Source organism: Dendropsophus ebraccatus, chromosome 12 (assembly GCF_027789765.1).
Source record: "Dendropsophus ebraccatus isolate aDenEbr1 chromosome 12, aDenEbr1.pat, whole genome shotgun sequence".
In the NCBI taxonomy this organism is placed as follows: domain Eukaryota; kingdom Metazoa; phylum Chordata; class Amphibia; order Anura; family Hylidae; genus Dendropsophus; species Dendropsophus ebraccatus.
The window spans coordinates 18,586,994-18,875,351 of NC_091465.1; the positions used below are offsets into that span (position 1 = coordinate 18,586,994).

Sequence of the window (288,358 nt, forward strand, 5' to 3'; positions counted from 1 at the left end):
GAATTTGATAAGTTTTGCACAAAAATGTGCAACTTTTCCTTTTTTGTACATTGTCCTTGCCATTTTTTTTTACTATAATTTTGTGGGAGAGGATGAGGCCTTCATCTGTGGGGAGGGTTTACTATAATTTATGCTGGAAATTGACATAAATTATTCCAGATTAGGGAGAAGCGAACCTGGAGCATGCTCGAGTCGATCCGAACCCGAACGTTCGGCATTTGATTAGCGGTGGCTGCTGAACTTGGATAAAGCCCTAAGGCTATGTGGAAAACATGGATATAGTCATTGGCTGTATCCATGTTTTCCAGACAACCTTAGAGCTTTATTCAACTTCAGCCCCAGCTAATCAAATACCGAACGTTCGGGTTCGGATCGACTCGAGCCCGAACCCGGTTCGCTCATCTCTATTCCAGATACTTCAGAGAGTGAAAGAGGTTATTAAGAGGCGTGCTTTGGTGCACTTACCCTTTAGACTGGTATATGAAGTGCTGGTCAAGGTTTATTTCCCCCATAGTTCTTGCATAGTGGAGAAATCTTGCTATACTAGTTAAATTGGGCGGTTCTCTTAGCTCCTGGACTGGAGCTGATCCTACTGACATGTTAGTTCAGATAAAGGTTGTTTATGCATTTAAGTTGGCCATCCCTATTCCACCAACAGATCTGACGACAGATCATCTGCCAAAGATTTGAAGCCAAACCCAGGAGTGGATTTGAAAAGAGGAGAAATCCAGTCTTTCCTTTATGACCTGTTCTCTGATAATAGTCTGTTCCTGGGTTTGGCTTCAAATCTTTGGCAGATAATCTGTCGTCAGATCTGTTGGTGGAATAGGGCCTCTAAGGCAGCTATTCCTTCTCACCAGTGGTGAATTTGCTCACTCAGCTCAGGGCCGTCTTAACAGCATTATGGGCCCCTGGGCAGAGGTGCGAATTGGGCCCCACCCCCCCCGGCGGCCACCATCAAAACACCCCCATCTTTGCAACCCCGCCCCTAGCCAGTACAATTACGTACAATAAAAAATACAAATTATCGTTAACATAAACTTTAATTTCACAACACAGTCTCTCAGCAGCGCAAAAACAAAAAATAACCGTGCGTGCGTGCCGCACCAAACCAGACCAGGTTGGCTTCAAAGTATCCAAAAAACGCAATGGAGACAGCACTTCCAACAGCAATCTGCAGGGTTTATTGTCACACCAGTGCAACATGTCTCATATATACAGAGGGGCAACAACATGACTATTATACAGTATATGAGAACCATGTTGTCTCCCTGTATGTATACTGTATAATACAATATACAGGGAAACAACATGGCATATATATAGAGAAGGGCAACACAACATGTCTCATATATACAGAGGGGCAACAACATGACTATTATATATGAGAACCATGTTGTCTCCCTGTATGTATACTGTATAATACAATATACAGGGAAACAACATGACTTATATATAGAGAAGGGCAAAACAACATGTCTCATATATATAGAGGGGCAACAACATGACTATTATATTATATATGAACCATGTTGTTTCCCTGTATACAGAATACAGGGAAACAACATGGTTTGCCAAGGGCCCCCGGGCAGCCGCCTACCATGCCCAATGGGTAAGACGGCCCTGACTCAGCTGAGTGTGCCTCCAGACTCCTCTGTCCCATCAAGACACCTCAGTTTTTCTTCCAGACTGTGACCATCTCTTGTTACAGCAAATGACATCATGTCCAGGCGGTATATTACCATCACCTTCCAGGGTGTTTGTTATTCTGATTGTTGCATTTTGTCTTCTTGTGTCCAGGTGAAGACTTTAATCTTGAGAATATCCAGAAGGTGAATGGGGTCCTGGACCGTTCTGTTGAGCTGAAGTGTGAAGACATTGATGCCTCCTATAATTTTCTCTGGAATTTTATTATTATCGGCACGAATCGTCTCATTCCCATAGCCTTCAATAATAATGTCTTCCCGGAAGCTTCAGCTTTGGGAATCGTGACACAGAATGGCAGCTCTCTGGCCATAGACAAGCTACAGCTAAGGGCGGAGGGACGGTATGCATGTACTGTGTTCATACCAAACAACAACACCGCACTGACTGTCTACATCGACCTAACGGTACTAGGTAAGAAATTCTTCAACTTCCTCAAATCAGAGTCTCATACGGCTGCATTTTGTTACAGTGTATTACCACAGGTGGAAACTATAACTTGGAGTCTAGGATGGAAGAGAAGTTTGTTCTGCACCCTTTATTAATTCATTGACAGAGTGTAACAAACCATTAGCTGTAAAACTATGAATGCCTCCATTCATTTACAGAAAGCAGAGATATTGATGAGGGATTGAAGCAAAAGTACAGTTGCTGGAAATAGTAAGTGAACCCTTTAGAATTCTGGATGTCTGTGTTGATGACTAATAACTTGGACTGATTGTTCTCTACGTTACATATATAGACAATCACATGAGGCTAAACTAATAATGCACAAACACTTATACTGTTCAAGTCTTCTATTAAGCACACTGAGTAAATATCTACAGCTTTGGAATTACCTGGATTTCTGTATTGCATACTAATAAAATGTGATCTGATTCTTACGATCATAGACACAATCACAATGATAGACAATCAGAACCGTGCATGGAGGAGGTTTACATTATATGCTGAATAAAAGACATGAATAGTTTAGTTACATTTTGTTAAACGCAGACTACTTTACAGCAGCCTCCTTTTATCACCACAGACACTACAGAAAGTCTAAGCTTAGTTTTAGCCCCAGTGGTGAGAATGAAGACTGCAAGATCTCAGGATTATTTTATAATAGTTATTTTCTGACACCTTCGCTTTAAACACCAAAGATAATTTTTCGATCATGTGATTGGGGGACACAGGTGACTGTGTGAGATGCGTCCTCCAATCAGGGCCGCTTTACCCAGAGGGCAAATGGTGCATCTGCACCGGGTCCCCTGGTTGAAGGGGCCCCCAAGTAGGACCGGCCTTTTCCATGTGCGACCAGTGCGGTCAAACAGGGCTCCAGCCGACAGCCTGTCAGGGGGAACGCTATCGGGATGGGTAAGTAATTAACCTACTTACCCATCCATGGCACCCCCTGCAGGGCCCCCCCGCCTGCTGCTGCGCCCTGCAACGAGCGCTCATAGTTACCTGCAGCAGCGCGGACAGGGCGGGAGCCATTAGCTCCCTCCCTGTCAATCACTCTTGTGGCCGCAGCGGTCAGAAGAGGCCGCACTCTCCTTGTGGTGTCGGCGCTCGAAAGACGTCACTGGAGTGCCGGGGCCAGGATTACAAGGGGAGAGCGGCCTCTAGTGACTGCTGCAGTGCGGCCACAAGACTGAAAAGAAGAGGAGACACGTGGACCCAGGTGAGTATAAGTGTTTTTTTTAATGTGTGTATATATATATAGCTGCGAGAGCACATAGGGAGGCTATATATAACTGGGGGGAGCACACAGGGGGGCTTATGTAACTGGAGGCAGCACATGGGGGGTCTATATACTACTGGGGGCAGCACACAGGGGGTCTATATACTTCTGTGCGCAGCACAATGGGGTCCATATACTACTGAGGGCAGCACACAGGGGTCTATACTACTGGGGGCAGCACAATGGGGTCTATATACTAATGGTGACAGCACAATGGGGTCCATATACTACTAAGGGCAGCACACAGGGGTCTATACTACTGGGGGCAGCACAATGGGGTCTATATACTAATGGGGGTAGCACTATGGGGTCTTAATACTACTGAGGGCAGCACACATGGGGTATTTATTACTGGGGGCAGCGCAAAAGGGGAATATACTACTGAGGGCAGACCATAGTGGTCTAAACTACTGGGGGCAGGACACAGGGGTCTGTACTACATTGGGTCTGCACACAGGAGCCTGATACTATGTGGGGACTGCACAAAGGGTTAGGGACTATATATTATATAGGGACCTTACTACTATACTGGGGAACAGAGCATACCTTATTAATAAGTGAGAGCACAGGGACACCTTAAAACTATGGGGGCACAAAGGGGTGTAACTACTATATAGGGGTACAGGGGACCTAACTACTGTATGTGTTGTAGCCTAAAATGTTTCTCTGGCAGATTCTGGAGAGAGGATTCACAGCCGGGGGAAGACTTCAGGGTGGTCCACGCTGGATGGAGAGAAAAAGAAAAGGTGAAAGACCCTGATCAGAGAAGACGCCCCCTGTGAGTAACTGGATGTAACTGCACTCTGTTATAGGGCTGTAGTGATAGTGGTCATGGTGTGGCGGTATTATGTAATGGTATCATTGGTGATATCTTCCTGTCTTGTTCAGAGCAGTTTTGAGGCAACATGTAATCACTGTATTGTGGTAGGAGTGGTATAAGACAGCTACCATATGTATTGGGGCTCTTAATACAGTGTGGGGGCTCTTTCAGGGCAATATACTGTGTGTGGCGCACCGATTCTGATAATGCTGGGGGGAGGGGGGGAAGTCTTGAGAGCTTTGCACCAGGCCCCCCCCCCCCCCAGTGTATTAAAACGGTCTCCAATGAATGTCAAAGAGAAAAGTATTTTACGGTAAGTACTGACAAAGTACTATTCTCACCCATAGCCATAGAATTGGGTTACCAGTAACAAATAAAAAGCTGCTTCAGCTCCTCTTTGGTATGTAAGACCGGACAGTCAATTTACATGACAATGACTTTATTTTCTCCTTCTCGGTTTGGTTTCAGTGCCGGTTCTACAGCCAAGTCTGCAGATTGATGAACAAACACCGGTAGAAGGATCACGGGTCAATATGACATGCACAGTGAAGGTTGGGACCGGACCTATAAGCTTTATCTGGCAGAGACATACTATACTGGATGGGACATTTACTCTTCGTGATGGCAACAATAGCGTCCTCCTCCTAAACCCCGTCACACGCTTTCACACCGGCTGGTACACCTGCACAGTGAGGAATATGGTCAATGAGGAGACTAGCGGGAAGCTGTACCTGGATGTTATCTGTGAGTCCTCAGTGGCTTAAGTCAAATACAAATACAGGTGCAGCAGAGCTGACCATGTGAATAAGAGACATTGAGCTACTGTGGGGATAAGTATGTATATGACATATGAGTGCAGCTCTGCAGTATAAGGCTATGTTCACACTACGTAAAAGTACGACCGTTGTTGCCATCGGCACGTTATGGAACAATACCTATTGTTCTATGGGATCCCAACCAGAGCGTATACACTCCTGCCGGGATCCCGTGCGGCGCTGCAAAGAACTTCAGTGAATTGCGGCTGTAGGAAACCCTGTCAGCTTACACAATGAAGCGAACGGCTGCGCCCGCATCAGAACACTACGGCCATAAAGATCATCCAGCCGGTACTGCAGTATCGGCCGGGATGATCTTTGCAGAGACCGGCCGTTCTGTGACCCGGGAACGGCCGGTCTCTTACATAGTGTGAACATAGCCTAATACAGGATGTAACTCAGGATCAGTACAGGATCAGTAATGTAATATATGTACACAGTGACCCCACCAGCAGAATAGTGAGTGCAGCTCTAGAGTATAATACAGGATGTAACTCAGGATCAGTACAGGACCAGTAATGTAATGTATGTACTTACACAGTGACCCCACCAGCAGAATAGTGATTGCAGCTCTGGAGTATAATACAGTATGTAACTCAGGATCAGTACAGGATAAGTAATGTAATGTATGTACACAGTGACCCCACCAGCAGAATAGGGAGTGCAGCTATGAAGTATAACACAGGATCAGTACAGGATTTATGTACAAAGTGATTCCATGGTATATGTAGATTAATTCCATATGTAACCTGTCAAATTCCATGAGCACCCTACCTATTAAAAATAAATCTTGCACCTGATTGATAGCATGTCCACTGTTTCTTATAGACGGTCCAGATGACCCAGAGATCAGCATCAAGCCATATGCCATTAGTGAGAATGGTTATGCTGCCAATGAGCTGGAAGAGGTCACTCTGAACTGCTCAGCTTCCTCCAACCCGCCAAGCCATTATACCTGGCTTTATAACAACTCTAAGACGTACACCGGTCAGATATTCGTCATTCCTAAGATCTCCCGGAGCCAAACAGGGATGTACACCTGCTGGGCAGAGAACTCCCACCTCAAGACGGCTACACAAAACACCATCATCCTCACCGTCTACTGTAAGTGCCCTATCCTGGACCTGTGCAGTACTCAAGGGGGCTGATGTCTGATAACTGCCAGTGAGCAGGGGCTGCAAACCTGTACAGACCTAATACTTGTCACTGCAGAGGGTTTGCTGCATTTGTATCCAGATATGCAAAGTGCAGTTAAAATATTACTGTCACTTAAGAAAAATGCCGTTGGATCATTTCGTCATTGATGTTACAAGGCCTGTATCTGGGATTGGTGCATCCATGGCCTATATTTGGCATAATGGACTTTATCTTTGGTGCTGTTGGGCCTTCTTGCTGTAAGTGATGTCATACAGACACGCCAAAAGTTTTTATTGGTTGGAGTCTCATTGCTAAGACGTGCTGATCGCTAGATATAGCTAGAAGCGTGTGACTGTGTGCTTCACTCTCCACTCACCATTTGATCTGACATGCAGCATGAGGTGGGCTCCATTGTAAGTCTATGGAGCTTTTCTATTGCAATGATGAAGTGGCAGGCCAGGGAGTGAAGTGCACAACCACATGCTTCTCCCAGATGTATCTGGTGATCAGGAGGGTTCTCTGCACCGAGACACTGGCCAGTCAAAACTTTTTACAAATTTGTCAAAAGTTTTTCTTAAGTGACAGTGACACTTTAAAGTTACAGAAGTAGCTGACTTGTCCTGACTTTTGGTTTGTTCTGTATATTAGAATAAGATCATGTCATCTGGTGTAGGGGCTGGCTGCTCGGATTGCTTGCTCTACATCTTTCCTTGTCCTTGTCCTAACTTGTAAGGATCATCAATTCATCTTCTCCTGTACGCTGGATTCCTACTGCATTATGTATAACCAGGTGCACAGTACCACTTCCACAGTTCTGTATGCTGGAGGCAATCTTTTGTCATCTATACTATTTTGGGTTAATGGGTAAAGGGGGTGAGTGTGAATGAACCATGGGGAGATGGAGTGTATTTACACTGTAAGAGAATTCCCCCCTGATACTATGATGGGGATATCTATCTGTTCTTTTCTATAGAGCCTGCTTCTTCTGTGGCAAAGGATAAAGGTGAACCTGATCATAAGTCAGTGATTGTGTATATATATATACTGTATGTATAGAGATTATATGTCTCACTGATGATGGATGGAGACATTATATGTATCACTGATGACGTGTAGTGACATTATATACGTTATATGTATCATATCATATCATGATATGTGAGAACATTATATGTATCACTGAGGACGTGTGATGAGATCATATGTATCACTGGTGACATGTAGTGACATTATATGTATCACTGATGACGTGTGGTGACATCATAGGTATTATTGGTCACATGTGGTGACATCATATGTATCACTGGTGATATGTGGTGACATCATATGTATCACTCATGACATGTAGTGACATCATAGGTATCACTGGTCACATGTGATGACATCATATGTAGCACTGATGACGTGTGATGACATCATAGCTATCACTGGTGACGTCTGGTGACATCATAGCTATCACTGGTGACGTGGTGAGATATGTATCACTGATGACGTGTGGGGGCATTATATGTATCACTGATGACGTGTGATGACATAGCTATCACTGGTCACATGCAGGGCCGTATTTACCATTAGGCACCCGTGGAAAAAAAAATCAAATTTTTTAGTTTTTATTTTTTTAGTTTCCCTCCTCCCGTTCAGAATTGCCAGTAAATCTGGTGTCTTTTCCAGGGGGGTGGGGGGTATGGTGGTATTGGTCAGGTCTGGTATCGCCAATAGGTGCGTGAAGATGGGGCGTCTCCAGGTTTTGTGCCTAGGGCAGCAGCAGCTGTTAATACAGCCCTGGTCACATGTGGAGACATCATATGTAGCACTGATGACATCATAGCTATCACTGGTGACATGTGGGCACATTATATGTATCACTGATGACGTGTGGGGACATTATATTTATTGCTAGTGACATGGGAACATTATATGTGCAATATTCAAGTGATTCTCTGCCTAAAAAACCCTGTTTTGTTTTTAACCATAATAATTTTGGTAAGTGAGACTGTGCCCCCCCCCCTTAATGAGGTATAATGAAGAGTGCCCCCCCCTTAACGTGGTATAATGCACTGTGCTCCTCCCTTAATGAGGTATAATGCACTGTTCTCCTCCCTTAATGAGGTGTAACGCACTGTGCTCCTCCCTTAATGAGGTATAATGCACTGTGCTCCTCCCTTAATGAGGTATAATGCACTGTTCTCCTCCCTTAATGAGGTGTAACGCACTGTGCTTCTCCCGTAATGAGATGTAACGCACTGTGCTCCTCCCTTAATGAGGTGTAATGCACTGTGCTTCTCCCGTAATGAGATGTAACGCACTGTGCTCCTCCCTTAATGAGGTGTAATGCACTGTGCTCCTCCCTTAATGAGGTGTAATGCACTGTGCTCCTCCCTTAATGAGGTGTAATGCACTGTGCTCCTCCCTTAATGAGGTGTAATGCACTGTGCTCCTCCCTTAATGAGGTGTAATGCACTGCGATCTTCCCTTAATGAGGTGTAACGCACTGCGCTCCTCCCTTACTATGAGCAGATGATGGGAGTAGTAGTTCAGTGTATTTAGTCAAGTGCGGGGGGGGGGGGGGGCGGCGGAGGTTCGGCGGGCTTACTGTGATGGATATCCAAATGTACTGATTGAATACATATATGGAATACTTTGGGGAGCAAGGACACTTGTTCCCCATAGTATTCCATAGATGTATTTATTCAATAAAGCACACTGTACATTACATTACATTAGTTTACATAGACATCCATAGAAACAATAAAGTCCCATAGACTTCTACATATAGAGCGCCCCCTGCTGGAAACTCCATAGGAATAACACTCTTCGTCGTGACATCACTGTTTCTGAGAGAATTCTAGCACTCAAAACACAACAATCACTGAACTCTAATGGAGTACTCATTTACGAGTCTCCATTGATTGTCCCATACAAAATTTGAATATGCAAAAAAGGGGTCTGTGGAGCCTCAAAACGAGTCTCAAAACACGGGAATAGCCTGATATCCCTCTCTCCAGAGAAGGAAGCACAGGGGCCACCCTGGTGTTTCCCTATTTAGGTCCCAAAGCTCGCAACAGAGTGAGGACCTGAGGGACTACGTATCAGGGTGGTTTGGTGCTCTCCCCACTAAGAGGCACCCCTTGGCAATGGGCTTCCTTCTCTGGAGAGAGGGATATCTGGCTATTCCCGTGTTTTGAGACTCGTAACTGAGGCTCCACGGACCCCTTTTTTGCATATTCAGAATTCTAACACTCCATGATCTACTAAATTAAGGGAAATAGCTCTATATGTGCATTTCCGATAATTAATGTACATTAGAAATTTGTCTAACTTTCCATAAGTAACAACATATCAAAAAATAATTTTGGCCGTACTTCTCCTTTAACCTCTTAAGGACGCATGACGTACCTGTACATCATGCGCCCGTAAGAGGTGTTCAGAGCGGTGCCGCGCGGCGACCCCGCTCTGAACCACCGCGGTCCCAGGTGCCGCTTGTAGTCCGGGACCGCGGGTATTAGCGGGCACGGTCCGATCGCCGTGCCCGCTAATACAGTAATCAGATGCAGCTGTCAAAGATGATGCAGCCATCCCTGGTGTCTAGTGGGGTGGATCACTCCTCCTGGACGTTGTCCCGGAGGAACGATCCACACATCCTCGCCCGGCCGGGGTCTCCGCCAAAATGGCGCTGATCCCGGCTCGGCACTAGGATGCTTTCGGCTGCAGCAGCCGAAAGCATCCGAGTGCCGATCTCATTGATCTTTGCTGTATAAGTATACAGCAAAGATCTCAATGAGAGATCAAAGTGTATATACTAGAAGTCCCCCAGGGGGAATAACCCTAACCCCAGGGTGAATAACCCTAACCCCCAGGGGGGAATAACCCTAACCCCAGGGGGGCTTCTAGTATAAGTGTAAAAAAAAAAAAAAAAAAAGTATTGTTATTACTAAACAGCCCCCTCCCCTAATAAAAGTCTGAATCACCCCCCTTTTCCCAGGTTTTAAATAAAAGTAAATAAATAAATAAACATGTTTGCTATCGCCGTGTGCGTAATCGCCCGAACTATTAATTAATCACATTCCTGATCTCGCACGGTAAACGGCGTAAGCGCAAAAAAGTGCAAAATTGCGCATTTTTTGTTGCATCAAATCCAGAAAAAATGTAATAAAAAGCGATCAAAAAGTCTTATATGCGCAATCAAGGTAACGATAGAAAGAACACATCATGGCGCAAAAAATTACACCTGACACAGCCCCATAGACCAAAGGATAAAAGCGCTATAAGCCTGGGAATAGAGCGATTTTAAAGGGGTGCTCCGGCGGGGGGGGGGGCACTTTTTGGGGGGGACCGGGGAGGAGGTGGCTGAAATAAAAGACGTTCACTTACCTCCCCGGTTCCAGCGGCGGGTCCCGCATCACGGCGCTTCGATCCCCGGTTCCCGGCCGCTTCCGGGTGTCTGACGCCGCCCGAGACGCTACGTCTCAGGGCCGCTCAGCTACTCAGTGAAGGAGGCGGGATCCGAGCGGACTTCACACCTCCCGCCTCCTTCACTGAGTGGCTGAGCGGCCCTGAGACATCACGTCTCGGGCCCGCGTCAGACACCCGGAAGTGGCCGGGGACCGGAGCGCCGTGATGCGGGACCCGCCGCTGGAACCGGGGAGGTAAGTGAACGTCTTTTATTTCAGCCACCTCCTCCCCGGTCCCCCCAAAAAAGTGCCCCCCCCCCCCGCCGGAGCACCCCTTTAAGGAACATATATTTGTTAACAATGGTTTGAATTTTTTACAGGCCATCAGATACAATAAAAGTTATACATGTTATATATTGTTGTAATCGTAACGACTTGAGGAACATACACTCACCGGCCACTTTATTAGGTACACCTGTCCAACAGCACGTTACCACTTAATTTCTAATCAGCCAATCACATGGCGTCAAGACAATCTCCTGCAGTTCAAACCGAGCATCAGTATGGGGAAGAAAGGTGATTTGAGTGCCTTTGAATGTGACTGGGTTGTTGGTGCCAGAAGGGCTGGTCTGAGTATTTCAGAAACTGCTGATCTACTGAGATTTTCACGCACAACCATCTCTAGGGTTTACAGAGAATGGTCCGAAAAAGAAAAAACATCCAGTGAGCGGCAGTTCTGTGGGCGGAAATGCCCTGTTGATGCCAGAGGTCAGAGGAGAATGGGCAGACTGGTTCGAGCTGATAGAAAGGCAACAGTGACTCAAATAGCCAACCGTTACAACCAAGGTAGGCAGAAGAGCATCTCTGAACGCACAGTACGTCCAACTTTGAGGCAGATGGGCTACAGCAGCAGAAGACCACACCGGGTGCCGCTCCTTTCAGCTAAGAACAGGAAACTGAGGCTACAATTTGCACAAGCTCATCGAAATTGGACAGTAGAAGATTGGAAAAAACGTTGCCTGGTCTGATGAGTCTCGATTTCTGCTGCGACATTCGGATGGTAGGGTCAGAATTTGGCGTCAACAACATGAAAGCATGGATCCATCCTGCCTTGTATCAACGGTTCAGGCTGGTGGTGGTGGTGTCATGGTGTGGGGAATATTTTCTTGGCACTCTTTGGGCCCCTTGGTACCAATTGAGCATCGTTGCAACGCCACAGCCTACCTGAGTATTGTTGCTGACCATGTCCATCCCTTTATGACCACAATGTACCCAACATCTGATGGCTACTTTCAGCAGGATAATGCGCCATGTCATAAAGCTAGAATCATCTCAGACTGGTTTCTTGAACATGACAATGAGTTCACTGTACTCCAATGGCCTCCACAGTCACCAGATCTCAATCCAATAGAGCATCTTTGGGATGTGGTGGAACGGGAGATTCACATCATGGATGTGCAGCCGACAAATCTGCGGCAACTGTGTGATGCCATCATGTCAATATGGACCAAAATCTCTGAGGAAGCTTCCAGCACCTTGTTGTATCTATGCCACGAAGAATTGAGGCAGTTCTGAAGGCAAAAGGGGGTCCAAGCCGTTACTAGCATGGTGTACCTAATAAAGTGGCCGGTGAGTGTATATAGCAAGTCAGTTTTACCCCAGGGCGAATGGCGTAAAAACAAAAACCCCTAAATAAAACAAATGCATTTTTTTGTTCAATTTTACCACACATTGAATTTTTTTCTGGTTTCGCAGTGTACTTTATGCAAAAATTCAGCCTGTCATTGCAAAGTACAATTAGTAACGCAAAAAATAAGGGCTCATGTGGGTCTCTAGGTGGAAAAATGCAAGTGCTATGGCCTTTTAAACACAAGGAGAAAAAAACTAAAATGCAAAAACGAAAATTGTCTCCGTCCTTAAGAGGTTAATGAGGTGTAATGCACTGCGCTCCTCCCTTAATGAGGTGTAATGCACTGCGCTCCTCCCTTAATGAGGTGTAATGCACTGTGCTCCTCCCTTACTGAGATGTAATGCACGGTGCAAGGAGCAAGGACACTTGTTCCCCATAGTATTCCATAGATGTATTTATTCAATAAAGCACACTGTACATAACATTACATTAGTTTACATAGACATCCATAGAAACAATAAAGTCCCATAGACTTCTACATATAGAGCGCCCCCTGCTGGACACTCCATAGGAATTACACCCTTTGTGGTGACATCACTGTTTCTGAGAGAATTCCACGACCTACTAAATTAAGGGAAATAGCTCTATATGTGCATTTCCCATAATTAATGTACATTATGTACACGCATAATGTACACGCACTGTGCTCCTCCCTTAATGAGGTGTAATGCACTGTGCTTCTCACTTAATGAGGTGTTATGGTTTGAGGCCTTGAAGTGACAACTCAGGACATGAGTATGCAAAAGAAGCCCGTGGAGCCTCAACAAAGAGTCTCGAAACACAGAACTAGCCAGCTATCCCTCTGGGAAGGACCCAGCCAAGGGGTGGCTCCTGTAGGGAAACCAAAACCACCATATTAAGTGGCCCTATAAGTCAATGTAATGACAAGAGAAAAACCAAGGCCAGGTAACCATCCACATACAGCTGTTTCGGGGTGTTGCCCCTTATCAGTGTGGAGCAGGACGCTGGCTAGGTGGGAGCAATGCCTAGTAGAGCCATAAGAGAAACAGATCGCTGATCTCAGGGAGACCAGCCAAACGATAACACTGCCGGCTGCTAGTGAAAGCTCTCAATGCAGTGAAGTCCTTGGTGCGTTGCCCCCTGGGAAACATGAATATGCAAAAGAAGAGCCTGTGGTTCCTCATCAAAGAGTCAGGTTTAAGGCCCTTTGGATTGGTTTGGTTAATCCTTGGTTTTACTTGTATTCACTTGGAATATAATCCCTTCTGCATCTCTCTACATGATACCACCTCACTTTCCATCGACTTGCTCTACACCTCTCCTCTCTAGGCCGGACATCTTCCTCTTACCTCCATTTTAGAACCTTCTTAAACATATATGAATGTACTGTATAAACCTATATAACCTGTTATTTTCTCTTCCATTATACAATATGACCACTAGATGTCACTAAAGTACTTTGAATGCAATATACATTACACATTACACATTACATTTGGATGCAATATACATTACAATTAAAGTGGGATAATGCATTTGTATCACTGGTGACGTCAAGGCACATTTTATGTATCACTGGTGACATGTGGGGACATTGTATGTATCACTGGTGACATGTGGGGACATTATATGTTTTACTGGTGACATGTGGGGACATTATATGTATCACTGGTGACATGTGGGGACATTGTATGTATCACTGGTGACATGTGGGGACATTATATGTATCACTGGTGACATGTGGGGACATTATATGTATCACTGGTGACTAGTGGGGACATTATATGTATCACTGGCGACTAGTGGGGACATTATATGTATCACTGGTGACTAGTGGGGACATTATATGTATCACTGGTGACATGTGGGGACATTATATGTATCACTGGTGACGTGTGGTTACATGATTGGTATCACCAGTGACATGTGCTGACGTGATATGCTGGCACAGTATATGTATCACATGATCTCCCTATGACATGGCAGGTATGATCCCCCTGGATGTGTTGTTGGTGCATTCTCACTATTTCTTGTGCAGATTCCCCAGAGGCTTCTCCCACGTGCACAGCACGACCTCATAATAACTACAAGGATGTGGCCCTCTGGTGCTCCTGGCCCGGGGGGTACCCGCTGGCAAAGCTTCATTGGCTGCAACCCAATCAAGATGGCAAAGTCATTGTGTCAAACTCAAATGCAACCATAATAAGAAATGGCTCCCACCTGCAAAATGGCAGCACCTTCACCTGCAGCATCTCCCACCCGACCCTCAAGAGAAACATTAGCTGCAGCACCACTGTGGGTAAGTAACCAACCCCTCACCCCACCACTGTGATATCACATGTCACCTTAAATACTGTCTGCTGTTGACTTGGAAAACATATGAGAAATCTGTAAAAGATTAACGCAGAAATGTGCGCAGTGGGTGGAGCCTGACACCAACATTCTCTCCTATCATTGTCATCCTATATATCCCCTTGTTCTGCACTTGGCAAGTTTACCAGTATTACTGTAATGCTAGCAGATATGATATATATTCATTATACTGTATTTGTGATAGATTCATTCACTGCACTTTGCTTTCCCGCTTCAGTGATGCCTCCAGGTGGCCCCAATTGCTCCGCAGTAGCCACAAAGATGAATGAATTTATCATGTTGACATGTGAGTGGATGGGCGGGCTGCCCCGCATCACCCTCCAATGGAATAACAGTCAGATTGGCGACGTAAAGGAATCCTCTAACATCTATGTCTTCAAACCAGACCGGACGTACAACGGCAGATTATTCACCTGCAACGCACTCCACCCCATGACAGAGCCTACTGAGTGCTCCATCAGGCTCGGTAAGGTGTCTGATGGAGAATAATGGGCAAAACAAAGCAACAACAGTAATCCCTGAGCCATCATGGCCCCAGACTAGTGGTGGGTGAATCTCGAGCATGGACAAACCTTAGCCTGCAGCATTTGTATACCGGTGGCTGAAGAAGTTGGATGCAGCCCTTGGGAATCTGGGAAAACATGGATACAGCCATAGGTCATAGTCTGTATCCATGTTTTCCAGACAGCCTTAGTGCTGCATCCAACTTCTTCAGCCACCGGTAATGAACTTGGGTTTGTTCGTGCTCGAGGTTCACTCATCTCTACTCCAGACCCTGTGTTAAAGGGGTTATCCAGCGCTACAAAGACATGGCCACTTTTCCCCCTACTGTTGTCTCCAGTTCAGGTGCGGTTTGCAATTAAGCTCCATTTACTTCAATGGAACTAAGTTTCAAAACCCCACCCAATTTGGAGACAACAGTAGGGGGAAAGTGGCCATGTTTTTGTAGCGCTGGATAACCCCTTTAAATGTCATTGAATGTATTTTTGTAACTTGATAGTATGTAAATCTGCAGAACCCTGACTTTGCTGATTTTCCCGATCCCCTTTGCCACAGTGGCTCCAGTATTGGATTCCCCAACTCTTCAAACCTCCATACTAGAAGGAAAAAGCGCTCAGCTGACCTGTAACCTGAAGCTGGCCAACCCCAGCTCTGAGATCACCTGGTATGACAACTCCAACAAGGAAATAATCACTGATTCCCAGAAGTATGGCATATTCAAGGAGGACGGGATGTCCGTCCTGACAGTGCGGGAGACGGAATGGGACACGGATAGTGGACTGTATCGCTGCATGGCCTCTAATGCTGTGGGAAACACCTCTCTGTTACTAAGGCTCAATGTCAGCAGTAAGTGTCCACCTTCCCTGGTTACTGTGTAAAGTGGGCATACATTTTAGACAGCTGTGTGCCATCTCTTCCTATCTCCACATACACACGCTCAAGTCGGTGTTTACATGCATTTATAGCACGGTTTTGTAGCAGCACAAATACATGGTAACACTGACCGATGTATCACTCGCTGCAGCCTGTGAGCAGGACTAAGGCCTCATTTACACGTCCGTAGTTCTGTGGAGAGCCCTACGGACCCATTTGTTTTACAGGTCATGGTACGGACTCGCAATTGCAGCACAGATCACTATTCTCTAATGAAAGTCAATGGATTGTGGACAGCACTACGAATGTGTGACTGAAGCCTAAGGCTAAGTTCATAGCTGTGTTATAGAATCTGTACACAGGCCGATTGTCTGACCAGTCAGGAAGATATCACCCTGTATAATAGAGCCAGCGAGCAGCCAAACATACAATAGATGATGTATTTATTATCATGCCTTTCATCGACAGAATATCCTACACCTCCCAATGTGACAATCAGTAAACTTCTCTACAGCCGGCAGAGGACGGAGGTGGATGTGGAGTGGATGACGCAAGGAGCCGGGGACTTAACTGGCTTCATGGTACAGAGGCAAGCCAGTGTCCGATCAGCCCCCATCCCTAAGAGATCTGTCCAAGCCACTTCCTGGGACACAGTGGCCAATGACATTGAACCTGAAATCCGGGGGCACAAACTTGGAGGATTGGACCCTTCCATTGTATACGCTTTTAGGATACTGGCTGTCAACCATAAGACAACAGGATTTCCCTCTGAGGTGAAGACACCAGGTACGGTAACTGGCCGGATGTTCTGATGTCCATTGGTGCTGCTGCCACATGTATTGGTACCAAAAATACCGACAACAGGGTAGGATGAAAATGTTCTTTTACCAAAGCAAAGATGACTGTACTCCCTTCTCCTTATGATTGTAGTCTCCAGCATACAGGACATGAGAAGTGGTACTGTGCAGTTATTGGTATCGCACTATATTCCTATATAGATGCATGTTTTTAAAGTGTACTGTTCTTGTGGTTAATCTTGAGTATTTTTTAGGAGTCTAGTAGGTAAAGACACTGCCATAAAGATGGTGCACTGCAGTATAATATGGTGTGCTTAGTATCCACCTCCATAGCAGCACCTCTCCTCCCACAGTGATTGGACCATATACCTGTATAGTCAGGTTTACTCAATTTGGCTGGTGGCTTGAACGGCTAGTTTTCTTGACTCCCATTTAAGCATCCAGAATGAAAATAGCAGCAGTCAAGGAAGGAGAGAGAAAAATGAGTCTCTCCATTGAAGTCTACGCACATTGGCCCATTCTCTTCTCCTCCCTTTCTTGACCATTGGCTGCCCATTGTTATGTACATTGTCTGACTATAACTTGATGCCAGTGTACGCTGACAAATAGCTGTTGTTAGGGACTCACTGCCTGACAATCTCACTGTAAAGATGGTGGTTGTTATGCAGTGCATTCCTAGCAACTTCACTACCTAAACTTCTAAAGTTCTTCAGCTTAGTGCCAAATCGGCACCATTTTGCTTACAAAGAACGGACATGCTACTTGGCTACAGTCCAGCCATGTCCTGGCCATTCTGAGGCTGCCTTAATAATCAGATTTTTCCATAAGAAATATGTATTAAACATTAGTATAATTTGTTTTCTTCCAGCTGATCCTCCAAATAACGTCTACCCTGCCGCTATTGGGGCCGGCTTTGCTGGTATGTTAGTGGCAAGTGTAGCCTGCCTCCTGGTATTTCAATACATTGTCCGGAACCGCGCAAACAACCCACGTGAGTTTACAACAAGCTTTGCTTAATAATCTTACACAAGCACTAGCCCGCCGTTAGTGTAGTCCTATCACTGGCGCTCAGCCGGTAGGACACATGACTAACTGGCTGACATGTAAAAAGTCAAAGTAGAGTTACACATAAAGGTGAATTCCGCTCTGATAACAGTATATACATCAGCTAAGGGGAAATCACAGATGTTTACAGGATGTATTTTACTTCTCTTCTTGGAACGTACCCTTAGTGCAGTGTGTTATATTTGGGCACAGTACCATTTGATTGTGTGTAGGTGCATAGCCATAGTGATAAGTAGTAATACACAAGGGAAAGCGTGCCAGCTTAGGCCTTACTTCCTTTTTTTGGTGAGGGGGGCTTTGTAAACCTTTCCTAAAGTTGGCAAACTCTTAGTGGGAAGTGGTTGGCACACCTGGTATCAACTGTTAGGCCTTCTCCTGCCCAAATTAGGTTGGTTTTAATGGCAAAAATATCACAAGGTTTGTGTATATGGAGGGGGGGGGGTCCTGCCTTTGTCCATACACAGATTTCTGTAGTGTATTTTGAGGCAATAATTAAAACAGAAGGGATGCGGCCTAGATAGTGCAGAGAATGGAACAGGAACTGGGGTGGGGCTTAGATTGTATTGTGAAGGGGAAAGAGCTTGGATATTGTGCATGCATCCATAGTCTGTCCTCCAGAGAGCCCCCAGTGTGCCTAAAGGTAAATCACTTTCTGCTCTTATCATAGACCACCCATAACGTTTGGGACAGCTGTTCCTGATATAAATACTTGTGTTTTTACTATGTACACAGTGCTGCCTCCTGAATGTAATTGCCTCTCCCTTTAGCTTTGTCAGCAGCAGTTCACTGCTTAGACCAGGGCTGCTTATATCATGTAACCCTTGCCTTGCCTTGAAGTCATGGTCATATCAGCAGGTCATTGCTTTTGCCAACATCCTGTTACTCATATAGCAACTTGAGAAACCAGTGCATCAGTAAGCTCCTCCTCCACCCACATGTCATCTATAGTATAGTGAATGTGGATAGGCTTTACATTTTATCATTTTAACACCACTTCTCTCTCTTATATCTCCAGGCTTGCACGACTTGTTCTTCCGACCGTAAGTACAACATGTTTTTATAGAATAGGAATAGGTGAAGGGATTATCTGAGAACTTTAGAAAAATGGGTTAATGCTGGGGCTATGACAAAAACATTTACTCACCAGTAAATCCCTCCATGCCATACCTGCAGCAGTGACATTATGTATATGGCTGCTTATGGCACATACTGCTGAGGCCAGTGATTGGCTGCAGTATCATATGAACAATGGTGAACATGGTGTTATTGCCGCAGGCCTGCTGGGGAACGCTGGAGCCGCAAGGGATTAACACGTTGTTTTTTTCCTATTTTATCCCTGTTGACACTTTATCACCAAGTTTTTTTGCTTCAGTCTATATTATATAATTAATAAAGTAACTTTGTAAATAGTCTGCATTAAAAAAAAAACTTCTTTGGTTTTGTATATACAGCTCCTATGCAGATTTGTGTGTCTCCTTGATGTGCTCTCTGCAGGGTCACTCTTTCCCTTACTGACCCACCATATGTACATAGGCCAGTCGTTCTATTTGTGCCTTTGTAAAGCAACAAGTCTCCTCTTCTGTCCCGTAGATCCTCGGCTGAGTCTCGAGAGAACATCCGCAACCCAGAAGATGCAGAAACGGCAGCAGATGGTGAGGAGGGACCCGCCGTGTCTGGGGAACCAGGTCCAGTGGCAGAAGCTCCTGCTCAGGGTATGACCCTTTTAATGATCCCAATAGTGCATAGAGGTCATCCGGTTTTATGTAATTGAAGTTTGGAGGGATTATTACAAGATTTAGGATGCCCATACATTTTCAGTAACTTCAGCTGAGCGATTATTTAGCCAACACCTATGTTTCCCATCCTTACCATACACATGAACATTTAGAGCAGCTGACTATTCACATGTTTTCTATGGGGAGAGGTAAACCACAGCCAGACTGCTATCACCGGCTTATCACTCCCAGAACAGAAGAGTCGACTGGTAAAAATCTATCACTCCTGACCCTTCTTTTTAGGTACAGTATATCAGCTGTCGAGAGTCTCCATTGGCTGACTTAAGACCTTCATCTATGTACAGAATACATTTCTGATTCTTGGTTTGAGGGTGTCTTGTTAATGGGCGGCAGTGTGTGTGCTCAGCTGTTGCTCCACTGACTCGGGTGCGAGGGTCCATCATTTTCATTATCATGGGGGTTCCAGGGGTATACTTCAATCTTGGGATGACCCTTTTAATCACTATATCAAAAATAGTTCTGATAAATTTCAAGATCTCCTTTGTATGTAGTGTACTTACGGTAGAAGCATTAACACAATTTTTATCCCCCCCCTAGAATCGGCTGCAGAGGCCCCTCCAAGCAGTACGGAGGTGCCCTTGTCCGAGATGTCTCCTTCTCCAGAAGATGCCCCAGTGAATGTTACCATCACAGTGACTGCATCGCCTTAGTACTCATCATAAGGGAGCAGGGTAGTAACCTCAGAGATGGATCGGTAACCTTACAGTCCATAGTAACCCTACATGTGCTTCATATGCGGATAAGAGTATGGCGCTGGACTTCCATTAGATACCATCCAAAAATCCTGGTTTTGGCAGATGTTTCTGGTATGTTTTATGGGCAGAAAATCAGTGGTGGTTATAGGTTATTAGCTTCTATAATTAAAATTTGTTTTAAAAAAAATCTGATTAAGAAGGCAGTGGGCCTACAGTGTGGTTGGAGTCGTAAGGTTAGGCACAACTTTATCGCTCCTCCTCCTCCAGGTCCCAGACATTTTTATTTTCCCTTTTATTTGTAAGACACAGACTAATTTCCTTTAAAGTTACAGATCTGATGGGGGGATTACTTGTACCCAGGTGTGTTTGGGAGTTTTTTTGTACAGAGTTTGCAATAAAACTTGGTGTTACAAAACCATAGAGGTTGATGGAGATGTGTTTTTTGATGTTTATGGGAGTTTCCAGTTTTATGTACATAGAGATCATACAATGCTTTAATAGACTTCGTTCTTCAACAAGAAGTGAATAGGACAATCATTGTTTACATCCAGGTGAGGAAAAGCCGTCCTGACCAAGTCCTGCTCTGATTTGTGCTGCTGTCCTGTTTAGATCATGGACAGTAGTAAGAAAGCGCTAGAAGCAATAAATATCAATATATCATGGACGCCAGTCTTTTTGTATCTTCTATTCATTGGCACATACAGTAGAGCGGCATAAATAAACATGCCAGGAGCCCAGGTCGTATATTAGGCATCTGTCTTTTTTAATAACATTATATTACAATATAACCAAATGGATAAAACCCTGACAAACAACAAAATACTACAACAGTAACGATTCTGTACAAATGAAAAAAAGAATATTACAGCTTTTGTTTTTTCTTTCGTAGGAAAATAAAGTCATCTTTCTATGATAAGAAATAACACTTTATACTTTGCAGAAAAAAAAAAAAATAAGAACAAGGCAGCAAGTTCTGAGCGGAGGTCCTGACGCCTGAATGGTCTCCACAGATAGCGTCGTAGATCACATGGGAATCAGAGTATATACAAGATAGGCGGAGGAAAGTGACATAAATAAACCTGTACAATCCTGAAAAGTGCTGTACTATGGGCACATGGAGGATTCTGGGGGAATGGGGTGCAGCTCTGGTAGCTGTGGAACTACAGGTCCCAGACAACCGATTAGGTATGTGCTAAGAGGTATAACATAATGGAAGGATAAACAAACAATATTAAAGGGATATTCTGGTTTTAGTAGGTTATTCTTTGTATAATTAAACATCTTTCTGTATCGTTTCCGCCAAGACCGGTGCTTGCTGTCAGTGAATACGATCTTAATGCACATGTTACAGGCAGGTTTTGCTGTGATAGCTGCACCATAAATCCACTATATCTGGATTTATAAACATCTGCAGGATGTGCATCACAGTCATATATTGCAGCTAATGAAAGGGAAAATTGTCGCTAGAGATGTAAACTTAGGTCTGAGTTTGTGAAACCCTGAAGCTTGGCCTTTGACTCCACGTGGCTGGGAGTCAAATGCCGAGTATTCAGATTCACAAGAACTCCAACTTACTGTAATGGTTGCCCTGCGGCATACAAATCATTGCAATTATAAATGCATAATATACAAAGAATTACAATTTTTTTTGCAGAATTAGGAATATTCCTTTAATATAACTTCATAAATGGACATAGACGACCAGGGACACCTCTACAAGGCTGGATTTCAATGGCTGCCACGTTAGGGCTTATTCACACTATGAAGGCAAATCACATTTTCTGCATTTTTTTTGCTAAATAACTGCATAAAACGCAGCTAAACCACACAGCATCAAGGAGCCCTATTGCAGCAGACATCACGGGCGATTCTAGATCAACCTGAGTTACCCACAGTCGGAAAATGTCCTTTGTGGTATCACCACCACAGGAGTCCTGCTATATAATACCTCTGCCAGCTGCACCAGGTTGTTATTACTAAGCCTCCATGATACCTGAACATAAAGTGATAATATATCCTAGAGCGATCTAGTCTCCTCACCTCCAATATGTCAATTTTTATTGTTAGTCCATTGACTACGGCCTACGTCTCCAGCTGCCCACCTCCTATTAATATATAATTACCATTAGCAAGCCTGCCGGGCTAATAGAAACTCCTGTCATAAATAATAGTACAATAACAAGGGACACTTAGAACAGCGCCATTATAATAAATTACAGATCAGCAGCCGGACAGAAGCTGCACAAAGAGAACGTCTGGAGGCTGAGCGGTCGGTTATTTATTAAAACACTGATATACGGGAAGAGGGTGGTCTTGTTCTTCATGGGTTAATAGGATTTTCTGTGGAGAACACTATACAGTCTATATTGAAATGCACTAGTGAGAAAACGTGCAAAAATAAAAGCTATATACATGAAGCACATGTCATAAACGCAGCCACTTCCATTACTAACATGGAGACAGGGTGTAGATGGGAAACGCAGCTGGCTTCTGTGTATCTAATGGACTGAGAGCCAAGTACCGCAGACAGTGTATGAAACAGTGGTCTCCAACCACAACTCCCAGCATGCCCTGATGGCCAAACCATCTTAACGTACACTGACCATAATACATATCAGACCCTCATATATTAATCAGGCCTTCATTTTAGCCCTATAGACACAGCCCACCATCATTGCACCACATCGTGGGTTAAAATTATACTTTCCCCGTCATGTGAAAATACAGAAATAATTAAAAGGAAAAAAAAAAAAAAAACAAACACAAATGTAAAAGACGAGTCTTCGGCACCTATATACTCCCGGCTGTATACACGTCTGTACAGGACTAGGTGGTTACAGATTATTAGAACAGTCAATTAGTGCATAAGTAATATTAAATAGATATCTTTATATAATTTATTCATATAGAACACAGACAGAGTAAGGACTAAAGTGCTTCTCTCTGCCATCCACGCCTACCCCCCTCCTGTCACGCCTGTCCACCACCTTTGTATGCTGTATTAACACACTGAGAATCAATTGTATTGATAACTTGTTACCAAGTCATCATCTAGCGCACAACCTTTCCACCTATCACATCAGGACTATCGGGGGGACATTATTAAAATCTGTCATGATTGGTTGCACCAAAAGTCATGGGACAGATTATAATTAATCATAAAAAAGGTTAGCTTAAGTAGGCTCTGTTTGTAGATTGGGTGTATTCCCCATCCTCCTCCTCTGATAAAAAGCTGCAGTTGTATAGGTGTATACCATTTTCTTTCTGTATAGGAAAGTGCAGCAGCCTACACTTTCTTAGACTAGGTACAGAAGTCTGATGATCCAGAGAACACAGATCCTGCTTGGATAGGCTGAAATGGGGCAAAGCATCAAACCCGTGGGCCATCCAGCATGGCTGCAGCAGATCAAAAACCATTGCATGCAGCATTTATCTATCCAGTGCAACCACAATGGAGGACAACTGTGCCTGATCACAAAACACATGTGAATATACCCTTCAACTTTGGGGGGGGGGGGGGGGGGAAACAAATACCAACACAGTGTTGACCAAAAGGACACCTTAGCATGGGGCCCTATGGACGAGATGTGTAGATATTCTGGTATTTAGTCGCAACACAGAACTAGAAACTTCATGGAAGGTCAAAGAGCAATTCCAGTCAACTATGGATTCAGTTCCATATTTTTGTTGTTGGGGGGCAGAGAAGTTTTATTCTGGTTGATAGGGGGCGGTATAATGGCATCCGGTGCCATTGTATAACAGATGTTCATGTGTGAGTGGCCAATATTTCTGACCCCCCAAAAAAGCAAAGTGCTCAGTAGGGGGCGACAGTGAGTGCAGAGAAGGCTCCCAACAAAGGGAACATAAAATCTGGTCACCATCCAGTATATAACATATTAGACCATGGGAATGATTGCAGCATCTTGAAGGTTATAATGAATGTGACTGGAATTGCCCTTTCAGACATCTGTGCTGCAGTGAGCGGATCAGCCTGGCACTGGGCACAGTATGGCGGCCTGCACCAAATGGAGATGGTAGATCTCTTTTTACCCTGTAACTGACATTGAGCAGGTAGTATTACGTCAGCACAAGTGATGTGTTCATCCTCATTGACTCCAGGCACAACTTAGTCACGTCGCAATAGGTGAACTTGGCATCTTGTCCACAGGCATGTAATGCTGGTCTTTATAGGAGAAAAAGTAAAGTCCTTTAAGTTTTCATTCACGCTTCTGGTACTGCCTGGGGAAGATCACTGTCTAACGTCCGAGTTTTGTTCTCTTCACAGTTATTTAGGACAGGGGAGAGGACAATAGGAGTTGGTGATGTGGTGGTGCAGCCATCTTCCTTTGTACTTGTACAATCATCACCTGAAAAACAACAATGATGTAGTCACTCCCTGTATTCATCAATAACTTTCCCTATCTTCTCATTCACACCTCCCCTCCAGGGCCTTAAAGAGTTGCCTGTCAGGAATGCACCACAATTACATGTATTGTTAAAGGAAGGGGTTCAGGACTGCCAGACCTCCATTGTCCTTTCCCTATTGAAGAGTATTTAACCTAATCTCCTAAAACATAATGAAAGTTTTCTGCTTGAAAATTCCCACCTATTCAGATCTAGCAGAATAGGAGCAGAATTCGAGCCCTATTGACTTCTATAGGATTCTTCTAGCAGAATCCGCCCCAAGAACCGACATCAATTCTTTGGCCCCGTTCACACTGAGCAAGAATGTCAGAATTCCGCCGCGGAATCCCGCCGTGCTCCAAGTGCTGCTTTGAGCGAATAAGCGCGTCTGCTTATTCGCTTCTCCGCTCAAAGAAATGACATCTCACTTCTTTGAGCGGAGAGCGGCAGCAGCGGAGGAGCACGCGCCCGCTCATTTACTCAAAGCAGCGCTGAGCACAGCGGGATTCCGTTCTAGCTCAGTGTGAGCGCGGCCTTAAGGTGAAAAGCTTGAAAATTCTCTCTGTTCATATTTTACCGGAGGAATTTCAAGTGGAAATTAACAGCGGATTCCGCTTCAAATTTCTCAGTGTGCACATACCCTTGGGGCCCTTGCACACCAAGTAAAAGAGGCTGAATTTGCGAGTGGAGTCCGCCTGTAATTCTGCCTGTCGTATTTCTCTTGCGTCTCTCCTCTGAAAGAATGAACATGGTAATTCTATGAGTGGGGCGGAGAGGCACCAGAGAAATTCCATTGAAGAAATACGACAGGCAGAATTACGGGCAGACTCCACTCTTTTTTTTCTCAGTCTTTTACCAAACCACAACTGTCCTCTGTTCAACCATGAGAGCGTTCTTTTACCAAACCACAAGACCACTGTGCTCTTACTCAAAGTTGTCTCTCTATGTTCTCTCTGCAGTTGTGCTATTCCGATCACCATATAAATTACTGACCCTCTTAGCATCGCCAGCAGTCGCACAACAGACAGTGGCCCATTAAGGCAGGTACCTTCATGTGAGCCCGCTTCTAGGTCCTGCATCCCGTCATGGTGTGAGGAATGTGGTAGTGTCTGTACACCTTGTTCTTTAAGTTGCACCTCTGATTCTGGTGCACACTCAGGTTCTCCAGACGTCACATTGCTGGGCACAGACTCCGGAGAGGGTGGTTTGTTTTCTTGGGTCTCCTCTTGGTACGGAGTCCTGGCTGTACCATTGCTGCTGTAAGAGTCATTGATTTTGTTAAAACACCTGAGAGAAAAGAAGAAACAATATATTGTAATATTCTTCTAGTCAGCTGGCTGCTATAGTGAGGAGTATACAATCAGAAAGCCTACAAAGAAGGTCACAATTTAGAGGTCATCTTAACCAAATGTGTCTTGTCTGTCAAAGGCAATGAGATGACTAATGGCAACATGGTCGTCAAGATTAAAGGGGTACTCGGGGCTACTCAAACATTTTTTTTTTGCTTGTACATTTATACAGATGATCCGATTCCCCTGTGTGCTGTATATACTTATAAACTCTATACAGTACCCAGGAAAAGCTGTCTGTCTCTATACAGTCACAGTGTGACAGCCTCTGCATGGCAATCACCGCTCACTGGGCAGAGGCAGCCGCACACATTGATCATGTCGGGCAGCTCCCCTGGGTACTGTATATAAGACTATACAGTACATGGGGGGACCCTATAGCACCGTACTGCAGCACTTGATCATAGCAGGGGATCCGGAACTGCAGGGCTTAGACAGCCCGCCACATACGTTGGTGGCAGCAGAGAGGGGCCTGTGTCACCCTTATATAAAATTACTATACATATTTTCACAAAGGGATATAACTTTATAAGCAATGTATTAGTAAAAAAGATACATAATTTTGTTTTGAGTTCCTTTAAACATAAACAGAACATAACCCTTACATCAACACTAATCTTAACCTTGGTCCTGACCTAGGAACAAACCCAAACTCCACTCCTGGCTCTAAGTCCCAAGCAAAGTGCCAGGCCTCAACCAATGTCGTGGTTAATGTCCCAGTAACCAACAAACTTCCAGTTCCATTACTTGTTCCTAGGCCCAACCATAAGCTTACCACCAGTCTGAACAACATCAATAGATCGAATCCGAATCGTAAACCAGTTTGTGGCTCCAGCATCATTAAAAGGGAATCTGGTTTATGCTGCCTTCAATGAGGGCAAATGCATTGAACAAAACAATGTATTACTTACATCATTCTGTTCAGCCATGTTCCTATTATGCAGGAGAATGAGCTGCATGGCCCTCCCCCCAGCTGCTAACCGACAGCTGTCTGCCTATATAGAGTATAGATAGACAACTGCCAATCAGCAGCAGGTGGGCAGAGGGAGCTGCTGCTCATGAATATCCAGGACTACTGAGCACACGCACATAATTAAGAGGATTAGTTTGCAGTCCTCATTCAGGAGGATATACATAAGTGATACATCATTCTGTTCAGCTTATCTGTCACTAGTTTATGTTACCCTTAGATCAGACAGTATAAGCCTTTTATATAAATACAGGATTCATTGATATTACAGATCCGTCCTTATCAAGATTTAAGATGTTGACCATAATTATCCAAATAAATCACTGAAACAAGTACTCGAGTGTCACCTCTGTGCCATATACAACATGGCTTGGTTAGGAATCGGCTTGTAAGCAATGTTATCTATTAATATATATATATATATATATATATATATATATATATATATATATATATATATATATATATATATATATATATATGACCTGGTGGTGTCTAAGAAACCAACCTGTTATTGTTGCAGCAGTTTCTGCAGTTGCGGCACTCTGATGGGTCCATCTGGGGTATGGAAGAATATATAACACCGCCCTACAATACATAAGAGCACCAACATCATGGACTGTATGGAGATATATAAAACACTATGCCATGCAGGGTAACATTATAACACTGCACCTACATTGCTGATACTATGTGGTAAGTGCTCATAGTCCGGACAAGTCCCCTTTAGAGAATTAGGGCAGGTGGGATATAATTCTCCATTCAGGATGCCGTTCACTCCATTATGGACACTGTGGTGCATGTGGGGGCAGCCATTGGTGATAGTCCCATTTCCCATATATCCTCCATGAATGTTCCCATTGATCAGACTTGTTCCCGGTAAGGTGGTATATTCAATCATCTGTCCATTGAGATCCGACCCTTGGTAAAGGTATCCGGGAGGCTCAAACTCTATGGAAAGAATAATCAGATTGTTACATACATCATGTAAACTTTGCTTGTTTTAGGGATTATAAAGGGGTTGTCCAGCAAAAATCTTCTTCTTTCAAATCAACTGGTTTCAGAAAGTTGTATAGATTTGTAATTTACTTCTATTTAAGAATCGCAAGTCTTCGCATACTTATCATCTGCTGTATGTCCTGCAGGAAGTGGTGTATTCTTTCCAGTCTGACACATTGCTCTCTGCTGCCACCTCTGTCCATGTCAGGAACTGTCCCGAGCAGCGGCAAATCCCCATAGAAAACCTTATCTGCTCTGGACAGTTCCTGTCTCCGACAGAGGTGGCAGCAGAGAGCACTGTGTCAGACTGAAAAGAATACACCACTTCCTGCAGGACATACAGCAGCTGATAAGTATGGGAAGACTTGAGATTTTTAAATAGAAGTAAAATACAAATCTATATAATTTTCTGAAATCAGTTGATTTGAAAAAAAGTATATATTTTCGCCGGAGTATCCCTTTAAGGCTTATGTACATACATTACATATCCTAAATTATACTCCAGAGCTGCACTCACTATAAAGATATCTCTACTTAGTAACTGCTCGTAAATTAGCTAAGAAGTATAAGAACTTACTGTGCAGGAGACTCTGCTGCCGGTGCTTCAGAAGACATATAGCGATGAAGGTCATGAGGATCAGCACCATTCCTCCTAGCACACAGCCTACGATCACATAGAGCATGTCTCCACTCCGGGCCAGTGTACTGGATGAGCTGGAGCCGCCTGATCCGACTCGCTCTATCACAGCTGGCGTACTGAGCTCCAACACCGGGTACTCCGAGGCTCCAGGACTCCTGCGGGCTGTCATACAAAGCAAAGTTATATAGGATGATTGATAGACTGATATTTGGTGGTCTTGGTCCTGTCCCACACCCTAAGCTATCTTCTTACCCTTAGTTTCGCACATCATGACGTTACTGTAGTCGCTGGCCCCCCGTTCGTTGAAGCACTGCATTTTGATATCATAGGAGGTCTCTGGCTGCAGATGACTTATCCGGTGTTCCTGTTTTGTTCCTATTATTGTAAAGAAAGTTAAACTTTTGGTTCGGTGTTCATTTCTGCTCTATAGGTCTCTATATTTTAAAGGAGAAGTCCGGTGAATTTGTGAAGTATTGTATTGCCCTCCAAAAGTTATACAAATCATCAATATACACTTATCACTGGAAATGCTTATAAAGGGCTTTTTTTCTGCATTTACTACTGCATCAAGGCTTCACTTCCTGGATAACATGGTGATGTCACTTCCTGGATAATATGGGGATGTCACTTCCTGGATAATATGGGGATGTCACTTCCTGGATAACATGGTGATGTCACTTCCTGGATAACATGGTGATGCTACTTCCTGGATAACATGGTGATGTCACCTCCTGGATAATATGGGGATGTCACTTCCTGGATAACATGGTGATGTCACTTCCTGGATAACATGGTGATGACCCGACTCCCAGAGCTGTGCGGGCTGTGGCTGCTGGAGAGGATGATGGCAGGGGGATACTGAGGGACACAGGGCACTGGAGGGACATCCCCCTGCCATCATTCTCTCCAGCAGCCACAGCCCGCACAGCTCTGGGAGTTGGGTCGTGACATCACCATCTTATCCAGGAAGTGACATCACCATGTTATCCAGGAAGTGAAGCCTTGATGCAGCAGTAAGTGCAGGGAAAAAAGCACTTTATAAGCATTTCCCGTAATATGTGTATATTGGTAATTTGTATAACTTTTGGGGGGCAATAAAATACTTGAATAAAAATTTCGCCGGACTTTTCCTTTAAGAATGGTGTCTCTGAGCTCGGGGCTGCACTCACCTTCCACCACATCCCTCTTGTAGTCGCTGTCATTGTCGCTGTCCGTGGGGCGGTAGTAGATATAGAAGCCTTGGATGGGGGTGTTGTTATTGTTTGCCGGAATGTACTGAAAACACAGAAGAACAATAAGACACCCCCATACACCTCATGTAAGAAGAAATTAGAAGGGGAACGTTACTCACCGTCCACTTCAGTATGATATCTGTGTCGGTCAATGCCTCTGTGTGATCAATACGAGGGCCGATGATCAGCGGGTTGGGGAGAGGGCTGCTGTATGCGACTACTTGATAAGGTCGGGACACTGCGCTGCGCCGGCTCTCCCCATACGTATTGATGGCGATGACCCGGAATTTATACATGGCTCCTGTGAAGAAGAGTACAGGTACTCAGCAGGTTATAACACCCACATGGGTTCAGGTCACGGCTACTGGCAGCCGATGTTATATACCTGGCTCCAGGCTGGAGACCTCCACTGACAGCTTAGACGGGGGGATGTTCTCTGCAGCCATCATCCAGTGCTTCTCTGCTGCTTTCTTATACTCCACCTTGAAGGAGGTTATTGGAGAGCCTCCGTTTGCTCTTGGAATCCACGTCACATAGACGGAGGTCTGAGATGCGGTGGAGATAGTGGGACGGTCGGGGGCTTCAGGAACTAAAGGGGGAGATGAACAAAATGAAAATGAATGCAAGAAAAGTGAAGGAGTTATCCAGGATTAGAAAAACACTGATGCTTTCTTGCAAAAACAGCGCCGCCCTCGTCCACAAATTGTGTGTGGTGTTATAACTGAGCTCTATTCGCTTTAATGGAACTGAGCTCCAATACCACACCCCAATAGGACAAGAGTGGTGCTGTTTCTGGAAGAAAGCAGCCATGTTTTTCTAATGCTGGATAAAAACGTTAATACATGAACATTATCACCAGATCACCATTGCATCTGCAGCATCATTAAACTTATCACGACTCCACTCCTTTCCCCTCTCGTATGTTGTATGCCCCATCCCTGCCATATCACCCCATCAGTAACACACACTCCCCAATGCAAGCCATTTCCTTACTTTGCAATGCCAACCTGCCTTCCCTATTGTGATTCTATCCAGAGTATACCAGACTTAATTTTTTTTACAATAAAATAAATGCATGAATCCTCAATTTCCCAAGGTCACTAGGGTCAACAACAACAACATGTAGGTGAACCAATTATCAGGGCCAAAAATACGAGCCTTCATGTCTATTTATTCTTTTGCAAAACCAGTGCCTTAGATGCAATGCCAACCTGCCTCATCTACTGTGTTAGCAACCCAACTGCATCCATTTCAGCTTAGTTTTCTAGTTATTTATTACATCAAATACATGACTCCTCAGTTCCCCGAGTACACTAGGGTGCACAATAACACATGGATGATGGGGTCCACAGGGATGACATAATTATACCACTGTATAGGGTTAGTAACAGGAGAGGGGATGGGGATGGGCATGGCGATCATCATGTCCGTCACAGCAGATACTTACACAATCCCCTTGGACACAGAGAGCAAAAGTAAGCAAGAAACAAAGAGAAGGATTAATAAGGAGAGGAAAGAGTTAAATACACACCAAATATAACACGTCAGGAAAGTAACCACCAACTCAGTGCTGTGTGTTACAGTGATGGCCTGGTCCGGACACAGCCATAGGTTAATGCTACTGTCTTCTGTTATATGGCATGTTAAAGGGCCTGTTGTAGCCTAACAGAATACAGTCTATTGCCTGCTGTTATCAGCCATCTCAGGCTGACTGTAGGACAGGTACGCCACCTATTGCTCCCACTTATATATCGTAGCCACGGCCAGTACAGTGTGGGATTTTCCTTTAAAGCAAACGTGCGACCAGGTGTATCTTTTTTTTAATACATCAGCCAATTGACGCTGGTGCCGGGATCTCCGTGGCATGATCCTATTTTATTTTTTTTTTCCAAACGCCGCCCAGTTCCTGCGCTCTAGGCAGTTCCCCTCTGTGGCGCAGCTCTAGTAGAATCAATGGAGCCGCATCACAGAGGGGAGGGGATATGGTCACACGGGGGGGGGGGGGGGGCGCGGATCTGCCCCCAGGGGCATAGAGAAAGGCACAGAGTGTGGGAATCGGACGCCTCGTCAAAAAAAAGGACCGCACCACCGAAATCCCCGGGCCAGCACCGATTGCCTAATGTTTTTTTTTAAAGAGAGAGACAGTGATGTACCCAATGGCAGATTCACTTTAAGATGAATGAGTCTCTGCGGAAGCCGGTAATAGAACTGGACTGGGATGGAGACTCACCACTGCTGTGTCGGAAAGAGTCTGTCTGCACCAGCCCAAAGTTGGAATTGAATTGCTTACGTCCGCCAACTGGAGGAGAAGGAGCCTGGGTGTTTTTGGAAGACAAGCTCCTCTCTGCACAAAACAAAGAACATTATGAAGTAAGAAATAGTGGGGGTGATAGTCCGTACAGGCTGCTGCTACATGTGCACAAAGCATCCAGAACGGGGGAACTAAACGGTTACATCTGCTTACATGGCAGCATTCACATTTCTGATCCTGAAGGATCAGTACAGAAGAGTCACCTTTGCTGGTTCGGAATGTGAGCATAGCAGGTTGGCCCTCCCCCGCTGCGTTCCTGGCCACCATCAGCACCTCATACAGGCTGGATGGATCGAGTTCTTTAAGATGGAACTCGTTCTCGCTGGCCGGCACACGTATGGAGTTCCACATTCCCGCCACATTTCCATCATCATCCAACTATGGAGGGGAGAAAGATAATGTTATAACCTGCAGAGTCACGCTTACTACCAGTATAGTAGTATGTATCGGCACTCACCTTTCGATAACGCACAAAGTACGCATTTATTGGCAGACCGCCATCCCTCCCTGATCTCCACACCAAGTAGTACATATCCGGCTTGGGGGACTGTGGCGGGCTGAGGATGATGGGAGCTTCAGGTAACATGGCGCCATTGACTGGCTTGTCTGTCGGGGCAGTGCTGGCCGGGGCAGGGTCTTCAGTGCTCCAGGTGACACCAGAGGGGGCCACATCAGAACGTATTGTGCTCATCTCATAGGGAACTGCAGGATTAGATGCAACAAGTCAAACCCATTCTATACAACAGTCTATGTCAACCCTTTCTACAGTCCTGCAATGTAAGTGACGCCATATTGGCAGTCACCCAGCTGCCCCACACATGGGGGTAGGGAATGTATCAGTGTTTAAATACACCATGTAGGAAAGCTGGGCGACACTCACGTTGGTGACTATATTGGCTGTTGCCCACCTATTCTGGGCACTTAAGAACATATCTCCCTAGTAATATATAAGAGCAGGGGATGTATAATTGTCTATCTGGGTAGGTATGCTGATCTGGAGTCTAGAAAAGCTGGGTGGCACCCATTAAAGAAATTCTGGAAGGTAGCCATCCAGACTGTCATTCAGCAGTCCTAGAATCCTGACATACTGCTCGGTGATACATAGTGGCAGAAAATTCATCAATGATCAGCTAAACTTATTTGCCATTCAGAAGTCTGAGAAAGCTGAGTAGCAATCCCAATGTAAAGTCTAATAACTAGCTGTCCCAGAGTCCTGAAAGGCAAATCTGCTCAGTAATACATAAGGGTAAGGGATGCATCACTGTCCAACTAGGTTGATATGCCATTCAGAAGTCTGGGAAAGCTGGATTCCAATGGGAGGTAGAGTAACAGCCATATAGGTTGTCACCCAGCTGTTCAAAACATGGGATCAGGGACTGCATTGTTGTCTTACTAAGCAGCTATGCCATTCAGGAGTCTAGGAAAGCTGGGTGGTGCCAGGGAAGGGGCCTGTGATAGAAGCCATATTTATTGTCTTACAGCTGTGCTGGAGCCAGATATGCCTGGGGATACACGTAAGGAGGGAATTCATCGATTTGCTATTCAGAAGAGTAAAAAAGCTGGGTGGTAATCCCAATGCGATGTATCATGGCAACCTTCCAGTTTAACATCCAGCTGTCCGAGAGTCCTGAACGGCACATTGGCCTGTAATGCACAGGAATAGGGGGGTATATCACTGCCAGAGAAAAGCTGGGTGTAATGGCTGCCACATGGGTTGTCACCCAGCTTTCCCAGCTGGAGATATAACCGGGAAGCAGCTGTATACAATTTGTATGCACTGGAGGATGACTCACGGGTTATATGTAGGGGCGCTATAATTGTAGCTGGGCACGTATGCGCTATTCATACCGCCGTACACAACCAAGTTTATTTTACTTAGAAACCCGCACACAAATAAAGCGAGCGGCATGAATCACATCTGCAGACGGAAACTGGTGGTAAGAGGTTCCCAGCATTGGCCGCCTGTAAGGCCGTGAAAATACCATTAACAAACAGAGAGGCCAGTATGAGACGCGTATAAAAAGGCGCCTAGAGACGTTCAACTTTTCCACACCGGAGTTCAACAGGCTTGCTGGACGTGCGGGGGCCGCACATGAAGGTCGCATTGTTACCCGGCCCACGGAGTACAAATCTGGCAGGTGGGGCAGGGATGCACGAGAATAAAGGTGTCAGTGACCGATATTATACCGGGTGTGACCACAAAAAGATGCAGTACAACGGCCAAGAGGAGGCGCAATACAGTTCTATCTTACAGAGTAGGACAGACCTAAATACCATAGACAGTATAGTGTCATTCACATCCAACGTTACGATCAAGTACGTGCATAAAGGAGGACAACTTACCGACCGTCAGAGTGGCTTCTGCTCGGGTCCAGCCAAACTGATTGGATGCCTCACAGATGTATTTCCCAGCATGCTGCACTGTGACTGCCGGAATATACAAGGAGCTGGATCCAGCCTGAGACATGATCACATGTGCAGGGTCCTGGCCCGAACTGGCCGCAGCCCTGGATTGTGACGCCTTGCGGGGTTTAGGACGCAGGATCTGGGATGGATGACTGCTGATCGCTCCACTGCTGTCGAACCAGCGGATGAAGGGGGTGGGGTGCCCGGTGGCGTTGCAGGTCAGGGTCACCCAGTCTCCATTCACAACACTGACACTTGTAGGGGGCGACACAATGGCCGGTCTGGAGCCGGATTCTAGAAGGAAGCAAATAAGAATGTAATGGGGTGAAAAACAACAATTACAGCTCTATAGGTCACCCAGCTTTCCCAAGATCATAAATGTTAAGCTGCCACATTACAATCTAACATATTGGTTGTTACCAGTCTCATCCCAAAACAAGAAGGGGGGGAGGTGTTGTAAGATAGCCAAGCACCTGTCTGCAGGTTATGTGTTGTATGTGCATGTAATACCTCAACCAACCTGTGGACAGGTGTGGCGCTTTTTTTTTTTGGGGGGGGGGGGGGGGGGGAGCAGCTATGTTTTTATAATCTTGGAGACCCCATTTAAGGATCTTTTTGGATTTTTTATTTTTTATTATTTGCAGGGAATGTCCTCATCACATTCTCCGCCGTCTCCGGTTTCTTGTTATTACTTTATAAGCGGAGAAAGTCCTGATTAAAAGGGTTGTAAAGGTTTCAGGAATTACTAAGGAAAATACTTCTATTATATAGACCAAAAAGGGAAATCCAGCCTCTTCCTGTCTGATACAATCGGATTTCTCACAGTCTATTTTATGGTTTGTTACTCCGTAGTGGAAATCTCATGGCAAGACTCAGATCTGACAGCAGGTGGCGCTGTTGCACTGCAGTATACGGCATAGAACCGCTCACTGCTGGTGACAAGAGGAGAGTTTATATGATACTAACAGACAGAACTGACACACGTCTTATATCAGCCCACAATGTTCTCAGTCAAATATAAAATTTGCAGGAAAATAAGTAATTTTCCTTTAAGAAGTCTATAACCACCAGGTCATACAATAGCCTACCTGACTGTACCCAGAGTCTTGCTGCTGACTGTACAGCCCCCACTCCATTATCCGCCATACACTGGTACATCCCAGAGTCCTCCGCCATCACATTAGCAATGTGGAGTTTGCTTCCCAATGGTCGGAGACGCGAGGAAGGAGAAACCATCTTGGAGTTGTGCAGCCAGGTGATATTAGGAGGTGGGTTCCCCTGTGTCTCACAGATGAAGCTGACGTCACCACCCAGCAGCGCAGACTGGTCCTCAGGGGGGCGCGAGATATACGGGACCTCTAGAAAAGAGAAAGCGAGAAGGAATGGTAAAAATAATTGGAATAAAAACCAATTATAAATAAAGTTAGTAATTAGCTGCAGGGAGGAACAGGAGGACGATTTCTATCACAAATCTACTCCCTATTACACTGAAAGATTATTATGCAAAAAAAAATAAATAAAATGAATCGTTCCATAATCTTTCCATGTGGAGATAAGCGAATTGCTGATCTAAAAGAAACAAATTGATTCTATTGATCTGCGCTCCGCTCATCAAGCCGCTGCTCCACTCCCTGTCGCTCTACCCCAAGTGCCGGGAAAGGCTGGATCCAATCCTGGGAAAAGTTTCCCAGGATTGGATCCAGCTTTTCCCTGGCACTTGGGGTGGAGCGGTAGGGAGCGGAGCAGCGCTGAAAGGCCGGCAGCTTGAGGAGCGGAGCGCAGATCAAACAAATCGTTTTGCTTAGAATAGATCCAAAATTCGCTCATTTTTTTGAAAATTTGTTTATATATCGTTGATTGGGTCTTTTGAGCTGACCATAAAAACATCGCTAATCTTTCGGAGTATGTACGCATCGTCCGCTCGTAATTCAGTAGTTTGTAAATTGGACTATATTGCCATCCTAACTAACCACCATCACTCCATGTATGATGGTGAATGAGTTCAGGTTGTTTGGAAGAGCTCTCGCTTATCGTTAATCAGAGGGGGAAAAAAAAAAAAAAAATAGCTTTGTCTAATAGGACTGTAATTCTTCCAAGACAAAGGCCGAGCATTACTGCGGCGGAGCACCGTCACTGCATGGGACTTAATCACATTGCTATATAATCCTATGTGATCTATTTAAAGGGGTTATCCAGTGCTACAAAAACATATCCACTTTCTTTCAGGGACAACACGACTCTTGTCTCCAGTTCAGGTGCGGTTTGCAATTAAGCTCCATTCACTTCAATGGAAAAGAGCAGCAAAACCCCGCCCAAGCTGGAGATGAGTGGTGCTGTGTCTGGAAGAAAGTGGCCGTGTTTTTGTAGCGCTGGATAACCCCTTTAAAGGAAGCTTACATTATGACATCACACTGCTGCATTAGGGGGTGCTATAACTGCTGTTGTGTTACACCTATGGTCCAGTTCCTGTATGCACCCACATGGTCACACATTACAACCCAAGGTGGTCACATTAAAGTTTTCTGCTCTTAAAGGGGATCTCCTTGATTAGATAAACATGGCTGCCTTTCTTCCAAAGACAGTGCCACTATTCTCTGCTTTACTGTGTCTATTGTTTATTGTAACATTCTCCTGTTCTTTGTTGGATATCTATGTTGTACTGCTTAATGGTGTACAACTGTCTCTAATTGAAAAACTATGTTAAAAATCCAATATATATATTGAAACAAAGACAGTGCCACACCTGAATGGAGACGAGTTGTGATACCACCTGTGGACAGGTGTGAAGCAGTTTCTGAAAGAAAATCAGCCGTTTTTCTAAACCCTGACAACCCCATTGGCCGATTAGTGTCGCTCTAATAGTGTGTCATACGCTTACAAAGGAATCATGCACAAAGCTTAGGGTCTATTTACACAGAAAGATTATCTGACAGATTATCTGCCAAAGATTTGAAGCCAAAGCCAGGAATGGATTTGAGAGGAGGAGAAATCTCAGGCTTTCCTTTATGACCTGATCTCTGTTTATAGTCTGTTTCTGGCTTTGGCTTCAAATCTTTGGCAGATAATCTGTCAGATAATCCTTCTGTGTAAATGGACCATTATATCTATAGGAAGGGTTGATTGGTAAATCAGTGCCGGCAGAGTGCTGGGACATCAATCGCTATGGTGTATAGGAGCAGCTCACACACACGCACTACATATATCCTACAGCTGTCCCTGCTATAAAACAAGCTTTCCTAAAACAACAAGCAGAAGAAAAGAAACAAGACAGGTGTCCTAACCATTTTAGACCAGACACAACAGAAGTGCAGAGTATCTTACGCTACGTTCACTGTCTAGTTCAAATTTATTTATTTTTATTTGTGATCACATGACCACAGCTTCCCTGTGTATCGTCCAGGCTGCAGAGAGTACCTGCACACAGGTCACATTGTGAAACTGTGACTGCGACACCTGGTGACTCCTGTGCTGGTTATGAAAAAGTTAGGATCTATGATCACCATGGCTTATTCTTTATACAATCCAGCGGACACACGCTCATGTGATCACAACCCCCCGCATCCATTACTATGACATGGATTAGAACTCTGCTTTTTCCAATATAGAGAGATTACATGATATGGGAATTTTCCTTGACCTAAATCTCTACAGCGCCCCCTCTGGCTGCAGCCACACAATGACCCATAAAACGGGACCATCTCAGGCCCTGCTTTAGCGCTGGACACACGCGACAACTACTCGTTCAGTACCGGATTAGCAGTGTTGCATTTGATGGAACAGAAAATGAATAAAAAAATTGTGCAAATTCTAAAATGAAGGATTTTCATAAACCATAATATCCATATATTTTCCTACGAGCTGAGAATTTCAGCCCGAGCGCTGTTTTATTGCTGCAGTGACTGGAACCTGGACAAGGTACATAAAATCACATTATTAATATAGGGCTGGCGCGAATGGAAGAAAACCACTCCGGTGCCAAAAAGAGCGGGGGACCGCCGCAACTCGCCAATTCTGGAGGTGACACGTTCCTGCATTGTGTAGGGTTACAGGGCCAGAGCACTAGAGGTGACTATAGATCCGAGCCCTGAGATTTCTCGAGTGGGGGGGGGTAATTGATGTGATCAGGAGGTGGTATAATTCTCCGGCTTTAGGAGCCGTCTCTATGTGATTAATGTTGGACTTTGCTCTGCGGACATAATGCCAACTGGGCCCTCCATGCGCCCCATCCATCACCAAGACACCTTGTCTAACATAATCGAGGGCTTGTTGTGGTGGCAACGGGAACGTGCCAGCAAGGATGTGTGTTTTCTGCTGCCAGCTGCACAGGGTCGCCATGCCAAAGTAATGAGTGTGTCTATTACATAAGCCGGGAAATAAATCCAGATAATTGCAGAGTTCAGACCGCAACGTCGACATAGAAAATACATAAAATGTAAAGTAGTTTCCAAAAAATATATAGAAAGTGGAATATATCAGATAGGAAATAAGACTCCTCCATTGCAGCCTATGAGGCCACATGTGGCGGGTATTGTAAGTTATGGCATGGGGCGGGGGAGGTGTTAATGAATGGAACATTAAGAAATTAGCAGAAGGTAAGATGTTATTAGGCTTCTTAAAGGGACCTGTCACCAGGAGAGGCCCCTATGAGCTATGAACTAGTGAGGATCCCTTCTGCTCTGTTTCAGGGGTCAGCATGCAGGATACTATAGGAGAAGTCTTAAAAAAACAATAACAAAAAAAAAAGGGAGTCCTGGATCTTTGCACTGATTGCTAATAGAAGGCGGTCACAGTCATAGACACAACTGTAACGAAACTAGTGTCCTGTCGGTAAACATCCACAGTGCAGAGGGAAAAGGGAACAAACATCCACAGTGAAGGGGGAAAATGGAACTCCTGAAATTCAAAGGGTTCACTTATTTATTCTTGCAATCATAAGTACTTTCAGAAGATTTCTCTGACCCAACTTTTACTAAGGGTTTATTCATCTTTATGTGACTTGTGGAGATACTCCCCCAGTATAAGTTGTGACCCTACAGATGACGGAGGCCTCTGTATACACTCATCCCCTTGGACATTCCATCTCAAACAATTGGAACTTTAGTGTTTTGCTTTATGTAACACCACACAGGAGTCGACAGATCCTACCTACTACACTAAACTTTTTGTTCGCGGGCCTCATTAAATGATCCATGTTGATGCAAGGGTTTCACCAACAAACGCATACTACTACGCAGTGCCAGATACTGCTGTGCAGTGCACATAATATCCCGAAGCAGCACCTAATCAGCACCATAGTGCAGAAATAAATACTTCTCCATCTGTATAAACCAATAATACACGTCACCAATACATACTGCTCCACCTGTATAATCCAACACCACGCTACATCAATACATACTGCTCCTCCTGTATAATCCAACACCACCCTACACCAATACATACTGCTCCTCCTGTATAATCTAACACCACGCTACACCAATACATACTGCTCCACCTGTATAATCCAACACCACACTACATCAATACATACTGCTCCACCTGTATAATCCAACACCGCACCAATACAGACTGCACCAATAAATACTGCTCAACCTGTATAACCCTCTACACTACACCACCCAGGAGACCTGACAGATTTTCTATATTACCCTCAAATTGCATAATTTTGTGAATACAATCAGGAGTGTCACAATATAAATATAAACATTTTAGATATAACACAAGATATGATGAGTCCTGGTTCTCACCTAGCACTGTGATTGTATAATTGACAAGAGCGATTTCCAGAGGTCCATGTCCCATCTGACAGGAGTAGTTACCCCCATCCATGGCTTCCACATCCTCAATCACTAGATGGTTGTACCACAGTTTTCTCTGTCTGTCTGACACAGCATCTCGTCCATCTTTATACCAGTGAACATCGCCCGCTCCTCCGCCCGCACATTCCAGGGTCACCGAGTCATGCAGATGTATAGACAACTTGTGCGCAATGACCGGCGCCACGACATTGGCATCATCCTGGGACGGATCTGGACGTACAAGAAATGAAGCCATTAAAAGTGATAGATCACTTGACATGAGGGCCACAGGTCCGTCCACCCTCCAGCATATGCTACTCACCACTTATAGACAGTTTATAGACTGAGGGGCTTATTCTCCGCTCATGGGTCATTGGATTATAGGCTGCACATCGATAGGTTCCTCGGTCCTCTAATGAAACGTTGAGAATTTGCAAATTTCCTGAGGGTAAGATCAGGTACTTCTCTAAAAAACATAAAAAAATATGTCGTTATTATATGTATTGGCAATTGACAGCCACCATACACGAGTGGGTACAGTCACCATACATAAGTGGGTACAGCCACCATACACGAGTGGTTACAGCCACCATACATAAGTGGGTACAGCCACCTAACGTCTAAGGTGTGTGGGGACGTTAAGACGTACCCGATATTTTCACTTCCTCCAAGGCTTTATTGTAAAGACTATTCCAATACTGAATGGCTCCATTTGTCTGAATTTCAACCCAAAGAGTTAGACATGACATATAGGTCTATTAGGCTTTAAGGGGCTCTCTAGCTGTTACAAAACTACAACTCCCATCATGCCCTGATAGTCCTTTGTGTGTTCCTCTGGTGGGTGCATCCTATTCTCCAACTTGTGACTCTGCAGCTGCCCTTGCGCCTGTCATTGGCTGAACTGGTAGGTCCTGCCCCCGCACACTCATCTCAGAAGCAGGAAGAGGGTCGGGGAATGGACAGAGCCAAATAGGAGCAGCGGGGCACTGGGGCTGGTAAGTGTGTTTTTGTAAGGGACCCGGACAATATAAATTTTTATCCTTGGGCTGAAATATCCCTTTAAATGGGCTGGTCTTAAAAGTGGTCCTATAGTCACCCACCTGTGGATTGGTCCAGCCATTTCCCCTTCACTTTATACTGGATCTGAGCAGGAGGCACACTATGGGGAGCGCTGCAGTTAAGGATCACGCTGTGTCCTTCCTCCGCCACTATTGTAACTTTCAAGGAGTTTGTAAACTCTTCCAGATCTGTAAAACAGTAATAGAGAAAGTTATATCCCAAACTTTAGGGCTCCCCCATATAAGATCTCATCTGATTAATGTAGGGGGCATCTCAGCGCTGCGCCTCAGTACTCACATGCCATAGACACGGCTGCGGGGGCACTGATGATAGAGCCGGCACTAGAGTTAATCAGACATTGATATTGTCCAACGTGCTGGGGAGCAAGAGCCGGGATGGTCAGGTGCCCAGGATGAACGTCCACATCGTGTCTCCTATCCAACAACTCTCCATTAAATAACCATGAGATCTGTGGCCGTGGCGTCTCTGTAGAACAAAACAAGGTCACCTTTCCCCCCGGCTTCTGGACAGTGGAGAGGGGTTCCGATGAAAAGCGAGGTGTCACATCTATGGGAAGAAAGAATTATAGATCTGTTATAATGATTGTGAGGTGGGGAGCAAAAGTAGTGGTAGTATATAGCCTTATATTAGTAGTACAGGATCAACCACGGGTAGAGTTATCTACAGAGATTAACCTGGTTATATGTATATGAGCTGCACTCACTATCCTGCTGGTGGGGTCACTGTGTACATACATTACATTACTTATCCTGTACTGATCCTGAGTTACATCTTGTATTATACTCCAGAGCTGCACTCACTATTCTGCTGGTGGGGTCACTGTGTACATACATTACATATCCTGTACTGATCCTGAGTTACATCCTGTATTATACCCCAGAGCTGCACTCACTATTCTGCTGGTGGGGTCACTGTGTACATACATTACATTACTTATTCTGTACTGATCCTGAGTTACATCCTGTATTATACTCCAGAGCTGCACTCACTATCCTGCTGGTGGGGTCACTGTGTACATACATTACATTACTTATCCTGTACTGATCCTGAGTTACATCCTGTATTATACTCCAGAGCTGCACTCACTATTCTGCTGGTGGGGTCACTGTGTACATACATTACATTACTTATTCTGTACTGATCCTGAGTTACATCCTGTATTATACTCCAGAGCTGCACTCACTATCCTGCTGGTGGGGTCACTGTGTACATACATTACATTACTTATCCTGTACTGATCCTGAGTTACATCTTGTATTATACTCCAGAGCTGCACTCACTATTCTGCTGGTGGGGTCACTGTGTACATACATTACATATCCTGTACTGATCCTGAGTTACATCCTGTATTATACCCCAGAGCTGCACTCACTATTCTGCTGGTGGGGTCACTGTGTACATACATTACATTACTTATTCTGTACTGATCCTGAGTTACATCCTGTATTATACTCCAGAGCTGCACTCACTATCCTGCTGGTGGGGTCACTGTGTACATACATTACATTACTTATCCTGTACTGATCCTGAGTTACATCCTGTATTATACTCCAGAGCTGCACTCACTATTCTGCTGGTGGGGTCACTGTGTATATACATTACATTACTTATCCTGTACTGATCCTGAGTTACATCCTGTATTATACTCCAGAGCTGCACTCACTATCCTGCTGGTGGAGTCACTGTATACATACATTATGTATCCTGTATTAGGCTATGTTTACACATTGTATGACACCTGCCGTTCTGTGACCTGGCTGGGGCACGGAGCGGCCTGTGTCAGATAAGATCATCCCGGCCGGTACTGCAGTACCGGCCGGATGATCTTTAGTACAGCTGGGTGCTGATGTGGGCGCATCAGAACTCCCCACGGCACACAATGGAGCGTACGCCCGAAGCCGCACGCTTTATTGTGTGCACTGACAGGTTCTTTGCGGCCACAGAAAACTGACATGTGTATACTATGTGCATACGCTCTGGCCGGGATTTCATAGACGGCAAAGTAACGTATATTTTTGTATTAATTATGGCCGTTGTTGCAATTGGCAAAAACAGCCGTACTTTTACGAAAATATATGCTGTGTGAACATAGCCTTATACTGCAGGGCAATCTCAGTTCTTTTAGTTGCAATTGGAATCTTTTTCTAAGATGAGATGAGGTAACAGTACAGTCTGTGGTTAGACAGTGTATTGCTTTCAACCAGGTTGTTAGGGACAAGGCAAATCCACTCTACTCCTATCTGGGTATTATTAGTCAGAGAATATATATGATCTATTACTTTACCTGAATCGGCCCTTGTGGACAGCAGGAAAAGTGAGAGACAAAGCAGTGGCTGCCACGGTCCAGGATGCATAGCGGCGGGTCACACCGATGCACAGTGTAAGTGTCCAGGAGAGCAGGAAGAAACCAGTACAGGCTGGAAGGGAAACAGAGAAGGTTAGGACCGGCGCCCATTACAATCAGGCCAACCTGAGCAGAGACCCTTTTTTCCTGAAGACCTATTGATTGCAATGGCCTGGAAACACCCTAAAGGTTTCATCATCAGACCATGTAATGATGACTTATGGGGGATGGGAAAGGTGGAAACGAAACACAGCCCCATCTAAAGTTTTATTATGGAATGGAGAGGAGCGAACCTCGAGCGTGCGGGATGTAATTACCAGTGGCTGAAGAAGTTGGATGCCGCCCTAAGGAGTCCTAGAAAACATGGATACAGCCATAGACAACATGTACGTTACCCCCTATACTGTGACATCACTAGGTATGTTGTACCCTATACTGTGACATCACTAGGTATGTTGTACCCTATACTGTGACATCACTGTGCACATTTGGTTTTGTTACTGGCCCCCATTATTACTTGTTTTGCACTTAGGAAAAACCTTATAGACTGCGGTATTACATAATAAACGGAGGGATGTGACCCTCGGTGGCCGGGATAACGTTGTTGTCATTCCAGGCGGAGCAGCTGGTTGGAGGCAGCAGCTGCTGGAGGTTATTTTACAGTCTCTCGGTTCAAGGGCAGAAGCCGTCCACAGCGCAAAATACATAATGCACTAACATTACACCGGAGAGAAGAGCGCGAGGCCAGTGCCAGGGTATATACAGAAGGGGGCCCACATCACCCATACAGGAGGAGGAGCCCACTGCCCACATCACCCATACAGAAGGAGGAGCCCACATCACCAATACAGGAGGAGGAGCCCACATCACCCATACAGGAGGAGGAGCCCACATCACCCATACAGAAGGAGGAGCCCACATCACCCATACAGAAGGAGGAGCCCACATCACCCATACAGGAGGAGGAGCCCACATCACCCATACAGGAGGAGGAGCCCACATCACCCATACAGGAGGAGGAGCCCACAGCCCACATCACCCATACAGAAGGGGGCCCACATCACCCATACAGAAGGAACCACCTCACCTATACAGGAGGAGGAGCCCACCACCCACATCACCCATACAGGAGGACGAGCCCACCGCCCACATCACCCATACAGAAGGGGGAGCCCACCGCCCACATCACCCATACAGAAGGGGGAGCCCACTGACCACATCACCCATACAGAAGGGGGAGCCCACTGACCACATCACCCATACAGAAGGGGGAGCCCACTGATCACATCACCCATATGGGAGGGGGAGCCCACGTCACACATACAGGAGGGGTGGTGTGCCCACATCACCTGTACCGGAGGGGGAACCCACCGCCCACATCACCCATACAGGAAGGGGAACCCATCAACCATACAGGAGAGGGGCAGTGTGCCCACATTTCACATACAGGAAGGGGAACCCACATCACCCATACAGGAGAGGGACAGTGTGCCCACATCACCCATACAGGAGAGGGACAGTGTGCCCACATCACCCATACAGGAGAGGGACAGTGTGCCCACATTACACATACAGGAGAGGGACAGTGTGCCCACATTACACATACAGGAAGGGGAGCACACTGCCCACATCACCCATAGAGGAAGGTGAACCCACATCCCACATCACCCATACAGGAGGGGGAGCCCACATCACCCATAATGCAGAGGAATAGACAGACTAAGGACATCTGCCCTGTGGATTTCTACACTGGATACAACAAATCAAACTATTTCTTCACAGTAAACTGTAATATTGGAAAATGAAGAAGAAAACCTATGAAACCCTGAGCATCTCTTCTATCTACAATGAAGCATTTACTTTCTATCTGACTGGTGTCTATTACTACAGACCAGCAGGGACCCCAACATGTGCTCGCTGCCATAGACTCTGAATGGGGCGGCAGACTGTGTGCTCCACTATCACCCCTCACTGGGGGTAATGGGAGACCTGGCAGGCAGCCCCCCCCATCACCATCATACGGTGATAGGTCTGTAGACAGATCATTAGGAATCAGAGGTCGGTCAGTGTCCATTTGTTACTCACAGCTGTGCCTGCGGCAGCAGAAGGCTTCCATCATCCACAAATGTTGTTACAAGGACAACAGCAAAGACACAAGGTCCTATGAGGGATGGGGGTGGGGTACGACAACCACCGTGGTATCCTAATGGTAGTGCATAGTGTTTCTGAACTTATGAGGCCAAACCTGTCCAGCTCCTGCAAAAACTACAACTCCCATCATGCCGTGACCTAGAAAGCCACAGTTGGGGACAGAACTATGAAAAATATCTATATCTCTCACCAATGGCCATCCAATAATCCACACTATCAGATAACTGAATTTAAGGCACCTTCCATGGGCAAGAATGCCCCCCCCCCCACCCCCATCTTCAAGATTTATCACAACTATCTATAAGAAACAGCAGCCAATCACAGCGCAGATATCTTCTACCAAAGCAGTTCATAAAATTAAGTTATATTCACTAGGTAACTATTTAGATTAAAAAAAAAAAGTTTGCTTGGCTGAAGACGAAAAAAAAAAAAAGTCATGTATAAAAAAGAAAAAGTGTGAAACAGCGCAGAACATGAAGAGATGGCAACAAGAGAACGTTCTGGAAATTGGGTTGACCGATACCCAAGGAGAATGCAATAATGCATTATATAGGAAGACAAGTGCATAAAAGATTTTAGAAGAAAAGTTACTAAACTATAAACAACTAAAAGAAAAACAGAAACAGAAAACAAATGTTAGGTCTCGGCCATGTTTCTCATTGTGACACAGATTTTCGGCGCCAATATTCAGAGTTAAAAATATAAACTAAGGATACGTTAAAAAAAAAAAAAAACTAAATAAGAAAATACAAAAATATAAAGTAAATCCGAATACGTAAAAAGCTAAATAACACAAAGAAACCATAGTCCTAAATAATGAAATAAAAGTAATAAGAATAGAATTTAGAACAAATATAATAAAATAGTGAAAACTCTGAACTTCTATAGATAAGTGAGAGGGTAATGAAACACACGCATATACACACACATTTTATATATTATATATATCACACATACATATATACACACACACACACACGCATATACACACACATTTTTTATATATATGTATATATCACACACACACACACACACGCATACACATACATACACGCATATACACACACACACACATACAGATATACACACACACACACACACGCATACATACATACATACACGCATATACACACACATTTTTTATATATATGTATATATCACACATACACATACATATATACACACACACACACACGCATACACATACATACATACACGCATATACACACACGCACACACACAGTGGTGCCTTGGATTACGAGCATAATTCATTCCGGGACTGTGCTTGAAATCCAAATCTGCTCTTAAACCAGAAATGCAGACAATTGGTTCCACACCCCAAAAATACTGATTTATTATTCTGAATTACATGTAAAACAGATGAAACACATTCAGAAACAGCAGAATCTGTGATATTATAGGTTACTGTACAGTAATGGAGAGGATGGGAAACACAAGGGCGGACAGAGACTGCAGGGAGCATGAAGGAATGAGCAGGGCAGATGTGGGCACATGCAGCGCTCTCTGTCCGGGAAGAGAGGGGTTACAGCTATGGAGAGATTACTCCCACAGTCCTGTCCCCTGATGCAAGCCCCAGCCTGAAGTGGATCTGCTATGATTTGGAAGGTGGGGGAGACCTCCTGGGTCAGAGTACAGTGTTGTAGACCCCGCTATGCAGACCATGCCCCTCCCCCACTCCCCCTCCCACCCAGTACACGGAGCCCTTAAACCAAAGCGAAGTTCTTAAACCAAGTCACAATTTTGAAAAACTGTGAGCTCTTAAACCAAAACGCTCTTAAACCAAGTTACCACTGTATAATTGTATAATTTATATATATATTATATATTATATATATATATATATATATATATATATATATATATATATACACATACACACACACAGAATTCTTCATTTCAGCCCCAGTTTTGCGCACAGAACATGTTAGAGGGCAGAACAGTTCTCGCCTTGCTCGGAGGTCACATTATACGGAGTCGGCAGGGAATGAATCGGATCGGGAGGTCGTGGATCCCGGCTGAACCCCTCTTCCCGGCCCTGTGAGTGTTACCTTTGTGGAGGTAGCGGAGCTGACAGGTTTCCTACAGAGAGAATAAACTGACACATTCCTTAGGCCGGGGGCTCCTTAGTGACTGAAGAAAAGCTTTTATCCTTCGGCCGTCTTCACGCTGTTCCCTTGGCTGAGATTCCGAGTCGATTTTAAAGTATCCCACAGGGTCCTCATGGCTTCCCCTGAGAGAGCCCATTCTCTTCACATGCCAATGTATGAGCAAAAGAGCACGGCTTCCAAATGTCCATTATAGGCTGAGAGCATGTGGCAGCCGTAATACCCCAGCCAGTGGTCCCCAACCTGCGGCTTTCCAGCTGCTGCCAAACTGCAACTCCCAGCATGTCCTGACCTACTGCTCACACAGAAAGGGAGGAAACTGCTTCTCCAATAAAACACGAGGCACGAGGTGTCTCCCACCTCAATCATGAAACGAGTCATATGGACAATAAGCAAGGTCCACAATGGCGGAGATCAATCTACAATGGTCTCCAACCTGGGGCCCTCCAGGCGGTCAGGGCTGAAGCAAATGGAGAAGAGTTGTAATACCGCACACAACCTGAGGACAGGTGTGGAGCTGTTTTGCAAGAAAGCAGCTATATTTTTCCAGTCCTCAACAACCCCTTTAGTTGTCCCCCTTCCATAGGATAAAAGGGAATTGGGTGTATCCAACATTACTCTCATGCAAAGCATCATGGATCTTTTAAGGGGTTACCCCGATGAAAATTCTTTTCTTTTTAATGAACTGCTTTCAGAAAGTTATATAGATTTGTAATTCACTTCTATTTAAAAATCTCCAGTCTTCCAGTACTTATCAGCTGCTGTATGTCCTACAGGAAGTGGTATTTTCTTTCCAATTCTGACACGGTGCTCTCTGCTGCCTCCTCTGTCCATGTCAGGAACTGTCCAAAAGTCGTAAAGGTTTTCTATGGGGATTTGCCATCAATTCCTCCCACAGACAGAGGTGGCAGAACAGAGCAGTGTTTCAGACTGAAAAGAATACACCACTTCCTGCTGGACATACAGCAGCTGATAAGTACTGGAAGACTGGAGATTTTTTTTAAAAAAGAAGTAAATTACAAATCTGTATAACTTTCTGACACCAGTTGATCTGAAATAATAATAAGAAAAATCGGAGTACCCCTTTAAGGTCATTGCACCATGCAGCGGATTTTCTGCACCAACATTCAGATGTTGCACTAAGAATAAGATTTTTATAAATTACATCTTCCATATTAAGTCCTATTGGTGATAATTAGGGGTCAAGTTAGGAAAGTTACTTAATTAAAGGGCCAGCGTGTTAGCACTCCGGTCCACAGAGCTGACGATCAATCGCTGGGGTGGTAGACGTCCAATCACCTGTGATTCTGAGGCCTGGTGATTGATTCCTATACCAGATACAGGAAGCCGGAGTTTATGGCACAGGGTGCAGGGTTTATAGGACTGTCTAAATATTTAACCAGAAAAAGGAAAAATGTGCCAGACTGCAAATATACAGAGATCCCATGATCGGGCTCTGTGCAAACACCTGGAGTGCAACAAATCCCACAATGCATCTGGTGCAGCACTGGCACAGTTACATATAATCCATCCAACATGGGGCATGGCATGCTATAGTATTCCATGCACCTCTCTCCTGAAATAACCTGTGCTGCTGTGGGGACCATTATACTCTCGATTTCCCACAAGATAAGCATACTCCTCTCCGGGGACAAAAATTTAAATTACCTATTCTTTTTTTTTTTTTTTTAAAAGAAAGAATTACCATTGTCCCTGTCACTTTACTGTAATGATGCGACTGTGTACTGAGTGATGAGCGGAGGCTGAGGCAGTACCCCAGGGCCGCGCTGCTCCTCTCCCTCAGAGATTATAGGAAGCGGCTGAGTTACTTCTCTTCATCATTTTACCACAAGAAAGAAAAAAAAAAAAAAGAAAGAAAAAAATATTTGCTGTGACTGGTTACGGCCAAACATAACATTTGTGTTTAACCCCCCCAATCCCAAACAAAAGCACCGGCGTACACTACTGTCCAAATGTGCCGAGCAAATGAAGAACAGATGAAGCTGGAGAGGAGGCGCAGGCCGCAGGGAAGTGTTTGTTTATGAACAGAGAAGGAAAACCGCAGAAGAGCAAGAACACCAGAGACAAACCAAGTGTCATGGCCCCTCCAAGTGTCAGCCTGTCGCTGCCCTGTCCCCTCCAAGTGTCAGCCTGTCGCTGCCCTGTCCCCTCCAAGTGTCAGCCTGTCGCTGCCCTGTCCCCTCCAAGTGTCAGCCTGTCGCTGCCCTGTCCCCTCCAAGTGTCAGCCTGTCGCTGCCCTGTCCCCTCCAAGTGTCAGCCTGTCACTGCCCTGTCCCCTCCAAGTGTCATTATCCTGCCTCCCAAGTGTCAGTGTGTCCTTATCCTGTACCCCAAGTTTCAGCGAGTCCTTATCCTGTACCCCAAGTGTCCTTATCCTGTACCCCAAGTGTCAGCGGGTCCTTATCCTGTATCCCAAGTGTCAGCGGGTCCTTATCCTGTACCCCAAGTGTCCTTATCCTGTCCCCCAAGTGTCAGCGGGTCCTTATCCTGTCCCCCAAGTGTCAGCGGGTCCTTATCCTGTACCCCAAGTGTCCTTATCCTGTCCCCCAAGTGTCAGCGGGTCCTTATCCTGTCCCCCAAGTGTCAGCGGGTCCTTATCCTGTCCCCCAAGTGTCAGCGGGTCCTTATCCTGTCCCCCAAGTGTCAGCGGGTCCTTATCCTGTACCCCAAGTGTCAGCGGGTCCTTATCCTGTACCCCAAGTGTCAGCAGGTCCTTATCCTGTACCCCAAGTGTCATTGCTCTGTACCCCCAAGTGTCAGCGGGCACAGTGTTCGGCATCTACTCCAGCTGGGAATCGCTCCTCAGGTTTATGACTATCATTATCAGTTCTTTTATATACAGCGGTCACTTGAGTTTTATTGTACATGTGATGGGAGACGTCTTAGTTGCTGCAGTCATCTCTCAGACAGGCCTGGAATCCTGCACCTCGTCTGTTTCTTCTCACTCACTGGCTGGGATACAGGACGGGGACTGATAGACGGAGATAGAAAATTAATAGTCCTTGGATCCTCTTATGTACAGAACAATCCCTGGACTAGATCATCCCTGTCCTGGCTCCCCCACCTCGATGTCAACGTGCTACAGACTAGCTGGGCGGTCTGTTCCTGCAAACCAATATATAGGCACACACGTATGGGGCCCCGCTGCTATGAGGAAGGGGACTTGGTGTGTACAATGGTTAGGTGCTTGGTACATGTCACAGGCACATCCACATGATGCCAGAACACAAGGTCTTCAGCAGAGTATTGCTTATCTTTCTTCCCCCACCATCTTGTCTTCCTCCCATAATGCATCCTGGTGCCATCTCCTCACCAGGAAAGTAATGCACACAGCAGTGTACATGATGGAGAACATGATCCACCAGACCAGGCCACCTTCTTCCATCGCTCAATCCATCCTCCAGTCCTGGTGCTCATATGCCCACTGTAGACACTATTGGCAGTGGCCCGGTGTTAGTACTGGCGCTCTGACTGTGCCTGATGTCCTGTGTGATCTGACTCATACTCTTCAGCAGTTTGCTTTACAGCAGCTCTTCTGTGGGACTGCCTTGACTTGCCTCTTCATGGTCCTCAGTTGTTCTTCCTGGTTTGACTGGTAGCAACCACTACATACCGGGATCACCCCACTGGAACGGCCATTCTGGAGATGCTCTTATCCATCCTCTACATGTCTATTTAGCCCCAGTTCCCCCGTGGCTGCTGATTTCACCAGTGGATGTGTGCAGGTAACATCACTGTGGATTCCACCTCTGCCAGGAGCCACAGACGGAGTTCCCCACACTTTATGGAATCACCATCCTTCTCCTCCATTGACCACATGCTCCAGTTTCAGTGATTTCTCATTTGTGAATTGGTGATCAGTGTCCCTTGTGACCCTCACATTTACTGTCCCTTACACCTGAATGCGTCTCACAGACGTCCATCTACACGACTGCTGCAGAAACGGCCACATTCAGATACATGAAGGCTTCAATCATTGTCAGGTGCAGACTTTCTGGAACAATCAGCCATGTGTGAACAGACCCTTATACTCCTCCTGATCACAGCTGCTTAAGGGTACAAACACACACAGCAGATACGCAGCAGATTTGATACTGTGTTCAGTTATTTAGATCTAATCTGCTGCGTATCGCAGCAGTAAATACGCAGCGTATAAGCCGTGTGTGTTTGTACCCTTACACTGCATGGTGTACAGCTAAGGTTATACACAACCATGATGATGGTAAGTAATGGTTGGTTTACACAGACAGATTTATCTGACAGATCTTTGAAGCAAAAGTCTGGAACAGACTATAAACATGGAACAGGTCATAAAGGTTAGATTGAGATTCCTCTTTTTTAAATCCATTCCTGGCTTTGGCTTCAAAGATCTGTCAGATAAATCTGTCTGTGTAAATGCACCATTAGAGTCTATAACCCAGTTGCAATGTCTGGACACCTCAGAGTTCATACACATTAGACAAGTGTCGGCTAAACCTCTGTTCTTGGCAGGATCATCCAATTGTCTAACCTTGGCCCTTCAGCTGTTGCAAAACAACAATTCCCATCATGCCTGGACAGCCAAAGCTAAAGATATTTTAACAGTATTTAAGAATATATTTTACACCAAGCCCCGTGTGCCATAGGCAACAATAGACAGGACATCAACAGACAGGACCTGTCCCATTAACATGAATGAAAAAGGCTTCTGGGCATGCTCAGTGACCTTATAGAGGTTTTTATACAAGGAGGGGGAGGCTGAGTTGATGAAATTAAAAATTCATAAAAACTTGGATTCAATCAATAGGTCATTTTGCTGTGACACATTCCCTTTAAAATAAACCTAACCTATATTGGTCTAAGTGCCGTTTAGTACAATTGTGGGGTTGGGATGTGCCCGGAATAACAAAATGTGGCCGTCATAGTGGTGTGAGGCGGCTCAGGCTGCTGTATATTCACACCTAGCTGTCAGGTTGCAGTTAATTGTTGCAGCTACTGGGAAACTGCAGCAAAATGACAGGACGCCTGTGGCAATAAACTGCAACATGACCTGAAGGCCGCGCGGCCACAGGGGAGGAGGAGATCATGGGGTCAAACAGACCAACATATCTAACAGAATAGACAGTCTAGAGATGACCCAGGTTTTCTTCACTTGTAATAATTCTATTTATTTCATTTTTTGGCTTCGACATAGGAGCAGAACAACAACTACAACAGTGCTGAATGCCAGACATCTATGGTTCCTGATGGACTCCCAGTAACTGTAACGGGGTCTCTCAGGTGTCTCATGCTGAGCTGTTTTGTCCAGACTTTCTGCAAAGGAGCCCCTCAGAACAACTTTTGGGGTACAGGACTAGGACATGCCAATACTTGGGGGTAGAGGAAAGCGACACTTGGGATGGAGGATATATACACACTCACACATATATATATTTTAATTTTTTTTCCTTATACATCTCCCCTGCCACCAGGCATCCAATCACATCACAGCAATGCGCCATCAGATTCCAGCCTGAATCCATCCAGGAGGGTAGGATCCCATTTGCTCTCATACACAGCCTGTGTATACATTACAGCATATTCCAGGTAACTTTATTGTCTTTATATTTCACTACAAACAACCTTACGGCAGGTTTATCACATCGTACGCCAAGATGCAGCCACGAAAACCAGTGCGGTTTTCATCCTGGCTTCATCTACAAGCGGTGTAATTGTTAATGGCCGGGCGGTTTTACAGCAAAACAGCAGAAACAATTACACTGCACGTAGCTGAAGAGCTCGACAATGACGACTAACACATGACTGCTGTATCAGCCGCTACACGAGGACCCTGGCTGATATCAAATATACTACTATGAACACACAAGAAACCAATTAAGAACGCAAGATGATATCTCACTAACACAATAAAAACTCAGCACTGACGGGAAATAAGCATAAAAAAAAAAAAGACACAAAACTACACCTTCAGCGTGGAAACACTTGGGCCCATCAAGGGTTATTAATGCCCCGATCTGATGGAATAAGTACTAATAAGCTACTAGTAAAAAAGGCAAAATGTTAAAAAAAAAAAAAAAAAAAAAAGTGTGTCCAGGAATTATACATTTCTATTGCCAACACCACCAGCGAAGTGGTCAGCGTGCCAACACCACCAGCGAAGTGGTCAGTGATCAGCTTCCCTTTTGCCTGTTTACATACATTGCACTACTATCATGGTGCAATGTATGAACACAGCCTTTGCAATTCTGGCAACTGTGTCCATCTGTTTAGCTGTGTATGCCTATAGAGCAGTCTATATAGGGCTGTGTACTCACTCGCCTCTGTATACACACAGCTTCCATACAGACTGCTGCATAAGTAAATACCCCCCACCCTAAACATTCTACAGTCAGGGGGACACACAGGGGGGGGGGGGGGGGTAATATGAGACTCCTGTCACCCAATAAAAATATGTACACTGTATATCACAGGGTTCCCCAACCTGTGGACCCCTAGCTGTTACAAAACTACAACTCTCATCATGCCGCAACAGCTTTTGTAAGTTATGGCATGATAAAGCTGGTAAAGAATATGATGTATAGCATGATGGGGGTTGTAGTTCAGGAAAGAGAACACTGTATAGAAGGGGAAGGGAACCTTGGCTCTCCAGCTGTTGCAAAACTACAACTCCCATCATGCCTGGACACCCAAAGCTAAAGCTTTGGCTGTCCAGGCATGATAGGAGTTGTAGCTTTGCAACAGCTGGAGAGCCAAGGTGCCCTGCCCCTGCTGTATATATCAGTAATGCAGTTATCATAGCTCTAGTAGTATAATGGGGCCCCGGGTCTAGACATGACACAGCCGGGGCACCTAGGTGTTACATGGTGACACTGCTCCTGTTACGCCTATCAGCACACATGCTTTATGAATGGCCTGAGCCACAGAGTAAATACTGACACTATTCTTCTTGTAGGATTGATGGAAAGTAACCGCAGACTCTAAAGGGTTAAATGAACAAAGACTCCACAAAAGAGGGAAATGTGAACATCTATGGGCTCCCCTAAGGGTCCTATTACACGGAGCGATTTTTGACGATTAACGACTAATGATCGGAAACGAGATTGTTTATTGTAATGGTGCGTTTACACAGACAGATTTATCTGACAGATTTTTTAAGCCAAGACCAGGAGTGGATTTGAGAAGGGGAAAAAATCTCAGTCTTTCCTTTATGACCTGTTCCCTGTTTATAGTCCGTTCCCGGCTTTGGCTTCAAAGATCTGTCAGAGAAATCTCTTTGTAAACGCACCATTAACCTTTACACGTAACGATAATTGGCCCGATCGTATGATTAACGATGTCGGATTAACGATTTTTTTTTCATAACGAGCAGCGTTTAGACAGTACGATATATCGTACGGAAAATTCGTTTTGCGATCGTTTTGCAAACGCTTAAGCCCATCTCACACATTGGTTAAATCGGCGAACGACTGTTCACACGGAACGATTTGCAAATTTTTTGCGGACGAACGATTTGATAACATGTTGAAAGATCAAAATGAGCGATGTATCGTTCGTCGTTTGATCGTTCGCTGTGTTTACACGTACGATTATCGTTCGAATTCGATCGTTATTGCGCAAATTCGCACGATAATCGTTACGTGTAAACGCACCTTAAGGGTCCTATTACATGGAGCGATTTTTAACGATCGCAAACAAGATTGTTTATTGTAATGGTGCGTTTACACAGATTTATCTGACAGATTTTTTAAGCCAAGACCAGAAGTGGATTTGAGAAGGGGAAAAATCTCAGTCTTTCCTTTATGACCTGTTCCCTGTTTATAGTCTGTTCCTTCCTGGCTTTGGCTTCAAAGATCTGTCAGAGAAATCTCTGTTTGTAAACGCACCATTAACCTGAAATCGTTCACCATATTACACAGAACGATAATCGTTAATATAATCGTTATTGCGATCGTTAACTCCTGATTCCAGCAAGACAATAAACAATGAGCAATTACACTGAACGATTAGTAAACAAATGCGGAACTTGAGCGAACGAATGTGGAATTACAGCGAACGATTAACGATAATTTTAGGTTCCAATCTAAATTAAACGATCAACGACACGCGAACGGTTTTTCGATCGTTGTCTGCAATTACACAGAACGATCATCGTTTAAATTGGAACGATATAACGATTTTTCGCACGATAATCTTCCCGTGTAATAGGACCCCTGTGTCGTCACAGACATAGCTCCCAGGCCCAGAGAGAGCAACAGGAATGCCGCCCAACACAATCCCCCCCGGGGGTCTGTAGGTGCTTGTTATGAAGTGGATGACTGCAAGAGGTCAAACCAAAGCAAGATGTCCAGCCATGGAAGTGACACCAGCCCACACCTCTACCCTGCTGTCCCCCACTACTGGGAGAGGCCTGCTGGAAAGCCGCAGGGTACTGAGAGGGGAGAGCTAGGGTTGCAAATGTGTAAGAGTTCCTTTTTTCTCCCTTGCATTTGTCTGCCAGGATCCTGCAGAGATACAGTCTAGACCTGAAAGAGACTCCAAACAATGCACAACAGGGCGAGAGGCTGGGGGTGATCCCTGCTCCCCCCTAGTAGGTGACATGGCAGCGCCGACAAAGAAAAAGCTACAACAAAAAAACCACATATGACAACATTAGCGGTAGAGGGGCTGCTGCCCATTGTGGCCAAGATACGTTGTATCAACTGGGCGGAAACAGTCAGCAAGGTTACATTTCATTCATCTGTGGATACAAGTGATAGGGGCGCGATAGATAGATAGATAGATAGATAGATAGATAGATAGATAGATAACCTTGGCTCTCCAGCTGTTACAAAACTACAACTCCCATCATGCCTGGACAGCCAAAGCTAAAGCTTTGGCTGTCCAGGCATGATGGGAGTTGTAGTTTTGCAACAGCTGGAGAGCCAAAGTTCCCCCTGTAATCAATAGATAGAAGACAGATGGATGAGAAATAGAAAGTTCTGAGATTCCCTGTACATAGGATAAGGAGTGAACATATAGAACGTAACATGAAAACAACATGGTACATAGGGAGAGAGGACCCCGCCATGACGGATTACTATAGATGTATATAACACAGGGGTAGGGAACCTTGGCTCTATAGTCATTGCAAAACTACAACTCCCATCATGCTTTGGATGTCCAGGCATGATGGGAGTTGTAGTTTTGCAACAGCTGGAGGGCCACAGTTCCCTATCCCTATAACAGTATATACCACTGCTGTATACAGACATAGTCTAGTCCTGTAGCCTCTACCTGTCTATGTAACCTATACACTACTGTGCTCTGCAAAATCACAACCCCCATCATTCTGTGTAAATATAGAAGTAGTTCCACTATAGAGGGAGAAGCTTAGGCTGTAGATGACCCCCAGATAGGAGGAGTAATAATAATGATAACAATACTAATAATAAATAGTAACAGCATATTATTATTATTATATAAAATAAATAATATAATAGTAACATAATAATAATAATAAATAGTAACATAATATTAATATTAATAATAATATTAATAATAATAATAATAATAATAATAATAATAATAATAATAATAATAATAATAATACATAAATAAGTGGTGATCCTTTGCTCTTCCAGCAGCAGTGAGGAGCAGATAGAGTGTCAGCTCTTGGGCACAGCTTACCTCTGACACGGGCTCTCTGTGCCCATAGGATCTGAGCTCAATCCCACAGGACATCCCTTTTAGTAAATCCAAACCAGAAAGTTCAAGCCAGAAGCCAGAAGCCAGCAGCAGCAGGAGGGGATCCCCCAGACCAAGTCCGTGCGATAATCCGAGCTGAGGGATCCGCAGTGTGAACAGGCGCCTCAGTGCGTTTCCTTTGTATTCGGTCTCTGTCGGGCAGAGCTGCTGGTGCCCCTCCGGGTGGCCGTGTGCCCGGGCTCCGGTGCCCCCCTCCTCATGCCAGCACAATGGGCTCAGGTGTGATGGGATCTGCGCCCCAACAAGACTCCGAGGCTTCTCCTGCGTCCGCTCTCAACTCTCGGGAGAAGTGACTGAGGAAGGTAAAGAGGAGGAGGAGGAGGAGGAGGGGGAGGAGGGAGCTGGGGGTGGAGGCTGCAGCAGCCGGGGGCCGGACCCTGTGTGGGAAAGACCCTCTATCCCTAATACACCTCATCCACCCCTTCACTGCCGGCAGTGTTCTGGCCTCCTCCCCTCCCCCACCGCATTCCTCCTAGGTAAAGGGTCGTCCTGGACTGACCCCTCACTGACAGAACTGACAGCTCGGGGCAAAGTGACATTATACCCTGTGCCTGCCTGCTCCACCCAGGGGGCATGTACCTAATGTATCTCAGCTACCCCCACTGTGTGCAGCCCACCTGGGGTGTATCTCATCTATCCTCACCCACTGTATGCAACCTACCTGGGGTGTATCTCATCTCTCCCCACTGTATGCAACCTACCTGGGGTGTATCTCATCTACTCACACTGTAATTAACCAACCTGAAGTGTATCTCATCTACCCCCACTGTACGTAACCTACCTGGGGTGTATCTCATCTGTCCCCATTGCATGCAACAAATCTGGGATGTATCTCATCTGTCCCCATTGCATGCAACAAATCTGGGATGTATCTCATCTGTCCCCATTGCGTACAACCTACATTGGGTGTATCTTATCTCTTCCCACTGTATGCAACCTACCTGCGGTGTATCTCACCTATCCCCACTGTATGCAACCTACCTGCGGTGTATCTCACCTATCCCCACTGTATGCACTCTTTCATAAAATTTTCACGATAACGATCGCATTTGTTCAATAATCGGCTCGTGTAAACACAGCGAACAATCAAGCGACAAGCGAGAAATCGTTCATTTTGATCTTTCAACAAGTTCTCAAATCGTCGTTGGTCGTTCGCTAAAAAGATCGCTTTGTGTAAACAGTCTTTCACCGATTCACCCTATATGTGGCTTAAGCAATCTTAAAACGATGCCAATAACGATTTTTCCAAATGATATATCATTTCATCTAAAGGCTGATTGTTTTAAAAAACACATCAGTATTTCGAAATCGTTAATTGTTCGATTGGGCGAATTATCGCTCTCTGTAAACGCAGCATACCACTACCTAATAAACTATATCCACAGGTGAGCAAGGAGGGGATTCAGACTAACACAGTGACATCTAGGGTACGCTAACACCTAACAACACCACACTGACACTTGGGGTACAGGATAGTGACACACTGACACTTGGGGGACAGGATAAGGACACACTGACACTTGGGGTACAGGATAAGGACACACTGACACTTGGGGTACAGGATAAGGACACACTGACACTTGGGGTACAGGATAAGGACACGATGACACTTGGGGTACAGGATAGTGACACACTGACACTTGGGGTACAGGAAAATGACACACTGACACTTGAGGTACAGGATAGTGACACACTGACACTTGGGGTACAGGATAAGGACACGCTGACACTTGGGGTACAGGATAAGGACACTGACACTTGGGGTACAGGATAATTATACACTGATACTTGGGGTACAAGATAAGGACATGCTGAAACTTGGGGTACAGGATAATGACACTTGGGTACAGTATAAGGACACGCTGACACTTGGGGTACAGGATAAGGACATGCTGAAACTTGGGGTACAGGATAATGACACTTGGGGTACAGTATAAGGACACACTGACACTTGGGGTACAGGATAAGGACACTGACACTTGGGGTACAGGATAAGGACACGCTGACACTTGGGGTACAGGATAATGACACTTGGGGTACAGGATAATGACACACTGACACTTGGGGTACAGGATAAGGACACTAGGGGTACAGGACAATGACACGCTGACACTTGGGGTACAGGATAATGACACGCTGACGCTTGGGGTACAGGACAAGGACACTTGGGGTACAGGATAAGGACACGCTGACACTTGTGGTACAGGATAAGGGCACTTGGGGTACAGGACGATGACACGCTGACACTTGGGGTACAGGATAATGCCATGCTGGCACTTGGGGTACAGGATAAGGACACTTGGGGTACAGGACGATGACACAATGACACTTGGGGTACAGGATAAGGACACTGACACTTGGGGTACAGGATAAAGACACTTGGGGTACAGGATAAGGATACACTGACACTTGGGGTACAGAATAAGGACACACTAACACTTGGGGTACAGGATAATGCCATGCTGGCACTTGGGGTACAGGATAAGGACACTTGGGGTACAGGACGATGACACGCTGACACTTGGGGTACAGGATAAGGACACGCTGACACTTGGGGTACAGGATAAAGACACTTGGGGTACAGGATAAGGACACGCTGACACTTGGGGTACAGGATAAAGACACTTGGGGTACAGGATAAGGACACGCTGACACTTGGGGTACAGAATAAGGACACTTGGGGTACAGGATAATGACACTTGGGGTGCAGGACAATGCCACACTGATACTTGGGGTACAGGACAATGCCACACTAATACTTGGGGTACAGGACAATGCAACACTGATACTTGGGGTACAGGACAATGTCACACTGATACTTGGGGTACAGGACAATGCCACGCTGACATGGCATGAATGGCTTGGGGCGGGGATATCGGGGTGCACTCCTGTCCTCGCAGCCACCATTAGGGCCAGGAGCTGAGGCGGCTACATTCCAGGACTTGCCCTGTGGGTGTGGGCAGCAGCGGAAGCTCCTGTGTGTGTATGTGTGTGTGTGTGTATGTGTGTACGTGTGTGTGTGTGTGTGTGTGTGTGTGTGTGTGTTGCAGCCTGTGAGCTACATTTGTGTTTTATCCTGGAGGCCTTTGAAGTCACCAAGAGGAAGAAAAGGGAAAAGAAGAAGAAAAAAAAAACTGGCCCTGCAGGCACATGAATAGCTCCAGTATCTCCAGAGCTGCAGCATTAGATACATCACAGGATTAGGCCGAGCTGTAATGTTTGGGTGCTCGGCCACTCACTTTCTGCTGGGAAATCATTTACAATCCTAATAAAAGTTACACAATAATATGAGAGTACAGGTAGCCAGGAAGGGTGACCCCGGAGCCCCCATATAGGAGGAGGGCAGGGACTGCTACTAATGGGGGGCACTACAGTCACATAGACAGGGGGAAAAGAGCGCTCTCTCTAGCGCCACCTATTGGAAGTAGTTTCCCTATAGGTCAGGGGTAGGGAACCTTAGCTCGCCAGCTGTTGCAAAACTACAACTCCCATCATGCCTGGACAACCAAGCTTTAGCTTTGGCTGTCCAGGCATGATGGGAGTTGTAGTTTTGCAACAGCTGGAGAGCCAGTGTTCCCTATCCACGCTATAGGTCAATACTTGCCCCCCCCCCCCCCTTTTCAGGGGTGGTGCATTAACTTACATGAAGCTACCCCCAATAGATGGCACTAGAGAGCAAAAAAAAAAAAAACACTACAACAACCAGCATGTCTGCACAGCCAACAGCTATCCATGTATGCTTGAAGTTGTCATTTTGCAAAAGTTGGAAAACCACAGGTTAAGAATAGGATGCACCAGTTGACAGGGCATGCTGGGAGTTGTAGTTTTGCAACAGCTGGAGAGCCACATGGTGGGGAGTAGGAGGATGCGTTAATAGGAAGCATAGAACGCTATCAAGCCTTGCTGGACGACATTGTTTCAGATGAGAACCACAATGAGATGTACTGAAGGGTGTCAGTGCACGATGGGAGTTGTAGTTTAGCAACAACTGGAGAGTTGCAAGTTGGGGAATAAGATGCACCATTGGAATACTCTCAGGGCATGATGGGAGTTGGAGAACCACATGGTTAGAAATAGGGTGCCGCAATGAGATGCGTCTAAGAGCATGCTGGGAGTTGTAGTTTTGCAACAGCTGGAAAGCACTGCCCTATGGTTGGGCTGTAGCTCTGATGCCACTGTCATGGGTGCCGCTCTCCCTATACATCCATACAGTCCTCTGTTTCCTTTTCCCACGTAGTAAACTTCCAGTCCTAATGTCTAGACACTAAATCCCGATGAGCGTAATCCTAGTAAACACAATCGCCATGGCAATAGGAGGTGGCCGGGTTCCCATGAAAGATGGCCGCCGTGTTGTGAATGGAGACAATTCTGCGTGTGTACTCAGCACACAACTATATAAATAGCTGCTGCTGTTTTCGGCTTTTCCTGTCAGAGGATTCCACAGGCTAAGAATAAAACAAACACAGGCCAGGCCTCACACGCCAGCCGCAGAGATAGGCCTCGCCTGCTTCCAATCCAAAGAAGTGACCGCCATCCCGGCGAACAACGGCCACAAAATTCATCAAAATGTTCCAGGTTTATTGTCTACCTGTCCGTCCCAACACTCCAATTGTTTTGTGAGAACATAATGCTCTCCCCTACTATGTCCTCCCACTACTTCCTGGATGAGCAGTTACTCAGGTCTATCAATACCAGAATGCATTACTTTCCCTCACCGCTCTATTGCAGCCCTTCCACCTTGCTTACTCCCCTCCCACAGCACTCCTGCCAGTTCACCCCTACAGCTCTGCAGTCACTAAATCTGAAGCACCTGCTGCATTCATTCAATGTCTGCTTTTTTGTCTGTGTATTGTTCTACAGAAGGCAGCATGCCGTAAGCACATCTCATTCTTGCCTATTGTCTTAATAAAGATATGAGTATAAGACATTAAAATGCTGATGTAGGCTGTATGGGCTGGTGACATCACTTGGGGGCGGAGTTCCAGCTCAGACACAAGATCCAGTCAAGCCTCCTTAGACATCAGACAATGGAGCTTAAAGCAAATCTGTAGGAACCGATGACCCCCCACACCCCCAACCACTGGTACCATTGCACTGCCAGTAGCGATCCATGTCCGATCATAGGGTTTGCTTCTCCTGGTGCCAGTATTTACGTAAATAGGATACTTAAGGCTGCAATGTGTCAATGGGGCGGAGCTAAAAGCATCTCTCTTTTTCTTTCCCACCTCTTCTTAGCCTTGCCCCGGGATGGATCACTTTGAGCCACTAAAGTATAGAGAGGCGCTGCAGGCCTAGAGCACAGATGCTTTAGGCCCCGCCTCTTTGACACTTTGATATCTTTTTAATCTCTTTTGAGGACCTAGGTTAATGTACATGGATAGCCAATGGTAACACAACAGTATTAACTAAACTAGTCTGGACCCCAGAAAGATGCAATTGGGATGATCTTGGTTCCTTAAGAGCATTACACAGTCCAATCTAATGCAGAGTATCTGCTCGCTGCATACTGTTTTTACATTGACCTTATTGATTTGTATGCATGCATTGAGCTCATAAGCTCCCCCTAGTGGTGGCTGCAGACAGAATATTTATATTTTTTGAAACATTCTTTATTTTTATTTTAGGTAGACAGAGTATTACGCTTTGACACCAACTTGTTGCAAAATGACAACTGCCCTAAAGGCTGTCTGGGCATGCTGGGAGTTGTAGTTTTGCAGTAGCTGGAAAGGAACGGGTTGGGGATCACTGCAGTACCTCTCCAAGAGATTTGGAGGGATGGATTATGGTAATGGAAGGCATTATAGTATGGACGGATTCCCTTCTTGTCCATCACTAGAAAGAGTCAAAACAAGGATTCTGGAAAGAAAATAGGGGTAAACAAGGCGTCCCGTCCGGGGCGGTCAGTGTTGTGGGCCCCAGAAGGAGACCCCCCTCCCCCTCTTGTTGATGCATGATACTTGGTCGCTGTCTGGATTGAGTCGTCCCATTTCCCAAGCGTCTTATAATCCTTCACATCACTTGGCGGGAACCCACGTTTCAAAACTCTGGCAAAGACTTCAAGCGTGAGCGCAACACTGAGGAATTACTACACGTTCAACATCCTCCCAACAATGGCAGCACAGAGGATTAACACCCTGAGATTGGGGTTCAGCTATCGGCAATAGAGCTGTTGTGTGAGGCAACCTCTCCAGATTTGCATGAGAAAGGCGACTTTGGGGAGGAATTGCTGCTTAATTAAAGAGCGGCCGTCACCTTCATTACCATGATCCCGCTTCTTGGGACTTTACATGGGGGGGAAATCACTTCCTCATTAGCCGCTGGCACCAACGCAATGGTACATGTTACCTCCTCAGTGCCAGATGTGTGTGGGGGGGGGAGGCAATGATCTGTAGGATATGTGTGGGTGCGATGCTCTGCAGGATGAATGGGAAGCAATGCTGTTTGTAAATTGTGGAATTGTGATGTTCTGTGAAACAAGATGGTTCTCAAAATATTTGAGGTGCAATGCTCTGCAAGGTATGCACCCAGTGCCCCTTTTTGGTTATGTAGGAGGTAATGGCCTTTAGAATATATAGTGCACAATGCTCTGCCTAGTAATGCTCTGCCGAATAAATAGTGCATGCCGCTATGACTAATATATAGTAGGAACCACCTGCAGAATATATAGTGCCTAAGGCTGTGCCTAGTATAAAGGAGTAATGGTCTGCAGAATATATAATGCATAATATGCTGCCTAGTATATAGGAGTAATAATCTGTGGAATATATAGTGCCTAAGGCAGTGCCTAGTATAAAAGAGTAATGATCTGCGGAATATATAATGCATAATATGCTGCCTAGTATATAGGAGTAATGATCTGTGGTAGTTCACCCAAATAATTTTTCTTTTAAATCATCTGGTGCAAGAAAGAGCCAGAGATTTGTAATTTACTTCTATTAAAAAAAAAAAATCTCCAGTCTTCCAGTACTTATCAGCTGCTGTATGTCCTGCAGGAAGTGGTGTATTCTTTCCAGTCTGGAGAGCAGGAGAGGTATTCTATGGGGATCATTCTCCTGCTCTGGAAAGTTCCTGACATGGACAGAGGTGGCAGCAGAGAGCACTGTGTCAGACTGGAGAAAATACACCACTTCCTGCAGGACATACAGCAGCTTATAAGTACTGGAATACTTGAAATTTCTTAATAGAAGTAAATTACAAATCCCTGGCACTTACTAATGTCACCTGATTTGAAATTTATTTTGTGAACTACCCCTTTAAGGCTATTTTCACGCAACATACTGTTTATGAAAAGAACTGATGTTGTTTTAAATTTAAACGATGGCCATTGTTTCACTCAATGTATTAAACAATGGCTGTCAAAATAATGAGCGTGTCAATGTCAATATTTCCGGCTGTTGTCCATAGACTTCAGTGCAATTTTTTGTTCAAAATAACGGCCGATGTTTTAAGTGTCTTATACGTTGTGTGAACATAGCCTAATGGTGCAGTACAGGCAGCGCGACATGCAGCCGGTGTCACATCCAGTTCTAGCTTTGAAACTACATATAACTCCAATATTTCCCTCGCTCTCCGCTCTACAGTCCGAGAAGCTGAGATATGGGGAGCTGTTTGCCCTCACACAGGGAATATAGTGGTCAGCCGCTGAACTGTCCTTTAAAGGAGCAGTAGTGGCTCCGCATGCAGGGCGGACATCTCCGTAGGATGCTAACTGGGGTCAGGAGGTCTGCAGAGCGCTATGGCCCCTTTATAAGTAGAACTTGTTAAGCTCTTTATGACAAGTTAGGAGCTAAATTTAGATGGAATGCCCCTTTAAAAATAGTTTCGAGTCAGAAGTAAATTCCATTTTCCCAAAAGGTTTTAGTCATGTTCACAGGAAACCAAATCCTGATTTGCGCGGCTATTCTGTGAGCCGTCCGTAATCTCCTCTCCTGCACCTGAATGAGGAAGGCTGGCGATCTGTCATCTCCATACCTGCCCCAGCGGCCGCTGTCTCCGCTCTATGAGGCGGCCATTGTTCTCACGCTGACAGCTCCTCTGAGCCCATTTTCAGCACAGCCCCTGTTATCTCATCAAGGCCTCTGTCGTCCCCATTGTCCCCATGGATTATTCTTTGTTCGGCTTTTGGGGTTTGCAATTTATGTCTGTGACCCAACACTATTCACTAAGGAATGGACCAGGCGGGAACAATGAGATTATATACAGCCATCTGGGAATGGGAATTATACTGGGATTGGTTACGGCGGTCGCTGGGACCAGTGTCACCTGTGCGGCTCAGAGCAGAGAAAATAAAATGGCTGTAAAATGGGCAAAAGATCATTGGGAGTGATGGTGCTGTTCATCCTGAGCTTCCTGGTTCATAATAAAATGCTAGAAGTGCATGAATGATTATAGACTGGGTGGGTGGGGGGGGGGTGAGAGGAGTCTTGAGGGGGACAGAGGAGTCTGCAGAGGGGTGAGAGAAGTCAGAGGAGTCTGCGGAGGGGCGAGAGAAGTTTGCAGAGGGGTAAGTGGAGTCTGGGGAGGGGTGAGAGGAGTCTGGGGAGGGACGAGAGGAGTTTGGAGGGGAACATAGAAGTCTCATGTGGGGTGAGAGGAGTCTGTATAGGGGTCACAGGAGTCTTTTGGAGGGGTCACAGGAGTCTGCAAAGGGGTGAGAAGAGTCTCAAGGGGGACAGAAAAGTCTACGGAGGGGTGAGAGGAGTCTGTAGAGGGGTGAGAGGAGTCTACAGGGGGATGAGAGGAGTCTACAGAGGGGTGAGAGGAGTCTACAGAGGGGTGAGAGGAGTCTACAGAGGGGTGAGAGGAGTCTACAGAGGGGTGAGAGGAGTCTACAGAGGGGTGAGAGGAGTTTGGGGAGAGGTCACAGGAGTCTGCTGGGGGACAAAGGAGTCTGGCGGGTGGGAAGTCTAGAGGGGAGAACACTTAAAGTGGGCAGAAGAGTCTGGAGGAGTACAGAGGGGTCTGGAAGGGGACAGAGGAGTTAGGAGGAGGACAAAGGGGTCTGGATGGGACCAAGGTCTCTGGAGGAGGACAGAGGAGTCTAAATGGGAGAGAAGAGTTAAGAGGAGGACAGAGCCGTCTGGAGTAGTACGGAGGGGTCTGGAATGGGCAAGAGGGGTCTGAGGAACTATTTAGGGGTCTGGAGGAGAACATGGGGTCTGGAAGGGGACAAAGGAGGACAGAGCAGTCTGGAGGAGGACAGAGCGGTCTGAAGGGGTCTGCACCTGTTGTTCCATGTGACCACTGAGGTGACAGTTTTTCCTACATTTTTCCTACAATTCTCTGTCCCCTGAAAAGTTTTTGCTAAACCCAGACAACCCCCTTAGGTCTAGTTCTGTGAACTACAAGAGGTCTGGAGTCCTGACTGTAGGGGATGCTGAGTCCTGACTGTAGGGGATGCTGAGTGCTGACTGTAGGGGATACGGAGTCCTGACTGTAGGGCATACTGAGTCCTGACTGTAGGGGATACTGAGTCCTGACTGTAGGGGATACGGAGTCCTGACTGTAGGGGATGCTGAGTCCTGACTGTAGGGCATACTGAGTCCTGACTGTAGGGGATACTGAGTCCTGACTGTAGGGGATACTGAGTGCTGACTGTAGGGCATACTGAGTCCTGACTGTAGGGCATACTGAGTCCTGACTGTAGGGGATACTGAGTCCTGACTGTAGGGGATACGGAGTCCTGACTGTAGGGCATACTGAGTCCTGACTGTAGGGGATACTGAGTCCTGACTGTAGGGGATCCTGAGTCCTGACTGTAGGGGATACTGAGTCCTGACTGTAGGGGTACTGAGTGCTGACTGTAGGGGATGCTGAGTCCTGACTGTAGGGGATCCTGAGTCCTGACTGTAGGGGTACTGAGTGCTGACTGTAGGGGATGCTGAGTCCTGACTGTAGGGGATCCTGAGTCCAGACTGTAGGGGATCCTGAGTCCAGACTGTAGGTGAAGAGACATCATGAGCCTTGAGCAGTTTCTTGTGTAACGTTTCCTCATTCCTATCCGTTCCTGGAGAAGCTGGGTGACAGCACAATATGGCCTCCACTGACTCCATAACTGCCTGATCATCCTACAGCAACATTACATAGACACGCTGATGGTGACCACAGAAGAAGCCATGTTGGTTGTTGTCACCCAACTTTCCCGAAGACAGATACAGCTCAATAGAACTGGACCTGACACAATGGCTTCTGCTGAGCGGGGACGTTCATCCCTCGGACTGTATGTAGATTATTGCTGGGTACAGATCAGGACATGCGGACGGTTACGGAAAATACTTTCACGGATAATTTGGTTTTGTGATGTGTCTGACACGGGAGCGGTACAGAACATGTCATATATCAGGGTTCACTCTAGGATATGGGAAGCTCCGACAGGGCCAGATCCTCTCCATTCCTCCCATGACCCTCTGCTGCATCCATGGAAAACCCAACTCGTGAGTAATCCCAGAAGTCTCATCATCCTCGCGCGTCTTCCAGTATCTGTTCTGCTCCAATTCCCTGATAATCACTTGTGGAAATGGAACTAGGAGGTCAGCAAATAAACTGCTATTTACTCTAGAGTTTTCAGTAAAAAAAAAATTAAAATTTTTTTTATTTTCCATGGCCCCCCTGCAGCACAGAGTATTTCAGCAGAAGTGTGCGATGATCTTAGGGGAGGTGACAAAGTGTTAAGGAGCAAGCAGCACAGAGTATTTCAGGAGAGGAGAGTGCAGATTTTGCAGGGGTAAAGTTCTGTCCACCTATGTCACAGCGTATGGAGCAAAAATAGGCACATCTGGTAAGAAGTATGGTCCTTCAGCAGCACAGAGTATTTCAGGAGATGAATGTGGAAACAGTCAGCTGTTTCTTCTGCATATAACAGATCATGCTGCCTCTGTCACCTGTCTAGTTTGCCAGTATGGTGCAACCCAGTATAACAAACAAGTTCATATAAAGACTGAACTGCTATATGGACTATGTGACATCACTGCACTCACTGTATGACATCATCATCCAATTATAATCTCACCTGTTACGTCAACTATATGACACCACTGCACTCACTCTATGACATCATCCAATTATAATGTCACCTGTGACATAGACTGTGTGACCTCATTACCCTTACTGTAAGACATCAACCAATTATAATCTCACCCGTTACACAGACTGTAACCTCATTGCCCATACTATATGACATCATGATCTAAACTTAAGGCCCTATTACACAGGAATTTAAACGATAATCGTTCTGTGTAATTGCAGGCAACGAAAAATCGTTCGTATGTCGTTGATCATTGATTTAGATCTGAACCTAAAATTATCGTTAATCGTTCGCTGTAATTCCACATTCGTTCGCTCAAGTTCTGCATTAACGAATAAACGATCATAATAACGTTCGCAATAACGATCGTAGTAACGATCTTATCTAACGATTATCGTTTTGTGTAATATGGTGAACCATTTCAGGTTAACGATAAACAATCTCATTTGTGAACGTTTATCGTTAGTTATTACTCGTTAAAATTCGCTCTGTGTAATAGGACCTTTAGGGTCCTATTCCATGGGCCGATGGGGGCCCGATCAATACAATACTGGGCCTATTACACGGCCCGATAATCGTTTAGCAAGGGCTGTAGGGACATCTTTACCGATGTCCTTGCAGCCCTTGTTCAAACACCATACTTTACCTAAGCATGTTGCAGGGCTTCTCCTGCGCTCCTTCTGCCTCCCGGTCCCGCGCGCAGCAGCAGCTCCTGTGCGTCCTGTCTGAGCTGACGGACCGATCAGCCAATCACTGGCCGCCGTGGTCCTGGCCAGTGATTGGCTGAGCGGTCTGTCAGCTAAGACCGGGACCGGGGACCGGAGAGGAAGAAGGAGAAGCCCTGCAACATGCTTAGGTAATGTATGGTGCTTGTGAAATCGTCGGTCACCTGCCGTGCATCGCTATTCCACGTAGCGATGCGCAGTCCGTACCCAATGATTTTAGGTTTAAACCTAAATAGATGATCAGTTGAGGACACGATCATCAGCTGATCGTTGTCTCTATTCCACGGAGCGATAATCAACCGAATCGGGCCGATTATCACTCTGTGGAATAGGACCCTTAGATTGAGCGGTTACATAGACTGTGTGACCTCATTGCCCTTACTGTATGACATCAACCAATTATAATCTCACCTATTACATAGACTGTGACTTCTTTGCCCTTACTGTATGACATCATCATCTACACCTGGACTGGTTACACACACTGTATGACCTCAGTGCTCTCACAGTGACATCACCATCCAATCATTCTCATAGTATGTCCTGCATATGGAGAAGCTGATTCTGGCATCATGTATGTTCTCCATATGGATGTAACATGTAGGGCGGTTAGTTCCAGTATGTGACCCCTGGATGTCCCAGCCCCCAGCCTCTCCAGTAACAGGATAGAGTTTCATGCTTGCAGGACAAAAGTAAAGAGGGAGGAAAATAAGAGACTGTGGAGTGTGACCAATCAGGAATGATCCTAATGGCTGCACACAGGGGGTCCGGGGGCATTCACAGGGCCGCACTGTACAAAGCCAGGAACCTGATCTTCCCTCTACCTCTCCCAGTCACTCACTATCATGCAGACAAGGCAGGGACCAGCGCCATGTCCAAGGGTTCACACACCTTCAGGTATCTGAGCTATCGTATGTCTAGAAAGCAGTGGGCGACACCATCTGCGCCTAAGGAGTCGCCCCCATATGTGGGTCACAAATTATACAGGGAGAAGACGATCAGGTTACAACGTGAGAACAGGGCAACATGAAAGGTGTCACCAGTGCTGGGATAGTCCACAAACAAGTTCATCTACAGACTAACCTACCACAAAGACTAAGTGACATCACTGCCACCAGTGTATGACATCATCATCCCGTCATAGACTGCTTTGTTACATGGACTGTATGACCTCAAGTGAAGCATTCATGTGTATGGGGGACTGGGAGATGTAGATATTTGATGAGCAGCTATGTTATGTATATGGCTATCCTGACATCATCATCCAAACACTGTGCAAAGCTGTAACAATACTAACCAGTCACAGACTGTCCTGCTGCATACACTGTGTGTGACATCACTGCACTCACCCGGTGACATCATCTGCCAATCACAGACTGCGCTGCTGTATACACTGTGTGACATCACTGCGCTCACCCAGTGACATCAACCTCCAATGACATACTAATCTGCTACATAGACTGTGACCTCACTGCACTCAACCTATGACATAATTTCCAGTCACAGACTGAGCTGCTCCACGAACTGTGACCTCACTACCCCAACCCTGTGTCATCATACAACTAAGCTGCGCCCCAGACCTTATGACATCGTCATACAACTAAGCTGCGCCCCAGACCTTATGACATCGTCATACAACTAAGCTGCGCCCCAACCTTGTGACATCATCATACAACTAAGCTGCGCCCCAGACCTTATGACATCTTCATACAACTAAGGTACGCCCGACCTTGTGACATCACATCTGATCCCAGCCTGACCTTGTGACATCACATCTGATCCCAGTCTGACCTTGTGACATCACTATCTGATCCCAGTCTGACCTTGTGACATCACTATCTGATCCCAGTCTGACATTGTGACATCACTATCTGATCCCAGTCTGACCTTGTGACATCACATCTGATCCCAGTCTGACCTTGTGACATCACTATCTGATCCCAGTCTGACCTTGTGACATCACTATCTGATCCCAGCCTGACCTTGTGACATCACATCTGATCCCAGTCTGACCTTGTGACATCACTATTTGATCCCAGCCTGACCTTGTAACATCACTATCTGATCCCAGTCTGACCTTGTGACATCACTATCTGATCCCAGTCTGACCTTGTGACATCACTATCTGATCCCAGTCTGACATTGTGACATCACTATCTGATCCCAGTCTGACCTTGTGACATCACTATCTGATCCCAGTCTGACCTTGTGACATCACTATCTGATCCCAGTCTGACCTTGTGACATCACTATTTGATCCCAGTCTGACCTTGTGACATCACTATCTGATCCCAGTCTGACCTGCTAAGAGAGTGGCTATCATTTTGCAGAGAAGGTAAGAATGAATATATCCTTGCATATATATGAGTATATCCTTGGATACTACTGTACCATGTTATGCCTGTACTATCTGCACATTGCTGCAATGCATCATGGTCACCCAGTTCAGTCCAGGTAGGTAGGCCCCAGTACACTATTCCATGTATAGAAGGCATGTGAAGGTGCGGCAGCTGCAGGCCCGTCCATTGAGCCTGGTACATTGTGAGGACTCGGCAAACATTCCCCCATCCTGGAGAACACAAGGGTCAATATAGTGGTTGCCCAGAGACGGGCACTGGCCACTTACAGGAGCACAATAATATGGCTGGAGGGCAGAATGTGGCCGGCCTCTCTGAAAGGATTTACTCAAGGACTGAGCCATCTTTTTTTTTTTGACCCTTTATTCAGGGACAGTGTTTATCCCTCATGGCTGCGGCTCGGGGCTCAGAGAATCAGTCTTTGGAAAGTGATCATATCCTGCTGTTTTCATTATTGGGCTCCGGCAGAGGCGGCATTGAGAGGTTTTCTTTGGAAATTCGGCAGGCAAAGATCAAAGCCCCCTGCACCTTTCCCCCTATGTATGCTACAGTACACACAGGCTATGGGATGATGCAGATCCTCTGTGGCATCACATGCTGCCATATGTTTTATGCATGTGCAGGTTTTATAAAGAGAAACAGGTTGGGGAATCTATACGTGGAAGCCATATGGAGTATAAGTTAGGCAGTCGCAGATCCAGGGAATGGATAAGGGTTATAAAGTATCCGTCACTTTAAAAAAAAAAGAAAAAAATCTTTTAACACATCATAGAGACATGTCAAAAGTTTTCATTTGTTGGGAACTGAGTGTTCAGACCCTGACCGGCTGCTAAAATGAGCGTGGAGAGAAGTGCATGGCTGAACGCTTCTCTCCTTGCTCCAAGCCTTACAATGGGAGTCCATCTCAGTCATGTGGCACAGACCCGGGAAAGAACTCCTCGTCCTGAACACCGATCAAAACTTTTGGCAAGTCTCTATGACATTTTTTTTTGTTAAAGTGACAGTACTCATTTAAGGTGCCTATGAAATTCTGTCTGAACCCCCTGGACTATCTATGTTTCCTTCTATGGAGAACACATGCATGCTCAGCCAAATGGAGAATGCATATGTACAACGAGGTTAAGACACGCTTAAAGGGGTAGATCAGCAGAAAAAAAAAATCTTCCAAATCAACTGGTACCAGAAAGTGCCAGAGATTTGTAATTTACTTCTGTTAAAACATCTCAAGTCTTCCAGTACTTATCAGCTGCTGTATGTCCTGCAGGAAGTGGTGTATTCTTTCGAGTCTGGAGAGCAGGAGAGGTTTTCTGTGGGGATTTGCTGCTGCTCTGGACAGTTCCTGACACGGACAAAGGGAGCAGCAGAGAGCACTGTGTCAGACTGGAAAAAAATACACCTCTTCCTGCAGGACATACAGCAGCTGATAAGTACTGGAAGACCTGAGATTTTTTAACAAAAGTAAATTACAAATCTATGCCACTTTCTGAAACCAGTTGATTTGAAAGATTTTTTTTTTTCTTGCTGAACTACCCCTTTAATGGTTAAAGGCTGCAACCCCACTGGGATCTTGCATTGGATCTATAGAATCTGGGGACACAGTGGGGAGTGCACCCCAGGGGTCTGAGAAAGTGGCTGAATGACACCCCCTGTGTGAGCTAGAATAGCAGCCATACTGATGTATATGTTCATGTACAGATTTGCCATTGAGGAATTCGGAAAAGTTGGGTGACAGCCAATGATTGTTCTGGAGAAGGGACTTAAAGGGTTAATGATGCCTATAAAGAACAATGTCCTACAATGCGGTGTTCCCCGCTTTTTTTCAGGGGTGACAGATAGCTCCTTGTTGCTGTCTGATACTCAGTGACACCCGGAGCAGCTGACATATTTCAGTCGCCGCTCGGTTCGCTGTACGAGCCGCCCGTCCCGCCTTCTCTACTTCAAAAACAATTTAGTCGTCCCCTCCATTAGCACTAATCCAGTGACCTGCCAGAATGGATTGTGTTTCCCAGCAGAGTGAAGAGAGGAGGAAAGGACGTCGATTAGGGGGGAATTATTACAAAGTCTGTGCCGCTCCATGCGAGGATGGAAAAAACATTCCGATCCGCGCCGGAAAATGTCATAAACACGGGCAGCGCACTGCCAAAATCTCCACGGCCAGAACTAGAGCCGTGGCAGGGATGATCACTGGGAAGGGAGGGGACGGAAAATAGGGCCCCCCCCTTCCCGTCCTGGCACCTACAGAGGATAGCGGCTCTGGGACCCCAAACACCTACCCCAGCACAGCCCTTTCTACATCTTGGATTGGTGTTATCCCCTCGAGGCGAGCATGGCTGGCAGAGGCGAGGAAGAGAGTCATGGCGTAAAAATGACCCCCCCCCCCCCCACCCCCCGAGTGCTCAGAAGTATGTACAAGGAGGCCGCATAATAGTGTGTGAGGGTAGGAACCTCATGTGTCCTGTAGAGGAATGAGGTTACACATATACTGTGTATATATATATATATATATATATATATATATATATATATATATATACACACAGTGAATGTGATGCATATATTGTGTTGTAGGCTGAATGCTGTGCCGTCCATTTGATGAGTACCTGACAGTCACTGTATAGTGGGTTGGCAGGCTGCTATAGGGCCGGCTGTAGCAGGGGACGGTGTACAGAGACTATAGGTAATGCCATAGGGCAGGCTGTACCAGGGGATGGTGTACAGCAACTATAGGTAATGCCATAGGGCAGGCTGTACCAGGGGATGGTGTACAGAGACTATAGATAATGCCATAGGGCAGGCTGTAGCAGGGGATGGTGTACAGAGACTATAGGTAATGCCATAGGGCAGGCTGTACCAGGGGACGGTGTACAGAGACTATAGGTAATGCCATAGGGCAGGCTGTAGCAGGGGATGGTGTACAGAGACTATAGGTAATGCCATAGGGCAGGCTGTACCAGGGGATGGTGTACAGAGACTATAGGTAATGCCATAGGGCAGGCTGTAGCAGGGGATGGTGTACAGAGACTATAGGTAATGCCATAGGGCAGGCTGTAGCAGGGGATGGTGTACAGCAACTATAGGTAATGCCATAGGGCAGGCTGTACCAGGGGATGTGTACAGAGACTACAGATAATGCCATAGGACAGGCTGTACCAGGGGACGGTGTACAATGACACTGTAGAAAATCAAAAGCCGGGAGTATTCCACGGAACGATTATCGGGCGTATTCGGCCGATATTGTCTGTTACAGCCAATAGTTGTCCTGTGGAATTGAAGGCAACGATCAGCTGATATCGTTCATGTCAGCTGATCGTTGTGTTATTTGTCTTTCAAACATGTTGAAAGACAATTGACTCATACAGCAACGATCTGCTGCCGTCGCTCCGTGGAATAGGAGCGACGGCAGCAGACTGCTGCTGTATGCTATCATCTAGCGATCACCCGGGAACCTCCCCCTGCAGCAGCGAGCAGGGAACGAGGAGCAAACGAGCGCTGACGTCACTCGTTTGCTCTTCTATGTCGCCCCGTGGAATAGGGCCTTAACCTCAGGACCAGTAAAGAAGCACTCTGCAGAGGACATAAAAAATTATATGACCAGGTATAATCTGCAACCGCAAAGCCTTTTGTGCCACTCTGTGTATTTGCAACCATCAAGTGCTCATGATACTGTCGGGAAAGAACATAATCTGCTCAACCATTATGTTCAGCAATCTATCAGAAAGGAGAACACATCGATGACTGCCGCTTAGGCCCCGTTCCCACTGAGCAAAACTAGCGGAATTCCGCGGCGGAATTGTCCGCCGCGGAATGCCGTTAGCCTCCCACTCATAATGGGAGTCTATGGGAGGTGCGCGCAGGAATTCCGCTAGTTTTGCTCAGTGGGAACGGGGCCTTACTCTACCTCCTTCTGTGTTATGTAGTTGACTGGTACAATGATCTCTGAGTAAATCCAGCAATAGTTACATCGTTTATAAGGTTGAAAAAAGTCCATCAAGTTCAACCGACAGTGTAACCCAACTGTGTTCATCCAGAGGAAGGCAAAACCCTTATGAGGCAGATTCCAATTGCCCCATCACAGGGAGAAATACCACCTGACTCCAATGTGGCAATCAGAATAATCCCTGGATCCCCGTTCTATCACCAGAAATCTAATGTCCATAAACTTGTAATATTTTTTTCAAGAAAAGCATCCAGCCTCCCTTGAATTTAGTGTCACTGTTGTGTTTTTTTGAGAAATCAGTAGCACAGGCGATTTTAAGAAACTTTGCAATTGGGTTTATTAGGCAAAATGCCATTATGTGCATTTAAATAGCCTTTCCCCAGCCCCCCCCCTCCTCTCTCTCATCCACTGCTAATTAGCAGGAAATCTTGACTCTGTTACATCAGTCAGGCCATGTGTAATCCATAGATAGGGGAGGGGGGAGGAGAGAGATTAGTCGCAAGCAGAGAGCAGAGAACAAAGGATTACACAGCGGGACCTGTGTAAAAGCGGTATTCAGAGGTCAGAGAGGTCAGTGCTGACTTCAGAGGAGATAGCCCGGTGATATAGCTGTGAATTAACTCTTTGTTGTCCTGTTTTGGTGCCTCATCTCCCTCCACCCCTCCCCTCTCTATAGAAAACCATGTAAACAGGGGGGGAGCTTTAAACTGCTTTTTCATGATAAAAATGCATTTTTCGGCTAATAAACCCAATTACAAAGTTTCTTAAAATTGCCTGTACTATTGATTTCTGCAAAAAAAAATTTAAACAACAGTGACATTTTAATGAATCAGCCATAACAACGTCAGGTGGCAGAGAGTTCCATAGTCTCATTGCTCTTACAGTAAAGAATTTGCGTCTGTGCTGGTGGTAAAAACTTCTTTCCTCTAGACGTAGAGGATGCCCCCTTGTCATGGTTACAGACCTAGGAGTCAAAAGGCCACTACAAAGATCTCCGTACTGTCCATTCATATATCTGTAAATCGTGATCAGATCGCCCCTAAGACGTCTTTTTTATAAGCTAAATAACCACAAGCATCTGTATTTGCATCTATTTGCTCCTATTCAGCCAGCTAGGGTGGGAATCCATAAAAGCTTGCAGATTCCATCTATTCCGATGCTAAAGGGCTATCCCTAGTCAATGGGGGAGATTTATCAAACATGATGTAAAGTGAAACTGGCTCAGTTGCCCCTAGCAACCAATCAGATTCCACCTTTCATTCCTCACAGACTTTTTGGAAAATGGAAGGTGGAATCTGATTGGTTGCTAGGGGCAACTGAGCCAGTTTCACTTTACATCATGTTTGATAATTCTCCCCCTAGGTTTTGGGGCATTACCCGCTATGTCTGGGAAGGATCTGTGTATGTCGTGTGATGGGCTCCTGTTGCAGCGCTCGTACAGAACGGCCACATACATGAGAAGGGTTATATCATCCATAGATACAGTACAACTAGTATATAGTATAAAGTAAAATGTTTTGTCACTTCTGCTATTAACGGGTGGAGCTTTAGCTTTGGTCAGGGGTCCCCTTTAAGACTTAAAGGAGCAGAACAAATATTTAAAAACAAATTATGTTGCCAATCTACAGTATAAGGGACACAATAATAATTGTGGGTTTTGTCTGCATCTGCTTTTCTAGAGATAAGCGGAACTAGATTGCCAGCGTCTGCTTATCTTACATTCTCCATAGCAAAATGGACAGGCTTAAAGGGTTTTTCAGGATTAGAAACACATAGCTGCTTTCTTCCAGAAACAGTGCTGTTCTTTCAATAAAGTGAATGGCGCCAACTTGTAATACCACACACAACCTGAGGCCAGAAGTGGCGCTGTTTTGAAGAAAAGCACATATGCTTTTCTAGTCCTGGACAACCCCTTAAATGTAGGACATGGAGACGATAACAGACCATGTTAAAGGGGTTGTTCACAATAAAATCTTCCGCCATAAAAAAATTCTTTCAAATCAACTGGTACCAAAAAGTGACAGAGATTTGTAATTTACTTCTATTAAAACATCTCCAATCTTCCAGTACTTATCAGCTGCTGTATGTCCTGCAGGAAGTGGTGTATTCTTTCCAGTCTGACACAGTGCTCTCTGCTGTCACCTCTGTCCATGTCAGGAACTGTCCAGAGCAGCAGCAAATCCCCACAGAAAACCTCTCCTGCTCCCCAGACTGGAGAGAATACACCACTTCCTGCAGGACATACAGCAGCTGATAAGTACAGGAAGATGAGATATTTTTTTTTTAATAGAAGTAAATTACAGATCTCTGACACTTTCTGGCACCAGTTGATTTGAAAGAATTTTTTTTTGTTAACTACCCCGGTGTTATCCACCGCAACCACATTTTGAAATCTGGATTGTTGAGCATGACCATGGCTCCCCAGTTTGCATAAGTTTTCACACCCCATGCTCTCTTATTCATTCTTTACATACAGTCATTTATTGCATGCTTACCTGGAGCAGCTGGCCCGGAGACGTCTGTCCAAGTGCCAAGATCCTACAAGCAAAACATATAAAAATAACAAAGAAATGTTATTAAATGAATTACGTATTTTAGCAAATCCACTAGCAGCAGGGAGATCAGATTTACAGCTGTCAGCCTGGCTCTGTGCTCAGTCCCTCGCACTTTATACATCTCCACAGTGAGATCATTGAGGCCCAGGCAGGAAACATGGCCACTTACTAGTGTGACATTGGTGTGACGGGATTATGCTCCGCACATGGACACAAACGACATCTATATAAAATATAAGGACCTGATACAAGGTGAAAATAAATGTAAATGTATCCCAGACTGCAAACGCCAAGTGTATATTATTATAGTAGAAAAGAACAAAAGATTTCAGTACAAGATTTACCATAATAATGCACCCTTTGTATAGCAATCTGAATATTATACTACTGCCCTTATGTACAAGAATATAACTACACTATAATACTGCCTCCTATGTACAAGACTATAATTACTATAATACTGCTCCTATCTACAGGAATATAACTACTATAATACTGCTCCTATATACAAGAGTATAACTGCTATAATACTGCTCCTATGTACAAGACTATAATTACTATAATACTGCCCCTATATACAGGAATATAACTACTATAATACTGCCTCCTATATACAAGAATATAACTACTATAATACTGCCCCTATATACTAGAATATAACTACTATAATACTTCTTCTTATGTACAAGAATATATCTACTATAATACTGCCCCCTATATACAAGAATATAACTACTATAATACTGCCTCCTATATACAAGAATATAACTACTATAATACTGCCCCTATATACAAGAATATAACTACTATAATACTGCCCCCTATATACAGGAATATAACTACTATAATACTGCCCCCTATATACAGGAATATAACTACTATAATACTGCCCCTATATACAAGAATATAACTACTATAATACTGCTCCTATGTACAAGAATATAACTACTATAATACTGCTCCTATATACAAGAATATAACTACTATAATACTGCCTCCTATATATAGGGATATAACTACTATAATACTGCTCCTATATACAAGAATATAACTACTATAATACTGCTCCTATATACAAGAATATAACTACTATAATACTGCCTCCTATATACAAGAATATAACTACTATAATACTGCCTGTATATACAAGAATATAACTACTATAATACTGCCCCTATGAGCGCTGATCCTGTTACAATGTGTGGAGTGTTATATTAGTATTAGGCCTGTGAATACATAAGAACAGACACATCCCTCTGCTTTTTAGTCAGTGTTCGTTGCTGCACTTATCTTGGTTTTACTACAAGGGGCCGGCAGCCAAGACCACCAGTTAAGAACAAATATTACCCTTTGGCGGACATATAGACGCCAATGATCTGTGTGAAGAGACAGCCACACGTCTGAATGGACTGGAGCCTCTACAAGTCACTGGGAGGAGACAATGAAATGATATTACTCAGTGGCAGCAAATCAAGGCCACAAATACGTTGTTTTCCTGGAATTGCTCTTCCTAGGCCCCCAGGAGATAAAGACTTATAGAGAGAGAGGACGGTAATGGTAATGGTAAGGCTTTTGCCATGTAAAATCTAACTCAGTGTCCCATAGAGCTCCATATCCCCTGTATAGACACAGCACAGCATTGTGGATTCCTGCAGCCAACACTAGGGGGAGCTCTTTGTACACCATGTTATTTTTTTTAGCTCAATGTATAAACAGTATAAGCACTAAATTCACCCCTAGCAGTCACTGCAGAAAGCCAGAATAGGAGATTGGAACCCCGACCACTTGCTGATCAGTGATATGTTGAAATTGTCAGCGCCTCAGCTATAGTCGATCTTTGTAGCATGTGGTTCACACTGATTGTATTTTTTCTAAGTCCAGAAATCTACTGGTTTCCGGTTACCAGAGAGCAGGTTACAGTTACGCAGAGCTCAGCAACGAGGTCACATGACTGCAGGGTGGAGCTTGACCGCTGGCTATTTGCTAAAGCAGCTCTGCCCTAAAAGCAACAGGACTCCAATAGCAGTGGAGTCCTGTGACATCACTGTGTGTATTATCCCTGTACTGTGACATTACTGTGTGTATTATCCCTGTACTGTGACATCACTGTGTGTATTATCCCTGTACTGTGATATCACTGTGTGTATTATCCCTGTACTGTGACATCACTGTGTATTATCCCTGTACTGTGACATCACTGTGTGTATTATCCCTGTACTGTGACATTACTGTGTGTATTATCCCTGTACTGTGACATCACTGTGTGTATTATCCCTGTACTGTGATATCACTGTGTGTATTATCCCTGTACTGTGACATCACTGTGTATTATTCTTGTACTGTGACATCACTGTGTGTATTATCCCTGTACTGTGACATCACTGTGTGTATTATCCCTGTACTGTGACATCACTGTGTGTATTATTCTTGTACTGTGACATCACTGTGTGTATTATCCCTGTACTGTGATATCACTGTGTGTATTATTCTTGTACTGTGACATCACTGTGTGTATTATTCTTGTACTGTGACATCACTGTGTGTATTATCCCTGTACTGTGACATCACTGTGTGCTTCAAACGTGCCCTCAAAACACATCTATTCAAGCAGGCTTACCAGGTTCCCTAATTTTGACTGCTACCCCCCCCCCCCCCCCCCACACACACACCTACCTACCTCCACCACGCACACATACATACATACATACATACATACATACATACACACCAAGCATTTAAGCACTTAGACCTGTGCATGCAGGCATTGGCTGGTGACAGGCTCACCCCCCCTTACCCGCACTGCCTTATTTATAATGATGGCTGGGCCATAAGAACAATGAAGCACTTTGCCCCTCTACCATTTTGTCTCGCACCCCCTCCTGATAGTGTGTAAAGCTCATGCATGCGAGCAGGGACCTCACTCCTCATGTATGGATAACTATATGTATAGCTCTGTAACGTCTATTTTTGTCTATGTATGTACCCCAGAATTGTAAAGTGCTGCCGAATCTGTTGGCGCTATATAAATAAAAATTATTATTATTATTATTATTATTGTTATTATTATTATTATCCTGACAAAATAACAGATATATTACATATAATAGTCACATAGCTTTCTTCTGAAAATAAGTCCTAGTTACAGTCAGCTGACCAGATCCCTGACACTGGGTGTTGAGCATGGGACTACCTGCAGATGGGGCAGGTGTACAGTATGGGGACTACCTGCAGATGGGGCAGGTGTACAGTATGGGGACTACCTGCAGAGTGGGCAGGTGTACAGTATGGGGACTACCTGCAGAGGGGGACAGAGGTATACAGCATGGGCACTACCTGCAGAGGGAGAGAGAGGTATACAGCATGGGCACTACCTGCAGAGGGGGAGAGAGGTATACAGCATGGGCACTACCTGCAGAGGGGGAGAGAGGTATACAGCATGGGGACTACCTGCAGATGGGGCAGGTGTGCAGTATGGGGACTACCTGCCGAGGGGGACAGAGGTATACAGTATGGGGACTACCTGCAGATGGGGCAGGTGTACAGTATGGGGACTACCTGCAGAGTGGGCAGGTGTACAGTATGGGGACTACCTGCAGAGGGGGACAGAGGTATACAGCATGGGGACTATCTGCAGAGGGGGAGAGGTATACAGCATGGTGACTACCTGCAGAGTGGAGAGGTATACAGCATGGGGACTACCTACAGAGGGGGGAGGTATACAGTATGGGGACTACCTGCAGAGGGGGAGAGAGGTATACAGTATGGGGACTACCTGCAGAGGGGGAGAGAGGTATACAGTATGGGGACTACCTGCAGAGGGGGAGGGAGGTATACAGTATGGAGGCCAAACTACAGGGGGAACTTACAGTATAGGAGGAGCCTAGCAGTAGTGGGACATACAGTATGGCAGCTAACTACTATATAGAGTGCGGCTACAGTGTCGGGGCATACTGTGTTCCTCCAAAAATAAGACCTGCCCCATAAATAAGCCCTAGTTTTCCAGAGAAAAAAAATATTGTAAGACCCTGTGTTATTTTTGGAGAAAGACAGTAATAAGGCTGAAAATGGAGAAAAGTCCATCAAAATGACTATAATATCTATGTACAGTATAATAACCTAAACAAAAGATTACCTATATAATGTACAGTAGGATATATAACGTGTGATATATAATGTACAGTATGATCTACAATGTGTGTGATATATAATGTACAGTATGTTGTATAATGTACAGTATGATATATAATGTACAGTATGATCTACAATGTGTGTGATATATAATGTACAGTATGATATATAATGTGTATGATATATAATGTACAGTATGATCTACAATGTGTGTGATATATAATGTACAGTATGTTGTATAATGTACAGTATGATATATAATGTGTATGATATGTAATGTACAGTATGATATATAATGTGTATGATATATAATGTACAGTATGTTGTATAATGTACAGTATGATATATAATATGTATGGTATATAATGTATAGTATGATATATATTGTACAGTATGATATATAATGTGTATGATATATAATGTATAATATATAATGTGTATGATATATAATGTACAGTATGATATATAATGTACAGTATGATATAATGTGTATGATATATAGTGTACAGTATGATATATAACGTGTAAAATATATAATGTGGAGTATGATATGTAACGTGTATGATATATAATGTACAGTATGCTATATAATGTACAGTATGTACAGATATATAATGTTAGATATATAATGTACAGTATGATATAATGTGTATGATATATAATGTACAGTATGATATATAATGTGTGTGATATATAATGTACAGTATGATATATAATGTGTATGATATATAATGTGTAGTATGATATATATTGTACAGTATGATGTATAATGTGTATGATATATAATGTATAGTATGATATATAATGTATAGTATGATATATAACGAGTACAATATATAATGTGTAGTATGATATATAATGTGTATGATATATGTGTGTGATATATAATGTACAGTATGATATATAATGTGTATGATATATAATGTGTGTGATATATAGTGTGTGATATATAATGTACAGTATGATATATAATGTGTGTGATATATAATGTACAGTATGATATATAATGTGTGTGATATATAATGTACAGTATGATATATAATGTGTATGATATATAGTGTACAGTATGATATATAACATGTAAAATATATAATGTGGAGTATGATATGTAACGTATATGATATATAATGTACAGTATGCTATATAATGTACAGTACGATATATAATATACAGTATGGTATATAATGTGTACGATATAATGTGTATGATATATAATGTGTGTGATATATAATGTACAGTATGGTATATAATGTGTACGATATAATGTGTATGATATATAATGTGTACGATATATAATGTATAGTATGATATATAATGTATAGTATGATATATAATGTATAGTATGATATATAACGAGTACAATATATAATGTACAGTATGATATATAATGTGTATGATATATAATGTGTATGATATATAATGTGTATGATATATAACGAGTACAATATATAATGTACAGTATGATAATGATATATAACGTGTATGATATATAGTGTACAGTATGATATATAATGTGTATGATATATAATGTACAGTATGATATATAATGAGTACAATATATAATGTGTAGTATGATATATAAGGTGTATGATATATAATGTACAGTATGATGTATAATGTATAGTATGATATATAATGTGTAGTATAATATATAACGTGTATGATATATAATGTATAGTATGATATATAATGTGTAGTATAATATATAACGTGTATGATATATAATGTATAGTATGATATATAACGAGTACAATATATAATGTACAGTATGATATATAATGTGTATGATATATAATGTGTATGATATATAATGTGTATGATATATAACGAGTACAATATATAATGTACAGTATAATGATATATAACGTGTATGATATATAGTGTACAGTATGATATATAATGTGTATGATATATAATGTACAGTATGATATATAATGAGTACAATATATAATGTGTAGTATGATATATAAGGTGTATGATATATAATGTACAGTATGATGTATAATGTACAGTATGATGTATAATGTATAGTATGATATATAATGTATAGTATGATATATAATGTGTAGTATAATATATAACGTGTATGATATATAATGTATAGTATGATCTATAATGTGTAGTATGATGTATAATGTGTATGATATATAATGTACATTTCCTTTGGTATAATGGTTATATAGTTCTGTGTTTTACTGTGTTCTGGTTTTGTCCGTACAAATAAACCCTTGTCCTGGAGCTGAGACCCTGGAGTTGGTAGAATAGTTTATTAAAGGGCCGGCGTTATCGATTTCCTTGTAGGCCATTGTGTCAGGAATGCCCCCATGAGCCATTGCTGGGCCCTCTCCCAGGTCTCTCATTGTTGGCGGCTCCTCCGTTCCACCTACCCCTCTAATCCTCCGCTGAACATTCCTCTGATGTCAGATTATTGCAGATCAAAGCCGGTGCGTCCCTCATCACAATTATTTGAACTTAGCAGAATGATTGTGTTTGGAGCAGAGGACAGAGGACACCCTAAGGCTGGAAAATGAGATAATCCTTCCTGCCAGAGGTGCCCCCTGATCCTGCCATTCACCATGTCACTCCGTGCTGATGATCTAGTCCTCCTCTGCCAGGACTGCCGGGAAACCGGATCTAATGTAGATATCGTCCTCAATGGTGAATCCATCAACAGGACGAAGACGGAGGCGACAAGGCCCCATAAATCCCCAGGAAATGTAACCTATACTATACCTCAATATTCTGATGACTGATGGTGGATCACATAGGAAGACACAGAGGTGACAACAACTACATGAAGTATTACACCTAGTGAGATGGGGAACATTCTAAAGCACAACATGTATCATAAAATGTGGGGTACAGGACAGTGACACCCTGACACTTGGGGTACAGGATAATGACACTTGGAGTACAGGATAATGACACGCTGACACTTGGGGTACAGGACTGACACCCTGACACTTGGGGTACAGGATAATGACACACTGACACTTGGGGTACAGGATAATGACACACTGACACTTGGGGTGCAGGATTGTGACACTTAGGGTACAGGATAATGACACTTGGGGTACAGGATAGTGACACACTGACACTTGGGGTACAGGATAAGGACACACTGACACTTGGGGTGCAGGATTGTGACACTTAGGGTACAGGATAGTGACACACTGACACTTGGGGTACAGGATAAGGACACACTGACACTTGGGGTGCAGGATTGTGACACTTAGGGTACAGGATAATGACACTTGGGGTACAGGATAGTGACACACTGACACTTGGGGTACAGGATAAGGACACACTGACACTTGGGGTGCAGGATTGTGACACTTAGGGTACAGGATAGTGACACACTGACACTTGGGGTACAGGATAAGGACACTTGGGGTACGGGATAAGGACACGCTGACACTTGGGTACAGGATAAGGACACACTGACACTTGGGGTACAGGATAAGGACACTTGGGGTACAGGATAATGACACTTGGGGTACAGGATAAGGACACGCTGATACTTGGGGTACAGGATAAGGACACTTGGGGTACAGGATAAGGACACGCTGATACTTGGGGTACAGGATAAGGACACGCTGACACTTGGGGTACAGGATAAGGACATTTGGGGTACAGGATAAGGACACGCTGACACTTGGGGTACAATACAGTAGAATGCCTGGACAGTGGGTTTCCAGGATCTGGATGATGCTACTGTGTATCTTCCATATATAAGGACCCTCCTCCCCTCTGTGGCACCCTCGTGCCCGCACTCAGGACCTGCCCCGGTAATGAGCTCTCATGTTGGCAGCCTCCATATTGTGGTCACACAGTAAAACCTCAGGAAGGTATTAGTCTATTGAAGTCAGCCAGCTTCCTCCCTAGAGATCAAACTTTTGATTGTTTCTAACCCAAAAAACACAAATCTTTTCCTTAAAAAAATGACTTCAGCTAATAGAACTCATATTATATTATCCCATAATTCCCTCTAGCACCTGGAGAGCAAGAGGAATCGCAAAAATGTAAAAAAAAAACTCCCCAAAATCCATCCAAAAACCGAAGAGGGTTTCCATCCTGATTATAGTTTATGTATTGTGGGGGTGGGTATGTTGTCACAGCCCCACCCTGACCCCTCCTGAAATCTACAAACTAAGGCAGACCGCTAATGGGAAATCTACTCAGTAAGGCCAGTTAGGGAAGCCAAATCTATTTAATCTATGTTTTTTTTATTATTACTAGCCCATCTTACTGGGTATATTATGCATTACTAGCCCATCTTACTGGGTATATTATGCATTACTAGCCCATCTTACTGGGTATATTATCCATTACTGGCCCATCTTACTGGGTATATTATGCATTACTAGCCCATCTTACTGGGTATATTATCCATTACTGGCCCATCTTACTGGGTATATTATCCATTACTCGCCCATCTTACCAAGTAGATTTTCCATTACGAGTTTATCTTCTATTTTCCATTACTCGCCCATCTTACTAGATAGATTTTCCATTACTAGCCCACTGCTGGAGCGTGCAACTGGCCCCTTGGCATCCCTGACAATCAGCCTGGCCAAGCGCAGGGAGCGAGCCGACAGGGCCTCAGCAACCCTGGCCAATCGGCATTAGGTGTTAGCTGTTTGCAATCAGCTGACTGACGGCTGGTACCGCCAGTCAGCTGTCTGACATGATCTGGGCTGAGACTTCTGGTCCCATAAGTACCCTCCATTTGTGTCCATTCCTAGGCTGTGATAGAGCTTCAACCCCTGAGTTCCCTCTTGACCTAGCATTTTGACTTTCTGGCTTTGACTTCTGACTTTGATGTTGCACCCTTTTTGTACTGCATTGCTAGTGTGTGTTTTGACCTGGACTTTCTGACTCTGATCTGTTGTGCTATTTGTCTGTTTGCCTTGTTCCGTGTTCACTTACTTAAGTTAGGGACTGCCGCCGAGTTGTCCACTGCCGTCTCGGTCTGTTAAGGCAAGTAGTCAGGGACAGCGGGGTGGGTGCCAGCGTCATGGCTGCACCAGTCTTATGTCGTTCAGTCCCCTTCTCTAACACCATATTACTAAATATATTTTCTATTACTTGCCCATCTTATTAGGTAGATTTTCCATTACTAGCCCATCTTACCAAGTAGATTTTCCATTACTAGCCCATCTTACTAGATAGATTTCCCATTACTAGCCCATCTTACTAGATAGATTTTCCATAACTAGCCCATCTTACCAAGTAGATTTTCCATTACTAGCCCATCTTACCAAGTAGATTTTCCATTACTACCCCATCTTACTAGATAGATTTCCCATTACTAGCCCATCTTACTAGATAGATTTTCCATTACTAGCCCATCTTACTAGATAGATTTTCCATTACTAGCCCATCTTACCAAGTAGATTTTCCATTACTAGCCCATCTTACCAAGTAGATTTTCCATTACTAGCCCATCTTACTAGATAGATTTTCCATTACTAGCCCGTCTAACTAGATAGATTTTCCATTACTAGCCCATCCTACCAAGTAGATTTTCCACTACTAGCCCATCTTACTAAGTAGATTTTTTTTATTACTAGCCCATCTTACCAAGTAGATTTTCCATTATTAGCCCATATTACCAGGTAGATATTCCATTACTAGCCCATATTACTAGGTACATTTTTCTTTATAACTAGTCCAACTTACTAGATAGAATTTCCATAACTAGCCCATCTTACAATGTAGATTTTCCATTACTAGCCCATATTACTAGATAGATTTTCCATGACTAGCCCATCTTACTAGATAGATTTTTTATTACTAGCCCATCTTACTAAGAGTTTTTTTCATTACTATGAAACGTTCAGGACTCTAGTAACGTTGGATCTCTAATGGTCACCATATTGTAATTTTTAGTATTTTGCAGGGGACGACTGTGGGACAAGTTGCAGGTGAATTTTCCGTTCCGGAGCCCCTCCCCCAGCCTTGTGGTCCCCCCTCTGGGGTTATCGCGTTATCTGCGGCCATGGGATAATATTATTTTTACCTTTGCACCTCGGTCGGCATCATCCAATCTCTTAAATTCCTTCGTCGTTACTGGAAAGCTAATTATAGATGAATGCCCAAAATTGTTTTAAGGAAAGTGGTTAAGAAACGGCATTTAATGTGGAAAGTATTGTACAGCTGGAGATTTTAGGAGGAACAGGGGTCCCATAAAGCCTCTCTTCTCCAGCTGCTCCATTAATTAAAACAGGCGCTGCGTTACTTTGTCTCATTTTTTCGCTATGCGCTCAGGCAGCCATAGGAAGAAGTTCTGCCAGCGGTGAATGCAGCCGCAGAGCATTGCAGGAGAGGTGGAATCCACAGGCAGGATGGGGCAATGCTCTGCAGCTGCTCATACCTTACACATAGCGAGATTCTGTAATGCTCTGCAGCTGTTCACATGTCACACACATTACAATGTAAGAATGCTCTGCAGATATCCATACGTTATATACATTGAGGCTCTGTACTCAGTAAGCTCCATACATGAGCAGGTGGAAATGGTCTGCAGACATCTAAACATTACCTGGAAGTTGTTCCAGTTCCATTCTCACTTACAATTTGGAAATGTTCTGCAGACATTAGGGTATTGCAATGTTCTGTAGATGTTTATACATACAATGTGGATACGTTCTGCAGACATTAGGATACTACAATGTTCTGCAGCTGTTCCGTCATACATACAATAAGGAAATGCTCTGCAGACATTAGGATACGGCAATGTTCTGCAGCTGTTCATACATATATACAATGTAGAAATGCTCTGCAGATGTTAGGATGCTGCAATGTTGTGCAGGTGTTCATTCATACATACATACAATAGGAAAATGCTCTGCAGACATTAGGATACTACAATGTTCTGCAGCTGTTCCGTTATACATACAATAAAGAAATGCTCTGCAGACATTAGGATGCTTCAATGTTCTGCAGCTGTTCCATCATACATACAATAAAGAAATGCTCTGCAGACATTAGGATGCTGCAATGTTCTGCAGCTGTTCATACATATATACCGTACAGTATAGAAATGTGCTGCAGATGTTAGGATACTGCAATGTTCTGAAGCTGTTCACTCGTTCATACAATAGGGAGATGCTCTGCAGACATTAGGATACTGCTTTCGTTGGAAAAACAATCATCTCCGTAATATGAAAGAAGACTCATATGTCCTAAAGTCGCCATGCACTGCGGGATATGTAACTAATACCTGGGGTCTGTGGATCATCAGCATGAAGTATTATATTCAGGGGTCGTCTCTCTTACAGACAGGAGCTGTAGTTATATGCTAAAACCATAAGGATGTGTTCACACATACTATATATCCATAATGTCTGATGATAGTGCTGTGCATTATTACAATGATCAGCAGCAAACACGCTATGTGTGAATGTGCCCTAAAAGAAAATAACTGTGTGTGTATGTATATATAGAGAGAGAGAGAGAGACAGAGAGACAGAGAGAGGGAGAGAGCTTGTAGTAATACAGCAATACTCACTAGATAGCGATCACTCCTTTCCCTCTGAGTCTTGCATCTCCCATGTCACAGATCTCCAGATACTTCTCATTTATCTGAAAGATACAAATCAAAGTCTTATATTTAGTGACACTTCTAATAGATAGATAGATAGATAGATAGATAGATAGATAGATAGATAGGAGATAGATAGATAGATAGATAGATAGATAGGAGATAGATAGATAGATAGGAGATAGATAGATAGATAGATAGATAAGAGATAGATAGATAGGAGATAGATAGATAGATAGATAGGAGATAGATAGGAGATAGATAGATAGGAGATAGATAGATAGATAGATAGATAAGAGATAGATAGATAGGAGATAGATAGATAGATAGATAGATAGATAGATAGATAGGAGATAGATAGATAGATAGATAGATAGATAGATAGATAGATAGATAGATAGATAGGAGATAGATAGGAGATAGATAGATAGATAGATAGGAGATAGATAGATAGATAGATAGATAGATAGATAGATAGATAGATAGGAGATAGATAGATAGATAGGAGATAGATAGATAGATAGATAGATAAGAGATAGATAGATAGGAGATAGATAGATAGATAGATAGATAGATAGATAGATAAGAGATAGATAGATAGGAGATAGATAGATAGATAGATAGATAGATAGATAGATAGATAGATAATATATAGATAGGATATAGATAGATAGATAGATAGAAGATAGATAGATAGATAGATAGATAGATAGATAGATAGATAGGAGATAGATAGATAGGAGATAGATAGATAGATAGATAGATAGATAGATAGATAGAAGATATATAGATAGGAGATAGATAGATAGATAGATAGAAGATATAGATAGATAGATAGATAGATAGATAGATAGATAGATAGATAGATAGGATATAGATAGATAGATAGATAGATAGAAGATAGATAGAGAGATAGATAGATAGATAGATAGATAGATAGATAGATATGAGATAGATATGAGATAGATAATAGATAGATAGAAGATAGATAGATAGATAGATAGATAGATAGATAGATAGAAGATAGATAGATAGATAGATAGATAGATAATATATAGATAGATAGATAGATAGATAGATAGATAGATAGATGATAGATAGATATGAGATAGATAATAGATAGATAGGAGATAGATAGATAGATAGATAGATAGATAGATAGATAGATAGATAGATAGATAGATAGATAGGAGATAGATATAGATAGATAGATAGATAAATAGACTGGGATTTTCTGCCCAGTCCAGAAGAAGAAGATCATATGCTGTGGATTTTCCCCGCGGATTTCCTTCCTATACACTACGTGTGCACACACCCTTATTGGCGTCCACACTGTGGCAGCTAGTATGTGTTATATCTCTGACACCAGTAATGGATGGTCACACTCCTCCTCTCAGGTTTTTCCCTATTTTCCAATCTCATATAAATAAAAGCTGCCGACATGTTTCGGTGTGTGCGGTGATTCTGGGATGGAGCAGTAATCCATCATTCTGTGTCCTGAGTCCTGGGCAGGTTTGTTTCTTGGTTCGGGGTCTGTTCAGTTCCTCAATGTATATGATAGACGGAGTAATCTCCCAAATGTTTGCATTCCCATCACACAGCACAGGTCCACATTGCCTTTTATAGGCTGAAACCTCACACGGTTACTGTAAACAGGCCTGGGTCCCATTTGGCAGTGGGTACTATCTCACACCAGGGACGGTTAACTCTTACCCGCGCAGGGTCGGCTCCACACACTCAACACCTCTCTGGCTAATGCTCCCACGTGTTGTTGTTCCCAATATTAACATACCTGTACTGCTGTGAGGGTGTACTCACACGGTGCCATTGTGGCCTTATACAGGTGAAAGACATAAAAGTAATGCATCCAGTTACCTCCCCCTAAAACAATAGGAAAGTGACAGGTGTTTTTTTTCGGATGTGGTTTTGATATAGTTTTAAAGGCACCATGTGAATACAACCTTAGAGACCTGAAAATCTAGGTTGTTGCATCCAGCGTTCTCATACGGGACAGCTCTGACATAGGTCTGTTAGAGGGAATGTACTATTTTACTTTGTAACACCCCTGTCCTGAAATACTTTGTGCTGCTGGTGAACGCTGATCAGCTCCTTTATCCATTCTCAGTCTATGAACTCCCAAAAGATCAGCAATGCCACTTTAATAATACTCTGTGCTGCTGGGTGTACTGTGTTCTTTACACTAACCATCTTGTGACAACCCACAAGGACAACTCATCAATCCCTAAAATACTCTGTGCTGCGGGCTGTACCCTGTTCTTTTTACTAACCATCTTGTGCAAGGCCGGCTCCAGGTTTTTGCGGGCCCTCGGGCGACAGAGCCTCAGCGGGCCCCACATCCATCAACTATGCATAGTCACTTGAGATACCACTTACATACACAAACATACATTATTGACACAGACACTGACTGACTGACACAGACACTGACTGACACTGACACAGACACTGACTGACACAGACACTGACTAACTGACACTGGCTGACACTGACTGACTGACTGACTGACACAGACACTGACACACAGCATTTCAGCTCAGTCTTCTCCCTCTTCCTCTCTGTTGGGCTGCTCTCCACACTGTAAGGTTGAGGACCTTCTGGTCATGTGATCAGGTCCTTCACCCTTTTCTCTCTGCAGCTCCTGCTCCATCTCCTCTGTCTTCTGATGTTCATCCCTCCCCCTGCACTATAGTGAGCAGGCTGAACATTACAACACTAGGCCCCTCACCCCTTCCGGGCCCTTGGAGGCCCTTTGGGCCCTGGCACTTGCCCGGGTAAGCCCTGTGTTGACTCCGTCCCTGATCTTGTGACGACCCACAAGAACAACTCATCCATCCCCTAAAACACTCTGTGCTGCTGGGGCACACTGTTCTTTTTATTCTGTAACCTTCAGTATGTGACCACCCACGTAATTACCTCTCCCATCTCCTGAAATCCTCTGTGCTGCTGGGTCCCCTGTGTGACTCTAAGTGTGTGATCTCCGTTCCTCCTTCGCACATCATGTTACCCAGCCTTCCCAGAATCAGATAGCGATAAGGAAGGGCTGCGCAGATGTTTAGAGACTGTATAATGACTGTGAAATGTCTCTGTCTTCGAGGCTACAGTCTGATAACAATCGCTATCTCCTCAGCAGTAAATTTAGATTAATAAGGCCCGAGCCCCATACCTGAGATATCATCGCCCTACAAAAAGAGTCCCGGCTATGCTAGGCCTAAAACATTTACAGATGTGTAAGAGCCCCGAGAGCTCCGGCCCGGCACTGTCCGCTCCCATTTACTCCACAGTCCTTGTTATGTTCCAGATATCAGGAACTTCTCAGGCAGATCCAGTAACATAAGAAAAAGACCGTGCATCCTCCACCTACCCTGATGAAGGCGTTCATCATCCCACGAAATTACTCATCTATTGCCCTGAGTTGTTCTCCTCTGCTCAGTGGAAACTCTCTAAGCTGCTTCCATATGGTTAGATGCTCTACAGGCCAGCCCCTTCTGTTACATCATAATACTATGGATGATACCATGATGTCACAGATGGTAAAATGATATAGCAGATTATACCATGATGTCACAGATGGTAAAGTGATATCGTATATGGCAACATGATGTCACAGATGGTAAAGTGATATCGTATATGGCAACATGATGTCACAGATGGTAAAATTATATAGCAGATTATACCATGATGTCACAGATGGTAAAATTATATAGCAGATTATACCATGATGTCACAGATGGTAAAATGATATCGTAGATGACAACATGATGTCACAGATGGTAAAATGATATAGCAGATTATACCATGATGTCATAGATGGTAAAATTATATTGCAGATTATACCATGATGTCACAGATGGTAAAGTGATATTGTATATGGCAACATGATGTCACAGATGGTAAAGTGATATTGTATATGGCAACATGATGTCACAGATGGTAAAATTATATAGCAGATGATACCATGATGTCACAGATGGTAAAATGATATAATAGATGATACCATGATGTCACAGATGGTAAAATGATATAATATATGATATCATGATGTCACAGATGGTAAAATGATATTGCAGATTATACCCTGATGTCACAGATGATGTCATATATCATATCATGATGTCATAGAGGAGAAAATGATATCAGTTGGTAGCATGATGTCATAGATAATACCATGATGTCAAAGATGTCAAAATGATATTATATATGACAACAAGATGTCACAGATGGCAAAATGATATTGTATATAACAACATGATGTCACAGATGGCAAGATGATATTGTATATGACAACATGATGTCACAGATGGCAAAATGATATGGTAGATGGCAACATGATATCACAGATGATACCATGATGTCACAGATGGCAAAATGATATCGTATATGGCAACATGATGTCACAGATGATACCATGGTATTACAGTTGGTAGCATGATGTCACAGATGATACCATGACATTACAGTTGGTAGCATGATGTCACAGATGAAACCATGACATTACAGTTGGTAGCATGATGTAACAGATGATAAGATGATGTCACAGATGATATAATATCACAGATGATACGATGATGTCACAGATGATATAATATCACAGATGATACGATGATGTCACAGATGATATAATATCACAGATGATACCATGATGTCATAGGTGATGACATGATGTCACAGATTCTTAAATTATGTCATGTGATAACATCATGTGACACATAATAAAATGTGATTATATTATGATGACAAAAGAAGGTCCAACTGTATCCAATAGTGTAAAAAAAAATCTTCAAACCTTTATTAGGTGAAGTATATCCCATACATCCCATGTTTTGACCCAACAGAGTCTTTATCATAGGTGACATCATTTTGTCATCTGTGACATCATGTTATGTTCTATGATATTGTCTGTGACATCATAATATCAGGTGATCTCACTTTATCATCTGTGACATCATAATATTACGTTATCATCTGTGACATCATAGCATATAGAGGACAGGTCTGTACACAGGAGACACAATGTACTTACTAATACTCTGCATTGCTCACTGCAGTATTATCCCCTGTGTGTATGAGAATGGATTGTGACATCACTTTATCATTTGTGACATCATCGTATCATGCTACCATCTGTGACATCATGTTTCCATCTCTGATCTGCTATAATCTGTGTTGTCATCATACTATCTGTGACGTCATAATATCACGTGACATCACTTTATCATCTGTGGCATCATCATATCATGTTATCATCTGTGACATCATCGTATTATGTTATCATCTGTGACATCATGTTTCCATCTCTGATCTGCTATAATGTGTAACGTCATCATACTATCTGTGACAGCATGTTATTATCAGTGATGTTATTTATCCATCTATGGTGCTGTTATCATCTGTGATGTCATTTATCACCCGTGACATCAAAAGACTCACTACAGATGATGTTATCACTGGGCAGAATGTACATGTAGAACTCTAAATACTTCTGTGACAGCTCCTGCGGGATACAAATGGCAGCCATACACACTGAACACTTCACAGAGGAGGACGCCTCAAGCACCAACATGTTTTTTCTTCTATCTTAGGGGTAAATGCTCTTATTTTTTTCCTATAAAGAAAATTGGAAGATCCGATGGATTGGGTCAGATTCTCTAGAGGGATAATTATCAAAGCATGAGAATTTGCTTAGTAAAAGCGGCGACTAATCAGCAGAAGGTATCTGTGCGAGGGGAGGGAAGGGCAGGAAATGATGGATGCTAATGTCTCCCAGGCCCACCATAACTGCTGCACAGCGCTGCACTTTTCTGCCCAATTACTGCTCTATATGTTGTGTAATGCCTGACTTCTCCATGTACGGCCAAGGGTTAAATCCCAGTATTATATGTTACATGGGAGAAGAGCAGAGGCTCATGATTACAGCACATCCGGTAGTATATAGAGGAGACAATGTACTTACTAATACTCTGCACTGCTCACTGCAGTATTATCCCCAGAGGGTATGAGAATGGATTGTGACATCACTGAATCATCTGTGACATCACTGTATCATCCGTGACATCACTGTTTCATCTGTGACATCACTATAATGTAGGCGTCTTCTTCATATCTGTTATCTAGTTATCCTATACAGATGTTAGTTTCTCCAATGTATGTTCTCTATTGGTCTATCCATCCAACAATAAATCTCTCTTTTGTCTATAATCCATTCAACTACATATCATTTCCTACATTTATCTCTTATGTACTGTATATAGATCGATAGATAGACAGATATATTGGCAGACAGACAGACAGATAGATAGATGATAGATAATAGATAGATAGATAGATAGATAGATAGATAGATAGAAGATAGATAGATAGATAGATAGATAGATAGATAGATAGATAGATAGATGATAGATAATAGAGAGATAGATAGGTAGATAGACAGAGAGATAGATAGGAGATAGATGATAGATTGATAGATGATAGATAATAGATAGATAGATAGATAGATAGATAGATAGATAGATAGATAGATAGGAGATAGGAGATAGATAGATAGATAGATAGATAGATAGGAGATAGATAGGAGATAGATAGATAGATAGATAGATAGATAGATAGATAGAAAGATAGATAGATAGAATATAGATAGATAGATAGATGATAGATAATAGATAGATAGGAGATAGATAGATAGGAGATAGATAGATAGATAGATAGATAGGAGATAGATAGATAGATAGAAAGATAGATAGATAGAATATAGATAGATAGATAGATAGATAGATACATAGACAAATAGGATAGAATCCTGAACTCTATCTATCTATCTATCTCCTATCTATCTATCTATCTATCTATCTATCTATCTATCGCATATCTAAGAATGAGCCCATTTATCTCCACTGGTTAATATGAGTTATGCAAATCTAGAGCAATAAAATAATGTAAACCTAGGAATGAAGGACGTCCAGATCTAAACACCTGAGAAATCCCAGATTTTCTGTCTGATATTATTTATTTTATCAGGCAGAGCTGGACTGAGGTGAACTGAGGACCCAGGGGTTTTACATATTCAAACCCTTCTATTAGGGTTAAAAATGCTATAAAACTCCCATAAAGTGAGTGAATGAGTAGGATGGCTGGTATACTGAGCAGTCACTGACAGCGCCTACATTATTCCATGGACAGGATGGGGGACTCACGCCTCTAATGCTCCATGACCAAACATGAAATATTAGTATTGTAGGAAAAATCTGCAACCCCAGTGAATAATATATACCATAATGTATGAATGTAGCAAAATGTGTCCTACAGTCCTACATCATATACATCAGCACTGTCACACTGTAACAGAAAGATGGAACGCTGTGCAAGCTATATACATATCCAGGTGTTATATAGTGTACAGCAGAATAATGTACATAGATAGATGATAGATAGATAGATAGATAGATAGATAGGAGATAGATAGATAGATAGATATGAGATAGAGAGATAGATAGATGATACATAGATAGATAGGAGATAGATAGATAGATAGATAAATGATAGATAGAAGAAATATAGATCAATAGATAGATAGATAGATAGATAGATAGATAGATTCAAAAAAGCATGTCTGTTTACTCACAAAATAAAGAAATCTCTAAAAAATGTTCCTTCTCTGGGGATTCTTTAAATATATATATATTTTATTTATTAAAAACTGTTAACCCAGTAAACCCATTTACCTTTATCCATGTGTCTCTGTAATACACTGTATCTACCCATCTATCTGTTATTGTATAAGGATAATGTGTCTTGCCATTTAAGAGAACACCAATATGAGAACACCATTCTGGACAAACCTATCAGTATCATATCTATTTCTCATCTAGCTCAGATCCATCTATCTGTCTATCTTCTTATAAATAAGGATTTATTTTACCTTCAATATAAGGGAACAGAGATGGGGACAACAAGTACCCCACTCTATGCAAACAAGTTTTTTGGTGTATTTAAAAAAGAAATCTATTCTACACCAATCTATCAATCTCACATCTTATTTATCACATATCTATCTATCTATCTATCTATCTATCTATCTATCTATCTATCTATAATTTCATATATTATTTTTATTATTATTCTTATTTATTAATTAATTTATTTTTTTTACCCTTAATTTAACAGTAATGGGGGCTACATCTACCCCATCGTAAGGAATCCTGCTTTTTTATATATTGGAAAAGAATTAATATCCATTGTACACAAATATATCATATTATTTTCCTCCAATCTAGGGGAGCAGTGATGGGGGCAACATCTGCCCCATCCTAAGTAAACTTGTTTTTTTCGGTGGATTAAATAAATAAATAAATAAATAAATGGAATATTGCCCATTCTAAACAAATCTATCCATCCCACATTCACTTCATACATCATATCTATGCTTTTATATATAAGAATATATTTTACCTTTAATTAAAGGGAACAGCAAAGGGGTCAACATCTACCCTTAATTTTCTTGATGTATTGGAAAAGATATACTGTCTATTGTAGACAAATCTGTTAATCTCATCTATTGTGTCTCTATCACATATCTATCCTTCAATTCATAATTTTTTGCGTGTAAAGGTTTATTTTGCCTTCAATTTAAAGGGAAGTGATGGGGGCAACACATACTCCACCCTATGCAAACATGTTTTCTGGTGTATTAGAGAAGATCCACTGTCCAGTCTAGCCAGACTGTGTAACAACAACTAATACTCTTACAGATGCAACATATAGATGATATTTTCAGTAAGAGCAAAGGTGATGGGAGAAAAAAAAGGATGACTGATAACAAGATTGATTAGAAATTATGTGAATGATATTAAAGGGGTTTTCCAGTAAAATAACACGATTAGTTTCTTCCAGAGACAACACAACTCTTGTCTCCAGTTTGGGTGCAGGTTTTGCAATTCAGTTCCATTGAAGTGAATGTAACTTAATTGCAAACCATACCTGAACTGGAGACAACAATGGTGCTGTCTCTGGAAGAAGGTGGCCATGTTTTTCTAATGCTGGATAACCCCTTTAAGAAGCCAAAAGACCAGTTAGTAGAAGGAACATTGATTGGCCCCATATTATAGTATCATTACTACTAATAAGCATTTCCAAATCATTCATATATATATATATATATATATATATATATATATATATATATATATATATAGAGAGAGAGAGAGAGAGAGAGAGAGAGAGAGCAGAAGAAATCATATACTGTAAATATGAACATGTAATATATAAAAATGCCTGGTGCATGTCCAATATGGATCAAGGTCACAATTGCACCATCAAATACAATACAAACTGCAGGATGGTGTCAGACAAAAGGTTACGGAGAAACAAAAGTCCGGGCTGGCACCATCCTGGTGGTGGAAGGAGCAGTGGGTACAACATTGTGATTTTGTTTATTTATAGTCAGAACTTTAGCACTAATCTATCTACTATCTATCTATTTATTTATCTATATCATATCTATCTCTTTCTCTATTTCTCTATCTCCTATCTATCTATCTATCTATCTACTATCTCTCTCTCTATCTCTCTCTCTATCTCTCTATCTCTCTATCTCTCTATCTATCTATCTATCTATCTATCTCCTATCTATCTATTATCTATCTATCTATCTATCTATCAATCTATCAATCTATCTATCTTCTATCTCCTATGTATCTCCTATCTTAATATCTATCTATCTATCTCCTATCTCCTATCTATCTATCAATCTATCAATCTATCAATCTATCTTCTATCTCCTATGTATCTCCTATCTTAATATCTATCTATCTATCTATCTATCTATCTATCTATCTATCTTCTATCTCCTATCTATCTATCATCTATCTATCTATCTATCTATCTATCTATCTATCTATCTATCTATCTCCTATCTATCTATCATCTATCTATCTATCTATCTATCTATCTATCTATCTATCTATCTATCTATCAATCTATCTTCTATCTCCTATGTATCTCCTATCTTAATATCTATCTATCTATCTATCTATCTATCTATCTTCTATCTCCTATCTATCTATCTATCTATCTATCTATCTATCTATCTATCTATCTATCTATCTATCTATCTTCTATCTATCTATCTATGTACTTGTGCATTGGGTTCTTCCTATTGCACATGCATTTAGTGATAACACAAGTGAGTATTTCCTTCTATTTACTGCTTCCTTACTGTTTTCTCTACAGCGTCAGCATTTCAATACTGTAGTCACTTGTTACTTTATTTCCTTGTTACTCAGTCCCTTTACCATCCAGTGATATTTGTAATACACTTTACTATTACATTACACTGTTATACAGAACGTTACACTTGTATATTGATAGACAAAGTTCCCTCTATCTGCTCTGATACTCTTATCACTTACCTGGTCACGTGAGGACAGCATTCTCCAACCAGAAGCTCTGCAGCCGCTGCAATACTACAACTCGCATCATGTTTCGGCTGTCATGACATGATGGGAGATGTAGTTTTGCAATAACTGGAGAGTCGCTGTTTAGGGACCAGCCTACAGACTGATGACCTGATGACAGAAAGGTTGCCAGAGCAGGCTGGGAGTTGTAGTTGTGCACCAGCAACAGGTTGGGGAACACTGTAATAAGGTTACGGTATGATAGGAGTTGTAGTTTAACAGCAGCTGTAGCACTACAGGTTGGGGAATGGGTTAGGGCAGGGAAAGGGAACCTTCAGCCCTCCAGCTGTTGCAAAACTACAATTCCCATCATGACTGGACAGCTAAAGCTTTAGCTTCGGCTGTACAGGCATGATGGGAATTGTAGTCTTGCAACAGCTGGAGGGCTGAAGGTTCCCTATCCCTGGGTTAGGGCGTGTACCGGTTCCTATCCTAGTTACAGATTGGAGCGTTGAGCACTTGAATATTCTATGCTACATCTCTTCCAGAAGACAGTCAAAAAGTTGCTAAAACTTTTATAATAATTTCTCGATTTGGGGAAAGCTGCGTAAAAATGTATGTGCCAATGCTACAGCTCCCAGAGGGGTGATATCCAGCTTTCCCTGATTCCTGAATGGCAAGCTTTACCCTCCCCCTTTGTTGTTCAGGACTATGGGAAAGCTGGGTCTTGTTTGTTAGTTTTTTGTTTTTTTTTGCTTTGATATTATATGTGCAAAGTTTTTGTCCTCTTTGCAGATACAACATCTCTTCCTGCACTGAAGCCCATGTGTCTGCTCTCCCCGCACCGCTTCCGCGCGCACATCTGGCGCTGCGTCCGCGGGATCTTCCCGATATAATGTGAATTTACTTTAAAACTGTTAAAGGAAACAAATAAAGCAAATTTGTGGTTAACAGTCAGAGGCTGAAATCCAAATGATCTTCGTAAACATACAGGCAGGCCTTGCGAGAACTTGGAAACTGTCACAGTGCGCGACCACGATTAACTCTCGCTGCGCCAGTCAGCATCCATGCGAAAGACCCAAAAGCTAATCCACAGTCTCAGAGCTAACACTAATAGACAGATGTAGCAGAGCTAAGTGCATTATTTTAGCAAGAGATGAGTAGAATACTTGCAGTCCTATGTAAAAACACAGATAACACGCCTTCACCTGAGGCAAAGGTTCATTTTATTGCCCTCGTCTTGTATCTAAATACCCTGGCCATAGCAAAGTGACTTGTTGGCACCCCCCAGCAGTGGGCACCTGGGGCAGATGCCTGGTTGCCTATCCACAATACATCACAATATCAGCACAAATTGTGCTAAATGACAAATTCAGCTCTCCTGCACCAAAGTGGCTTGTTGGCACCCCCCAGCAGTGAGCGCTTGGGGCAGATGCCTGGTTGCCTATCCACGATACATCATATCAGCACAAGTTGTGCTACATGACAAACTCAGCTCTCCTGCACCTGGTACATTATTTTTTAAACCAGAAGTGGGACTGTCTATCTCAATATGTCAGATTGGTTTCTTTCATTCCTTCCAACTGGTCACATATCCATACAGAATAGTTATGACATAGTAATGTAGCAGAGCTAGGTTTATGTTGGAGCAGAGATGAGTTTGACAGAGATGAAATGGATCAATACAGCAGTGCTGAATTTGTCATGTAAATCAAAGCATATCAGAGCAGAGCTGAGTTAATCAAATGGATGCAACCACAGACAGTTGCGAATAGCGGAGCTGAGTTTGCCAGATGCAGAACAACTGAGTTTGTCAAATATACCAAAGCACGGTCTGTGTGAGATGCTGAGCTGAGTTGTCCTTATATGCAGCAGTGCTGACTTTGTTAGCTGGAATTTGCACAAGTGACCCTGTCACATGTAGCAGTGCTGGAGTTGCTAGCTGAGTTTGTCATTAAGCACAATGCACGGTCACATCACAAGGTGTCATTTTTTTTGCTTTCCATAGGATGATCCCGGACGCGCCACCGGCTCTGCTACTTCTATACAGTTGAATATGTTACATCTTTTATAGTAAATGGTCACTGAAAACTTTTGGATAAGTTTGAAAATTTTTTTACCAATCCCCCCCAGCAAAGTTTGCGTCGTAGCATCGATATCAATGGTGGATTTGCGAACAATTGTTTCCGTGCGTCACTTACCTCCTCGCTGCCCTGAAACGTCTGGTGTCACAGCCTGGTCCGACTAACGCTCCTCTCAGGCAGCAGATACTTCAGTCATCTCTTCCTCCGGAGCTCAGCCCCTCCGCTGTGGCTTGCTGCCCAGTGACTCTTGCTTAGCAGCCAAGGAAACTTTCTCTGAAGGGGGAACCAGAGCCAGAAATCGCTTTGAAACGAAGACACAGAGAGGACGAGGGCGGAAGGGAAGGTTCTTGTCTTCGTTTGTTCTGTTAAAAAAAAAAAAATAGTAAAAGAAAAAAAAACTTTTTTTTTTTATTTTGGAAATTGACAACACATGCCTGCTGTATGTAGCAGAGGCCTAGTAAACAGCCCATCCTCGCCGAGCACGTCGCCATGGCAACAAACATGCAGGAAATAGCCAAGATAACAGGAATAGTGACTAAAAAACATATGTTTTGGATGGAAAGTCGCCCCCCCCCACCCCCCTCCTTTTGCCACTGCTGATTATTTCTCAATGTGAACGTCGGAGCCACAATGTGAATTTATTACAGGACAAAACAGTAAATCAGAAATCACGAAATCACTCCGGTCTGTTTCCATAGTTAAAAAAGTATCTGCCCCCCCCTAAATTGTCTGGTGAGTATAAGCCCCTCGTATGGATTGTTTTGAAACTCCATTAGATGGTTACATTGTGTTATCTGTAGATTGCAGGAGGTTGTCACCCAGCTTTCCCAGACCACTGAGAGGCAAATCTACTATGTGACAGTATGAGCAGTGCATAACTAGGCAGATAGATGTCTGACAATCCCACTGTGGGAACTGCCCACCCTCCTTTCCCAGACTCCTAAAAGGAGCACTGCAGAAAGTTGAGAGAACTTCAGGGGCTCCTGTAAAGTTGGGTAACACCCAAATTTCTTGTCTTCCACACAGCCTATGTCTCCAGTGCATTGATATGTTCCCACTTTCATGACTCTGGATTTACCTTTCAGGAGTCTAGAAAAGCTGAGTGACATTTCAACTGTGTTCCCCAGGATTCCAGCAGAGCTTTCTGGCTCTGCTACATCTCCTATTCCCATATTGCTGCCTTATTACATAGATCTTAAAGCACCGGTCGCCTCAGATAACATTCCAGGATACGCTGTCCTATGTGTGTACATGAGGAGCAGAACTCTTTCTGGCCATTGGATACCTTGTATGTGGTATATTTAACAAGTTTTCCCCTCTGCAGGATCCATCTTTAATTTTTAGCTGTCCCTGAGCTAGTGAGTTTGCACCCTCAGATGTAGCAGTGGCATGGAGGACATTATAGAGCAGTACTGAGCAGTGTAAACTGTTAATGATGCCTCAATCCAATACTCACAGTAACCTTTTGTGTTTTATTTTTGCAACCTGGCTCTGCCAACTTACTCACCCTCCCCTCTCCATAGACTTATATGGGCAGCATGTAACTGATCTCACTGATCTGTTGGAAGATGAAGATCCAGCATTTCTGGTCCAATACTAATTCTTTATTGAAGCAACCATTAATAATCTGAGCACAGCTGTTGTGTTTCGATCTGAAAGATCTTAATCGTGGCACAGTGATCTGCTAGTCTGTCTTGTCAAAGCAAGACAGAAATAAACTGTTTTACTGACTGACTGATACGTTTAAGAAGGAAGAGGTGGAGCAGGAAAAGAACCTAAGTGAAGAGGCATTTTTCTCTGATAAGATATATTACAAAGTTTCTTACATTCACTGTTACATTCACATTACTATTTATGCAAATTTTTTTGTGCAACAACAAAACTGTTGCCAGGATTTGTGATGGGGGCTTCTAATGGAACTTTACCATTCCTGTTAAACCCCATTACATCTAAAATGAAGCAAGCCAATAAGTAAAAGACCCCTGCAATATGCTTTTGTGACCTGGAATATCAATGGGTCTTCTCTGCCTCCGTGTCATTGTATTTTTGCCATTCTATTTATGCACTAGGAAGCTCAGGATGAACAGATCTACTGATTCCCATAAGGGAACTGTGCACTGCATGGAGTTGTGGGAGGACAGACAGAAGACAGGATGTAAATGGTAACATGAACACCTCCTCATAGGTAACAATGTATCATCTGCGGCTGCACTTTACCTGGCAGAGTCACGAGTCCGGTTCACGCATTATTGTAGAATTACTTTATAACTGATGGTAAAGTTGACTCCAGATGAAGCGATGGAAGCCAAGGAATGGGCAAGACTGACAACCATTAGTGTGTGATCAAAGGCCCGGAGCGATGCTCGACATCACAGATCCCAATATTCACATCTGCTCATTACTTCCAGGTGTCGCTCGGCGCTCGCTCCCATCTGTGCGCTCACATGTGCAGCCGAGCTTGGCAGGAAAACCTCCTATTGGCACCAAGTGAAAGATTTTACCTCGTCATTAAATGCTGAGATAAAAAGAGGTCAGACTAACCCCAGGCTGTGCCAACATTGTTCTGGTTACAGAGCAGCAGGACCAGGCCGGGGCGCAGCACCCCTCACCCGCCACTGCCTGAAGAAGAAGCGTCTCTCCTAGGGGGCAGTTTTCTAAAAGGAAAAGTAATGCTGAAAGATGTCGACTTGTAAGACAAGGAGCAAGGGAGCATGGTGTACAAGATACAATGGTTCCTAAAGAAATGCAAATGGGGAGCAGTGACAGCCATAGTGCCCCCATAACAGTGGCAGTCATTGTATCTCCATACTACTGGTAGCCATGTTGCCCCCATAACACACATGGCTACTGTGGTCCCATGACTTTGGCCCTATAAAGATGTCAGCCATGGTGCCCCATAACAGTGACAACCATGCCTAGAAATCAGTGGCAGCCATGTACAGGTGCAGTGACCCTGTCATTGTGGCAGCTTTAGTTCCCATATGACAAAGACAGTCTGTATCCGCATAACAGTGATAGTCACAGTGCCCTCATATCACTGAAAGCCACTGTATTCTTCATTCATTTTCAGACATCCTGATGCAGTATATAGTCTGCTACGAGGGTAAGAGTCTTCTCTTGTGGGGGTATTCTCCCTGTAATACATGATAGATGTAAGGGCTGGGTGTTATACATAGCCCACGTGATTCTCCCCTGCAGGCTGGCTTGTATCTGCTTTCTTCCCGGTGTGCCTATAGCCTATGATAGATGCCCTCCATGTATTCCCTCCCCCTATCAACCACCTGTGTGAGTTGCCCTCTATGTATACTCTCCTCCCTCTCTACAGCCTGAGAGATGACCTCTAAGTATGCTCTCCTTCCTCTCTACAGCCTGTGTAAGATGCCCTCCATGTATGCTCTTCTTCCTCTCTACAGCCTGAGTGAGCTGCTCTGAACAGATGCTCTCCTCCCTATCTACAGCTTGTGTGAGCTGCCCTCAAGGTATACTCTCCTTCCTCTCTACAGCCTGTGTGAGATGCCCTCTATGTATGTTCTCTTTCCTATCTGCAGCCTGTGTGAGTTGCCCTCAATGTATACTCTCCTCCCTCTCTACAGCCTGCGAGATGCCCTTTAAGTATACTCTCCTTCCTCTCTACAGCCTGTGTAAGCTGCCCTCCATGTATGCTCTTCTTCCTCTCTACAGCCTGAGTGAGCTACTCTGAACAGATGCTCTCCTCCCTATCTACAGCTTGTGTGAGCTGCCCTCAAGGTATACTCTCCTTCCTCTCTACAGCCTGTGTGAGCTGCCCTCTATGTATGCTCTTCTATCTATCTAGCTATGGCTTGTGTGAGCTTCTACCTGTAATACTATAATAAAATAAAGTCATTTATAGATAACTTATTCCTCAGGACTGCACCGAAACTATCATCACTCACATCGCCCCCCCTCTACAAAATGGTTTGCATCCTAAATTCCAAATTAATTAGCTGTTGCCCTGGGTGCACCCCAGAGTGTACCACTGAGCTACTGTGCTGCCTATGTGTGCTCTCATCCCATCTACAGCCTGTTTGAGCTTCCCTTCTGTATGCTCTCCTCCCTATCTACAGCCTATCTGATCTGCTTCCATGTATGCTCTCCCAACTGTCCACACTCTTGTTTGCCAATATCTTTAATACTGAAAGAAGGGAGAATTTATCCTCTCTCTCATAGTCATACTCACCTGTACATTAAAGGGGTTATCCAGCGCTACAAAAACATGGCCAATTTTCCCCCTACTGTTGTCTCCAGATTGGGTGGGGTTTTGAAACTCCGTTCCATTGAAGTAAATGGAGCTTAATTGCAAACCGCACCTGAACTGGAGACAACAGTAGGGGAAAAGTGGCCATGTTTTTGTAGCGCTGGATAACCCCTTTAACCACTAGAGAGTGGAGCATTGAGTCTACATTCATTTAGTTCACAGCTGGTCACCAGCAGATCTCATCATATTTTAAAACACAAATGCAAATGTGCAACATTGCAACACCTCAACTGGAACCAGACCTGGCTCTGCCCTCCCGGGAAGATGATGATGTGTTGTGGCCCTAGGCAGGCAGTGGGCCGACATCATTTATCATATCCAGCAGCAGAAACTCCTGAAAAATTTGGTCAATCTCCTGGGAGGGCTCAGAGTTTGCTGTCCAGACTACATTGGTTTAATAGCTTGAGTTTCTTCTATGAACGTCATATATTAACATGAGCTGAAAACATGAGGCTCTGCAGGAGGACGAATCTGCAGGACATTTCCCAGAGATCTCCAGGTCTACTCATCTCCTATAACATGAACCTCCTGGGCCCCAGTGTAAAATCTATTACAGGGCCAGCACCGACCAGATGAGTTTTAGAATACTTATGTCATCTCATATGGCAGAGGAGCCTTCGGACCCCCTCAGTGGTCAGAGCGTCTGTTTCTGCTGCACCCCCAACAGCTGCACAACTTCCCCCCAATATAGAACAGAAGACAGGGCTTGCTGCGGGATGTAGTCTTTCAACACAGAATTAGAGGTTTACCCTGATCATATAACTGCAGAATCGGTGTCTGATTAGCGGTGGTCCGACTCCTAGGATCCCAAAGATCACAAGAATAGGGGTCCAATGTTCCCCAGTCTAAATAGAGCCAAATATGTATTCTGCCACTCCATTGGGACACAAATAAGATAGAAGATAAGTATAAGATCCCACGAGGCCCCTCCTGCAAAATGTTGCCCCCATTAACTGTTTTGAATGGAGTGGCAGGTCGGAACATCACTGCTTTGTTCATGGAGCTGCCAGAGATAGCAGAGTACAGCTCAGATTTTACCCTTATCGCGTAACATAATTTAGGTCACCTTTAACACCTTCATGACCAAAGGTCATTGATGCACAGATGTCCAAGTCACATTGAAGTAATGGATCTTCACAGTGTGACTGTCGGTGATTAAGGAGAAACATTGGTACTTACAGAAGAACTGTACAGCTCTGGCACATGACACCCGGAAGGACGCATGCAGGAGTACGATCACCCATGTGGAAGCTGATCAACACTATCTCCGACCAAAGGCCTAAGGAGACAATGGTAAAAGCCAGAGGGCCCTTGAGCAGATTATCCATTCCTGGACTAATAGAAGAAGGATGTAGAATGTTGAACTTACCCTCACAGCATGGACTGGAGAAGTGACTTTGTAAGGTAAGGTTTAGGGTCCTATTCCACGAGCCGAGGAAGCCCGATCGATAATGTAAATGAGTTTACTGGGCCTATTACACGGCCAGATAATCGTTTAGCGAGGGTTGCAGCCCTTGTTTAAACAGCATACATTACCTAAACATGTTGCAGGTCTTTTCATGCGATCCTTCATCCTCCCGATCCCGCGCGCAGCAGCAGCAGCTTCGGTGCGGCCTGTCTGAGCTGGAAGACCGCTCAGCCAATCACTGGCCGCTGCGGTCCTGACCAGTGATAGGCTGAGCAATCTGTCAGCTAAGACAGGCCGCACTGAAGCTGCTGCTGCGCGCAGGACCGGGAGGAAGAAGGAGCGCAGGAGAAGCCCTGCAACATGGTTAGGTAATGTATGGTGCTTGTGAAATCGTCGGTTGCCCGCTGCGCATCGCTATTTCACGTAGCGATGCGCGGTCGGTGCCCGATGATTTTAGGTTTGAACCTAAATAAACGATCAGCCGATGACACAATCATCAGCTGATCATTGTCTCTATTGCACAGAGCGATAATCAGCCAAATTGGGCTGATTCGCTCGATTATCGCTCCATGGAATAGGCCCCTTAGAGGCAACTTCAGGGGCTGGAGCTTGTCTTTACCTCCCTATTTGCTTGTCTCTCCCTGTATACTGTTCCACAGGATACTAAGAAAGTTTGCAGGTAAATTACTGAATAAATGGTCTGACTAGCAGGAGCTATATTTAACCAATCTTCTAACACTATATCTTCATACACTACAGCACACATGTGCTCTGTTTAAAAGCCAGGCTCAGACTGGCTTAGACAGGTTTTAAGTCGACCCCGTTCCTGGTTAACAAGGGCAGAACTATCATTGGTTGAGAGATGTCATGTGACCAAAGCATCTTGCTTCCATACATGTTATTATGGGTGTGGTAAAGACACAGCAGAAATGTTACCCCTACGAAGAGTTCATACGAAGAATATATGATATCCTACCACAGATTGGAGTGCTCAGCAGAGTATTACTCAGCCACATGACAACATAAAGTAGCTGGGATAGGGGTACTCGGACACTGCACATCTCTAAGCATACTGGCATCATCTCTTCTGTTATACTAGTTTGCTACAATGTATCAGTCTAGAGCACAAGTTTGGTGTCCTGTATGGGGTGATACCTGAGCCCAGGGCTCCTCTGCACTTACAGGGGAGGTTGTGATTTATGTGATGCCCCTGGAATGTATTTTATCAGGAGGATTCAGGAGCGCTCGGCTCCTCTCACTGTTAATGGAAGGTTCCTGCCCTATCTGCCAGGACTTTCTACATTCCTCCAGATAATGGTGGAGTTTTTCCAGAGCTCTGGCTGGAGTGGGAGAAAGGCTTGAAGAGAAATATGACTTTCTGCAGACACAGAGCTGACCTCCGGGCAACACATCTCATCCAGGGAACAGAGAGATGGAGAAGAGACGCATCTAGTTACAGGAGGCTAGTCTTCTATTAAACTTATTTGTGTTAATGTCTAATCTAGATGCAACTGTAGCAAACCCTCAGATGTGAGACAGGATTTTTTTTAACCATGCAATGTTTCTAGCACAACGCCTATTTGGAGGCGGCCCATTATTGTGTCAGAGCATAAGCCGACCAGAGATCCTTTCATAGTCAGATGATGGACTAGTCTAACCCTTGTGGGGTGTGATAGCATGGGCCACTTTGCCCCTGTTAGAGTGTGATACTATGGGCCAGCCTGACCTTGGTGGGGTGTATAGTTTGGGCCAGTGTGACCTTGGTGGGGTGTGATAGTATGGGCCGGTGTGACCTTAGTGGGGTGTATAGTATAGGCCAGTGTGACCATGGTGGGGTGTATAGTATGGGAGAGTGTGACCTTGGTGGGGTGTGATAGTATGGGCCAGTGTGATCTTCGTGGGGTGTATAGTATGGGCCAGTGTGACCTTGGTGGGGTGTATAGTATGGGCGAGTGTGACCTTGGTAAGGTGTGATAGTGTGGGCCAGTGTGACCTTAGTGGGGTGTATAGTATGGGCCAGTGTTACCTTGGTGGGGTGTATAGTATGGGCCAGTGTGACCTTGGTGGGGTGTATAGTATGGGCGAGTGTGACCTTGGTAAGGTGTGATAGTATGGGCCAGTGTGACCTTAGTGGGTTGTATAGTATGGGCCAGTGTGACCTTGGTGGGGTGTGATAGTATGGGCCAGTGTGACCTTGGTGGGGTGTATAGTATGGGCGAGTGTGATATTGGTGGGTTGTGCTGGTATGGGCCAGTGTGACCTTGGTGGGGTGTGATAGTATGGGCCAGTGTGACCTTGGTGGGGTATGATATGGGCGAGTGTGACCTTGATGGGGTGTGATATGGGCCAGTATGAACTAATGGGCGTTTCTGGCAACAATAATTGCCGATTTGGCTGGTGTAAACCGGCCTTTACCCTTCGAGTTTCTGGTGTCAGCTATCAGGGAGATCTTTTGGGAGCTGGTGGAGGAGGAGGAGGTGTCATTCCCTGCACTCAGATACATTAACAGGTAATTCTCATAATAGCTAAACTCTATAACCCCAGGGGGATGATCTAAGAAAACAACCGCTGGATACATCATGTTCTTAGATGATACATGGCTGTCTGCTGACTGTTTAACCTCTGCCCTAAATTTTCATTCTTGCAAAGTATTGCTTGTCCCTTCTGAGGAATGTAAAGAGAATGGCGGTAATAAGTGACCACAGCCTCACATACATACACTATACTGATCCTGCTATATACTTCAGAGCTCCACTCACTATTCTGCTACTTGTAATATCTGTGATTGAGTTACATGCATTGCATTACTTATCCTGTATTGATGAAACCACCAGCAGAATAATGAGTGCAGCTCTGGAGTATAATACAGGATGTAACTCAGGATAAGTAATGTAATGTATGTACACAGTGACCTCACCAGCAGAATAGTGAGTGCAGCTCTGGAGTATAATACAGGATGTAACTAAGGATCAGTACAGGATGAGTAATGTAATGTATGTACACAGTGACCCCACCAGCAGAATAGTGAGTGCAGCTCTGGAGTATAATATAGGATATAACTGAGGATCAGTACAGGATGAGTAATGTAATGTTTGTACACAGTGACCCCACCAGCAGAAAAGTGAGTGCAGCTCTGAAGTATAATACAGGATGTAATGAAATGTATGTATATATTTAGTGTTAACTTGATTTACACATTATTAGTGTTATCTTTAGCGTTGTTTCTCCACTTGGGGTTGGGGTTTAGTTTTAGTTTGGGTGGTGGCTTATATGGGGGGAGAGGGTTTCTTTGGGACTTTGGTATGTAAGAAAATTCTGAGCTGGTTCATGGACGTCTGTTATCATGTACTGGGGGCATGGGATGGCAAAAATGTATAAATATGTTTTGTTGTTTGGTGTTGGGGTGTATTTATTTATGTATTTATCTATACTATGTGGGATGAAACCGGACCAGGGGTTTAGTACAGTGTGTAGTATACAGTAAAAGGCCTGGTTCACACACATTCCAATTACCCATATCCGACAATGTAAAGTATGGCCGGAGCTGCACTTTACATTGTCTGCTCTCTCAGGCCAGTAACGGACCTCTCTCCCTGTCAATCATCAAGCGCACCACAGGCAGAGAGCGGTGACTACACACAGGTGGGGAGCCACCCAGATGACTACCTCCCCACCTCTGCCTACCAGCAGTAGCGGTCTTGGGCACCACGCATACCACGCAATTGCGTGGGGCCCCCGACATCCAGGGGGGCCCCGCTCTGGTGCCCAAGACAGCTGCGGCTAACTATGTGCGCTCGTAACGAGCGCACATAGTTACAGGCAGCAGCGGCACTGACAGGGCAGGAGCCATTGGCTCCCTCCCTGTCAGTTACTCTTGTGGCCGCAGGAAGTGTTTTCCCTGCGGTCACAAGAGGCTGCTCTGTGTCTCTGGTGCCGGCGCTCGAGGCGTCACTGGAGCGCCGGTGCCATGACAACGGAAGAGCGGCATTATGTGACCGCAGGGGAAACACTTCCCGCGGCCACAAGACGGAAGAGAAGAGAAGAGGAGACGCCGGTCCCAGGTGAGTAAAAATGTTTTTGTTTTTGTTTTTTTTGGAGGTAGAGCACACAGTGAGGGCCTATATAAAACGGGGGAGAGCACAGGGGGGCTATATAAACGGGGGGGAGCGCACAGGGGGCTATATAAACGGGGGGAGCGCACAGGGGGCTATATAAACGGGGGGGGAGCACAGGGGGGCTATATAAACAGGGGAAAGAGCACAGGGGGGCTATATAAACGGGGGAGAGAGCACAGGGGGGCTATATAAACGGGGGAGAGCACAGGGGGGCTATATACAGGGGGAGAGAGCACAGGGGGGCTATATAAACGGGGAGAGAGCACAGGGGGGCTATATAAACGGGGAGAGAGCACAGGGGGGCTATATAAACGAGGAGAGCGCACAGGGGGGCTATATAAACGGGGAGAGTGCACAGGGGGCTATATAAACAGGGGAGCACACAGGGGGGCTATATAAACGGGGAGCGCACAGGGGGCTATATAAACGGGGGGAGCGCACAGGGGGGCTATATAAACAGTGGAGCGCACAGGGGGGCTATATAAACGGGGAGAGCGCACAGGGGGGCTATATAAACGGGGAGAGCGCACAGGGGGGCTATATAAACGGGGAGAGCGCACAGGGGGGCTATATAAACGGGGAGAGCGCACAGGGGGGCTATATGAACGGGGAGAGCGCACAGGGGGGCTATATAAACGGGGGGGAGCGCACAGGGGGCTATATAAACGGGGGGAGCGCACAGGGGGCTATATAAACGGGGAGTGCACAGGGGGGCTATATAAATGGGGGGAGCGCACAGGGAGCTATATAAACAGGGAGCGCACAGGGGGGCTATATAAACGGGGGGAGCGCACAGGGGCTATATAAACGGGAGGGAGCGCACAGGGGGCTATATAAACGGGGGGAGCGCACAGGGGGCTATATAAACGGGGGAGCGCACAGGGGGGCTATATAAACGGGGAGAGCGCACAGGGGGGGCTATATAAACGGGGGGAGCGCACAGGGGGCTATATAAACGGGGGGAGCGCACAGGGGGCTATATAAACAGGGGGAGCGCACAGGGGGCTTAATAAACGGGGGGGAGCGCACAGTGGGGGTCTATATAAACGGGGGAGCGCACAGGGGGTCTATATAAACGGGGGAGCGCACAGGGGGGCTATATAAACAGGGGAGCACACAGGGGGGCTCTATATAAGTGGGGGAGTGCATGGGGCTATATAAACAGGGGGAGCGCACAGGGGGGCTATATACAAGTGGGGGAGCTCACAGGGGGCTATATACAAGTGGGGGAGCTCACAGGGGGCTATATACAAGTGGGGGAGCTCACAGGGGGCTATATACAAGTGGGGGAGCTCACAGGGGGCTATATACAAGTGGGGGAGCTCACAGGGGGCTATATACAAGTGGGGGAGCTCACAGGGGGGCTATATAAACAGGGGAGCACACAGGGGGGCGCTATATAAGTGGGGGAGTGCACGGGGCTATATAAACAGGGGGAGCGCACAGGGGAGCTATATACAAGTGGGGGAGCTCACAGGGAGGCTATATACAAGTGGGGGAGCACACAGGGGGTATATAAAACTGGGGGCAGCACACGGGGGGTATATACAACTGGGGGGAGCACACGGGGTATATACGACTGGGAGCAGCACACAGGGGGTCTATATAGTATACTGGGGGAGCACACAGGGGGGCTATGTATAACTGGGTGATCACACAGGTCTATATATAACTGCGGGAGCACACAGGGGGGTCTATATACCACTGGGGACAGCACACAAGAGGTATATACTACTGGGGGCAGCACACAAGTGGTATTTACTACTGTCGGCAGCGCACAAGGGGTCTATATAACTGGGGGCAGCACACAGCGGTCTTAATTACATTGGGACTGCACAGAAGTGCCTATATGCCTCACTACTATACTGGGGCACAGAACATACCTAATTATTAAGTGGAAGCACAGGGACACCTTTAATCTGTGGGGGCACAGAGGGGCGTAACTACTATATAGGGGTACAGGGGACCTAACTACTGTATGTGTTGGAGCCTAAAATATTTCTCTGACAGATTCTGGAGGGAAGATTCACAGCCAGGAGAAGACTTCAAGGTGGCCCAGGCTGGATGGAGAGAGAAAGAAAAAAAAGTAAAAGACGCCGATCAGAGAAGACGCCTCCTGTAAGTCACTGGATGTAACTGCACTCTGTTATAGGGTCTGTAGTGATAGGGGTCATGGTGTGGCAGTATTATGTTATGGCATCATTGGTAATATCTTCCTGTTTTGTTCAGAGCAGTTTTGAGGTGATATGTAATCTCTGTATGGTGGTAGGAGGGTTATAAGAGGACTACTGGGGGGGGGGGCAGCGCATGTCGAGGAGGGGGGGCATGGGGGGGCCCCAGACATGACTTTGCTTGGGGCCCCAGAAATGCCAAGACCGCCCCTGCCTACCAGGCACCCTGGTTATTAAACTGCTTTTTCTCTGTGATAAAACTGCAGCTGCGGACACTATGTCTCGCAAGCTGAACAGTAATTTATACAGCGATGCAGGGAACCAAATAAGCCAAAACGGGCTGATTGGTTGCCTTTAATATTAGTTTTGTAAAAAAAAAAAAAAATTTCTAGTTAGCATATGTGGGGTTTATTACAGTAGTGTGTTTGGTAAGTATGAGGCTGGACCAGCCAATATATTAATAGACTTTATGGGCTCTTGGACTTGTACACTGTATGTTGTACAGTTATATGTTATTTATATTGTTATTGTCCATTATTGCTGTAATGTTTTATACTTTTTTAAATAGACGATGTACAGCATGTAACTTGTTGTGTAATAGATGTATAGGGAGTCTGCAGTCTATGTGGATTATGTCTATACATACATTGTAGTTGTGTTGCTAGACTTTAAAGAGTCACTGTCCTATTTTTATTTTTTATTTTTTTTGCAGAAATCAATAGTACAGGCGATTTTAAGAAACTTTGTAATTGGGTTTATTAGGCAAATATACCATCATCTGCATTCAAAAAGACTTTCCCAGGCCCTCCCCCCCCCCTCACTCATCCACTGCTCATTATCAGGAAATCTCAATCAGTCAAGCCCTTTCTGTTCTATGGGGAGGGGAGGGGGAGGAGGGAGATTAGTCGGCAGCAGAGAGCAGAGACCAATTTCAATAGATTCTACAAAAACTCTCCCCCTAGTGAGCACCAGAAGCCAGTAATAACCTCCGTATATAAGGTCCTATTATCTGGCCCATCCTCAGGTCTGGGAAGTTCCCATGCTATATTATGTATCGGCCATGACGCTGCTCCGGCCACTTGCTGACCACTCTGTAGTAATAAAGGTGAATATGAGAACCATCTGTCCACATCACTCCCACCTTGGTTACAGTAAGCAGCAGGGGAGAGCAGATGGTTCTTATCAGCAGTGATTTGTGAAGGTTCCAGCCATGCAGCCACCATCGCCCCTCACTAATCTCCTGTCTGCATCACCCACAGAAATATTCCAAATATCTATTTCCCAATTATTATTGAATACCACAACCAACTCTGCTACATCCACATCCAGCTCTGCTACACCACAGCCGGCTCCACTACATGAAACAGGAGAAGACGCTACCATAATATAATACTCATACAGGGCAAATGTGAGAACTACACGTTGCCACACAGCTTTCCCTGACTCCTGCAATAAATCATTGGTTTCCGGGCTGTATGACATCAGCGGAAGCTACCCAGTATAATAGAGGCCAAATTGTTTATATATGCTGGATCTGAAGACAAGGGCAACTCACCCAGCTTTCCTAAGCAACTGAAGGGCAGCTCTGCTTAGTTGGGCAGTAGGGTGGGGGTCTGTTATGGTTCGGCACTTTCAGGATTCTAGGAAAGTTGGGAATGGATTGTCTTTTCTTGCACTCCTGAATGTCAAAGACCCTGAGCCCACAAGGAGGCAGATTTGTCCGAAACGTTCCTAGAAAATCAGGGTGGCAAAATCTTCATATACAGAATGTGGTCATCCAGCTTTCCTGAAACAGATCGTAACCTAAGGACATATCACTGGCTGTGTCATTCAGAACATCAGAAAAGCTGGGTGACCACCTTGGGAGCTAGACTAGTGCTTACTATGCAAAACTCTGATCTGGACCCAAGTACAGGCCCTGAAGGGTATGCCTGCCACCTAACTTTCCCAGAGCCCTGAATGGCAAATCTGCCTGGACGTAGAGTAATGCGTGATCTGGTGATGGGAGGAGAGATCCGGCACTATGCATTGCTACGAAGCTTGGGCAACGACGACGGCTGCTGTGATGTAGTTATATACAGCTCCTAAGTAAAGGTCCTATTAGATGAAGCGATTATTAACGATTAACGATAAATGATCGCAAACGATATTGTTTATCGTTAACCTGAAATTGTTCACCATATTACACAGAACGATGGTCAGTAAGTTACGATTGTTACTACGATTATTACTATGATCGCTTACTCCATCTGATCCCAGCAAAAGAAGGAACGATTTGGAATTACACTCAACGATTAGTGAACGAATGCAGAATTACAGCGAACGATTAGCCATGATTTTAGGGTCAGATCTAAATCAACGGTCAATGACAGACAAATATTTTTCGATCGTTGCCTGCAATTACACAGGATGTAACTGCACGATAATCGTACTGTGTGAGGGTATGTGCACACTAAGGAATCACCCACCATGGATTCCGCAGTTCGCCCCCACTTACAGCCTTTGTTTTTTGATTGACTTCCATTATAAAAAAAAGGGGGATAAAAACGCATCCGTTTTTTGTAGCGTACACAAAAATGTGGTCGACCGCGTTTTTGTGTATGTTAGAAAAAACGTACGCATTTTAATCGTTTTTTTTTACGATGGAAGATACGTGAAGATATTACGTTACAACCCAGACCTTGTTCTGCTGTAACAAGTTAAATATTTAGAATTTTTTTAAATATATTTAGAATTTTTTCCTGAAGTTTTTTTTTAATTATTATTAAGGGACTGAATGCCCCCCCTTCCATTCATTCAGTCCCATCAGATAAACAGGACAGTGAATGGACCATTATAGGGACTTCCCTGCTGTCTCCTGATTCCCTCTGGCTACACAAATACCTGTTGTAGGTGTTAACAGAACGACCTCTGAGGTGACCCCCATCTCCTGTATCCCCCCCATAGAATAATAGTACAAAGTGATCTCCTGCATCCCCCACCCCCCATTATCAGCAGCGCAGATCTTCAGGATGATTCCTGACCTCTCCCATTAAATGTGACTGTACCTGAAGGGGAAATATTTCTGTGTGTGTCAAAGACGGTAACACAATCCGTGCACTGGGATGGGGGCTATTATTTACACAAAGGACCCTTTCTGGCTGATTCCTGCCTCTACAGGGGCACAAGGCATAAACCTAAACAGATCAGAGTTATGGTTCAGGGAAGAAAAAGAGTGCTGCACCTCACACCTATGGCTAATACTAGTACCTCTCGGCTGCATAAAAAACATCAGAATTCTGTATGTGAATTGATCAAGCCATACTGCCCCATGTACTGCGTGCAGGTATCTGACACACATGGGTCCCTACACTAAGTCCACACTGTGCCAGTCAGCGACCACCACCCCCACAGGCGTGCACAGTCAGGGAAGGGAGGCCATGGAACGGCCCTGTAACCCCCATGCCACAGGACCAGACCCAAAATTGCCACACCAAAACCCAGCCAGCACCTCTGGCGGAGGAAGCTGCCCCCAAACAGCACAAGTCTGGATAAGGTATTGCACTCACCATAGCTATCAAAGACAGAATGGGACAGACAGGAGGGATTAAAACCATGAGCACTCAGGTGTCTCCTGCTAATTGCGGTCATGTGGGTCTCACCAGGAGGAGTGCAAAACACAGAGAAAAGAAAGAAACAAAATACGGTTCAGGGAAGAAAAAGAGTGCTGCACCTCACGCCTATGGCTGATACTAGTACCTCTTGGCTGCATAAAAAACATCAGAATTCTGTATGTGAATTGATCAAGCCATACTGCCCCATGTACCGCGTGCAGGTATCTGATACACATGGGTCCCTACACACTGTGGACACGGTACATGGGGCAGTTAGGCTTGATCAATTCACATACAGAATTCTGATGTTTCTTATGCAGCCGAGAGGTACTAGTATAAGCCATAGGTGTGAGGTGCAGCACTCTTTTTCTTCCCTGAACCGTAATATAGTAGTTATATTCTTGTACATAGGGGGCAGTATTATAGTAGTTATATTCTTGTATGTAGGAGCAGTATTATAGTAGTTATATTCTTGTACATAAGGAGCAGTATTATAGTAGGTATATTCTTGTATATAGGAGCAGTATTATAGTAGTTATATTCTTGTATATAGGAGCAGTGTTATAGTAGTTATATTTTTGTATATAGAGGGAAGTATTATGGTAGTTATATTCTTGTACATAGGAGCAGTACTATAGTAGTAATATTCTTATACATAGGAGACAGTATGATAGTAAATTTTTTTTGTACATAGATAGCAGTATTATAGTATATTCCTGTAAATAGATGCAGTATTATAGTAGGTATACAACCTAGAGAGAAAGAGGAGTGGCTGCACCTCACACTCATGGCTTGCAATAATGCCTCTCGGCTACATTTAAAAACCAACCCCAGAATGTTGGTATATAGTAGGTATATACTTGTATATAGAGAGCAGCATTGTATCAGTTACATTACTGTACAAAGAGCAGTATTATAGATTCTCATATTCCCTGCACAGCTCTTGGTCATGATGCTCTTTGCTGCCCCCTAAAGGCATGAAAATTAGAAAGCGTATAAGATTTTACAGTGACTTTGCTTGGCGCACAGAAAATCTTGGGCTGTTAAGGCCAAATCAGGACAGTTCCTTTTATGCAAAAAAAAAAAAGAGAATGCAAACATCGTGTACTGGCAAATACCACAACAGGGAGGGAGCGCTGGCATCTCACGGGCCGAGGTTATAGACTGCAGACGCAGAGGGAGAGTGTTCCATAAGTGCCAAGTGGCTTACAATGAAAAACAACAGCACAGTATTTATCAGGACGGGTAACAAGGCTTTCTGGGAATTTGTTAAGAAAATGTGTTTTTCTTACATTAATCTAATCTTTCTTGTTTGGAAACATGGTTACGGGTCTGGTTAATATCATCATACAAGAAAACGATGCAAGCAACAAATCACAGGAAAATAACTGAGCCCACTAAATGTATCACCCCATAACCCCAAAAAAAGATGTCAAGGATCACAAGGATGTTGGCTCACCCTACCCAGAAAATGGTGCTCAGGATGTGAGCCTTACCAATGAAATGGAGCACGTCTAGTTTATTAGGAGCCAAGGTTCCTGGGAGGAATGTCATACAGAACAATCCTGGCTCTACTGACAGTTCCTGACATGGACAGAGATGGCAGTAGAGAGCACTGTGTCAGAATGAAAAGAAAACACCACTTTCTGCAGGACATTTAGCAGCTGATAAGCAGGGCCGGCTCCAGGTTTTTGTGGGCCCTTGGTCGAGAGAGCCTCGGCGGGCCCCTTTGAATAGCAAATTATATGGGATCATTGTTAGAGGGTCTCTAGCTCTTGATTCTGTGTAGGGGATCAGCTGTGTTATATACTTATTATCCCCCCTCCTGTATGAGTGTGTATATATCTATCTCTCGAGCACATATATACACACACTCATACAGTAGGAGGATAATAAGTATATAATACAATGCTGTATACCTACACAGAATGGAGAGATATACACACTCATACAGGAGGATAATAAGTATATAATACAATGCTGTATACCTACACAGAATGGAGAGATATATACACACTCATACAGAAGGATAAAAAGTATATACTACACTGCTGTATACCTACACAGAATGGAGAGATATATACACACTCATACAGAAGGATAAAAAGTATATACTACACTGCTGATTACCTTTTTCACCTCGGGGCACACCTACCAAATAAAGTTTGACAAAATAACAAAAAAACAAACATAATTCGGTAACTCACAGGTGACGTCTTCTTTGATCTGATGCGATCGCTCTCTGTTTCCTCGCCATCCGGCCCAGACCACCATGATGATTTCTTCCAGTTACAATTCTTCTCTTCAGAACCTGTGAGACAAACATCTTAGGCTCCGCACATTTCCAGCAACTTCCTTCCCTTTTCCCCACCCATAGGCTCCTATACATTAGTAACTCCGCTGCTTGGTGTCATGTGCAGTAAAGTAAGGAGGTTTGTGTCCCCATGCTGTGCCCCCATATAGTAATAATGCCCTCTGTCCCCATAGTAATGCCCCCTGCTCTGCCCCATAGTAAATGACCCCTGCCCTGTCCCATAGTAGATGCCCCCTGCCCTGTCCCATAGTAGATGCCCCCTGCCCTGTCCCATAGTAGATGTCCCCTGCCCTGTCCCATAGTAGATGCCCCCTGCCCAGTCCCATAGTAGATGCCCCATAGTAAATGCCCCCTGCCCTGTCCCATAGTAGATGCCCCCATAGTAGATGCCCCCTGCCCTGTCCCATAGTAGATGATCCCTTCCCTGTCCCATAGTGGATGCCCCCTAGTAGATGCCCCCTGCCCTGTCCCATAGTAGATTCCCCCTGCCCTGTCCCATAGTAGATGCCCCCTCCTCTGCCCCATAGTAGATGACTCCTACCCTGTCCCATAGTAGATGACCCCTACCCTGTTCCATAGTAGATGACTCCTACCCTGTCCCATAGTAGATGACCCCTACCCTGTCCCATAGTAGATGGCCCCTGCCCCATAGTAGATGCCCCACTGCCTTAACACAAAACAAAAAATCATACTCACCTAATCCAAGAGACGGTCCTCTTCTTCCTGGCTTCTCCCTTCTGTGCGCCGCAGGGACGGATCCGCTAGCAGGCGCGATGACGTCATCGCTCTGCGCCTGCTGAGAGGATCACGTCCTGAAGCGCTGGGTAAGGAGGCCCAGCCCAGGACGTCATTGAGGACGTCGCATCCGCCCAGCAAACCCCCCCCCCCCCCCCGGATGTCGCTATCAATGTGGCCTGCCGCATCCCCCGTACTCACTGTCGGCACGACAGTGAGTACGGGGGATGCGGCGGGCACCATTGCTGGCAATATCCAGTGGCTCATTGCTCGGGCAAGTGCTGGGGGGCCCCTTGAGCGGCTGTGGGCCCCGGCACTTGCCCGAGTACGCCACGTGCTGACGCCGGCCCTGCTGATAAGTATGGGAAAACTTGAGATTTTTAAATAGAAGTAAATTACAAATCTATATAACGTTCTGAAACCAGTTAATTTGAATGGAAGACATTTTTGCTGGATAACTCATTTAAGCTGGACAAATACATTAGACTAATGTCAGCAGAACTCTTCAAGTTTGGTTTAGTATTATATTTTAGCACCCAGAGCTCTTCATCTGAGTAGAACATGAGGACTAATACCAAAGACAAAGAGGGCAGGGAGGTACTGCCTACTGGCCTAGCAGCATTGATTAGCCATGTCTGTCAGGTACATGCAGAGCAAACATAACTAAGCGAACGTGAATAGATTAGTATATGGAGTATTACTTAATTTTATATCTATTTCTATTATATTTAAATTGGTGAGGACAAAAATATTAGAAAGTGATAGAACTTTTCACTTATGTAAAAAGTTAAAGGTTATAGGGCATTTTTACACATGTTGGTAGTTACCTGGAGGTAATCTTATTGCTTCTCATACCCCCTGATATGCAGTTTGCAGCCTGCCCCTAAGGTTCGATTATTCTGATATCCCCCCTATAATGTATGATGAATGCAAGGGTTGTTTGCCCAAGTGTGGATGCTCTGCCTATATACAGCCCATGTGATTCTCCCATGCTGGTTGCCTTATATTTGCTTTTCCCCCTATCTTAAGTCTGTGTGACCTGCCCTCTATATAAGCTCTGCTTCCTATCTACAGCCTGTGTGAGCTGCCCTCAATGTATACTCTTCTCCCTTTCTACAGCTTGTATGAGCTGCTTCCCATGTATATTCTATTTCCTAGATACAGCCTGTGTGAGCTGCCTTCCATGTATTCTCCCCTCCCTATCTACAGCCTGTGCAAGCTGCCCTCCATGTATGCTCTCCTCCCTATCTACAGCATCTGTGTGCTGCCCTCCATGTATGATTTTCCTCCTATGTACAGCCTGTGTGAGCTGCCCTCCACGTACACTCTCTTTCTTAGCTACAGCCTGTGTGTGCTGCCCTCCATATACACGCTCTCTCTCTTATCTACAGCCTGTGTGAGCTGCCCTTCATTTATGCTCTCCCTCCTATCTACAGCCTGGGTGAGCTGCCCTCCATATATGCTTTCCCTCCTATCTACAGCCTGTGTGAGCTGCCCTCCATGTATGCTCTCCCTCCTATCTACAGCCTGGGTGAGCTGCCCTCCATGTACACTCTCCCTCTTATTTATAACCTGTGTGTACTGCCCTCCATGTATGCCCTCCTCCTCCCTATCTCCAATGTTTTAGTTGCCCTGGTAGGAAGAAACTTAATGTGCGTTTACAAATTGGTTTTCAACAAATAAACAATTAAAAAAAAAAACCTTTAACTTTCCAATCTGGAGTTTAACTGAGCACCTACAAAGAATGGTGCTAAGCTATTTATTTTTCTCAAATCCTGCTTCTTAGTTGCTTTCTATCTCATCTTTCCTGGATCACGAGTGATTTGTGACTACAAGCTTAGCTTCAGTATCTATAAAGTCTTAAGTAGTCTAGGACACACCTCCTGTCTCATCATTGGTCCAGGCTGCTTCTCTATCCCGCCCCTTTGCAACGGCGACTCCTCTGATTGGTTGCTGTGTATAACAAGTCTATTATCATATGCCAACCAGGAAGAAGATCAGGAAAGTGCTGCACATATTGAAGGCAATGAGGGTTACTGACTTTGGGAGCCTGGGGGGAGGCTTTAAGCTTTGTTTGCATGAAAGTAGAAAACTCCTTTAAATCCCATGATGTGTACATTTCTGTAGTGATCTGTGACGCAGCAGTCGGGGGGGGGGGGGGGGGGGGGGCGAGGAGCTCTCTAGCCACTGCCTTATGAAACTCATTACTGACCCTCAGAAGTTACATTCTGAGAACCCTAGTTTATCGGCTGTCAACAACAGGAAGCAAAGCTATGGAGCTGGTTCAGCCGTCCCATGGCAGGTCCCCCCCCCCCCAGGCCTCCTCCCTGTCTTTCATGCCCCTCATTACAGTAACTCGCTCTCTGTGGCCCAGACACACGTTTTAAATAAACACAGGCTCAAAGTATTATCACTGAAATAACAGAGGCCGGCATTTCCCAACTCCCCCTGACAGAGGCTTCCAACCCAAGCAAGAGAGCGCCAGCTCTGGAGGGGAAAGCTCTGCACTGTCTCCGACCAACAAACATGGCTCCATGTGGAAAGACAGGAGGGATATTAATATATCTAATGGTGTGGAGCCCTGGGTGGCATTGAGGACCTAGGATGGATGGATCCACCATTCCCTATATACACTATGAAGAGAAGATTAAACAGAAGGAGCAAAGGAGTGAGAAAGAAGAGAGAGAGAGAGAGAGAGAGAAAGAGAGAGAGAGAGAGAGAGAGAATGGGATATTCTCATATATAGGAAATATGGGGAGGAAAGGTGGGATGGAGGCCATACTGTAATAAGGGGAAGAGTAAGAGACATTGGAGGATGGAATCGCTGGGTCTGCTCAGGCAACAACTCAGGGGGATCCAATGTATGGTGGATGAAATAGGTTCGGAATTTAAGATTATAATAATGTCTACTTTGTTGTAATATGATTTATAAGGGTTGTAGGTATATTGTAAAGTGCAGGAAATCTGGAATAGAGATATGTTTAAAAAAAACAACTAAACAGTAGGTGAGAGGTCAGTGGTCAATAGGATAGGGGCTCAACATTACTAGGTCCCATTAGGGTTTAGGGAAGGAAGAAAGATAGAGATTAATAGAAAGTTATGAGATTATAAAAGAAAGATAGATAGATAGATAGATAGATAGATAGATAGATAGATAGATAGATAGATAGATAGATAGATAGATAGGAGATAGATAGGAGATAGATAGATAGATAGATAGATAGATAGATAGATAGATAGGAGATAGATAGGAGATAGATAGATAGATAGATAGATAGATAGATAGATAGATAGAAGATAGATAGATAGATAGATAGATAGATAGATAGATAGATAGAATAGTAGAATACATATATATGATCTATACAGATCTCTCATTCTATATATAAACGACAGATAATTTGATATATACGGGTGGGGGGGGGATTCATCACTTGGTTGTGTAGTTACAATGTGCCATGTTTAACACTTGTAACATAAACACAGTGCGCTGTACCTGCTCCTCTGCCTGCTGACTGTTTCCAGATGTCCTGCCTCCTCCACCTCCTCCCATACATGTACACTTCTCCGCTCTCTGTTATTGTTAGCTGCTCATGTTTGTGGGATCCGCAAGTTGTAACATTGTCGCCCTCCAGCTTCACCACTTCCTTCTGTCCACACACAAAAGCTGCGGAATCGGAGTTGAGCTCAGAGACTGTGCGCCAAGTGCAGTACAAGGTGCGCGGGAATATCCCTCGAAGGGCTACCTACATGAGCCCGGCTATAGGGTTTGTTACAATGTATCAGTGTCGGTAAGGGCCGGCAATCTATATACACTCTTTATGGGGTCCTCCTGTTTAGGATCCTTGCTGAATGTTGTCAGAGCATGATGGGAGTTGTAGTTCTGCAACAGCTGGAGAGTAACAGGTTAGAGCAGGGATGGGGAACCTTTGGCCCTCCAGCTGTTGCAAAACTTTAATTCCCATCATGTCTGGACAGCCTTCGGCTGTCCGGGCATGACGGGAATTGTGGTTTTGCAACAGTTGGAGGGCCGAAGGTTCCCCATCCCTGGGTCAGGGGAGCACTGATATTAATTAATGTCCCCCTTTTCTTGGCATTTTATAGAGTAATCTTAATTTTTTTTTTTTTAATTCTTAAAGGCATACACCTCTAAATAAATGATGTGCCTTCTGATCTGTTCTAAGGTCAGAAAATGAAATACATAGGTACATAGGTGTAGATTTGCACCAAAATGTGTACCAAACTACAGTTAATAAAGTTTTGGCCACACCCCTTCCTGGACTCCACCCACTCTCCCTTTTAAAAAAAAACCTCAGCTACTTCCTTGCAAAAACGGTGCCATCCCTGTCCTCAGGTTGTATATGGTATTACACTTCAGCTTCATTCACTTCAATAGAGGACAGGAGTGGTGCTGTTTTTGGAAGAAAGCAGCCATGTTTTTCTAGAGGCCCTATTCCACGGGCTGATTATCGTTCAGATTATCGTTAAATCGTTCGAATCTAAACCATAATCGTTCGGTTGAATAGCAGTTAACGACTAAAGACCGAACGAGAAATCGTTGATCGCTTAATAAGACCGGGACCTATTTTTATCGTTGCTCGTTCGCAAATCGTTCGCAATGAATAAGACGTTGCTCGGTCGTTCGCAGTAGTGACAAACGCAATAGCGACGACAAGACGACCGCAAGAACGATCATAAGTAACGATTATCTTTTGATGTAAATGGGTGAACGATTTTAGGTCTTTCGCAATAGCGGTCGGTTGGATCGTTTATCGTTAACGATTATGCGAACGATAATCGTCCCGTGGAATAGGGCTCTAAGCCTGGAAAACCCCTTTAAAACTAGTAAGTGCACCGATGTCTGCAACTTTTAGCGAATGCACGGACGTTTGCCGAATGTAACTCCATAAACAAAGGGTTAACAGAACGCGGTGATTCCAGTGGAGCCCGAAGCCAAAAAGATTTATTTTGGCAAAAGATAAAGCCAAAACAATTGTAATTTTACGAAGTGACTTTTAATCCCACCGTGTCCTATTAAGCTGCGCGGCAATCTCAGCTCTCAGGATGGAGCTAAACAGCTGCGCCACAGATGGCGGCCGGACGGCATGGTTCCCGTACAGCGCCCGCAGTCTCCTTCCCAGAGAGCTGTCTACTGAGCGTGTTATGGGTTTAGCAAAATAAACATGTGTGACTAGGGCTGTCTCTTAAAGGACTCTCTCTCCGCCGCCTCTTCACTCCTGCAAGTGGAAGAATAACAGGAGGAGGCAGCTTGTGGTCGGCCGTCACAACAACGCAAGACGCCACTGATCGGGGGCAAGGAAAGCCACAATCCGTGTTATAGACCGCAAGACAACCAGCCGCAGGGAGACATCACTAACCGTGTATTGTTATGTGTATTGCAGGTGATCAGAGTGATTGGATAATTTTACATTATTATATCGGGGAAAGCGTCAGGTGTATAAATGTGGGATAGACACAAGATCCATTATAGATTGGAGATAGTAGATAGATAGATAGAAGTGCCTTGAAAATGGCGTAGGAGACGCCGAAACGTCGTGTACCACTTGTGTTGTTGCTGTTTATAGCTTATATGGAATAAATCCACGTATTGCACGTTTTTTACACCATCAGTGTGCTGCAGAGTTTCTTACTCTATGTGAACTGCTCCTTGGTCTGGGACTCGTCTGCAGGCACTTAACAAGAACTCTCAGGAGTGCTGCTCATCTCTACTATATAGAAAGATAGATAGATAGATAGGAGATAGATAGATAGATAGATAGATAGATAGATAGATAGATAGATAGATAGATAGATGGATAGATAGATAGATAGATAGATAGATAGGAGATAGATAGATAGATAGATAAATAGATAGATAGATAGATAGATAGATAGGACGTAGATAGATAGATAGATAGATAGATAGATAGATATGCTGCGTTTAAAAAGGCAGATTTATCTGACAGATTTTTGAAGCCAAAACCAGGAACAGACCATAAACGGTACAGGTCATAAAGGAAAGACTGAGATTTCTCCTCTTTTCAAATCCATTCCTGGCTTTGGCTTCCAAAATCTGTCAGATAAATCTGCCTGTGTACACACACCAATAGATAGATGATAGATAGATAGATAGATAGATAGATAGATAGATAGATAGACAATAGATAGATAGATAGATAGATAGATAGATAGATAGATAGATAGGAGATAGATAGATAGATAGATAGATAGTAGATAGATAAATAGATACTTAGATAGATAGATAGACAGTACATACCTAGATAGATAGAATATACAGAGATAGATAGAGATAAAAGATAGATAGATAGATAGATAATAGACAGATATGATATAGACAGATACATAGATAGAATATAGATTTGATACATATACATAGATAAAAGATATATAATAGATAGATATGATATAGACAGATACATAGATTTGATATATATGGATAGATGATAGATAGTAGATAGATAATAGATACACATCTGCGCTCACTTGCGCCGTATTCTTATTCCGCATACGACGCGCTGTGTTGCCCTGAGATTCCTATGATTCCTGCTTACAATGACGCTGTGTGCAGCACAGGGCCCAGACCCCGCTGTGTCAGTAATATCCATGACCTTTGTCCCTGGTGTCTGCCTCTCTGTGATGTCTGCCTGGTTTACAGTAACCCCTTCCCCTGCTGACCTTCCTCCTTCCACGCTCCACAGTTTTACTAGGGTCATGTTGACCCTGGCCTCCACATGGCTCCTCACTTCTGCCTGCTCGCCCCCTCCAGCTGACTGTGTGCACATAATAAAAATAAGCAAAAATAAAGGAGTAACACATACTCTAAAACAGAAACTGCTGGTGATCAGGTGATTGCTGCAGCTCTGGCTGATGGGAAAAACAGCAGAGAGCCATGTGTCCTTGCAGTGGCCACTACAGGAAATATGTAGTACTGCATGCTGGTCATTCAGATGAATGGGGGACCATAATTAGTCCTCCTGAGTAGGGGCTTGTACAGCTGTATACACTGGCTGATACACATACAGGCGTTAAAAGCTTCAATTATTTTTTTAAGAGAGTGTATGAGAGGTAGGATAGGACACCACGTACTGATGAGATGATGGAGAAATCCAGTTGCAGAAAATTCCTGATATTATAAGTAAATCCTCATGCTTCATCCTGGCTCTGCCTGGGACCTGGTACAGATACAGAACAAGTAATCTCCTGCATTCCTTCCAATGGAATTCAATGCCGGAGCCAAGTAACCTGGCAGCCGCAGAGAAGCACCTTATCAGTCCCATCACTCAGAGGAGAGAGGCGCTGCCAGATCTCACCCAAAATCCTCACAATCTATCAACCCAGGGCGGAGGAATACATGGACTATCACTGACAGATCTGGGGTGACATCCACCACAATACACAGTCAATGGGACCATTCACCCCATCATCATGATGGTCCAAGAGAAGTCCTGACCAAAAAGGATGAATGTCTTTAATTGTTCTCAAAATGGACGGGGAAAAGAGGACAGAGATCTCATGGAAAGGAGACGATGGACATCTGGTCCAGACGCTGACAACCTTTGTCTGTCAGGACATGATGGCAGGTGTTATTTTGCATTAGCTAGAGAGTCCCAGGTTGGGAAACACCGATGAGTGCTATCAGGAAATGTGGGGTCCCATACTGTCAAAGTACCAGGCCCGCACCCCCTATCTTTACTAGTTTTATTCATTAGAGGGGTATTCGGGCAACTATATATTTTTTTAACATTTCTTTAATAAAGTTATTTAACTTGAAAGAAATTGAAAAAAGTTTTTTACTCTGCCCCCCCCCTTTTTACTCATACACACTCCTGCCTGTGTCCTGGCCTGCCATTTTCCTCTTCACTGCAGCAAATAAGGAACATCAGGTTATCCCTTGAGGCTGCAGTGAAGATAAGGATACCAAGACACAGATAACAATGGTGTTCATTAACAGCCTAGCATCAAAGGAGTTAGATGGTGATGCAAAGCATCTTCACTTAACTCCTTACTGGCTAAGGCTGGGTTCACACTACGTATATTTCAGTCAGTATATTTCAGTCAGTATTGCAACCAAAACCAGGAGTGGATTAAAAACACAGAAAGGATCTGTTCACATAATGTTGAAATTGAGTGGATGGCCGCCATTTAATGGCAAATATTTGCTGTTATTTTAGAACAACGGCTGTTATATTGAAATAATGGCCGTTATTTACTGTTATATGGCGGCCATCCAATCAATTTCAACATTGTGTGAACAGATCCTTTCTGTGTTTTTAATCCACTCCTGGTTTTGGTTGCAATATGAGGACCACAATACTGACTGAAATATACGTAGTGTGAACCCAGCCTAACAGTGTATGATTCCTGGTCAGAACATGCTAGGCCATGGCTGTATGGCCCAGCTAAAGAGCAGAACATGCAACAAATCTAAATATTTTGCTTTAGAGGGAAAAACCCATACAGAGCAGGGACCCCTTTCATATTGCCAGGTGTTTCAGGTTCTATACGGTAAACAGTGATGCAGGGGAGAGGAGAGGGGCCCAGGGGAGAGGAGGGAGAGGGTGAGGGGGGCCCAGGGGAGAGGAGAGGGGCCCGGGGGAGCGGGTGAGGGGCCCAGAGGAGAGGGTGAGGGAGGGGCCCAGGGGACAGGAGAGGGCCTCCATTGCTTTTGTAGGCTACATGCTGCTGCATAGTTCTGGTCACTTCCTACCAGGGGTGTCAAACTCAAATACACAGTGGGCCAAAATTAAAAAATTGGACAAAGTCGCGGGCCAACCTTGATAATTATTGAAGCGCAAAGTGGTGTGCGTCTTACAGCCCAATGATAAATGACATGACATGATACGTTACTATGATACCCTAACCTATATAATAGCCAATCCCCAAAAAATTGCCCCACATATTAGCCAGCCCTTCCAGTAGTCTCTTTTATAGTAGCCAGCCCTCCCCATAGTCTCTTATACAGTAGCCAGCCCTCCCCCATAGTCTCTTTTATAGTAGCCAGCCCTCCCCATAGTCTCTTATATAGTAGCCAGCCCACCCCATAGTCTCTTATATAGTAGCCAGCCCTCCCCATAGTCTCTTATATAGTAGCCAGCCCTCCCCTGTAGTCTCATATAGTAGCCAGCCAACACTAAAGTCTCTTATATAGTAGCCAGCCCTCCCCAAAGTCTCTTATATAGTAGCCAGCCCTCCCCATAGTCTCTTATATAGTAGCCAGCCCTCCCCAATAGTCTGTTATGGAGTAGCCAGCCCTCCCCATAGTCTCTTATATAGTAGCCAGCCCTCCCAATAGTCTCTTATATAGGACCAGCCCTCCCCAATAGTCTCATATAGTAGCCAGCCCTCCCCAATAGTCTCTTTTATAGTAGCCAGCCCTCCCAATAGTCTCATATATAGTAGCCAGCACTCCCAATAGTCTCATATATAGTAGCCAGCCCTCCCCCATAGTCTCATATAGTAGCCAGCCCTCCCCAATAGTATCTTATAGAGTCGCCAGCCCCCCCCCCCTCCCCCATAGTCTCTTATATAGTAGCCAGCCCTCCCCCATAGTCTCTTATATAGTAGCCATGACGGACCAGGACCAGATGTAGTGTAAACGGACCAGATGTAAAAGTAATGGCATCACGGGCCAGAGTTTGACATGACTGCTCTATACAATCAGCTAAACCCCCTGGTTACTATAAAGAGGCAGTGAGTGACAAGGGTGACAGGTGTGTGCAGCATACTGGGGGAATATACTGTATGTGGGACCTGAAGCTCCTATACATATCCTCTGCCGCCTGCTCAGAGCCCACTGGAGGATTTCCTGGCTTCCCTGGGCTATAAGGGAGGCTGTGCTCCTACCTCCTGGGCTCTTCACTCCCAGACTGGCAGTCACTGCACTGGGCAGTAGGTGAAGCTGGAGGAAGGCCAGGCCGCCTCCTCATCCTCCTCAGTGCTGGGCATCATGGGCAGCACAGGGAGCCGTCCTAATCCTCTGTCCCTTCTGGGAGTGCTGGGAGGGGACAGGGAGGCCATGATTATTTTAATTTGGAGGAAGCTCAGTCCCTGAAACGACTGGCAGTGTGTTTGATGGTTACATACATAGATCTATACGAGTCGCTGTACTAACGTTAACATTTTGCTGCTGGCTACATCTGTGCATGGGCCTCTAGCATCAATTCCTTTGGTGGGCCCAAGATAACCCAGTCCGAGCGTGGATCTTGCACAGGCCAGAGCCTATGAGAGTTATTGGATGTTCCCTAAGAGCTCCCTGCCCCACCATAGTATACAGCTGCATCCTGCAATGCATAGTGGTGCACCAAATGCCAACATTAGTGATGCCCCCTGATACCATGTGCCATTCATAACACTGATACTGACGCTTTATGTGGCGCCCCCAGGTATAATTCATAATACTGATGCTTTGGTTTTTTGCAGTTTCAGCCTCAGGATATCTACAATGACTACAAGAAAGCCATTTAGGTGTGCCTGTGCCTTTAAGTGTATGTTCCTGGGTACGCGGCGTGGTACGCACATCTATTAGCCAGGGCGCCCCGTGTCTATTATGTTGTAACTTGTGTCAGGCCTCCGCAGTCTTATCCATCAGCGTCACTGACAGATTTATCAGCAGATCTTGGTCGGGAGCCTTAGGCGGCCATTATGCGGTGAGATGTCAGGGCTGATGAGCTGCAGACAGGCCCCGCAGGTGGAGGATGATCACAGGTGTTTGGCAGCTTATCAGCCCAGCGTCAATGTCGTCTCCTGCAAATTCCTCAACTCCGAAACAGAAGAGAACGCCAGCACCGTCACTCAGCATGGCGGCCACGGCCTGGATACTGGAAAACTGCCTGCAAGACATTACATCTAGGTGCAGGCACAGCAATATGTCTGTGCTCTCACCAGTGACCAACAAAACTATGCCTGCCTTCCTTAAAGGGGCATTCCCGCAAAAAAACTATTTCAAATCAACTGGTGCCAGAGATTTGTAATTTACTTCTATTAAAAAGTCTCCAGCCTTCCAGCTGCTGTATGTCCTGCAGGAAATGGTGTATTCTTTCAAGTCTGGAGAGCAGGTGAGGTTTTCTATGGGGATTTGCTACTGCTCTGGACAGTTCCTGACATGGACAGAGGTGGCAGCAGAGAGCTCTGTGTAAATTACAATAGAAGAAAAAAATAGCCGGAGTACCTCTTTAATCTGCTGGGGGCATAGTGCAGCATACACATGCTTCCCAAGACTAAAGGCAGATGTGGCAAAATAACCTCTTCCCTCCCTACAGTGCTCCATTGTTTTAATCTGTGCCCCCCCACATCATCAATGCCACTATACAAGGCTTAGCTGATGCCCCATGGCAGTGCCAGCACCCACATAGCAGTGTCATAGCTCAGTGCCCCTGTGTCGCTATAATGCAGGGATAGGGAACCTTCGGCCCTCCAGCTGTTGCAGAACTACAATTCCCATCATGCCTGGACAGCCAAAGCTGGGACCACCAGGGCAGTGGCGTAGCTACCATAGAGGCAGGGTAGGCAGTTGCTATGGGGCCCGTGCAGGAGTGGGGCCTGCGGGAGAAGGTAAAAGCGTGTCCTTCTGCTTAACCCTTTATGTACTGCAGTGTGTAAGTGACCCAGTGTTTACTTACATGTTGCAACACAAAAAATGTGCAGTGCTTTGTGTTGTGCGGGGGGAGGGGGGCCCCTCAAAATTTTTTGCTATGGGGCCCCATGAATCCTAGGAACGCCCTTGCACCAGGGCCAGATTATACTATCCTCATCCTACTTCTTTATAGGGGTGGATTATCGATACCAAGGGCCCCAAGTTGTTCATGAAGTGTGCCCACCACCCACAAAATGCAGCCAACCACTTTTCTAGTGTTAGCGCCATTTTATGGACCAAATCTATGGAGCGTATGCCTCGCCTCTATTTAAGTGGAATTATATATAAAACTCTTTGGAATGTTATAAGGATTGTGCCTAGGAAACTTACACTGTGGTTTCTGATTCATAGGCCACACTTATATAGCCTCAGGGCTTACTAGTTTATACAGAAAAATGCATTTATAGGTATCAGAGCCCCCGGGTTATGAGAAGCTCTGCACTGGGTTATCCTAAGAAAACACAGATATAAATGGAACATGTATGTACATAGAAGATAGATTTCTCCATGTAATACTATATACTGTACATTTTACCATCATACTGATACTGACCAAACCCAATATGCCAAGATCCACATGACCTATAATACCAGGATACATAAGACAAATAATCCGGATCACTACTATTACCGCCACTGGATAATACCACAATCCTGGTGGTAAACCACTACACACAGACCAGCAATACCACTATACAAGGGCCGAATAACACCATAACACCTTAGAAACAAACATTACCATTGCACAGTGACTAATGCATCGTAAGTCAGTGACTCACAGGCCAAGCCTTCTCTCGTTGGAGTTTTGGACAAACATCTTGGGCTCTACATTTTTTCTGTACTCTCTCTATCACTATAGGAACTCCCCATCTGTGGTCCATCAAACTGTAATAATGCCCCACACAGTGATAGCGGATAGTTTAGGTAGGTAGGTGTGACATTAGGTGGTATACTCCCCCCAGTAGGTAGGTATGTCATTATGTAGGTAGTATATCCCCTCCCCAGTAGGTAGGTATGTCATTATGTAGGTAGTATATCCCCTCCCCAGTAGGTAGGTATGTCATTAGGTAGTATACCCCCCAGTAGGTAGGTATGTCATTAGGTAGGTAGTATACCCCACCCAGTAGGTAGGTATGTCATTAGGCAGGTAGTATACCCCCCATTTTTTAGGTAGTATACCCCCCAGTAGGTAGGTATGTCATTAGGTAGGTAGTATACTCCCCCCCAGTAGGTACGTATGTCATTAGGTAATATACTCCCCCCCAGTAGGTAGGTATGTGATTAAGTAGTTAGTATACCCCCCAGTAGGTAGGTATGTCATTGGCCAGATAGTATACCCCCAGTAGGTAGGTATGTCATTAGGTAGTTAGTATACCCCCAGTAGGTAGGTATGTCATTAGGTAGGTACTATACCCCCAGTAGGTGGGTATGTCATTAGCCAGATAGTATACCCCCCATTAGGTAGGTATGTCGTTAGGTAGTATACCCCCCAGTAGGTAGGTATGTCATTCAGTAGGTAGTATATCCCCCAGTAGGTAAGTATGTCTTTAGTAAGGTAGTATACCCTCTAATAGACAGGACATTAGGTAGGTAGTATAACCCCTAGGAGGTAGGTATTTAATTAAGTAGATAGTCTTCTCCAGTAGTTCGCCCCAGTTGGCAAGTATAGGTAGGTGGTCCCCCTAGTAGACAGGTCCTGAATTCCCCATTAGTGAGTGAATCCAAAGCAGATTCTAATGGGGGGAAATTTGTTTTACCAGTACCCAGACTTCTCCTGTACCTATTATACCACCCTGGGCTGAGTTTGCTTTGTTGTTAATAACATGAATATTAGGTTGGCACAGCGCTCCGCTGCCAGGCTGCCTGTCTGGGCACATAGAACAAGCTCTCCAAATGTTCTTCTTGTAAAACAAATTAAATGGTTTGCGGCGATGTCTAGTCATCACTTCTAATAGAGGAAAATCTTTACGAGAATTAATTTGATAACAAGTAATAATCTGAAATGAATATGATTAAATCCAACCTCCCTATTGCTCTGGCAGCAATGGCGAGCCAATACTGGTAGCTGAGCCCACTCTTTCCATGATGGAGTGACCCAATAGCCAGGGCAGATGCTTCTGTGTCCCTATCAGGAGATTTGTGAGTCAGAGGATAGGGATCCTCTGTTGCAAACAAAATAAAAACTTCTTGTAAAGAGAAGATAGAAAAGACGTTTACAACCAGGAGTTTATGATGGACAGAAAATAAACCTGGCATTTTCCTTGGCATTTATGAGAACACCCGAGCTGCTGTATGACAGGAATTGCGTCCTTTATAGTCGGTTATTTCTGTTACCAAAGAGGATGGATGGGAGGATGATGAGCAACATAGAGAGGGAGACATATATACAACATATGTACGAACAAAAGTCACTATTATAATATACGTTATAACTCAATATTCCAGTGGGGGAGTTCCTGATCCTGAGTTATATTCGGTATTATACTCCAGAGCTGCACTCACTATTCTGCTGGTGGGGTCACTGTGTACATACATTACATTATTTATCCTGTTCTGATCCTGTGTTACATCCTCTATTATACTCCAGAGCTGCACTCACTGTTCTGCTGGTGGGGTCACTGTGTACCTACATTACATTATTTATCCTGTTCTGATCCTGTGTTACATCCTCTATTATACTCCAGAGCTGCACTCACTGTTTTGCTGGTGGGGTCACTGTGTACATACAGTACATGACTTATCCTGTTGTGATCCTGTGTTACATCCTGTATTATACTCCAGAGCTGCACTCACTATTCTGCTGGTGGAGTCACTGTGTACATACAGTACATCACTTATCCTGTTGTGATCCTGTGTTACATACTCTATTAAACTCCAGAACTGCACTCACTATTCTGCTGGTGGGGTCACTGTGTACATACATTACATTACTCATCCTGTACTGATCCTGAGTTACATCCTGTATTATACTCCAGAGCTGCACTCACTATTCTGCTGGTGGAGTCACTGTGTATACATCTGTACCTTTTCATACCACTACTTCTTATTCTTTCATTACATGACACTACAAAACCCTTTAAGGTTGCTGGGTGCCCATCAGTATAGGGGGGAAGAGCAGCTACATTGATGGAAAGTGTACGGAGGAGAGAGGTGAATGTGGCGCGTTGACTTTTACGGCCTCGTGCTGGAAGCACTTTGGTAAGATCTTAGCACCTCGTACGTGGTACTTGACGACTGTGAATGCACAATGCAGCCGGGGGCCAAAGCAAACAATGTTCTGGCTTCCAAAGTATGGGAGCTGCCTGTGGCCACAAGAGCTTACTGCCGAACCACTAATTTTACGGACATTATTTGTAATGGAACCTGATGAAAATCTATAAAGTGTCGCTGACAGACGTCTCTGAATATCCTCCAGGACTGAGATCAAGGAAAATGGACTCGTGACTTCTCCACTTTCACCGGGCAAATCAGATAATCGGACAATTTGTTAACCCCTTGGGGATCGTGATGCTGAGCAAAATAACATGGACAAGGTAGATGATCAGGCCACAGGAGTGGTTACCAGTGGGCTCCTGAGCAGGTGTAGAGTTCTGCATGCGTAAATCGTGGTAAATCTGGCATGGGAGGAGGCCATGCCTTCCGCACCCTCGGCATGCCCGTCAGGCAAGCAGGGAATATGGCTGGTTAACTCCGTCTTTTCCCAGCTTTGTGTCATGTGACTGAGCTGGACTCCAAATGTAACTCTATAGGACCCGCTTTGTCACGCTCACCAGGTCTGTTCTAGAACTCAGTGGAGGTCTAAACACTCAGACCCTGACTGATCAAAACTTTTCATGTCATAGAGCAGGAATGGGGAACCTTTGGACTTCCAGCTATTGCAAAACTACAATTCCTGTCATGCTTTGGCTATAGCTGTCCGGGCATGATGAGAATTATAGTTTTGCAATAGCCAGAAGGCTGCAGGTTCCCCATCCTTGCTCTACGACATGTCAAAAGTTCTTTAAAGCTACAGGCTACATTATTCGGTCGTCTTGCACTGCGCAGTAGGATATGTAGACCTATATTCTGGTAGCTTTGTCCTATTGGGGTCGATTCCTCTTGTTTCAGGAGATCGCCCTGCGCTTTTTAGACACATTCCTGGCATGGGCTAGGATGATTTTAGGTGGCTTCTCTCCCCTACTTGGAGTTAAGCACTGCATAAATGTAGTGGTTGCTAGTGTCGGACTGGGATATCTGGGGCCCACCAGAGGAAATGATCCTGGTGGCCCACCAATGAAGAACCAGTGAGAAAAGACATGTCAGTAAGTGTTAGTGCAGATTCTAAAGCTGGGGGCCCATCAGAGGATCCTCCAGTCCTCTGGTGGGCCGGTACGACACTGGTGGTTGCTTTTATAAAGAAAGTCTCTCTGGGAGCTAGCTTCTCACGCATCTGCTCACACTGGAAGACTAGACTGAACGTCTAGTCTTCTAGGGACTGTCTCTGGTCCCTATCAGGGGTCCTGGCCAAAGCCAGGCCCTGGCTCAACTTCTGCAGGAGCTGTTTTGTTGTGTCCTTTCTCACTGAAAACTAGTACTCAACTCACTCACTTGCTCTACAAGGTTAACTCCTCCTACAGGGGCCATATATAAACCATCCTGTGAGTGGTGGGGCTGGGTGTGTGTAAGAGAGAAAGGATATAAGATAGGACAGAAGGAAAGAGCACCTGTAACCGGTCAGCATACAACACATGACACAAAACTATTAACCCATTACTCCTCAGCTGTGTATAGGAGACATAAAAACAGTAGTGACACCTAATGGGGAAAACAAGGTACTTCATCTCCCACTGGTTTAACTTGAGTGAACGACTTACTGAGGTGCATATACAACACCCTTGGTGGGACACTACATATATAATCCTCTTCTCAGTCATGTCACATTCACATGGGTCCAGGAAGCTGACATATGTGGAGCTGACTGGTGGTAGCTGTCCCATGCTATATGTGACATGGAGACATAAGGGGACATTTATGAAGACTGGTGTATGAGTACGCTGGTCTTAAATAAATCCTTGCCCCCTTTTTCAAGGCCAGATTTAATAAGAGGTGCAATGATGTACGCCTGTGAGCTAATCAGGTGCGGGAGGAGGCCGAACTTCCTCCCCACCTTGCCACGCCCCATGTTCGCCCATCAGGTGAGCGGGGGATACGGCAGGTGTACGCCAGGAAGAAGAGGCAAATCTATGCCTTCTCCCTGGTGAACGCCAGAGGCGCAATGATAATACATATCCCCTGTTCTGTTTCCTGCTCTGCTACCCCATAGCAGTGCCATATCCCATAACCCATAGACCAGACTAACCCGCCAATCCATTGCATCCCCCTGACTGTACAGAACCGTATCCCCTCCTCGCTTCTCCCTGAAAGGTGCTGAACAAATGTTTTTATTTATCCGTCAGGTCTGCTTTTACTTATAAGACTGAAAATTAATATTTTCCTGGTATCTGGGCAGGGGAGGTTGATGTCTGCCTTCTTAGTCACGCTCCAGGAAGAAAAATCGCCTGTTTAGACACTTTTTACTTGTATGTCATCTTCTCCGCAGCCAAACTATGCAGAGGAGACACCATCCAAGTCCAGTGACATCTTAATGAGTCAGTGTACAAAAGCCAGGGCCTGGGGCCCCCAGAACGAATCAAAAAATAGTCCCAAATATTCTCATAAAGTACATGTGGTCCAAGGGCCGGATGAAATAACTTAAAGCTTTATAGTTCTTCGGTGCTGATAGAACTGAATGTTACCGTCTACTGTACCCAAGACGAGATCTGGAGAACTAGGGATGGTGTCTACTGGTGACCTGATGTAAGGGATGGTTCATCGCTGTACCGGATGGTCCTCTCTACTGAATGGTGGTATAAGACCCCTGAAGCCACTCCGTGACCCTTACTGGTTACAGAATAGTATTCTACTTGTAGGATGTCTCCTTAGTCATATTATATAGATATAGCCTAGCAGGCGGAGAAAATAAAACATCAAACAACCTAGACAATAATAAAAATAGAAAACTATGGGGAAGATTTATCAAACTGGTGTAAAGTAGAATTATCTTAGTTGCCCCTAGCAACCAATCAGATTCCACCTTTCATTCCTCACAGATTCTTTCAAATATGAAAGGTGGAATCTGATTGGTTGCCAGGGGGAAACTAAGATAATTCTACTTTACACCAGTTTGATAAATCTCCCCCTATATTTTTCAGGGGTCGTCTTATAAGGCGGGTGCTAAAAAAAACTTTGTAACCAGACTGGAGCATCGGCGGTCGCCGCATAAGGTGAGGGGAGCTCAAAACGGGCCGCACCCTACCGTATGCGGCGACTGTATAAAGGGCAGAGCAAGCTGCAGGCGTCCGGGGTATAAAAAAAAGGGATACAGTAGAGAGGCGCTGTGACCATAAAAACACCTCTTTTCCCCGTCTGGCCCGCCCTTATATCCTACCGATATTATTGTACCTCCTTCTCTGCCTCTCAGATCTCGCTGCTGTCTGATGTTTATTATTAATTTTTATTGGGTGTTTATTAATATTTATTTGGAGGAGGGGTAGTCTTATACGGAGAGCATATCCCAAACTCTATATTTTAACTGGAAAAGTTGGAGGTCGTCTCATAGGCCAAGTTGTCTTAAAAGCCGGAAAATATGGTATATATAACTTAAAAAATATATATTTATAAAAAAAATACTATATATATATATATATATATATATATATATATATATATATATGTTATTGGAAAACAGTGTATGATTTAAGCCAGACTGCGATCACTAGCTGTAGTGGAATGCAGGGGAGGTATGGGATGTGTCTTGCTTGCACATTTGTGCTACTGTCAAAAAGAAAAATTCAAAAAAAGAAAAAAAATTAAAAACAGATATAAAGCTCCAGATCCCTTATTAACTAATTTACCGAATGTTTTGAAAGAAAGCAGTAGGGATGACCTACTACAGGGGGCCCTGTTTTCTGTACGTTAGACATATTTTTAAGGGGGTTATCCAGGATTAAAAAAACACAGGTATTTTCTTGCAAAAACAGCGCCACCCCTGTCCTCAGGTTGTGTGTGGTATTACAACTCAGTCCTGTTCACTTCAGTGGAGCTGCAAAACCCACACCCATACTGAGGACAGGAGTGGTGCTGTTTCTGGAAGAAAGTGGCCATGTTTTTCTAAGCCCAGACAACCCCTAAAGAATACCTGTGATATCTCATGACATGTCTATTTTAGTAACCAGTTTTCATTGCCATGTAATAAAAGTTCTGGGACACATATTCATATAAATCTGCACTGTGCTCTCCCTCTGTTATTTTACCTAGATATTTATGAATAAATTGACCACTGGGTGTTACTATTCCCTATCTATGACAAAGAGGTGTGTCGATATACAGTGCACTGATTGGCTAGTGAAAGGACACACCCCCAACTGTTAACCCTGTTGTCTACTTATTCAAAATTTTTTTACTAAGGAATAACAAAGAAACAGCACAACAGAGTAAGAAGATGCTACAACACTGTTACTTCATGTGGGAATACAAGTAAATCAGACATGTCCAAGAGTGAATATGGGTCCTCTGTATGAAGGACGGCCTGGCCCCATGAGCGGTGGAGTTTACTGTAGCTCATCACCTTCACAGTCAGAAAAGGCTCAGTTTATGGGGGTGGGAGTAAATCTACTGCTCGCAGCCATAAATCTCAGAGATAAAAGACTCATAGAAAATATAAAGAAAACCAAGATAGATTTTGAGGAAAAACAGACGCATTCTACATTCCTGGAGCATCTAATTTATGGAGATCTCGGCTGAGGAAATGGCCTTTCCAGACACTGATGCCTTGCAGAGTCCTCACCACAAAGACCAAGCTTCACATGGTTTGTTTAAAGCCTCTGAAGAAGGATCCTGGGATCTTTTATCTTCATAATTCCCTGATAATTGACTTCTGAATGTAGTCACTGACAGATCTCCATCATCCCTCACTTTCTGCTCCAATTGTCGGTGAAAACTACAATGATTTCTGACATTATAGAGAAAACTTGGAAACTTAAGTATATTTTCCAGATGGCGTCACTTAATACATGTTCCAATGTTCAGTTAAATCAGTCAATATATGGAATAATGCTGGATTCTACAACACGCTCTGTTCACAATAAGAGGGAAGGTCTATCACTGTTCTTAGTGGTGCCCAATGCTGAATGTATGAGCAAAGGATTCTTGGAAGAGAACAGCTTTCTGACCCACTATATTACTGCCTCCTATGTATAAGCATATAAGAATTATAATACTGCCCCCTATGTACAAGAATAAAACTACTACAATACTGCCCCCTATGTACAAGAATAAAACTACTACAAAACTGCTCCCTTTGTACAAGAATATAACTACTATAATACTGCTCCTATATACAAGAATATAACTACTATAAAACTGCTCCCTATGTACAAGAATATAACTACTATAATACTGCTCATATATAAAAGAATATACCTACTGTAATACTGTTCCTATACTCAAGAATATAACTACTATAATACTGTCCCCCTATATACAAGAATATAACTACTATAATACTGCTCTTATATACAAGAATATAACTATTATAATACTGCCCCCTATGTACAAGAATATAACTACTATAATACTGCCCCCTATGTACAAGAATATAACTTCTATAATACTGCTCCTATATACAAGTATATAACTACTATAATACTGCTCCTATATACAAGAATATAACTACTATAATTAATATGCAGGAAAGTGAATAAATCCAGCATGCTCTCGGCTAGATGACAGGCCCCAGTGGCCAGAAACGTCCGTCTTTGAGACATGCCACTCACCTCTCCCCTCCCTGCTGCTATACTGAGATAAAATAAAGAAGTTTACCTGTCATCAAGAATCAGGGTGAGTGCTGAATTTATTCACCTTCCTGCATATTATACATAGACTGTACTCTGATCCGAGCACCGCCATACACAGGTTTTCTTTATCTGGAGTTGGACTCGCACAGCCTACACCCACGCTCCATTTACACAGCAGCTCAATCAGTGCCTGGCCGACAGTGCTGAGGTCTGTCTCCTCCTACCCAGTATAACTAATAACTTTGGGTTTGGTCCTGTGACATGGCCTCATGCACGTGAGTAAGCGTAGGGACCCGTGTGAACCAGGGGACCTGCACGTGGTACATGGGGCCATTATGGTTTGATCAAATTATATACCAACACCCTGACGGTTTTTAAAATAGGCCTAGCAGCACTAGTGTCAGCCATATGTGTGATGTGCAGCCGCTCCTCTCTCTCCATGTCGTATTTTATAGTTCTCCCTTTTCTGAGCAGCTTGCACTCCCCCTTAAGATCCACATGACCCAAATTAGCAGGATATGCCTGTGCTCACATGTCAGTACCTCATGTCTTTCCCATTCTGTTTGCAGCAGAATTGGTGAGTGCAAAATCACATTCATACTTGTGTTGTTTGGGGGCAGCGTTTCCCGCCGGTAGTGTTGGCCGGGTTTTGGGGGGGCACTTTGGGTTTGGTCCTGTGACATTGGGGTTGCAAGGCCATCTTCCCTGCACGTGCATGCTTTGCGGGGGTGGCGGTCGCTGACGGACACGGTGGTGAGTTAGCGTAGGGACCCGTGTGAACCGGGGACCTACACGTGGTACATGGGGCTATTATGGTTTGATCAAATTATATACCGACACCCTGACGGTTTTTAATATAGGCCTAGCAGCACTAATGTCAGCCATATGTGGGATGTGCAGCCGCTCCTCTCTCTCCATGTCGTGTTTTATAACTACTATAATACAGCCACAATATAATTAAGAATATAACTACTATAATATTGCCCCTATGTACAAGAATATAACTACTATAATACTGCCCCCTATATACAAGAATATAACTACTATAATACTGCTCCCTATATACAAGAATATAACTACTATAATACGGCCCCCTATATACAAGAACGTAACTACTATAATACTGCCCCCTATATACAAGAATATAACTGCTATAATACTGCTCCTATGTACAAGAATATAACTACTTTAATAATGCTCCTATGTACAAGAATATAACTACTATAATACTGCCCCTATATACAAGAATATAACTACTATAATACTGCTCCTATATACAAGAATATAACTACTATAATACTGATCCTACATACAAGAATATAACTACTATAATACTGCTCCCTATATACAAGAGTATAACTACTATAATACTGCCCCTATATACAAGAATATAACTACTATAATACTGCCTCCTATATACAAGAATATACCTACTATAATACTGCTCTTATATACAAGAATATAACTACTATAATACTGCCTCCTATATACAAGAATATAACTACTATAATACTGCTCCTATATACAAGAATATAACTACTATAATACTACCCCCTATATACAAGAATATAACTACTATGATGCTGCTCCTATGTACAAGAATATAACTACTATAATACTGCCTCTATATACAAGAATATAACTACTATAATACTGCCCCCTATGTACAAGAATATAACTACTATAATACTGCCTCTATATACAAGAATATAACTACTATAATACTGCCTCTATATACAAGAATATAACTACTATAATACTGCTCCTATATACAGGAATATAACTACTATAATACTGCTCCTATTTACAAGAATATAACTACTATAATACTGCTCTTATATACAAGAATATAATTACTATAATACTGCTCCTATGTACAAGAATATAACTACTATAATACTGCCTCCTATATACAAGAATATAACTACTATAATACTGCTCCTATATACAAGAATATAACTACTATAAAACTGCTCCTATATACAAGAATATAACTACTATAATACTGCCTCTATATACAAGAATATAACTACTATAATACTGCTCCTATATACAAGAATATAACTACTATAATACTGCTCCTATATACAAGAATATAACTACTATAATACTGCCCTCTGTGTATAAATACCATAATACGCATACCTATGTCCAGCCTTGTCCAGAGTTGCTCTTTAAGAGGAACCAATCAGCACATTAGGAATTCTGTGCCTTTTCCCCACTAAGTCCAACAAACACAAAAGAACATTAACCCTTTGACTCTCGCCTATGTGTGTGTATGTGTGTCTCTGCCCCTGTTGTTATGGGATGACCCTTGCTGTCTGTTTGCACATAAGCAGTACATACAGCTCTCCACCCGACAGACATGATGACACCTACTCCCTTCAGCCCATGTTCACACTTAGACTTGGCCTCCTGATAGGATCTAATGATGGTGAAATCAATGCTGGTACATCGGTTTCTGTTACACAAAGGCATCAGCTTAAGTCATGCAAAGGTTAAAGTGTAAATCCGTCCATCTGCCCCGGCCCGGTGGAAACCTGTTCCTCCAACAGCTGCCGTTCCCTGCAGAAGGCAAATGCCCTAATCTTTCCAAAGTGTCCTGTAATAGAGAGGGGGATTTGTCCTAAATCCGCGCACTTAGATCTCGCCACATCTGTGTTGTTTTTTTTAACGTTACACTTTAATTTTCTAAACCAACACGATGAAAAGGAAACGTATGAGAAGGGGTTAGGGAAGGTAGGCTCGGGGCCCTCGCCGCCTTAGCTGCTCCTCCTGCCAGTTGTTGTCCGCCGCCTGAGGCCGCGTTGTGAGTGCAATGGAATCCGGGCATGGAAAATTCCCTGGCATCGCACAAAGAACAACATTTAAACATTGAAAATAGATACATTCTGTCTTAAAAACGCTTGAAAGAGGAAGGAAATGTAACATGCTAAGAAGGAGTCAATCCATTGGTTCCACCCCGATATATCAGATGGGAAAACAAATCCCCATTCTAAATAGTGCCGGGTCCCACAGCGCCGAATATTTGCTGGAAATATGAAGACGAGCCGTGACGCCTGCAATCCGATTACCCAGGGGCAAGAGCGGATCCTAGAGGCTTTAACTGGTCGCTTATCACACACACTCTTCTTCAGATACCAGAGATGGCCGAGCAGGAATGTCACATCTGGCGCTGGCACCATCTGTGCTCCACCAACATTCTCAGCAAGCGCTCATACGTCCTTACCAGATTCCCCGAATATCATTGAATTCACTGCAACACATTTCTCTATGCCAAGAATGGACGTTGTTTTCATTGAAAACAACGGCCGTTTTTGTCATTAAAAAATACGTTGTGTGAACATAGCCTAAGTAATAAAAACATTAGAAAAGGTGTCCTTTTTTTTTTTTTTTTTTTTAAATCTTTGTTATTACCTCATTTTAAGTGAAGCCCATTGCACACAGTGTATTAAATAATGGACGTTGTTTGCCTGGATGGCAAGTTAATGTTCCTTACAATTATTGTTGGACGTTTTTGACAAAAAACACGTTATTTTTAGCTGCTCGCACACTTTTTTTTACCATCCTTTCACCGTCTTTACTATTCAAGTCAATGGACCTTCAAAAAAGAGCTACAGTGGTGCCTTGGATTACGAGCATAATTTGTTCCGGGCCCGTGCTTGTAATCCAAATCCACCCTTAAACCAAAGCAAATTTTCCCATAAGAAATCATTGAAATGCAGACAATTGGTTCCACACCCCAAAAATAATGATTTTTTATTCTGAATAACATGAAAAACAGATGAAACAAACATTCAGAAACAGCAGAATCTGTGATGTTATAAGTTACTGTACAGTAATGGAGAGGATGGGAAACACAAGGGCGGACAGAGACTGCAGGGAGCATGAAAGAATGAGCAGGGCAGATGTGGGTACATACATGCAGCGCTCTCTGTCTGGGGAGAAAGGGGTTACAGCTATGAAGAGATTACCCCCACAGTCCTGTCCCCTGATGCAAGCCCCAGCCTGAAGTGGATCTGCCATGATTTGGAAGGTGAAGGAGATTTCCTGGGTCAGAGTACAGGGCTGTAGACCCCGCTATGCAGACCATGTCCCTCCCCCACTCCCCCTCCCACCCAGTACAGGGAGCTCTTAAACCAAAGCAATGCTCTTAAACCAAGTCACAATTTTGAAAAACTGTGAGCTCTTAAACCAAAACCAAGTTACTCTTAAACCAAGGTGCCACTGTATACCCAAAGGGCCTGAACTAGAATAATGTACGAAGAGCCATCATTGTAATGAGAGGCGCCCAAAACGTGAAATGACTGACGTCATTTGTAATTTAAAGAGGATGTACCATCAGGTACATCCTCTTTAATCTGACCCAGGTATAGAACTGTTCCCATCTACGGCGCCGTTCTATCCACGGGTCCCAGGCCAGAGCTGAAGCACAGGAGGCGGCCCGGTCCAACCCCCAGTGGGTGAAATCCCCCGCCCCTGAATGACGCGGCTCTATTGATTCTAATGAAGCCGCAGGCCGGCTTGCCTCCTTTGCATCCGCTCTGGTCGGGACCTGTGGATAGAACGGTGCCATACACGGGAACCGGGCCGCGGTTCAAAAACCGGACTAGGGCACCGGCTTCCCTGTGACGGCGCTGTTCTATCCCTGGGTCAGATTAAAGAGGATGTACATGATGGTACATATACTCTTTGAAATGATGGACGTAAAAATATGAAAAAAAGAAAAACATCATGTGAACATAGCCATATAGTGATATAGTCAGAAATGTTGGCGTTCATTCATCTGCTCACCTGGTCAGCATAGACTCCTCACTGCCTCCCCTGTTGTATTCTCATAGTAACTTTCCTCTCCCAAGATAGAACCATCCATACGACTGCCCACTTGCTAGAGCATAGCCATACAAGCAGCAATTCTCAGAGTTCTATATATTTCTGGTAGACAGATGAGATGACAGACTGGAGCGGTCCAGGCCAGAAGCACGGCTCTCCTGTATAGCAGAATAGTCGCTGCTCTCCCCGCAGAGGCTTAGTTCGCGCATTTGTAGAAATGCAGGCAATGGGGGAATACATGAAAAGTCTCGTAAACTTTCAGCTGTTCCTGGCAGCTTAATTTTTTAAAAGTGGCACGCACTGTCAATAATATGGCACATTTTAAACTTCCCCTCAAAAAAAAAAAAAAAAAAAAAAAAAAAAAAAAAAAATATATATATATATATATATATATATATATCTTACAAATAGATTTAAAGGAGAAGTCGCAAGAAATAAAAAAATGGTGGGAAAATAATAAACAAAGTAAAAATACCCGTCCTCGTGCCCCATTGTTTACAGCCGCTGATGTCCTGCAATGTCATGTCCCCGGCTCTTCTAGCTCCGACTTCATGTACCCGGCTGGGTGACTGCCCGCTCAGCCAATCAGTAACTGGGGCGGGACACTGCCCCAGTCACTGATTGGCTGAGCGGACAATTACTCAGCCAGGTTTTTTATAAAGCGTGCTGTGTTGGGTATTTGAGTTCTCTGAGTGAAATGTTGGATTTCTATTTTTTGACCAGACACCCCTACTGACACTAGTGGAGTCACGCAGCACCATCTGGCAAGTGATCGGTCGTCCACCACACCGGTGGAGCACCAGAGATAGATAGATAGATAGGAGATAGATAGATAGATAGATAGATAGATAGATAGGAGATAGATAGATAGATAGATAGATAGATAGATAGATAGATAGATAGATAGGAGATAGATAGATAGATAGATAGATAGATAGATAGATAGATAGATAGATAGATAGATAGTAGATAGATAGGAGATATGCTGTGTTTACACGGTATGATTAACGATTTCGAAGTAACAATTTTTTTGTTATAACGATCAGCGTTTAGACGGAACGATATATCGTATGGAAAATTCGTTTTGCGATCGTTTTGCGATATCATAAGCCCATCTCGCACATAGGAAAAATCGGTGAACGACTGTTTACACAGAACTTCAAATTTTTGGCGAACGACGAACGACAATTTTAGAACATGTTGTAAGATCAAAATGAACGATTTCTCGCTCGTCGTTCGATCGTTCGCTGCGTTTACACGTACGAATATCGTTCGAATTCGATAATCGTTCCGTGTAAACGCAGCAATTATAGAAGTCAAGCGCACACCAATAGTAAATGCAGTAGAAATAAGCTTTATTGAACACCGGCTAAACACAAAATATTAAAAACATCTAAAATCCCCAGAAGGGGGGAAAACTGCAGAAACCTGGAATAAAGTTTAAACCGCACTGCTACAATGTAACAGGCCAAATAGGCCCACAAGCATGGGACTCGGGAGAGGAAAATGATAACACTGGTTATGTCTATCAACCATCAGTCCTGTATGTCAAGTATAGCATACCCACAAATAGTGTACCCCACGCGTATCGCCGCTACATTGCGGCTTCATCAGGAGTCAGCTCAATGCAAACTCGATCCTGACTAAAGATCCAGGTAGATACGTAATGAATAGTTTGCAGCACTCCACTTGACATTCAAAGAAGTGACTTTATTCCATCAAAAAGGAAAAACAAACAGGAAAAAAAGTGAAAATTAGCACAGCAAAAAATCACAAGGCGATAGAGCGATAGATAGATAGATAGATAGATAGATAGATAGAGAGAGAGAGAGAGAGATAGAGAGAGAGAGAAAGAGATAGATAGATAGAGATAGATAGATAATAGATAGATAGATAGATAATAGATAGATAGATAATAGATAGATAGATAGATAGATACGCAGATAGGACATAGATAGATAGATAGGTAGATAGATAGGAGATAGATAGATAGATAGATAGATAGATAGATAATAGATAGATAATAGATAGATAATAGATAAGAGATAGATAGGAGATAGATAGATGGATAGATAGATAATAGATAGATAGATAGATAGATAGATAGATAATAGATAGATAGATAGATAGATAGATAGATAGATAGATAGATAGATAGATAAGAAATTCAGAGTGAATGCAGCACTCGTGTAGCGATGAATGTGGTGCCAAGCGGTATATACCAGTGACCACCCGGTATAAGTTATATAAATCAGAAGAATACCGCAGCACTCATGGGATAGAATTCAACACAACGTGTTTATTTCCCCAAACCGCGACGTTTCGCTCTCCACACTGAGAGCTTTTTCAAGCACTGCTTGAAAAAGCTCTCAGTGTGGAGAGCGAAACGTCGCGGTTTGGGGAAATAAACACGTTGTGTTGAATTCTATCCCATGAGTGCTGCGGTATTCTTCTGATTTAGATAGATAGATAGATAGATAGATAGATAGGAGATAGATAGATAGGAGATAGATAGGAGATAGGAGATAGATAGATAGATAGATAGATAGATAGATAGATAGATAGATAGATAGATAGATAGATAGATAGATAGGAGATAGATAGATAGATAGATAGATAGATAGATAGATAAATAGGAGATAGATAGATAGATAGATAGATAGATAGATAGATAGATAAATAGATAGGAGATAGATAGATAGATAGATAGATAGATAGATAGATAGGAGATAGATAGATAGATAGAAGATAGATAGATAGATAGATAGATAGATAGATAGGACATAGATAGATAGATAGATAGATAGATAGATAGATAGATAGATAGATAGGAGATAGATAGATAGATAGATAGATAGGAGACAGATAGGAGATAGGACATAGATAGATAGATAGGAGATAGATAGATAGATAGATAGATAGATAGATAGATAGATAGATAGATAGATAAATAGATAGATAGATAGATAGATAGATTGATAGATAGATAATAGATAGATAGATAGATAGATACGCAGATAGGACATAGATAGATAGATAGATAGATAGATAGATAGATAGATAGGAGATAGATAGATAGATAATAGATAGATAGATAGAGAGATAGACAGATAGGAGATAGGACATAGATAGGTAATAGATAGATAGTAAATAAATAGATAAATAGTCCCCCCTCTCTGTATACAGATATTTTGGGTACTATCATGGTGCCCTCTCCTCATTTCCCCCCCCCCCCCCCTCTTCTTCTTCTTCGCTCTTTGTCCCTCTAATCTGAAGAGTCCACAGTAGGCAGAAGCTCCGGTGCCCGCTCTATGCGCTGCGGGATCTTATATAAATATTCAGGGTTCTTGTGATTGTTTTCTTGTTTTTCTGAGACGACTTCTAAGCATTAAGAGGCCGCACTCATGACTTATTCATGGTAACAGAGAGAATGGATGTTCTGTGCCACCGCCGCACCCCCTGTACACAGTGCGCCCCAGGAATAGATAACATTATGTGGACTAATCACATTTCAGATATTTCTGGCCCGGCCAACAATCCTGCTCCTTCTCTGTGATGGCTGAAGCCTTGGTTTCCCGCTCGCTCAGTTCTCGCTATGTATTATTCACCATGTATCACGTTGCACGGCACAATGCTGACTCAGCTGTATTCAGGACATGATAGTGTATTTATTGTGTTGGCCGAACAATCCCCAGGAAGAAGCCGCAGCTGGAGACAGAAACGCTCCCCAACCGGTAACTGGAAAAACACACAGCACAACCACAAGGGCAGAGGAGGCCATAGAGACTGTGCTCCGGTCAGATCGCAGCCCAGCGTCATCAGGGCATTACTATGGGTGGGATTCCTATATATTGTCCTTACCAGGGGTTATCCAGGGTTAGAAAAGGCATAGCTACTTTTCTGCAAAAACAGCGCCACCCCTGTCCTCAGGTTGTGTGTGGTATTGCAATTCGGCTCCATTCACTATAATGTAACGGAGCTGCAATACCACACCCAAATTGAGGATAGGAGAGGTGCTGTTTCTGGAAGAAAGCAGCCATGTTTTTGTAATCCTGGATAACCCCTTTGTTAATGTGAAACCTCACAACTCCACTATTATTAGTTTGAGTTTTCATTAGGTAAGGTAGGTAATATATGTAAGACAGTACTTATCCTGGACTGCAGGTGGCAGGGTTTTATAAGGGGGCATCCCTATCCTGATCACCTCATTGTCCAAGCAAGTGCAATTCGATATAGAAATGTGTCTTCTGACACATAGATAACTATTTCCTTGCAGATCTATAATTATTAAAGTGTTTCTGTCGTTTGGAAAAGCTTTTGACATGTCATAGAGACAGGTAAAACGTTTTGATTGGTATATCTAACAGGGAATTGTGCTCTTCTATACCACACCCTCAGGTGCAGAAGGAGCATGGAGGACATTATAGAACAGTACTGAGCAGTGTAAGCTGTGCATCCAGAATCAGGGTGATATAACATGAACTAGAACTTTTTTGTGTCTCACTCTACAGTTCCCTCCTCCTCCCACCATACACTTCTATGGGCATCTGTCATATCTAAGCATGGAGCAGATGAGAACAGTGTGAAGCTGCATCTCATAGGACACTTTAGAGAATCTGCATACAGCAGATAGCAGAGGAAAACAGTGTCAGGTAAGGCTTTAAACTCTGCAGTTTAACACTCCTTGGGAATCACACTCTATATCACTGCACATCGGCTGTCTAAGGTAAGGCAGAACTTCAGGCATGTAGAGGAAGAAGGAGGATGAAGCCTGATGGGGAAGAAGGGGTCTGAGAGGTGACTGGTGGGAATTTAGAGGTGATGTTAGAGACAGTAAGCTCAAGCTAGCAAAAACCCTAACGATCGGCATTTGACTTGGAGAAGATGGAAGCTGCCCTAGTCAAATGGCAGGTGTTTGGGGTTTCGTGAACCAGAACTCACTGTACTTTCGCTCACCGCTAGGTGATAACTTAAAGGAAAATTTAAAAAAGGAGCAGCCGGCAAAGGCGGAAGAAATGTAAGACCGCTCAGCCAATCAGTGACTGGAGCAGCATCCCGCCCCAGTCACTGGCTGGCTGAGCGGCCAGTCCATCAGCCTGGTCGGGACATGTGCGGCATCGAGAAAACCGGAGCCCAGCAGGGGTCCTGGAACGGCAATCCAGGGCTGAAGAGGCACGGGGAGAGGCGAGTTTATACTCTTTGTTACTTTCCCCCCATGCCCCTGAATTGAAAAAAAAAAATAGGAAGACCAGACTTCTCTTTTAATCCTGTAGTTCCCATAACATTAAAAAGGAGAGACTGATATTGTGTCTACACAGGGGAGCAGGTACTGAACTGGTGATCACATGGGCTCTATGTATGGATGTAACTGAGCCGGGATGAAACAAATGACACTGCAGCAATATTGTCAGTGAGCCATACACTGCATCATAGGTTCACTAGACTGGGGGGACTGGAAACTACTAGATAACAGATAACAGCGCCACCATAGGTTGTATCAGGTATTGCAGGTGATCTCTATTAAAATAAATGGGGATATGTTGCGATACCATTTACAGCAGCAGAAAAGTGGAACAGAATGAGGATGACGGTAGTGCCAGATACTTTACAGAATGAGACAGACTCAAACCCTTTAATGGGGTCCATTAGATTACCGTCTCGTCATCCGGCTTTTTACTACACAAGATGGCGGAGCTTTTTCCGTTATTTTGTCTGGCCCAGAATCTCAGAGAAAGGCTCTGACGCAAATGTGAACAGAACCCTACCTGTGAACCCAGCGCCAGAAGTTACCAGACATGACGCTGCACCCAGCACAGATTTCCATTGTGTCTTCGTATAATAGACGTCTCCATTGCCAGAACATTTATCCTCAAAGCAAATTCATTGTGACAAGTCGGAGAAAATTGTTCTGGCTGCATAAATAGTGGGAGCGGCGTGAAGTGGCGGACAGCGCAATGAGGGGAGTAATCTAAATAGGGAGGTTCGGAGGTGGACGGGGGACACAGCTTTCCTGTGGATTAATCACAACATTCGCCGGTGTTCCCGCTACCCCAAGACATAACTCCATAGAAAATGAGCTTCAGCACCAACACTTGCTTACTATAATGTTACGATGTTCCCCTGGCCGGAGGCCAAGACAAGCGCCAAGCTCTCCAGCTTTGCTTTCTTAGTCATAAATCATTAGAACAGAATGAAAACATGTCATTTTCCTGCCACTATTATACCGCTCCACGCTTGATAATGCTTCACTGTCTCCAATAAAACGCGGCCATTGAAGTGTCTACGACACAAGAAATATCTAGGTTATGACCAATAGAGATGGAGACGACCGCTCCACCGCTCAAGACCAGGTAATTCCACCTGCATTCTGAGCCACAGGGAGCCCGCTCTGGTGCCAGACAAAAGACACATGAAAGCCGCACAGTAATGAAGACTGGCACCAGCGCCATAGCCGGCCAGCAGCCAAATAATACAAAGTACAACCATACTAAGACAATACGGGACCTCTGTGTCTTTAATGTATAGAATATTTTATATTAGGGTTTTGTTTCATCAAAAAAAAAAAAAATGTTCCACTCTTGTTTCTAGGCCTTGTCTGGTGTGACGCTTCATCGCCATTCAGTGACACGAACACATAGGAGCAGTATTATAGTAGTTATATTCTTGTATATAGGAGCAGTATTATAGTAGTTATGTTCTTGTACATAGGAGCAGTATTATAGTAGTTATATTCTTATATATAGGGGCAGTATTATAGTAGTTATATTCTTGTATATAGGGGCAGTATTATAGTAGTTATATTCTTGTATAAAGGAGCAGTATTATAGTAGTTATATTCTTGTATATAGGGGGCAGTATTATAGTAGTTATGTTCTTGTATATAGGAGCAGTATTATAGTAGTTATATTCTTGTATATAGGAGTCAGTATTATAGTAGTTATATTCTTGTATATAGGAGTCAGTATTATAGTAGTTATATTCTTGTATATAGGGGCAGTATTATAGTAGTTATATTCTTGTATATAGGGGGCAGTTTTATAGTAGTTATATTCTTGTATATAGGGGGCAGTTTTATAGTAGTTATATTCTTGTATATAGGGGCAGTTTTATAGTAGTTATATTCTTGTATATAGGGGCAGTATTATAGTAGTTATATTCTTGTAAATGGCGGCAGTATTATAGTAGTTATATTCTTGTATATAGGGGCAGTTTTATAGTAGTTATATTCTTGTATATAGGAGCAGTATTATAGTAGTTATATTCTTGTAAATGGCGGCAGTATTATGCCACTAGTTTCAATCTATAAAATTATTTAAAATTTGCTCTCAATAGTGAGAGAATAGAATAAAAGAAAAATCTTTAATAATACCTATTACTTACATGGAAAATACAATAGTGAATCATTTGGTGCTGAGTGCTATTACAGGATGTCATTAGACCGAGAAGGGAGGGGAAAAATAAAGTCTGTGAATTTCTGTGTTAATTTGGCAAAAATAACAAATGTCAAGAAAGTTTACGAATGGCATCAAATCCATGACGTGCTATTACAATGGACGTTTTACAATGTGTACATTTTCTCTCCAATTTCACTGTTTCAGATCATTTTCTTTTCCTTCTTTTCCTAGTTTTTGAAAATTGCTGTGGAAACGTGATTAACCAGCCGGCGTGATGCTCTGTAATAACGTCCAGAGGAATGTTTAATAAGAGATGCTATTAAACCGTATCCCTAAATGAAAACACATACTGGAAAAGTGTCGACAATTTAGTTGGGAACGTTGCCAGGTTCCTGCAAATGGACGGGGGAGGAGAAAACTGCTATGAAGCCACAACGGGTGGAAGTCGACTCTCTATTCATTAAACCAGGTGGTTCCATTATGGATCATCACATCAAAAATCCAGGAAAATGTAAAAAAAGGAATTAAAGTTCAAAGAGTTAAAAGAACAAATTACAAAGTCTTCTCTTTCACCTATAGATGTTTTGTGGAAGAGCAGAAAGCTGCCGATCTTTGGGTTCTTTCCTTCCTACTGAGTGGGCGGGATCTCCCTGATGTGATGTCAGAGCTGTGCTGTATGCTCTAAGCCAATCAGACACTTCCCCTGACAGCAGAATAAGAAGCTGCAGCTGCATCCCCTTCCTCTCCCCTGTCCTATAGTTACAGTTTAAGGGCCCCATTACAAAGGACGATTATTGTGCAGAAAATCGTTAAAGTGTTTAAATTTAAAAGATAATCGTCCTGTGTAATTGCGGTCGACGATTGAAAAATAGTTTGTGTGTCGGTGTGTTACCATAGCCTAATTCTGCTTTTATACCATATTTTCAAGACTCGTACATAACAAAAGCTTTGGTGTATAATCTCCACCCAATGCAGACACATTAGACCGGGAGAATGGATCTGGGGGTCTGAAACGCGTCACTGTTTTCTCCTGTACCATATGTAATAGCATACAGCAAACTATTTTCGATGATGAATCTTTTAAACAAAGAGCTAGATGTCTCATATATTGGACAGTGATATATTGTGTGGAATTATGGGAGGACACAGGTAAAAATAGAACAGCATAAATAGGAACAGCTCCGCAGATGGCCAAATCCGTAATGACAAAAACTACCCAATCTCATGAATTAAAGAAATCCAAATAATTCATACATGAGATTGGACGGAAGAATGTGAACCTCAGATCTCAACTATTTAATAGGCTCCAAGGATGGAGAAATAGGATTTTCCATGCACTGAAGGTTTCAGAGCAGCTGGATAACTGGGAGTATCTTCCCTCACATCTGGAGAGCAGATGTCACTTCACAGGACCACAATGATCTGCCAGCCAGATGGAGGAACACTGTGCCTGGAGGACTTGTTAAAAAGCCTCTTGAAGGTCCAAGTACATTGTGTGAACTGGTCAGCTAAGGCCACCACATGACCTCGGCTCTCAGCCATGCCCACTACTCCAGATAGTCCGGATAATACCCAGTGCCCATTCAGTTGGTTTTACTTTTGGTTATATCACAGTTGGTGGCATCTATTATACCTTGGCTATGACGAATGGCCATCTCTAGTCTATGATTGTAGAGTGAAAAGTCACCATAAGGCTAGGTTCACACAACGTCAAAAAAAGTCAGTTTTTATATTTAAAAAAAACTGCAGTTTTTGCAGCAATTTTTTTTTTAAATATAAAAACGCCCTTTTTTGACGTTGTGTTGAATGTTGTCACAATGTCAGTGTTCCCCTTTTGTTCCCCAGTGTTCCCCTTTGATACTTTTTAAACCTTTGAGTGAAAATCCCTTAAAGTCTGAAATCACAGCAAACTGGAAGAGCCCCAAAAAAATAATGGTCCTCTGTTCTGTATATCTTCAGCACTGACAATCCTAGCCACATTATAATCTATCCAATGGCCAGGACAGCAGGGAACGGCCCAGATAGGAATAATGAACCAACCATATAAGTACAGAGCATATAATGGATGGTAGGTAAAAACTGAGTAACATCTGAGTATCTATCTATCTATCTATCTATCTATCTATCTATCTATCTATCTATCTATCTATCTATCTATATTAACTGACCTGTAAACACTTTGCCAGTATTAGTAATTCTCCTGTTAATTTTATATTTTCACTGACCAAAAAGTAGGAGTATAAAACATAACATTAATTAATAATTATAAAAATATTGCGGCCATCATCCGAGCCAGACACCGGGAAGCCGAAAAGGAGCTTCAAGCTGCAAAAGTCCCAAATATCTTTTTTATGCGGAGTGGCCCCTGAAGATTGCCGCATGTGAAACGCGTAGGGCCTTCTTTTCATTGCAAGTGGGGAAACTTCCAATAGAGTCTACTACAGCAAACAAGGAAAGTACCCCTTTGTTTACAAATGAACTTTTTTTCAGTGCAATACAAATAATATGTGTATAAAAGGGACATGTGCAAGACACAGACTATGCAGGATGAATATGTAGCCACTATAAGTGCTTAAAAACAAAAAAACGCACATAGTGACAAAAAACGCAATTAAGAGTGTGAACGGACACTTATATGAATTTGTATCAGAAACCATATCGAATAAAGGAATGAACTTATGGTGCTCGAAATAGTGTATATATAATGAACTGTTGCCAAAACAAGCACAGAGACTATATGTGCAACATTGATCTACAACCTACCGAACAAGGTTTCCAAGGTGTATTGGTGATGGCTGCGTGTATGTTTTAATATTTTTTGCAATATTTTTATAATTATTAATAAATGTTACGTTTTATACTCCTACTTTTTGGTCAGTGAAAATATCTATCTATCTATCTATCTATCTATCTATCTATCTATCTATCTATCTACCTATTTCTCTCCTATCTTATTATCTATCTATCTATCTATCTATCTATCTCTCTACTATCTATCTATCTATCTATCTACCTATTTCTCTCCTACAACAAGATGACAGCAAGAACGATCATAAGTAACGATCATCATTCCGTGTAATTGGGCGAACGATTTCAGGTCGTTCACCATAGTGGTCGTTTGAGATCATTTATTGTTGATCATCGAAAAATCGCTTTGTGTAATAGTACCCTATGTCCTATCTTACTATCTATCTATCTATCTATCTATCTATCTATCTATCTATCTATCTATCTATCTATCTATCTATCTTACCATCTATCTCTCTCTCTTTCTCTTATATCTACTTATATATAAATCTCCTATCTATATCTCTCTCTGTATCATATATCTCTCTATCCATTCATGCCATATTGGTGTATCCCCACACGCGGTAGTATGAATGGCGGTGTGAAGCGTCTGGGATATTCGGTGTGAGTCTTGTGGTTATCTTGTGTGTTACATGGGATTGTGTAAGCATTCACTGCTGGCCTGCAGCTCTCCTGACAGCTATGTAAACTGCGGCAGGCTGTGTTTATACAGAACTGGTAAGTACTACTTTACACTGTTTAATATTCTCTTTCCCCTGGATCAGATGAGAGCCAGTGAACCGTGAGGAGACTCCTTACACACTATATATAACATCATTGCTGGGCTGTCAGCAGCCTTCTCTGTGCTATGAGGCTGCTAAATAAGCCATGAATCCCAGGCCATGCCTAGAGCCTAGACCAACCGTGAGCGGAGCGCCTGCTTCCCCCAAACACTCCGCAGAATGAATGTCACTGTGTAACACGAGTAAGGAACCGATCCCTGTATAAGTACTAGGCTGTTCAGGAGTCTGGGAAAGCTGAGTGAGTGATACTCTATGAGGGCTATAATGGTGGCTGATTCTCCCTACACACATACACGCTCAATTCAGTGGGGTGCAGTGCAGTGATGTCATACATCACAGTCTGAGATCAGATGATGATGTCACAGGATGATTGTAGGGGGTTTATAGTCTAGCAGATAATTTTGTGATTAGGATAATGATGTCATAATAAGTGCAGTGATGTCACACAGTCACACAGTGTGATGTGACAAAGTTAGTGTAGTGATGTCTATATAGCAGCTCCATCTATGGTTAGATGGTGCTGTGACATCACACAGTCTATGTAACAGGTTAATCAGTGATTGGGTGGTGATGTCACAGACTGAGTGCAGTGACATCACACAGTTTACGTATGTTAGTCATTGGTTGATTGATAACGTCATAGGGTACTATTACAGGAAACGATTTTTCAACTATTAACGATAAATGATCTCGAACAACCGCTAGGGCGAACGACCTCAAATCGTTCACCCAAACACACAGAATGATGATCCATACTTATGATCGTTCTTGCGGTCGTCCTGTCGTTGCTACTGTGTTTGAACGACTGAACGACATCTTATTACATGCGGACGATTTGCTAACGATCAACGATAAAAATAAATTCAAACGACCAATGATTTCTCGTTGGTCGTTAAATCATTGTCTGGTATTACACTAGATAATTATTGTTCAAATTCGAACGTTCTAACGATTTTTTGAACAATAATCTTCCTGTGTAATAGAGCCCATACAGTCTCTGTAGCATACCCGTCTATGAGTAAATGATGATATCACGCAGTCATCACAGGTCATTTAGTGATTGGATTGTTATGTCACAGGATTAAAGGGGTACTCTGTAAAAAAATTCTTTCAAATCAACTGGTGTCAGAAAGTAATACAGCATTGTAATTTACTTCTATTTAAAAATCTTAAGTCTTTAATAGCTGCTGTATGTCCTGCAGAAAGTGGTGTATTCTTTTCAGTCTGCTGCCACCTCTGACCATGTCCAAAAACTGAAACGTTTTCTATGGGGATTTGCTACTTCTCTACACAGTTCCTGTCACTGACAGAGGTGGCAGCAGAGAACACTGAAGGAGATTTATCAAACATGGTGTAAAGTGAAACTGACTCAGTTGCCCCTAGCAACCAATCAGATTCCACCTCTCATTCCTCACAGACTCTTTGGAAAATGAAAGGTGGAATCTGATTGGTTGCTAGGGGCAACTGAGCCAGTTTCACTTTACACCATGTTTGATAAATCTCCCCCTATCTGTTCATTATGGTGTCCTCCTTCTTTAACCGATAAGACTGTGATAGGGCGGCCACGTCACTGCCGGAAAGCCTTGCGTAAAGTTGTGTGAAATAGTTTTCATGTTTTATTATTTTTATTTTACAAAGTGCCGTGAAAACCTCCATCTCCAGTGAACTCCCCAGACTTAAATATTATGGAGCGTCGAGCAGCGTCTCAGGCTGAAAGACGCTATTGTTACTGATCTCCACGACCAGGCCGCCCAGAGCAATAGGAGCTTGTTAGAGAAAGCTGCTGAATAAAGGAGCTCTCAGAGGCCAAGTGAACCATACAAAATTACTTAAACCAACAATAATGACATTGCACCCACCCTTACTCCTGGGTCGGCCTTCTGTCTGTTCATCACAGATTCATAGCGAGGGCCTTCACGTCCTTTGTCTGGTTCTGCTGTTAAGAAGTTCTTTTTCTGTTTTGTTTTGTACTTTCCAGTTCATCGGATCTGAAAGGTACGAGAAATGATGCTGAAAGTCCAGATCAAGTAGTCTTTTAACCAGCGCAGAAGTGCCTGGGGCTGCCATGTAACCTTACTGTATGGTCACATGACCACCGCATCCGCCACATTCTCAGCTGCCGTGTCATGAGGACGACATTGGAGACCTTTGGCAAAAGATGTCCACAATTAGCGCTGTGCCCGGTGGGCAGTAAAGACAATGGTGTGAGTTTTTTTTTTCTTGTTGTTGTGGTTCCTTTAATTGGGAGATTAATCCAGAGATTGTCCCCAGACCAAGAGAAAAAGAAGAAAAAAGAAATGTTCAAACATCTCTCCAGAACTCTGACCTGGAGTGGGAACAACCGCATAACCGCCCGCGTGTACCTAAAAACACTACAAGGCAAAAATAAATCAAATAATGGACTTTGATAATATTGGCCACATTATTAGAGCCTACTGTCCGTTCACAGATGGATATTCCCTGTATGGACATCAGGCCCTATGACCCCTGGAACACAGCAAAAAAAAATCCAGTGATCAGTTTTCTGAGGATCAGTGTCAGTGCGAAGCTACAATAGATGGGAAAATCCAGTGATTGAAATGAGGCCTGGTGATTATAGCTAGATTAGCCAGGGCCAGTGGCGTAACTACCGGGGTTGCAGCGGTCGCCGCCACGAGGGGGGGCCCGCGGGGCCCCTGAGGACCCGCCCCCCAGTCAATCCCTCTTGTGACCGCAAGCATTGTTTTGCTTGCGGTCACAAGAGGCTGACTCCGTCTTCCCCCCGGCTGATGTGCGGCTGCCGGGGGTGTCTGGTCCTATCCCCGGCAGCACGCGCATCTGAACTCCCTGTGCCGCCTGGGGCCCTGATTTCAGGTACAGAGAGCGTCTCGCTTCCTGTGCCGGAAGTCCCAGCCCCAGCGTACAGGGAGTTCAGATGCGCGCGCTGCCGGGGATAGGACCGGACACCCCCGGCAGCCGCACATCAGCCGGGGAGAAGACGGAGGCTGCAGGAGGAGCGAGGATTGACGGGGGAGCGGGTTGTAAGGTGAGTTTTATGTGTGTGTTTTTTTTTTTTTAAATCTGCACTGAGGGGGGCATCTATAGAGAGGGGGCTATGAGAGGAGAGGGGGGAGAGAGGGCTATCTATGAGGGGAGAGGGGGGCATCTATTAAGAGGGGGCTATCTATAGGGGGGGGGGCATCTATGGGGGGAAAGGGGGTTATCTATGAGGGGAGGGGGTTATCTATAGAGGGGAAGAGGGGGGCCATCTATAGAGAGGGAGGGAAAGGAGCTATCTATAGAGAGGGGGGAGAGGGGGTTATCTATAGAGGGGTGGAGGGGGCTATGTATGAGGGGAGAGGGGGCCATCTATAGAGAGGGGGGAGAGGGGGCTATCTATAGTGGGGCATCTATGGGGGGGAGAGGGGGTTATCTATGGGGGGAGAGGGGGTTAGCTATGAGGGGAGGGGGTTATCTATAGAGGGGGAGAGGGGGCTATCTATGAGGGGAGACAGGGCCATCTATAGAGAGGGGGCTATCTATGAGGGGAGACAGGGCCATCTATACAGAGGGGGGAGAGGGGGCTATCTATGAGGGGAGACGGGGCCATCTATAGAGAGGGGGGAAAGGGGGCCATCTATAGAGAGGGGGCTATCTATGAGGGGAGAGGGGGGATAGGGGGCTATCTGTAAGGGGGAAAGGGGGCATCTAAAGGGGAGGAGGGGGCATCTATAAGGGGAGAGGGGGCCATCTATAAGGGGGGACAACATGTGGGGATCTATAAGGGGAACAACATAGGTGGCCATTTATAAGGGGGACAACATGGGGGGGGCTTCTATGAGGGGGACAACACAGGGGGGCCATCTATAAGAGGGAATACACGGGGGGCATATACTATGTGGGATACACAGAGGGGGACCATCTATAAGGAGGCTACACAGAGGGGGGGCATATACTATAAGGGGGTCACAGAGTCAGCCTACCCACTAAATGAGGGTGTAAAGGGGCCAGTACAGATAACGGCCCAGGGCAGATGGAAAAGAAGAAAAGGGAAGAACTCTGATCAGAGAAGACGTCCCCTGTGAGTCACCTGATGTAACTGCACTGTAATGTATATGGCGTATACAACCTGTGTAGAGCTGGGTTTGCCTCTATTTGCCTGGATGAGGTGATAGTGATCTGTGTACAGTGAATCTTATGCAGTAGCAGCGGTGGTGGTATCAGTCAGTATGTGGTAGTGTTAGTCAGTATGTGGTGATGTTTGTTACTCTGTGATCTGTGATCTGGTACTGTGTTTTATTGGATTTAGTATACAGGATTTGGTCAGTAACAATATGGTGGTGATGGTAGTGGTTGTGGTGTAGCGGTAACATTTCCTTCCTATATACTGGTAATATTGGTCTCAGTGTACAGGATTTGGTCAGTAACAGTATGGTGATAATATGTCAGGTGATAATATTTTCTCTTCCTATATGCAGGTGTTATTGGTAATATCTGTCTTGGTGTGTGTGTGTGTGTGTGTGTGTGCATGTTTGTGTGTGTATATATATATATATATATATATATATATATATATTGTGACAAGGCACAAGGTATGGTGGTCGATGACAGATACGTGTCACCGTGGTTCAAGGCCTCGGTGGAGTAGGCCGGATAGAATTGGTCAGTAACCATAGGTTACGGACAGTTTTTTCTAATTTAGTATACCTGCTTTCAAGCAGTTGTTCCGGGCCGGCTTTTACTGGAGCAGTCTCAGAGTTGGGTGGGATGACTGCTCCCACGTATCCATCCCGGGTTTTCCCTGGCCTATAACAGCCAGGAGACTAGGTGAGCTGGGGGTGGTGTGTAACTCCAAGGCTGGAGCTTGTTTGGAGGTTCTGCTGTGTTGGTTCCAGGCAGAGAAGCTGGAGAATCTGCTGTAGCCTAAAAAGACTGTTCTGGTGAGAAATCCTGTTTTCGTTTAACCCTTTGTGCCTGAAGCAAGGCTATCTTTATGTTATTTGCACCTGCTGAAGAGAAGCTATTTTGTTACTGCTTGGACTTTGTGAAATAAAACCCAGTGATTTTAACTCTGCTGTGTCTGTGATACCTGTGACGGAGCTAACCCCCCACAAGTGGTGTTTGGATGCGGGCATCTAGCGCTCCCAGAAGAGTCACAGAGAGTTTATAAAGACTTTGCATGTCCTGGGTTAAAGCAGTGGCAGGAGTGCAATCAGGATCTCCCAGCATGGAGGAGCTGATAAAACAGTTGGTGCAGGCTAATCAGCAGCAGCAGCAAACCAGCGCCCAGCAGCAGAGAGCCCACATGGAGGCCATGCAGGCCCAACAGGAGACCAATAAACTCCTGCTCCATCAGCTTGCCGCACTGACCGAGACATCCCAGAGGAAAGAGGAGGCAGCTCCTTCTGGGAAAGAGGACATTGGCAGAACCCGGAAATCGGTCAGGGAGGCGCTGCAAAAGATGACACCGGAGGACGATGTTGAGGCCTTTTTGACCATATTTGAAAGAGTAGCAGAGAGGGAAAAATTACCTCCAGAGCAATGGGCGGAGGTCCTTGCGCCTTACCTGAGCGGGGAGCCTCAGAAGGCCTATTTTGATTTACCACTACCAGAGGCCAAAGACTACAGCAAACTAAAAGCGGAGATCCTGGCCCGCCTGGGTGTGAACCTGGCTGTCCGAGCCCAACGGGTGCAACACTGGGCATATAATAAAGATAAGCCACCCAGGTCACAAATGTTTGACTTGTTTCATCTTGTACAAAAATGGCTGCAGCCAGAGTCCTGCACCCCAGCACAGATGGTGGAAAGAGTTGTCATGGACCGGTTCATCCAAACTCTGCCAAGGACCATACAATGCTGGGTTGCCCAGGGAGACCCCCAGTGTGCAGATGACCTGGTGAACCTGGTGGAAAGATACCAGGCAGTGGAAGTGTCCTATGAGAGACAAGGTGGGGGAAAGTCATCTTCCATGCGTTCCCGAAGTGGTCCAGACCCCTCAAAAAAGTGGCCTAAACCCTCTGCAGAGTGGCGTATCCGAGACACGGTAGATCCCCAATCTGTCCCGGGGAGGCAGCCTCGCCCCGTAATTTGCTGGAGGTGTCATGGCCAGGGGCATATTGCAGCACACTGCCCTCTGTCTTCAGAACCGATGGGCTGCAACGTAGGCCGCCGTGGTTCTTGGTTCGCCTGTCCTGCCTATAGTGCCGTACCTCACCCCAAAGAGGGTCCCCAGGTCTGTCAGGTAACGGTAAATGGGGTTGCAGTGTTTGGCCTTTTAGACTCGGGGAGTTTGGTGACCCTACTAAGGGCCACACTCCCACATGTGCTTGTTCCTGGGAAGCGGGTGGGGGTACAGTGTATCCATGGGGACACTAAAGACTATCCGGTTGCCCAGGTCACCATATCTGTGAAGCAGACCACCATATCCCATACTGTGGGAATTGTCAAAGGTCTAATGTACCCCATAATCGTGGGAAGAGACTTTCCGTTGTTTTGGGACTTGTGGGGCAAGGCCTTAGACTCTAAAGCAATCATTAATAAAACTGTTGATGTGTATGATGGGGTCACACGTGAATTTCCTCTGACTGTGTTAGTGGGGACTGAGGATGAGGAGTCGTCCTCTGAACCTCATATCCCTGATCTAGCAGTGTCCCGAGAAAATTTTGGGACTGCTCAGCTCAGGGATCTGACATTAAAGAGTGCCATGGAAAATGTCAGTGTGATAAATGGTGTTCCCCAAGAACCAGGTGCAGACCAAAGGTTTCCTTATTTTGCTATGAATAATGACCTGCTGTATCGTGTACATAAAATAAGGGATGAGGTGGTAGAGCAACTGCTGGTACCAGGCCCATATAGACGGATGGTGTTGGACATGGCCCACTCCCATGTGTTGGGAGGTCACTTGGGTGTAGATAAGACCCAGGAGCGTATTTTGCAAAGATTTTATTGGCCAGGATGTTACAGGGAGATAGCAAATTTTTGTCAGTCATGTCCAACCTGCCAAATAACCGCTCCGGTCTCTCATTTCCGTAGCCCATTAGTACCCCTGCCCATCATAGAAACACCATTTGAGCGCATAGCCATGGACATTGTAGGCCCGTTAGTGAAATCTGCTAGAGGCCACCAATACATTTTGGTTATCCTGGACTATGCTACACGATACCCAGAGGCCGTACCCTTAAGAAATGCCTCATCAAAATGTATTGCACGAGAATTGGTCCATATTTTTTCCAGGACAGGGCTGCCTAAAGAGATCTTGACCGATCAGGGAACACCCTTCATGTCACGGGTTATGAAAGAATTATGTAAAGTCCTGAATATAAAGCAACTACGAACATCTGTATACCATCCACAGACTGATGGGTTAGTAGAGCGTTTCAATAAGACGCTGAAGGCTATGTTAAGAAAGGCTGTAGAGAAAGATGGGCGAGATTGGGACTGTCTGATACCCTATCTATTATTCTCTATAAGGGAAGTCCCTCAAGCCTCCACAGGGTTTTCACCCTTTGAACTCTTGTACGGACGACACCCTCGAGGGTTACTGGATGTAGCTAAAGAGACCTGGGAAAGCGAGGCAACGCCATATAAAAGCATAATAGAGCATGTTGCACAAATGCAAGAAAGAATAGCAAATGTTATGCCAATAGTAAAGGCCCATCTTCTCCATGCTCAAGAAGCCCAAAGTAGGGTATATAACAGAACAGCCAGGATTAGACAGTTTCACCCTGGGGATCGGGTACTTGTACTGGTACCCACAGTGGAAAGTAAATTCCTTGCGAAGTGGCAGGGACCGTTTGAAGTCCTTGAAAAAGTAAATGAGGTTAATTACAAAATACACCAGCCAGGTAAAAGGAAGCCCATCCAGGTATATCATGTAAACCTCCTCAAACCCTGGAAAGATAGGGATTCTATAGACACACCTTGTTTCCTTACTCAGCCAGAGGTGGGTTTCCAAAATGTCACTATTGCAGACACCCTTTCACCGTCTCAGAAACAGCAATGCAGGGAACTCTTAGAACAGAATAAGGATCTGTTCTCTGAGCTACCTGGTCTCACCTCCGTGATTGAGCATGAGATTGTCACAGACCCTCATATTAGGGTAAACCTAAAACCTTATAGAATACCTGAGGCCCGTAGACAAGTGGTTTCCCAAGAGGTAGAACGAATGCTAAAGTTGGGTGTTATAGAAGAGTCTAAGAGTGGGTGGTCAAGCCCAATAGTCTTAGTGCCAAAACCAAGTGGGGAGTGGCGCTTCTGCAACGACTATAGAAAGCTTAATGAGGTCTCCAGTGTGGATGCATACCCAATGCCACGGGTGGATGAACTCATCGAAAGGCTAGGTCCAGCCCGGTACATCACCACCTTGGACCTCACAAAAGGGTATTGGCAAATCCCCCTGTCTAAGGAGGCCAAGGAAAAGACTGCCTTTTCCACCTCGGAGGGATGCTACCAATACACCAGAATGCCTTTTGGGTTGCAGGGAGCTCCTGCCACATTTCAAAGGGCGATGGATCGCATACTGATCCCTCACAAGAAGTATGCCGCTGCATACCTAGATGACATTGTGATATTTAGCCGTGACTGGGGAAGTCATCTAGAAAAACTGCAGGCAGTCTTAGATGCCCTAAGGAGAGCGGGATTTACCATCAACCCCCAAAAATGTGCGGTTGGGATGGAAGAGGCCAAATATCTGGGGTACGTTGTAGGTAGAGGCTTAATTAAACCTCAGATTAACAAGGTCGAAGCCATACAGAATTGGCCCCGCCCACTAACAAAAAAACAAGTAAGGGCATTCTTGGGTATCGTAGGCTACTACAGACGGTTTGTCCCAGACTTTGCCACAATAGCAGCTCCATTAACTGAACTCACAAAAGGGACCCAGTCAGTTATGGTTAAATGGTCACCGGAGGCTGAGAGAGCCTTTAATGAACTAAAACTTGCCTTATGCAAGCAGCCAGTCTTGGTAGCACCCGATTTCTCTAAGGAATTTGTGGTCCAGACGGATGCGTCCGATGTAGGCCTGGGTGCAGTAATGTCCCAGGACATAAATGGAGAAGAGCACCCAGTTATGTATCTCAGCCGTAAACTTTCCCCTGCCGAGAAAAATTACTCCATTGTGGAAAAGGAGTGCCTGGCCATTAAGTGGGCATTGGATTCCCTTAAGTATTACCTACTGGGCAGAAGGTTTAAGTTGGTTTCTGACCATGCCCCACTGAAATGGATGAGAATGAAAAAGGGGAATAATGCCAGGATAACACGCTGGTTTCTGGCATTACAAGATTATTGTTTCAATGTGGAACATAGAGCAGGTAAATTGCATGGTAATGCAGATGCCCTGTCAAGGGTACACTGCCTGCTGGTTGAAAGTGCCCAGCCCCACGGCTTTGGGCAGAGGGGGGGGGTATGTGACAAGGCACAAGGTATGGTGGTCGATGACAGATACGTGTCACCGTGGTTCAAGGCCTCGGTGGAGTAGGCCGGATAGAATTGGTCAGTAACCATAGGTTACGGACAGTTTTTTCTAATTTAGTATACCTGCTTTCAAGCAGTTGTTCCGGGCCGGCTTTTACTGGAGCAGTCTCAGAGTTGGGTGGGATGACTGCTCCCACGTATCCATCCCGGGTTTTCCCTGACCTATAACAGCCAGGAGACTAGGTGAGCTGGGGGTGGTGTGTAACTCCAAGGCTGGAGCTTGTTTGGAGGTTCTGCTGTGTTGGTTCCAGGCAGAGAATCTGGAGAATCTGCTGTAGCCTAAAAAGACTGTTCTGGTGAGAAATCCTGTTTTCGTTTAACCCTTTGTGCCTGAAGCAAGGCTATCTTTATGTTATTTGCACCTGCTGAAGAGAAGCTATTTTGTTACTGCTTGGACTTTGTGAAATAAAACCCAGTGATTTTAACTCTGCTGTGTCTGTGATACCTGTGACGGAGCTAACCCCCCACAATATATATATATATAAATAATACCAATAGCATCACTTGGTTGTGAAAGGGGGGGGGCCAAGTTGACCTCTCGCACCAGGGCCCAGGAGACATTAGCTACGCCCCTGGCCAGGGCCATGAGGGTTTTCTCATATAGTAGTATGGACATCCAGTGAAAGTGGAACCCATAGACACAACGAACACGACGCTCCTTAGCTGTGATGGGCTATAACAGCAAATGACGAGCTTCAGTGCCATTGTGTCTAAGGGAAATAGAAAAATGAGACTCCAGTAGGAAAAAGAACAAAAATTGTGTCACTAGGCCATGGAGAATCAGATTGTTCCAGAACTCTGAAGAAACATGGCTGGTCATATTAATCCTGGTCTCTGTGGAGAAACATGGCTGGTCAGATTGATCCAGAACTCTGTGGAGAAACATGGCTGGTCAGATTAATCCTGGTCTCTGTGGAGAAACATGGCCGGTCAGACGGATCCAGATCTCTGTGGAGAAACATGGCCGGTCAGATTGATCCAGAACTCGGTGGAGAAACTTGGCCGATCAGATGGATCCAGATCTCTGTAAAGAAACATGGCCTAGTCAGATGGATCCAGATCTCTGTAAAGAAACATGGCCTAGTCAGATGGATCCTGATCTCTGTAAAGAAACATGGCCTAGTCAGATGGATGCAGATCTCTGTGGAGAATCATGGCCTGTCAGATGGATCCAGATCTCTGTTGAGAAACATGGCCGGTCAGTTGGCTCCAAACAAGAACGTAACTTTACTTAAGCAATCTTCAGTGCAATACAAGTCAATACATGGTTGTAGAAAAGTGCGACAAAATTAGTCACAAGGGTATACTATCCTTTTACTTGAGAGACCACACAGAACTTTAGACTTTGGTGCTTAGAGTGCTTAAGGTAGAGTGTGATGAGTAGTTGAGTTGAGTAAGTTAGAAAAGGTGTAGTTGAGTTGAGAAGGTTTGGGGACCTTGCCTAATTAGTAGAAGTACTCTGCCAGGATGGTAGGTAGTGACTTTTGGGACGAAGAAGATTCTCGTACTCACGGTTACAATAGGTAGACAGGATAGGGAGAAGACTGCCTTTTGCCAAACAAGTCCAGCAAGTGTCAGGTTTGGTGGGACCAGTCCCAGGCTTGAACTACTGAGCGCAGTTAACCTCTCAGGATTACCTGAGAAGGCCGAGCAAGTATCAGTGGAATACTTCAGTTTAGGCTCTTTGCTCCACTTTGGATTAATCTCTGACTTTACAGATTGTCTGGACTTTATACATTGTTCAGCTGTGCACAGGATAGGGGAAAGTGAGACACCAAGTGGTGATAGTGTGGAATGGCAACCATCATCCCAGAGTGTGACACCTGACAGAGTTACCTTTAGACAGGTGGTACACAAGACATAGTGGCATACCTATACTGGGACACTACAAAAAGACAAGATTATCCCTGGGATAATGTCTGTTTTTTTTCAGGGTTTCGTCCCTGCTTGTTCTCTGGTATAATATCTGATATTTTATTAATTCTAAAGATATTGGGCAAATGTATTCATGCAATCTAGACTAGAGACTATAGTGAATTAGTCAGGGCTGCTATGTGTCTTTGTAGGGTGGTGACGCAACTCTAGCCTTTGTGGAAATCTGTGCACAGGTCAAGAGCAGAAGATGCCAAGAAATGATATGTGAAAAAAGCCAAAACTCCACATTTTCATAATTTTAAGAGGGCTTTCATTTCCCAGAAACACATAAGGACTAATAACCTCTTCCCACCACAGACACAAAGCCGGTGCCCACGTGCCACGCTGAGTAATGGCGTCCCAGCCGATAATCAGGAAATACAACACTGCCTCATTCCTGCCCAGTAGGTAACATATGGATTCGGGCAGTCGCCCCTCGCTCAGGAATGCGGCCCTGTGGTTTCACATCACAAAAATCTCCATTATTAGGTCAAGGGAGAAAAAAAAAAAGAAGCCGAGAAGGACTTAGTGGTTTAAACTGATCCTAACAGAGTAAGACAAGTCATTTTTTCACCTTAAACCAGAGTCCTTGGGGAGCAGATGTACTAAGAAGGCCGAGGCAGAAAACTAAAGAGAGAGAAGTGTAAAGAGCAGGAGAGGGGGCTCGGAGCTCCCTGCTTCCTCCAGTCACACTTAGGCTATGTTCACACTACGTAAGTTTCCGGCCGTAGCGCGTTCCGTGAATAAGCGGCCGGAGACTTACGTAGTTTGCGTATAATGGAAAGTATACGAAGTACGGCTGCACAGTTCACACTACGTACGGACTTACGCCCGGATCGTACGCACCGGCGTAAAAAATGAACGACGAAAATGCCGTAACTTATGCCCGTAGCGTTACATGAAGTCCCGTACGTAGTGGTGATTTCTTCATTTTTGCAGCTTTTTGTGCCGATCCAAAAGGTTCTGTGGGGTGTCCGGGGCTAGGCGAAGATTTCCAAGTAAAAGACCGCTGTCAGATTGCTACGTAGGGCGCTCGGGAAGCGTAAGTAGACTTCGGGCGTAAGTTCGCGCTCCGTACGTAGCCGGCCGCAAGTAGCGTAAATCCCCGGCCGGAGTTTACCGCGTATATGTTTAGCTGCGAAAATATGCGACCGGACATATACGCAGTGTGAACATAGCCTTATACTGATTGGCTACAGGCGCACAGTATGGCACGGGCTAAAGGCCCAGCTACTCCAGGAGCCTAGCACTCTGCTTCCATGTGTATGTCACCAACCACCTAGTGATATTACATATGCACAACACAATATTGTAGTGTCATGTGTTCACTGTATGGTACTAGCTGTTCACTACATGGCGGTGTTCACTGGTCTCACTATGCTTCTGTTATTGATGCTGTTATTATTCTATTTCCCTTCTTCCAGGAATTTCATCCATACAGTTCTATAGACAATCCAGCCCAGAATGAAAGAGCCAAAGCAAAACTTGTTAGGGTCGGTGCTATGAAGCATAGATGGATACAGGACATCACCATGGTGGGATCACTTAATAGAAAGACGATATATAGCCACATAGTTGATGAAAAAAGACAAGAGTCCATCAAGTTCGACCTACGTCTAGAGATGATCGAACACCAGAAAAAATTAGGTTCAATTGAACTCGAACCTTGTCGAACCTTCCACATTTGATTCCTGATGCCTGCCCGTTCCGTGGGAAAGGAGGAGACAGCCCTAGGCTGTATCCCGGATTTCCAGGCGGTAACCAGGCTGTCTCCTCCTTCCTCAAGGAACGGGAAGGCATCAGGAATCAAATGCCTAAGGTTCGACAAGGTTCAAGTTCAGTAGAACCTAACTTTTTCTGGTGTTCGATCATCTCTACCTACGTCATCATGGTGCTTATGTTAGCAAGAACTGGGGATATGCACAATATGGCTGTATTATTTATGCACAGTATTGTGGTATTACCTAGGCACTATATGGCAGTATCATGTGTTTTTATGTTCTTTGATGTTGCATAACATTATTATTATTATAACACAAGTAAATCCAATCTTTTTCTTCCAGGAAAGTAGAGCAGAATCTACACATATATGGCAGTTTTATATGCTCTTATTATGCTTTGATTATTGATGCTGTTTTGCACTTTTTATAGGGCACTTTTTCTGTTTCTCTCTGGCTCTATTTCCATAGACAATCTGGTGTAGAACAAATGAACCCTAGCAGAACTTGTCTAGATGGCCACATTACATCATGGCTGCAATCAAAGAATGGCAGTGGAACCAGGGATAGGGGGATGATACGTCATCATGGTGCCAATGTATGGAACAGCCAACGGGGGACTACTTGTGCACAATATGGCACTGATATTTATGCACAGTATTGTTGTATTATATGAGCAATTTATGGTATTATATGGGCACTTTATGGTACTAGTTGTTCACTATATGACAGTATTACGCTTCTGTTAGTTGTGTAGCACTATCGTTAAAGTATTATATTCTATTTTTCAAGTAAGCAAGTTTCACATATATTTCTTTCTGGCGGCTTCATGGACAATCCTGCCCAGAACTGAATGGGTGTCATTGCCCAAGCAGAACTTGTCAGGATCTAGACCAGTGTTCCCCTACCTGTGTTGTTGCCAAACTACAACCCCTATCATGCCCTGAGAGTCTTCATCAGCTCCACTTTATCAGTACATGTATCTAGTTATTTAATCTGACTGTATAGCTAGATGTATTTTGCTATTCAGGGTTCCCGGAAAGCTGGATGATAATCCCATTGGGGGTTATACTTACTGGCGGCATGGGAATGTTGTTGAAAAGTTCTCAATGAGGAAGAGGAGGGGTCTTTAGCTACTTACCCCCAACCTTCCACACTGTGTGCACTCAGCATAAAAAACACCATATACACAACATTAAGCAGAAATTGTTATTTAAAGGGAAAGGCATTAGGAATTAGAAAAACAGTATTTTTAACTAATGAGTTGCATGTATTGGTTTAGGTTAGTCTGCCGGTCACCTTTGACCCCTTTAATGCCCCCAGGTCGCCAGGGGCTGCTGCTTGGAAAAATTCTTTCTAGTTCTCCTTAAAGTGATTATCTGACAGAGCCTGATACATGAGAAATGCTGCGCTCTAACACCTGCCTGCAATTAAAGGAGTAGTCCGTCCTCACCCCCCTGACTCCTGTGCCCCTTTCTCCTTTCATGTGAAAAATTGGAAAAATATGAAACGCCAAAAAAATTTAACATCGCACATTATAGATCAAGGAATGGGACGGTGCGGCGGTGGGATTGGTTGTGGCATCCGTCCTCGGTCTCCAGCCGTCCAAAACTATAACCATCTGCAGGGCTTTTGGCAAAAGTATTAATAATGAGCTTTTATGGAAAACGTATGTGGAAGCGGCGTGGGGGTGGGGGAAGAGCTGCACCGGCCCATCCTCCTGGCATGGTTGTGATTATACTTGGAGGACACACAATTATCACAAGAATAGTTATCATTGATGGCCTAAGGTGCAATGTCAGCTGGTGGCGTGAAAGCCGTGGGATTACTGGGGTGAGTATAGGGTTAGGTTTATGTTATATTTACAATGCATTTACCTTTAATATATATATATATATATATATATATATATATATATATATATAGCAGTTTCTATGAGCAGCCACAGGATACATTACACCAGCCTATTGATACAGCAATACATCCTCTGCTAGGGAAAGCTGGGTACAGGACAACACTATTGCAACCAGAGACTGGTTGCAGGATGACTTCATAGAAGTAGTTCACATAGAAAAACTCTCCGGCACTACGAGTCACAGGCTGATCTTTAGGTCAGTATATGGATACTCCGGTGATCCAGGTGGTGCTCCCAGCCCTGGGAGCGAGTTCCTCCCTGATGTCCTTGTCCTATACTGTCTATATGCAATAAAGGTGAAGCTTTTAGGTGAAGTGCCGTTCGTGGATTTCTTCCTTTTCTATATTCTGACTTCATAGAGGACACATCATCAAGGAGATCATGTAAACTGATATGTTGCACCGGCATGGCGAGCATTATTAGATCTGACAATACTCACACCATAGTAATCATACTCAGTGTCGGACTGGGGTATCTGGGCCCACCAGAGGAAATGATCCTGGGGGCCCACCAATGAAGAACCAGTGAGAAACGACATGTCAGTCAGTGTTTGAGCAGGTTCTAAAGCTGGGGGCCCACCGGAGGATTCTCCGGTCCTCTGGTGGGCCAGTCCAACACTGATAAACCATGAAAGAACAGTCCCATGTTATAGTATATCACATTTATTTTTTTTTATTTACCTTCCTGGGATCTAAAGGGGCAAGTGCGGCCATCATGAGTCACATCTTGTTCAACTCTGGCTCCATATGGGGAGGCCAGTATCGATTTACGGCTCCTTGGGGGACACTAAGGTGACAGCCCAGAGAGAAGCCAGGAGCCAAACAGGGTGTTCATGGTCTTCAGGCTATCCATCCTGGACCCTTACAGGAGCCTTTAAGCCCAGAGGATTTGTAGGGGCTCATCCGTATTCATGTGATCGAGGCATCCTTGGGCACATTGTTATGCACTTAGGCGATAGAAAACGTGTACTCATCCCAAACAAAAAACAAACTATAAAACAGCGTAACAACCCCTTAGGTTGGGTTGCCTCAAGTTGAGGCCTCTAGTGATCTTAATCCCTATGGGTCCATCCTTTGAGATGCCCCAACTCCAAGGGGTCAGAGGCTACTTTGTAGAGACCCCGTAAGGGCCCCTAAGTTTCTATTGCACCTAAATAATGTAACTCCCTCGGGTTCACACAAGTGGGATGAGGTATCCACTGCAGTTAGTGTTTTTCCCACTAGGTGTCACTACTGTTTTTCTATGTAACTTATTTCTATGCACAGCTGAAGTTACCCAAGGGTTAACTGTTATGTGTCACATGTTGCCTTTTGTCCACTCACAGATGCAGGTGCTTTCCCTCCTTTCTCTAGCCTATCTTCTCTCTCTCTCTCTCTCTCTCTCTACAGACATGGCCCCACCAATCCCAGACAGGGTTAGATAACCCCTGTAGTAAGGACTTAGTTCCCGGTGGAAGGAGTTAGTCAGTGCGGTTAGAGTCAGTTGTAGTCAGAAGCCAAGTCCTCTAACAGGGACAAAACTAGACAAGTCAGTTCTCTTTTGATGAGCACCAGAACTGCTATGCAGTGCAGTGGGTCTGCTCAACCCAGATAACAAAGTCTGGGGCTTGTATTATGCACCTAGGAGGGGTAGCTCGCAACTAAGGGGCATAAGGTGGTCAAGACTAGAAGTCATCAATGAGTATGAGTATTCTCTATCACTTCTTCTATACACCAGACTGTCCGGGTGGGTCTTACACCACTCCAGGCTACCGTGACAAGTTCCCAATTGACCCTAGACTCACTCAGCTACCACACCAACGTAACCGCTGACCCAGCAGGAGATCACTCAAACAAACACTCCCTGTGCCTCACCGCAACTTTACCTCTTTGCCTGATCAGTGACACTCCCCATTACCCCTGTACAGGGATATGCAACACGGCAATGTCCACACTGCACACAGAGGAGAAGATGGCCTTGTCCATGTAAGCTTACTATCTACAGTCATCATAGAAACAAAGAAAATTGTCAGTAAAAAAGACCACTTGGTCCATCTAGTCCAAGGATGGGGAGCCTTCAGCCCTCCAGCAGTTACAATACTACAATTCCCATCATGCCTAGACAGCCAAAGCTTTAGCTTTCAATGTCCAGGCATGATGGGAATTGTAGCAAGTAAACATTTTCATTGCCAATATATCATAGCACAGCTCCAGTATAATCATTTCTATGTTGATCCAGAAAAAATTCCCATTAAATCCAGAACCACGCTGCCCTACACACACCCGATGCCATTTTCAATTACCTTATTTTCCTATTAAAAAACATGATTCATCTTTTCCCGGCAAGAAAGGGCTGGACCCACGGAGGAGTGTGGACAGAATGTGAGGGAGTCTTTAGGTTGGAAGGATTCTATGAGTGAGGTCACCAGCGAGAAGAGAGCCAGGGACACTGAAAGACATGTCATATCCAGCAGGATCCTCCAAAAACAGGGAAACAACCTTCCAATTTACTGAACCGTCCATCAATCAAGGGAAACATCATAAATGCAGGAGGAGTATTCACAGATTTTTGTCCGCAATCCAACATTAGGACTTCACTGCGAGAAACTTCACGTACAGAAACTAGAGTAGAGAACGACAATATGAAGGATCCAATATAGTAAACCAGAGTAATTTTGGCATGAAGCAAATAATCCTCCTGCAGTAAGGGTGGGTTCACATTCAGGAATTCTCGCGGATAAACTCCACGGAATTCTGCCGGCTGTACGCGCTCATGGACGCGCGCCTTTCCGCCGGCTCCATAGACACCATTCTATGGGCCGGCTGATTCCGCATTCCGCCAAAAGAACTGACATGTCAATTCTTTCGGTGGAATGCGGAATCAGCCGGCCCATAGAATGGTGTCTATGGAGCCGGCGGAAAGGTGCGCGTCGTGAGCGCGTACAGCCGGCGGAATTCCGCGGAGTTTATCAGCGAGAATTCCTCAGTATGAACCCACCCTAATAAAGTAAATAGCAGAAAAGAAGGAAGGAGATGCAGCTGCAGTATTTCTTCCTATGTTGCTCTTTAAGACTTAGGCTATGTTCACACAACGTATTTATACGGCCGTTGTTGCATATTGTCAGTGCACACTATGAAGTGATTGGCTCCGGCCGCTTGCTTCATAGTTTGCTATCAGGAGTTCTGATGCGGGCACGCACTGATGCGCCTGCATCAGAAATCTGCGGCAGGAAAGATCATCCTTGGGATGATCTTTGCGGAGACTGGCCACTCCGTGACCCAGACGGGTCATGGAACGGCCGGTCTCTTACGCCCCTTGAACATGGCCTATGCTGGGAGAAGGAAGGGGACCTATGTGAAGTTATGTCTCTGAACTTCTGAAGGTGATTACATGCTGTGAGAGGGGATGGGGGAGCCATGTTATAGTATTTCTCTGAGCATATGAGTCAGACTGCATGCTGTGAGAGGAAAAGAGGGATCAGGTTACAGTATGTCCCTAAGATTGTGAAGCAGACTGCATGCTGTAAGATCGGAGATGGATCACGTTACAGTATGTCCATGAGATTGTCAATTAGGCTGCATGCTGTAAGATCGGAGATGGATCACGTTACAGTATGTCCATGAGATTGTCGATTAGGCTGCATGCTGTAAGAGGCGAGAGGGATCAGTTACAGTATGTCCCTGAGATTGTGAATTAGGCTTCATACTGTATGTGGGGAGAGGGATCAGGTTACAGTATGTCCATGAGATTGTGAATTAGGCTGCATGCGGTAAGATGGGAGAGGGATCACGTTACAGTATGTCCCTGGATTGTAAAGTACATTGAATGCTGTAAGGGTCCTTTTACACTTACATAAATCGCTTAAGCACTCGTTTAGCGAGCGAAAATCGATGATTTTTTCTTGAAAACAACAGGCGTTTAGACAACAAGATAAATCGCACTGAAAAGTGGTTAATGTGATCGTAATTACAATTGTAAATATCACCCTAATTGCTTTGTATATATACTGTGTTCATATCTATATACAGTGGAGGAAAAAAGTATTTAGTCAGTCACCAATAGTGCAAGTTCTACCACTTAAAAAGATGAGAGCCGCCTGTAATTGACACCATAGGTAGACCTCAACTATGGGAGACAAAATGAGAAAACAAATCCAGAAAATTATGGTGAAAAATAAGTATTTGGTCAGTAACAAAATGTCATCTCAATCCTTTGTTATATATCCTTTGTTGGCAATGACAGAGGTCAAATGTTTTCTGTAGGTTTTCACAAGGTTGGCACACACTGTTGTTGGTATGTTGGCCCATTCCTCCATGCAGATCTCCTCTAGAGCAGTGATGTTTTGGGGCTGTCGCTTAGCAACACAGACTTTCAACTCCCTCCAAAGGTTTTCTATAGGGTTGAGATCTGGAGACTGGCTAGGCCACTCCAGGACCTTGAAATGCTTCTTACCAAGCCACTCCTTCGTTGCCCTGGCGGTGTGCTTTGGATCATTGTCATGTTAAAAATACCCAGCCACGTTTCATCTTCAATGCCCTTGCTGATGGAAGGAGGTTTGCACTCAAAATCTCACAATACATGGCCCCATTCATTCTTTCATGTACCCGGATCAGTCATCCTGGCCCCTTTGCAGAGAAACAGCCCCAAAGCATGATATTTCCACCCCCATGCTTTACAGTAGGTATGGTGTTTGATGGATGCAACTCAGTATTCTTTTTCCTCCAAAGACGACAAGTTGTGTTTCTACCAAACAGTTCCACTTTGGTGTCATCAGACCGTAGGACATTCTCCCAATACTCTTCTGGATCATCCAAATGCTCTCTAGCAAACTTCAGACAGGCCCGGACATGTACTGGCTTAAGCAATGGGACACGTCTGGCACTGCAGGATGTGAGTCCCTGGCGGCGTAGTGTGTTACTGATGGTAGGCTTTGTTACATTGGTCCCAGCTCTCTGCAGTTCATTCACTAGGTCCCCCCGCGTGGTTCTGGGATTTTTGCTCAACGTTCTTGTGATCATTTTGACCCCACGGGTTGAGATTTTGCGTGGAGCCCCAGATCGAGGGAGATTATCAGTGGTCTTGTATGTCTTCCATTTTCTAATTATTGCTCCCACAGTTGATTTCTTCACTCCAAGCTGGTTGCCTATTGCAGCTTCAGTCTTCCCAGCCTGGTGCAGGGCTACAATTTTGTTTCTGGCGTCCTTTGACAGCTCTTTGGTCTTCACCATAGTGGAGTTTGGAGTCTGACTGAGGGTGTGCACAGTTGTCTTTTTATACTGATAACAAGTTTAAACAGGTGTTATTACTACAGGTAATGAGTGGAGGAAAGAGGAGACTCTTAAAGAAGTTACAGGTCTGTGACAACCAGAAATCTTGATTGTTTGTAGGTGGCCAAATACTTATTTTCCACCATAATTTGCAAATAAATTCTTACAAAATCAGACAATGTGATTTTCGGGATTTGTTTTCTCAATTTGTCTCTCATAGTTGAGGTCTACCTATGATGTAAATTACCGACGCCTCTCATCTTTTTAAATGGGAGAACTTGACTATTGGTGACTGACTAAATACTTTTTTTCCCCTCTGTATTGTGACCAATGACCAAATGTTTACACTGAAAGACTTGAGAACGATTAACAATGGTCAGCTCCAAAGATGGGATCAATGAATCAATGAAATAAGAACACATTTTCATTCATTTAATCGTTGCCACATTTACACCAGAAGATTATGACTTAAATTTAAACGATTTTACGATGTTTTTGCACAATAATCGACCCGTATAAAAGGCTTTTTAAGTAGAGAGAGGGATCAGGTTACAGTATGTCCCTAAGATTGTGAACTAGACAGAGTGCTGTGAGAGGGCAGATGGATCACGTTACAGTATGCCCCTAAGATTGTGAATTAGACAGCATGCTGTAAGAGGGGAGAGGGATCACGTTACAGTATGCCCCTAAGATTGTGAATTAGACAGCATGCTGTAAGAGGGAAGAGGGATCACGTTACAGTATGTCCCTAAGATTGTGAGTTAGACAGCATGCTGTAAGAGGAGAGAGGGATCACAGTATGTCCCTAAGATTGAGAACTAGAGTACTTGAGTGCTGTAAGAGGAGAGAGTGTGTTCACGTTACACTGGACGATTATCGTTCGCATAATCGTTAACGATTAACGATCTCAAATGACCACTATTGCGAAAGACCTAAAAATGTTCACTCATTTCCATGGAACGATAATCGTTACTTATGATCGTACTTGCGATTGTTTTTTTCCTCGCTATTTCTTTGCTATTTTGTATTGTATTGTATCTACTGCGAACGACCGAACGACGTCTTATTCAATGTGAACGTTTTGTGAATGAGCAAAGATAAAAATAGGTCCAGGTCTTATAAAGCGATCAACGATTTCTTGTTCGGTCGTTAATCGTTAATTGCATTTCCACAAAGCGATTATCGTTTAGATTTGAACGATTTAACGATAATCTGAGCGATAATCGTCCGATGGAATAGGGCCCTAAGATTGTGAATTAGATGGCATGCTGTGAGAGGGGAGAGGGATCACGTTACAGTATGTCCCTAAGATTGTGAATTAGATGGCATGCTGTAAGAGGGGAGAGGGATCAGGTTACAGTGTGTCCCTAAGATTGTGAATTAGATGTCATGCTGTGGGAGGGGACAGTAGCATCATCTGATTGGCTCAGAGCACAAAGTACAGATGTGACATCATGCCAGGAAGAGCCCACCCAATCGAGATCGGTATGTTTACAGAAACTAGCAAGAATTATACTGGGGTCCTAAGTAGAGATGAGCGAACGGGGTTCAGGTTCGAGACGATCCGAACCCGAAAGTTCGGTATTTGATTAGCTGAGGCTGCAGAACTTGGATAGAGCTCTAAGGTTGTCTGGAAAACATGGATACAGCCAATGACTATATCCATGTTTTCCACATAGCCTTAGGGCTTTATCCAACTTCAGCAGCCACCACTAATCAAATGCCGAATGTTCGGGTTCGGATCGACTCGAGCATGCTCCAGGTTCGCTCATCTCTAGTTCTAAGGTTTAAATGAATGGTTCCAACCGAGAGATGTGGGTCTCTTGAAGATGTGTAATAAATCCGGGATATATTGGTGCAGAAACTAAGAACGGTACTGTATATACTCGGCATAACAAAGGCGACCAGTCAGCAGGTTCATTGTATAGTGAGTGTATTGTGGGAGGAATGACAGAAAGGGGGCTTTACAAAAAAAAAAAGTAAAATGTATTAATTATCTGCGTTCTACATCCAATCAATAAAAAACATTCCTGTGACACCAATGTCCCCAATACGTGGCCCTGTTATCTGAGGATACCTGAGAGTAGCTGGATCCCGGAGTGGAGATCACAATTGGCCTAGGATGTGTTCGGCAGCGCCCGGCCGCGCTCAGTAGCTCCATCTCACTGTTTACATGTGCAATAAACATGAGCCTGTGTTTACATGATCTTGTAAGTACAATTGTTTTCACATGTGGAGGCTGAAAAAAAAAAAAAATCGAGAAGTTGTAATACAGTAATGGTTACAGACTTGGACGAAATCTCCCAAAATAAATTCCCCTCTTCTTCCCAGCCGATCTGGATAAATCATTTGCTTTATTATGTTTACATGTACTGGAAAGCAAAACTCAGGCTGGCTCTTTTGTTGGCGGGGGGATCATGATGGCGACTGGAGTGGTTAAAGGGGTATTCCCAATCACGGCTTGTTATCCCTGATTTATAGGACAAGGGATTATAGGCTGATCTGTGAGGGCTTGCACCTGGATAGGAGATAGCAAGCTGGGATGGGAATACCCCTTTAAAGAGGAGTACATTACATAGCTATGGCATAGCTATTATAGAGGCAGATCACGCAACTGCTACGGGGCCAGTGCACTAAGGGGGCCTGCACTGGCATCTGGACTTTTACTATGAGCGTTTATGATAAATGCACAAAAGTTAATGCCATTGGCTCCTGCCAGTAACTCTTGTGGCCGGAGGCAGCATTGCACCGCTAGCCACAAGAGGCCGCTCTCTCAGCTCCTCGGCACACGAGGAGTGTCTTCAGAGCTGGCAGAAAGAAGGAACGCCGGGGGACTGTGCCGGACCAGGTGAGTATTTGTATGGGAGGGTTGGGGGGAATCCATGGGGCCCCACAGCAGAATACTGTTGGGGAGGGCGTACAGTTTTTTGCTTAGGGGCCCCATGTGCACAGTAAACTCGCCAGCAGAATAGTGAGCACAGCTCTTGAGTATAATATAGGATGTAACTGAGGATCAGTACATGATAAGTAGTGTAATGTATGTACACAGTGACCCCACCAGCAGAATAGTGAGTGCAGCTCTGCAGCATAATACAGGATGTAACTCAGGATCAGTACAGGATGTAGTATAGGCCATTTATAGGGCCATCGTTGTCACTTTTCTGTATTCTCTGCCAGCATGCTGGTAAATTTGCATAGTAATCTGTACTTTACAGCCAATTGGATGACATCCCCACCAGGACTCTCTTGCTTACATGTGTCATACATGTTGTTATTTAGCTTCCATCCGAATTACTTTGCTCGGAAACTGTGCCTCCTGGCCAGCTGGATCCTGCACTCCGACCTCATTAACAGCTTGTTTATAGCTCAGACAGCTCCGCACATATTTCTCCACAAGTGTCATTAATTGGAGGAAAAAAGCTTCAAGTAAGTGAGTGGCACCACATAAATCCCCAGCCGCTATATAATGCGCTGCTATCAGCTTCTCTCATGCTGAGAGCTCAGGCCCTTCCTGCTCCATGGAAAATCCAAATGTGAGAGCTGGAGACATGGATGGCACTGGAGTCTGGAGCTTCGAGACCAGCTGTCCCATTATAACCTGCACGCTGTGGCTCCCAGTCCATAGTAATACACTAAGCTGCATGACGGTCATACGTATGTGATACCATCATGGGAGAAAAGTGGAATGAAGGTAGCATCACTGCTGCCAGTGTCGGACTGGCCCACCAGTGAACTGGACAATCCTCTGGTGGGCCCTCAGCTTTAGAACCTGCACAAACACTGACTGACATGTTGTTTCTCCCTGTTTCTTCATTGGTGGCCCCTCAGGATCACCTCCTCTGGTGGGCCCCAGACACCCCCAGACACCTGACTGCTACAATAATGTTACGCAAATCTTTATGTAATCCTGCCTTACGGCACTATTCAAAATAGAGAAATTTGGATTTGACATGGCAGAATTTTTGTCATCTGGTTCTCTATCACAGTGTTCCCCAATTCCAGTCCTTAAGGGCTGCTTGCTGGATTGAACATGCTGTGTAAATGCTGGGCAAATGAGTGCCGATCTCGGGCCATTTAAAGGGGCCCTTAGGTTCTGCTTGAAGTCAATGCCGATCAAGTAGACTGGCGCCTGATTCATTAGCCTATCACCTGGTTCTGTAATTACGTAGGCAGGGCCACACAAATGTTTGCAGTATTAGGCCGGGTTCACACGGCGTATGACACCATTCATTCTGTGACCCAGCCGTGTCACAGAACGGCCGGTGTCAGTGAAGAGTGAAGATCATCACGGCCAGTACTGCAGTACTGTATTTGAGCTGAATTCAGATACGGGCCCATCCGTGTGCGCCCGCATTCCAATCCACCATAGCTGACAATGGAGAGTATGACCGAAGCCGCACTCTCCATTGTGTGACCTGTAAGGCTTGTGTGGCTGCTATTCAATGAATAGCGGCCGCACAAAACTGACAGGTCAGTTTTCCGTGCGGCCGCTAGGGATCCTGGGGGGAGTGTATATTGTACTATGTGTATACACTCTGTCCGGGATTCCCTCTGACTGCAGTGCAACACAACTTTTGTATTAATCACGGCCGTTGTGGCAAATCGGCAACAACGGTCGTGACTAATAGAAAAGTTACATGGTGAGAACTTACTTTGTTGTTCTGCCCCATTTCAGTGAAAGCCCTGCAGTACAGCAACAGTACGGCAAAGAAACTGCAATGTGTGTGAACATGGACTAAACATGCCATACGTGAGGTGCAAGTACACCTGAATTCTACTGCATCTGCAATAGCTAAGTATGGGAATGGGCAACCTGAGGCCCTCCAGCTCCTGTAGAACCATAGCGCTCATCATTGCTGGACAGCCAAAGCCAAAGGCTGTCTAGTGAATGGTCTGAGGGGGTGGGTCATAACAGCATAAATCTATGGAAGAGCATGATGTCGCCAATATTCAGCTGACATTAAGCATGTTGGCAGATCGTGACCTTTTAACATATGCTATTGCAGTAAATGATTATGATTATTCAGCCATGTAAAAGCTGTATTACACCCCGATCACTATAGAAAACGAATACCAATCAGCTAGATCTGCACCTGTTTACTGAACCTATTACATGGCTCAATTATTGTGCAGCAAGGGCTGTGTATACATATATATCATTAGTGATGTCTGTGCAGCCCTTGCTTTAAAAGTGTAATAATATAATATATACATTACCTCTCCATGCTCTCTGGTGTCTTCCTGTCTTCTTCCCTGCACCCCACAGCCGCTGGTGCAACTTCAGAGTTGGTCTCTGAAGTGATGGACGCTCAGCCAATCGCTTGCTGCAGCAGTCCTGTCCCGGCCAGTGATTGGCTGAGCAGTTTGTCACTTCAGAGACTGTCTCTGAAGTTGCACTGGTGGCTGCGGGGAGAAACCAGGAAGACAGTGGGGAACATGGAGTGGTAGTGTATGAACTTTATGATTTTCTATACAGATTCATCAGCCGTCGGTCACACATCACTATTACACGTAGCAATGTGAGCTCGGTGGATGATGATCATCATTTTAGGTTCGGACCAAAAGACGCGATCAGCAGATGATCGTTGTCTTTATTACACAGAACCATAATCTGTCGAATCGGCGTGATCTAGTAGATTATCGTTCTGTGTAACGGGGCCCTAAGGCCGATAATCATTTTGTGTAACGGGGTCTTACGTCATGTTAAACCTTCTGGGCCGTGGGCGGCCATGCTCCCTCCCCCCAAAACACAACAACAATATACAATGTTTGTAAGCTAGAAAACTGGCAAACAGCTGTAATATATCCCCCCCCATCCCCCCGCCCCCATGTATATTGGAAACTTTGCATCCCAGAATTTACGTAAGACTGAACAAGCCCTTGTACTATTGGTATACAGCTCTCCTACAGTGCCATTACATAGAGCAGGATATGACATCATCTCTGACTATGTTAGGGGGAGAGGACCGTGTAACGTTCATGCCGTGGGCTTCAGATTGTGTAGCCCAGCACCAAGCGCATACTCATCATGGAGCGGGTTAGTAAATAAAGCCTTTCATTAATTCCATAGCAATTTCTCTGCAGGGTCTCATAAATTACTCCCATCTAACCTGCATCCACTTACAAGTCTCCGGGGGGTCGTATAAACATTGCCGTCCTTCACCTGTTGTGCTTTTCCCTGACAATAAGAGAGCGTGATAGACTTCCAGCCCCAATGACATAACATGCAGCGGCCTGAAAGCATTGATGTCATGATGATTGGCAGTGCCAGGAAAAGCAAACGCTGCCTAATGAACAGGATTCCCGTAACAAATATCCCAGGTGTTTGGAAGTGTCAGCACACACCTGTCCCTACGACTCCACCGGACGCACCGAGGGAGCGAGAACCAGACAGATACGCAATTTCTTCTCCGACGCCCCCGCCGGCGATTTATGATGTGTTACATTGTGTCATTGCTTGATACAAGGCAATAGCAGAGCGTCATAAATTGTGCATAAGGCTCAACGACTTGGAGCTTTTTATGAAGTGTTTTTTTTTCTGTGATTTTACGCAGCCCGAGAGGCGCCCAAGTGCTCTGCAATCGCCCCAATGACTCACAGTCATCTGCTCTCAGATGGAAGGTGTTAGAGCTCTGCTATGGTCTGCAGAAAGCTCCTGTCACTTTATATGGATTACTGGGATCTGGACCAACTGGAATTAAAGGGAACCTGCCCCGATTAGTACTAGAGAATACATGTGAGATTCATACAAATTAAGGAGAGCATAGCCAACCACATATGTTATGGCGGTCTCCACAATTAGCTTCCTGTAACTTTTGGACTCCCTAGCGGGTCTCCAGCCGGTGCCTGTACTAAGTGACTTTCACGCCACAAAGCCTCGCCCTACATGGGAGAAGGAATCCTCTATCTGAGTATCATATCGGCAATTCTGTGTTAGCAAAGACTTCAGAAGAGAAGGATTTAGGGGTAATGATTTTTGACAGCCTTAAAATGAGTCACCAGTGCAACCAGGCGGTGGGGAAAGCAAAACGTATGCTAGGCTGTATATATATAATGGTATGCTGGGCTGTATGTATATAATTGTATGCTGGATTGTATATATAATGGTATGCTGGGATGTATACACTCACTGGCCACTTTATTAGGTACACCATGCTAGTAACGGGTGGTCTTCTGCTGCTGTAGCCCATCTGCCTCAAAGTTGGACGTACTGTGCGTTCAGAGATGCTCTTCTGCCTAACTTGGTTGTAACAGTTGGCTATTTGAGTCACTGTTGCCTTTCTATCAGCTCGAACCAGTCTGCCCATTCTCCTCTGACCTCTGGCATCAACAAGGCATTTCCGCCCACAGAACTGCTGCTCACTGGATGTTTTTTCTTTTTCGGACCATTCTCTGTAAACCCTAGAGATGGTTGTGCGTGAAAATCCCAGTAGATCAGCAGTTTCTGAAATACTCAGACCAGCCCTTCTGGCACCAACAACCATGCCACGTTCAAAGGCACTCAAATCACCTTTCTTCCCCATACTGATGCTCGGTTTGAACTGCAGGAGATTGTCTTGACCATGTCTACATGCCTAAATGCACTGAGTTGCCGCCATGTGATTGGCTGATTAGAAATTAAGTGGTAACGTGCAGTTGGACAGGTGTACCTAATAAAGTGGCTGGTGAGTGTATATAATGATATATGATTGTGATCCTGCTGTGTATATATATGCTGGGCTGTATATATCTATAATGATATGCTAGGCTGTATATATAATGGTATGCTGGGCTGTATATATCTATAATGGTATGCTGGGCTGTATATATGATGGTATGCTGGGCTGTATATATATATATATATATAATATATATATAATGGTATGCTGGGCTGTATATATATAGTGGTATGCTGGGCTGTATGCATATAAAATGGTATGCTGGGCTGTATATATAATGGTATGCTGGGCTGTATATACATATATATATATTGGTATGCTGGGCTGTATATATGATGGTACGCTGGGCTGTATATATATATATATATATATATATATATATATATATATATATATATAATATATATATAATGGTATGCTGGGCTGTATATATATATAGTGGTATGCTGGGCTGTATGCATATAAAATGGTATGCTGGGCTGTATATATAATGGTATGCTGGGCTGTATATATATATATATATATATATATATATATATATATATATATATTGGTATGCTGGGCTGTATATATAATGGTATGCTGGGCTGTAAATGTATAATGGTATGCTGGGCTGTATATATATATAGGTATACTGGGCTGTTTAGCTACCCGTATAACCGGTAGAAAGAGGAAAATTGTGATCCTGCTGTATAGAATTCTAGTGACATCACATCTGGAATACTGTGTCCAGTTCTGGAGACCACACCTACATAAAGGATATTGAGAAAATAGAATGGGTCCAAAGAGGAATAAACCATATCAGGAAAGGATCTAAATCTTTACAGTCTGGAGGGAAGGACATGATCGAAACCTTTAAATATGTCAAAGGACTAAATAAGGTTCAGGAGGGAAGTGTTTTTTTTAAATAAAACTGAACACAAGTACAAGGGAACATAATCTGAGGTTATTAGGAAAAAGATCCTAAAATATTACTTTACTAAAAGAGTAGTAGATGCCTAGAACAAACTTCCAGCAGATGTGGTTGTTAAATCTACAGTAAGTGTATGTATACCTGCCTGGGATAAACATATATCTATAATAAGAGAGGAAATAATATAAGGGATGACTAGATGGAGCAAGTGGTGTTTTTGTGCCAACAATCATCCATGTTTTTATGTTACACCCTGCTATAGGGAATCATAATGCGCAAAAAGTGAGTAACCAAAGTCGTCTAAACAGTCTTGTTGACTACAGGAAGATCCCTTTCCAGTAATGTATATAGATTTATATGGACTCTATCTTTAAAATTATATGAGTAACTTCAAGTGCTAGAGGGGTGAGGTAATTCTTAGTCACCTCTAGATACTCTCTAAATTCGGATGCAAGTTACTAAGAGGAATACTACCTCCACTCATCCACAAGAGCTGAAGGTTCGGTGTGAACTATCTTTACGACCGTATCCTGTACTGGCTTGCACAGAGAAAACCACTTCAGTAAAGTTACTGTTTATAGTTCAAGTTCACAACTGTGTCGGGTCACAGTTATTTGCACTTAACATCATGGGCACATCTGCACCCAGACGCCATCATTATAAGAGAGCCCTGAGGTCAGAGACTATTCCATAAGTGCAGAATCCCATTGACAAATAGTAGAGGCCTTAAAGGGATACTCCGGTGGGCAAAAAAATTCCAGATCAACTAGTGCCTGAAAATTATACAGATTTGTAAATTACTTTTATTTAAAAAAAAAACGCAAGTCTTCCAATACTTATCAGCTGCGGTATGTCCTGCAGGATGTGGTGTATTCTTTCCAGTCTGAAACAGTGCTCTCTGCTGCCACCTCTGTCCATGTCAGGAACTGTCCAGAGCAGGAGAGGTTTTCTAGGAGGATTTGCTACTGCTCTGGACAGTACCTGACAGACAGAGGTGTCATCAGAGAGCACTGTGTCAGACTGGAAAGAATAACCACTTTCTGCAGGACATACATCACCTGATAAGTACTGAAAGACGACATTTTTAAATTGAAGTAATTTACAAATATATTTATTTATATAACTTTGTGAAGCTAGTTGATTTGAAAAAAATTTTTTTCACTGGAGTACCCCTTTAAGTAAAGTCCTTGGGTCTAGCTAATGACAACACCTACTCAGGAGAACTATAACTCCCAACATCCGTCATCTCCCACATGGTTGTCATGGGGGTCCCAGCCATCAGATTCTGCTCATGTATCTCCATAAGGCGACCATACAACTTCAATAACTGTTAACTCAATGACCCAAAGGTGGAAATGATCATCACCCGACCAATACATCAGATAAAATACAAACATAAAAAAAAAACCATAATAAAAATATAAAGAATAAATGACTGCGGGGCTCGATGCCTTGTCTGAATGTGTAATAGTCTGCAGCAGCGCCCGGCCCGATGTAGATGTAATAAAGCAGAACATTTGAGGACAGATGTCATTTCAATCATTGGATTCCATCCAAACACCCGAGCGCTGTAAATAATGAAATCTGAAGCTGTTTAAGTATCACAGTATTTGAGGCTTTTTTGTATTTTTTTATTTTTTTTACTTTGAGGTAAATTCTCAGTTTTTCATTGTATTTCCTGTGATGTTTGCATATGTTTTAGTTTTACGACTGATTCCACTTCCCTTCCCCCCACATCCCTCCAGCCCCAAGGGGAATTTTGCAGCGGAGAAATGCCAGAGACGTGAGGTATCTAAAGTCTCATCTCCAAACCTCCTTACTGCCTTATCTGACTTTACAAATATCTTGTACACAAAGCAGCAGGAGATTCCACTGTGGTAAAGGCCTCTTCACATGGAGCAACCATTGCCCTGTATAAAAGGAGCAATCATCAGCTGATGAAACATTCTGTGTGACCGTCAGCAGCAACACTTTACTAGCAACAACAAAGAAAGTGAATGGCCGCATTAATGATCCAGTGATGTCTTTCTGCTACTGTTTACCTGTATAACTACAATAATACTACAATAATACTGCCCTCTATGTACAAGAATATAACTACTATAATACTGCCCTCTATGTACAAGAATATAACTACTATAATACTGTTCCTATATACAAGAATATAACTACTATAATACTGCTCCTATATACAAGAATATAACTACTATAATACTGCTCCTATATACAAGAGTATAACTACTATAATACTGCTCCTATATACAAGAATATAACTACTATAATACTGCCCCCTATACAAGAATATAACTACTATAATACTGCTCCTATATACAAGGATATAACTACTATAATACTGCTCCTATATACAAGAATATAACTACTATAATACTGCTCCTATATACAAGAGTATAACTACTATAATACTGCTCCTATATACAAGAATATAACTACTATAATACTGCCCCCTATACAAGAATATAACTACTATAATACTGCTCCTATATACAAGAGTATAACTACTATAATACTGCTCCTATATACAAGAATATAACTACTATAATACTGCCCCCTATACAAGAATATAACTACTATAATACTGCTCCTATATACAAGGATATAACTACTATAATACTGCTCCTATATACAAGAATATAACTACTATAATACTGCTCCTATATACAAGAGTATAACTACTATAATACTGCCCCTATACAAGAATATAACTACTATAATACTGCCTCCCATATACAAGAATATAACTACTATAATACTGCTCCTATATACAAGAATATAACTACTATAATACTGCTCCTATATACAAGAATATAACTACTATAATACTGCTCCTATATACAAGAATATAACTACTATAATACTGCTCCTATATACAAGAATATAACTACTATAATATTGCCCCCTATACAAGAATATAACTACTATGGTACTATAATATAGTCTCCATGTCTCACACATTGTCATATGTTATATCAATTGTATACTAATCAACAAATATACAAACCAGTGGCCCAGCAGTGAAAACAATAAAGTAGATGCCCACACATTACCTATAACACAGTCTGGTCAACACTGCAATTCAAAACAGATGCCTTTCACTTAATATTCTATTTCAGTACAGTGCTGTACTAGAAGAGGGTTATCTTTTCAAGAAGTATTCAGGCCCTGGGCTAAAAAATAATATTATATGAGTCCCTAACAAAATAGAAAAAATTCCCCTACTGTGTACAGAACTGTGTACACTACTTATTCTGAGTTACATCCTTTATTATACTCCAGAGCTGCACTCACTATTCTGCTGGTGGGGTCACTGTGTATATACATTACATTACTTATCCTGTACTGATCCTGAGTTACATCCTGTATTATACTCCAGAGCTGCACTCACTATTCTGCTGGTGGGGTCACTGTGTACATCATACATTACATTACTTATCCTGTACTGCTCCTGAGTTACATCCTGTATTATACTTCAGAGCTGCACTCACTATTCTGCTGGTGGGGTCACTGTGTACATCATACATTACATTACTTATCCTGTACTGATCCTGAGTTACATCCTGTATTATACTCCAGAGCTGCACTCACTATTCTGCTGGTGGGGTCACTGTGTACATCATACATTACATTACTTATCCTGTACTGATCCTGAGTTACATCCTGTATTATACTCCAGAGCTGCACTCACTATTCTGCTGGTGGGGTCACTGTGTACATACATTACATTACTTATCCTGTACTGATCCTGAGTTACATCCTGTATTATACTCCAGAGCTGCAGTCACTATTCTGCTGGTGGGGTCACTGTGTACATATATTACATTACTTATCCTGTATTATACTCCAGAGCTGCACTCACTCTTCTGAGTGGAGTTCTGTACGGTTTATGCAGCATTTAGGTATTTGGTGTACACATTGTGCCGTAATAATTCGGCATCCATGCCCCGGGATGACCACATGATGACTAGTGGGAATAGAGCAGACACAAGGGCTACAGACTGCTCCTGGGGATTAGAATGATAGATATTAGCCTGCTCAGTTGACTGACCGTCTATCATAAGGTTTTATCCATGAGAAAACAAGAAGATCTGAGGGAATCTTTTCTGGGGGGATTTGAAGCCGACTGGAACTCACCCAGATGTTAACTAAATCCTATTAAACCATCACATCCTTGTCTGGCTCAAACTATTGGTTCAGGCTGGATGCGTTCCAAGATGACTGTCACTCTTTCGTTGCCAAAAACACCAGGTGAAGAGGTGGGATGAATGCTGGGAAATGGCAACTATAAAGCTGGTCATGCTCCATGCTGGGGCAGGTAGAACTGACGGCTGCTTAGGAATGGGCTTGTAATACGTGATCTATCTCTCTAAGTGACTCTGTACCCACAATCTGCCCCCCCCCCCCCCCCCCCCCCCCACACACACACACACACCACCACCACCACCAAAAAAACGATTGTACCTTCGTATAGCTGCTTTTAATCCAAGATCTGTCCTGGGGTCCGTTTGGCGGGTGATGCAGTTATTGTCCTAAAAAACAACTTTTAAACTTGCAGCCCTGTGTCAAATTGCCATGGCCTAGAGTGTCTGTGCCCTAGACCTGTAACTCCTCTCCGTCCTCTTCATCATTAGGAATACCCCAGGACAGGATTTCTCCTAATTATCACTTGTCTGAACACTGCACAGGTGCTGGATCATTAAGGCACATGTGCAGTGTTCAGACAACTGATGAATAGGAGAAATCCTGCCCTGGGCGTTCCTAATGATGAAGAGGGTGGGACGGAGAGGCGGTGTAGGCCTAGGGCACAGACACTCTAGGCCACACCAATTTGACACAGGGCTGCAATTTTTAAAGTTTTTTTTCAGGACAATAACTGCATCACCTGCCGCATGATGGGAATTGTAGTTTTGCAACAGCTGGAGGGCCTGAGTTTGACATCTGTGGTTCTTATTAATAAAGAAGGTTATGGGGCAGACAGCTCCATGTGCAGGTGATGTGTTGCCAGCCAGGCAGGTGTAATACTATGTAATATTACAAGGGAGGTGACCTAAACCTAAAGTGGGACTCTGCAGGTAAGTGTTATGAATGGCTATTCTGTCATCTCCTGTATATTAGTTTATATGTAACTGTCTCATAGCTGATTCATTGCTCTGGAACAGATTATCCTGACTGCTCTGAAATGAATACACCACTTCCTGCAGGACATACAGCAGCTGATAAGTACTTGAAGAATTAAGATTTTTTAATAAAAGTAATTAACTAATCTATAGAACTTTCCGACACTGGTAGATTAGAAAATATTTTTTTTTCACTGGAGTACCCCTTTAAGGCCTCTACTATTTGTTAATGGGATTCCGCACTTATGGAATAGTCTCTGACCCCAGGGCTCTCCTATAATGAGGGTGTCTGGGTCCAGATGTACCCATGATGCTAAGTACAAATTACTGTTGTGAACTGGACATGATAGGTGGCAGAGAGCACTGTGTCAAACTGGAGAGAATACACCACTTCCTGCAGGACATACAGCAGCTGATAAGTACTGGACGATTGGAGATTTTTTAAATAGAAGTAAATTACAAATCTATGTAACTTTCTGAAATGGATGATTTGCAAAAAAATAATTTCACTGGAGTTCCCCTTTAATACATCTGTCCCAGGCCACTAATGGTTCTACCTTTGTAAATAGATAACAGATAGATGTGTCAGCAATTAATACAGTAATAATCATGTGGTGCTGGCAGCGCGGAGCTGTGTACGCTGTAGGACGTTTATGTTGGCTGCCGCCCGCGGATCTCCCGCCCGGAATGAGTCGCCTGTTTACGATTCGGCATCTTAATGAATTTATCAGATAAATAACGATAACTCCTCCAGACGGAGCCGCTTATAAGACATCAGACAGTAGCTGCCGATTAACGGCCAATCTCCCTCTCATACTATACCATTTATGGCCAGGCTTAAAGGGTTCCTCCATTTTCATATAAATAAATTCCTTGTATTGGAAAACGAATCTGCAACTTGCTTTGTTTTAGATACCATATTGAGATGGGTGACAGGTGCCAACATAGGGAAACCAATGATGTCCCTATATATGTATACATGGTACTGCTGACTGCCACCTGGCACGTACATTATTTTGCATGGAGTGTGTCAGCTGACGCTTTGCAGTACCATCACTGTAGAGGGAGCTCTAGAGCAGGAAAAGAAGACTGACTGGATTCCCAGGGGAAGCTCTGATGATGTCATTGCCCATATATGTATATTTACCATATACAGACTATCCTTATATGGTACCTGTGCAAATATGGACAATGACATCATCAGAGCTTCCCCAGCAGGGGAAGAACTAGAAAAAGTTGGGCCCCATAGCAAATTTTTTGTTTGGGCCCCCTCCCCCCCATTCCACTATAGATAAAGCCCCAGTTTGTTAGCCCCCACCCAGTAGATAGCATATATTAGGCATCTCCAGTGGTATACCCCTAGTAGATAGTGCCCCCACCGCAATGGTAGACATTCCCCCTAGTGTCCCCCTTAGTAGGCAAATCTCTTAGTATCCTCCGTGGTAGGCATCTCCCCGGTATACCCCTGTAGATAGCGTCCCCCAAATAGGCATGCTCCCTACTATCCTACACCCCTCCCTCCCCCGGAAATAGTGCCACCCATGGTAGACATCTCCCTTGGTAGTATGATGACAGCTCAAGAGGCCCGGTGTATTGAAGGGATAGGCCCCCTGGATGTGGCGGGCCCCGTAGCAGTTGCTATGGCTGCTACAGTTGTAATTATGCCCCCGTTCCCCAGTGTCCCCCTGTAGATAGCGTCCCCCCAAATAGGCATGCTCCCTACTATCCTACACCCCTACCTCCTCTGTACATAGTGCCGCCCATTGTAGGCATCTCCCTTGGTAGTATGATGACAGCTCAGGAGGTCTAGTGTATTGAAGGAATGGCCCCCCGGATGCGGTGGGCCCTGTAGCAGTTGCTATGGCTGCTTCGGTGGTAGTTACGCCCCTGTTCCCCTGGACTCCCTTTTGCTGACTTCTTTAAGAGGTTCACTGGGACTATTACTGGTGGCCCATCCTTAGAACTGGTTTTCAGTGTTTGATTGATGGGGTCTGACTGCTGGGAGTTTGTTGATCGGTATCATGCAGGGGCCAGGATAATGATATAGGCTTCTGGGCAATAGTTATGGCCCAGCCCAGGTAAATGTACAAGCAGGACTGCTTGTCCCTGGTGCATAGCGCCCTATCCCATACACGATACAGAGGTTTATTATATTTTAGTAAAGAAATAATCTACAAAGCATAACGCCCGATTACCGGGGGCAGAAATCCCGTCTCCCGTCTTTATACAGAAAGAAAAGAATGTGTGTCTCCTACTGGTGGGATAAAAGTGACCGATGCACCGTATCACCAGGCCGGGGTCAGCCGTCCGTCACTGCTTCAATTAAGTTAAACAGAGGGAGGTGACTCTGCCAGCAAAGCCCGGGTATTGTGTGCGGAGAGGAAGCAGCAGGTGCCCCTAATCCTGTTTGTGCCCTTAGTAGGTATTTTACCGTACAAAATGAGTAACAAGAATTCCGGATTTAAGCGTTATTTTATGTCAAATGAAGCAAAAAACACTAAAATGACCGATAGTTCAGTCAGTTGTGTGTGTATATATATATATATATATATATATATATATATATATATATATATAATGCCAAAATATACCCAGGTTATACCAGCATGGTCTACATCACTATATACAGGAGATACCCAGGTTATACCAGCTGTACATATATACACAGGAGATACCTTAGTTATACCAATTGTACATATATAATTATATATAGGAGATACCCAGGTTATACCAGCTGTACATATATATAATTATATAAAGGAGATACCCAGGTTATACTAACTGTACATATGTAATTATTTATATACAGTATATACCCAGGGTATATTAGCTGTACATATATAATTATATACAGGAGATACCCAGGTTATACCAGCTGTACATATATACACAGGAGATACCCTGGTTATACCAGCTGTACATATATATAATTATATACAGGAGATACCCAGGTTATATCAGTTGTACATATATAATTATATACAGGAGACACCCAGGTTATACCAGCTGTACATATATACACAGGAGATACCCTAGTTATACCAGCTGTACATATATAATTATATACAGGAGATACCCAGGTTATACCAGCTGTACATATATAATTATATACAGGAGATACCCAGGTTATACCAGCTGTACATATATACACAGGAGATACCCTAGTTATACCAGCTGTACATATATAATTATATATAGGAGATACCCAGGTTATACCAGCTGTACATATATATATAATTATATACAGGAGATACCCAGGTTATACTAACTGTACATATATAATTATTTATATACAGTATATACCCAGGATATATTAGCTGTACATATATAATTATATACAGGAGATACCCAGGTTATACCAGCATGCCCCATATCACTATATACAGGAGATACCCAGGTTATAGCAGCATGCTCCATATAACTACTGTATATACAGGAGATACCCAGGTTATAGCAGCATGCTACATATCATTATATACAGAAGATACCCAGGTTATAGCAGCTGTACATATATAATTATATACAGGAGATACCCAGGTTATAGCAGCTGTACATATATAATTATATACAGGAGATACCCAGGTTATAGCAGCTGTACATATATAATTATATACAGGAGATACCCGGGTTATACCAGATGTACATATATAATTATTTACAGGAGATACCCAGGCTATACCAGATGCACATATATAATTATATACAGGAGATACCCAGGTTATACCAGCTGTACATATATAATTATATACAGGAGATACTAGGGTTATACCAGCTGTACATATATAATTATATACAGGAGATACCCAGGTTATAGCAGCTGTACATATATAATAATATACAGGAGATACCCAGGTTATACCAGCTGTACATATATCATTATATACAGGAGATACCCGGGTTATACCAGCTGTACATATACACTCACCGACCACTTTATTAGGTACACCTGTCCAACTGCACATTACCACTTAATTTCTAATCAGCCAATCACATGGCGGCAACTCAGTGCATTTAGGCATGTAGACATGGTCAAGACAATCTCCTGCAGTTCAAACCGAGCATCAGTATGGGGAAGAAAGGTGATTTGAGTGCCTTTGAACGTGGCATGGTTGTTGGTGCCAGAAGGGCTGGTCTGAGTATTTCAGAAACTGCTGATCTACTGGGATTTTCACGCACAACCATCTCTAGGGTTTACAGAGAATGGTCCGAAAAAGAAAAAACATCCAATGAGCGGCAGTTCTGTGGGCGGAAATGCCTTGTTGATGCCAGAGGTCAGAGGAGAATGGGCAGACTGGTTCAAGCTGATAGAAAGGCAACAGTGACTCAAATAGCCAACTGTTACAACCAAGTTAGGCAGAAGAGCATCTCTGAACGCACAGTACGGCCAACTTTGAGGCAGATGGGCTACAGCAGCAGAAGACCACCCGTTACTAGCATGGTGTACCTAATAAAGTGGCCGGTGAGTTGTACATATATAATTATACACAGGAGATCCCCAGGTTATACCAGCTGTATATATATAATTATACACAGGAGATACCCAGGTTATAACAGCTGTGCATATATAATTATATACAGGAGATCCCCAGGTTATACCAGCTGTACATCTATAATTATGTACCGGAGATACCCAGGTTATACCAGCTGTACATATATAATTATATACAGGAGATCCCCAGGTTATACCAGCTGTACATCTATAATTATGTACCGGAGATACCCAGGTTATACCAGCTGTACATATATAATTATATACAGGAGATACCCAGGTTATACCAGCTGTACATCTATAATTATGTACAGGAGATACCCAGGCGTACATATATAATTATACACAGTAGATACCCAGGCTATACCAGCTGTACATATATAATTATATACAGGAGATCCCCAGGTTACACCAGCTGTACATCTATAATTATGTACCGGAGATACCCAGGCTATATCAGGTGTACATATATAATTATACACAGTAGATACCCAGGCTATACCAGCTGTACATATATAATTATATACAGGAGATCACCAGGTTATACCAACAAGCTCCATATCACTATATACAGGAGATCCCCAGGTTATAGCAGCATGCTCCATATCCTATACTTTCTATATCATGTTTTTATACATATGGATATATATTCATTCTTTGCCTTTTCTTTTCTCTAAACACAGAATAATCCATCAATGAAATATTTTACAGTTCTGCATAAAATCAGCACCACAAGCATCACCACCGGGTCGGGATCATCCAGACATACACCCGCCGCCGCCACTGAATTAGGATGGAATTATCTATATATCTAATCACTGCTACATAGTGTCACCCTGTCAGTAGGGAGCATGGGCAGAGCGGGCGCTTGTCAGACACTCACTAAACATCCCTGGTGCCAGCAGTGCCGACCACCGAAAAAGACACCAATAACATGGCTTACTTTACACTGTAAATATTTCTACAGCCAACGTAAGACCCCTATCAGGAGACCACCCAGAACGCTTCATACTGCACAGGCCATCCTGGAGCAGCCATATCACAGCTATACTACACCAGTCATGGGTATAGTAGTACAGGAGGATTCTTGTGTTTTTTATAGTCACAAGCATCAGGATGAACACCGATAAGGAGGAGATGAGGGTCCTGGGGTGAGAGCATCAGGGGGACTGATAACAAGTTCTCAATACATAGGGGCAGATCTGCTCCACTGAGGGCCAGGAATGTATTTTAAGCTGGGAATGTAAGTGTTTATGTGCAAACTAAGAGCGGGATCAGAGGTCATAGCAAATATTATATCACAGAAACATCCGTAATATCAGAGGGCAGTATTATAGTAGTTATATTCTTATATATGGGGGCAGTATTATAGTAGTTATATTCTTGTATATAGGAGCAGTATTATAGTAGTTATATTCTTGTATATAGGAGCAGTATTATAGTAGTTATATTCTTGTATATAAGGGCAGTATTATAGTAGTTATATTCCTGTATATAGGGGGCATTATTATAGTAGTTATATTTTTGTATATAGGAGCAGTATTATAGTAGCAGTAGTATAGTAGCAGTATTATAGTAGCATGGGACGGTCGCAGGGCCGTCCCATGGCCCCCGTTCCCTGACTGTGCACGCCTGCGGGGTTGGTGGCCACTGACTGGCACGGTGTGGACTTAGTGTAGGGACCCATGTGTATCAGATACCTGCACGAGGTACATGGGGCAGTGTGGCTTGATCAATTCATACACAAAATTCTGATGTGTTTTTTATTTAGCCTAGCGGCACTAGTATCAGCTATAGGTGTGAGGTGCAGCACTCTGTTTCTTCCCTGAACCGCATTATAGTAGTTATATTCCTGTATATAGGAGCAGTATTATAGTAGTTATATTCTTGTATATAGGAGCAGTATTATAGTAGTTATATTCCTGTATATAGGGAGCAGTATTATAGTAGTTATATTCTTGTATATAGGAGCAGTATTATAGTAGTTATATTCTTGTATATAGGAGCAGTATTATAGTAGTTATATTCTTGTATATAGGAGCAGTATTATAGTAGTTATATTCCTGTATATAGGAGCAGTATTATAGTAGTTATATTCTTGTATATAGGAGCAGTATTATAGTAGTTATATTCTTGTATATAGGAGCAGTATTATAGTAGTTATATTCTTGTACATAGGAGCAGTATTATAGTAGTTATATTCTTGTACATGGGGCAGTATTATAGTAGTTATATTCCTATATTTAGGAGCAGTATTATAGTAGTTATACAGTATTCTTGTACATGGGGCAGTATTATAGTAGTTATATTCCTATATTTAGGAGCAGTATTATAGTAGTTATGACATGGAGAGAAAAGAACGGCTGCACATCCCATCTATGGCTGATACTAATGACGCTAGGCCTATATTAAAATTCAACACCAGGGTGTCTGTATATAATTTGATCAAACCATAATAGCCCCATGTACCACATGCAGGTCCACTGGTTCACACGGGTCCCTACGCTAATTCCACACCGTGACGGTCAGGGACTGCCAACCCCACAAAGCGTGCACATGCAGGGAAGGGAGGCCATGGAATGGCCCTGCAACCCCAATGTCACAGGACCAAACCCAAAATGCCCCACCAGAACCCGGCCAGCACCACCGGCGGAGAAGGCTGCCCCCAAACAACACAAGTATAAACATGGTATTACACTCACCACTGCTGCTCACACAGAATGGGGAAGACATATGGTACTGACATGTGAGCACAGGTATATCCTGCTAATTTTGGTTATGTGGGTCTTATAAAGGAGTGCGAGCTGTTCAGAAAAGGGAGAACTGTAAAACACGACTTGGAGAGAAAGGAACGGCTGCACATCCTATCTAGGGCTGATACTAATGCCGCTGGGCCTATATTAAAATTCAACACCAGAGTGTCTGTATATAATTTGATCAAACCATAATAGTCCTGTACCACGTGCAGGTCCCCTGGTTCACACGGGTCCCTACGCTAACTCCACACCGTGACCGCTAACCCTGCAAAGCGTGCACATGCAGGGAAGAGAGGCCATGGAATGGCCCTGCAACCCCAATGTCACAGGACCAAACCCAAAATGCCCCACCAAAACCCGGCCAGCACCACCGGCGGGAAAGGATGCCCCCAAACAACACAAGTATGAATAAGGAGCGTCTGCCATAGATGGGATGTGCAGTCGTTCCTTTTTCTCCATGTCGTGTTTTTCAGTTCTCCCTTTTCTGAACAGATCGCACTCCTTTATAAGACCCACATGACCAAAATTAGCAGGATATGCCTGTGCTCACATGTCAGTACCTTATGTCTTCCCCATTCTGTGTGAGCAGCAGTGGTGAGTGTAATACCTTATTCATACTTGTGTTGTTTGGGGGCAGCCTTCTCCGTCGTTGGTGCTAAGCGGGTTCTGGTGGGGCATTTTGGGTTTGGTCCTGTGACATTGGGGTTGCAGGGCCATTCCATGGTCTCCCTTCCCTGCATGTGCACGCTTTGCAGGGTTGGCGGTCACTGACCAACACGGTGTGGAGTTAGCGTAGGGACCCGTGTGAACCAGGGGACCTGCACATGGTACACGGGGCTATTATGGCTTGATCAAATTATATACAGACACCCTGGTGTTGAATTTTAAAATAGGCCTAGCGGCATTAGTATCAGCCATAGATGGGATGTGCAGCCGTTCCTTTCTCTCCATGTCGTTTTACAGTTCTCCCTCTCTGAACAGCTCGCACTCCTTTATAAGACCCACATGACCAAAATTAGCAGGATATGCCTGTGCTCAAATGTCAGTACGTTATGTCTTCCCCATTCTGTGTGAGCAGCAGTGGTGAGTGTAATACCTTATTCATACTTGTGTTGTTTGGGGGCAGCCTTCCCCACTGGTGGTGCTGGCTGGGTTCTGGTGGGGCATTTTGGGTTTGGTCCTGTGACGTTGGGGTTGCAGGGCCATTCCATGGCCTCCCTTCCCTGCATGTGCACGCTTTGCAGGGTTGGCGGTCACTGACCGACACTGTGTGGAGTTAGCGTAGGGACCCGTGTGAACCAGGGGACCTGCACGTGGTACACAGGGCTATTAGATGGGATGTGCAGCCGTTCCTTTCTCTCCAGGTTGTGGATTATAGTAGTTATATTCTTGTATATAGGGGCAGTATTATAGTAGTTATATTCTTGTATATAGGAGCAGTATTATAGTAGTTATATTCTTGTATACAGGGGGCAGTATTATAGTAGTTATATTCTTGTATATAGGGGCAGTATTATAGTAGTTATATTCTTGTATATAGGGGCAGTATTACAGTATTTATCAACGAGGGGAGAAGCAGGTGGCTGGCACTACACAGATAGTATACGGGTCAGGAGATCGAACTGCGGCAGGTTAAATCCCGGTTGCATAAATATCTGAGGTGTGTGGAGGTGCTACACGCTAGAGTAGTAAGTCCAGTATAGGCAACAATAGAAACAATAGAAGCGGGCACTCACCACTATATCACCGTAGAATGCTTTATTGAAAGCATTCTACGGTGATATAGTGGTGAGTGCCCACTTCTATTGTTTCTATTGTTGCCTTTTATAGTAGTTATATTCTTGTATATAGGGGCAGTATTACAGTAGATATATTCTTGTATATAGGAGCTGTATTATAGTCTAGCTTTCTGTACTGTATACATACCTGTTCTCCTATACCTTTTACACCCTCTGCATCAGTCTTCACATTGTGCTGCATTCTAGGAATAAGTGAAAACCTATAGGCCTGTGTTTGTTGCATAATTAAAGGATTAACACTAAGAAAAAGAAGTTCTTGGTTCCGTTCCCATAGAGTGGTTGTTGTGTCATATGACAGATTCGGAAGAGGGTCATGGGGTCTCTGGACACGTCGAGGCAATTTTTGTTCTCATTCTTCCAACATTGATTGAGATAATGATGAACAAAAATCCTTGAAGTCAACATCATTCACCCGATCCTCTCATCTCCACACACCCCTCCCAGTAAACTTCCCCCAATGTAATGACTCTCAGATCTGACATGGATAGACAACTTAATCCTATTATCAGAGCTGGCTGGGGGCAAGAATGTCAGAATCATTCCTGTCAGGTATCATCAGTCGTCAACATCACCAGTCCCAGCTCACAATGCAACCCTTTACTTATGTACCATGCAAAGGAAACTGGTATTGGTCCACCATGTCCTATAGGAAGTTCCCTGGATACCAGTATACCAATCCCATCTAGTTTACTTACACTCATTCACAAGAAAATGCATCAAGGAGGAAACACTAACTTAAATGTAAAGATGATCTATGAACGATGTAATGATGATCTATGTGTGATGTGTATTTATGAATATATGTGTGATGTAACGATGATCTATGCGTGATGTAATAATGATCTATGTGTAATGTAATAATGATCTCTGTGTGATGTAATAGATGTAATGATGATCTATATGTGATGTAATGATGATCTATGCGTGATGTAATAGATATAATAATGATCTATGTTTAATGTAATAATGATCTGTGTGATGTAATAGATGTAATGATGATCTATGTGTGATGTAATGATGATCTATGTGTGATGTAATAATGATCTATGTGTGATGTAATGATAATCTATGCGTGATGTAATAGATATAATAATGATCTATGTTTGATGTAATATCTGTAATGATGATCTATGTGTGATGTAATGATGATCTATGTGTGATGTAATGATGATCTATGTGTTATGTATTAATCATCTGTGTGTGATGTAATAGCTGTAATGATGATCTATGTGTGATGTAATAATCATCTATGTGTGATGTAATAGCTGTAATGATGATCTATGTGTGATTTAATGATCTATGTGTGATGTAATAGCTGTAATGATCTATGTGTGATGTAATGATGACCTGTGTGATGTAATAATGATCTATGTGTGATGTAATAGCTGTAATGATGATCAATGTGTGATGTAATGATGATCTATGTGTGATGTGATGATGATCTGTGTGATGTAATATCTGTAATAATAAACTATGTGTTATGTAATAATGATCTATGTGTGATGTGTTGATGATCTATGTGTTATGTAATAATGATCTATGTGTGATGTAATAGCTGTAATGATGATCTATGTGTGATGTAATAATCATCTATGTGTGATGTAATAGCTGTAATGATGATCTATGTGTGATTTAATGATCTATGTGTGATGTAATAGCTGTAATGATCTATGTGTGATGTAATGATGACCTGTGTGATGTAATAATGATCTATGTGTGATGTAATAGCTGTAATGATGATCAATGTGTGATGTAATGATGATCTATGTGTGATGTGATGATGATCTGTGTGATGTAATATCTGTAATAATAAACTATGTGTTATGTAATAATGATCTATGTGTGATGTGTTGATGATCTATGTGTTATGTAATAATGATCTATGTGTGATGTAATAGCTGTAATGATGATCTATGTGTGATGTAATAATCATCTATGTGTGATGTAATAGCTGTAATGATGATCTATGTGTGATTTAATGATCTATGTGTGATGTAATAGCTGTAATGATCTATGTGTGATGTAATGATGACCTGTGTGATGTAATAATGATCTATGTGTGATGTAATAGCTGTAATGATGATCAATGTGTGATGTAATGATGATCTATGTGTGATGTGATGATGATCTGTGTGATGTAATATCTGTAATAATAAACTATGTGTTATGTAATAATGATCTATGTGTGATGTGTTGATGATCTATGTGTTATGTAATAATGATCTATGCGTGATGTAATCATGATCTATGAGCTATGTAAGTGATTACAATATTGGAGTGAAAGGAGAACTTTATGGGGAAAACTGTACATTAGAAAGGCGGCTCCTGTACTCGGTTGGGCGCCTCTAGCTTGGATATGCTTCCAGTCCATAGCAGTCCAGGTTTCTTGTTCCCAAACAAACAAAGGTGATCATGACTGTGGTCAGAGGTTAGGCTGGGTTCACACTACGTTTTTGCAATCAGTTTTTTCCAACCGTTTTTTGCAAAACGGTTGGATGCGTGTGCATCTGTTTTTCCATTGAATTCAATTATAAAAAACTGGATCAAAACGGATCCTTTTTTTTTTAACGGACACAAAAATGAGGTCAACTATGTTTTTGTCTACGTTTAAAAAAAAACGGATCCGCTTTGATCCGTTTTTTTATATAATGGAATTTAATGGAAAAACGGATCAACACAGATGCACACACATGCATCTCTTTTTTCCATCCATTTTTCATCCGTTTTCTGCAACGGATGAAAAAAGTGGATTGAAAAAACTTAGTGTGGATCCAGCCTAAGACATCCAGCAGAGCTTAATGGCGCAAGGAGATGGTCGGAGAAGTCGGAGAAGCCTTTTCTTGTCACTGGACTCTCCACCAGTGATGCAGAGTCCAGTGATAAGGAAAGGCTTCTCCGACTTCTACGACCATCTCCTTGCGCCATTGAGCTCCGCTGGAAGTTCACTCAATCTTCCTCCAACCTGCACATCCTTCTTCATTGTCTTACCGCAGACGTCGGGAAGCTCCTCGTCCCCGGTAATTCGAGCGGCTGCATCGAGGTTACCATGCAGTAAATCTGCATATATCTACATACGTAAATAGGTGTTGTGCTCTCAGCGCAAGCCGGCCAGGTGAGTTCATCCCTCACCTGTAATGCTCTTCTTTTGCCATTTACTGACTCACCCAAGGATTGCCTTTTGTGTTTTCAGCCCACTCAAGCCTAAGACATGTAATGGACGCCATAACGCAGAGTTTCTTTCTGCTAGGTACCTGGCAATAGTTCAGGAAGGAGTATAGTGAAGGGGCTGCCTGTGTATGCATGGTGGACAAGGCAACTGTAGGATCTGCTTATACTTGTTGGTGGCTCAAACAAAGCTTTATACTGGTGACCTGTCTGGGCCGACTGGAGCCTGTTTGGGGTGTGTGCCCTTACATAGCCACTGTCCTCAACTTCTCCCAACGACCAATTCATTTAAATGCCCACCCTGCTTTTTTTTTTTGCCTTCTCTCAAAGTTTGTCAACTGGGATGAATGTCCTTGAGTGTGCCATAGAAACATGTCTAGAAGTGAATGATCTTTGACCAAGAGGACCACTACCTAAAAGTAGCCTCCGAGAGCCTTTTTTTATAGGGCAGCAGGGGAAGCACTTGTGCGCCCTCTTGTGGTAATACCCAGTGTCTAATCCGATCACACCTGTAATCATTACATATCTGCCTGCTGCAATCCAACATTTCTATCAGGGTGCATTGTATGGTCAATGGGGGAGATTGATCAAACATGGTGTAAAGTGACACTGGCTCAGTTGCCCCTAGCAACCAATCAGATTCCACATTTCATTCCTCACAGACTCTTTGTAAAATGAAAGGTGGAATCTGATTGGTTGCTAGGGGCAACTGAGCCAGTTTCACTTTACACCGTGTTTGATAAATCTCAATGTATAGCTTTGGCTCTGGGAAGAGATGAGTGCAGTATCATACCTCCCAACTTTTGCGCGGAGGAAATAGGGACAGTCATGGCAATGTTCCACGCCCCCCCCCCGGAGCCACGCCCCTCACAACCGCATCACCTGTTACCATTACATAAGAGAAATAATATCACCAGATCTTCGCCACATAGTGACTTATCCCCCCTTATACCATTGCTACATAACATCCACTATACACAGAGCAGTACTCTCCCTCAGCAGTGACCATATAGCGGTAGATGAGGCTGTACACCTGCTTACCTTATAGGTGATTGTATTGCAGGTATTCGGTGACTCACAGGGGACAACTTCTCTGCTTCAATTTTGTGTTTCTTGCCATCTTTCCCCTCCCCCTGTGCTGCAGTCCCCATAGAGTATAGCCCTCCCACGTAGCAGCCCCTATATAGTATAGGACCCATTCCTGTGCAGGAGCCCCCCAAAAGCACATAGTATAGACCCCTTTGTAGCCCCTATGTTGTATGCCTCTTAGTATCCCCTTAGTACCCTCCTTAGTATGCCTCTTAGTACCCCCTCAGTATTCCCTTTAGTACCCCCATAGTACCTTCTTGGTATGCCCCTTAGTACCCTTCTTAGTATGCCTCTTAGTACTCCCTAAGTACCATCTTGGTACCCCCTTAGTATCCTCTTAGTACCTCCTCAGTATGCCCTTTAGTACCCCCTTAGTATGCCCTTTAGTACCCCCATAGTACCCCCTTAGTATGCCCTTTAGTAGCCGCTTAGTATGCCCCTTAGTATGCCCTTTAGTACCCCCTTAGTATGCCCTCTTAGTATGCCCTTTGGTTCCCCCTTAGTATGCCCCTTAGTACCCCCTTAGTATGCTCCTTAGAATGCCCTTCAGTACCCCTATAGTACCTTCTTAGTATGCCCTTTAGTACCCCCTTCGTATGCCCTTTAGCACCCCCATAGTACCCCCTTAGTATGCCCTTTAGTACCCCCTTAGTATGCCCTCTTAGTATGCCTTTTGGTACCCCCTTAGTATGCCCCTTAGTATGCTCCTTAGTATGCCCTTTAGTACCCCCATAGTACCTTTTTAGTATGCCCTTTAGTACCCCCTTAGTATGCCTCTTAGTATGCCTCTTAGTACTCAATCTCGTGGAGCAGCTGGTGCAGGCTTTTGTTGCAGGCTTCCATAGTTGCCAAGAGTCCCGGGTATGACCCGATAAGCCCCGCCCCATCGCGGTAAGCCCCGCCCCTGGCACACACCGCCGGGCTAACTAACTAGCAGAGTACACAGGGCCAGAGGAGGAGAGAACTGTAAATTAGGTAAGTAAGCTGACTGACCCATTATACTTACCATATTTGCAGTTGTCCATGGCGTCTCTCCTCCTCTGGCCCTGTGTATTCTGGGGGCCGTCCCGGGACGGCGGGACATCACCCCAAAACCGGGACGGTTGGGAGGTATGCAGTATATACCTGCTGTATACACATCATCCCAGTTTTAGATTTAGGGCCTTAACCTTAAAATATTGTGCATTGCTAGTGACAGCGTGCCATTGATTTGACTAGACACTTTCATCGGGAAGGGGTATTATATATTTTTTTGTAAACTAAATATTCCTGGAGGAGTAAGTATTCTCACTTTACTGCTGCTGTAAAGGGCTTGCACACACAGGCAGAAACTGTGTGGTATTTGATGGTTTTTTCCCACCTTAAAAAGCATCTGGTTGTATCTATAAAATCCACCTCCCTTTGATTTTAATGGGAAATGTTTAAAAAGTGCATAGGAATAAAGAAGTGCTGTTCCCTTGCTACAACTCGATAAACATGTATGAGAAAGTGTCACTTAGATTGATGCTCAGTAACAGAGCCATTACGTGTCTGGGGCATCGCATAGGGAGAGCCAAATGAACGACCGCTGGATGGTCAGCGTCCTGCAGAGAGAGGGGGATGAAGGACCTGATCATATGACCCACATGTCCTCAATGCTACAGTAAGTGTCAGTCAGTAAGGGTACTATTACACGCAACGATAATCGTCCCTATCCGGCAATTATCGTTCCGTGTAATAAACACAACGATCAGCTGATGATCGTTGTCATCAGCTGATCGTTGATATAGGTTCGGACCTATAATTGTCGGCCACCGACCGCACAACGGTACGTGTGTCAGTCAGTAAGTGTGTGTGTGTCAGTCAGTATGTCAGTCAGTAAGTGTGTCAGTCAATAAGTGTGTGTCTGTCAGTCAGTAATGTGTATGTCATTTAGTGTGTGCGTCAGTCTATGTGTGCGTCAGTAGTGTGTGTTTGTGTATGTTAGTGATGTCTCAAGTAATTGTGCATAGTGTGTGGATGGATGAGGGGCCCACTGAGGCTCTGTTGCCCAAGGGCCTCAAAAACCTGGGGCCGGCCCTGGGCCAATAACCTTTTTGAGAGGCCAAAACTTGCTTATTCGTTAGTTGATTACACAGGGCAATAGCGGCCTGTTTGGTCGATAATCGCCCTTGTCTAATAGAGCCCTTAGCTATAACCCAGTTTTCCTAATCTGATAACATATTACCAGGCTGTAACCTAGCTTTTGCAGTCTCAGAATGTACTTTGGTTTTACTTTAAAATAATTACCCAGGGTTACAAAAACATGGCCACTTTCTTCCAGATTAAGCACTGCTCCTGTCCCCAGTTTTGGTGTTGTTTTGCAATTTCATTCTATGGAAGTGAATGGAGCTTAAAGGAAATGTGTCACCTACATTTTCTGTATTAGAGTCAGATACTAAAAATTGTTCTTTTATTGTAATCTGTTTCTATTTTCAAAATTTTCATTTATTTCACTATTTGCAAACTGTTATGGGGGCTGCCATATTGCATGGGCTTTTTTTTAACATCATTTAGTGACATGCTTTACAGCAAGACCCGTGGACATAGATGACAATAGACAGACTCTGTCCCCTTGAAATTATTGTAAAACATTATTGAGTGTGCTCTGTGACCTTTAAGAAGGTCATTCTACACGGGGCTTCCAATGTCTCCTCTATTTACTGGTGTCACATGACGCTGTAATGCTGTATAGATTACTTTACTGCAGCCTCCTCTCATCACTACCGACAACAGGAAGTTTCAGCTTAGTTTTAACCCCAGTGGTGAGAATAAAAACTGCAAAATCTCAGGAATATTTTATAATATGGATGGAAAAATGGAAAATTAGAAAAAAACTCACCAAAATTCTTTAAAAATATGTTTAACCTAAAAACATTATTTAAACAATAAGTCATTTTGTGATGACACATTCCCCTTAATTGTAAACCACATTTGAACTGGAGACAACAGTGGGGCTGTCTCTGGAAGAAAGTGGCCATGTTTTTGTAGCACTGGATAACCCTTTTAACCCCTTGGCGCAATATGACATTCCCGGAACGTCATCCTTCCCCTACCTCCCCCCTCTGTCGCTAGTGGTAATCGAGCACAGCCTCACACAGCCTCCTCCTGCTGCCACTGCCCGGAGGGGAGCCGCGCTTCCCCCCGGCAGTTAACCCCATAGGTGCCGCGGATCGCAGCGTCTATGGGGGATCCAGAGGGAAATGCGCTCCCTCTGACCCCCCTTCATCCCAGACAATGTGTCTGGGCTGCTGTGGTTATAACGATCAGACCCCTGCACTGAGGCAGGGGTCTGATCTTTTGAATGAGCTGTCAGCTGCAATGCTGACAGCTCATTCACTAGATAATGCATTACGGCTCAGATCATGTATTGCAATGCATTATATAAATGAAAAAGTTAAAATAAAAAAAACACACCAAACAAATACATAAAATAAATAAGTAAAATAAATAAATTAAATAAATAAATAAATATACACATCCCCCCCCCCTTTACAAATGACCCCCTATAAATGAGCTACATATATTTGGTATCACCACGTCCGTAATGACCCCATCTATTAACCCGATTAACACCACAAAAAAAGCCACTGATTGGCTAAGCGGCCAGTCCATCAGCCAGGGCAGGCATTTTTCCCCCCGAGTCGTGACATCACAACACAAATGCCTTCTGGCGGGGGTCCCGTGGCCAGTCCTGCCGCTCACCGTGGGCATGGGGAGAGGTAAGTTAGTACCTATAATCAGTCCCCCCCCCCTGCCTCTGCCGGCCACAGGATTTTAGAATCCGCCGGACTTCTCCTTTAACGTAGGTGATTGCCCTCCAATTAGCTGCCCTTGCTCATTACAGAATAGTTGCATGCTCCGCAGCACTGTAACAGTGACGTCTGTTTACCTTGCTCCAAACAAACTTTATTGAAAAAAACAACATTTATACAAAAGCGTCCAAGAGCGTTTATGGGATCGAGCGGAACAATAAACAGTCAGAGGAAACAGCTGCTGCTCAATAAACGTATTTAAATTGTCTCCTCTCCAAACTCCAGATCTGTCCTGACACATTGTTCTGAGATCAGCAGCTTCCTCCATTACCACCTCCCCCCCCCCCCAATATCATCGTAATAACAGAGACGACCTCTCCCCTCACCTAAATAATTTTCCTCATCCCCGGGACAATAGGATCTTTAGAGGCACGGAGCCAAGTTCTGGCGAGCGCTGTGACATCATGCACATATTCCAATGCATAAAATTAAATTTAAACTTTTGGAAGAACTTTTAAAAGACGACTCCAAAAAATATCACATGGTTTGAATTTGGGCCTGTTCATTGTGTCAGGCCTTGTGCTATAATTCACCCTGAGCAGATGGAGAAAGCAAAGCAGGTCACTTCTGTTCCTTTAAGCTTTCTTGTTGTATTAGTATCACTTTTAGGCTTTTTTATACTTAACTGTATGGTTTAGTTTTTTTTTTTTATTATGGAATGTAAATACACATCAAATGACAAGGATTCCATTAAAACAATATGGCAGCAGCCCCATTGATATGAATTTTTCTTCCATATTGAAGTTATCAGACTCTCCTGGTATCCATAACATTCGCTAACCAATTATTACCCTGACCAGTAATATTACAGGTTGTGAACGCGGCCTCTGTCACACTGGAATTGTTGATTTTATATGCCGATGCGGGAGGACGGTGGACGTGAAATTCAATCTGCCATGTAATATCCGCATAATCTGCATGCCAGGAAGGGTGAATGTCATGTTACCTGTTGTCATGGGAGAGAGTTTTCATCTAAAAATCCCCAGTAAATGTAAGACCTGGACATGTCAAGTGGTTAAGAATTCAGGGGCTTTATATTATTTGGAAGCCAGGGTGCCATCTCAGATTTTGCACAATAGTGTATATAGATATATACAGAATGGCCACTTTATTACAAAAATTCCAACCCTTCAATTTTGGAGTTTTCTTGTAGGGACATTAGACCCATGACCATAGAGTGCAACATGAAATCCACTGACCAGTTTTCTGTGGATTAGTCTCAGTGTGAATCCAGTGATTGTTTGACAACATGGCAGTTTTTGTGGAGAGTATATAGAGAATGGTGCTATCGAGGAAGAACATCAAGAGATAGAGGATCCCACCGCCCCTTAGCATGGATAGGCTGTAACAACAAACGACCAGCTCCAGGGTCATTTTGTCTAAGAAAGAAAGAAAGAAAGGAGAGACACCAGGGGCAAAATAGCAAAACTTGGACCACTGAGTAGTTGGGAAACATGGCCGGTCAGATCGATTAAGATCTCTGTGGAAAAACATGACTTGATCAGATGGATCCAGATTAGAGATGTCCGAAACCAAGCGTGCGGTATTTCATTACCAGTGGCTGAAGAAGATGGATGCAGCCCTAGGGAGACTATGGCTGTATCCATGTTTTCCAGGCAGCCACTGGTAATCAAATGCCACATGTACTAATTCATACATTGCTAAACTTGATCCATGTTTCTCCATAGAGATCTTGATCCAGTTGAACAGCCATTTTTATCCATAGACATATGCATCCATCTATATGTGAGCTTGAGGTTTGCTCATCTCTAATCCAGATGTCTGTGGAGAAACATGGCCAGTAAGATGGATCCAGATCTCTGTGGAAAAACATGGCCAGTAAGATGGATCCAGATCTCTGTGGAAAAACATGGTCACTCAGATGGATATAGATCTCTGTGGAGAAACATGGCCGGTCAGATGGATCCAGATCACTGTGGAGAAACATGGTCGCTCAGATGGATCCAGATCTCTGTGGAGAAACATGGCCGGTCAGATGGATCCAGATCTTTGTGGAGAAACATGGCCGGTCAGATGGATCCAGATCATTGTGGAGAAACATGGTCGCTCAGATGGATCCAGATCTCTGTGGAGAAACATGGCTGGTCAGATGGATCCAGATCTTTGTGGAGAAACATGGCCGGTCAGATGGATCCAGATCTTTGTGGAGAAACATGGCCGGTCAGATGGATCCAGATCTTTGTGGAGAAACATGGCCGGTCAGATGGATGCAAATCTCTGTGGAGAAACATGATTATGTTACTCTTTCTAGAGAGATTGAAGCTGGCCAACAGCGATCTCCACAAATCCGCCATACTCATGTATGCTTGTACGAACACACATGTGTTCCAAGTAGGAAGAGGGAAGAATGTCACTGCCAGATTTCTCAAGAAGAAAGGGATGAGGTGGTTGAAATCCAACAGGCCTGATCCTTCTCTCCCTCAACATCTGCCAGCAGGTAAAAGCTGAGAGACTCCATTATACATTAGATGGTGGGTTAGTCCCATCAAGAATGGCAGGTTAAGCCTAAAACATATCTAATCTGTATGACCAAACTAAATGGAATGTTTAATCAGAAAACTACCTATTATTTAAAACAAATTTTTTATATTAAACATATCTTTTAAGAATTTTTTAAGAAGTTTCCATTCTAGCCACTAGTCTTAGCCCCTCTTCCCTGTGGAATGATCTTTGCACAGGTCATAGAGGGTACTGAGCATGCTTACAAATGTCTCCCATACAAATAGGGTCTGGAATGATCACTGAGGTCCACGAGGCTTGCCATAAAACATGTCACTAAGGGTCCATTTACACAGAAAGATTATCTAACAGATTATCTGCCAAAGATTTGAAGCCAAAGCCAGGAACAGACTATAAACAGAGATCAGGTCATAGGGGAAAGCCTGAGATTTCTCCTCTTTTCAAATCCATTCCTGGCTTTGGCTTCAAATCTTTAACAGATAATCTGTCAGATAATCTTTCTGTGTAAATGGACCCTAATGCTACGTTTACACAGAGCGATAATTCGCCCGATCGTACGATTAACGATTTCGAAGTAACAATTTATTTTTTAGAACGATCAGCGTTTAGATGGAACGATATATCGTACAGAAAATTTGTTTTGCGATCCTTTTGCGATTGCTTAAGCCTATCTCACACATAGGTAAAATCAGTGAACGACTGTTTACACGGAACGATCGGCGAATTTTTTCGATCGTTCGCTGCGTTTACACGTACGATTATCATTCGAATTCGATCGAGCTGACTGGCTGAGCGGGCCATGAACTCCACATCCCAGGTTTCGTCTCTACACCAAAAAGCAGCGGACTAGAGCGGCGGACTGCAGGCATCAGCGCTGGAGCCAGGGAGGTAAGTACACCTAATTTTTTTGCACCCACCCCTCCCCGGCAACTTTGAAAAATTAATGGCCTTACCTGGACTTCCCTTTAAACACAATTGCTAGGGGCCACAGCTACCCCTTCATCCCTTATAGCTCCATCCCTGGGCGGCAGCAAATACCTTCCATGCCCACCAATACCTTGCACATCCTCTAATGTGCAAGGTTTTGAAGTGGAAGTCTGAAGCTAAGACATCAGTGTAACATTAGCTGCTAGTGGGATTATTCAGAAAACCGTAATATCAGAGCTAAATCCGACTCTACAGTCCCCGTCATTTTATTAATTTCACGTCCTCCCCCGCAGTGTTATTTCTACACGTTACAATATTGAAGGTCGTTTTATAGCTCTCTGGAAGGAACAAGACGTATATTTTCCCTCGGAAATTTGGCACAATAGTCCCGGGGACATGTCCAGTGCCCAGTTCCAAGCAGTGAACCAGAGACAGGAGTAACAGACTCTCCACCCAATTATCTGGGAGCACAATCCCTGATCTCTCCAACAATTACAGGACCTAATCCTCCGTCAAAAGCACGTTGCAATCTATTGTTTCCCGCATCTCTTAATCAGCTCCCCGGCTCCTTCTTCTGTTTTCAATACAAATATTCAATTAAAAATGCCAAAAAGGGAGGCGGTAATTGGTTCTCAAAGGCGTCCAGCCCCCCCCCCCCGCAAATCTCCCCTCCCGAAAAATAAATTTTAATTAAAGGTCTTCATGGAATCCGCCTAGATACACAGGCGTCTGACTCCCCAGAGGTTGGATATCTGGCAGGAGAACTTATTGGGAACAAATGAATCTGCTTGTAATAAGCACAAGGAATTCAACCTACAATATAGAAGGTTTAATGTTAACGCTTTGCAATTTTTTTTTCTGCTTTGGTGGGAAATTATTTAATTGGGACAAATACGTTCAACGAATACCATGGACCCAGGAATGTGTCCTGGACCAGACTGTGATAGATGGGGATAGATGAGTCCCTGATGGCCAGACTGTCAAAATACGGATATTTTCTATGTGAAGTCATCGAAAAATAACTTCCATGACCTCAGCTAGAGCCGCTCAGCAGGCCAGGGTGGAGGAAAACACAGCTGACACAGCAAAGACATCACTAGCTAACATGTAAATATCTATAGGTATCACTGCTGAGATTAGTATCTATTGGAATCACTGATCAGGTCAATATCTATAGGTATTAGTGATCAGCTCAGTATCTATAAGTATCACAGCTGAGATCAGTATCTATAGGTGTCACTGCTGAGATCAATATCTATAGGTATCAGTGATCAGATCAGTATCTATAAGTATCACAGCTGAGATCAGTATCTATAAGTATCACAGCTGAGATCAGTATCTATAGGTATCACTGCTAAGATCAGTATCAATAGGTATCACGGCTGAGATCAGTGTCTATAGGTGTCACTGCTGAGATCAATATCTTTAGGTATCACTGCTGAGATCAGTATCTATAAGTATCACAGCTGAGATCAGTATCTATAGGTATCACAGCTGAGATCAGTATCTATAGGTATCACAGCTGAGATCAGTATCTATAGGTATCACTGCTGAGATCAGTATCTATAGGTATCACTGCTGAGATCAGTATCAATAGGTATCACGGCTGAGATCAGTATCTATAGGTATTACTGCTGAGATCAGTATCTATAGGTATCACTGCTGAGATCAGTATCAATAGGTATCACGGCTGAGATCAGTATCTATAGGTATTACTGCTGAGATCAGTATCTATAGGTATCACTGCTGAGATCAGTATCAATAGGTATCACGGCTGAGATCAGTATCTATAGGTATTACAGTATACTGCTGAGATCAGTATCTATAGGTATCACGGCTGAGATCAATATTTATATGTATCAGTGATCAAATCAGTGTCTATAGGTATCACTGCTGAAATCAGTGTCTATAGGTATCACTGCTGAAATCAGTGTCTATAGGTATCAGTGATCAGATCAGTGTCTATAGGTATCAGTGATCAGATCAGTATCTATAGGTATCAGTGATCAGATCAGTATCTATAGGTATCAGTGATCAGATCAGTATCTATAGGTATCGCTGTCAAGATCAATAACTATCTAAGGATTAGTGATGAAATCATTATCTATAGGTATCACTGCTGAGATCAGTATCTATAGGTATCAGCGCTGAGATCAGTATCTATAGGTGTTACTGCCAAGATCAAGATCCATAGACATCACTGCATCAATAAGTATTTGTAGGTATTACTGCCCCAGTCAATATCCATAGGTATCACTGATTTGATAAGTGCTACTACCTATAGGTATCCTTTCTGAAAAGCATCTGTTGGTATCAATAAGTATCAATAAGTATCACTTACCTTGATAACTTTCAATCAGTATTAATGCCTTGATAGATATCTACAGGTACCACTGCTTCAGTATGCATCTATAGGTATCTCTACTTCCATATGTATCTATAGGTATCATTGCCTGAATCAATATCTATAGGTATCACTGCCTCAATAATTTCTGTAGACATCACAGCCTTCATGAGTATCTATAGGTTTCACTGCATATATAGGTATCACCACCTCAATAATATCTATAGGTATCTCTACCTATATCTATAACTATCACTGCCTTGAGACATATCTTTTCCTAATATGTACTATTATCATATCTATACAGTATATAGGTATCACCCCATAATAAGTATAATATCCTGGTAGGGTATAGTCCCTCCAACTATATCAGTATGTACATTATTCCCCGCAGCTGAGTCACGTTCTATAGATATCTATGGGAAATGCTTAGGTTGCCTCTGTACCGAGGCCTTCATGCCAAGGGAGCCTGAACTTGTCTATGCCAGGTAAGAGCATGGCATTACTATAGTTGGTCCATGCAGAAGGATGGAAAGGACTGGAAACCCCTTTACGTACTATGGGGGAAGATTTATCAAACATGGTGTAAAGTGAAACTGGCTCAATTGCCCCTAGCAACCAATCAGATTCCACCTTTCATTCCTCACAGACTCTTTGGAAAATGAAAGGTGGAATCTGATTGGTTGCTAGGGGCAACTGAGCCAGTTTCACTGTACACCATGTTTGATAAATCTCCCCCTTTAAGCTTCTACCAACCACATGAAGTATCTCATATAAGCAGCCATGATGTCATCTGTACATTTCTGGCAGCAAAATGGTTAAAGCCATCCGAAAGTCATTATTTTCCATCTCCATAAATACACGCAATGATCTGTACACCAGCCCGACCCTCAATTAATCCCATGAAGGCAATTGGCCGTAATAATCTACGTTCCTTGAGTCCATTGCCGGCTATGACTGGGATCTGCTGTGAGTAACGTAATGAGGGCCGACTTCAAACCCGTAATGAAAACGTCTAGTGACAAGCTGGTCACCCATTTACCGTCATCTCCCCCTCGGCCCTAATCGCTGCCGACAGCTCCCCGCTCATTACTTCCAGAAAAAAGAAGGACAATATTGAATGTGACTGAGTATTTGTGAAGGCCGGGCACGAATCAAAGGGACTGACCTCATTCGGGGAGGTTAGATGACGATGAAACTACGTTCCCATTAGGACAGTGCGACGTACCACGTCTCTTACATAACAAGCGCTTGTAGATTCTAAGGAGGGCGTGAACACATAGGATTTAGTGTATCGTAAATGTCTCCCGAGCACTGGCAGTGGTGACGGACCATGAACAAGCAGTTACTGTCTCATATGACGTATTGTTAGGTCTGTACAGTACCCTATCAGAGCCATGCTAATGGCTACGGTCGCCCTCCACAATGCCAAGGCCTGCCCTAAACTCCCTCAAAATTGCCACCAGGAATAGTCCCATCTATTAAGGCAATTCCAGGAGCCATTACATGATATGCTGCCACATAGTGATTGTCAAAACGCTATACTGCCATATTTTCTATCAGTGAAATAAAACAATTCCTGTCTCCTTGTAACAGTGCCATACAGCCGCCTAATAGTACCATACTGTCACTATATGACAGCGCCTGTATAAAGAATTGTAACGCCTGGAGTAGTGGATCCACTGGACCGGCACCAGCGATGGCACAAACCTCACCAGGGAGCGGGGTCTAAGGGGCCGCTGGTTTTCACCAGAGCCCGCCGCAAAGCGGGATGGACTTGCTGCGGCAGACGACCCCCAGGTCGCTACCCCTGGCTTGGTTGCTGGTGACGGCAGGCGAGGCGTGACAGGAGCAGGTACTGACAGTGGCGTGTAAGCGTACCGCAGGTGACAGGCTGAACACAGGAACAGCAGGAACCAGGGACTAGGAGTAGGGACTGGGTAGCGGACAGGAGTCAGGAACAAGGACTAGGGACCAGGTAGCGGACAGGTATCAGGAACAACAGGGAGCTGGGCCAAACGCTATGGGAAGCATGTAGAGGCTCCAACACAGGGGACAGGGCATGCTGGGATTTATAGGGAGTGATTGGGTGCAACTACCAATTAGTGGCGGACTGGCCCTTTAAATCTGAGACAGCCGCCGCGCGCGCGCCCTAGGAGGCGGGGACGCGCGCGCCGGCCGGCACAGACGGAAGGAGGAGCGGGACGAGGTGAGGCGCCCCCCGGGGCCGAACAGACCGCAGCGCCGGGTCCCTGCACCAGGACCCCGGCAGCTGCCTGAGCTGGATGGCGGTTGCGGCGGCGTCCCGGAGCACGGGACGCCGCCGCGGCCATGACAGTACCCCCCCCCCCTTTGGCCTCCCCCTCTTTCTTGCCTGCAGGAACCCCTTGATGAGATCTTTATCCAGGATGTTAGCCTCGGGTTCCCAGGACCTCTCCTCCGGACCAAATCCTCTCCAGTCCACCAGGAAGAAACGTCTCCCTCTGACAGTTTTCATGGCCAGAATATCTTTAACAACGTAGACGTCGTCTGAGACGGCTTGTGGAACAGAGAACGGAGACTGATCGGAGAACCGGTTGAGGACCACAGGCTTCAAGAGGGAGACATGGAAGGCGTTCGGAATCCGCATAGTAGGGGGCAGGTGGAGTTTGTAGGTGACAGCGTTTATGCGTTTCAGCACCGAAAAAGGACCAAGGAATCGGGGACCCAACTTGTAGCTGGGAATCTTGAGTCGAACATATTTGGCCGAGAGCCAGACTTTGTCACCTGGACGAAAATTTGTGGCAGGTCTCCTCTTCTTATCAGCCTGGTCCTTCATGCGTTCTGAGGCTTTGAGTAAGGACTGTCGAGTTTGTTCCCAGATCGACTGCAGGTCAGATAACAGCTCATCCACGGCTGGGACCCCAGAGGATGGAGAGAGAGGCAGAGGAGGACGAGGATGATGCCCGTAGACCACATAGAAAGGAGACTTGCCTGTGGAACTCGAGTCCAGATGGTTATAGGAGAATTCCGCCCATGGAAGGAGGTCGGACCAGTTGTCTTGGCGGCTGGACACAAAATGCCGTAGGTAGTTACCCAGGATCTGATTGACTCTCTCCACTTGCCCGTTAGACTGGGGATGGTAGGCTGATGAGAAGTCCAGCTTTACTTGGAGCTGCGAGCAGAGGGCACGCCAAAACTTAGAGACGAATTGAGAGCCTCGGTCGGACACAATGTGAAGAGGAAGTCCATGCAGGCGGAAGATGTGTCGGAAGAACAACTGAGCCAGACGAGGAGCAGAGGGTAGGCCAGGAAGAGCCACGAAGTGAGCCATTTTAGAGAAGCGGTCCGTCACCACCCAAATAACAGTATTGCCCGCAGATGGTGGTAGGTCGGTGATGAAATCCATCCCAATGTGGTGCCAGGGATGGTCCGGGACTGGCAAGGGCAAAAGTAGGCCGGCAGGTCTTTGACGGGGAGACTTATTCCTGGCACAGACTGCACAGGAAGCCACAAAATCCTTGACATCCTGGAGGAGATTGGGCCACCAGTAGTGACGGGAGATCAATTGCCCAGTCTTTTGAGTTCCTGGATGCCCGGCCACCAAAGAGGAATGCCCCCACTTCAAGATGCGTTTACGGAGCGCGGGGCGCACATAAGTCTTCCCGGGGGGCAGTCTCTGCAGAGCAGAAGTAGCAACTGGTACTAGGCGGTCGGGAGGTATTATGTGACGAGGAGATTCCTCTTGCCCCATGACATCGGATGCTCGGGATAATGCATCGGCCTTTAGGTTCCTCTCGGCTGGACGAAAATGGATGGTAAAGTTGAACCGAGAGAAGAAGAGAGACCACCTGGCCTGCCGGGGATTGAGGCGTTGAGCCGACTGGAGGTAGAGGAGGTTCTTGTGGTCCGTGTAGATGTTAACGGGGTGTTTAGCCCCCTCTAGTAGATGACGCCACTCCTCCAGTGCCAACTTAATGGCCAGGAGTTCACGGTCCCCAATAGTATAGTTCCTCTCGGCAGGGGAGAAAGTCCTAGAAAAGAACCCGCAGGTTCTGGTCTTGCCTGCTGTGTCCCTTTGCGAGAGAACGGCTCCTGCGCCCACAGAAGAAGCATCGACCTCGAGAGAAAACGGCCTGGAGACATCCGGGCGGACTAGGGCAGGAGCAGAGGCAAAGGCAGACTTGAGGCTATTGAAGGCTTGTTCGGCCTCTGGAGGCCAACGTCTGGGGTCCGCCTTCTTTTTAGTGAGAGCCACGATGGGTGCGACCAGGGTAGAAAAGTGAGGGATGAATTGCCGATAATAGTTGGCGAATCCAAGGAAACGCTGGATTGCTCTAAGTCCCACAGGGCGTGGCCATTGGAGGACAGCTGAGAGCTTGGCCGGATCCATTTGTAGACCCTGGTCAGAGACGATATAGCCAAGAAATGGAAGACTGCGCTGATGGAAAACACACTTCTCAAGCTTGGCGTATAAATGGTTGGCCCGTAGTCTTTGGAGGACCTGACGCACTTGTGCCACATGAGTCTGCTGATCCGGGGAGAAGACCAAAATGTCGTCCAAATAGACAATGACGCAGACATAGAGGAGGTCTCGGAAGATGTCATTCACGAATTCCTGGAAGACCGCTGGGGCATTACATAGGCCGAATGGCATGACCAGGTATTCGTAGTGCCCATCTCTGGTGTTGAAAGCGGTCTTCCATTCGTCTCCTTTACGAATACGGATCAAGTTATACGCTCCCCTGAGATCCAGCTTGGAGATGATCCTAGCTCCACGAAGACGGTCGAATAGTTCAGGAATAAGTGGAAGAGGATAGCGGTTCTTAACAGTCACCTTATTCAAGCCCCGGTAGTCTATGCATGGGCGAAGGGAACCGTCCTTCTTATGGACAAAGAAGAATCCTGCGCCAGCAGGAGACGTGGATTTACGAATGAAGCCCTTTTGTAAGTTCTCCCGGATGTAGGAGGACATGGCTTCAGTCTCGGGCACAGAGAGAGGGTATACCCGACCACGTGGAGGAGATGCCCCGGGAAGAAGGTCTATAGGGCAATCATAGGCCCGATGAGGTGGTAGAGAGTCCGCCTCCTTGGCCGAGAAAACATCACCGAAATCTTGGTAGTCCTCTGGTAGACCGGCTAGAGGCTTGACATAAGCAGGAGACCTCGTAGAGCACTTGGGTTGAGGAGATCTCAGACACCGGTTATGACAGTCCTGGCCCCAGCTGAGAACCTCCCCAGTTCTCCAGTCCAGCTTAGGGGTATGAAATTGCAGCCAAGGAAGGCCCAGCAGGATGTTAGAGGAGGAATGGCTCAAGACATAGAAGGAGATCCTCTCCTGATGTAAGGCGCCCACCCGGAGGGCTAGGGGTGCCGTCTGGCAGTGCACAGTTTCGGTAAGAATCTCCCCCGTAACCGAAGTGATAGACCGGGGTTGGGCTAGCTGGATCACGGGTAGCCGCCATCTTTGGACCAAAGAAGCAGAGATGAAACTGCCAGCAGAGCCAGAGTCGATGAGGGCAGAAGTCTGGAAAACTTGCCCTGAGGGTGTCTGGATGGAGACGGGTATAGTCAACCTTGGAGAGGTGGCATTCACACCTAGGGAGGCCTCTCCCACCGGACCTAGGTGCGAGCGTTTCCCGGACGCTGAGGACGTTGGGGACATCTCTGCCGGTAGTGATCTGCACCACCGCAATAGAGACAGAGATTCAGCTCCATGCGGCGGGCTCTCTCATCAGTCGTCAGGCGAGCTCGTTCCACCTGCATAGGGACTTCTGGAGGCGACTGGAGTATAGGAGCAACGGGACTCTGGAACACCGGTGCCAGCCGAGGAAGGCGACGGGGCAGGCTCAGTCGTCGTTCCTGCCGGACCTCCTCCTCTCTCTCGGAAAACCGGTTGTCGACTCTGGTAGCCAGTAAGATAAGATCGTTTAGAGAAGGAGGAAGATCGCGGGCGGAGAGTACGTCTTTCACTCGGCTGGATAGACCCTTCTTGAAGGTGGCTATTAGGGCGGCCTCGTTCCAGTCCAATTCAGCTGCCAGGGTGCGGAACTGGATGGCGTAGTCACCGACAGAGGAGCTCCCTTGAGAGAGGTTGAGAAGAGCAGTCTCGGCTGAGGTGGCACGGGCAGGTTCCTCAAAGACGGAGCGAAACTCGGCCAGGAAGGCCCGGAGATTGGCAGCAACAGGATCATCACGGTCCCACAGTGGCGTGGCCCAGGCCAGAGCTCTACCCTCCAATAGGCTGATGATAAAGGCCACTTTAGAGCGCTCGGTGGGAAACTGACTACTTAACAGTTCAATATGCATTGTGCATTGAGTCAGGAATCCCCTGCACAACTTGGGATCACCTCCATATTTACTCGGGAGGGCCAATCGAAGTCCCGAGGTGGTTGCAGGTGGTGGTGGGCGCTGGCCTGTAGTATGCTGCTGTAGGGCGGCAGTCAATTGCTGGATTTGCTGCGACTGCTGCTGGATCTGTTGAGCCTGTTGAGCGACCACTCTGGCGACGTCACGGAGATCAGGCACCTCGCCTGGATCCATGGTTGGAGCCTACTGTAACGCCTGGAGTAGTGGATCCACTGGACCGGCACCAGCGATGACACAAACCTCACCAGGGAGCGGGGTCTAAGGGGCCGCTGGTTTTCACCAGAGCCCGCCGCAAAGCGGGATGGACTTGCTGCGGCAGACGACCCCCAGGTCACTACCCCTGGCTTGGTTGCTGGTGACGGCAGGCGAGGCGTGACAGGAGCAGGTACTGACAGTGGCGTGTAAGCGTACCGCAGGTGACAGGCTGAACACAGGAACAGCAGAGAGACGGGAAGCAGGAACCAGGGACTAGGAGTAGGGACTGGGTAGCGGACAGGAGTCAGGAACAAGGACTAGGGACCAGGTAGCGGACAGGTATCAGGAACAACAGGGAGCTGGGCCAAACGCTATGGGAAGCATGTAGAGGCTCCAACACAGGGGACAGGGCATGCTGGGATTTATAGGGAGTGATTGGGTGCAACTACCAATTAGGGGCGGACTGGCCCTTTAAATCTGAGACAGCCGGCGCGCGCGCGCCCTAGGAGGCGGGGACGCGCGCGCCGGCCGGCACAGACGGAAGGAGGAGCGGGACGAGGTGAGGCGCCCCCCGGGGCCGAACAGACCGCAGCGCCGGGTCCCTGCACCAGGACCCCGGCAGCTGCCTGAGCTGGATGGCGGTTGCGGCGGCGTCCCGGAGCACGGGACGCCGCCGCGGCCATGACAAGAATGTCATACAGCTCCCCTATAATAGGGCTGTTCAGTCATCAACCAGTGCCATACATACTACCAACAACAGTGCCCTATATTACCCAAAAATTGTGCCATAAAATTACCAAAACCATATAGATCCCTAACGACAGTGCCATACAGCTCCCTAATAACAGTGTCACACAGCTCCCTAATAACAATATCACACAGCACCCTAATAATAATGCCATACAGCTCCCTAATAACAGTGCCATGCAGCTCCCTAATAACAGTGCCATGCAGCTCCCTAATAATAACACCATATAGCTCCCCAATAACAGTGCCATACAGATCCCTAACGAAAGTGACATGCAGCTCCCTAACAACAGTACCATACAGCTCCCTAATAACAGTACCATACAGCTCCCTAAAACAGTACCATAATTATCTCTAATAATAGTGCTAAACAGCTTCCTAATAACAGTACAATACAGCTCCCTAATAATAGTGCCATACAGCTCCCTAAAAACAGTGCCAAACAGCTCCTTAATAATAGTACCATACAGCCCCCTAATAACAGTGTCATACAGCTTCCTAATAACAGTGTCATACAGCTTCCTAATAACGGTGCCATACAGCTCCCTAATAACAGTACCATACAGATCCCTAACGACAGTACCATGCAGCTACCTAACAACAGTACCATACAGCTCCCTAATAAAAGTGCCATACAGCTCCCTAACGACAGTACCATGCAGCTACCTAACAACAGTACCATACAGCTCCCTAATAAAAGTGCCATACAGCTCCCTAATAACAGTGCCGTACAGCTCCCTAATAACAGTACCATACATCTCCGTAATAACAGTGCCATACAGCTCCCTAATAACAGTGCCGTATAGCTCCCTAATAACAGTACCATACAGCTCCCTAATAACAATACCATACAGCTCCCTAATAACAGTGCCATACAACTCCCTAATAACAGTACCATACAGCTCCCTTATAACAGTGCCATACAGCTTCCTGATAACAGTGCCATACAGCTCCCTAATAACAGTGCCGTATAGCTCCCTAATAACAGTACCATACAGCTCCCTAATAACAATACCATACAGCTCCCTAATAACAGTGCCATACAACTCCCTAATAACAGTACCATACAGCTCCCTTATAACAGTGCCATACAGCTTCCTGATAACAGTACCATACAGCTCCCTTATAACAGTGCCTTACAGCTTCCTGATAACAGTACCATACAGCTCCCTTAAACAGTACCATAATTATCTCTAATAATAGTGCTAAACAGCTTCCTAATAACAGTACAATACAGCTCCCTAATAAAAGTACCATACAGTTCCCTAAAAACAGTTCCATAATAATCCCTAATAATAGTACTATACAGCTCCCTAATAACAGTGCCATACAGCTCCCTAATAACAGTACCATACAGCCCCCTAATAATAACACCATATAGCTCCCCAATAACAGTGCCATGCAGATCCCTAACGAAAGTGACATGCAGCTCCCTAACAACAGTACCATACAGCTCCCTAATAACAGTACCATACAGCTCCCTTAAACAGTACCATAATTATCTCTAATAATAGTGCTAAACAGCTTCCTAATAACAGTACAATACAGCTCCCTAAAAACAGTGCCAAACAGCTCCTTAATAATAGTAACATACAGCCCCCTAATAACAGTGTCATACAGCTTCCTAATAACAGTGTCATACAGCTTCCTAATAACAATGCCATACAGCTCCCTAATAACAGTACCTTACAGATCCCTAATGACAGTACCATGCAGCTCCCTAACAACAGTACCATACAGCTCCCTAATAAAAGTGCCATACAGTTCCCTATTAACAGTGCCATACAGCTCCCTAATAACAGTGTCATACAGATCACTAATAACAGTACCATACAGATCCCTAACGACAGTACCATACAGCTCCCTAAAAACAGTTCCATAATAATCCCTAATAATAGTACTAAACAGCTTCCTAATAACAATACAATACAGCTCCCTAATAACAGTGTCATACAGCTCCGTCATAACAGTATCATACAGTTCCCTAATAATAGTTCCATACAGCTCCCTAGTAACAGTGCTATACAGCTCTCTAATAACAGTGTCCTACAGCTCCCTAATAACAGTGTCATAAATATTCCTAATATCAGTGTCATACAGCTCCCTAACAACAGTGTCATACAGCTCCCTAATAACAGTGTCATACAGATTCCTGATAAGAGTGCCATACAGCTGAGTTCTCTAATAACAGTGCCATACAGCTCCCTAACAACAATGCCATACAGCACTGTAAATGGCAGTCTTCAAATAACAGTGCCATACATCTGTGGTGTCCCACCATGGGTGTTACTTGCAGTGTTAAGCTACCCAAGGTAGAGGATAAGTCAGAGAAACCCCAACCCACGCTGAAAACAAGTCTAAAAGTGCAGGACAGTATCCTGATAACAAGAGGAACTGACCCGGATAGAGCAAAGTTGCTAGGAGCCTACATACTCTATCTCGCAGCGCAGGTGTAACCAGGTAAATTGGCCACCTTCCTTGTGTCACTCTCATAGGACGGGTCATCCGACACTGGTGGGCAAACAGGTGGTACATGACAAATAAGGTCAAAACATGGACACACGTAAATGTCTACTTTCAAGTCTTCAGTATTCTACTTCTTCTTCTTCTAGCAGAGCACACTTCTACCCTGGGTTGGGACTCTCAGCACACACTCCTCTCCCCTACTCTGAACTTGAAGCACAAACTCCTTTCCACTGTTCTGGACTCTCAGTACAAACTCCTCTCTACTACTCACAACTCCTCTACTCTAAAGGTCCTCAGTACACCTTCTGTCAAGTCTAGTCTGCTGTTAGCTATTGTACAAAGTATTCTCTCAGTAAAGAAATCTATTTATTCTAACTGGACTCAGAACACCTACACAGCAGATATCACATCCTTGGGTCCTCCCCCTTTCCTGTAGGTGGCGGTACCAATAGTCCGGGTGGGTCACAACTCCACTCCCGACCACCGTGATAAGTAGCCAAGGGAGCTCCTCACAGCCCAGCAGGTTACTGACCACAGGGGAAAGGGTTTAGCTCACCACTCTGAAATAAAAGCAGGTGTGCCTCCATACCTGTGTGCCCACCTGGCACTGGCATCACAACACTTTACCACCTGGCTGAGCTATATCTCGACTAATCACTACCACAGTGGCGTCACACGTTGCCACCTAGCAAGTGACCGGTCGACCACACACCACCGTGGGCACCACACATCCTCCTTATAACAGTACCATACAGCTCCCTAATAACAGTGCCATACAACTCCCTAATAACAGTACCATACAGCCCCCTAATAACAGTGCCATACAGCTCCCTAATAACAGTACCATACAGCCCCCTAATAACAGTGCCATACAACTCCCTAATAACAGTGCCATACCACTCCCTGGTAACAGTGCAAGAAACCCCCTAATAACAGTACCATACAGCCCCCTAATAACAGTGCCATACAACTCCCTGATAACAGTGCCATACAGCCCCCTAATAACAGTGCCATACAGCTCCCTAATAACAATACCATACAACTCCCTGATAACAGTGCCATACAGCTCCCTAATAACAGTGCCATACCACTCCCTGGTAACAGTGCAAGAAACCCCCTAATAACAGTGCCATACAGCTCCCTAATAACAGTGCTATATAGACACCAAGCAAAGTTGCCATTGAGCACCCAAATAACAGTGCCATACACTTCCCCAAATGACAATACCATGCAGTCCCCTAATAACAGCCCCATATGGCCCCTAAATAATAGTGTCATACAGTCCCCTAATAATATTGTCATACTGTCACTAAATATCATTGTTATGGAGTCCCCGGTCCTGCTGATGTTAGATCCCATAAAACAGTGCCATCGTGTTACATATTAGTGACAGCACAAGCAAATTTAGGCCAAACATTCCATAAAATGATTAATGGAGGAGCCCACAGGACATATTCAGGAACAATAGGAGAAGCTGATTTACAGCCCAGCAGCATCAGACAATCGTCAATCGCATGACTAAAAAGCCACAACCGGCCTCCTCCCCTTCTACCATTGTACAAATGGCGGACTACTGCATTCCGTGCCCTCTACGTCTCCAGTCCTCGTGTGCACCACAGACAGCACACAGTCCCGTCCTCCCTTCTGTCATATATTTGCCTTACACCAGCGCGATAATTGAGACACCACCCTCCTAATTGTTTGGTGTCAGTGAAATGAAGCAGAAATCCGTGATCTCATTTATTTGTACATAATATTGTAAAGAACATAGAAAATCCATGAAAAGTGAATGTTCGGGCATAAGAAGAAAAAAAAGAGAAGAAGGAAAATTAAATAAATTAGCAAACTGCTGTCAGAAACTTTTGGCCGGGTCTTTGCACCTCCTACAGTGCTGAACCTTGGGAGTATTTACAATTCATTGAAGACGGCCACACACAGTGATCTACGTCTCCGGATTCCTTAACCTGCTGTTCGCTGGACCAGAATTCAGGACCTCGCTCCAACTTCCCGGCTCCGCTGTTCCAACACTAATGAGTTAAGAAAACCTCGGCCTGCAAATCCGGGAAGGAGCCACGTGATTCCATTTGGATACAGATGCCTGTGGATGTATATTTAACAAACCTGAGCTTGGCCTGCTCATATCCATAGAGTCCCCGCTACAAGGAGGCAGAGCTGCCAGCCATTATTAACATTACCGCCTTCAAATTCAACCATGGCTACAAAATTCTGCTTTCATGGGTTAAATGAAACGGGGAAAAGGTGCAATTGTTTCGTCGTCTCGCTATCAACCATGGGTCCCATCACTGTCGCATTCAAAGATGCTTTTCAAAATTCTGCTTCCTTAAGAGATCAGTCATGTCTAGTGTTGAGCGGAAACGCAGAACTGTTTGGGCTCGGCAAAATTCTATGAACTCGAACGTTCGGCATTTGACTCCCGGTGGCTGGAGAAGTTGGATCAATCCCTAGGCTTTATCCATGTTTTCCAGGACTCTTTAGGATGGCTTCTCCAGTTAAAAGCCAAGTGTTCAGGTTCAGAGAATATTGGCGGATCCGAAGAATTTGGTAAATCCATTCAACCCTAGTCATGTGACCTCACCACTATTTAAGTGCCCCTTAAGCTCCCACAATGCCCTACTCTCCAGTAACCGTTAGGCTACATTCTCACGTCCTGTAAAACTGTCAGTAGTTGCGGATTTGCGACCACGGACAATTTTAGGAACCATGCAAGTGCATGCAGCCATATACATGATCTGTGTCACGACCCCCACATGTCCTAGTGCGGATCGCAGCACGCATCCCCCCTTCCCCCCCCCCCCCCCCCCCCCCCCCCCCCCCCCCGCTGCCTGGCAGCAGAGATGACAGGAGCGCAGAAGACAACTACTTGCCTACTCCTCCCGTGCCGGTGAATGTGTGAGCCGGCCGGCACTGGGGGAGTAGGTGAGTAGTTGTTTCCTGCGCTTCTGTCTTTTCTGCTGCCGGGCGGCAGAAGGGCTGCACTTTGGAGGATCTGTGAAGGATTGTGTGAATGATCAGCATCTGTAAACACTTAACCAGAAGACATAGAAAGCTGCAAACAACAACTTAGAATGTTCCCTGTGATGCACAGCTAGCTGACGTGTTCAATGTGTTGTCCCTGGTGCTGAACACAGAGCTGTGGATCCAATGTATTGTCAATGGATCCATTCGTTATAAACTTCTGATAACTTTTAAACCACAAAAGATATTGCAAATGTGATTGATTTTGGTCTTTGATACAGTCAGGGGTGTAGCTAAAGGCTGAGGGGCCCTGGTGCAAAATGTTAGCTTGGGGCCCCCCATCTCACCCGATCAGACAAAGTCATATCTAACGTTATATCCAATTACTCTAATGTGCCACCATGTTCTAATGCCCTGTCACTGCCTCCACCTCATGTACTGCACTACTGCCCCCTATAGATAATGAACTGTACTGTGTCATTGTCTAATCATTGTATTCCAATCTTTGACTCTCCAACTGCAAAACTACAACTCTCATCATGAACTGCCAGTTGGAAACGATGGGGGTTGTAGTGCTGCAACCTAAAGAGCCACATGCTGCAAAACTACAACTCCCATAATAAACTGTCAGCAGGGCACGATGAAGTTTGAACTTCTGCAACCTGCAGAAGTCACCTGATATCACCTGCAGTCCTATGTAACACCACAGATAACAGTGATATCCCTCTGAGTACAGATAATGTAGTAGTCACCTGCAGTCCTATGTAACACCACATAACACAGTGGTATCTCTGAGTACAAATAATGTAGTAGATTTCACCTGCAGTCCTATGTAACAGCACAGATAACACAGTGATATCTCTGAGTACAGATAATGTAGTAGATGTCACCTGCAGTCCTATGTAACACCACAGATAACATAGTGATATCCCTCTGAGTACAGATAATGTAGTAGTCACCTGCAGTCCTATGTAACAGCACAGATAACACAGTGATATCTCTGAGTACAGATAATGTAGATGTCACCTGCAGTCCTATGTAACACCACAGATAACACAGTGATATCTCTGAGTACATATAATGTAGTAGTCACCTGCAGTCCTATGTAACAGCACAGATAACACAGTGATATCTCTGAGGACAGATAATGTAGTAGTCACCTGCAGTCCTATGTAACACCACAGATAACACAGTGATATCTCTGAGGACAGATAATGTAGTAGATGTCACCTGCAGTCCTATGTAACATCACAGATAACACAGTGATATCTCTGAGTACAGATAATGTAGTAGCTGTCACCTCGGGGCGCCCCTACTAAATGATGTTCTACAAAATAAAAAAAAGTGTCATACAGGGACTCACAGGTGACGTCTTCTTTGATCTGAGGCGTCACTTTCCCTTCTCCTCTCCATCCGGCCCAGTCCTCCATGATGATTCCTTCCAGATATGTTTCATCTTTTCAGAACCTGCGAGACAAACAATTTAGGCTCCGCACATTTCTAGCAACTTCCTTTCCTTTCTCCCTCCTGTCGGCTCCCATAGTAACTGCGCTGTGTGGGATGCCCCCTGTATGTAGGATCCCCTGCTGTGCCCCCTGTATGTAGGATCCCCTGCTGTGCCCCCTGTACAGGGGCGTAGCTAATGACTCCTGGGCCCTGGTGCGAGAGGTCAACTTGGGCCCCCCCCACCTTCCTCGACCAAGTGATGATATCAAGACAGATATTACGAATAACGATCTTAAGATAGGAAGAGAAAATATTATCACCACACATATTACCGCCATATTGTTACTGACCAAATCCTGTATACTAAGACCAATAAAACATAGTACCAGATAGCAAGTAACAAATAATTCCACCACATACTGACTAACACCACCACTGCTACTGACTAACACCACCACATACTGACTGACACCTCCGCTGCTACTGACTAACACCACCACATACTGACTAACACCACCACATACTGACTAACACCAACGCTGCTACTAACACCACCACCTACTAACACCACCACTGCTACTGAATAACATCCACTGTACACGTATCACCGCATCCAGTCATATAGAGGTGGACGCAGCTCCACACAGGCTCTAGACACCATATACATTACAGTGCAGTTACATCAGGTGACTCACAGGGGACGTCTTCTCTGATCGGAGTTCTTCCCTCTTCATCTTCTTCTCCATCTGCTCTCGGCCATTATGAGAACTTCTCCGAGCCACAAATCCACAGAATCTGCCAGACAGACATATTAGACTCCTCACTCTGACACCATCGTAATCTCTCTACAAACTGCACATTTGTATTGGCCTCATTTAGTGGGTAACCCTGACACTATGTGACCTCCTTATAGTGTATGCCCTATATGTAGCCTCCTTATAGATGGTCCCCACTCTGTGTATCCCCCCCTTATAGTATATGCCTCCTACTATGTAGCCTCCTTATAGATGCCCCCTCTGTGTATCCCCCCTTATAGTATATGCCTCCTACTATGTAGCCTCCTTATAGATGCCCCCTCTGTATATCCCCTCTTATAGAAAGCCCCCTCTCCCCCTATGTTGCCCCCCTTATAGATGCCCCCCCCTTATAGATGGCCCCTTCCCCCCCCCTTATATATTGCCCCCTTATAGATAGCCCCCTCTCCCACCCTCCTATAGATGGCCCCCTCTCCTATAGATGGCCCCTTCCCCCCCTTATAGATGGCCCCCTCTGCTATAGATGGCCCCTTCCCCCCCTTATAGATGGCCCACTCTCCCCTCTCCTTATATAGATGGTCCCCCCCCCCCCCCCCCTTATAGATGGTCCTCTCCCCCCCCCCCCTTATAGATGGTCCCCCTCCCTTATAGATGGTCCCCCTCTCTCTCCCCTTATAGATGGCCCCCCTCTTTCCCCCCTTATAGATGGTCCCCCTCTCCCCCCCTTATAGATGGCCCCCCCTCTTCCCCCCCTTATAGATGATCCCCCTCTTCCCCCCCTTATAGATGATCCCCCTCTTCCCCCCCTTATAGATGATCCCCCTCTTTCCCCCCTTATATATGATTCCCCTCTTCCCCCCCTTATAGATGGTCCCCTCTTCCCCCCCTTATAGATGATCCCCCTCTTTCCCCCCTTATATATGATCCCCCTCTCCCCCCTCCCTTATAGATGGTCCCCTCTCCCCCCCCTTATAGATGGTCCCCTCCCCCCCCTTATAAATGATCCCCCTCTTTACCCCCTTATATATGATCCCCCTCTTCCCCCCCTTATAGATGGTCTCCTCCCCCCCCTCCCTATAGATGGTCCCCCTCTTCCCCCCCCTTATAGATGGTCCCCCTTATAGATACCCCCCCTTTAGAAGGTCCCCCTCTCTTGCCCCCCTTTATAGATGGCCACCTCTCCCCCCTCCTTTATAAATGGCCCCTTCCCTCCTATAGATAGCCCCCTCTTTCCTTTATTAAAACAAATAAAAATAAATAAAAAAAACACACACAACTCACCTAACAACGTGCTCCCCCGACGATCCTCTTCTTCTTCAGCCTCCGTCTGCCCCGGATCATGCGCTGCTGCCGGGGGTGTCGCGTCCTATCCCCGGCAGCGCGCGCATCATAGAGTTCCCTGTGCTGGGACCTCCAGCACAGGGAGTGTCTCTAATGTGCGCTCCCTGTGTCGGAGCAGTGAACTCTATGATGCGCGCGCTGCCGGGGATAGGACGCGACACCCCCGGCAGCAGCGCATGATCCGGGGCAGATGGAGGTGGCCTCTTGTGACCGCAAGCAACACAATGCTTGCGGTCACAAGAGTGATTGATGAGGGGGGGCCTCAGGGGCCCAGCGGGCCCCCCCTTGTGGCGGGCCGGGTCGCAGCGGCGACTGCTGCGACCCTGGTAGTTACGCCACTGCCCCTGTATGTAGGATCCCCTGCTGTGCCCCCTGTATGTAGGATTCCCTGCTGTGCCCCCATGAGCTAATAATGCCCCCAGAGGTGCCCCCATGAGCTACTAATGCCCCCAGAGATGCCCCTATGAGCTAATAATGCCCCCAGAGGTGCCCTCATATACTAATAATGCCCCCAGAGGTGCCCCCATGAGCTAATAATGCCCCCAGAGGTGCCTCCATATACTAATAATGCCCCCAGAGGTGCCCCCATATACTATTAATGCCCCCAGAGGTGCCCCCATGAGCTAATAATGCCCCCAGAGGTGCCCCCTATGAACTAATAATGCCACCAGAGGTGCCCCCATGAACTAATAATGCCCCCATAGGTGCCCCCATGAACTAATAATGCCCCCATAGGTGCCCCCATGAACTAATAATGCCCCCCAGAGGTGCCCCCATGAACTAATAATGCCCCCAGAGGTGCCCTCATGAACTAATAATGCCCCCAGAGGTGCCTCCATATACTAATAATGCCCCCAGAGGTGCCCCATATACTAATAATGCCCCCAGAGGTGCCCCCATGAACTAATAATGCCCCCAGAGGTGCCCTCATATACTAATAATGCCCCCAGAGGTGCCCCCATAAGCTAATAATGCCCCCAGAGGTGCCTCCATATACTAATAATGCCCCCAGAGGTGCCCCCATATACTATTAATGCCCCCAGAGGTGCCCCCATGAGCTAATAATGCCCCCAGAGGTGCCCCCTATGAACTAATAATGCCACCAGAGGTGCCCCCATGAACTAATAATGCCCCCATAGGTGCCCCCATGAACTAATAATGCCCCCCAGAGGTGCCCCCATGAACTAATAATGCCCCCAGAGGTGCCCCCATGAACTAATAATGCCCCCAGAGGTGCCCTCATGAACTAATAATGCCCCCAGAGGTGCCCCCCATGAACTAATAATGCCCCCATAGGTGCCCCATATACTAATATTGCCCCCAGAGGTGCCCCCATGAACTAATAATGCCCCTAGAGGTGCCTCCATGAGCTAATAATGCCCCCAGAGGTGCCCCCATATACTAATAATGCCCCCAGAGGTGCCCCCATGAACTAATAATGTCCCCAGAGGTGCCCCCATGGGCTAATAATGCCCCCAGAGGTGCCCCCCAAGAACTAATAATGCCCCCAGAGGTGCCCCCATGAACTAATAATGCCCCCAGAGGTGCCCCCATGAGCTAATAATGCCCCCAGAGGTGCCCCCATGAACTAATAATGCCCCCAGAGGTTCCCCCATATACTAATAATGCCCCCAGAGGTGCCCCCAATGAACTAATAATGCCCCCAGATGTGCTTCCATGAGCTAATAATGCCCCCAGAGGTGCCCCATGAACTAATTATGCCCCCAGAGGTGCCCCCCATGAGCTAATAATGCCCCTAGAGGTGCCCCCATGAGCTAATAATGCCCCCAGAGGTGCCCCACATGAACTAATAATGCCCCCAGAGGTGCCCCTAAAAAACAAACATCCTACTCACCTAATCCGCGCTGTGCAGGCAGCAGCTCTTCCTCCTCTTCGGGCTCCATGCTTGCGGTCACAAGAGTGATTGATGAGGGGGGGCCTCAGGGGCCCAGCGGGCCCCCCCTTGTGGCGGGCCGGGTCGCAGCGGCGACCCTGGTAGTTACGCCACTGCCCCTGTATGTAGGATCCCCTGCTGTGCCCCCTGTATGTAGGATTCCCTGCTGTGCCCCCATGAGCTAATAATGCCCCCAGAGGTGCCCCCATGAGCTACTAATGCCCCCAGAGATGCCCCTATGAGCTAATAATGCCCCCAGAGGTGCCCTCATATACTAATAATGCCCCCAGAGGTGCCCCCATGAGCTAATAATGCCCCCAGAGGTGCCTCCATATACTAATAATGCCCCCAGAGGTGCCCCCATATACTATTAATGCCCCCAGAGGTGCCCCCATGAACTAATAATGCCCCCATAGGTGCCCCCATGAACTAATAATGCCCCCAGAGGTGCCCCCATGAACTAATAATGCCCCCCAGAGGTGCCCCCATGAACTAATAATGCCCCCAGAGGTGCCTCCATGAGCTAATAATGCCCCCATGAGCTAATAATGCCCCCAGAGGTGCCCTCATGAGCTAATAATGCCCCCAGAGGTGCACCCATGTACTAATAATGCCCCCAGAGGTGCCCCCATGAACTAATAATGCCCCCAGAGGTGCCCCCATGAACTAATAATGCCCCCCAGAGGTGCCCTCATGAACTAATAATGCCCCCAGAGGTGCCCCCAAAGAACTAATAATGCCCCCAGAGGTGCCCCCATGAACTAATAATGCCCCCAGAGGTGCCCCCATGAGCTAATAATGCCCCCAGAGGTGCCCCCATGAACTAATAATGCCCCCAGAGGTGCCCCCATATACTAATAATGCCCCCAGAGGTGCCCCCATATACTAATAATGTCCCCAGAGGTGCCCCTAAAAAACAAACATCCTACTCACCTAATCCGCGCTGTGCAGGCAGCAGCTCTTCCTCCTCTTCGGGCTCCATCTTGCGAGCCGCAGGGACGGGACTTCCGGCAGGCGTGATGACGTCACATGATCACGCCTGCCGGAGAGGTCACGGCCCGGCCTCCCATAGGCTGCTGGTATGAAGTGCCGGCAGCCTATGGGAGAGAATACAGGAGGAGGACGCTGACAGGTCCTTCTCCTGTATTCTGATCGCTTTAATGTTCCGCCCGCTCACTGTGCTCACAGTGCGGGCGGAACATCAAAGCGATCAGTGCACCCCGAGAAGCTGCGCGGCCGCAGCTTCTCGGGATGCTCAGAGACAAGTGGCAACGGGGGCCGTGCGGGTTCCCCTAGCGTAGGGGCCCGTTCGCCATGGCGACCGCTGCGACCCCTATAGCTACGCCACTGGATACAGTACATGGCCCCCTCCCCATTGGTAAAACTTGCCCTTGATCCAATATTTTGGCTTTCAAGATGGCAGCCATGTTTTAGCCTTAAAGATCGGTCCCCTCACCCATTACTTGTTGGGGTATTTAGATATGTCATTGACCCTTTGGTTTCTGAACTAAAGAGCCGTCCTGGGACTTTTGACTTTGGATAGCAAAGGAAAACTCACAACACCCCCTAGCACCGGTCCGACTTGTACACTGAGATGTGTGGAAGGGGCAAATATGGGGCAACTAAAACCCATAGTAATTTATCTCCCCTCCCCCCAGTCCTGGGGTGCAGTGACTTCATCGGATGCGGGGCAGGAAACTTGCAGCTTTTGTCTGAGAAGAGACACAGGGGACAAGTAATTTACTGAGTGCACTGACAGGACAGTCCTGAATAGTGAGTGTGTAAAAAGCCATTTAGCTGCTGGAATCCTATGTGATGAATGGCACCAGCCTCAGATTACATTAGGTCGGGTAAGTTAATATGGGAGCAGAGCTATTGCACAGTACAGTAGCAGCAGGCGGCATCATACTTTACATACCAGATGGAGGAAGGCAAAAGCAATTCCAGCTGTTGGGGAACTACAGATTCCAGCAAGTCTTACCCTCTGAGTGAGTCATAGGACAAGTGTTTACAGATCCTGAGGAAAGGGTTTAAAGTCCTAATAGTAATCCAGAAAATTATATGAATGTAAAGTGTCCATGAGAGAAACTACCATACTATGAATGCTATGGCCGGGGGCACTCCCGTAGGTGGAGCAACAGTACAGGGGGTACAGAAAATGAGACTTGGGGTGCAGGATAATGACCCTTGAGGTAATGACACTGACACTTGGGGGACAGGATAATGACACGCTGACCCTGGGGGTACAGGATAATGACATTTGGGGTACAGGATAATGACACGCTGACCCTTGGGGTACAGGATAAGGACATGCTGACACTTGGGGTACAGGATAAGGACACTTGGGGTACAGGATAAGGACACGTTGACACTTGGGGTACAGGATAAGGACACACTGACACTTGGGGTACAGAATAAGGACACGCTGACACTATGGGGTACAGGATAATGATACGCTGACACTTGGGGTACAGGATAAGAACACTTGGGGTACAGGATAAGGACAATTGGGGTACAGGATAAGGACACGCTGACACTTAGGGTACAGGATAATGACACTTGGGGTACAGGATGATGACACACTGACACTTGGGGTACAGGATAATGACACTTAGGGTGCAGGATAATTACACTTGGGGTACAGGACAATGACCCTTGGGGTGCAGGATAATGACACTTGGGGTACAGTATAAGGACACGCTGACACTTAGGGTACAGGATAATGACACTTGGGGTACAGGATGATGACACACTGACACTTGGGGTACAGGATAAGGACATGCTGACACTTGGGGTACAGGATAAGGACACGCTGACACTATGGGGTACAGCATAATGATACGCTGACACTTGGGGTACAGGATAAGGACAATTGGGGTACAGGATAAGGACACGCTGACACATGGGGTACAGGATAATGACACTTGGGGTACAGGATAATGACACTTGGGGTACAGGATAAGGACACGCTGACACTTGGGGTACAGGAAAATGACACTTAGGGTGCAGGATAATTACACTTGGGGTACAGGACAATGACCCTTGGGGTGCAGGATAATGACACTTGGGGTACAGTATAAGGACACGTTGACACTTGGGGTACAGGATAATGACACTTGGGGTGCAGGATAATGACACTTGGGGTACAGGATAAGGACACGCTGACACTTGGGGTACAGGATAATGACACTTGGGGTACAGGATAATGACACTTGGGGTACAGGATAAGGAAAATTGGGGTACAGGATAAGGACACGCTGACACTTGAGGTACAGGATAATGACACTTGGGGTACAGGATGATGACACGCTGACACTTGGGGTACAGGATAATGACACTTGGGGTGCAGGATAATGACACTTGGGGTACAGGACAATGACCCTTGGGGTGCAGGATAATGACACTTGGGGTACAGTATAAGGACACGTTGACACTTGGGGTACAGGATAATGACACTTGGGGTACAGTATAAGGACACGTTGACACTTGGGGTACAGGATAATGACACTTGGGGTGCAGTATAAGGACACGTTGACACTTGGGGTACAGGATAATGACACTTGGGGTACAGGATAATGACACTTGGGGTACAGGATAATGACACTTGGGGTGCAGGATAATGACACTTAGGATACAGGATAATGACACTTGGGGTGCAGGATAATGACACTTGGGGTACAGGATAAGGACACACTGACATTTAGGGTACAGGATAATGACACGTGGGGTCAGGGATAATACCACGTTGACACTTGGGGTACAAAATAATGACAAGTGGGGTCAGGGATAATAACACGTTGACACTTGGGGTACAGGATAATGACACGCTGACACTTGGGGTACAGCACAATGATGGTAACATATGACAATCATTACTAAGCAGTGATTTCCCAGCACCCCCTCTTCTTGCGGCTTCCCCCCTGAACAGGTGAGCCGTGCTTGGACGCTCTGTGTTTTCTCGGTTGCCGTTTTCCGACCACATTAATGAGGATTTCGAATGTCGCTGGAAGAAACAAACACATGCAAAAGGCATAAGGCGACTATTTTAAGCCTAAATTTGCAGAAAGGATGGCGGTGCTGGGGAGATGGATGAACTGTGAAATACTTTCAGCCAATTTTAGGGCTGGAGTTAATGGGAGGCAGATGCAGGCATCCAACATTACAGGGAAATAAGTGAGCGGCAGAGAAGAAACAGGGAAACTGTGAGGAGCAGCAAAGTCTTTCATATGGTAAGAGGGAAGATGTCACGACTGCTCCGTCCTCCACGGCCAGAAGAAAATGTGTCCCTACAAACCCCCATGATGAGACGATTAACAGGGAGAGTGAATCAGTGCGATGGATGATAAAACAAAGCCACGTTCCATCTGCGAGTATGGCCTGTTGCTTCAAGATTTCCACTTATGTTTTTACTTACTGATGGTTGTGGAAAACGTTTAAGGTTCTGATCATATAAGGACAACCTGTAGTCATGGAGTTTGCTCACATGAGTATTACCCATGGATCACTGGGCAGCAAGACTTGCCCATTACCTTGGAACAAAGTTTATGCTGCCCTAGTGAGAGATTCCCTTTAAGCTTTGTTCCAAGGGAATGGTGAACAGATCAGTTTATTACTTACATCATTCTGTTCAGCCGTTCTCCTAATATGCAGGAGAATAGGATTCTTGCCACACCCCTCCCCCCACCCCCAGCTGCTGATGACAGGTGACTGCCTATACACAGCATGGATAGATAACTGGCATTTAACAGCTGGTAGGCGGAGTTTTTTTTCTCATGAATATCCAGGACTACTGGGCTCATGCACATAATGGAGAGGACTACTTATTGCCCATGTTAGTCAGGAGGATATCTCTGGATCAGCTGCATAGGACAATGTAAGTGATACATCATTCTGTTCAGCTTCTCTATCACTACTTTATGCTACCCTTAGATAGGACAGCATAAACCTGATGAGTCAACAATATTGATGAGTGAACTTGCCAAACGTGTGCTTCAGCAACGTGTGTCTGAACCCGAAAACTCAGCATTTGACTCTGGCTGGATAAGTTGGATGCTGCTCTAGGGCTGCTAGAAAAATATGGATATAGACTATGGCCTATGGCTGTATCCATGTTTTCTAGGAAGCCCTAGGGCAGTATCCAATTTTTCCAGCTGCTGAGAGTCAAATACCGAGCATTTGGTTTCTGATGAATATTTCCAAAGCTGAATGTTCTGCAAGCTCTTTCATCACCAGTCAACATCCAACTAGATAGCAAAAAAGGCAATGGAATTGGATACAACCAATGGAGACAAATGGAAGTAGGATCCTCTTAAAGAAGGCCTCTGATGAACTACATGAATAGCATCGGCTGTCATAATGGGATGCACCAAGAACATCTGCATCCCAGTTCTGTTAATGGTCACTACCAGGTTATCAACCAATAAGATCTCTGCCTGTTCTAGAACACTCAAGATTCCATAGATGGGTGGTATCTTATAGACCACAGGTATCAAATCGTGACCCCACACAGCTAAAATCCCCATCATACCTGGATAGCTAAGGCTTTGGCTGTCCAGGCATGCTGGGAATTGTAATTTTGCAACAGCTAGATGGCCGCAAGTTTGGCACCCCTGTTATCGACCTAACCATCATGATATGGTAGAGTTATGTTCCATGACCACCAAGGACAAGATCTGCATGGAGTATGTATGTTCTCTCGCGTTGGCATGGTTTTGCCTCAGGTATTCTGGTTTCCTACCACACTCCAAGACATACAGATAGATGAATTTGGATTGTAAGCTCCAATGGGGACAGAGACTGACTTGATTGATGACAAGCACTGTATAACGCTGCAGAATATGTTGGCGATATATAAATATAGGAATTTTCAGAATTACACACCCAATCTAAGCTAAGAATTGCACACTTTAGCATCTGCCCCTTCGGTGGTGGACCGTAGACCCCTGGCCCCATGTAGGAAGATGAAGGTTCACAGATGTTTTCCCTTTGATAACATAAACCTCATTTGCACCAAATGGTCCCGGACTGATGAGGCAGAAATCTGCTGAGGGACAAATTTTGTTAACCTTGTTCCAAGGCCAGAAGAACGTAGCAAGGGGTCAGCGGCTAAGTATATTCTGATCTATCAAGGAAAACAGCTGTATGAGGGGATAATAACAACAGCAGAAGGCAAAACAGATGGGAAGGAAGGAGAATTGTGTCGGCGAGAGTCTTACACCACCTGGAGGCACTGGCTGAGGATGAACCCTGGGCTCCCGGGAAGGTACCAGATCAGCTGACAGGTAGGAGCGCTCCTGTTTTTTTACCTTCCTCACCCATGTCCTTCTAAAAATCTGTAAGACATGTACAAGGATACAAAGATCCAAAAGTAGAATGGGTCCCTATAAATTTCTCCTCAACCTAGACTAGGTAAGCATTGGTATCGATGGATTCCTATTGCTGAAGCTTAGGGAGAGCCTATCTTGTCCAGGATCAAGCTTAAGCTGTTGCAAAGGTTTGGATATGAGCTGGTGCTTTTCCTGTGCCTGTAGCATTTTTTAGAATATACTGGTTCTTCTTGCAGAGATCCAGATGGTATATGGAGTCTTATAAAATATTTAAATTAGCTAAATAAATATATATATATATATATATATATATATATATATATATATATAGTGTTGGACTGGGGTACCTTGGGCCCACCAGGGACTTGGGCCCAGTGCAAAACCTTTCACATTTCTATAGCGACTTTGCACAGTGCTGTGTATGTGACCAGCAATGCTCGCTCACTGTTAGTAACTGGTCAGACACTCCAGGGATGGGAAACTGGACAGCTGAAGGCATGATAGGAGTTGTAGTTTTGCAACAGCTGGAAGGCCGAAGGTTCCCTATCCCTGTTCTAGTGTATAGGAGTTGTCCAGGCATGATGGGAGTTGTAGTTTTGCAACTGCTGGAGGGTCGAAGGTTCCCCATCCCTGCTCTATGCAAACAGCACAGCCGTCCACTTAACTTTCTTGAAAGGTGAAGTCCAATGGAACTAACTGGGGGATTATATGTCATCCTGAAGCTGCTAAACAGGGATGCACACCTCCTGCTCAGGGGCCCACCAATGGGTAGGGCCCACCGGGGTATTCCCCTGCTCCCCCGTGGGCCAGTCTGAGCCTGTATGTATATCGATCAGTAGATAAACATGCAATACAATGTGCACGATCACAAGCTGGACAACACACATTTTAACACAAAAGCATGAAAGAGGCACAGACCATACACTATTAGGAATGGGGAACCTTCGGCCCTCCAGCTTTTGCAAAACTACAATTACCATCATGCCTGGACAGCCGAAGGCTGTCCAGGCATGATGGGAATTGTAGTTTTGCAACAGCTGGAGGGCCAAAGGTTCCCTCTCTCTGCACTATACACTGCAATACACCAACTCTCTAATAAAGTTACACAGGTCAGTCAACACCCAGCAAACATGTAATAGGGGATTTGAGGACATAGGACATCTTTATAATTGTCCGTATTGTCCATGAACCAGGTTCTAGATTTCCTGTAACCTTCTGGAGAAGCATTGTCTCTAGAACAAAGGGAGAACATGAAAACTCCATGCGGATGTTGCAGAGGTTCGATTTGAACCCAGGGCACCAGCACTGCAACAAGTCAACAAGAACTGCCAGTATGGGATGTACGCACTACAACCAAACAGTAAGAATAAAAAAAACAATATGGAATCCTGTATAGCCAACAAGTAGGACTTATACAGAAGATTCCCAACTATATTTCAGTATACTTGTCCAGTAGCACAACCTCCATAATACCTATCCCCCACATAGTAAAGTGTAAGTAAAGCGCTGGCTGAATTATTACTCTTCCCCCTATCAGCGGCCAGGATCGGACATTTATAACCAGGCTCAGACACTACTGGTAATTTCCTTCAATAAATCCTCATTGTAGAGACAGCGATACAAGGATAACGTTCACTAATAATAGTGCAGCTTAGGGTATCACTATCCAGGTCACCGATTTCTTAAAGGGACCTGTTAATCACTGTATAATGAAGACCACTACAACTAACAGATAAGGGGAGATTTATCAAAGGGTGTAAAAATTAGACTGGTGCAAACTACCCACAACAACCAATCACAGCTCAGCTTTCTGTTCTGGTAAAATAAAAGCTGAGCTGTGATTGGTTGCTTTGGGCAGTTTGCGCCAGTCTAAATTTTACACCCTTTAATAAATCTCTCCCATAGTGTTTTAAAGTGGTAGTTCACCAAAACATTGTTTTCTTTCAAATCAACTGGTCCCAGAAAGTCCCAGAGATTTGTGATTTACTTCTATATAAAAAAAAAAAAAAAAAAATTGTCTTCCAGTACTTATCAGCTGCTGTATGTCCTGCAGGAAGTGGTGTATTCTTTCCAGTGTGACACCTCTGTCTGTGTCAGGAACTGTCCAGAGCAGTAGCAAATCCCCATAGAAAACCTCTCCTGTGGTCCAGACTGGAAAGAATACTACTTTCTGCATGACATACAGCAGCTAATAAGTAATGGAAGCCTTGACATTTCTTAACAGAAGTAAATTACAAATCTCTGGCACTTTCTGGCACCAGCTGATGAAAGATTTTTTTTTTTTTATTGAAGTACCCCTTTAACTCATCACCTGCTTGCTGTCAGTGAGTAGAAGTAGTGAGTAGGACAACTATAGGTCAGGACAGGCTTTACACCTAGGATGTTACAAATCGCACAGCCGAGGGCTTCTTTTAATTGTATCTGTCTAGATAATCCTCTTAAAGGGCCTGTGCAGACAACACATTTTTCTGAAGAGAAAAAAAAAAATCAGTCGCTTATCTGATTCAGAAATTCAGGGGCATACAATTGGATTTATGACGTTGATTTAGACTTTTTGCATTCCAATGATTTTTTTTCTATGTTTTGGACATAGATTTGTCTCCTGACGTGCACTGCTCCTATGGGTGGAATCTGCAGAGAAGCACGGCAATAAGCTACATGTTATACATCTGTAATTCTGTACTCTGGAAAACTTGCGGATTCCCATTAAAGATAATAGAAGGTTTTATAAAAAAAAAATTGGTGCTAATCCCGGCACAGAACAGGTGCAGATTAGGCACCAAAATCCCTGAGGGTGCGTTTAAATCTTTCTGTGGAAACGCACCATAAGGCCATGTTCACCTTGCGTAAGAAGAGACCAGCTGTTCCGTGACCCGGCCGAGTCATGTAACGACCGGTCTCTGAAAAGGTCATCCCGGCTGGTACCGCAGTACCGGCCAGATAATCTTTCGGCCCGCAGAGTTCTGATGCGGGCGCATCAGCGCGCACCCACACCAGAACTCAACACTGCACACTAGGAAGCTTGCGGCCAGAGCCGCTCGCTTCATAGTGTGCACTGACATCGTTTTCTACGGCCGCTATTCAATGAATAGCGGCTGCAGAAAACTGACATGTCAGTTCTTTGCGGCGCCGCTTGGGATCCCGGCCGGAGTGTATACTATGTGCATACTATCCGGTAGGGATCCTATAGAAGAACATGCAGTGTAGCTATGCGTACAAAGTACAGACGTTGTTGCCGATTGCACAAACAATAATGAGGTTTTGCTGTGTAGACTGGGACAGAGCCTACAGAGTCATCTCAGTCTTAGAGGACAGGGTCAGCACAGTCATGTTGTAATCAGATGGTGCCGGCAGAGTTCGATTACCAGTGATTAACAATGTACCAGTTCGATTAGTGAATTTTTCTTTCACTACTGGTCGGCGCCGGTGTGGTGATCCTGGTGGCGGTTTTTGAAATGCTGCCCAGTGCCCAGATAGGCACCAGTTTCTTTATGTGCACTTCGGCCCCCTCTATGCACTGGAGACCGGCCCGGCACTGCCAGTATAACGATATCCCCTCCCCTTGGTGACACAGCCAGACTTGATTCTGATGGAGGAGCGTCCCTGAGGGGAGACGACATCGGTACACTGGTGTCGCTCGACCTACCTCCAGTGCATAGAGTGGGCCAAAGTGCACATGAGGAAACCGGCACCGATTGCGGGAACTCAGCAGTGTTTTGAAAAATGGATGGGCCACCAGGATCTCCACGCCTACGCCAACCAGGTAGGGGGGAAAAAAATCACTAGTACATTCGCTTTAACACTAGATGGCTGGATCAGCACAGTCATATTATCCCTAGATGGTGGACCTGTTGCTGTCGACCCCCAGATTGGACACCAAAATTAGCACTGAGTTCTGTCTCCATGTGAATAGAGCCTAAGCTAAACAGCCCAGAATCCAAACTAAAACATCTTACCTGCACTTAGTGTGTTTGTTGCCTTGGCTTGGAGGACATGTTCTTATCTCATGGCTGGTCATGCGTAACCTCTTTTCTGACAAGAGCAAGAACATATTGACCTGTTCTGTCCGAAATGTTCTTCTAAAAAATGTACAGTACACGTTCCCCATCGCTTTATTTGTCCTTGTTCTCAAGTTCAAGAAGCATTGGGAACACATGGCGCTTGGCAATAAATTGGCAAAAAATTTCAAAAATTTGCCCAATTCATTGACAATAGTTCTACTCTTAAATTGTCCATGGCCGCAGACACCAATATATTGGAGAGCTGTGATCATGTGACACCAGTGGACACCATCTATATAGATGATACCCTTTGTTTTGGGAGGATGCCCCCCTCCTCAGTTCACAGAAGCCCTGTCTGGTGTCCATTGACTCTGGCAAGGAAATAAATTGTTTGCGTATGAGCTGATGGAGCCTTTCCTAAAGGAGGGAGATAAGCCAATCGTCAGATCTTTTATGAAGCTTTTTTAAGACAAGTGGACACAGATGTCAGAATCAGAGAAAGCGCAAACATCTGCCAAGTTCATCTCCATAAACCGATTAACCCTACATATTCCAGCCTGAAAATCTCAGCCCTCCATGTAATGTGCCTGCCCCGAGGGACCAGATGTCTGTCAGCTGTGGTACAGTATGTGCAAACAGCCATATAGCAAGCTTGGAATAGAGATCAGAAGCGAATGACTGCAATGTTATAAAGCCGCACAATGTACATCAAACTGGATCTAACACCTTTCCTGGCTTCTCAGTAGATTTTATTGAAAGTCTGTGTACTGCTTAAGGGGAATAAATGGTGATGATTATGTGACTATTCATAAAACACAATCAAAGTATTCCAGGTTTCACCCTAAAGCGCAAAAAATAATTAGGCTTTGCCGTGTAGACTGGGACAATGTCCACAGAGTCATCTCAGTGTTAGAGGACAGGGTCATGTCATCATCAGATGGTGGAGTCAGCAGTCATCTCAACACTGGTCTTCTTTTTATTATTAGGCAGAATATATTCTAACAAATCCAGTGTATCACTGGAGGCCTAGGTGAGAGCAGATGTTAGATATATACCATGGATATCTCTCTTTGCAGCACCTAGGTGACCAGAGACCAGAGAGACCAGTCCTGTAGACTGTATTGGCGTTTGTCTGTCTCTTAGCTCCTATTCAGTAAAGCACACATGCACAATGCTGCACTCTACTTATGCATAGTTGCCAACAGTCCCAGTTTTTCCAGGACTGTCCCAATTCAGAGGAGGCAGCCCTGATTCTGAGGAGTATGAAGGGGTAGTAGTATGATGATGGAGGTGGTAGTAGTATGATGATGGAGGGGCAGGAGGATGAAGGGGTAGTAATATGATGATGGAGGGGGAGGAGGATGAAGGAGGGGTAGTATTATGGAGGAGCAGTAGAATAAAGGGGATAGAAGTATGAAGATGGAGGGGCTGGAGGATGATGAAGGGGTAGTATCATGGTGGAGGTGCAGGAGGATGAAGGGGGAAGTAGTATAATGATAAAGGGGGTAGTAGTATGATGATAGAGGAAAAGGAGGATGATGGGGTAGTAGCATGATGATGGAGGGGCAGGAGGATGATGAAGGGGGTAGTAGTATGATGGTGGAGGTGCAGGAGGATGAAGGGGGTAGTAGAATGATGATGAAGGAGCAGGAGGATGAAGGGGGTAGTAGTATGATGATATGGGGTGCAGCTGCATAATATGGGCACAAACTACCAGTATATACAGTCAGTCAGTAGAGTGCTATCTCTGGGCCACAGCCTGGGGTGTAATATGCTGGGGACCTGACACTGCGGTGTGTAATATACTAAGGACCTTATACTGGGGTGTGTAATATACTGGGGAACTAATACTGGTGTGTGTAATATACTGGGGACCTAATACTTGGGTGTGTAATGTTCCTTTTGTGTTGTTCTGACTGTAAAATTGTAACTGGAAGATTTTTTTTGGGGAAAAAAATGCAGGTGACAAACCACACCCCACAAACCACACCGACGATAGGCCACACCCACCAAGACCACTTTGTTGTCAACGCTAAAGTGTCTCTGGAGAAAGATTTCAAATGTTGGCAACTATGCTTATGTCATGAAAATTAAAGCCTCTCAGTACATGATGGGAGTTGTAGTTTTGCAACAGTGAAACTTTAAAGGGGCATTGAGCATGCTTGACTACCACTCCATCTACTGTCTATGGGTATTCTGAATATTGTAGTGTCAGCGCTCTACACTACACATTGCCCAAAGATAAATTCTATTCACTGTGTAGTACAGCAGGTTTTTATTCACTTACTGAAGATTTACCAACCACATCTGCTGGAAGTTTGTTCCAAGCATCTACTACTCTTTTGGTAAAGTAATATTTCCTCATTTTGCTTCTGATCTTTCCACCAACTAATCTCAGATTGTGCCCCCCCCCCATTTTTTTTCTTTTATTAAAAAAAACTTCCCTCTTGAACCTTATTTAGTCCATTAACATATTTAAAGAGATTCTGTCAGTAAGATTATGCTGTCCTATCTCAGGATATCATAAACTAGAGACAGAGAGGCTGAACAGAACGATGTATCACTTACTTTATTCTGTGAAGCTGATTCGGAGATCTCCTCTTGAATAACTTGGACAATAAGCAGTCCTCTCCATTATGTGCATGAGCACAGTAGTCCCGGATATTCATGAGAAGCAGAAAACTCCGCCCACCAGCTGCTGATTGCCATTTATCTATCTATGCTTTATATAGTCAATCAGATGTCAATCAGCAGCTGCAGGGCGGGGGGAGGCATGTGGCAAGAATCATATTCTCCTGCTTATTAGGAGAACAGCTGAACAGAATTATGTAAGTAATAAACCAATCTGTTCAGCATTTCTGTCACAAGTTTATGCTGCCCTCATTGAGGGCACCATAGACGTAGATCGTCTTTTAGGTCCTATTTCTACAATAAAGTAGTTATGTTTTTTTCTAATCCTAGATGGCACCTTTAATTATAAGTGAATCTATCATATGTAGATAGCCATATTGTGGCTCAGCCTTGTAAAAGATTAGTTATTTCTAATATCACATGAGAAGGGCCAGGCTATTAACTAATCCTACAAACTGGCATGACTCGCCATTGGTTTTAAAAAGTTATAGAAACTTTTCCCTATACATGTAGTAGATCAGTGTTTGCCATTACCCATATCGGAGGAGTCGGATGTAGCGTTCTTCGACAGGGACTCTCAGACACTTTGTCAGAACACAATTACGAGTCCAAAATTTGCAGCTTTGTTTATTTGCTCACTTAAGTCGATTATTGAGCCAAAGCTTGCAAGAAGTAGCAGCCAAGAAACAATGAACTCAGCACAAGCTGTCAGAGCGGGTTACACATGGAAGGTTTATTTATTTGCACAAGTGCCGTTACCCAGCGCTGGCTCATGCTACATGCTTAGGAGTTTCTTAGCGCTTGTCTACACATAATGCTTTTAGATTTGCACTTCACTAATCTACAGCGTCCTCCAATCATTGAAGTGTACAATACTGGATCCAATGGGGGTCACACCAATTATGGCCCAGTTGTGTCTCTGTATCCTTAGAGACCTGAACTTACATATTTAAAGGGTTGGTCACAAAAAAAAACCTCTTTCAAATCAACTGGTGCCAGAAAGTGCCAGAGATTTGTAATTTACTTCTATTAAAAGATCTCCAGTCTTCCAGTACTTATCAGCTGCTGTATGTCCTGCAGGAAGTGGGGTATTTTTTCCAGTCTGGAGAGCAGAAGAGGTTTTCTATGGGGATTTGTTACTGCTCTGCACAGTTCCTGACATGGACAGAGGTGGCAGCAGAGAGCATTGTGTCAGACTGGAAAGAATATACCACTTTTTAATAGAAGTAAATTACAAATCTCTTGCACTTCTGGCACCAATTGATTAGAAAGAAAACATTTTTTGGTGAACAACCACTTTAAGGTTGGGTTCACACTACGTATATTTCAGTCAGTATTGTGGTCCTCATATTGCAACCAAAACCAGGAGTGGATTGAAAACACAGAAAGGCTATGTTCACACAATGTTGAAATTGAGTGGATGGCCGCCATTTAATGGCAAATATGTGCTGTTATTTTAAGACAACGGCTGTTATATTGAAATAATGGCCGTTATTTACTGTTATATGGCGGCCATCCACTCAATTTCCACAGTGTGTGGACAGATCCTTTCTGTGTTTTTAATCCACTCCTGGTTTTGGTTGCAATATGAGGACCACAATACTGACTGAAATATACGTAGTGTGAACCCAGCCTAAGGCTACATTTACACATTCTGCAAGTTTGTAGGTTCACACTGAGGAATTGGGGTATGTGCACACTGAGGAAAAGGTGAGGAATTCAGCTTGAAATTCCTCCCGTAAAATATGTACAGAGCAAAGTCCCATTGTGTTCAATGGGTTTTCTGCTCTGTTGTTCACACTGCAGAATTTCCAAGCAGAATTTTCTGCTGTAGATCTGCTAGAGGAATCCTATAGTAGTCAATGGGGGCAGGGCCGTCTTACCCATTGGGCATGGTAGGCGGTGCCCAGGGGCCCTTGCGTCCTAGGGGGCCCCTGCCCGCTGTCAAAGCGGGCAGGGGCCCCCTAGGACGCAAGGGTCCCTGGGCAGCCGCCTCCCATGCCCAATGGGTAAGACGGCCCTGCGCGCCCCCCCCTTCCCCTTCTCTTGCGACTGCAAGCACTTTCTTGCTTGCGGTCGCAAGAGGAAATCCGGCCCCGGCTGATGCGTCGCTCCCTGGGGGATTCTCCGGGAGCGCACGCATCAGGAACCTCAGTGCGCGTCGCTGGGGCTTCCTGTACCGGAAGTCCCGGCCTGGGCGCACACTGAGCTTCCGGATGTGTGCGCTCCCGGAGAATCCCCCAGGGAGCGACGCATCAGCCGGGGGCAGAAGAGGAAGCAGCGAGGGGGGAGCGCTGGTAGGAGAGTTGGGTGTTTGTTTTTTTTATCTGCTTTGCAGGGGGGAGCCATCTATAAGGGGGAATACGGGGGAGCCATCTATAAGGGGGGAATACGGGGGAGCCATCTATAGGGGGGATACAGGGGGGAGCCATCTATAAGGGGGGAATACGGGGGAGCCATCTATAGGGGGGGATACAGGGGGGAGCCATCTATAGGGGGGATACAGGGGGAGCCATCTATAGGGGGGGATACAGGGGGGAGCCATCTATAAGGGGGATACAGGGGGAGCCATCTATAGGAGGGATACAGGGGGAGCCATCTATAGGGGGGGATACAGGGGGGAGCCATCTATAGGGGGGATACAGGGGGGAGCCATCTATAGGGGGGATACAGGGGGGAGCCATCTATAGGGGGGATACAGGGGGAGTCATCTATAGGTGGGGATACAGGGAGGAGCCATCTATAGGGGGGATACAGGGGGAGCCATCTATAGGAGGGGATACAGGGGGGAGCCATCTATAGAGGGATACAGGGGGGAGCCATCTATACGAGGGGGGGGATACAGGGGGGAGCCATCTATAGGGGGGATACAGGGGGGAGCCATCTATACGAGGGGGGGTACAGGGGGGAGCCATCTATAAGAGGGGAATACGGGGGAGCCATCTATAGGGGGGGATACAGGGGGGAGCCATCTATAAGGGGGGAATACGGGGGAGCCATCTATACGGGGGGGATACAGGGGGGAGCCATCTATACGGGGGGATACAGGGGGGAGCCATCTATAAGGGGGTAATACAGGGGGGAGCCATCTATAAGGGGGTAATACAGGGGGAGCCATCTATAAGGGGGTAATACAGGGGTAGCCATCTATACAGGGGGGGATACAGGGGGAGCCATCTATAAGGGGGGGGATACAGAGGGGAGCCATCTATAAGGGGCCAATACAGATGTGCAGTGTGTAGAGAGATGAGGATGGTGACAGAGTGTGGAGCCTAATATGTCTGTCTGGCAGATTCTGTGGATTCGTGGCTCGGAGAAGTTCTTATAACGGCACAGGGCAAATGGAAAAGAAGATGAAAAGGGAAGAACTCCGATCAGAGAAGACGTCCCATGTGAGTCACTTGATGTATCTGCACTGTAATGTATATGGTGTACAGAACCTGTGTAGAGCTGGGGCCACCTCTATATGACTGGATGAGGTGATGGTGATCTGTGTACAGTGGATTAGTCAGTAGCAGCGGTGGTGTTAGTCAGTATGCGGTGGTAATATTTGTTGCTTGTTATCTGGCATATATATATAGAGAAGGGCAAAACAACATGTCTCATATAGACAGAGGGGCAACAACATGACTATTATATTATATATGAACCATGTTGTTTCCCTGTATTCTGTATGCAGGGAAACATGGTTCATATATAATATAATAGTCATGTTGTTGCCCCTCTGTATATATAAGACATGTTGTTTTGCCCTTCTCTATATATAAGCCATGTTGTTTCCCTGTATATTGTATTATACAGTATACATACAGGGAGACAACATGGTTCTCATATATAATAGTCATGTTGTTGCCCCTCTGTATATATGAGACATGTTGTGTTGCCCTTCTCTATATATATGCCATGTTGTTTCCCTGTAAATTGTATTATACAGTATACATACAGGGAGACAACATGGTTCTCATATATAATAGTCATGTTGTTGCCCCTCTGTATATATGAGACATGTTGCACTGGTGTGACAATAAACCCTGCAGATTGCTGTTGGAAGTGCTGTCTCCATTGCGTTTTTTGGATACTTTGAAGCCAACCTGGTCTGGTTTGGTGCGGCACGCACGCACGGTTATTTTTTGTTTTTGCGCTGCTGAAAGACTGTGTTGTGAATTAAAGTTTATGTTAACAATAATTTGTATTTTTTATTGTACGTAATTGTACTGGCTAGGGGCGGGGTTGCAAAGATGGGGGGTTTTGATGGCGGCTGCGGGGGGTGGGGCCCAATTCGCACCTCTGCCCAGGGGCCCATAATGCTGTTAAGACGGCCCTGAATGGGGGGCTTAAATTCTGCTTGAAAACTTTCAGCTACAATTCCTCGAGAATTGCTCAGTGTGCACATACCCCAAGGGTATGTGCACACTGAGCAATTCTCGAGGAATTGAAGCAGAAAGTTTTGGTTACTAAGGGTATAAACCCACACACCGTATATGCAGCGTATTTACTGCTGCGATACGCAGCAATTACGCAGCAGATTAGATCCAAATAACTGAACACAGCATCAAATCTGCTGCGTATTTGTTGCGTGGGTTTGTACCCTTAAGATCAATACAAGATCTCCAAAGCCTGATCCATGGCCTGAAGGCATGATCTCATAATATATCTACTGCACTTTTATGGAGAACAGTCCCTTGCACATACACAGACGTGTGATCACTAATTCAGCTTGCAACTCACTGGCTACACTTTAGGCCCCCAGACAAGCCCAGGTGTGAGTGGGAGCCGGTTTGCTCACTTTCTTACACTCCCAGAATCCCACTGTGGTTTCTCATGGAGCAGCCTGGGAATTCTTCCCTCCCCTCACCCCCCTCCTGCTGCAGGATTCAATCATTTTTCATTCTGGCAGCTGAGGATGAGGAGGGGGGCTCCAGGCCGGGGACTTTCAAAAAGAAACACATTATGTCTGCTGGGCCTGAGAAAGAAGTCACCTTTTAACTCTTTCCTGTCTGTGCACACGACCAACATGGAGAGGGGGGAAGAGGAGGACTCTGCAGACGTCTCACCTGTTTAGATTATTTTATGTGTCATGGAAATTAAAATTACGGAATGCAAATTAAAAGTTATTAAAAGTTTGCAATAAGTTTCATTTATCTAGAAATCTTGTGAGTGGTCTGGCTGGCGGAGGGAGCGACAGGTTTTCGCATTGCCCGTGGCACAGAATTGGGCTCTGCAGGTGTTGCAAAGTATATGAGAACTGAAGCATATAGAAAACTTTAAAGCATTCCATTCAAATTAAAAAAAAAATTCTAACAAAGTGGACTCTCTTTAAAAACAAAGAACATGCGGTGACCCTGTGAGGGTCGTACTTCCTGCAGGGCAATCACACTGGCCAAAGGGTGGAATGAAGTTGTGTACATTGTAAGGCCTGGTATACACGTCTGTCCTGGTTGGACCTGTTGCAGTTCTTATTAGTGCCCCCTAGGCTGAAATGGTTATAACCATTACATTTTGTAACTGAAGCAACTATGACAGATTGACATATTATATATATAATGCGGTTCAGGGAAGAAACAGAGTGCTGCACCTCACACCTATGGCTGATACTAGTGCCGCTAGGCTAAATAAAAAACACATCAGAATTTAGTGTATGAATTGATCAAGCCATACTGCCCCATGTACCTCGTGCCGGTATCTGATACACATGGGTCCCTACACTAAGTCCACACCGTGCCAGTCAGTGGCCACCAACCCCGCAGGCGTGCACAGTCAGGGAACGGGGGCCATATATTATGTGTGTGTGTAAAGCTGGCCTTATTTAGAGGGGCTATCCAGGCACAATGTCCTTCCTCCAAAAACAGCACCACACCTGTCTTTAGGTCATGTGCGGTATTGCAACTTGAAGAGAAGTCCAGTAAAATTCAAAAACAGCAGGCAAGGGGGTTCGGGAAGAAACAATGTATACTTTACAGGCTCACCACCTCAATAACTTGGACATGGCCTTCCATTCTGCTTTTTTTTTTTTTTTACTGGACTTCTCCCTTAAATTCAAACTGAGGAGCATATAATATATATATATATATATATATATATATATATATATATATATATATATATGTATATATATAAATGGCACATGGTAGACCATTGTAGGGAACCTGCTGTCCTCCAGTTGTTGCAAAAATACAATACCCATCATTCCTAGACAGCCAAAGCTTAGACATGATAGGATAGGGACACTGTGGAAGATGAGGGTCTCTGTAAAGAGAAAGGGGGCCCAACTGCTTTGAAGCCCCGCCTAGTTGACGCTGTGCACCAATGAAATGAAGTGAGAGTTAGGGTACAACCCACTTGACGTATTTGCTGCGTGAATCAGTCTTAAAAATAAGCAGGCAAAACGCAGGTTGGCTTTATACAATTGTTCTGCGTTAAAATACGCAATTGCGTATTTTTGAAGCGTGAAGCTTGTTGTTAGCAAAGCATCAGTTGTTAACAACCTGTGCGAAAAACGCATGTAGCTTCACGCTTCAAAAATACGCAATTGCGTATTTTACACAGAACAATTGTATAAAGCCAAACTGCGTTTTGTCTGCTTATTTTTAAGACTGATTCAAGTGGGTTTGTACCCTAAGGGGTGTGACAGTGTCACTGTAACCTATTTTGGAGTTCCAAAAATCCATTTTGTTGCACACTGTCCTTATATATGGAACATGTGCATGAGGCCTTAGAAGTACTAGGTTTGTGCAGGTTTTCAGCATAGCAGAGATCTTAAAGGGGTACTCCACCAAAAAGTGGTGTATTCTTTCCAGTCTGGAGAGCAGGAGAGGGTTTTCTCTGGAGATTTGCTACTGCTCTGGACAGTTCCTGGCATGGACAGAGGTGGCAGCAAAGAGCACTGTGTCAGACTAAAGAGAATACACCACTTCCTGTAGGACATACAACAGCTGATAAGTACTGGAAGACTGGAAGTAAATAACAAATCTTTGGCACTTTCTGACAACTGTTAGTTTGAAATAAATACTTTTTCGCTCGAGTAACCATTCAAAACCTGAAATAGATCATCTTTTTTTTTTATTGGTAAACTATGGAAGATGGTGGTGACTCCTGTAGGTTGTCATGACGATAGGTTCCTTTCATCTCCTGCTCTTCCCCCATTATGTAAGCTTATTTAGAGGGATCCTGTAAGACAGGCATGGGGAACCTTCGGCCTTCCAGCTGTTGCAAAACTACAACTCCCATCATGCCTGGACAGCCGTTGGCTGTCCAGGCATGATGGGAATTGTAGTTTTGCAACAGCTGGAAGGCCGAAGGTTCCCCATCCCTGCTGTAAGAAAAAGGAGGAATGTCAGGCCTCCTCTATCCCTCAAGCTCAGTATGGGCCCAGCTACATTTCCCAGCTCCACGGCAACAAAATGGCAGCCAGGGTCTTATCCTATGAGTCACATGTGCAAAATGTTTTTCCTTTCTCGCCTCTTACCAATGTTGCTAAGCAAAGCCATTGAGGCCTGAATGTCACAGTTGTGCATTTGCCTGGGACATCCACATGGAATGAATTGGCGCTGGGCCCGGCCCCCTCCTCCATGCTGCTATGCTATAGACATTGTCCTTGCTCTGGAGGGTTCATAGCTTTTGTCTGCTGCAAGAAAATGTTTGTTTAGGCTCCTCAAGTGACTTAGCTCATTATGAAGTGACAGATAGAGTGAAGGGAGGCGGCAAACAATGGCCTCTTCTCCACCGGCTGCTGCGGAATCTCAATGTCCTCGCTCCCTGTGACTGGACGGGGCAGAAATCAGCTGCAAGTAGCTTCCTGGGCTAATTCACTGCACCATCATCTGGCTGATCATTTACCTCATGGTTATCATCAATGGCTCATTAATAGGCTCCTCCCACAATCATATAATAGACATGGGGGGTTTGCGCTCTAAAAAGGAGCCGCTTTTTACAGTTTTCGTTCCTCCTTAAACCATAGCAGACGCTTAAGGGTGCGTTCACACGTACAGGATCTGCAGCAGATTTAAAGTTGCAGATTCAATGCAAAGTAACTCTGGGCCATCAAATCTGCCGCAGATCTGCTGCAGATTCAAACAGATTCAAATCTGCGCCATCAAATCTGCTGCAGATCCTGTACGTGTGAACGCACCCTAATGCGGGCTTAAGCGATCTTAAAAAACGATCGCAATAACTATTTTTCTTTTGAATTTTCAAACGATTTTTCTAACGATTTATTCGTCTAAACGCTGATCGTTATAAAAACCAAATCATTGCCTTAAAATCGTTAAACGATTGATTGATCGTGTAAACGTAGCATATCTCTGGGCCATCAGATCTGCTGCGGATCTGCTGCAGATTCAAATCTGCCCCATCAAATCTGCTGCAGATCCTGTACGTGTGAACGCAGCCTAAAGGGGAGCTGTTATTTTATACGCAGGTCTAAAAGAACAATATGTTACAGTAAAAAGCCCCAAATTTATTAGGAGTGCAGACTACTTAAAGGGGTTATCCAGCGCTACAAAAACATGGTCACTTTCTGTCAGAGACAACACGACTCTTGTCTCTAGTTCAGGTGCGGTTTGCAATTAAGCTCCATTCACTTCAATGGAACTGAGCAGCAAAACCCCGCCCAAGGGAGACAAGAGCGGGGCTGTCTCTGGAAGAAAGTGGCCATGTTTTTTTATCACTGGATAACCCCTTTAAAGGGGTTGCCCAGGATTTTAATAAGATATATATATATTTTTTAATCAAAGTTATTCAGATTTGTAATTTAGTTCTATCAGCTGCTGTATGTCCTGCAGGAAGTGGTGTATTCTTTTCAGTCTGACACAGTACTCTCTGCTGCCATCTCTGTCCATGTCAGGAACTGTCCAGAGCAGGAGTGGTTTTCTATAGGGATTTGCTGCTGCTCTGGACAGTTCCTGACATGGACAGAGGTGGCAGCAGAGAGCACTGTGTCAGACTGGAGAGAATACATCACTTCCTGCAGGACATACAGCAGCTGATAAGTACTGGAAGATGGGAGATTTTTTAATAGAAATAATATACAAATCTATCTAACTTTCTGCCACCAGTTGATTTAAGTATGTATAATTTTTTTCCACCAGTGTACACCTTTAATTAGTCGAGTTTAACAGACAAAGCTGAGGAGCGGTGTGGTGCTGTTTCTGGAGAAAGTAGCTATGTTCTTCTTATCCCTGATAACCCCTTTATTAAGCTGCAGAGAGAGATTTGTCAGGTCGAAGGGTGCCTTTACACAGCCAAAGCCAGAAACACATCATAAACAAAGAACAGATCATAAAGGAAAGACTGAGATTTCTCCTCTTTTCAAATCCATTCCTGCCTTTGGCTTGAAAAATCTGTCAGATTAATCTCTCTGTGTAAAGACATCATTTGATGATTGTCTAAACCAGTGCATGCCAACCTGTGGCTCCCTAGCTGTTGGGAAACTACAACTCCCATCATGCCCTGACAGCCAAAGCATGATTGGAGTTATAGTTTAACAGCTGGAGAGCCACAGCTTGAGGAATACTGTAACACAAGAAGCCTTCTGCAGCCAGAGACCGTCATGGCATGCAGGGAATTAGAGCAATAACCGGAAAGCCTCAGGTCAAGGAATATCATAATAAGGGAATGCAAGAAGCCCGGGCAGCTGATTGGGACATGATGGGAGTTGTAGTTTGGAATAGCCCAAGAACCAGATGTTGGGGAAACACTGCAACAAGCAAACACAAGAAACGGGGCATGATGGGAGTTGGAGTTTTGCACTAGCCGCAGAGTTCCAAGTTGCGTAAAGGGCACAAAGACCATCGTCATGATAGGAGTTGTAGTTTTCCAACATCTAGACAGCCTAACGTTATCTTAGACTTCAGTGTGACTATTACGAGTTGTCTTCCTTGTGTAGGGAGTGGCGTTCCCTACTTATTTCCCTCCTAAAACACGGCCTGAATAAGAAATCTCTATACACCACTGATCTAGTCAATGAAGTGTTAAGGCCCTTACGTGGTGGGACACAATCACATACGATCGCCCTGTGTGATACATACGTGGTGGGACACAATCACATACGATCGCCCTGTGTGATACATACGTGGTGGGACACAATCACATACGATCGCCCTGTGTGATACATACAGTACATGGTGAGACACAATCATATACAATCGCTCTGTGTGATACATACGTGGTGGGACACAATCATATACAATCGCCCTGTGTGATACGTACACGGTGAGACACAATCATATACAATCGCCCTGTGTGATACATACATGGTGGGACACAATCACATACAATCGCCCAGTGTAATACATACATGGTGGGACACAATCATATACAATCGCCCTGTGTGATACATACATGGTGGGACACAATCACATACAATCGCCCAGTGTGATACATACGTGGTGGGACACAATCACATACGATCGCTCCGTGTGATACATACGTGGTGGGACACAATCATATACAATCGCCCAGTGTGATGCATACGTGGTGGGACACAATCTCATAAGATCGCCCAGTGTAATACATACATGGTGGGACACAATCATATACAATCGCCCTGTGTGATACATACATGGTGGGACACAATCACATACGATCGCTCCGTGTGATACATACGTGGTGGGACACAATCACATACAATCGCCCCGTGTGAACGAGGCCTTGGAGCAGCTGTCACGTCTCTGGGTAACGGAGCGCTATGAGTTACCCTTTAATTCCCGCAGCCCTGTACCCCTGTATCAGCCTCCTCACCCTCCATCTGCAGCCATAGCCTCAGTTATACTGTGGTGGGTCCCTGCTCAGAAGCTGTTTAGTCAGCTCATAAAATCTTAAGATGAAAGCAAAGACAGACAGCAGGGGCCACGGGTCACCCAATCCGCTCCGCCTTCTATTTCACTTACAACGGCGGTAACCTCATTAAACACAAGGGCCTCCAATGCACATTATTTCTCTGTCACTGTCGGTGATGATAGGGAGCCCACAAAACGGGGAGGGGGGGGGAAGAAGCATTCACCAGCACAAATCTATTGTCTCCCTCACATAAGTTCTTGGCTCCAACGAGCGAAGCCGTGACAGTAAATACACGACATAAGGACACCACGTGCTACATAACGCCACGTCACGTGGTCCATTCTACAGCCCTACATGGGATATGGGAAGAGTATTACACATTAAGGCACTAGATGTATAAACAAGAATGTTCCATTCACTGACAGCAAGCAAAATTTATTATTATTATTATTATTATTATTATTATTATTGCTAACTACAAGTCCCAGCATGCCCGGACAGCCGTTGGCTGTCCGGGCATGCTGGGACTTGTAGTTTGCAAGAGCTGGAGGGCCACAGGTTGCACAGGCTGGTTGTAGTTATTTTATTATATTATATATTTAATGGTTTATATCAGTAAAATATATTCCTTCTGCAGTCTTACACTATACAGCGGTGTAGAGGATATAGATTGTGATATACACCATGCTCTAGTATATACAGTGTATGTACCGAGTTCTTATTCATCATCATCCTAGTTAGTGAGCACTGCTGCCATCTAGAGGACAAATGCTGCAGTACAATCAGCAGGTTGCCTCTTACAATTTAGGGTGGGTTCACAGTACGGAATTCTCGCGGAATTCCTCGGGTGTCCGCACGCACGGCCGCGCGCCTTTCCGCCATTCTATGGGCCGGCTTATTCCGCTATCCGCCAAAAGAAGTCACATGTCACTTCTTTGGCGGATAGCGGAATACGCCGGCCCATAGAATGGTGTCTGTGGAGCTGGCAGAAAGGCGCACGGACAGACAGTGGAATTCCGCGGATATTATCCGCGAGAATTCCTCAGTATGAACCCACCCTTACAATAAAAGTAAACAAGTAGGAGTCATCCATCTGTAGACGGCCATATTGGGGTTCTTGCCCCTCATCAGTACTATATTCCTATTATGCCAGTACTGAGAAATCTCAGTCTTTCCCTTATGACCTGTTACCTGTTTATAGTCTGTTCCTGGCTTTGGCTTCAAAAATCTGTCAGATAAACCTCTCTGTGTAAACGCACCCTAACACTTCACATAGCTGAGGGTCTGCTACAATGAAGTTCTGAATGGCTGAGGTCTGCTGAGACCCCCACCGCTCAGGAGAACCGTACACGGTAGCGCGCTCCACACTCCGTCCAGGTGACTCCATCATTAATATTTGAGGCCACTGGACAGATGACTGAGGTTTTTGCTAGGATTTTAATCACAGTTTAGCCGCACTGTTCACACAGCCTGATCACTAATGTAAACTAGCACCAATCTGCTAGGTCAGTGCTCGCTTACTAAAGGCCCTATTCCACGGGTCGTTTAGAGGAGCAATATCGTTCGTATTCGGCCGATAACGGCCGCTACAAACGATATTCGTCCCGTGGAATAGAGTGCAACGATCAGCCGACATCGTTCATGTCGGCTGATCGTTGCAGTCGCTTGTTTTTCAACATGTTGAAAAACAAGCGACTGATATAGCAGCGATCTGCTGCCGTCGCTCCGTTGAATAGGAGCATCGGCAGCAGACGCTGCTATATCCTATGGGCTGCCCGGACGATCAGCGATCACCCGGGCAGCCCCCCCAGCAGCTCCCCGCCGCCTCTCCCGCACTCACCCACTAGGTGACGCCGCGTTGAATAGCGGCGGCAGCGAGCGGGGAACGAGGAGCAAACGAGCGCTAATAGCGCTCGTTTGCTCCTCCAAACGACTCGTGGAATAGGGGCATAAGCCTATTAATTGTGCAATAAGGGCAGTATATATATCGTTAGCGATGTCCATGCAGCTCTTGTTGTATATGTTCAACAAAAAAAAAAAATCTTTCAAATCAACTGGTGTCAGAAAGTGCCAGAGATTTGTAATTTAATTCCATTAAAAAATCTCCAGTCTTCCAGTACTTATCAGCTGCTGTATGTCCTGCAGGAAGCTGTTTTCTTTCCTGTCTGACACAGCGCTCTCTGCTGCCACCTTTGTCCATGTCAGGTACTGTCCAGAGCAGTTGCAAATCCCCATAGAAAACCTTTCCTGCTTTCCAGACTGGAAATGATACACCACTTCCTGCAGCTGATAAGTACTGGAAGAACTGAGATTTTTTTAATAGAAGTAAATTACAGATCTCTGGCACTTTCTGGCACCAATTGACTAATCTGCATTTGGGCCACTGGAGTAGAATCCATGATGAATCCATGATTCTCACACACAGTGACAGCAAGCAGAGGTCCTGAAATGATGATAGTAACACAAAGAACAAGAAACATACAGTGTAAGGCTATGTTCACACTACGTAAAACAACGGCCGTTGTTTTCACCGGCCGGAATTTTGCGGTCAAGACAACGGCCGTAGAATTACGAGCATATGGGCTGGTCGTGAAACAACGGCCGTTGTTTAACATTGCCTCCTAGCATGTTTTTAATCAGGCTGAAACATGTCATTTAATTGAAATACTGCGACTAGCCAAATAAACCACTCAATAAATTTTTTACATTAAAATCAAGTTGAATTTGGCTGAAATAAATTTCAAGTGTGCGGCCGCACTGAAATCCACGGCTGTACCATCCTCAAAACAACGGCCGTAGTTTTGAGGTGAAAACTACGGCCGTTGTTTTACGTAGTGTGAACATAGCCTAAAGCTTATTCGTACAGCCTCCGTCTGTACAGCGAGTGGTACTGCAAGAAAGAAAGAAAAAATCATGTCCTGGAGATTCCTGAAGTGTCAGGAAAATCTCCTGTGTTCTTCATGGCTGCTGAGGGGAATCAGGTCTTACAGTGAGGAGCGAGAGGGCCGGGTCCCCACGCAGATCACCAGTTGACGTCCCTATGGTGATGTCCCTCCAGGCGCTGTCACTGCTCGTCCCTAATCCCTAAAGGATGATGTGGGTGACACAATAGTGATGGCAGAGCAAGCGCCAGCGCCATGAACATCCAGAAAAGCCTCCTTGTCTCAGGTCAGGGGGATTGAAAGGCCGAGCCTCAGCCTTTCTCATGCAGATTGGAGGCGCTCTGGCCTATAGAGCACTCACATAATATGGTGGCGAGGACTCATGCGGTGCCTTTATTTACATAAAAGTGTGAAATGGCTAATCATATCAGAGCGCCAGCGACGGTGACAGGGTCAGGGGACGAGCAGCGGGTGACACCATACCCATCCACACTGCCTTGTGCCCCCTCCCACAGCAATGCAACCTACACAGGCCATAGACAGAGGGGAATAATCCAATAGTCTCCATTACTGTGGGGATGGTTCAACTGTATAAAGAATCAGAGCCTGTGTTACCTGTAGGGGGGGTAAGTATGGACCACTATACTATGTACCTCATGCTAAGATTATCGGCAGAAAACACCACCTGCTCCATTTAGTCGGCCCTTATATTATTTCCTTTCTTATTATCTTGGGATAGATATATGTATATTCCAGGCAGGTTCACATTCACCTGTAGATTTACCAACCACACCTGAGTTTGCTCCTAGTATCTACTACTCTTACAGTAAAGTAATATTTTCTCACGTTGCTCCTGATCTTCAGATTGCGTTGTCTGTTTTTTTTTTTTTGTTTCTTATTAAAAACACTTCCAGGCCCTGACAGAGCTATAGTGCTGCAAAATAATACCCCCATAATGCCAAACTACAACTCCCATCATGCCCTGACAAATCCTCTCAGCATGGCCCCTAACAATGACCTCCCCAGCATGGCTGCAACAGACCCCCCCCCCCAATATGCCCCTAACAGTGACCTCACTAGTATGGCCCCTAACAGTGACCTCCCCTGCATTCCCTAACAATGACCTTCCCAGACTGATCATGGACAGTGACCTCCCCAGCGTGGCTGCAACAGACCTCCCCAGACTGCTCCAAACAGTGACCTCCTCTGCATTTCCTAACAATGACCTCCCCAGACTGACCCCAGACAGTGACCTCCCCAGCGTGGCCGCAACAGACCTTCCCAGGCTGACCCTAACAGTGACCTGCCCAGACTGTCCCTAACAGTGACCTCCCCAGCATGTTTCTAACAGTGACCTCCTCTGCATTCCCTAACAATGACCTCCCCAGACTGCCCCCAACAGTGCAGCAACAGACCTCCCCAACGTGCCCCTAACAGTGACTTCCGCAACATGGCCCCAGCAGTTACCTCCTCAACAAGCTCCTAACAGTGACCTCCCCAGACTGCCCCCCAACAGTGACCTTCTCAGCGCTCCACTAACAGTGACCTCCCTAGTATAGCCCCTAACAGCTTCCTCCCCAGCGCTCCCCTAACAGTGACACCACAAGCCTGCCCCCAACAGTGACTTCCCCAGTGTGCCCCTAACAGTGACATCCCTAGGCTGCCCCAACATTGACCCCTAAAGTGCCCCCTAACAGTGACCTCCCCAAAGTGCCCCTAACAGTGACACCCCAAGCCTGCCCCAACAGTGACTCCCCAACGTGCCCCTAACAGTGACCTTCCCAGCGTGCCCCCTAACAGTGACCTCCTCAGCATGGTCACCTATCGGGTGAATGGATACATTTAGCATATACACCGACACAAATAGAAGACAGTATTTAATCTAAAAAAAAAATGTTGCATTGCCCTGAGAACGTCAGGACAGAAGTAACGTAATAATTGGACAAAGTGTTTCCAGATGTTCACTATTTTCTATTTGCTCATAATGTCAGTAATTAAGTCGACTAAACGGCGGAGGCGATGAGGCGCTGTTCACAGATCTGGCTGCGCTTGTAGCCAAAATACAACACTGACCAAGAATTTCCAGCATTGCCGGCAGCCATATCCCTGGCTGACATCTACAGTGACACATTTCTATAATTTACAGCCCAGTTATGTGGCGGTGCAGGACAAGAGGAGAATCTTAGGTTAGGTTATTAGCGCCCTCTGATGGATACAGCAGTGTAGTGCATGAAACATTCCATTACAACAGGGTTCTCCAAGGCTGTGGCTCTCTTGATGTTGGAAAACTACAAATCCTGATAGGAGTTATAGTTGCAACAGTTAAAAAGACACAGCTTGCAGAACGCTACTATATACTATTGATTTTTTAGGATCAGTAATGTATGTACACATGGATCCACCAGCAGAATAGTGAGTGCAGCTCTGGAGTGTAATACAGTATGTAACTCAGGATCAGTACAGGATAAGTAATGTAATGTGTGTTCACAGTGACCCCACCAGCAGAATAGTGAGTGCAGCTCTGGAGTGTAATACAGTATGTAACTCAGGATCAGTACAGGATAAGTAATGTAATGTATGTATACAGTGACCTCACCAGCAGAATAATGAGTGCAGCTCTGAAGTGTATTGAAATGGGGTAGAGGGACTGTAGAGTCTACAAAAGAGGACGGAACTCCTTCTTTATTTTGGGCAATCAGAGAAAAGAGAAGGAAAGGGAGTGAAAAGTAATAATAAGATTGTAGCGGTAGAAAGACTTGTTGGTCTTGGCCACTGCAGCACAAATTGTACCTTCAGGAAACCAGTGGAAATCAAGCGTTATCACTGAGCGATCCCACCGGTGGGCACACACTGGCTTTACATCTACTTAGCATTATTCTATAGCAGCAGTGGAACCAGTTAGGCCTGTAAGAGTCCTGTGTTGGTCCTGCTCCTGCACTGGGCTAGTAGGGGAGGGGGCGAGCAGCTTTACAAAAAGAATTTCAGTTCTTAGATGAAGCCATTGTGAAATAAAGCTGGGAAAATACAGCCGAGCCTCAGCATCACGTTTCTTGACGGTCCGTTCTCCGCAGGAATATGAGGTAAAGTCAAGTCTGTGCCAAAGAATGTGTTTTACATTTCATGTTCCCTCACAGACTCATTCACTCTACAGGAGTCAGGATAATTCAAAGGAACAAGTTACAGAACCCTCCTGTGCTCCAGCCCCTCATCCCAGACACTGTATTTCATGTGTCACATAAAAGAGCCGAGGAGGAGGAGGGGGGTTATCTCACTTCCTATCATGTGTCAGATCCCAGGAGAAGTCAGGACGGCCACAGAATCACATGGAAGGAGATCCACCCCCTAACCACATCTACCAGACCATGTCTGATAATCCGTTACATAGAGAGTTAATCACCTATAGCTGACACTAATGCCTCTCGGCTACATTTAAAAACCAACGCCAGGATGTTGGTATATAATTTGATCAAACCATATTGCCTCATGTACCACGTGCAGGTCTTCTGGCCCACGAGTCCCTACACTAACTCAACACTGTGTCGGTCAGCGACTGCCAACCCCACAAAGGAAGCCCCTGTTTGTGCTTGCTTTGCGGGGTTGGCAGTCGCTGACCGGCACAGTGTTGTTTTAGTGCAGGGACTTATGTGGGCCAGAAGACCTGCACGTGGTACATGAGGCAATATGGTTTGATCAAATTATATACCAATATCCTGGTGTTGTTCTTTAAATGCAGCCAAGAGGCATTGATGCAAGCCATGGGTGTGAGGTGCAGTCACTTCTGTTTCTGTCTAGGTTGTATATTATAGTAGTTATATTCTTGTATACAGGAGCAGTATTATAGTAGTTATATTCTTGTATATAGGAGCATTATTATAGTAGTTATATTCTTGTATATAGGAGCAGTATTATAGTAGTTATATTCTTGTATATGGGAGGCAGTATGATAGTAGTTATATTCTTGTACATAGGAGGCAGTACTATAATAGTTTTTACTTTAACATAGGCAAATTGGTTGGCACCATTGCTCTAAATAGACACCTGGGCCCCACTATCAGACTGACAAAGCCAGCAGACAGACTAGGATGTGCTATAGCTGGCACACAGGTAGAATATGCTGTATGAAAGACAATTTATTTTATACTTTTACTAAAGCAGAGAGGGAGAATATAGCAGGCCCATCCTGACAACGGCTGCTATATGTGGCGAGGCATTGTCAGAGTGTGCCTGCTCCACTCTCCATCCCTGCTTTAATAAAGTTATGGGATAAATGGACTTTCATATATCATATTCAGGTGAGTGCTGACAGCTTTCTTCTACATGCACTATAAGGCTATGTTTCCGGCCGTAGTGCGAACCGCAAATATACGCCTGTAGTTTTGAGGTTGATGCGTACGCTTGAAAGTATACGATATACGCCCGCACAGTGCACACTACGTATGAGCTTACAGCCGGATCGTATACGGCGCCGTGAAAAATGAACAAGACCATTGTTTGCGGCCGGAACTGTAACTCACGGCCGTGGATTTCAATGCGGCCCCGTACGGAGTAATTTTTTCAGCCAAATTGAACTTGATTTTTCGATCCAAAAGGTTCTGTGTGGTTTACGGGGCTGGGCGAAGATTTCCAAGTAAATGACCTGCCTCAGATCGCTTCGAAACAAGCTAGGGAAGCATAACTGTACTATGGGCGTATGTTCGCAGTTCGCCCGCATGTTCGCAATCCGGCCGCATGTCTATTTTTCCAACGCCCGTAGTTTCAGCCGCACATGTCCGGCCGCGTACGAACTACGGTTGGACATACGTAGTGTGAACATAGCCTAATAGTTATAGTATTGTACATACGTAGTGTGAACATAGCCTAATAGTTATAGTGTTGTACATACAGGGCAAGAATAAGTTCCCAAAGGAAAAAAAGTCAGGATAGAAAAAAGGTTAGATGGTCCAGCTGTTACTTCTATAAGGAATAATTGAATCTACAGCCTGAGTTGTTTACAGAAATAATTCAATAGCCATTTGTAGGTAAGAACCATCAGAGCCATCAGTTAATATCTCCACCTTCTTTTAAAGGGGTTATATAGATTTGTAATTTACTTCTATTTAAAAATCTCAAGTATTCCCATACTTCTCAGCTGCTGTATGTCCTGCAAGAAGTGTTGTTTTCTTTCCACTCTCACAGTGCTCTCTGCTGCCACCTCCGTCCATGTCAGGAACTGTCCAGAGCAGCAGCAAATCCCCATAGAAAACCTCTCCTGCTCTGGACAGTTCCTGTCTCGGACAGAGATGTCAGCAGAGAGCACTATGTCAGACTAAAAAGAAAACAACAATTCCTGCAGGACATACAGCAGCTGATAAGTATGGGAAGACTTGAAATTTTTAAATAGAAGTAAATTACAAATCTGTATGACTTTCTGAAACCAGTTGATTTGAAAGAAAAAGATTTTCGCCCTTTAAAGGGGTACTCCCCCCAAGAGCTAAAAAAATGAAATGCTCCCAAACCTAGCTGGTCTTACTCACCAAGTCCCCCTGAGTATTTTGAGCCGTCTCCCATCTTTCTAGCTGCTGCCGTTCCTGAGTTACAAGTTTTTCTAAAAGCCAATCTATATCCAAGATAGGAAACTACATTTCCCATCATGCAATGCTTATGCCTGATGATGGTGAAGTAGCAGAGCTGAGACAATGAAGGAGATGATGACAGTTTGGCAGAGCTGAGATGGCGGTGTCGGTGTAGCAAAGTTGAGTTGGAAGAGACGGTGTAGCAGAGCTGAGTTGGAAGTGACGGTGTAGCAGAGCTGAGTTGGCGGTGACGGCGTAGCAGAGCTGAGTTGGCGGTGACGGCATAGCAGAGCTGAGTTGGCGGTGACGGCGTAGCAGAGCTGAGTTGGCGGTGACGGCGTAGCAAAGCTGAGTTGGCGGTGACGGCGTAGCAGAGCTGAGTTGGGGGGAAGGTGTAGCAGAGCTGAGTTGGGGGTGACGGCGTAGCAGAGCTGAGTTGGCGGTGACGGTGTAGCAGAGCTGAGTTGGTGGTGACGGTGTAGCAGAGCTGAGTTGGTGGTGACGGCGTAGCAGAGCTGAGTTGGGGGAAAGGCGTAGCAGAGCTGGGGGTGACGGTGTAGCAGAGCTGAGTTGAGGGTGACTGTGTAGCAGAGCTGAGTTGGGGATGACTGTGTAGCAGAGCTGAGTTGGCGGTGACGGTGTAGCAGAGCTGAGTTGGGGGTGACGGTGTAGCAGAGCTTAGTTGAGGGTGACTGTAGCAGAGCTGAGTTGGAGGTGACGGTGTAGCAGAGCTGAGTTGGGGGGGACGGTGTAGCAGAGCTGAGTTGGGGGGGACGGTGTAGCAGAGCTGAGTTGGGGGAGACGGTGTAGCAGAGTTGAGTTGGGGGGGACGGTGTAGCAGAGCCGCGGACGATTGGGGGGGCGGAGCTTGCGGCTGGCGATGGGGGCGGAGCTTGCCGCGGGGGGGGGATGCAGCGGCTATGCCTCGGGTGAGTGAGGGATGCCACGGGTGATGGGGGGGGGCGGTTGGTTGTGGGGCGGGGGGCTGTGTGCTGCGGGTGAGTGCTGCTGGGAGGCTCCGGACATAGGGGGTGAGCTCTGGGCTGGGGGTGACCGGGTGGCTGCTGTTAGCTGCGCTGATCACTGTCTCCCTCTGTAACAGCAGCCACCCCATCAGTGTTCGTAGTCACTTCACTGTGCTGGGACTGAGGACACGTGATGCCGTCTCGGAGGGTGGGGGCCAGGAGCAGGGAGCGTGTCGGGTTGGACTGAGGTCTGATGATTCTCTGCAATCCGTGGGGGTGAATGCAGCTGGATAACAGCAAAACTGTGCAGAATCCGTAATAACTTCATACTGGAAAGATGGAAAGCTATAGGTGGGCAACGTATTAATGCAAAAATAATTTTGGGGTGAACACCCCTTTAAGGCCCGTTCCCACAGAGGAAAGGTAGCGGAATTCTTCAGCGCGGACAGAGCAGGAGCGCGCGCCTCCCATAGACTCCCATTATGAGCGGGAGGCTAACGACATTCCGCGGCGGACAATTCCGTCGCGGAATTCCGCTACCTTTCCTCAGTGTTAACGGGGCCTAAGTGTCCTGGTATTGTATAATAGTAATGATGACCATGAGGGTTTGTTCCAATGTATCAGTACAGGACTAGTGAAAGATTTTTGTTGCTGTGAATTTGGATATTAGATATATAAACCATGGGTAGACTACCATAGCCATAGTTGTATTAGTCCTTAGGGTGAGCCTCCTTCTGCCGCTTCTGTCAGTATAGGAATGTGCCTGTCAGTAAGTCCGTCCATCACAGATGAATTAACAATGGGATTATGTATGTAGGTTAGCAGCACAGGAAAGCTCCAGAATATGACGGTACCACAGGTTACATGTGATATTCATTCTCAGCAAAGGTATTTTCTCCTATATAATTCAATTACTATAGAAAAGTCGGCAGTGAAATTGTTTCAAGCAGACGCGGAGGACATTTGGTTCTGATTAGCGTCTGCTGCAGCCGCCACAGAGTAACGCTGGGGAGACTGTCAAGAAAGAGAGAGGGGACCATGTCAACTGCCCAGACTGGAGGTATTACACCAGGCACACAAGAGGACTGCATTGTCTGCACTGTCTCATTCCAGCTCACACATTTTATTACCACAAAAAAAAATCATAATGGGTTTGATTCATTTCTAGACAATCTAAAAAGTCAGTCTGTAGTTTAACACCGCTCAACTTATCAGGGGCGTACATGGCATTTCCTCAAGGGGAGTGTTAAAAGAAAAATGAAAATAACACCTCCACACCAGGGCTACATAGTGACTGAGTAATACCAGCACAGTGTACTGAATAAATACCACTTGTAACATATATCGTCTACCTACTAGGGGACGGGAAGGTAGGTTCCCCCAGTAGGTAAATAGCTTCCTCCATTAGGTAGGTGCCCCCAGTAGGTAGATAGTTTCTGCTATTAGGTAGGGTTCCCGAGTAGGTAGATAGCTTCCACCATTAGGTAGATAGCTTCCTCCATTAGGTAGGTTTCCCCAGTAGGTAGTCAGCTTCCTCCTTTAGATAGGTGCCCCCAGTAGGTAACTAGCTTCCTCCATTAGGTAGTTTTCCCCAGGAGGTAGATAGCTTCCTCCATAAGGTAGGTGCCCCCAGTAGGTAGATAGCTTCCTCCATAAGATAGGTGCCCCCAGTAGGTAGATAGCTTCCTCCATTAGGTAGTTTTCCCCAGTAGGTAGATAGCTTCCTCCATTAGGTAGGTGCCCTCAGTAGGTAGATAGCTTGCTCCTTTAAATAGGTGCCCCCAGTAGGTAGATAGCTTCCTTCTTAGGGTGTTTCCCCAGTAGCTAGATAGCTTTATCTATTAGGTAGGTGCCCCAGTAGGTAACTAGCTTCCTCCATTGGGTAGTTTTCCCCAGTAGGTAGATAGCTTCCTCCATTAGGTAGGTGCCCTCAGTAGGTAGATAGCTTGCTCCTTTAGATAGGTGCCCCGAGTAGGTAGATAGCTTCCTTCTTAGGGTGTTTCCCCAGTAGGTAGATAGCTTTATCTATTAGGTAGGTGCCCCAGTAGGTAGGGAGATAGTTTCCTCCATAAGGTAGGTGCCCCCAGTAGGTAGATAGCTTTCTCCTTTAGATAGGTGCCCCCAGTAGGTAGATAGCTTCCTCTATTAGATAGGTGCCCCCAGTAGGTAGATAGCTTTCTCCTTTAGATAGGTGCCCCCAGTAGGTAGATAGCTTCCTTCTTAGGGTAGGTGCCCCCAGTAGGCAGATAGCTTTCTTCTTTAGATAGGTGTCCCAGTAGGTAAACAAGTCACCCCAGCAGGCAGTTAGTTTAGTTCCTAGATCACTAGGAGCCCCCAGTAGGTAAGTTGCTTTCCCTATTAGGTTGATGGGTGTCCCAAGTAGCGTGCCTCATTTTTGGTGATTTCCATTGAGGTTTCCATGGTCAATCACAGACTTCTGCACTATTTCACAGATCAGGATCCACAAAACAAACAAACCAAGAAACACAACAACGTATCTCAGTATTTTTTTTAAATTTTTTTTTAACAAGTTAGCCAATGAATGTCGGATGCCATTAGGTGGCATCCATCAGTCATAGGTATCCCAGTGACCCATACCTCTTTTGTTTTAGCTTTGGTCAGCTATGTTGGATTAAGTTGTCCAGTAGCTTTAAAGGTCCTAGGGCAGGCCTAAAAAGGGTTCAACGAACCAGACTCGAATGCATCGGCTCTCGATTTATCTAGTCTTGCACAAGATGTTCTGCATTCTGAGTTTTCAGATTTACCTGAAAAGCCTGAACTGGGATTGAGGACTATGTCATAGCAGGCTTTCCAAGTCTCTGCAGAAGTCTAGTATGAACCAGTCCTTGAGGACCTCAAAGTCTTGGTGAATTGGAACATTCGGAATTCAGAACAATTTTTACAAGACTAAGGGCCTTGTTACACCAAATGATCCGTACTTTGTTAGTCGGTTGATTGTTGTATTTCAACATGTTCTATTAAACGATAAGACAGCGACGGTCTGCCGCCCATTGCTCCGTGCAATAGGAACGATGGCAGCACCACAGCTCCACATGACCGGTCGATGCTTGCTTCCTCCTCAATATCAGGCCGTATTGCTGCCCTTAGTGAATCAATGGCCAATTCATTAGACGAGGGTTCGGCAATCTTTACTGTAGGTTTTGCTCAATTCTAGTTATAAAGTATGACGCATTTTCTGGCCTATGATGATTGATACAAGAGCCCCCATGGGTCCAAAAGTCTTCTGCTCCAAGTCTTGGCTGTTCTTTATCATATCACAAGGATTCAGCCAAACAAAATAAAATATTATCTGTCCAGTATCTTCATCAGGATTAGATGCTTCTATTGGGAACGACAATGTAAATTTTAGATAAATGCAAAAAAAAAAAAATTACTTTATCCAGACACCTCTGCGTCGTGTGATAGGCGGTCTGGGAGGAGCGATTATATCATGAAGTAGACGGGAAGTCTAGCCAAGAGCAGATATAGCATATATCCATCACCTGTATGATGTCACCGCCATGGCAGTGATTGGACGCTTCCCCCTCGCTGGTGACAGAAGGGGACCCAGAGACCCCAAAGTACAGGAACACCAATCATTAGCACATGAGTCGACTACGTAATGAGCTCTTATGTATATGCTGCAGCTGTAATATTATTCACGTCTACAGCCGGGGAATCCTGCCAGATGAAAACATCTCACGTTAACACCAAGTAATGAGAAATTTAGCAGAATTAACTAAACTCTGAATATGTACTTTCTTAACCCTTTTATAGCTAAGTCCTAACATAAAAATCTAGATACGAGTTAAAGCAAATGTACCATACCATGTACCTTCACCAATCTGTGCCGGCCCAGGAAAGCTGGTAGCGCGGTCCTTTTTTTGAATCGCCTCCTGGTGACGTTCTTTCCTCGAGCACTGGCCCGACCTGAAGCACGAGGGGCAGGCCAGATGGCCCCCAGTGTGACAAAAACCGCTCCCCTCTGGGACGCAGCTCCATTGATTTTAATAGAACCACGTCACAGAGGGGAGGGGGTTTCATCACACTGGAGGGTTGTCGGGCCTGCCCCCAGTGCTCCAGGACGGGCTGATGCTTAGAAAAAAGACCGGTGCCCAGTGCAAGAATCAGGAGGCAATAAAAATAATTTATAAAACCAGCATCCCCATGCTAATAGGTTAAGGTAAAAAAAAAAGCAGCGACGTACTTGATGGTATATTCACTTTAAGCCTCATTCACATGTTTAGTCATTTTTCAGGACTGTCCACTATTTGCAAAAAATTGCCCATGGTGCATCCATAATCTGTATTTTTTTGTACAAAAATTATGGACGCTCCCATAGACTTCTACAGGTGAATCTGTGCCAGATTGCGGATCTGTAAACAAACACACGTTGTAAATAGCCCAAAAGAAATCTATATCCCTTAAAGGGACTCTGCCACCTCCAAAACTCTTCCTAAATTTAAGTTATCAGTCGACAGATTTAAAAAAGTTAATTCTGAATCTGCAATTTTCATCTTTCTATGTATTTTTGTTCCTTTGCTATAAGCCACAAATGAAGGAGTCTAAGTACTGGACTCCATTATATTCCTGAGCTAAGTCGTCCTCTCTATACATCAACCTGCCCAGTGTGTAGGCTTTAGTTTAGGGGTTGAGGGAGGTGGGTTGAAGGTGACAGAGTTCCTTTAAATTTGACCGTAATTATGGATGAATTTACGGAACATGTGAATAAGACCTTATTGTGGATTCTTCAATGCATATACAGAATTCTAACAAGACATAATAGATATTGCACCTCCATCTTCTGTATGTTACGACACCTAGAATATAGTCATTTTATAGTCTTTCCTATATACCATGTTCTTCATGGTTTCCCGTATGTTCACAGATGTTATCTATATATAGAACCCAAATTTGTGTTTTTTCAAGCTGAATCACGGCTCCACCTCAGATCGTTTTCATGTCCAAACAGACGGTAATTAAATGTATTCATTTTCTTGTCGGTAAATCCTAAAGGCCGGGCAAAAGCTGAAAATTGTCCTTGGCATAGGAAGCGCCCCAGCCCCGGGACCCGAACTGATGCAAGTGCCAATCACTCAGCATTGTTGGGAAATGAAGCCAAGGAGTTCATGCCGCTCTACTTCTTGCTTACATACTTTCATTTATTTAGTAGATTAGTAAAATATAGGGGACAGATGGAAGGAAGTATCATTGCAGGATTAGGCCATGTTCACACAACGTAAGGTTCATATTAATCACAGCCGTTGTTGCTGATTTGAACAACAACCGTGATTTATACCAATCTGCTGCCTTATGAAGGATCCCGGCCGGAGTGTATGAGTCCCGGCACCTATACACCTTGGGTCATTTTCCCCTTTCTTGGGCTGGCGGTACCAATAGTCTTGGTGGGTCATTTGCCACTCAGGACTACAGTGACCGGAGCCCAAGGGACCCATCACAGCTTAGTGGGTCACCGACCATTGGGGAGCAGTAAGTCAGCCATAACATAAAAGCAGATATACCACCACACCTATGTGCTGGACTAGCACTGGCATCACAACATTAACACCACTAGCTGAGCTGTACCAATACACCGACCAACCACCACAGAAGTGGCGTCACGAGTAACATACCAACACGGTCGAGTAGTGTTGTACCACAGTGAGATCAGTAGAGATGCCTGCAGAGTGTATGGACAGTGGAACCATATCCACAGTCTCTATAAACTGAATGGTGTGGGCTCCATTCACTGTCAGCAATGCTAAAACCCCATCAAGTGCACCTAATACAGGTGAAGTTTGTTGCAGGGCTGTGCGCATACATTGTAGTAAGTCCGCACTTGTGTCACATGATTCTTGGGTGCACAGATATTTATGGAATGGATCCAGGGGGAGAGGTTTTCTCGTCTCTCACACTGAAGCTTTGCCTCTGGTTAATGTAGAATTGATGGATAGAGAAGTCAACACTCCCGGCTCTCCTGCCGGTGACTTTAACTAAACATTTATTCTGCAATCACTGCACAATTTACAGTCACCTCAGGAATCCCGATCGGAAAACTCCTCCTGCTTCAGACACAAAGGACCATCAGGATGAAGTATGATCTGAGGTTATACAGACATAGCAGAGCTGCATGTGTTACTCTATTATTACCCTTGTGTACAGAGAATGTGGATGTCACCTGCAGTCCTATGTAACACCACAGATAACACAATGATAACTCCCTGAGTACAGATAATGTAGATGTCTCCTGCAGTCCTATGTAGCACCACAGATAACACAATGATAACTCCCTGAGTACAGATAATGTAGATGTCACCTGCAGTCCTATGTAACACCACAGATAACACAATGATAACTCCCTGAGTACAGATAATGTAGATGTCACCTGCAGTCCTATGTAACACCACAGATAACACAATGATAACTCCCTGAGTACAGATAATGTAGATGTCACCTGCAGTCCTATGTAACACCACAGATAACACAATGATAACTCCCTGAGTAGACAATATAGAAGATGTTTCCCGCAGTCCTATGTAATAACACAGTGATATCTCTAAGTACAGATAATATAGTAGATGTCACCTGCAGTCCTATGTAACACTGCAGATAACACAGTGATAACTCTCTGAGTACACATAATTCAGTAGATGTTTCTTGCAGTCCTATGTAACACCACAGATAACAGTGATAACTCTGAATACAGATAATGTAGTAGATGTTTCCTGCAGTCCTATGTAACACCACAGATAACACAGTGATATCTCTGAGTACAAATAATGTAGTAGATGTTACCTGCAGTCCTAGGTAACACCACAGATAACACAATGATAACTCCCTGAGTAGATAATATAGAAGATGTTTCCCGCAGTCCTATGTAATAACACAGTGATATCTCTAAGTACAGATAATGTAGTAGATGTCACCTGCAGTCCTATGTAACACTGCAGATAACACAGTGATAACTCTCTGAGTACACATAATTCAGTAGATGTTTCTTGCAGTCCTATGTAACACCACAGATAACACAGTGATATCTCTGAGTACAAATAATGTAGTAGATGTTACCTGCAGTCCTAGGTAACACCACAGATAACACAGTGATAACCCTGCATACAGATAATGTAGTAGATGTCACCTGCAGTCCTATGTAACACCACAGATAAGTGATAACAGATAAGTGAGTACAGATAATAGAGGTGTTTCCTGCAGTCCTATGTAACACCACAGATAGCACAGTGATAAATCTCTTAGTAGATAATGTAGAGGTTTCCTGCAGTCCCATGTAACACCACAGATTACATAGATAACTCTGAGTAGATAATATAGATGTTTTCTGCAGTCCTATGTAACACCACAGATAACATGGTTATCACAACTGGTTACTACACTAGCTTTATTCCCCTGTGTGTATGTACTTTACAGTCCTGGTGCAGGATTCTCTAAAACAGTATCACACAGTATAGGCTTAGATACATCAGCTTAGATCCAGGGACAAGTCTTCATATAGATAAAGCTTCCTGCAGCTAGGGAAACAACCCCCAGGAAGTATGGCTGGCAGGGCGGACATTCTCCTTTCCCATGTTATTTGGAAGAGAGGAAGAGCAGCGGATTAGCTGTAATTCTGCCCCGGTTGATGAAGGATTAATGGCTTAAATTATTTCTCTTTGTTGGTTTTCAAATAATTCCGTCCAGTGTTACAGGAGGACTGAGACGTCTCCGGGGGATGATTAAAGACAAGGACACCACCATGTGATGCTGAGCTATTGGAATAATACTCACCGCTCCATCATTCCTGCACTTTGATTGGAACCATGGTATTGGTGGATTACAGGTTTCCGGATTATCAGAATCCTTATGCCTGCACAGTTTCTGGGAGCTCTGAGCCTGGGAAGCTCCGCACTCCCCCGGGACTCAATGTTAGGAAAATTATTTCAAGATTGGAAGTGATCAGAGCCAGATGTAATGGTTACCATGTGACATGATCCCTTTGTTTCAGAGATAATGTAAGCAATGCGCGGCTAATAGACTGACAAGGATGGGAACACTTTTCTTTTTTGGACTGAATGCAGAAATCATGTGGAAACCGTATGAGATATCACAGCGATTTATTGTCTCCCATCCCCCGATGCTGCTCCAGTCGGTGGAGCATCCGATGTAGCACAATAATTTCATCTTATCATACATACAAGGAATTTCATCTTATCATACATACAAGGTCGCCATAGATTTTATACCCTTGTCAGCCATTCCAGCTGCTTTACGGTGTGGTCAGCGGTCAGTATAAGGTGTATAAGGCTATCCCAACCATCTACCAGTAGATAATGTGGGTGTAAATAGGGGTGGGGCCTGATGATAAATCCCTGCCTGATCCCTTTGTTCTTGGAGAGATAAGCCACAGCCAGGCTGCGGTTTATTGGCCGCACATCTGTCTGTCTAAACAGGAGATGTGTGGCAGACAACAATGCATTTAAATGGCCACATGAACAGTGCAGCAATCGTTCATGTGTCCCGGCTGTTTGATTAATTGTGCCTTGTAAAGACACGGCAAACAAGGGCCAATCTCACTGTTGGTTTGCAGCTGCACATCGAGCTCTGTAAAAGGGTTCTTACACCACACTTTCTTAAAGGGAAACCAAAAGGACGCTGGGTAGGAAGGTATGTCTTTTACCTTCCTCCTCTGTGCAGGTCGGTGTAAACTCCACTCTGGAACACCCTTAGGAGCACTGCCACATCATCTGGCCTGCCCCCTCTGATAATCAATAGAAGAGGCAGTGCTCCTAGCGGTGTTCTGGAGTGAAGTACACCCCGACTAACAGGGCTGGACGGGCACCGAGGAGAAAGGTAACACACATACCTTCCTCCTCAGCGTCCCCGGTCCTCTAAGGCACTGATTTTCAACCTTTTTTGAGCCGCGGCACACTTTTTATACTTAAAAAATCCCGGGGCACACCACCAACCAAAATGGCACAAAATGACACTAAAACAGTACATATTATACATATAGTTAATAATATAGATTCTAAATGTATTTATACTAACTCAGTCTGAAACCTGGGCCTGTTTTCTTCTTCCCCCTGTGCTTCTCTCCACCATACTACTTCTTCCTGCTTCTCTCCCCTATGCTTCTCTCCCCTGTGCTTCTCTCCACCATACTTCTCCCCCTGCTTCTCTCCTGTGCTTCTCTCCCCCGTGCTTCTCTCCACCATACTTCTCCCCCTGCTTCTCTCCTGTGCTTCTCTCCCCCGTGCTTCTCTCCACCAAACTTCTCTCCCCCCTGCTTCTCCCCCATCCCCAGGTTTCTCTCCCCCATTGTTTTCTCCTGTTTCACAGGGGCACCATAGTTTGGGGAACTTTTCCTGCGGCACACCCGACCATGTGTCGCGGCACACTAGTGTGCCACGGCACACTGGTTGAAAATCACTGCTCTAAGGGACTGTCAGCAGGTTAGATTCGTCTTACCGGATAATAGTTTCCCTTTAAGGCCCTATTACACACAAATGTATCTAACAGATCATTGAAGCCAAAGCTAGGAACAGACAATAAACAGGGAACAGGTCATAAAGGAAAGACAGAGATTTCTCCTCTTTTCAATTCCCGACCTGGCTTTGGCTTCAAGAATCTGTCAGATAAATCTGTGTGGGTAATAGGGCCAATAAAAAAGGATATGATACCCCTTCTCACCTGCCAAATTAACAGATGAATCGGTCCGTCACCGGATGATAGTTGTCTCATGCTGGATATACAGGACTTCTGGCTGGATCAATGGAAACAGATTTCATATGCATTATCACTAAAGAAAAAAAAAATCCACATATGTTACATGCAGGATGGTTTTATAAATCCCTTTCCACAGGTATTGCAATTTCATTTGCTTTGGGTTTTTGAAGTGGGATCTGCACTGAAATAAACATGAAAGTTCTGATGCCCTGTAATCTGCAGCGGCTCTGACCAGCATCCTATTCCAGTGCACCTTATTGTCATTATTAGGACCGATCTATCAGAAATTCCACTTGATACAATGACTACATTCTTATGTGTACAAGACTTGCGAGAAGCAGAAACTACAGTCACTAATACGCCGTCTACTTCAGTTATTATGCTTGCTGTTGTTGGTTTTTGTTCACACACAGTTTGGGCCGATCTGATCAGGCCTGGTATTAGTTTGCCAACCTTTGCTGAGAGCCAAGTCCCTAATCACAGGAGGAATGGGCAGACGTTCCGGAGAATGGAGCCGAGGCTCAGACATGTAATTGTTCCATGCAGAATTAAAGGGAAAGTGCTTGCGGGGCAGTTCTCATTATTAAGTTGTTTCTGCTTGTTTGCTTAATCATAAACACAGCTCAGAAATGAGGCCAGATCCAATGTGCATCCGAGCGGCCGGTTATTAATGGTCACAGCAGCATACCAGGGAGCGCTGCTGGAAAACAACACAGATTGTTGTGGGACCAGTACGGAATTCTTTGGGTGCAATTAATTATTATTCCCACAATGAATCACAAGAAATGATCAACCAAGACTCCCCGGTATATAGCCCTACTATCACATTGTTAAAAAGCTCCCTTAGTTTTATCTGTGTCTAGGAAAGCAGGGTGACAGCAGATATGTACATCATTAGAGATGTGCCACTGAATGGCCTGCCCTAAAATTATAAAGTGCAAGGTCAGGGGTGTCAAAGTTGCGGCCCTCCAGCTGTTGCACAACTAGAATTCCCATCATGCCTGGACAGCCAAAGCTTTACTTCAGGGATGAGGAAGGTTCAGCCCTCCAGCTGTTGCTAAACTACAATTCCCATCATGCCTGGACAGCCAAAGCTAAAGCTTTGGCTGTCCAGGCATGATGGGAATTGTAGTTTTGTAACAGATAGAGGGCCTGAGTTTGACACCTCTGAGTTTAAAGGCCACAAGTTTGACACCTGTGGGGTAGAGTTCCTGCATATTTAAGCAGTTTGCCATTTAGGATTCTGGAAAAGATGGGTGACAAAAAAAACATTAGTGAGTAGAGCGTAAGCTTGAGTTTCTGCCTGAGGATGATACAATGACATTTCCATGATCTTTGAAGCTTTAAGCATTAGATGAGGGCAGGAAGTGCTATGTGCCCCCAGGCCAAACCCACATCAATACCTAATGCTCTGTCATTCAAACATCTATATGTGTGAAGCTCCAGCACTGGGATCATTTACCTTAACTGGATGTGAAATAGAAGCAGTAGAAGCGCATGAGCTCAGTCTGCAGCTGCACCCTTTGGATATGGCCGGTGTCAGAGCCGGGGGGTATTCACACTGATTTTGTTGCAGATTTTTTACATTTCCATTAATCCACGCAGTAATGTTTAGAAAAATGATGCTGATTTTTCAGTGCAGAAAAAAAAGTAATTATTTTTCTATTCGCCATTGAAATCAATGAGAGATGGCTGTGATGCAGAACCAAGGTAAGTTTGACATGGGAATTGTCATGGATTCCAGTAAAGGATAGCTTTATTTCTCATTTTCCTGTGGAAACAGTTCCAGGAGAACGTGGGGAATATGCCTTAAAGGCACATTCAGTAATGGCCTCTTCCGGGTACTCAGAGAATATACAGTACACAGAGGGAATGGGACCCTGCTGTCTATAGCGATGTGATGGTGCAAATTTCGCTAAAATCTGCAGCATCCAATCCATAGGGTGGAATCTGCAGTAGGTTAATTACATGTGAACGTACCCTTAGGCTGGGTTTGGAATGCATTCTGAATGTGAAGGAACCACACCACCATTTTTCCCCCAATAGTGTCACAATGTTCTGGGGATTATCGGCTACTGGTGGAGAAATAGGGGCATGGTTTCCACAATATTGGGAATGCATAAGTATCCAGCCTTATGGTGCCTTTACACAGACAGATTTATCTGGCAGTTTTTGAAACCAAAGCCAGGATTGGATTTGAAAAGAGGCGAAATCTTAGTCTTTCCTTTATGACCTGTTCCCTGTTTATAGTCTATTCCTGGCTTTGGCTTCAAATATCTGTCAGATAAATCTCTTGGAGTAAAGACACCCTTTTGGTGGCAATACACCTTCCATAGCTTATTGAGCTGACAGCTATTCACCCTGACAGCTCCAGGATCAGCAGGATTTTCAGCACCCGGACCCCAACAGATACAACCTCTGACATGTCACAAGTTTGTTTAAATGATAGGTACCCTTGAACCTTCCTAATCCTTTTATTTCCCAACACTGATGGAAAATCAGAGGGCTCCAACAACTGCCAACTATCCTCTAATGTGTATGAAGGCCCTTTAGGCCTTGATCGAATGCTAACCACACAGTCGACGGTGAACCATAAATGCCATACTTACCAATTACAGCAGTTGCAATATCTTACCCAATCCCATATGCAATGTGAAGTTTATTTTCGCAGCATCTCGCAGATCTTTACATGAACTGCCCAGGGAGCATCTTTTGGCCTAGAGAGCAAGTCTGCCTAGCCAAACACTGAATAATTTCATAATTAAAATCACAGCGCAATCACGCTGAAGAGAGGTGGAGGTGCATTATCCCAGTCCAGCCAACCTCACTGAATCTCAGGCCAACATTTCACTCACTAAATATAGTCCGCTGAAAGCCTCATACAAAATAACACACTGTATGGAGAAGAAAGAGGTCATTTTAATGGTGAAAGAGAGGATAGAGTGTAATTATCCATCATTAGTTCCAGGTAATTACAGAGAGGAGTCTTCAGACTGAGCTCTGTGTCCAGCACTCTGTAATGGAATACATTTAAAGTCTTTTATATGTTAGATGAGAGTCTGCACTGGATTCATTAATACTTCAATGTGTTCAGTGTTTTTATTGGATGTCAAATTTCTGGTTAATTCAAGAGCAATGTGTGATGTAAGGAGAGGAAAGTTTGGGAGGACTCTTCTGCCACCTAGTGTCCATATTGATGAGTGCAGCTCCTATGATCACGGGGAGAGAGACAAGATGATATGCCTCGCAAAGCCAAGCATAAGATCATGGTATTAAAGAAGTCTCATGAAGTGGCTTTGGTATGATTGAAAACTACACATTTTGTATAGTATAAATGTGATACAACTGCCCAATAGTACAGAAATTGGCAGTGTAGATATAGTCACTTCTGTAGTGTACAAAGCACAAGTCACAATCAAGTCCTGACCATCGGATGACTGAAATCACAAATGATTCCCCAGTTCTTTAGGTTCTTTAGAACATATATTTGACAATACAGTATTCAGTGCAGGCCTTCATGATGATCCAAAACATAAAGAAAAGTTCCTTAACTTTGAATAAAACTTTAGAAAACATATTCCAGATATTTATTATGATCTCCGAACATTAGCGGACTTGATACCACAGCTGATTATGAGTGTTCTCGCATTGTTCCTTCCATGAATTGGCATATTTATGTTTTGTTTTTTGTTTTTACAATTGCTGGAGGAGCCCATCCAGATGAATCTGATAACACTCATTTAACTTTGCAAGTGTGGAGAAACGTTCGGCCACTTGTGTCGCCTATCAGAAAAATAAAAATCTATGTCATTTCTGTAGGAGAGGATTGTGTACTGGTTACAGCCTATCCACAAAATAAGCTATCAATATTCACCACTACACCAGGAACGGAGACAGGAGCAGTTGGCTCCATTCCCTAGGTAATAGCGGCTCTGTGGTACCACAATCACAGGTCCTATTCACTTCAATAGAAGCCGAGGCTGCAGTACACAGGCACCGCTACAAAGGAATGGAGCCAACCGCTTTTGACTCCATTCTTGCTGTACTGCAGCACCCTGCCGATCAGCTATTGATAGGCTATGAATAGTTTTTTTTTTCCTGGAAACCCTTTTTTTTAACCCAAACTGCAGGAAGTTACATGATACAGCATACACCAGCAACAAAACTTCCTGGATATAAAACACACTCACCTCCTCAGCTACAGAAACAGTCAGTATGTCATGCCATTTTCTCACTCCACTCTGACTCTTCGTTCTTGGTTCCAAGGCTTTGTAAAAGATACCAGAACATGTGCTCATCATCTGGAAAATAATATGGTTTAGATAATTAATGCTTTGTTACCATGGCTGCTTTCTTCCAGAAGAGTCTGGTTATGCAACTCAGCTTCATTCACTTCAATGGACCTTAGGGTACTATTACACCAAACGCTTATCGGCCGTACTTGGGGAGCAAGGGAACCCTGTATGCAGGGAACCCCATACGCAAAGAATGAGACAGGTCGGCCTTTGCTTGCTTCTAAATATCGGACCATGTAATATGGCCCTTAGTTGCAAAACCACACCCAAACTGGAGACAGTCATGCAGTTTCTGAAAGAAAGCCTGGACAACTCCTTTAACAAAGTATTCCATCTCTCCTACCTAATCAAAATCTACATATCACAAACCAGCAGTCTTGTCTGTTTCTTAAGCCCTGAAGCGGAAAGACAAATCACTAGCGCAAGCATAAGTGTTCAGTTTGTAGCTCCTCTATCATTTATACAAAAGAAATACATTTATAGGCTATGTTCCCACACAGTATTTTGCAACAAAAACCAGGAGTGGATTGAAAACTCAGAAAGGCTATGTTCACACTGTTGAAATTGAGTGGATGGCCGCCACTTAATGGCAAACAACGGTTGCTGTTTTAAAATAACGGTTATTATTTGTTATTAAATGGCGGCCATGCACTCAGCTTGAACAGTGTGTGAACATAGCCTTTCTGTGGGTTTTTTTTAATCCACTCCTGGTTTTTGTTGCAAAAATACTGTGGGGGAACATGGTCATAAAGTGCATTAGAAATTTTCTATGCAAAATAATAAAAAATATAGACCGTCTGCACCAGGTTACACCCATCACATAATCAGTTGTAAAGCAAAGGACACGCGTCAAATTCCCATAGGTCTATAGGACACTTTTAGCACCTGCCACAAACTGATCAAACAAGTTTAACAGATGAAAACCTTTCAGCAACTTTGTTACTTTGCCTAAGGGAGTCATACTTTACATTCAGCTCAACGTATTTGTAAAAATGTATTTATCCAAGCTGATCTGGCATGATACCACTGATTTCTTAGTAATGATACCAAGATGGACTGAAGACAGTACTTTTACCTGTAGAGTTGCTATCAGGCGCTGTGCTGAGTGCTCATAGTCCACCAGCATCTTTGGGATCAGTTCACAGTCCGTCTTGACGGCCTACAAAAACAAAGTAGAGTAGGTCGGGCTGACAGGTGCATACATTTGTTTTAGTATCTATTATTTTTTTATTTAGTGCTTTTTAAACAATACTTTTACATTTACTAACACCTCCAATAAAGAGGATAATAAAAACGACTAAATTGCTTATAAATTTCATAGCCCCCACAAGGACTGCCATCCTGCTCTAACAGACAGCTGGGCGGTAAATATGCCTGAGGGTCACTCTGCGGTTTCGCTGTGCATGTAATATGTACATTAAAAGGAGGAATCTGGGCAGGGGCATGCACTTACCAACCCTCCTCCAGCACAGTTGTCTGCTGCCCTCCAGCGGGACCCTGCTACAAACTGACTGAGCGGGCCTGGAACTTCACTTCCCAAGTTCCTTCTCTAGACCTAGAAGTGGCTAGGGACAGGAGCGGAGGAAAGCGGGCCCCAGTGCTGGAGCCCGAGTCCCTGCCCAGAATTCTTCTATAAAGGAAGAAAAGTGGATGGTAAATACGGATGCCGTTTTATGCCATACTGCTTGATCCGTTTTCCAATAACAGTCCCCAGGATAGGGGACAAGATATTCATTCTCTATGGAGCAGATTACAGCACTCTGCTCTTTTCAGCAGCTCCATAGATAATGAATAGAGCTGTGGGTCACATGCCATACCCGCAGCTCTATTTAAAACAAAGGAGGCGGGGGGCAATATAGAGATAACCGGGGGGTATAGAGGTCAGACCCCTTGTGCCCTATCCTGTGCATAGGGGACAGGCTAATTTTAACTTGGTATACCTCTTTGCATGGATTTTCTTTTCTAATAACGTGATACAAAGGGCAACTCATGGACCGGTGGACACATACCGGAGGTCATTGCACTGACTAAATGCCTGAGACATTACCTGTAACAGTGACAAATGCCGTTGGATATCATGGTAGCTACTACATGTTATAGTGTGAAGTTTTTCCTGGAATTCTTGTGCTTCAGACAGCCAGGTCTTCAGTGTTATCCCCTTCTTTGTGAAGGTCATTAGCTGCTTCTGGGCCTTGTTCAGTGTGTAACTCCTAGGAACAAAGGACGGATATTTAATACTCATTGGGAAAAAAAGAAAATACTATGACTGTTAAGGAGCCCACCTTTTCTAGAACTAGCACCAACAAATACTACTCCATCCTTTACTATTGTTACTGGTAATGGAAGCTGTATAAACCCATAAGGAGAAAGAAAAGCTACAATAGAAAATTATTGACCACACCATAGGACACATGGGCACTGACCGCAGCTCCATGTAGGTCTGTGTGTGATCAAATTTCTCAATTAGATCCTGAACCCTCTTGGACTCATCCATACGAGAATCAAAGTTGTGGAAAAACTGGCTCTTCAGGGAGTCAATGATAATCTGAACCTTCTTCAGGCCCTTCGTGGTAATCTAGGGAAAAATAAAGAATGTATATGGATAAAGTGAGGACTGGGTGTATGGACTAGGAATTACATAATCGAAGAAGCTGTGTCCCGAATAGGGCCAGGAAAAAAAAACAACAGCCATTGTTTGCCATGTCAAACAACCGCCGCATTTAACATGTTCCTCCATCCGATAATGCATTATCGGCCAGAGGAACATTATTTAAAGCCCTTTAAAAACTGCCGGATGTATGAATGTGTCTGAAAGTCAATTAACCATTGACTTTCATGCACTCTACGGACGGCACAACAGCCACACAGTGTTTTCAAACAACGTCCGCAAATAATTGGCATGGAATTTATTTGTCCTGTTGAAATGTAAATGAATGCATGCTGAAAACTATGGCCGTTGTTTTCCCATTCATTTACATTGTGTGAACATAGCCAGAGAATGTAAACATTCCTGTTCAGACAGAGGCTGAAGCGGGCCAAGCACACTGGTTCAGCTGAAACCTAACACTCTCAGTACCCCCCCCCCCCCCCCATACACACTTAGCTAAGCGTGCATATGTTTTCAATGGAGGAGGGGAAATCTGTTAATGCAAACCTCTGGTAGTGGGCTGGTTCGCAGAAATTGGCAAGTTTGGTCAACATTTATATGTGTATGGTCCCCTGGTTGACTTTTTACACATATACGCTATTACACAAAGTGAATGTCGGCCGTATTTGGATCCCAATGGCTGCAGACTTCTCTAGTCACCAGGATTCAAATACCGAGTGTTTGGGTTCACTCATCTCCCACCACTGTTAATAAGAGCTTTATCTAGAGAGTCCATGATGCTGCTGTAACTCACACATAACGGACTACACAGGATGTCTGGTCTAATATTCTCATTCTGCATAGCCCACCTTGAGTTTGCAGATCTTTTCTTCTATTGTTTCCAAATCTGTCCCCAAAGTTTCCTCTTCATACAACAGGGACCGATATAATATAAGAAACCTCTCTGCATTCATAAGACGGGTCATTGTGGAAGACCTAAAAAAAACAAAACCTTTGAGACAACACAGAGGCAAGAGTTGTATAACGTTCAGGACCTCACATGTGTGTAAGTTGGCCTTTGCTGCTGCCCACCTGGCCCAGGAAGGTTCTAGCTCAGTTTGGACCCACCCTCCAAGCACCGTATATCCCCCCGTTCAGTCAGAAATACAAGGTTATGTTATAATGTTTGCATACGCTGCATAAATAATCACCCCAAGCCAGGTCTTTGCTGACATTTAATGACTACATTGAGACAATTACTTTCCAATTTCCGCTCCAGATCCAAATGGATCTGGATTAATCTTGTATATAAACACTGCACGATATAACAGATTAGTGAGATAATCCCAAAATATATTCAGTAGGAAATGCTCATTTAACATGAAGACCTAGGATGCAGGAAGTTTTGGCTGGGAAGTAATCCATTAAATTACATGTAAATGTACTAGCTAATCTTCAAGTAAGCTGGAAGTCTTAACATTAAAAATCTCTGAAATAAAAGTAGTGGACCAACCACGATGGTAGAAAAATGCAATTACAAAAAAGGAGATATATATATATATTTCAGATGTGACCCATATTTACATACAGAGGATGGGAATGTGTGCTATATACAAGAGAAGCAGACACTTACCGTCCATTGATTTCCCGTCGCTTCCTATTTTCTTCCACCTGTAAGGCAAGAAGACGATAGAGAAGTACAAGACCGGAATTTCTGTGGCAACATTATAGTGGTTTATAAGGACTTGGTAGCAGTTTTGTCCTACTAAAAATGTGGATGAAAGAAAAGTACAGGAAAAGTAATGTAATGTATGTACACCAGCAGAATAGTGAGTGCGGCTCTGGAGTATAATACAGGATGTAACTCAGGATCAGTACAGGATAAGTAATGTAATGTATGTACACAGAGACTACACCAGCAGTATTGTGAGTGCAGCTCTGGAGGATAATACAGAATGGAACTCAGGATCAGTACAGGATAAGTAATGTGTTGTGCATAAATTGTCACCCAAGCACCTAATTTTTTAAAAAAAAAATAAATGCATACAGCACCCTGCTTGACTGTGTTCTGTTAAAGTTCAAGTTCTTGCAGATCAACTGGTCTCAGAAAGTTTTATAGATGTGTAAATTTATTTCTATTTAAAAATTGTGAATCCTATAGTACTTAGCTGCTGTATGTCCTGCAGGAAGTGGTGTATTCTTTCCAGTCTGACACGGTGCTCTCTGCTGCCACCTCTGTCCATGTCAGGAGCTGTCCAGAACAGCAGCAAATCCCCATAGAAAACCTCTCCTGCTCTGGACAGTTCCTGTCATGGACAGAGGTGACAGTAAATTAGAATATTATATAACTATAAAGTGTAGCTGTTATTGTACTCAGAAAGCAGCCCCCCGCCCCCCTTACTTCTTATATGTGCTTTATCAGGCTAAGTTGTCTTCTTTAGAGAGAAGCAAAGTGAAGACAGGTTTTGCGGAGTCTATTATAATCTATGGAGGGGGGAGGGGCCGAGGGAGATGAGTGAGCAGGAAGAGAAGACAAAGATCCCTGCCATTTGGAGACGGTCTGGGCACATAAAATGCTGGATTCAGAGGTCAGAAAGGTCAGTGAACTTAATGAGATAACAATGTAGGATGATGTGCTGCGCAGGGATGACTTTTCTCCTTCCAATGCTCCCTCATTCCCCTCAGACCCTCCCTCCTCTATAGAGCATAATGGAAACAGAAATCCTGCTTCTTCTGAAATAAGGGGGAGGCTGCAAAACAGCTTCTTGAGTACAGAAGGAAACGGTTTTGCTTAATAAAACCTATTACAGATTTTCTTTAAATCGCTTGTACCATTGATAGTTATTGATTTCTGGAAAGTGACTGACATTAAATGACAGTTACACTTTAAGGCGCTTCTAAATGGTAGATTATTGGCTGAACAGGCAGATATTGCCCTATGTAATGAGAGCAGCGATCTGACATTTTTTTTATTTAAATTGTCAGCCACATATATTGGAGTTGAGTGCGACTGGAGCATGCTTGAATCCAATCTTTAGGCATTTGATTTCCAGTGGCTGAAGAAGTTGGATGTAGCCCTAGGGCAGGGGTAGGGGGCCGTAGCTCTCCAGCTGTTGCAAAACTACAACTCCCATCATGCCTACAGCTTTGGCTGTCCAGGCATGATGGGAGCTGTAGTTTTGCAAGAGCTGGAGGTTCATGGTTCCCTACTCCTGCCCTAGGGAGTCCAGGAAAACATCAAGCAACACTCATATCTACTAAATGACTCTTTTTGCAAGCACCATCACCAGTCTCCTAGTTTAGGACTCGTCATTTAACTATTGGCACAAAAATTTCCAAATTTGGTACCTGGCTTTTTCGGGGGTAAAAAATGCCGCAGGCAGATGTTGGCTGAGAGACAAATGGGAAAATACAACAGGGAGTTTTTTTAAATCACAGAAGGGACTGGCATTCTTCTTCTTTCCACAGAAACATTGAAGTTTTACCCCCATTGACTTTGACAGAGTGGTAAAAACGCCATGTCTATATGCATATTGGCATTTTTATTATAGCTATCCTGACACACCAGGTAAGGCTGGTCACATGGCAGAGCGCAGACAGTTTACTTTTGAATATATAAACAAAGAAACTTAACAATGGCTGTTACCACATTCCCACTTTTTGTGCGTTTCTTTGTTTATTAAAACTATACTGTCTGTCCGGCTCTGCAATGTGATCCCTTTTACTTGGTGCATCAGATACAGTAAGATTTGTATTTACATCTATCTACATCTTCACTTACTTCAATTTTGTTCTCTTCAGTTTCCACAAATCTGTTAACCCAAAACACACTAAAACCCCATAGCAGCAGCAGGGAGAAATAATCGCTGAAGAGGCTGTTAATAAACCCGTAGACAATCGCTGGATATCCTATTGAGGCGGCAATGAGGGAAAACCATTCTCTATAATCGAGCAGTCTTTTCCCATAGATCCAGAACAGAAACATTAGAACACATAGAATGCCAATCCTATGTCTAATCCTAGAATTCTCGTGTACTCTTAAGCATGTAACCGGCTGCCAGTCATTCAGCTTCGAAAGGACTGCTGGCACAAATTTTTTTTTAAGTCTGTTCATGTCCATGATGGGTCAAATTATTCCTGCAGACACAGATTTCCAATGCATCCTATAGATATTATTCAGTAGTGACCTCCTCCAGCCAGTAAATACGCCGTAGATTCCTGCATATTGTATAGTAGATATGGAGTCAGGTCTTCTGAATGGTGCAGATGTTTTGTGGATCTGTTACAGCACTCTATGTCCGTTGTTTCTTGGTAGCGGTCAGTTGGTTAAACCCATAGTCTTTAGCCGCACATCATTCACATATGGATATATTTATTGGATCTTCAGTAGATGGATATGCAGCGAGATGTATCTGTAGTTGCATGTACATTCAACTTCTGCCTAAGAGTTGTAACATCGTATAGACTCCAATTCTTCTGTGAAAACACTTTTTAGTTACTTGCCTGGCAGATCTCATCTATGTCACTAATGCTGCCAGTCCAGAAAATCAAGATTTTTGGTGAAAGGTTGCACAATGCTCTGAAGGCATGAAACTACTAAAAGGAGGGAAAGTATGTGCTTAGCATCAACTCATACACAAGGGAAGTGCATGGTAGCTTATACACATCTCATCTTCTGTCCCTTTAAAGTGTCACTGTCATCAAAGAAAACTTTTTACATGTCAAAAGTTTTAATCTGTCCAGGTCTGAGTGTTCAGCCCCATACCGATCGGGAGAACGAGCTGGGAGAAGACCGCACTAAGCACGATCCTCTCCCAGCTCTGTGTCATGTGATCTGTCAGGCTCATAATGTAAGGGTCCTATTCCACCGGCCGATTGGGGCCCAAACAGTAATGTTAACAAGCGCCGATCTGCTAGATCGGCGCTGATTTACTGGGCCTATTACACGGCCCGATAATCGTTTAGCGAGGGCTGGAGGGACATTGTTACCGATGTCCTTGCAGCCTTCGTTTAAACACCATACTTTTCCTAAACATGTTGCAGGTCTTCTCCTGCGCTCCTTCCTCCCGATCCCGCGCGCAGCAGCAGCTTCGGTGCGGCCTGTAAGCTGACAGACCGCTCAGCCAATCACTGGCCGCGGCGGTCCTGGCCAGTGATTGGCTGAGCGGTCTGTCAGCCTAGACAGGCCGCACCGAAACTGCTGTGCGCGTGGGACCGGGAGGAAGAAGGAGCGCAGGAGAAGACCTGCAACCTGCTTAGGTAAATCATGGTGCTTGTGAAATAGTCGGTCGCCTGCCACGCATCGCTATTCCATGCAGCAATGTGCAGTCTGTGCCTGGTGATTTTAGGTTTGAACCTAAATAAATGATCAGCCAATGACACGATCATCAGATCGTTGTCTCTATTCCACGGAACAATAATCGGTTAATCGGGCCGATTATGGCTCTGTGGAATAGGACCCTAAGTCTATGGAGCCTGATTGATGATGCTGACACAGACAAGGAGCGGACATGCTGCAGAGAGATCCTCTCCCTCTCCCTGCTCGTTCTTATGATCGGAACTGGTCTGAACACTCACACCCGTACTGATTAAAACTTTTCACACGTCAAATTTTTTCTATGACAACAGTGACACTAAGAGAAACAGATTGCTGAACTCAGGGAGACCAGCCAAACGACAACACTGCCGGCTGCTAGTGAAAGCGCTCAATGCAGTGAAGTCCTAGGTGCATTGCCCCCTGGGAAACATGAGTATGCAAACGAGGAGCCCTTGAAGCCTCATTGAAGAGAGTCTCAAAACACAGGACTAGCCAGATATCCCTCCGGGAAGGACCCAGCCAAGGGGCAGCTCCTGTTAGGAAACCACCAAATCCACCATATTAAGTGGCCCTATAAGTCAGTGTAATGACAAGGGATAAACCAAGGCCAGGTAACCATCCACATACAGCTGTTTCGGGGTGTTGCCCCTCATCAGTGTGGAGCAATGACACTAAGATATTTCAAGAAAACATTC

The 288,358-nt window shown here is 44.5% G+C and overlaps 3 protein-coding genes across 6 annotated transcripts in view; 1 reads left to right on the top strand and 2 right to left on the bottom strand.

The window, feature by feature from the left end:
* Positions 1–1,566: 1,566 nt before the first annotated feature.
* VSIG10L2 (V-set and immunoglobulin domain containing 10 like 2) lies at positions 1,567–20,759 on the top strand. The gene is made up of 12 exons (XM_069946585.1): positions 1,567–1,612; positions 1,801–2,118; positions 4,719–4,994; positions 5,894–6,169; positions 14,283–14,543; positions 14,835–15,083; positions 15,674–15,964; positions 16,460–16,777; positions 17,657–17,779; positions 18,869–18,893; positions 19,444–19,565; positions 20,187–20,759. The coding sequence occupies exons 1-12, from the start codon at positions 1,567–1,569 to the stop codon at positions 20,297–20,299; spliced, it is 2,418 nt and encodes an 805-aa protein (XP_069802686.1). The 3' UTR covers positions 20,300–20,759.
* A 3,357-nt stretch (positions 20,760–24,116) lies between these two features.
* CDON (cell adhesion associated, oncogene regulated) lies at positions 24,117–174,976 on the bottom strand. 4 transcript variants are annotated; one of them, XM_069948930.1, is made up of 23 exons: positions 174,893–174,976; positions 102,777–103,021; positions 90,137–90,210; positions 78,436–78,478; positions 43,818–43,950; positions 41,810–42,079; positions 41,554–41,700; positions 40,776–40,919; positions 40,403–40,684; positions 35,744–36,013; positions 34,593–34,949; positions 32,707–32,951; positions 32,453–32,627; positions 32,169–32,282; positions 30,324–30,527; positions 30,058–30,239; positions 29,876–29,981; positions 28,959–29,081; positions 28,644–28,868; positions 27,747–28,018; positions 27,576–27,655; positions 25,797–26,035; positions 24,117–24,711 (listed from the first exon to the last, which is right to left on the bottom strand). In XM_069948930.1, the coding sequence occupies exons 5-23, from the start codon at positions 43,885–43,887 to the stop codon at positions 24,566–24,568; spliced, it is 3,651 nt and encodes a 1,216-aa protein (XP_069805031.1). In that variant the 5' UTR covers positions 43,888–43,950; positions 78,436–78,478; positions 90,137–90,210; positions 102,777–103,021; positions 174,893–174,976; the 3' UTR covers positions 24,117–24,565. The 4 variants fall into 4 exon arrangements, with proteins under 4 accessions (XP_069805031.1, XP_069805033.1, XP_069805030.1 ...); XM_069948932.1 differs by lacking the exon at positions 174,893–174,976 and adding an exon at positions 159,474–159,642 and having other exon boundaries at positions 25,797–26,005; XM_069948929.1 differs by lacking the exon at positions 174,893–174,976 and adding an exon at positions 159,474–159,640.
* A 103,430-nt stretch (positions 174,977–278,406) lies between these two features.
* Positions 278,407–288,358, bottom strand: part of LOC138768635 (desmoplakin-A-like) — a 12,124-nt gene continuing 2,172 nt past the window's right edge. The window contains exons 2-8 of the mRNA XM_069946586.1: positions 283,980–284,017; positions 283,216–283,342; positions 282,183–282,334; positions 281,807–281,969; positions 280,835–280,918; positions 279,655–279,765; positions 278,407–279,247 (exon numbers count right to left, since the gene is read on the bottom strand). Of these exons, the coding sequence (XP_069802687.1) occupies positions 279,158–279,247; positions 279,655–279,765; positions 280,835–280,918; positions 281,807–281,969; positions 282,183–282,334; positions 283,216–283,342; positions 283,980–284,017 (765 nt within the window). The 3' untranslated portion in view covers positions 278,407–279,157. The remainder of the gene's footprint in view (positions 279,248–279,654; positions 279,766–280,834; positions 280,919–281,806; positions 281,970–282,182; positions 282,335–283,215; positions 283,343–283,979; positions 284,018–288,358) is intronic.

What these genes read in the sequence shown, in the direction of transcription:
- CDON (XM_069948930.1), bottom strand. Translation starts at nt 43,887, where the DNA reads ATGCATCCTGGACCGTGGCAGCCACTGCTTTGTCTCTCACTTTTCCTG. An exon ending in AGAAGCCACTCTGACGGTCG is followed by an intron (nt 32,952 to 34,592) that starts GTAAGTTGTCCT and finishes CTAATCCTGCAG; the next exon opens with TTCCCTATGAGATGAGCACA. An exon ending in GCAGCAGAGTCTCCTGCACA is followed by an intron (nt 28,019 to 28,643) that starts GTAAGTTCTTAT and finishes TTCTTTCCATAG; the next exon opens with AGTTTGAGCCTCCCGGATAC.
- VSIG10L2 (XM_069946585.1), top strand. Translation starts at nt 1,567, where the DNA reads ATGGTTTGCCAAGGGCCCCCGGGCAGCCGCCTACCATGCCCAATGG. An exon ending in ACTAAGGCTCAATGTCAGCA is followed by an intron (nt 15,965 to 16,459) that starts GTAAGTGTCCAC and finishes TTTCATCGACAG; the next exon opens with AATATCCTACACCTCCCAAT. An exon ending in CTCTGAGGTGAAGACACCAG is followed by an intron (nt 16,778 to 17,656) that starts GTACGGTAACTG and finishes GTTTTCTTCCAG; the next exon opens with CTGATCCTCCAAATAACGTC.